General features: G+C 46.1%; 4 protein-coding genes and 1 long non-coding RNA gene across 14 annotated transcripts; 4 read left to right on the top strand and 1 right to left on the bottom strand.

Annotated features, from left to right (window-relative positions):
* The first annotated feature begins 24928 nt into the window (after positions 1-24928).
* Positions 24929-31135, top strand: ZBTB42 (zinc finger and BTB domain containing 42). 2 transcript variants are annotated; one of them, XM_056347476.1, is made up of 2 exons: positions 24929-25106; positions 26436-31135. In XM_056347476.1, exon 2 carries the CDS (start codon positions 26450-26452, stop codon positions 27878-27880), a length of 1431 nt encoding a protein of 476 aa, XP_056203451.1. In that variant the 5' UTR covers positions 24929-25106; positions 26436-26449; the 3' UTR covers positions 27881-31135. The 2 variants fall into 2 exon arrangements, with proteins under 2 accessions (XP_056203451.1, XP_056203452.1); XM_056347477.1 differs by lacking the exon at positions 24929-25106 and adding an exon at positions 25391-25739.
* A 37283-nt stretch (positions 31136-68418) lies between these two features.
* CEP170B (centrosomal protein 170B) lies at positions 68419-128920 on the top strand. 8 transcript variants are annotated; one of them, XM_056346408.1, is made up of 19 exons: positions 68419-68557; positions 70023-70158; positions 82528-82617; positions 85708-85786; positions 88697-88755; positions 90100-90238; positions 98330-98431; positions 99583-100059; positions 103180-103943; positions 105993-106181; positions 106376-106484; positions 107954-109726; positions 113068-113212; positions 115370-115529; positions 120550-120693; positions 122311-122399; positions 122930-123023; positions 123957-124008; positions 124707-128920. In XM_056346408.1, the coding sequence occupies exons 2-19, from the start codon at positions 70054-70056 to the stop codon at positions 124940-124942; spliced, it is 4806 nt and encodes a 1601-aa protein (XP_056202383.1). In that variant the 5' UTR covers positions 68419-68557; positions 70023-70053; the 3' UTR covers positions 124943-128920. The 8 variants fall into 8 exon arrangements, with proteins under 8 accessions (XP_056202383.1, XP_056202379.1, XP_056202376.1 ...); XM_056346404.1 differs by lacking the exons at positions 68419-68557; positions 70023-70158; positions 82528-82617; positions 85708-85786 and adding exons at positions 102277-102339; positions 119950-119988 and having other exon boundaries at positions 88694-88755; XM_056346401.1 differs by lacking the exons at positions 68419-68557; positions 70023-70158; positions 82528-82617; positions 85708-85786 and adding exons at positions 102277-102339; positions 119950-119988 and having other exon boundaries at positions 88694-88755; positions 112963-113212.
* Positions 128921-134556: 5636 nt separating this feature from the next.
* On the top strand, positions 134557-149159 carry PLD4 (phospholipase D family member 4). 2 transcript variants are annotated; one of them, XM_056345767.1, is made up of 11 exons: positions 134559-134708; positions 137669-137758; positions 139438-139646; positions 140323-140506; positions 141846-141966; positions 142333-142460; positions 142631-142831; positions 143226-143365; positions 145930-146095; positions 147140-147236; positions 148520-149159. In XM_056345767.1, exons 1-11 carry the CDS (start codon positions 134706-134708, stop codon positions 148726-148728), a joined length of 1548 nt encoding a protein of 515 aa, XP_056201742.1. In that variant the 5' UTR covers positions 134559-134705; the 3' UTR covers positions 148729-149159. The 2 variants fall into 2 exon arrangements, with proteins under 2 accessions (XP_056201743.1, XP_056201742.1); XM_056345768.1 differs by lacking the exon at positions 137669-137758 and having other exon boundaries at positions 134557-134708.
* A 4404-nt stretch (positions 149160-153563) lies between these two features.
* Positions 153564-183105, bottom strand: AHNAK2 (AHNAK nucleoprotein 2). Its single transcript, XM_056345769.1, has 10 exons — positions 183006-183105; positions 182141-182230; positions 181332-181388; positions 180590-180731; positions 179581-179762; positions 177345-178784; positions 174437-176414; positions 171678-173374; positions 166892-170630; positions 153564-165829 (listed from the first exon to the last, which is right to left on the bottom strand). Exons 1-10 carry the CDS (start codon positions 183093-183095, stop codon positions 154515-154517), a joined length of 20730 nt encoding a protein of 6909 aa, XP_056201744.1. The 5' UTR covers positions 183096-183105; the 3' UTR covers positions 153564-154514.
* On the top strand, positions 180738-188205 carry LOC130152352 (uncharacterized). The gene is made up of 2 exons (XR_008822960.1): positions 180738-182461; positions 183035-188205. It is a non-coding gene; the product is annotated as an uncharacterized LOC130152352 (long non-coding RNA).
* The last annotated feature ends 94427 nt before the right edge of the window (positions 188206-282632 follow it).

The raw sequence follows: 282632 nt of genomic DNA, 5'->3' as shown, positions 1-282632 counted from the left end.
GTCTCCCACTGAAAAAAGTTTATGATTTTCCCTTGTTCCTTTACCCTCTTCAAAAATAAAACAAGGATCAACAAAGTTGCTACACTGCATACCTCACACAGGCACCCCTGTGATCCCATTACCTATAATCTGTTCCCTATAAATCCTGCAGGTTTATAATCCCGCCTACTGCATCTCATCCCTATTTAGAAAATCAGATCTACCCCAGGGTATCCTTCTGGATGTGTAGAGTTCCACTGAAATCAGCGGGGATCTGTTTAAGGACATGCCTGCAGAGAGTATCTGTTATTCTATATTTACACAGCACCCAGCATAATAGGACATGAAGCCTGATTACAGCCTCCAAACACTACTGCCATGGAAATCAGTCTTGTTATTGACTGATGACTCAGCATGTCCGAATTTAGATGGAAGAGGGCTACTTTCAATTCCCAATTCTTTTATAGCCTCTTTGCATAACCTAACCAAGTCACTGCATCCGTACCTCAGACACTCCTGTATTTAATGCAGAGAAAGTCAATCACTGATTAATTCCCTTCCCCCAGTCCCTTCTTTGGTTTTTGATTATAGAATCCTTGGGGATAGACGTTACCTCTTGCAAGGTGCCAGGACGCTGCATAGCACCAGGGAGCTCTGGCAATCTTCTAAATGGTAAAATAACAATCGTCTTCAGAAGCAGCTGTGATTACCCTAATATTTGTCCTCACAGAGTCATTTTTAAATTGAAAGCACACCTGGGACAATTCACTTCCAGAAGAGGCTCAACCTGATCCTGGGATGATGACAACCCCAGAGTAACCTGAGCTACAGCATTGCCTTTAACAAAGTAAGAAAAGGTAAAATGAGGAGAGTCATAGGGTTTTTTTACAAAACGTAAAGCAAGATGGATGAGTTCAAACCTTAAATAAAACACCAGCAGCGACACAGCTTTCCCTCTTCACGAGAACAGATGTGGAAAGCTATTATTATAATTTGCAAATAATGTTACCCCCCTTATGTGTGTCACTGGGGCTTTTTTATGACAGGGCTTCGGCTAGACAGTTTCTTACATAATGCTGTTATTCTGGTTTTGTTTCAGACATAGTTCTTAGGTGATGGGTTTCCATGTAGAGGTTCTATTAACAAATAGGCATCAGTTACACAGCTAGTTGTCGCTCAAAAAATTCGTATTTTGAAATTGTGAAGATATTTCCTAGGTTAGAATATCTGCTGAAAGTTAAGCCCAGGAGCAAGCACGGATCCCTGCAGGTATGCCATGCAACTTGCACAGACGACCGTTATTAATACAAATCACTTCAATTAAAATTGACATGTGAGCCAATTAATAGTATGTACGTTAATTGATAAACAAGACCTTGCTCATTGTACCCAGGCATTTGTTAAATACCTGCCTGACATTGCAGCTGACCGGTGAGGACGCACTCCTGCCCTAGGAACGTGGTGGGTTTTGTGTGTGTTCCAGTTTACTGCTGATCTGCTGTACCTTGAGAACAGCAGTATTTTTGAGTCATGGGATATAAAGTTTTGTGTTTGCCCGCATCACAGCTGGGATACAATATGCATGAGTTCATGCATAATAAGGTAAATATTATCTGCCATGTGATGCTACTGTAAATTCTCATGTTATTTGCTGACCGTATGTTTTTTCCTTCTCTCCCCTATTTCCCCCCAGCATCTGACAGCACTGGCAGCCTCCACAGCACTCTGTAACAGCAAGCACACTGCGACACTGTTGCAGGGGTTCCGTACAGCAGAACCTTCCCAGTGCCATTGATCAAGCCACAAGCACTAGTTAAGTAATGCAAGGTTGCTCTAATTCCCTGACTCATCTCCTGTTCTCCCTGGAAATCCTAAACGTGGTGCTGGAGACCAAACTGCAGTCCCCTGACTGCAGCAGGATGAAGTAACTTTGATTGCTGAGTCACCACGTTGACCCACACAGCTTGAATTTCTGTTCGTCGTTAGCAATAGTCGAAAACGCTCATTGTATTCTTATCACAGTCCAGGTACTAACTGCACATTCCCTGGGAATGCATTCAGCCCAGCTTTCAACGGGGCTTAGATTCCCCAAATCACTATTTGCATAATGTTTACAAAAAAACACATTTCATTTTAAGTAGCCTTGGATTATTATATTCTCAGGGTCCTTTTTTTTAATGCGTATGTCATCTTAGAGCTAATCAGCATTCCACTCTGGCATTCACAACTGCTGAGAAAGTCAGATCTTAAAATGCCCTAAGTCCCCAACAATTTCTGCCCATCAATAGTTCATACAAGCTCTCTGGGCGTAGTGAGTAGTGTGGAGGAAAACCCGGGATCAAATTATTCTCAGGTATGAATTAAACCTATTGCTTTGTAGCCACTGACGTGTCTCCTTGCTCTTGGTGATGAAATTCTCATTATGTACTGCATGCTTTTACAAACGCTGCTATCCTTCCGAGCATGATATATGTTTCTCGGATAGAAATTTGTGTTTCGCTACAGTGGCATCACTATGCAACATTTCCGATGATGTTAGCTATGAGTCCTGCTGTTTTAGATGCAAACCTCTTGTTCTGGTCCGTGATGTGAGATGGAATATATTTGACGTGTGCCTGGCTGCAGAGACAAATGGAAAAGTAGAAACACTCGCGTGCTACACTTTGTTTCTAGAATTGATCTTGATCAGTCAGCATATGTGTTTTGTCATATGTCATGTCAACGTGATTGCCATAATGCTCTTTCATTAGGAAAAATGATTCCTCTCGGACACAGGGCAAACAGGAGTTGAGTGGGGATGCCTCTGCCACCCCTTCAAACTGGCTGATAGAGAAAAGTCTGCTTGCAATTCACAGCAAAATATGAAAAGAGACCAATGTAAATAAAGATGAAGAGGAGACTCGCATCAGAGAAGACACAAATGAAAAGGCATGCGACCAGTTTAAAATACGAATGAGCTTCTGTTAGAAGAGCTCTCTTTAGTGACCTTTCCTGCCATGTGACCAAATTCTTCAACCAGCCACTGCAACCCAGTACTGAAATTGTCTTTATTTTCATTTCAGATCTGGCTGTGTTAGCCTATACTTGCTGTGTTCATTTATTGCTCAAATAATCTCACTTCTGCTGAAGTCAAGGGGTGTTTTTGTTGTAACCCCTCTCCCAAGGGCCTGGGGCCAGGCAGCTCTGTGCTGTTATCAGGTCCGTCTGGGAATGGAGCAAGTAATTCTAAAGCCAGCAAGTGGCTGTGGAAGAAAGCTGGGCTCCGTGCAAGGTCCTGGGCTGAAGGGCAAACCTTTCTGACAGCAGCCAGCGCCGGGGCGGTAGGGGGACGCTGCCTTTGGCATTTCTATTGAACCAAGCCAAATGTCCCAACACGGGCGTGGAGAGGTAGCAAGGTGGGTACCTGCAGCTCTGCAGCCTCTTCAATTTATCAAAATCCCCACTGCATCACACACCTGCAGGCAGCATTCGCTCGCTTGCACCCAGTGCCAAATGCAGCAATATGGTAACTCCTTCTCTGCTCCCCCCACTTAGACTTCCAAGGATCACAGAAGAATTTCTGACGTGCTCCAACATTGAACAAAGCAATCTCTGATCTTAAGGAGAAAAAAAAAAAAAAAAAAAAAAAAGGGACCAGTTTCATACAGGCAACTGGCAAAGATTCAAATTGCATTTTATTTTAGCCAAAGCAGTTCACCAATCCTGAGGAGGGATGTGAATTTTCAGCTCCAGTCAGATGCCTAATTATTCATTTCTCTTTATCTTGCTTTTAAAATCTTGCCAAGGCTGCACCCATCCCTATATCTCTAGGCATTTGAATACCACTCGAGAAGCACCTGAACTCTGACAGTAAGCCTGGTTTCAAGTCACCATGGAACCTCTCAGAACCCCCTGCAGATGACGGAGTGCTGACAAAGCGCACCTCGCACCGGAACGATGCTGCCTCTTACCTGTAGAGGTACCACTCCATCCACCACACCTGAAAGGATCTCTGGGACTGCCAGCCTAGTCTCACCAGACAGGAGCATGCCCTTTGCTAGGGGATGTTGAAGCAGCGCTACCGTGTGTGACAAATAATACCATCTTTTTTGCTCCAGGCAGGGCCCAAGATTGAACCCTCAATCTGTTACTCACGCCACAGTAGGGGCTTCCTCAAACTGCTGAGTCTAAAATGAAATTGAATGAGAAAGAGGGTAAAACACACAGGTGGCGCAGCATAAAATTAGACTTTTCAGAAATTCCGGTTTTGTTTTCCTCCCACATTTGTGCCCCACTCAACTTCCTCATCTTCCATTCCCTCCCCACCCATGTTTTCTGCAAAGATGCCTTTCAGAGATGTGCCATACACTTGTTTTCTTCAGAGCTCGACTTCAGTCTCACCTAAAGTCAGTCCTGAAGAAGGGCATGAGAGGATCACATCTGAGCCCCAGAGGAAGGACACTTTGGCTTCTGGCAGGGCATCAATTATAAAGCCAGGACAGATAGTATTTTATGTGCCACTTGCAGTTAGAGGAGTGACCCGAGTGATGGGTAACCCTTGTGCAGGCTTTCCACAGGGGCTGGTTTCACCCAGGTAAGGGTTAGCCCCACTAGGAGAGGCTGATGGCATCTTGTATGTCCCGGGAGAAGTGCTGTACAAGCCACAGGGTTAGTGTCTCAGCAGATCATGCAAGAGGACACTATGGTTTCCTATACCACCTCCTGCTTCTAGATCTGCTTATACTGTGTCACTTACAGAAGTGATTATTGTTCATTACCTTTGGCTTCAAAAATGGCCACCTGCCACTTTGGAGTGCGGGACATGTTGAGAATGAAATTTATTTCAGCTCTCTCTTTTATTGGTGGCTTTGCGCATGGTCTTCTGGTTTCAGGGAAGAAAGTTTAAGCAAAACTGAGACTGGCTGATGCAGAACCCAATTGTCTTTTTCAACCTTACAGACCCTTCTAAAACGCAGCATTTTGTGTGAGCCCTGGAGAGCGTGTGACACCAAAGCCCCTCTCTGAAGAATCTGGCTGCATTTCTCTTATGCTTTAGACAGAGCAGGCATCAGTGACTGATACATAATTTAGTCAACACCTTCAGGGTACATTAAATTAGCAAATTCTCTAATTTGCTAAGAATTCACATAGATGAATTGATGATTAAATAGCTGGTTGAACTGAAGAACCCAAATGGAGCAGTTTGTTGCTAATGTAAATGCCATCTATGTCTAGACCACTCTCCTTGTTACATTCTAATTGACCTAATTATTTCCAAAACCACTCTTTTTGTTATTTCTTTTGCATTTAGGTTCTGTGTGGGGGCTGGATGTGGGAGGAGGGCTGTTCTGGTGTATTCCAACAGCAGAGAGTATTTTAAGCATTGACTTTGGATAGCAGCAGCAGCGAGTGGTTAAGAAGCTGGAGAGCTTCATGTAGACGTGGGGAGAAGATTGTGGGCTACCTGTTTGAACTTTGCTGCCGTACAACCACATCCACTTTTATGATGTCTTAAGAACGAACACATCTCCAAAGAGGTCTTCTCATTTTAAGTGAAGTTGCAAAGTTAGTGCTCAGACATTCGACCAAGTTACTGCCGTTTGACAAGCTAGTGCTTGTCAGCCCAACCGAGCTGGGCAACTGTTACAACTGCGTGCATGCTTCGTCTCTTGTAAAGGCAGTGGAATGGTACTTCTTGTGGTGGGGAAAGCAAAACTGAAATAGCACAGAGTTGCTGTAGGGAGCTATTGTTATTGCTTGCAGGAGCAAGTACCTGCAGAGTTACCACATCTCAGCTGACATGAGGTAGCTTGTTTGCTAGCAGTAACTGGGTTGTGCGTCTGAGCCCTGCAGAGACCTGGGTTTCCCTCACATAATAGTGTTACCTTTAATTTGTAGTAGTGAGGACATCAGCTGTTGGATGAAGGAAAGCTGAATGTTCAAACACATTTCTAGTCCTCTAGAACCTCTGCCTTTAATGTCAGAAAACCATCCAGGCTGCCTGAAGATATTCTCCCTGGAGTCCCCACCACTGGCAATGGTAAGCCATTGCAGCGGTTCATCATCTGCTCTAAAAACATGCCCTGCACATTCAGGCTGGGCTGGAAACATTTCGCCTTCCAGATTCTGTTCCTGTTTTACATTTGGCTGTTGAACTATCACCAGAAGTTACATACAACCATCGATGGAGCCAGAATGGCTGTCACTATCTTTACCTCTTCTAGACTGCACGGGCAGATGTCAACATGTGTGACCAAAGCAGTCTCTTGTTTCCCTCATTTAGAGAGAGAAAGTGAGGTGGGGGAAAGGAAAACAACTTGCCCAGGATCATACACCAAATCAGCGATGGTGCAGATAGGGGAACCTGGGTGGCCTGGTTCAGGAAAAGTCTCATCAAGCAGGAACATTTTAACGAAACTTCACGCTATCTTTAGCCTGCCCTTCACTTCACTTAGCTGAATTACCCCTGTCTCGGATCTGGTGGCTGAGAGAAGAGAATGAGGCTGAAGATGCATAAAACCGCATTTTGCTATCCCTGGTGGCTGCTTTGATTTTTCTCAGCTTTCTGTAGCTGGAGATGTGTCAGTCAGATGCTGTGCCAGATGTTTCCCACAAACTGTCACATAAATGAAATAGCTGAAGCGAGGTAGGAACGTACCTGATTGCCGACTGGCTGCCAGCGCCTGATGACTGCCATTGGCAAACCACGGCTCTGCTCTTCTTCCAGTCAACCTCAGAAGACCTGCCCAGCCAAGAGCCCCAGAGCAGATGGTGATAGCCACAACAGCTGGGAGTGGCCACCAGCTTAAGTGGCCACCCTAGACCAGGCTGCCCCTTTCCCTCACTCCCAAATGTTCAGGACTTGTTGGCAGGGGCTGGTTGGTGTAGGACCCCTTTAGTGGTGCTGAAGCCATGGGAAGCGGGGCAATTGCACAACCGTGGAAATTGCCCAGAGCTTGTTGGTGTGAACGGTCCTCTTCCAAAAAACCTTCTGACAATTTCCCGAGTAAAGTTTCTTTCCCAAATCCGGACTACCAGGTGGATGTTTCCTTCAGATAGGACTACACCTGGATCTGGGGCTTTATGAGAGGTTTTCAGCTTACAGAGCGCTGGATGTCTTGTGTCACGTCAGGCCACCAGAAATTTCTCTTGTGTACTCATTTCTCAAATTAAGTGCTTAAAAAGATGGTGCAGGCAGCCAAGTCTCATACAGATCCGCCCATGTACTGCCAAATCTTTACGCACCACCACTGACCGAGGCAACTGGCAGCCAAAAGCGCCTCGCTAAATCCAGCAGCCTCCTCGGAGGTGATGCACGATGTGCCAAAGCAGAGCACCCCACCTCCACCGCGTCCCACCAGCCAGCAGCCCCCCAGCCTGCCCCCCACTTTCCCAATGCCACGATGCTACACCAATAGCAAGGAAATGGGTCTTTTCCTTCCCTTGAGACAGTGTCTCCCTTCCCACTCTTGGATCCCCCAATTCCTGTGGATTTCATGCAAGAAATAACTCTTTTTTAGGGAATTCAGAGATACAAATTGGTGTAACAGCAGCTCTGTCCTTCCAGTGCTTTGTGCTTTATTATTCAGCACACCTTTGGATGTATCTTAGTAGGAAATCGACGGACACCTGAAACAATGTCCTACATAAACCCTTTAACTGCACCAGCGATCGCTCCGCTGCCCATCACAGACTCCACTCCCTCGTCTGGTACCTCAGGGAGCTCTTTGGGCTTTTGCAGGTTTTCTGTGTTAGTCCCCTGCTCATTTGGTGTGATCAAATTGCAGATAAGTTCATGAGGCATTTGCAGATAACTTTTTCTTTTTTTTCCTTTTCTTACTTACAGCCTGATTTTTCAGTTATGATTTTCACAAAACGTGGGAACTAAAATTCTTTTTATGCGTGCACAGTATTTTTCTCTGAACAATATTTCTGCACGCAATTAAAAAACCCTGATTCTGTACATTTTATAAATAAAGCCTCTAGACTTATATTTAGATTACAATGATCTCTTGGGCATGAACTGTCTTTCCAGTCTCTATTTATGAAGCACACGACACAATAGCAACAATAAAAACAATGTCATCTAGTTGCATTCAGACAGTAAAGATCCATTATCAGCTATATCTGGATATCCTCCTTTCATCAGCGGCGTGTGAAAAAAAAAAAACCACCACGAAAATTTCTTACTGGAAAAAAAAAAATAATTTCCAACAAAGAGAAATATTCTTGGGAAATTTCAGTTTTATTCATTTTGTCATCTTCGTTGGGCACCTTAAATCCCTTGCAAAAAGTTCTGGTCAAACAAAATTTAGGGGTTGGGCATGCTGAGGTAAAATACCTATAATTTTTGGTTTCAGCCCAAAACTACCAACAACAGAGGATGTTTTTTAATTAAAAATCAAAAATTCCTCTTGCTCTTCTTTTGTGTTTTTCAGCAAAACCTGAAAAACAGCAAAAACATTTTCTTGCCAACTCTAGCACAAATAACCTCTCTTCTGGTTTTGACAACTTCCTTGGGATTATGTTGCTCTATTTCAAGTTCTTCCTTGTTTTCTTTCCTCTACCTTAATGCCAGCATTGGCACCAAAGCTTCCCTTAATGATGACATATGTTCCTCGCTCATTCAGAATATGATCTAGCTCTTTATATAGAGCATCTGTTTATTTATCTGTGGGACATGTGGCTAGAACATAAACTTGAATGAGCTGTGGGAAAGGCCAATTTTAAATACGAAAATAGACTAACATTGGTGCACTTACAGACACTCGCAGCTCCCTTATTTGATTACTAGTCACAGAAAATGCTTAGGCATTCTCATGACAATTAGTATAAACATTATTCTTTCCATTGGAAAAAAATATTATCATAGCTGGACAAATAAACTGACCCACAACTTGAAAATGAATGTCATTTCAAAATTGCCTTTGAAGGCATAATTCAGTATCGGTGCTTAATATTCTCAGCTGTCATCAACCATGCAGTAATTAGTTTCAGTTCTAATGAATATTTATTTATATGAACAAGGTATAAGCATTGCAAATATCATACATATTTGACCACAGTTTATGATGATGATATTGTATGATTGCATGTATGTATTCGTTATTATTGCATGAATATTTCATAGATCAGTGTAAAATGTAATTACACCATAGTATGTTTGATTAATGCCAGTGTCAACAGTTTGATCGAGATCAGCATAAGACCAAGTCATTTTCTCGATAGGGATCCACGTTTCTTATCTCTGGTATCAGGATCAAGATTTTGGGGATCATAAATCAGAGCAAGGTGCTCAGGGTACTTGACGTTTGCCACAGCTTGAATAGCTTGATAGAAAACTTTTCCTCAACTCAGAGGCAAACATGGGAGAGGGGGGAAAATCATGTTTAGTTTTCCTGGATGTTTAATCCTGGAAGAATCAAAGACACAGAGCATTTAGTGACTGAGCATGATGCAAAGATCTGCAGTCAGCTTAAAGACATTTATCCATCGTTCTTGCTAGTTTCAGGAAGAGTCCTAAATCCAAGAAATCTTTGTATCCTGCTGTCAGCAAGAATGAGATATTGTTTCATTGCATGCTACGACCTGAACTCTCTGTTACATCAGTTGTTTAAAAATTTCCCATTTGCCTGAAATGTTGGAAGTTCTCCGTAATCATAATATCCCGTAAAAAATGAAAGATCAGAGAGAAAATAAAACACTGCTTTCTATTTTTGTCAGTGTTTACTTTGTTTTGTTGTTCACAGGTCAGACACGAAGCCATTTCAGTTTCCTCCAGCAACACAGTTTCTTTTGCAGTTTCAGTGTCTTTCCCACAAAGCAAGATGGCAGAGAAATTGTTTTAAAAATAGGAAAATGTGATTGTGAGATGACAAACTTGTGTTTTGCACAGAGCAGAGGTGAAGATGGTCAGAGAGAGCTACTGCACAGAAATCCCTTTAATCTACGTTTTGAATTGGCAAAGTCTTAGTAAAGATGAAACTCTTCACTTTTGTACTCACACCAGCCTTGGTATCAGAACCTGGGTACATATGTGCATGGGAGATATTTCTTAATATTATTCAGCTACATAATTTCTCTTTTATTTTCTTGTGATTCCCCATTTTCAGCACCTTTCACGTGCTAGTACTGCTGCCCTAAATTGTTCATAATTTCTAAAATACTTCTGCTGAGATCCTAAATCACAAAGATTTCACTTGATTCATCGGTCAGTGCCGCAATGCCAAGGCAGCGCTGTGGGACTTGGCTCAGGTCCATTGCTGCCTTGGTGCCTTTTGCTGTTGCCTAAGGTTTGGGGTTTTTTTTTGTAATTGGTGATGGGCTGGAGGGGAGTGTGAGGTGGGAATGAAACCTTTCCATGGACGGGTTCACATACAACTTGTTTTTTTTAGCCTCTTAATTGTGAAGTGTGTGCTGACATTTTCTACTAGTTGCTCTTGACAATCCCTGAATGACGTATACGGTTTTGCTTAGAACTTGGCATTTACTTGCCTTCCCTGTGTGTAGGGTAGAACCTCATGCTCTGTAAGGGGTGTATTCCCACCAGTGAAACCTGCTGGTGCTGCCCCAGGTCCTGTCCCTTTGAGCGTTATGGACCCAGACCACACATGGATTTCATGAGTGGTTGGGGGCAGAGGTGTGGGAAGGGCTTGTGAGGTTCAGGGTGCTGAGGAACCCTGTGGAGGCAGTAATCTGCTGGTCAGAAATCTCTTGTGAGGCTGTGAGTGGTGTGCTCCCTTGGAAGAGCTTATGGGGTTTTGTTGCTTTTAGGAAATTCCTTGGTTTGGAAAAGTTCTGGAAGAGGAGACAGGATTTGTCTTTGCCTAAAGTCCTTCTAAGTCATGTTGGTTCACGAGGCTGAGATGGTTCCCAGGTGTTTGGACCAGAACAAGCAGCCGAGGTGACGGTCTGCACACCGTTTGTCACAACATAAGGCGCATAGTGCCTGGCCCAGGCTTTGTCACACGTTGAGTTATGGAGTGCCCAGACCCCAGTGCCTCTGACACTTCTCTCCAAAAGGCCACCAGCTACCAAAGCCTCGGAAGATGCTTGGCAGTGGGGTGACAAGAGCCACAAGCTTTCTAGGCACTGCTGGCTTTTGGTTTGTGTAGCACTCGCTTTCATCTCACATGGGCTGTTGTTCATGGCGAAACAGGTTGATTTCAGCACTTTGCTACCTCGCTTCTACCAGCCGTTCCCACAACTGGCTGCAGAGCCAGCACTGTTGCAACTTCGGCTGCTAAGCCTTTGGCTCTTCTTGGTTTTAATCTTCCTGTCCTTTCCCCCGTTTCAAATCACAAAGGCCCATCCTCATGCAGAACAGTTCTTGGCTCATGTTGCTACTGCTTGTTCTGCAGCTCAGTCTTTCCCTGGTGCTTTGCATCCAAGGCATAATACAAAGCCATGCAATGCAATGTGCTCCTTCCTTATTATTATAGATTGATGTTGAAAGGAGGGCTGGATGTAAGATTTTAATCAAGAAACTGCAGCAAGTTTATGAGCAATATATATCTCTCTTAACTTGGCCAGCAATGAAAATATGGTTGGCAGGGCGAAAAAAGAAAACTCCTTCTCTCTCACCAATGTACTTTCCAACATGAAAAAAAGGATTTTGAATAAAGTGGCAATATGGAGGCATTTGAAACAGCGAAATGTGATTCTTAATTGCTCATGATTGTCTCTCCAACAACTGGTAGGTTAACCACGGCAGGCTGACAGCCTGTACTAACTGACAATCAATATTGTTGAAGCGCAGAACCTTTGCCTGCGAGACACAAAAACATTTCATTTTCAAACACTACAGGACATCTGCTTCTGGAGAGAAAAAGTTGCTGCTTCTCGGCAATATGCACCGACTTGTAACTCATTTTTTCTCCTTGCTCGGAGGAAACAAAAGTCTTCTTTATACCATATCCTTTCCACTAATCTGGCAGCTATCCAGTGTGGGTTTAAACAGATGTTCTGGAAAAAAATATGGCATATACAAATGAGATGGAATCCAGCAACTCAGTCATGGATTATTACAGATATAAAATACGAAGGGCTACATGCTTCCCAGATACACATTCTATATAATATTTGGCACTAGATGTAAGAACAGTACACAAACAAATCATTAATACCCTCATTATAATAATTATTATATATTTAGCACAAAGACCCCAGGCTGGCTTAAACCCTTCGCGTTAAATACTGTACAGATGCACGTTCAGGCTGAGGAGTTTATTCAAACGGCTGCATGCACCGAAGACTTAGATGTGTAAGTAACTTTACTTGTGCATGTTTACAGGATTAAGCCCCACATGTGATTATATTATTGGCAACAACAGGCATTTCTTACTTTCCATGCTGCAGCCTTTGAATAAATCACACAATAATGAATGATTTGATGTTAAAAGGAAAGAATTTGAGCCTTGCTGCACGTAAGCCTGCTAAGCGTTAGGGCTGCCACCGAGTTAGGAGCTCAATGGTAGAAATCATATGGACACAGACTTCATAAATATCTATTACACACAAGGCAATGAAACTGATAAAATTAGCTTTTTAAATGCTGAAATGCATCATACGCTCTCTGCTGTGAAGGGCAACCACCTAAGCCCAGAGCTCTGGTAACGCTCCCAGGACGACCTGTAAAAGCAGCCAGGAAGGAGAGCCGGCACCACGCGATGGGCCAGCTGCGGGCTGGGAACAGGGGGTGCTGGCAGCTTTGGGAAAAGAACGAACAAAGACATTGCTTGCAGCTTTTACTGATATCATAGAGAGAATGTGGTCTGATGGACAGAATAATATCTAAGAGTAAGTCTACTTGCATGGTCTGTGGAGACCCTGGTCTTCCCACGCTTCTGGATGAATCCTTGTCTCCCATATTCAGCCTGAGCTCCTGGCTGGGAGTGTGCCTACCATAACCTGCTTTTCTCCAAAGCTTTTATTTTTAACTTTTCCCATTTCCCCCCCTCCTTCACCTTATTCCATCTGAATTTGAAATTAATTTGCTTCAGGCAGCTCTGGTGTCCTTTCAACTAAAAGTGGGCTCCCAAAAAACAACCCCCTTTTTGAATAGTCCTGAGAATGTATAACAATGAAGCCCAGTACTTATGGAAATAAGCTAAAAAAATCACTTTTTGAGCAGTCACAAAGGACATTTGATTACTTGATAAATAATTCTGTTTCTTATTGTTGTTATTGCTGAACAAAATAAAATGAAAGATGTTGGGGAGATGCCAGGGTGAGGATTGGGAGGGATTCATTTGTCCCCATTTTCTAGATTGCTTTTCTTTTCAGTGTCTAACTTCTTATCATTTCACCAACTTCAGAAAAGTTACAGGGAAATGAAAGTACAGCAAACTCTGGCTTTTCTACCCCTGCACTTTTTGAAATGAGAGCTCACTTAAAGGGTTGCAATGGAGGAATAACAAGAAAATGTAAATGGGGAAGACAAAGAACTGGGCAGGTTTCTTTTTTCCCCTGGAGCCAAGGTGAATCATTAAACATCAGAAATTTGTGAAATCCAAGGATATCAGAAAATCGCCACCTAAGAAATAGCCCAAACATAACTGGAAAAGGCGCTGCATTTGAAATGCCGTGAACAAAAAACAACCTGCACTTTTCTTTCCAGGAGTGTGACAGGTCCGTTCTTTCCTTTCCCCGCGGCTGCCTGTTGCTGCTACATGTATTTTTTGCCTGAGTGCTGCAAAGGCCTGGGCTCACCCCAAGAGCAGCACTGCTTGGTGCCGGTGCTCTGTGCCAGGGGCAGATGTTTTGGCGCTGGGAAAGCAGGGGTGCTGGCAGTGGGAAAGCAGGGGTGCTGGCACTGGGAAAGCGGAGGTGCTGGCACTGGGAAAGCGGAGGTGCTGGCGCTGGGAAAACAGAGGTGCTGGCACTGGGAAAGCGGAGGTGCTGGCACTGGGAAAGCGGAGGTGCTGGCGCTGGGAAAGCAGGGGTGCTGGGGCTGGGAAAGCAGGGGTGCTGGCACTGGGAAAGCAGGGGTGCTGGCGCTGGGAAAGCATTGGTGCTGGTGCTGCCCGTGCCAGCCCGCATTGCTGCATGCACCCACCTCGATACACGCAACCACACAGACCCACCCAGCATCCACGTGTACTTTATGCCTGGTACAGAGATGCCAGTGAACAGCCACGCAGAGGTGGTTTCATTACATACTCTTCAGCAATTTTAACAATTTTAATGACAGAGAAGGAGCTGAATTGAACATGCGGGCTGACTGCTGCAAACTACCTGGTTCTGGTTACAAGCTCAAGAAACCGAGTAAAACAAAGTGCAAAGCTTAGTGTATCCTCTCTAAGCCAGTGAGCATGTCAGGCTTAGTGGGTTATTTGATGATATTTGACTCTCCTTCTATATGAATAACATCTGCAAATAAGCTGAGTCTCTTTGGAATTGTTTTTGGTTTAAAAGAATTTGTTATTTAGAGCGTTTCAATCAGTCACTTGCTGTTTTGGCTGGTCACAGTATCAGGTTTGAGCCCTCCCATCCCCTGCCTCAAGAAACATCATTCTCGTAATAATTAGGTGTTTGTTACAGAAGCCTCCAAAGATAACAGGAGAGAGCCCTGATACTATAAGCCTACTGCTGGGGGTTAGAAATGAGGATGATGCTAAAGCAGGAAAAGAATACAAAATTAAATGAAGAAAGAGATCCAATTTCCGAAACTCCGCTGGCTACATTTAGATTTCTCAGTGGCAGCCAGCTCAGTGTTAGGCTAGCTCACGCATGTGTCCTGCCCTGCGTCGGTGCACCTACCCCGCTGCTGTGGCAAGGCCAGTGACACCAGCTGCTTTAAGCATCCCAGCCATCCCAAAGGCTCTTCCTGAACAACGATGCCTGGTCTTTCCAGGAAAAAGCTCAGGAAGAACTGTTTGCCCTTTTCGCACCAGTCAAGTCACAGGAAGGAATTAGAAGGCTACCACATCTACCTCCATCATCTCCACCATACGCCTAGAGGGCTTCTGCAGTTGCCAGCAGTAGCAGAGTGAAAGCAAGCTTTCCTCCCTATCTCAGGCTAAGAATACGGAGAAGGCCATACCGCGGCAGACCAAAGGTGCATGCAGCCTAGCACCTCCTCTCTGACAAAGAACAGCGGTGATATGGAGGGACAAATGTAAGAACAGGGTGAGAGATCAGTGATGCTTCCCCAGAATATTCTTCACAGCGTCAACACCGTGTGGCTTTCTAAGCCCAAACTGGTGCACTGCATTTAACACCTTTTGGTGAATTTATTGACCATGACATTTTCTCACAGTCCTCCAAACGCCTGCAGTCTTGGCACCCTGAAGGTGCTGTACCAAGGAGATCCACACTTTAACTACAGTCCTGTAAAGAGTCACCCCCTTTAATTCATCCTGAACCTCCCATCTTGCCAGGTTTATCTACTGCCCCTGCTTCTGATCATAGAAGAAAGAGGGACAGGCTGATCTCCCTGTACTGATCTGATCCTGCAGGCTCCTGCTTTCCTCCCTTAGTCACCTCACACCAAGGCTGCAAGAGCTGTCCCTCTGCAACCGCTCTGAGGCAACGCGGGCACAGTGGTTTGACATCCAACCAGCCCGGACAGCAAATTTTGGATCGTGTTACGTCCAGTGTCTTGGACACAAGCTCTGTCAAAGACAGTCTCCTGTCTGGTAGGACCTTAAGCCTCACCCAGGCAGTGTGGTTTAATTCCTCAGCACCAGCAAGGAGTGCAGGTACCTAAGTGCAAGTCACTGCATGAGTGCCAGCAGCATGGCAGCAGATGGATCAGCCTGTACCGCAGCCTCTGCATGTGTTTAGACAGACAGCAATGTTTTGCAATCAGAATTTCTCCACAATTTGCCCAACCTTACCTACTCTTTCCTTCCAGACCTTAAGGTAAGCAACCTTAAATGCAGCTCCAGAAGTGGGCAGAGGCTAAAGAATAAAGTCCCAGAAAAGACATCTGGGCAGAGAAAGGTGGGAGGGAGGCACATGCCCGCACGCACCGTCACCAGGCTGCCTGGAAGATAACTAATATCATTTGTGTGGGATTTTCCTCCCCCTCCTGCAGATCAAAAGGACAGCAGCAATGCAATCTGCTGTTTGTGTAGGAAATGTGTCAGAAGAGGGAAGGAGGGGATACACATGGGAACATCTGCTCTAAGAAGCCACTTGAAAATTAACCATTTAGGTCCTGATCCGAGGAGCACCTGCTTAGTGCTAAGCCTCAATGACACTGGGGCTGTGCACGTTCACGGCACCTTCTGCAAAGTTCTGGAGGAGGATGAGGGTGACGAGCAATTCTTCGTTCACCTTCCTCCAACTGGGCTTATGTGGGCAGAGTGGAGCCCTTCCTGGTGCTGCTGTGCAGGCATGCACAAGGGTCACTGACAGCTGTGCTGAAGATGTGGGAAGAGTCGTGCATGGCCAGTCACTCATCTCCACCCAGGCGCACCTGGACAAGTGCAAGATTTGCAACTTGGTGCCCTGAGTCAATGGTGCCAAGAGCAGGGCATGGGGGAGATGGGACTTATTATCTCATTTGTCTATCAGGCTTTTGGCACCTAAAACCCCGCTGCTCCTGCTCCCGCTTGTTGCTCTCTCCCTCTTTCTGCATCAGCTGGACCTGGTAGCCCACAGCTGAGGAGCCTATTACAGAAAGTAAAGGTGGGGGGCAGCACAACCGGGGTTTTCTCTTCTGTCTGTGACTATTACAGGTGTCCTAGTCACTCACAGCCACCCACCCCCTGTGACCTTTGCACAAAAACCTGTCACCGGAATAAAGTATTGCTGACCCAGCTTTGTAACATTGCCACAATTATTATTTTTAAAATTTTTATTTTTATTTAATATTAATTAAAAATTAAATTACAAATATAAATTGTAACATTACCACAGATGAAGGTAAGTACAGTGGAGAAAAAGAAAAAAAAAAGAAAAAAAAAAGAAAGAAGCTTGCCTTTTTTCTTCCTTCTGCGTATAAAATTGAAAATCTCACATTGTCCCAGTGCAATGCAGTTGAGCACAAAAGGGAAAAAACAGCCCCATGTTGTTCTAGGCCAGGTGCCAAAACTACTTGGGCTAGTTTGTGCTGGCAGCAGCGTTCTCCAGCAGAGGGTCCGCACTTGGCCACGGCAGAGTCGTAACCACCTCCCAGGTCACTGAGTCACCTTCCTGTTAGCCCCCTGCCACCCTGAACCTCCCACGCACTTAGGCAAAGGGTTGGTTTGGTTTTTTGGGTTTTTTTATTTGGTACGTCTTGTAAAATGTGTCCCATGATTGTCGTTTACTGCCTGGGGTGGCATACAAAAGACTGTCTCTGTGAAAGCATCAACCTTAACCTGGGTTTGGATGCAGTCCAACAAATCCTTTACCCACAGAAATACTTTTACACAAGTATTTAAGTCAACAGGATTCTTTGCATGAGTAAGGGATTGTGGGATTTAGCCTTTACCCATCTTATTTTTCCAGTAAATAAAATGTACTTTTTTCAGCATCTCTAGAGAACTTCACCATCTTTATCCTTTTGCTGCTCTTCAGGATTTGCCTATTTCCCCAGAGTTCACTTCAAACACCATCTAATTTGCAATTTCTTTCTTTCCAATCTCTCTTCCATATAAATCCCTCTACATTTGCCCACGTTACCTGCAGACATGAGTTAAATCGGCAATCTGATCTCCCAGTTAGGAGAGAGAAATTGTTTGGATTTCAGTTTCTGCATCAGAGCCAGTCCTCTCAGTATTGATTCTGCATCAAATACAGCACTGGAAGAGCTGGGAGAGTTCAGGTGTAATGCCCAATAACCAAAGAAAAAACCCAAAATTCCAGGGCTTTTTTTCATTGTAACTGGTCTTAAAAGGACCTCTACTTTCCTTCCTCTGCCTTCTTACAAGTCTGGTCTAAGTGCGTATAGTCGCAGATCCTCTCCCATATCCATCCCTAAGACGCAGCAGGGAGCCTGAGAGTATCCCAGTTACAAAGTGTAGTTTGAACATTGCTCCGGACTTGAGCTGGAGGCTATCTCTGCTTCACTCAGCTGAAAATAAGTACTTAGCCTTTTGGACTATGGAATTAAAGGCAGACATGAGCAGTTGCACATCACTTTGTATATGCTGCTGGCTACGCAAACAAAGATCCTACAGTCACCCCAGCCAAATGGATCACCTAGGCACATCCTCAAGTCTGGGTCTTGAAGGTCAGCCATGCTAAGAGAGATATAAAATCCACAGGGTTTTGGCCCACTACTACTTCTTCTGCAACTGTCCTAGTCCGTTTAGTGTTAGTTTAGTCTGTTTTCTGTTTTCTGCAAAGGGACATTTCATCATCGTGCCAACTGCTGCAAAACCCCTTTGTATTACTGAAACGGAAAATACTGTCACCAGCACCATTGCCATGACAGTGGTCCATTCATCCCACCCTGCTTCAAGCGGGTGACATCCTACCAGTGACACCCACAATCCCTAGCAGGTTATTACCATTCCAGGTTGTTTCCTCTCACTTATTAACTGTTACAGGCTGATCTCCAGTTAAGTGCGGTTCTGAGTGTCTTTTGGCAGCCTTTTTTCCAAACGCTCTTTAATAAGCATCACCGGGCTCGCCAGACAAGACCAACACTTCGCAAAAGCATCAGCAGTATGTCTTAAGGAGCTGGTATTTTTTCCCCAAGGTTCTGCATGTTTTCTGACATCTCTTCCATCCTGTTGTGTTTCCATGAGCAAACTACTAAACACCTTCTCCTCCACGGGTGCAGGTGGAGCTCAGGCTCTTCGCTGCGTGGCAGGAGGAACTCACTAGTATAGTAGCCTGGTTCTCAAACTGCAGCCTGAACCTCTGATGCTGTGAAGTCCGTCGCTTCGTTGTGGTGAAGCCGTGACGCAGGAGCAAAGCATTCAGTGCACAATTATGGGCTCTGAAATCAAAACCCTTCCACGGGCAGAGGGGTCTACCTGCCACTACACTCAAACCTACTCTGGTTTCAGGGAGCCCCCTCCCCCTTGCTACACCTTCTTCACCTGGGTGCTAAGCACTTGTCTCCCCGTAGACCCAGCCGGGTCACCAGCTTTGTCTCCAACTCTGCAGACGTATTCTGAAGCTTAATGATATTCACATATTTCATTGATTCATTAAAACAGAACTTACACTGAGAGTCTAATTAAGACCAAAGTTCCACATTCATTTCCAGAGCAGTAAAAGGCAAGTTATGTAAACTCACAGCAAGTACTTCTTCTTTTACCAGAAGAGCAAGATAAAAGCATAAAACACATCCATAGGCAAAACAGTAAAAGAGGGGAGCGAAGGTTTTGGCAGACAGTACATAAGAGAAGGAAGTCTAGAAAGATATTTTTATTTGCATTTCTTACATGACACTCTCTGGACTTCCCCTCGACCTGGAATACATCAGAGGGAAGTGGAGCGACCAGTGTGATGGCTACTACACAGCCCTGAGACAACACCCGCTCTTTTTAACTAGAAAAATGGTCTGTCTTGCTCTCCTCATCCCCAGCCTCCCATTTCTCTCTCCATCCCTGGGGGCTGGACCACTCTCAGAGGTGCAGGCTTGGCATCCAGGCTCCCAAAGGAGTCAGGCAGAGGCTGGGAGCACACAGAGCCCAGCTTCTTTCTGCACAGAGCTCCCAGACTCCCTCCTAAATCCTTCCGATCCAGTGCTGCTTCTCCCAAAATCCTCAGCCCAGCTCCTCTGACTAGGCTGGGAATGACACCAAAGAAATGTTGAGGCACAGCAAAGAGCAAGACAGATGCTCATGCTGAAGGGGGCCTAATATGACAGCAGAAAAAGGATATAGGGGTGAGGGAGGAAGAAAGTGTCCAGGGAGGGTAGGGAATGGGGTTGGAAGGTGATGTCAGTATAACTACTCCAAATTACAGAGGGTCTTGGAGGTGGGACAAGGAGCTTAGTTTTGATTCAGTACCTGATGAAAGAGTAAAGCAATAGCAGAGGTGATTGCTGCAGCTATCCGGATGGGTTTGAGAGGGTGTAAGTGGGCATCACCGAGGCCAACAACAAAGAGATTGTAGCAATAACGATGTGAACTGTAGCACATGAAGGTTTTATTTAGTGTGGGGAATGAAGAAAAGTGAGATGTTTGGGATTTTATTATTTTAACTGGCATCTGGGATGCTTATGCTTGTTTGTATTTGCTCAGGCTGGGTTAATTTGGAAACCCCATTGGAAAAGCAAAAACCATGAGAAGACCAAGATTATATGCCACACGTGGGAAAAGATAGTCTTTTATGCCCGAAGTTTGCAAATTTATCTAATGAGGATCACAACACTTATTCTAAGAATATGTTCAGGCAGCCCCACAAGTCCCAAGAGAGGAATGTACCCTGCTTAAGGGACCTTTTACAGACAGCAGGGCAGGTATGGCAACCCTCTGCCTCACAAAGCTCAGGCTAATAGTTGGAGGTAAAATTGATTTATCCTGGGACAAAACATTTTCTGAGGAACTGCTGCTAAACTGGCACCAGAACATCGCTAGTACAAAGCCCTTTATTCTAGGTTATATTTTTGCTTAGTGAGTATTTCTATTGTGAGATTTCCCAGTCCTAATCTAACAAAACACTTCTGCAATATTTAGCTCTCTTTCCTTCTGGGAGTTACTAAAATAAAGTGCGTTGTTAACATGGTGTATTATTTGCTTACAAATAGAGCAACGCCAATTAAGAACTTCTCCTTTAATAAGAAATTAGTAACTCTACGCTGGACCCTATACCAGTGCTGCTCAGCTTATCTGAGAATGCATCAGCTTCTGATTTAAAGACTTTTGTCTGGGCCTGATAAATCTTACGCCTGGTCCCAAAGCAGACACCAATTTTGTCTCTCACTGTCCACTGGTATTTATGGCCTTGCACCACCATTCTCTATATATCCTGCTACAAACTTCTACACACCTGTTAATTTATAGCCTGGGCTCTCAGATTTCCTTCCTGGGGATGGATAAATAAATAAAACAAATATCAAAAAGGAAATAACATGCTTAATTGTAATAGATTTTTAAAGCAAATGCACATTATATTCTGAAAGTCCCAATGAAACCCCAAGCAACATTAAAATATGGCTGCCAGGCATTAAAATATGGCTGCCAGGGTGATGAGCAAGGGTGAAAGAGGAAAAAAAAAAACCTCTCAAAGAGGAGGATGTGCCTTATCAATGCCATGCAAATTTCCTTCACTGCTGCAAACCAAGAAGCGTGCTCCCTTTGCAGAAAAAAACCCAATGGATTTTTTAAAAGGCTGAAAAAGCACCTTCATTTACCACTTCTAGAAATCCAGAACACAGCGGACTGTAAGAAAACCAGAGAGAAGCTGAGGGTTAGGCAGGCTGGGTGAAACTATGGAGGATGAATGACCGAGGAAGCAGTCTCCCGGCTCTGAGAAAGGAGCTAAGTACAGGTGTGGTGTTAAATGCCTGGCTGCTTTGGCCGGGGGTGTTGCAAGCTCTTGCTGCGGAGTCGAATGTGACCTGCGCCGGTAGCACCTCTGCAGAGTCCTTTGCGCTGTGAACGTGTGTCGCTAGATCGGTGTATCCTTATTGACAGCCGTGTTGTAGCAAATACAACTTAACACGTAATTATATATGCAGCTTAGTGCTGTGAGCCTATGCATTCGGTCGGATGATCTGACAATCGGCCCTAGCTGCTACAATATATACTCACAAATACTCCAGCGCACACAGGGTCTCGTTATCAGGGAGGAATCTGCAGGACAGCCATAAACCAAATACGACTCACATAAGCACACTGCTGAGGAGACTGTCTGCAATATATGCTCTGATTAATGTCTGGAATGGCAATAGTGCAAGTTAATGCTTCCTTGAGTCTTAGATGACGTGCTCGAAAAGATCTTTGGGAAGGTCATGCCCACTTTTATGACTTGACTGCAAACCGAGCAACCCCCCGAATGCTGACCTTGGATTTGACGGCAGGGTAAGTGCTGGAGCAGATTGCTAATTGGGGAAGATTTGTGGACGCCAATGGCAGCTCCTTCTCTTACCACCATGGGGCTCAGCATCCTTTGGTGTTACATTCCTCCCTTTTTCAGAGGAGGGAATGAAGCATTCGGTCCTTCTAATGCCCGCTGCTGTCTGCACGGGATAAATCAACCTTTGGAAAAGTTTGGAAGAACTCCTGCAAAAAAACCTCACTATGACAAACACACTTAAAATATCTTCAATCCTGCAAGTATCAAACAATCTCAGGCCCTGACTCCCTCTGAAATGCAACTGGACTACCACAAAGAAGTTGCCCTGGGAAAAAAAAAAAAAAAAAAAAAGAAGGAGGAGGGAAAAAAAAAAAGAACATAAAAGCACTGAAATCATGTAGAAACAAACACAAAGAGGCTCCTGCCCAATGCGGTGAGAGAGAAAATGATTAAATCACATGAAAAACCTGTTACTACCACTTCTGCATTTGGCCAACAAAGAGGGCTAGAGAGGCCCCGCTCAGTAAATATATACTCTTGTTGGATCAAAGGGGTAGGGATGGAATCAAGTCCTCAGGCTTCATGGACCTGATCCAGTTGGTTTTTCTACTAATTTCTGTGGGCTTTGGCTGGTGTCCAGGCAGCATAAACAACCAGAGCAGGGCTAGCCTTGCTTGGCAAGCGAAAGCCCTGCCAGCACCACTGATTTTTACTCTTTCTGCCCTAAACCTGGGCTTTCAGCTCAACTCGAGAAGGCTCCATAAGCAGCACAAGGCTCACTGGTGCCCAGGAGGGTTTCAGCCGGACCCAGGAATGCTCGTGGCTGCACAAAGATGCTTAACATGGTGGCCCCTGACATCTTCCGTCAGTCCCCATTTGACATCTTCCATCAGTCCCCATTCACGTTCAGCTGTCCCCATGACGGTCGTGATCCCCCCCGAGCATGGATATGGTCGGAGAGCTCCGTATCAGCCAAGCAGCTGCTGCCTGGCTCTGTTCCCTCGAGGAAGGATGGACCATGGAACCTCTTCTGGGCTTTGCGGCAGGGGAGTCTTCAGCCTGCAAAGGGCTCGGGGGCCAGCAAGGTGGAAGCTAATGGTTTCTTGACCATGCCATGCTTTCACGAGGGCCCTCAGAAACGCAGGAGCTCTTGGAATAAAGTTTCTGGGGCAGTTCTTCCTGTTGCCTTGCCTCCAGAAATGACTTGGGGCTTGTTTACATTAGAGAGTTGTACTACCAGTATTTTATACAGCCATAGTTAAATCAGCACAACACCTGTATTGTATCTATTGCTGCCTTGGTGTGAAGATGAGTATAGTATTTCTGAGTCCCGAAAAAGCAAGCCAACAACACGAAAAATGGATACCTAGAGAAAAGAGGGATGCTGTTGAGTTTTCTGACATTTCAAACTCAGTAATGACCACAGACTTACTGTGAAATTGTAATTGGTTTACTAAAAATAAGACACTGCTAGATTGCAGAAAATTATTCCTAGCTTACAGCACCCAAACAGGAATTAAAACCTTGGTTCTTTTTTTTTTTTAATCTTATTTTTTCTCCCCTGGTTATTAAAGGGAAGAGGGAAGAATGAACAATGAATTAAACAAAATAAGGGTTTTCTGCCAAGCAGCATAGTTCATATGAATACAAGAGACTGTCTAACGTTTCCAGTGTACAGAGACAGCCAAACTCCACAAGTCGACAAATCGACAGAGTAACTTAATGGAAACTGCACTTGCACTTTGGGGAAGAAATTGTTCCACTTTTGGCAGAGCCTGTATTACCAGGCTGCGACTGTGGGATGATGCCATCTTTCAAAGGACAGAGAGCTCCCGTTCCCTGATCGCATCTGCCATCATGGGCAAACGGATCAGGCTCTGGGCTTCTGTGAGAGTGACAGATTTAACCTCAGGACCTTTAATTCTTTCGCTGGAGCTGGGCACCTCCACATTCTGGGCCGGAGTTTCCCAGTTTGAACAGTATGGACAATGGCATTACCAATGTGCTTTGTGGCAATGCGGTCGTTGATGTTCAGAAACACCCAACACCCCAGCATTTGCTGCCAACGGAGTTAAACCAGTTGAGGTCTTCGAGAGAAGCAGTGTCAGCAGTGCAGACCCTGCCCTCTGAGACAGAAAGCCTGAAGATAAAATATCAAGGAAAGGGATTAAACGAGTAACAAACACACCAAGCAATAAACCTGAGGTTTTAAGGTGCTAACGCTACCACTGCGCATCACAGAAGACAGACATTGAAAAAAAAAAAGAAAAAGTTGCGACCCTGCGGGTGGCAGCACCCAGGCAAGGCGGCCCCGAGGAAGGAAGGGAAAGGGGCTTCCCCGCCGTACTGGCTGTAAGCTGCAGCGGGGCCGGGGGCTCGGGCCGGCCCGGGGAGGGTGCCCGCGGGGACCCCCCAGCGCGCCCGGAGCCGCCCCCCGCCCCCGCAGCGCCCGGGACGCCCCGCGGCGGCGCCGCTACCGGCGCACGGAGGTGGCCGGCGCGTTGCGGTGGTACCGGGCCCGACCCCGACTCCCGACGCTGCGGTGGGAACCACGGCCGGGCCCGGCCCCGCGCTGCCCCGCAGGCGCTCGCTTTTGATGGGATTACAGCTAATTAAAATTTAAAATTCTAATCAACTATCGAAAAGGTCATCTTGAAAAATCCGTAGGCATCTGGTATTTATTAGCTGACGCGCAACCGAAGATCAATCCGGGGGAGCGCCTCGCCCCTCGCCCCAGCCGCACCCCGGGGCAGGCGCCGCGGAACTCCCACCGCCCTCCCCCCCGGGCTCTCCGCGGGCGCGCAGGCGGCGCCGCTCCCCGCCGGGCAGCGCAGCGCAGCGCACGTCGGGCTGCAGCGGGCGGGCGCGCCCTCTGCGCGGCGGCGCAGCGGAGTTGGGAGCGGGACGGCCGCGCTGCCAATGCAGCGGCCGGGGCGGGGGGGGGAGGAGGGAGGCGGGGGGAGGGCTCAGCCGGCAGCGCACACCGGCCGCTGGCGGCGGGGCTGGCCGGGGCGGTGGGGGCTATTGTGTGCACCAGTGGGGACACGCACACGCGCACACACACACACACACACACACACACACGCACACACACACCCGCGGCTCGGAGGGAAAGTATCGCGAGAGCGGCCGGCGAGCAACCTGCTCCACAACACCGCCGCGCGCCGGCCCCGCCGCACCCGCGCAGCGCCGCGCACCGCCGCGCACATGCGGACGCTGAGCCCTGCCGCCGCACGCCGGTAAGTGGGCGGTGAGCCGGCGGGGGGCGGCCGCCCGCCCTCCCCGCAAGGGGAAAGTCCTCCCTGCAAAGTTGGGGAGCGCGGCTGCCGTGGCGGGGGGGGGCTCCGAAAAGCGGCTCCGCGCTGCGACCCCCCCCCCTCCCCCCCTTTTCCCCCAGCGCTGCGCGGAGCCGGGCGCCGGCGAAGGTCACCGCGGCGGGCTGCGGGGAGCAACTTTGCGGCGGGAGGTGGCGTCCGGGGGTGGGGGGGGAGCGCGTTGGGGGGGGGGGGGGCGGGCTCGGGGCAAGTTTGTGGGATTTAATCGCGGGCTATAAATGGGGCTGCTGGAACTTTAAAAGGCAGCAAGCTGTGGTTGGCTGGTAGCGAGATTTGGAGTAACATATGGCATTAAAAGGCGCACAGCTGGAGGTAGCATTTCCATCGCAGTGAAGTCAGAGCAGCTGACTCTCCAGCTTGCGGTGTAATTAGCAAACCGAGCACTCCTCCTTCCCTCCCTCCCTCCCGCCTGCCTCCCTCCCTTCCCTCCCTCTCCCCCCTCCCGCCGCGCCTCGCTCGCACTCGCGCACGCACCCGCGCCCGTGCTGCCCGCCCGGCTCCGCGCCCGCGGCCGGCCCCGCCGCGCCCCGCGGGAAGGTAAGCGCCCGCCGCCGGGGGGCTGCAGCCTCGGCCCGGCCCTCTCGCCGTCCTTACGCCCATTTTCCTCCTTGCCTTTTAATAACTTCGAGGGAAACTTTTCCCCCTCCCTTCCCCCCCCCCCCCCCCGCCCCTGCCCGCATCCCCCCGCCCGCCCTCCCGCAGCGCCGCTGCCCCGCGCCGCCGCCGCGGTCCGGTTGTGGTTCGGTGCGTAACGACTGAGGATAAAGTTTAAATGTGCGTGTGCGCGCGTAACGTGGGTAATACGCTTTATTAAAAGATGCCCCGAGTTAGTGTTGCCGGGAAGACAGACAGCCTGGGAGTTTATGCTTTTTTTTTTTATTGCTTTTTTTTTTTTTCGTGTGTGTGTGTGCTTTCCTCTTAATTTTATTAAAGTGCTTAGTGGGAGAAACAAAGGTTGGAGGGGCTGCTGCTTTACTAGCTTTTGTTTACTTACAATCAAGTTTTTCCTGTTCAGAGCAGGTGCGAAAGGATGAGAAGCATGTTGTGTTCTGGTTTTTTTTCCTCTCTCTCTCCCCCCCCCCCCCCCCCCCAAACTATCACAGACAATTAACAGTAAACGTTATCTCCAAGGCTGTTTCTTTGGCTTGTGTTACCGAAAAGCCGATCTGTTTGTTACAGCTGCTAGGAGGCTTTAGTTTACAGTAGCATTCAAGTTTTTCCTGTTTTGAACAGGTTATGAAGGAAGAATGGAGTTTCCAGACCATAGCCGCCAGTTGCTGCAGTGTCTGAGTCAGCAGCGTCACCAGGGCTTCCTGTGTGACTGTACTGTTTTAGTTGGAGAAGCTCAATTCAGAGCTCACAGAGCCGTTCTTGCCTCTTGCAGTATGTACTTCCATCTTTTCTACAGGGACCAGTTAGACAAAAGGGATATTGTGCATCTGAACAGTGACATTGTCACGGCCCCTGCCTTCAGCCTGCTGCTCGAATTCATGTACGAGGGAAAGCTGGAATTCAACAGTCTCCCGGTCGAAGATGTGCTGGCTGCAGCTAGCTACCTTCACATGTATGACATTGTGAAAGTCTGCAAGGGCAAGTTGAAAGATAAAGAATTATGTTTGGAAGAGAAGATTAATGATGAGGCGGCTGGTTTGGAGAAAGCGGAGCATTTTCTAGATGCCGGAGTGCCCCTGGTCCACGAGTTTGACCCAGGAAACAAACAAAAATTCAGCGTTGCAGAATACGAGAGAGCAGCAGGCAAAGAAAAGGTCAGCAGTCACCCCGCCTGGTCCTCTGATCATATAAGTGTCAGCTCTGTGCCGACAGAGGCAGAACCTTGCGCTGCAGCAGCTGGAAAAACAAAGGCTAATGTCAATAGTTCCACAGGACCTTTGTCCCAAAGGTCTGTTAACCATCCCCTGGCTTCGAGTGATGTGGACTGCGCGCTGGATTTGTCTTTCAAGCCCGTGCCGGGGAGAGATTCCTTACACCCCTCCTATGTCTTTGGACAGCTGGCTTCCGACAGCCAGCAGCAGGGTACCGAGCCACTTGTTAAAGATGAACAAGACTTGCTGTCAGATCAGGAGGACGGCGAAGCCAGGAGTCCGGAGAGTCAGCATTTTGGGAATTCAGCCAAAAGCCTAGTGACAGGGTTAGGACACATGTTCGCGGGGAATGGCAGCTCTCATGCCCGAGAGGAGGATATAGATCAAGAGCGAGACGAGAGCGAGGACGACATGGATTCGTCGGACATCTCCTCCTCAGGCGTCCTCGTGCCTCCTGGGCATATCTGCATTTGCCCCCTCTGTAGCAAGGTGTTCCCGAGCCCGCACATCCTTCAGCTGCACCTGAGCTCTCACTTCCGTGACAAGGATGGCTCCCGGACCCGCCTGTCCCCTGATGGGTCCGTCCCCACTTGCACCCTCTGCGGAAAGACTTTTTCTTGCATGTACACGTTAAAGAGGCATGAGAGGACTCACTCCGGGGAGAAGCCCTACACCTGTGGCCAGTGCGGCAAGAGCTTCCAGTATTCCCACAACCTCAGCCGCCACGCCGTCGTGCACACCAGGGAGAAACCCCACGGGTGCAAGTGGTGCGAGAGACGGTTCACGCAGTCTGGGGATTTGTACAGACATATCCGCAAATTTCATTGTGGCCTTGTAAAGTCCTTGGTTGTTTGAGAGGCGTGATTTTTTTTTTTTTTTTTTTTTTTTGAATCCTCCCCCCCTTCTGGAAAAAAAACCCCAGGAAAAAAGAGGCAGCATCTGAATTACTGTTTCCCGCACCCCCCTTATTTTATTTTGGTGATACTTCAGGTGTATGATCTTTAAAAGATGCAGAGGTGTACACTCCAGAGGCCTTTTAATGCAATCCTTCCACTTCTCCATCTCCCCCCTTCCCCTGCCACCCTCCCTTTCCAGTACTGTCCTTTAGGTCTTCTCTTGCGCACCCGTGTTACATTATTAATGTGAAATGATCTAAGTAATTCTGCAATGATTTAGCATCTGTTTTCATGCTGGAAGTACTTGCTTCGTGGTCAGGCTTTTTTGGTTGGTCGGTTGGGGTTGGTTTTTTTTTTTTTGTTTAGTTTGAAAAAAAGATTATCAGCAAATTCCGGAGAAAAATTTGGATTCCATTAAGCTCTCCTAATGCTCTCTGCGTGTTGCATAGAAACATCTGAAGAGATGAACTATGATTTAAATACATTTAAGGGTAGAGAAACTTGTCCGCATATCGCAGAGTAAGCGGATGTACTCTTGTTTTATAGAGCTAGATGAGACCTTAAATCGGCCCAAATTATATGGGGGTTTGAGAATTCCTGGCTACATCTTTGGTGCTGGTCACATTTGATTCTCTTTATTATATTGGAATAGTTCTGTAGTCGCTCCTAAAATCAGAATGAGAAGTTTTTTGCCTTGGGACTGGACTGAAATTTCCCCCTCCCACCCGTCCCCCTCCCCAGGCTGACCTCCTTGAAAAGCTGCTTTTGAGCGTAAAACGTGGATGGAAAAACTTTTCGATCTGCAGCGTATCCATTCCCGAACTGTTGAAGGATGCACGCTAGGACATATGAATAAAAAAATCATAGGATGTGCGAATATTTGCATTCCTGTATTGACCCCCGGGGGCTGATGGCGTGCCCCCCGCTGGGACAGCACCCCCAAAGCGGCTAAATAACCCTTCCAGGTGTCAGGTCCTGGGGTTTCTTAGTTCAAGGCAGCTCGTACCGTGGGTGTTAGGAGATGCCCTGCTATCTTGTCCGAAAAGTTTGCTGCTATGCTAAAATCAGCAGTGTGGGATTTTTTTTATGAAGTCACTGATTCCCTCAGAGCCAAATTCTGTGCAATCCCTGGTGTTTTGAAGGGGCAGTTTGAAGATTCCGCCCCCCCCATGTCCCACCTTTTTGGGGAGGTTTGTGGGGTATTTTTAGGCTTTTTGGTTTTTTTTCATTTGTTTGTAAACTGAGGCTGCCTGTAATTATAACCAGTTTTACTCCAAATAACTCAATTACTTGCCTAATAGAGCATCCTTTGGTCTGTGCATGTCAGTAAATATCAGATTATTCCCTTCCAGTCAAATTACCCATTCAAGGTACATGTATACGGGACTGAAATATAATAATACCTGAGGGTTTTGAATGTTGTTCTGCTGCATTAGCGTTGCTTCACCAGCTTTCCTGACACTCCTGGAGTTGTTTTGTGAAACTTGAGCATTTATGTAAAATTCATTTGAAGCACTGAGTTAGATTGTTTCGGAAAGTTGTGCTTAAAATGCTGTATTTCATCTTAAGAAGAAAAAATTTCCCAATGCCTTCCCCCTCTGGTCCCAAACCTGAGCACTACCTACGTAAATAATACGGGATTTTTTTTTTTTGTTGTTGCTTTTTAAATAAGTACTTCCTTTTTTAAAGAAAATCAGGATATACTTGTTACAGCCTCCTTTTATTATTCATCTCTTAAACTATGAATGTACATGTAATGTGAAATTTTGCTTCTATTTATAGTTTTGGGTTTTGTTTTCAGTCGAATTTCTTGACTGTAAAATATTTTTGCTGAACCTGTTACATATGAAAGTTGTGGGAGAGTACTGTATTTTGAACATAAGTGGCTTTGGTACTGTGGTCTTATCCTACTTAATCATTTTTTGTTTGGTTTTTTTTTTTTGCTGTGATTGGAAATAGCACTGAACAAAATCTACTAAAATTAAGTTATTTTTCTTTCTACTAAAATTAAGTTATTTTTTTTCTCCTGAAGATACTTGATATAGTATTTATTAGATTTTTTTTTTTGAAGTGGAATTATTACTGTTAATCTATTTCAAAACTAGTTAATTTACACTTCACTTTAAATTTCATAACAATGGGTTTTGCATGTTGAACAACATGTAAAGAGTTTAATGTAGAGTCAGCATTACTTAAGCTGGTAATCTTAATTTTGCATTCTTGTGACACTTTTTTTTGCATTTCAGTCTTCAGTTGTTTTTTGTTGGTTGTTTTTTTTTTAAGATCGTAAAATAGTATGTGCCATAAGAACATCATGAGCGTATGGAGCAGGGAAAACTTGAAACAAATTTGTGTCTGATCTTAGTGTAGAAATAAATCATGAAACTGATGCTATGAGCATGCTCTGTACTGCAGTGAATATGGGGCAAAGGTTTTTTTTTTTATAAAAAAAAAAAAAGAGAAAAAAGACTTTCTCATTCTTGACTACATCACGAACACACTGTTCTCATAGTCTGGTATTTGTGTTCCCACTCCTCATAGCTTGAATTTCTAAAGTAAAAAAAAAAAATGTTTGCACTTATTTTTGTTCTTAAGGTGACTTTTTTTGGCTATCTGTCCGTGTGTGTCTCTTATTTTTAAGTTGCAATAGCTTGGAGCATGTTTTCAAAATGGTTCACAACTCTACAGAGAAGTACTAAAACCATGGCACACTTAACGCTCGGCTCTTCATAAACTGTTTCACCGTGGGGTGGTGGCTGTCTCTGTAGGGAACAGATCTGCTCCACATTTTAAACACTGGATTTGTCTTCTACAAACAAATACTGTGAAGTTAATGTAAAAAAAAAATCATTGATATTTTTAATTGTTTTTAATCTTGGTGCAGTTCAGATTAAATATGTATATTTAAAGACACTAATTTTTGTGGGAGAGTTTTATAGTATACAGTATGTAGAAAAGCTATTGGAATGGAATATATTTTATAAAAACGTTCTATCACTGTTTTATAGTGAACTATTTTTTCTTCAGTGTTAGTGTAATACTGTTAGTCTAGATACGACAATCGCAGGAAGAGTGATTCAAGCTACTGTTAGCGCTTAGTTTTGCGTGGAGTTCTGTTTGCAACTGTATTGGTATGTGCTGTACAATGTGACAATCGTGACTAGGATTGTTGTCTTTATAAATTTACACAAAATAAAATGTGCTAGAGTTGTAAGCTTGAGCCTCCTCCTCCCCCCTTTAGCGGAAGGGGTGTGGTGTTTGGGTTTTTCATCGTTATTTATTAAGAATATTTCATTGTTATGGTTGTGCTGCTTTTGTCGAAATTACTATTGTGTGTTATAATAATTTTTGTTTTCCAGGGCCACGTGGAATTTTAGGCGTGTGAGGAGCTGCCGTATCTCAGCCGGACCCTGACGGAGCGTTTCCTTAGTCACTGGGCAGGGCTAACACCAGCACCACTTGAGCATTGGGGAGCTTTGGGGGCTCAGCTCTCCCTTGGATGCCCTGAGCAAGCCTTGGACCAGCGCTGTGTGGCCACGGGCTGGTGCTGGGCACCGGGTGGCCAGCAGGCAAGCACGGAGGCTATGCAGTGTGTGAGGATGGCTTGGCCAAGGCATCCCAGCGTCTTGGGGCTGACCCAAGGCACCTTGGCTTCCTGTGTGAAGGGGTCCTCTGATGTGCCAAATCTCCCGGGCTTGGGGGGGCTGAGGGCTGACCCAGCTCCTGCTGGGCAGCCTGAAAACTTTGGCTGCCTCCAGCAGATCTGGGATGGGGAGGAAGAGGGTAGGAGCTGTTGGTGCTAGCTGCTGCTGGGGGGAGGAAAGTTAGCTGGTGGGTAGGTTTGTGCCTGTACTACATGCGCCACATCTTGTTTTTCTTAAATATTTGGAGGTGAAGGATCCTGGCAGAATCAGACTGCGTCGATGGGGCTGGTTGAAGGATGGGCAAAGTATAGTTAATGCTGGAGTGGAGGCGCAGTTGCCTCCTGCTGTCATGTAGCTGCTTCTTTGCAATCGTCTCAAAATAAGTATTTCTTGCGTTGGAGCATGTGTCCCGCCTTGCGGTGCTTGTGCCTCCATCCCTGTCTGCAGGGAGGGCAGAGAGCTGCTAGAGATGCACAGTGGTCTTACTCCAATGTGGTGAAGTGTTAGAAACTATAAATGTTATATTTTTATTTTTTGATTTCTACCATTGAGGGGTGGGTGTCCCTGCAGCTGCTTATTTGTGGTATGCTCTGTTTTGAGTTTTCTGCTGTTGGGAATGTCTGGAAGGACATTCAAAGGTGTTTTACAGTGCCCGTCCCCAAAAAATCAATGTGTCCAAATCTGGGTGCTGTCCTAGGGAAGGGGGAGGCAAAAGGCTTTTCTTTGAGGAAAGGAGTGCTCAGCAAGAAGCAAGCTTGCAGCTAAACCTGGGAGGTGGATGGCTTGCAAACAGGCTATAAATAACCATGAGTAGATTGAGGAGAGCAGCCCACATCTACTCTGGCATGGGCATGCTGTGCCCATTTTCTTTGTTGATAGCAATTGCTAATGTGAATTCTGGCACTCCAAATCCTGATGCCTGTTGTTCTGATAACATAATTAAATCTTAGGAATGTGAAATATAAAAAGCTTTGAGAAGAAACCAGGCCACTAAGCGGATACTGGAAAGGGGTGTGTGTGGGGGGGTGACTGTACGTACCAAATAAGCAATGGGATCCCTCTAGGCAGGGTTCCCTGCCTGCCAGCTCATGGTTGTGCTGGGAGTGATCCTGCCCTTCCCTACGGGAAAGGGGGTGTCCCCCAGGAGCATCGGCTATCCCAACTTCAGGCTGCAAGAGCTGTCATCTTCCAGGATTACAGCACCGTGTAACGGGCTCCTCAAGGCTGGCAAGGGTCAGTCCTACCGACGCCAGCAGCTTGGGTTCCTGCTGCCCTGGCGCAGCCTGGTTCTCCTTGGAGTGAGTGTTGTGAGACATTTTTATTTATTTTTAGCTTTTGTTTTGAAGTGCAAAGTGCCTTCTGGAGGTCGTCTGGCCTTGGTATGCACAGGGGTGGCTGTGGATGTCTGGGTGCATCTGGACATGCGTCACCGAATGCCACTGCGCAGCTGGAGATACAGAGGAATGGCTTTTTCCTAGCTTGGGTGGTGGGATGCGGGTTTGGATGGAGTGCCTCCCAGCCACTGAGGAGAATTCATGCTGACCAGTGGGGATGTCACCAGGTGAGGTCCCTGGTGCTGTTGGATCCTGCATTGTGGGAAGCACTGTGCAGATGGACCATATTGATTGCCCAAGTTAGATTCTTGTGGGTGAAATGAGCTTGCAAGTCTGTTAATGGATGATGCCCATAAGAAGGAGTTAAGTAGAGGGATCTTTGTATTGCCCAGTCTGCTGGTAGTACTGTCACCATGCAGCTTCTACTGGTGCTCAGGATCAGATTGTGCCACCCTGAGCTTTGCTGGCCCATGAGGACTTTACTGCACCATTCTGCTGAGCAAGGTGCACAGCAGAATGTGAAACAGCAGCTGCTATCTGAGGCAATCAATGGCAGGTGTGACCCAGCAAAAACAGCCGATGTAGGACAAAGCTGGGCTCAAGTGAAACAGAGTTGAGCCTACTGTGCAATTGGTGTGTGAAAATGCCTTGTCCTGGGGGGAGGAAGAATCGTGAGTGGGGTTGCGACCAAGCTGCCTAGAGAACGTTTTGTGTCAAATGACTTTGATGTTTTGTGCCAGGGCGGGCCTGGCTGGAAGTGCTGCAGGTTGAGCAGCTTCCATAACAACTGGACCAATGGATCCTGGTTTCTTACTTTTCATATGTGGGGATAAGCGGCTGCAGATGGATGCTGAGCATTTTCCAAGCGTGCACCTTCTGTGTGTGTGCCGTAGCCCTCTGCTCTCTTCCTAACAAGCTCTTTTCATCCCAATTAAAAAAAAAATATAAAAAAAATAATTGCTAATGCTGTTTAACAGGAGGAAAGTGCGCAAACATGTTAGTTACTGTTACCTGTTTCCTGTTTGTTGTTCCCTCTCATACAGCTGCATGCTTTGTACACAGCTGGCTCCTCTGCCCTTTCAAAAAATGATCTGTTGCAGAAAAGTAAAGTACTTGCCAATGTAGCTTGAAAAAAACCTCCAGACAAACCAAAACCGAACATAAAAAAACCTCAACCCCCTGTTAATATTCTTAGGCCTTGTATGTGCGTCAGCTGTGCAGGTGCCCTACCCAGCGAGAGGCATGTGGTGCGGGCAGGGATGAAGGTGGGTGCTGCCACCAGGCAAAGCAGCCTGTGCCAGGCAGCCCTGCCAGCGTTTTTCCTGTGGCAGAAGGTGGGCTCTGGCATCCCGAGAGGTCTTCCAGGCTCTTCCCAAAGGGTTTGAAGCAATGTATAATGTAGACCTCAGGACAGAATTGCTAGGAAAGGGGTGTTATCAGTCTTAATAACATAGGAATTTGGGGAAACAAGAGTGCAAACAATGACCTTATCCACAGGTTACTTATCCCTAGGGATAACTCAGCCCACACACTAGGTACTCTCTGTTCCCCAACCTTCCTTATCTCTCTTTTTTTCTTTCTTTTTTTTTTTTTTTAATTCTTTTCTGTGCTATCCAGGTGGTGTTACAAACCATCTGCTGCAGTGATTCAGCAGAATCCATTTAGCGCTTTCCCAGAGAGGCCAGCATCTGCCAGGCAAAGGGGAGCTGTGGGGAAGCCCAGCACATCTGCTGCCCTGTCTGCAAGGGAGGTCTGGGGTCAGCCCCCAACCTCCTCCCGGCCACCCCGCGGGGTGCAGGTCGTGGGGGGGGAGCACTGTGATCTTCACCTTCATCATCGTGGCTTGGCTGGCTTGATCCGGGTGGTTAATTATCAAATGGCTGTTTTGGCTTGGGCCGTGGAAGGGAAGAACCTCCCTTGCACTTTGTGATGTTCTGTGGTGTCTGGCTGGCGCTTGGCAGGCGCTGGGCTTCCTGGCTGGCACAGGACAGGAATGAGACAGTGCCACCTTCATTCCCAAGGTCATACCGAGAGAGCTTGGGCTTGAAAGCAAAGTATATAAATACACAGTCTCCGAGATGAGGGGACGTGAAGGACGGAGTTCCTCTGTGGGGCAATACGGCAGCTCCAGCCCTGCAGGACTTTGCAGAACATGTGCTGTGTGGGGCTGGGCTGGGTGCAAGAGGGGGGCAGAAAAGGTGACGCTAATTCTGCCTTGGGTATCACAAATCCCACCTCTTTGCCTTGGAGGGGGTCCTTGAGCGTGAGAATCACTTGAATTTTGCTCCAGGATGGGTGGGGAGGATGATCTTTCAGATAATATGAAGAATTTCATTAGCAGTGCTGACTTCCCAGCCTACTGGTAAGATGGAGCTAATGTTTGGCAGCAACTGCCGGCACCTACTGAGTCAGTATAAAAAGCAACTACCTGGCAAGGTGTTTTGAAAACCTGTACACATTTGAGCCTCTGGCAGGAAACATAATAGATCTTGTTCAAAAATCCATTGCATCTGTGCAGTGGGTTACGGAAATGAGCACTGAATGAGGACCAGGAACGGGTCGTGACATTTCTCATGCACCAGAAGCTATCTTTGTGTTATGGAGGACCAGTGGCATTTGAAAGAGCAGAAGCTTCTATCTCCCTTACTTTGTAAATGAAAAAATTTGGTAGACTAGGAGTAGTTGCAGTGACTAGGATTTCAGCCCTTCTGATGTCTAATCAGCTGTCAGAAGCTGGTTTCCTTTTAATCACATCCTTAGAGATGTTCTTACACATCTAACAGTTTTGTTCCTGAAAGTGTTTTGTAAGCAAACCCCTCCACCCTGTTGCTGTCAAAGAACGTACACAAAATCCTTGGAAGAGGAGGGGAAGACACCTTCCCTGGGCACCTGGTCTGTCCTTCTGCTCCCGGGCAGGGCCAGCTCCCTGTTCATTTTACCTGACAAATATGTGCCTAACCCACCCGTGGGAACCTCCTCAGTCAATCTGTCACGGTGCCCACCTGTCCCTTAGCCTGGAAGGCTTTCCCCCCCCCCCTAATGCCTGGCCCAAGTCATATGCTTTTGTCTTCTCAGGTGGATAAGGAAGGAGGCTCTACCGGTGGCGTGATGGCTGAGCCGGAAAAATGGGTTTGTGTGGGGAACTGGCCCTGCTTACAGACTGGACCTGGATGCAGTACTGGGCAAAGCAGGCAGCTGTGGAACAAGCTTCCTCTGAAGCCTCCTGGGTGTTTTTATTTATGGCCGGCAAGGTAGAGGAAGCCCTAGGGCGTAAGTACTGTCTGTAGGTGGGTGGCATGAGAAGCGGGCCATTGGGTCAATGCATGCAGAAGCGCCTTCTGTAAAAGGTGTGAGGTTCAGACCTCAGCACTGTGCTTGTTCTTCAGGAAACGGAGGGAGCGACCTGTGCTTGGCCAACCATTGGCTGCGCTTTTCTGGGGCTTGTCTTAGGCTTTTGCTTAAGGTAGAATTCTGATCTCTTTTTAATGAACATCACTGAATTTTTTAGAGGAAAAAAAAAACCCAGACATGATTGCCTTCTCTTTCTTGGAGCCTTCAAGCTAAATCTCTGGTTCTGACTTCAGAAATAACCTCATTGCCCTCTTAATAATGAAAGTAATTGCTCTTGCATTAATTTGAAAGAAGGATGTTCCGATACGTCTTGCTAGGAAAACGGGGGCAGGGGCTAGGCTACACCAGGGGCTATTAACATTGTGAGACATGTTAGACTGGAGCTGAACCAGCGTAGGACAGCATAGCCTGTGGCGGTGGTGGTGAGTGAATGAGGCAGTGAGTGTGACTGTCCTTCCTGTGTTCTGCCCTGTAAGGTCTGAGCGCTTCAGCAGACATATGTTGAGGGTATGGTGGAGAAACTCATTGCTGGAGGGGAGAGGGTCAGGCGCCGCAGGGGGACCATCGGGAAACACCTGGTCTGCGAGACCTGGTGCTGCAGGTACCCGTATCTCTGCTCTGCTCCGGGCTGATGGAAGGGTGAAGTGGGATTAATACCTGCTCACCATCATCTCCTGGTCTGGACAGCGCTTTGTCTCCTGGTGCTTCTCCTACACCCGGCAAACAAACGTTCAGCTCCATGCCTCAGAGGGAGTGTGGGAAGTTTGCTTAAGCTCAGGTTTACCCAGGGGGGTGAGTTTTGCTCCAGCTGGGGAGCAGGTCTGAGGGAGCTCTGCCCGGCTGCCACCCAGCCCTAGTTTTAATGCCATAAAACTGAAGTACTGAATTCTGTTCAGCTCCATGTACCCAGAGGCGGTGCAGTCTCAAGCACCCAATGGTGTCTTGTCTGGACCTTCTCAAAGCTGGGGAAGGAAAGGAGCTGGAGTCAGTGATGCTGTTCAGTGCAATAAGCCTGGGGTGGCAGCGCTTGCCTGGGAGGAATGCAGGCAGAGCTTCAGGCCTTTCACAGCCTTTTGGGACTTAAACTTGCTGTTCTCAACCTTACTGCGTGCCTCGTTGCCTAGGGTGCCGCCAGCAGTGTCTGCAGGTTGTTGGTTCTCCATCCCCTCCTGCAAGGGCATGACTTATCCAAAGAGATGGCAAAGATGAGAGCCAGGCTCTGCACCTGGTGGATAAGGACAGTTTTGGGGAGTAGGGATCTGGGGTTGGAGACTTGAACACAAAAGGGGTGATTGTTTCTTGGAGCAAAGCGTGGGGCTTTGGGCCGTGGTCTCACCCTAAAACGATGGTAATGGTGCTGCTGCCCCTTGTTGCTGGGGCTAGCGGGGCCGAGGTGCTGTGGCTCCTGGTAGCACAAAGTTCCAGTGGGGCAGGGAAACTGCAGTACCTCCCAAGTGCTGCATTTAACTCCTCGCCATCAGCAGAATCAGAAACTCTTGTTACCTCTAAAATTAGGCTAAGAAGTCACCGGAGACTTTCAACAACAGAAGCCACCTGTTTTATTGGGCTTGGGGTTTTTTGAGCCTTGGTGCTTGAAAAACTAGAATTTAAAAGATCAGACAACACTTTGTTCAACAGTATTTGCAAACATCAAAAGATGCCAAAACTTACTGAACACTACTCTGAAGTATGGTACGAGCACAGTGACTTTCTTGCAGCATTTTACTGTGCCTCCAGTAGCATGCTGGCAAGTTCTTGCAATGCTTTATTATTCACCTTCAAATCAGAAGTTCTGGCTTTTTGTTTCATTTATTTCAAACCCAACAGGAAATGTCAACTGCTTTCAGAATAAGGAAACATAGGAGATTTATTCTGGAAAATGATTTTTCTAAAATAGGCCTTTTTGTGTGTGTGTTTCTCTGTTTACTGGGTCTTCAGGGTACGTGATGTGGCTGTGTGCAGCTGATGGAGCACGGGGGGAGTGTGGGGAGGTATCAGGAATGTAACTACAAAACCCAAATTTGTCCCCCAGGATGATCTCATGCACAGTCATGATATCTGGATCTCTTAATTCTCCTCTCAAGTTGACATATCTAAAAGCCTCATTGCTAAAATGTCAGTGCCGGGAGTTTCCCCGGGAGAGCCTGTCTCCACATCATGACCTGGCACAAACTCCTGCAGCTTTTACAACTCTGTGGTGTTAAAGAGTTCTGTGGAAGAAAAATAGATGTAGCGAGAGCTCTCACTGCATCGCTGGCTTTTGGCACTGCAGCCAAAGCTGGCTTATTCAGTAGATTTTAAAATATGGCTTTAAATTATGATATCTTTTTTATTATTTTTTTTAATCTACTCGGGAAAGCATTAAATTTGCAGCCTTTTCAGTAAAAGTTTTCAGATCTGCCATCCCCATAGATTTGCATGCGTGGAGGTACTGAACTGCAGGAAACACAATGAACTTTTTCTAGCCAGTCGCTGGCTGTGCCTTGCGAAGCTCTGCCCTGGTGGGGCAAAATCCAGTGTGGTGCTGCAGACCTGCCCACGTAAAGGCTGCCCAGCGGGCTCTGGTGTTGCACAACTTCCAAGCGGGCACAACAGCAGCAGCTACCTGCAAGCCTCTCCCTCTTCCTTGTGTACTTTGAAACCCCGAGGGAGGGAGAGTGGAGAATGAGTAAGTCATCAGGAACAGATGTTGCACAGTAGCAGCGAAACAAATATTTTCTGTTTATGCTACTTCCATTCAAGGGTAATGTTAACACCGATGTGTCTGTGTTAACGTGCCCTTTTCTCAACATACTCCCGCTGCAGGGCCACCAGAGCTGGTTACTAATAAAGTCTGCTTGGAGCTTGGGATGAGCGCTGAGCTCCTGAATATGTGCCGTTTGGTTCCCGATTCTGCAAAGCTTGATGGTTATTCCCTTGCTCATGTGTCATTTCTTCCCCTGGCTGCCCTGTTTGCTACCCCCTGCTGTGAGCAGTGGTTTGCTTTGCATGGGGAGCAAGGACACTACCCAGAAGGACTCAGAATTTTTTTGGCAGCTTTTATGGCTCCCCCACCACCACCACCAAAGGAGTTTCTGGGTAAGAAGCAGATACCCTGGGGTGTGTGTGTGGTTTTTTCCTCCAAAAAGACCTGCCTGTGCCTCTTTCTGGGCTTTTTCTTGTAGACATGATAGGCTTGGGGTGCACAGCTGCCCCTCCATCCCCTTGTCCTCGGCTCAGCCAGCTGAGAAGCTCCCGGTTCCCCGGCCCTGGAGGATATTATCCCCGTGGCAGCATCTGGCTCTTGGCAGGCTCTGTGGGCAGCCGCGCTGGCAGGGCTTGGAGTTCCCTTTTAGCTTTGTCGTGTGGTAATCTGTCAGTTGGCTCTTTGGGCTGCCTTGTTCTCCTGCATGCCTTTTCTTCTCGACAAACCTCTTAATTCGGACTTGGTCAATGAGAGCTTTGAGAATGCTCCTTGGAATTGCTCTCCGTGAGGCATTTTTTTTTTGCTTTTCTCCAAAGAGGGACTTTCAGCAAATCTTTATTTTATTATAACAGTAGCAAATGGGGAAAAAAAAGCTGATCAAGTTCCTAGTAGCTCGGTGGAGTCTGTTAGTGTCAGCAGACAGGATAATTTACTCAGCTGATTGTTCTGGCTCTGATTATTTACAGTAACCCTAAAAGCGTTGCCTCCCTCCCCAGGAAGGAAGCACTGGTGGTTTTAAACAGCAAGAAAAGACTTTAAACAAACCAAGAGTAAAATACGAAATGCCAGCTCTGCTGCTTCTCTTGAAAGCAAGTGTGTTTGGGGACAGATCCTCAGCTGAAGCAAATCCTGCCTGTCCCCGGGATTGTGTCACCACGCACCGTTTCAAAACCGTCCCCCAAGGATATTACTATTCTTTTATCTGTGTATGAATAAGCCACTTACAGTGCATAGTTGCTATATTACAATTTCCTAAGAGGTGCTGGCATCTGGAGAGATTACATTCCACTGGCCCCTGGGATGGAAAGACTGAGTTCAAGAACAAAGAATGAAATCCTCACTTCTGCACTCAGAAATCCGATATTCACCAAAGGGTAGGGGTGAGCTGGTAAGTGGACCTCGACATTGCTGGTGCTTGGTGCAACCTTCCCCTTTTCTGCCAAAAACTGGGCTGCACTGAACGATCCATAAAATTAAACTTAACGCTGCTCAGGCTGAACTTGGACGGGTGGGGGAAATAAATCTCACTGGTGAACTCTGTGACACCGAAATGTGTAGGATTAACAGCTCTGCGATCCGGCATCTATTTGCAGGACTGGCACGGTTCATGCTGTGGTCTTGGCAGCCCCGGCACAGCCCCGGCACCTTGCTCTGCAGAGACACCTTTCTGGGTGGGAGGAGGATGCTGAGCGCCTGGCTGCCTGCCAGCGAGCCTTGAACCACCGTGCAAATTGCAGCGTGGCTGCAAAAAATTGAGATCGCCCACTCCTAGCAGTTTGTGCCATCGGCTGTCTGGCAGGATTGATGGTTGTCACTACCGAACGCTGTTGAGCTGGAGCCAAAATCAAATGAGTGGATGTCCTCGTGAGCCTGCTTGGGGAGGGGGGGGAGAGAACCACAACCAACCCTTAAAAAAATCTAAGAACTTTCTTTTCAGTTTAGAAACGAAACTAAAGCGGCTTGTTCCACTTTATAATTGCTTAGCTGGGAAGAAAGGCTGGGAAACGTTCCTGCTGCGTGCAGAATTGGAAGGTCACAGGTTTTTGGCTGTCTCTGCTTGGTACTGTTTTGGGGTGGAGGAGACCCCTCTTACAGCAGGAAGGAGGGAGCATCTTTTCTTGTGCTAAATGTCCCTGGGACCCAGAGGGTTGTTTAACCATGGCCAGCCCTGATCTTAATGCTGGTTGTGGCAACAGGGGACAGGTTGATGTCCTTTAACTTTTTTTTCCTCTTCCCACATGGATTAACTAGGCCTGGGCGTGCTCTAGATCATGATCGTAGCGGTGGTTGATGCATGATGGCGGTGAAGCAACTGGTTATAACCTCCTTGGTAAAGCATAGAATTGTAGAATATTTTGTGTCGGAAGGGACATTTAAAGGTCATCCAGGCCAACCCCCCTGCAAAATCAGGGACATTTTCAACTAGATCAGGTTGCTCAGAGCCTCATCCAACCTGACCTTGAATGTTTCCAGGAAAAAAAGTCGGGTATAAGTTTCCTGGATCTAAGTGACGGTTGTAACCAAAGGGGTTTTACAAAATCCTGGTAGGAACGTAGACTTAGAACCTGGTTTGGCTGTAATGGCTGCATGGAGATAGATCTACACTGGCAGAGCAGAGATCGAGCCCTAGCCTAGCCCTAGCACGGGGTCTGCTCACCTTTCAGTCTCCAAGTCATTCACAAAACAGACAAGAAGTACCTGGATCAACACATCCTGAAGGGCGAGAACAACCTGGAGAATGGTATGTGTTAATCTCTGCTCCTTCATCTCTTTAAAGAGGGACAAAAGGAAGGAAAGCAAGCCAGAAAGGAAAGAGAAGTGCTTCCTTTTCTCCTCTATGTTGAGAAAAAAAAGCTTATTCTTCTGCCTCCTTCCTCTTTCCTTCCCTTGTGTCCTCAGTGTGGTAAGACACAGAGAATAAAAAGTGTTTTCCTTGACCGTGTGTGTCAAGTCCCTCTCCTGGGATGGGGTGCTGTGGTGCTGCTGCTCCCTGGGCTGCAGAGGGCTGGGTCTGGTCCTGGTTCTCCCTTTATTCCCCCTGGTACTGGTAATATTTTTTGAGGGGCAGATCTGAACCAGCCGAACTAAATCCATAGGCCATGCTAGAAAAACGGTACAACATGTTCTTGAGTTATGTCAACAGATGCAATGCCAAAGGATGTCTTTGAGCCTTCCTGAGCTGAGGAAAAGCCTCCTGCCTGGTGCTGTGTCCTCTTCAGGATGCATGCTTATGTTTTCTTCTAGTGTGACTTGAGGGGACTGATCCTGGCAGTGAAGGTGGGTACTGCTGTGTGGACATCCTAGTGTCTGTGGTGGGGAGCCGTGAGGGAACAGGGGCATGCTTCTTTCTGTGTCATTAGCAGCACTTACATTGTTCATTCCTGGGCAGTACCAAGTTGTAAATCTAAAATGGGATTTACTGGCTTGGCAGGTAGCAAGGCTGTAGCTACACATGCTGCAGAAATCCGCGTGTTTGTGATCTCACTAAGATGCCAGGCACCAGCTGCGTAGCCCCTCCTGGTACAGAACAAGTGGAGAAAACCCCCAGAAGGACACAATGGCAGCAGCAAGGCAGGGACTGTGTCCCCTGCCCTGCAGCCCAACGCTTCTTCATGGTCCCATCTTCTGAGAGACAAATCCCTCCCTGGTGCCCCAGGCAGGGAGGTGAAGCTCCCCTCTTCCTCAGGAGCTCCTTCCCTGCTTGGCCGGCAAACTCTGCTCTTCAGATGGGCTGTAAATATTTACAGGAGGAAGCATAGGAGCAGCGTGCCGGACAACGCCGCCGTAACTTACAAACCTAGATTAGTCACGTGAGTCAAATTCTCAGTTTGGAGGTTACCTAAACGGCATGTTTGAAACAAACACTTCCTACCTCCCTGAGCAGGCATTTCCTCTCTGTGTTGGCTTCAGGAAGGATGCTCGCCCCATGCTGCCTCCTTCCTGACTGCAGTCCCAGGTCCAGCCCGGCTTTGCAACCCCACGGTCACCTTCAGCCAGAGGGATCCTTCCATCGCTTCTCTGCTTTAGAGTAAACCAGGTCCAAGTGTTGCGCCTACCCCCAGGCAGGCGGGTGGAGTATTAACTGGCCACTTGTTTGTATCCCGTCAAAGGTGATGCTTGGTTCGGTTCCTTATCCCTCCCTTTTCCCCGCTAGGTTGGATGGTATCTTTATATTAAGTGGTGCAAGAGAAGAATGAAGATTTAAACTCATTTAACCTTGAACATAGCCATTAGTTAAGCAATTAAAATTAAAGGGTGAGTTAATGGGCAGTGTCAAACATTCGGAGAAACATCTGTTGTAATAGAAGTCTGCTTTTTAGCTGATGAATAATTGATCTGCCGTTTGTCAGCACCTAAGCCCAGCTGAGGCAGTAGCGCCAGCACTGCTGGAGCATCTCAGTGCCTCCTCCCCAGCTGTGGGCTCCAGGAGAGCAGGGGGACCCGACCACCACCACTTGATATATTAGGAAAACAACCCGTGTTGCACCCCCTTGTCTGAGGTTGTCCCTGTTGGGTCTTTTGCTTTCCTGGGATCAGACGTGTTATTTCAGGTCTAGAGGAATCGATGGTCTGTTTTTAAGTCTTCATTAATGCATGTGTGGATGGATGCAGCATCTGGCTGGACACGGATAGCCAGGGATGTGGATGGCTTAAACCGCTTTGCATTGTATCACCAAGTTAAATTAACTTGCTTTTTGGCAAGCAGCAGATGTGAATGAACAACTTTACTAATGCATTGAGAGCAATACGGTAAATATTGATGGGGGTTTGGGGGGTAAATAGCAGAAAGCGCTTGTCTCTTGGCTGTGGTAGAGCCAATAATGCTGAAATCACTTCTGTGACATTGTCACCTGCCACAGAAAGCCCCCTCTCCCTAGAATAACAAACAGCAAAAGGTATTTAGGTGAAATCTTGGGTCCTGTGAAACGAAGGAGAACTCTGCTGTTCCCAGCAGCAGGGTGGGACATTGCCCTGCAGACCCACCTGGGAAGCGCTTCCACGCTGTGCAGAAAGTGGTGACGGAGCAAGGTGAGACATGTGGGTGCACTGCCTGCATGAGCTGAGTTTCAGCCAAACCAGGCTCCACGTGGGGTTGGGGTGCCTGAATGGGGAGGGGGTGTGACAGAGCAGGGTCTGGTCCCTGTGCTGAGCTCCTCAGGCTGTGGCTGGGAGAAGTGCCAGAGTGACCCAGACACCAAACGGAGGGCATGGAACATTTGTAGCGTGGGATGGGGGAGAAGGAAGCCTGGGTCACAGACTATTCTTGACACGCTGTTCTCCGTATTACTTCTTAATCCCTTACAAAAATCAAACTAGGCCTGTTGTGGGATTCCTTGAACCTCCTGCGTGTGCAAAACTGTACAAGGAGCTGAACTAAGCCAAGCCCAGCTTCTCACTCCAGCTTGGAGGGGGCAGCTGGTTAGCAGCAAGCCCAGCTGAGCCCCTCGCCCCCGTTCCGGGTGCCCTCGGCACGGGCTCCTCTGCAGAAGGCAGTTGGGAAAAAGTGGTTGGGAAGGCAACAGGAAAAGGAGGAGGAAAATTAACTTGAGGGTATCTTGGAGGTGAATGTTGACAGAACGTGAGTTCTCCCCCAGCATCAAGATGAGCCTGGTCAAGTTTTTACCCTTTGAGGTACAAGTCAATAATACCTTTGGCTGCCTGCTAGAAGAGTAACAAAATCACCTCCGCACTCCTAAAGAAACCAGTTGTACTAATATTTGGTTTTCATATACTCATCCTTTTTTTTTTTTTTTTTCCTCAAGACTATCTGTAGAACTTGAATTTATGCAACGGTTCAGGTTTTGTTTCAAACCATGTTAATCTGTACTTGCATCATAAGCATAAAGAAAGGGAAACAAACTGGGATGGGGAAATTATCTGCGAGTCTTCAGCTTGTTTTAGCTGACAACAAGCAGAACCTGTAGCTCAGTTTCTTCCCTCATCTCCCCCTCTGCATGCAGAGGCTGCCTTAGCATCTGCTTGCACTTCTGCTGCTGCTTCAACTTCTTTCTCTGCTTCTTTAGAGCAGAGCAGCTCTTTTCTTAATATAAAATTGTCCCTGGATTATTTCAAGTGTTTGATGCTTTGCTCCACTTCTACCTTTCATTAACCCATCAATATTGTCTCTAATGACATGTGAATGCAAACAGACTTTGCTTTGAAGCCTGTGTATGGCAGGCAACAGATTTGGCTTGCTCAGGAGCTCTTTGAGGTGAGTTGTCTTTAAACAAAATTTTAACTGAGGTTATGAATGTGCATAACTGCCCATCCGAATGTGTGTGGGACGTGTACAGAAAAGACATTCATGTTGAACTTAATGTGGAAATTTTTTTAAAGATAACTATGAGGATGGGGAGGAATTAGAAATATTTTTTTTTATCCTAGAGGAATTTTGTTTGAGGAAGTGAGACAAATTAAATAAGATTGTATTCCAAACTGTAATTCAGCCAGTCCAGCTCCACCCACCCCCAACGAAAAGAGCAATTTTCAAACTTCAGTAGCAAAAACACCCCTTGGAAACAACCAAAAATCTCAGAACTCTGGCTTTTGAAAATTACCTACTTGCATGTTTGACTATATTGTAGAGCCAAAAGTGCATTTTTTCACTTTAGCCAAAAAATGCATATTCATAGCTCCAACTCAACCACAATTTCGGCATTGTCCCTGTGGTGATATGAGGGACATTGTTTCCATTATAATAACCGGGTTACATTTTCTTGACCATAAACCTACAAAAATCATAACTGTACTTTCTTTCACTCAAAGATTTTGTGTGAAGGATCTGGGAAGAAGTCTCTGCTAAGTACTTTAGCCGAGGTTCACGTATATTGGCATAAATGGAAGCAGATCTGAGCCTCGGGAAGGCTGCTGCCCTTCAGGTAACTTTCCCAAATGCCACTTTTTCATGTGAGGTAGCTGGATATTTTCTGAGCTGACTTATTTTCAGTCCTTCTGTTTACATTGACAGATAATAAAAGGGGATTTACCCCAGAGCTTTCTGGCCTCTGATGAGCTTTTGTCCCCTACATGCCAAGTCTTCTCAGGGAAGGGAGCAAAACGATGCCAGTTTATCGGAGGATGCAGGTTACAGGAGCAGCTGTTTTAGAAAAGTGGAGTTTATGCATGTGAATATGGGATAGCTGGGAGCTGTCGACTAATCTGCTGTAAGCTTACCCTGTACATTGTTACAGCAAAGGATTTGGGTGGTAATGCTTAATTTATAATGGCATTTTTATTAGGATTATCAGCTAGTTATTTCATCCCCATCAGTGGTGGCTGGGCAGTGAGGAAGGTGAGCAGAGCTACATGCACAAGGGCATCCATCCTCTGCCTTGCCTGGTCCTAACAAACGCCGCGGCACTCTCCTGTGCGGACAGACCCAGTGTCTGCTCCAGCTCTGCAGAGCCCGGACACAGGGGTCCCCCCCCGAAGGAAGGAAAGGCTCCGGGAGCTCTGTGGGGCGGGCTGTGCTGCTCCCTGACCTGCCTGCTGCCCTTTCTGCCCACCACTGGGTCCGTGCCCGGGGCAGGGCTTGGCGTGGGCACGGCCGGGGGTACACAGCTTGCTGCCCCTGGCATGCGTTGGGAAGAAGCAGGCAGAGCCAGGAATGATGGCTTCGCTGGCCCGCATCAGCCACACGGATGAGCTGGGGAAAACACGCTGATTCGGCTTATTGGTGTGTTGGTGAGTTTGCCTTTTTTAAAGTTATCCTCTTTCCAAATGGGAGAAAAAATGTGTTTGGAGGCCTGACACAGGTAGGCTTGGCATAGCTGGTGCTCTCCTGGCTCTTGGAAAGGCTGAATTCAGGTGCATGACCTCTTCTACAAGGCTGCTTTTGGATTTCTTAAGGAAAAGATGAGACCGCTTCTGCCACAGCTGGGGGTTGAGCATCTATAAGGAGGAGGCAGCAGGAAAGAGGGCCTGAGCCTGGACTCCCCCTTGCTACAGTGCAGCCACATCCAGGGCCCTCCACCCGCTGCCCGCAGGGTGATGCAGGCTTTGAAGCTTCTCTTGTGTTGCCACCCCAGCTTCACTCCCTGGGAGACGGGCCTGAAGCCATTCGGATCAGGTTGGGCTGGTGGGTTTGAACCGTCTCTGTCCAGAGCTGCTGCGGTTCCTTAGCAAGAGCAAGTAAGGGCACTGCCTGCTTTTCCTTTCGTCCCTTGGTCTGGCTTTTTCCAAGGTGCCCTCAGAGCCACCAGCCCCTGCAGATGCTTGGGAGGACAAAGTGAAGTTGGGGAGGAAGGAGGAAACCTCTTCATGTTGCAGAGACATCCTGAAGATGCTACTGGGGAAAGTCAGAGTAACTACTGCATTATTTCAAAATAAAAGAGGAGTGATTTGGCATTTGCTTCTGAAAAGTTGTTTGCAATGTTAATGACTACCTAGGCAAAATAAAGGAGAAAGGTACAACTTCCCAAGCCTTGGGTCTTATCCCCCTGCCACCGACTGACAGCTCTGCTTTGCCTGTCATCTGCAAATGAGCCGAATTCCTCACTGTAACAACGGTTGAAAGAATTTGTTTTTATAGCCTAGAAATAGGGGTTTGGCCTTGGCCCTTCTTGGTAATCTGTTTGGAATTCGGTGATGGTGGTGATCAATAGTTGTTTAGAGCTGCTGGCAGCCCGCTGGTCTTCACACAACGGCTCGGTGGTCTTGGGCTCTTTCCAGCTCTGTGCATTAAACATTGCTTTCCCATGATGCAAGGAAAAGGGTGCAGTCAATGCTAAAAGGCAGAAAATTTGAACCTGATGAAAGGAAATGCTTTTCTACACAATTAGCCTTTGGGATTTGTTACCACATGGAGCTGCTTAGGCCAAACATTTTGCACATCTTTGGAAGAGGAAAGGGTATCTGGAGATTTATATGGAAAACAGATTTTCCGAGGAAAAAGGTTCAGATTCAGATGAGGGGTCTGAAATCCAGAGCAGGAGTTTCAGCTTCAGTTGAGTGATTAAGATGTTCTCTGGACTGCAGCAAGGTCTTGAATTGCAACCTGCAGTTCCAGGTGAGTGCATGACTACTGGTTACACTATTCTTCTGCTTTTAACTGGTTTTCCTACCATAGGTTCACTCAGCACCACAAACTTCCCCACCAGAGCAGTTTTGGCAGTGGTACAGTTCACATGACCTTCCTCCTGGGTGCCATCCCAGCACTGGGATGGACTAGGCTTGATGGTTTTGTGTGTGGGTGGCAAAGGCGTTGGTCACTTCCCCCGTCACTCCAGCTGATGGGTGACAATGTGCCGTGGGAGAGGCTGGAATCTACCTTCTCTTCAGGCAGGAGCGAAGTACAGAAAGTTTTGTGTATGAAATAAGCTCTGCTGGGTGGACTGTCAGGGCTGAAGGCCAGAGCAAGCCTTGCTGCTGAGAAAGGTTTCTCCTGGCTGCAGCCTCACAGGCGCTGGGATACTGGAAAGCCACCCGAGTCGGAGTTTTAGCGTAGTTATGATGGCAACGGCATCCTCTAGTCACCTCGTGTTGAAATTTATTTCAACAATTATTACAGTGGGTTTTCCTTTCTCTTTTGTTTTGAGAATGCCAGGACAGTTTTTAAAAATCAAAAAGTCCCCCGCTGGGTTTTCCAATTCCCCCTGAAACTGCAAGCCCTTCATTTAAGATCCTTTTTTTATTATTAGTTTGAATCTCACTTGACAGTCTCAATTTGCATCCAGGTGTTTCGTTACATTGGATTTGTTCCAGTGCACTGCAACGGGTTTCGTCCTGCAAAATGTGGCAGTGAGCTGAAAAGGGGCTTTTACAGAAAAGTCGTTCAAACCAGCAAAACAAACCCAGAGCAGAGCAAGACACTAATGCCATTATAAACAAGCACTTGGTACAAACACAAATCTCTGCAGAAGATCCCTCTTTAACGGTGGGAGGGAAGGCACCGCTGCGTGTCTGGATTATATCTGTAGATGTAAACTTGGATCAATGGGAGCACTCGGATGCTCAAGTATGTACTTAAACTTTCTGCTGCCCTCCATCCTCCAGGCTGTTGTGTGAGGGCGTCTGCCACCCAGAAATGCCCTCGTGGTACCCCAAGAGCGTCCAGGAGGATGGGGACTCCGGTTTACGCCCCGAAGCCTGCGCACCGAGAGCCCTGGAAGCCAAAACTCGGGGGTTTCGCTGAGTCCTGGGGGCTCCTGCCCCGTGGGAGATGGGGGCTGGGGGTGGGTGGGTGCTTCTCCACAGTGCTGAAGAAATTCGCAGCGGCTCCAAATGTTTTCCTTTCCTTTCTTTTTGTCTATGATAATGAGTACAGCATGTGAGCATTTAGAAAGGGCCTTTATCTGATATTTGCCCCATATTCTCTCAAAATTTTGTCCCCCCCCCCCAATGTATAGTGAATAGGTGATTTAAAAAAAAAAAAAAAAAAGAAACTATTGGGCTTGTCTAAGTCCCTGCCTGCCCGCATGTATATTTTAAATGCATGTTGAGTAGTAACAGCATCGCAAAAGCAGGGGGGAGTATTTTTTGTCTCTACTTTCTCATTTGCATTACACTTCTGTCCCTGCGTGAACATTTTCTTCGTATCTTTTCTAAGCCTTGAAACAATGTCTAAGCCTTGGCTAAGCCTTGAAACACTTTCTGAGCCTCGGAAACGTCTGGGAGGGCAGAAGCAGTTTGTCTCTCACTGGTGACCCAAGAGCATCCTCTAGTGTGTATGTAAGGTAATACTGACACGTCTCCTGCCTGGTTGATTTACGAAAAATTATATTGTCAAGAGCAAAAGAGCAAAAAAACCCTGCCTGAAGTTCGCGGTAGAAGGCAGCACGAGGTGCTGGCTGAGGGAGGAAGCGAAGAGAGGCAGTAAGTGCCGGCTGCCGCTCAGGGCTGGCTGCGGGAGGCGTTCCAGCACCGACCCCCCCGGGGCTGAGCCTTCCTGGGGGCAGCTGGGTACCTCTCCTCTGTAACCCCTCGAAACGGGGAGCCAGCCAGTTCCTCATGTTCAATGTACTGACGTGACCAGGTATGTTAAAAATGGAAGGCTTGCTGCACACAAGCACTTTGAAAGGTATTAAAATGTGTATTATGTGCTTCAGATGACAGTAACGTCTGTAAGGGGAGTGTTTCGATGAGAAATGTATTTTGCTAATTAGAAAAGGTAAGTGAAACCACCTTTGAGGTTGTGGGATTTTTTTTCTTTTGCTGTGAAAACCTACATGTTTTCGGTAACAGTAAGCAATTTTCCCACACCGGAACATTTTGATTTTCTCTGCACTGTGAAACATGGTGCATAATGAAGAGTGCAGCTAAAGATTTTAAAATAGCCATTACATGGCTATTATGTGCATTTATGCTATTATGGTATTATATGACACAAATCTAGTGCCTTATTTTTTCTTCTGTAAAATGGAAAAAAGGCTAATTCTCTTGCCTCAGAAGGGAGCAAACCTATTATCCTGAGTACTCAGCTAAAAGATGATGGGGAGCTGTATAAATATTACAGGTGGGTGGACACATGGGCAATGACAACATATTACCTTCCAGCGTCTGGACAGGAGAAATGATCCCATACTTTACCACCTCACTGTGCCCCACTATTTGGGCTTTCTTCAGGTAGCAAACTACCCCTTTCCCACAAAGTCACAACCCCGACACGGTTTCCTCTTACTACCTCCTATTGCAGAAAGTCTGCAGCAAGCCTGACTTTGTGCATGCACATGTGCATGTTCACTGAATGGTTTGGGTTGGAAGGGACCCTAAAGATCACCTAGTTCCACCCCCCTGCCATGGGCAGGGACACCTTCCACTGGACCAGGTTGCTCCAAGCCCCATCCAACCTGGCCTTGGACAATTCCAGGGATGGGGCATCCACAGCTTCTCTGGGCAGCCTGTGCCAGTGTCTCACCACCCTCACAGTAAAGAATTTCTTCCTAATACCTACTCCAAATCTACCTCCTTCTGGTTTAAAACCATTACCCCTTGTCCTGTCACTACACTCCCTTGTTTAAAGAGTCCCTGTCCATCTTTCCTGTGGGCCCCCTTTCAGTACTGAACCACCTTGCTATCAGAGTGGTTGGGGGTTTGGTTGCTACTGTTGTCTGCTAAAAGCCTGGGGCAAAACACTCTGAAAACTTCTTCAGGAAAGGAAGGCAGCATATATGCTCCAGTTTGGAAAAGCGCAGCTATTAGGACAAGTAACACACTCCATTTACTTAGAGCAAAATCTAAATGAGTAGAGAGGAAGGGTGAGATCAGGACAGCCACAGGTTAGATTAATCTCACCTGAGCGGGATAAAAGGTTTTGAAAGAAACTTTGAAGGGATATGCACTTACCAACATGGAAGCAAATAGAAAAAGAGATAACATCCAACAGAGCCTGCCCAAAGTCGACCATGCCAGCCTAACCTGTTAGCTTGCTTTGATAAAAGAACTGATCTTCCAGATAATATCTAATGCATCCACACATTACCTACCTTCTCTCTCACAGCAGCTGATAAAGTGCCATTTAGGAAATTATGCATGAAGTTGGGAATTACTAGGAGTGTTTTGGTGGGGTAAGGAACTGGCCAGGGCATTGTGAGTGGTAGGAAAGGCTTTTGGGGAAGCTGCTGGAGCAGTTCCTCATGAAGGAGACTGGGAAGCCATTGACAGTACAGGAAAGCTGGTGTGTCCCAGTGGGGTGCAGATGGAAAGAGTAGGAGAAGGGGATGCAATTCAGTTGCTGTGAGCATCAGCTTATGGAGTAGCAACAGAATTTCTGCCATGAAAGATGTGCTCAAGACTCGGGAACGACTGGGAAAGAGAACACCTCAGTGCCCTCTCTGAGAGCAAGAAGGCTAAGATCCACCACCATGCCATGACCCTGACAGTGGTATGTTTGTTCCTAGGATGTAAGGGGCGGGGATGTATTTCCAGTAGATACAAGGTGAGATAAAGGCCATGGTACAGAGGCTGGTGAGACTTCACCTACGATACTTTGCTTAGTCTGGTCCTCTGTGTGAAAGGAAGGCAAATGTAGGAGGATGCAATGAGAAAGGAGCACTTGAAGGTGGTGTGGCCACTGAAGGGAGCAGTGCTGCCACTGAAGACCTGCCCCAGGCTAAAACAATGTGTTTTGTTCTTTTTTTCTTTCATTTTGTTCATGCGTCCAATGTGAATTTTGTACTAGCACAAGCAAGAACTACCCGAGGTGGGAAGCAGCAGCCCTGGTGAGGAAGAGGAAGGACAACTGTTTCCAGGATGGTATCACACTGCACAGCATGGAACATGCTCTTCTACCATCACCTCTCATGCAAAAAGTATTGGAGATGGTCAGTGGGGCCCAGTCAAGCAAACTAGAGCTGAAGGGGCCATGGCCATATCTCTGGCCACACTTGTTGCAGTGCGGCGTGATGCAGGGACCATGTACTGGGGAGAATGAAGGGACTGGCTTCTGGCTTCAATGCCAGGTCATCCCGTGAGTAGTTTTGGCTGGGAATGAACCAGCTTCTAACTCTTGGGGATGGAAGAATGTCCTTGTGGGAATAAGTATCATGAAGAGAAGCTCAGAGTGATTTTCAAGGTAGACCCTGATCTGTTTATAGGTGGGATGTTGTATGGCATTGCCTGAGGCTAACAGAGCATCAGGCTCACCCTGGGAGGCAGCTAAGCATTGAAATACACTTCAAGAAGTCTATGCTAGAAAGAAGAAACGGGGAAGGGAAAAGGACGTGAAATTTGACAGCATTTGTATTTCAGGGGAGGAACTTGAAATACTGAGCAGTAAGAAAGCCACATAAGGCAATATTGTGTGAGTGGTCTGAAGGGAACTGATGATCTGGTATCCCGCATCGAGTGTGGATGTCGAAGGAGGGCTCATTTTAAGGCATTCCCTGATGCTGTTCCACTCTGTATTGCATCCTGGATGCAATCACTCAGGTGCAGAGACAATTCCCGTTTCTGTTTCTACCTCTTTCACTATAGTGGCATCAACATGAGAGACAATTCTTCACCTATTTTCCTCCTTCACACAGGCACAGTTTCTAGTATAAAAGGGATTGTGATAATTCCTTTGTGTTTTCAGAAAGGAAGATGGATAGACTGGTATAAGCCTGTGTTACGCCGGTGGGCTGCATTACAGTAAGTTTATTTAGCTTTCAAAAATACATCTCAAAGATTCTTTAATGTTGGGATTTTCTTTCAATTAAGCACACGCTAATCTATACAAATATTTATATGTTTGTATTTAAAGCCAATCATTGTGGTATTCATGTGCTACCTTGTACGGAATCAGTGTTGAAACAGCTGAAGGAATCGCAGCAAATGCAGGAATTTAGAAAGTCCGTTACACATGAGGGAATCTTAACTTCCCTTATTTCATTTAGACCGTCTCCAAATTATTTTATAAATACCTCTTGATGTGATCAAACATGTGAAGGAACAAGTTCACCACTTATTACAAATCTTGGAGGGAGAGGACTGAAACCACAAAATGTTGAGCTCAGTTCACATAATACCTTTTATAGGTGAGGCTGGCAGTGCTATTTTTAACTTCTTCTCATAAACCTGTTTTCACTTAGTTATATGCAATTTAAGGCTTAGTCGTTTGGGTTAAATCCCTCCATCCTCTCTTTGCCTCAGGCCCAGAATGGAAGTCAAGTTTCTATTTAGCTATTTCGAAGAAACACCAGAAAGGAAAAGAAATGCTGGCAACCCTTTCTCTTTAGAAACTCCAGCAATGAGCTGGTTTTCAACAAGATGGCGAGACGCGGCAGGATCTTCACGCCTGCCTGTCTGCCCCACCTGACCCATCTTCCTCACTCGGACACACTGACATCTAACCAGATGGAGATGGCCAAGTGGCCACCTGTGCCCCTTCAGCTGCTGTTTTCCATTGCCTAAGCCTTCAGAGCAGACTCAATGATCTTAAGAGTCATTTCCAGCCTAAATGATCCTGTGACCTATGATTACAAAGGAGCAAAACAGCACCTGGATGAACCCAGAGCATGTGGCTACGGCCCAGTCCTTACACCTCAGGTTTCCTACCCCCATATACTTTTACACTCTTTCAAGCCATGACAAAACAAGAATTCCAGAAATCCATCTTCGCTGGCATCAGGGAACTTCAGTAAATTCAATCTAAAGCACGTGCTTGGCATGTCAAAGTTTAAAATAAATGTTTCTTGTGGTAAAACTACAAGTAACTGAGTAAAGTCAAATCCATTGGGAAGCACTGGACATATCTACTGGGCAAATAGGTAGCTCTGGGAGAACACACATAGCTTTTTGTAGGCAAATATTGCAGCTGGACTACACGATCATTGTAGATCTCCTCTATCTGGATCTATTCTAGTCTACTCAAATACCTTAAAGAAAACTGCTGGGCATACACCATGATTTTGAGCATACTTCTTTCGCTGACTTGTGATTTAATCAGATTACAGAGCTAAACACAAGATGAACAGGTTCAAGCAACACAGATCTTGAAAATCAAAGCAGAAATGTTCATGACACCAAAGCCACTGTGGTTTTTTTTTCCTATTCAGGATGCTAACTGAATCACAGGTTGCTGAGTTCTGTGGACTGATGCCCTCCCCCCTGCAGCTGGGGTGGATCTGGGCATTGGGAGTGTGTGTGTGAGTATTTGTCCATGGACTTGCAGAGCTGATTGCTCACCTCCTGTCCTGCATCCTCCAGGTAACCCATTGCAATCCCACCTTGAGAGCACACACGCAGCATTCTGTTTATACCAGCAGTGGTTTCAGTAGGACAGTATGGATAGCAGAAGCATTGCAACAAGTGTTTATCATGACTAGACACAGGTGGGGCCAAACAACATGTCATCTGGTCACTGGAAAGCCTCAATAAATACTCGATCTGGATTGTAGAGCTGCATAGCAGTGGCGAGGGGAGGTATTGCTGGAGTTATTCATCCAGCTTTATACAAAATCTCATAACCCCACACCACAGCCCATCATGCCTTTGGGCATGAGTTGTTGGCTTTGCTGCCGACTGAAATGGCCATCAGATTGGGTGCTGCTGAACACAGTGTTTTCTTCTACTCTTTGACTGGTAATGCCACCTGCAGCACTGACTGCCGGTTTTCCCCTGGGATATTAAGTGATGCTGCCTCTGCTGCTTTCTTGGTATTTTTCTTCCTTCTGTCTTTCTAAGCAGGCTTTTACCCACCCACTCAGCCTATGCTATTTGCCCCATGCCTGCTACAGGGCGTGGGGGGCTCTGGAGTCACCCCGGTGTTGCTCTTTGACTGTTGCAGCACTCTCAAAACTAGCCAGCTGCAACAAGGCTTTTACCATCCCATACCAGGTTAACTTCAATAAGTAGTTCCCATGCCTTGCCCTGGCATGGCCACCAACCCCGCCACAAGGTTTCAAAAGCTCATCTACTGTCCGTACTGTTTCTTCAGCCTCTTCAGACCAGTCCCTCTGCTTCTTGCCTCTGCTGCTTCTTCCTTCTCCAGGCTCCTCTTTTCCAGCCAGCCTCCCCTCATCCAGGTCCCCTTCTTCTCTCTGCTTCTCCCAGGGCCTTGCCTTGTCTCTCCTACATCTGGGGCACTCTCTCTCCTCCCTCTGCTTCTTCCAGGTCCCTCTTCACCCAGTGCTCCTCTCCCATACCCCTTAGAGCTATTTAACTACTTAACAGAACCAGCCACAGCTGCACCTTATCCACATCAGCCAGCCCACTGCCCCTGAAGCCAGCACACAGCTGTATATTATCAACATTAATTAACCTGCCTTCATTCCTCTCTAATTCCTCTACGCTTGGCTTCTGTCATTTTTGTGGCAATCCACACTACCTTCCCAACACCCAGCCCTGTGCCCCCAACCCAGCTTTCTAGCTGTGCTGTCTCCCTTCAGCTCTTAGATACCCAGAAGCTGATTCTCTCCAGAAAAGCAGCTAAACTTGACTTAAAAAGTCGATGGCTGAGATTGGTGCACACGACTGCTGAGCTTCTTTTAAGCTTCTCCTTTTCCCTAGAAGGTTTAGCAGTTGCAAGATCCTTTTGTATTCACCTCACGGACTTGCTGAGCACAGCGATTGCTGTGGGAAGCCTTCCAGAGCCACATTGCCTTGTGCATGACTCAACTCAGGTGAATCACTGGCACTCAGTGCCAAGAAATCACAGTAATTGCATAAAGGCCTGAAGGAAAACTCAGTGCAAGCTGATCTATAACAACCTTCAGATGCAATAAACCCAAATGCAGGTGTCCTAAATCCCCTCTGCCCCCACCCGTACTGGGGAGCCCACAGTAGCCTGGTAAAGGAAAGCAAAACATGACCTCACATGCCTTATATCTCTTTGGTGCAATATTAGATCGCGAATGATAAAAATTATCCTGAGTTCAAGGAGAGGCTGGGCAGGTTTGCAAAAGGCTGTTTAGCAGAGGGGAACCACACAGACCTCAGGAAGCCCCTGAGCTGTGAACAGCTGGCAGCCAGGCAGCACCCAGGGCAAGTGGGTATTTTTGCTTTTTTTCCCAGGAATTCACTTTGGCTGTGGCCAGAGAGGCACCGCTGCCTAGGTGGCCCCTTGCTTGATGGGGTACAGCCATTCCCAGGAAACCCATTGCTTCCCAGAGCACAGGTGAGCTCTTGGGTCTATTGCTCATCACGCACTGGCTCTGCCTGCGGTGGGAGCAGGTCCCTGGGGCCGGGGGAACCTTTGCAGTCTGCACCTTCCTGCCTCACGTCAAGAGCAAAGCAAAAGCTGGTGTGCTGCCCAAAATGCAGCTGGCAGTGCTACTTTTAGGTCAAGAGCTTGAAGTTTCTCTTCAAATAGCAAAGGCTGCCATTTAAGCCTTTCCCTGAGCATGGGGTGATGCGTGTCCCTGACAGACAAGGACACAGTGTGTAAGAACCTGCCTCACTGAAGTCAGCAGGAGTTTACCCCTTCACTTGAATGGGGGGGGTTTCTGGCCACCCCCTGCTTTTCCATTGCAAAGGAGCAGAGAGATGCAGTCCCACGCAGCAGTCTACAGTCAGCAAATCCTCCCATCGGGAGCTGTGAATTTATGAATTTTCATGGTATCTATTAGTAGTAAGCAGAAGTTGCCTTGAGACAGACCTTTTGTTTATTAACCGTCTGAACACACACCTTTGTTTCTAACTGGTGAATGAATTCAGTGTTCAAAGTCTTTCCCACATGCCCCTGCTTTTTTCTTTTTCTCTTCCAGGTTAATGGCTTTGTAATCCTTCATGGATAATAAAATAATTACCAAGAGGCAAGAGCAGTAATTACACAGAGAAGAATAAATGCATGTGGTTGGACCCTCTGCAAATGTAAATAGATTTAAAGGGATCTATTCCTACTAGACGAGGGTGTTCAAAGCCTCTCCTGCCCTTCTTCCTCCTCAAGAAGAGTAAATTGGAATGTAAATTCTCAGGGATGTGAAAACTTGCTGTGTAAGGATGTTAACATCTCCATGTTTACTTCTCAGCTTTTTATTTTTACACTGTCTAGCAAAAGCAGTCGGAGCACAGACGAAGCACTCAGCTGTGCTAAATACTCCCAGCAGGACTGCTTTGGTAGCCAAAACCCAGAACTTCAAATGCTGAGCCTCTTGTACTCCGGTGGGTCCATGAAGCTGGACCGCAGCACACAAGGTTGGGAGGTTTCCCGGAGCAATGCTCGAGAGGACATGGCCCGTCTCCAGCCAGTGCGCAATCTCCTGATCCAGAAGGGTCAGAGGGCTCTGCCGAAGTGGAGCAGTTCAGATCAACTTGCTTCTGTGTCCATCCAGTGCTGCCTCCTTCTGCCATGGCTGGGGGAGAGGCCCCAGCGCTGAGCTCCTGCCCCACACATGCTCTAGACCTCCTACACCCAGAGGCACCAGCTGCAGCCCAGTTATACCACAGTAGTTTTTCGTAGCCAGTTGCAAAGGAGGCAGTGGTACAAAACCAGCTTCAGCGGGCACTCCTATAAACCGTCACATCCCCATTTTTTTTTAATTTGAGTCAGTTGTACACAAACTACACAAACCACTCACCATAGAAAAAGCAGCAGGGTGATGTTGGCTGCGGTATCGGGAGCTGGTTGCACTCTGGTTTCTCTCCGAGTCTTTATCGAAGTCTGTATTTTACTTAAGACTTGCCAGTTTGTCAGTTCTTAATTCACTTACCTGGTACTTGCAATTTAGTAGTTATTGTGATAACATATGTGAGTATTGCAAATGATAAAGCAATCTACAAAAGGAAAATATCTTACATCTATTTAGTAGCTGTTATCAACCCAACCAATAATTTAAGGAAAAGAGAAAACAAAAAGTTTCTTTCACAAGACTTTTGCCCTGTATATCGTGTTGACCCCTATTATTTCCACTGACATTCTTTATTTGCTGACTTCTAAACTAGTATTTCATTACTTAGCCCAGAATTGCTAAGCTGACTGGCTCAGAATTACTTACATTGCCCTAGTGTTTTTTTTTTTAATTATTTACTCAAAATGCAGCATTTTTCCAGTCCTCTAAAACATTTGCAGTCCTCCAGGATTAAGTCGGTCAGAGATCCCTTGAACCGATTCATTTCAGTTGTGCAGGTGACAGTTGTTTGGACCTGTTAAGGTAATAATGTTTATCTCTAATAATTCTGTTTAATTGCCTCCTTGGTTATTAATGGGATGGAAAGTGCATTGGCCTCATGACATCAGTGTATGATTCTTCTTGTTTCCAAATTCAGAACAAAAATACTTATTGAACACAGTCCTTTTCACATCATCATCAGCAATTTTACCGTTTTAAGAAGATGAAGTAAGCATCTTCTTAAATGTTAACTAAAGCCAAATGTCAGCTTAGTTGCCCTGTCCTATTTAATGTACTTGTGACTGATACAGGGCTTGATTGTTCAAGACTGCAGCAATATGAAAACCCCACTGAAATCCTAAAGGGTCTTCGGGGGTGAGCTCAACCTCCCAGATGTTGGTATCTTTGCTACTGACTGCCAAAATTACTTCAGAGATTGAAATGGGCAATGACTGACACAGCATACGGTCTTATCGATTTCGTTAAAGCTAGAAATGGCTGCAATTCAAGTTTTAAATTAGTCTGAAAGGCAGCACGGTACTTTTCTTAAAGCCAATGGCATTCTTAAATTTTTTTTGCAACAGCAGGCATCTTTCATACAATGTTTTTAAAGGCTGGATCCTATGCACCATCCGCTCTAAGTGCTTCTAATGTAAAAAATTAACCAGCTGTAGCTCAGAGATGGAAGAAAATAGCTTAACTCTGATAGCACAGTGCAGAAATGGCACAGAGCTACAGAAATACACCATGGAAGTGCCCGATGGCCAACGACATCGTCGCTGCCGCTGGTAACATCAACTGACTATGACCTGATCTTGTGATTAGGGCTCTGAAGGTACCCACATCCCTTTGGTTGTCCCAGGGGTTATGTTACATCAGGCAGATTTCTCTCTCCCTGGGTACTCTGGGGCTCAAGCTTGGTGCTGCCGTGAGCGGGGCAGCAGAGGGGGGGCTGCATCCCTGCTGTTCAGAGGGCTCCTGCAGTGGGAGCACCCCAGCCCCACCGGCGTGGTGCTTCTCCTCCTGCTCACTGTGCATGGGGCTCTGTGGCATGCTAGGAATGACACTGTCGCTCTCATCCTCCAACTGCATCCCCTTTTATTTTATGGAAAAATGAAAAGCCTATTTTAAAAGATAGCTATTTTGGGTGTGTGTATGGGGGTGGTGGTGTTATTATTTCTTTTTTATTGCTTTAAAGCAAGAAAAGTTATCCCTTTGAAAGCTGTTGTGCCCATTTCTGTTTGCAAAGGCAGATCTGTACGGACAAGGAAGCCTGAGCCATACTTCTGCATGACTTTTTATCCTGCAGGGTGGAACAAAGAAACGTGGCAAATAATTGGCCAATGCACTAGTCAGAGCTCAAAATGCTTTCAAGTATTAACTGGAAATTTCAAAAGTCCTTTTGTGCCACCAGGACAATATTGTGTTGCTGGTTTCCCTCCCTTCAAATACTTGCAAAAGACATTTGCATAAAGTTTGCTGAATTCACTGTGAAAGGGCATAGTGAGCTCTCCACAGAGCATCGTTAACCTCAGCTCCTCTCCTTGTCCAGGCGTGTCCTGAGCAATCAGCTTATAGCTGAGCCACAGATCATAGGACCAGTCAAACTACACACTGGAGAATTTCCTATTCATCCTCCCCTTGTGTTAATAAAGTGGCTTGCAATAAATGTGATCATTTCAGTAAAAGATGTTGCTCAATTTCTTTTTTTCTGCTCAGCTATTACCAGTCCATCAAAGAAAGAAATTATAGAATGCGTCATCAACGTTAACTATATCACCATCTCTCTCCCCTCCTCATTTTTATTGTCTTCATAGTTAAATTCCTATAACACATTACCTCCAGTTTACCTAGGGTCTCAAAGGGATTTGATTTTCAGCCATGCATGGCATACATTAGCTTCTGTTGAATGACTATTTGTATTGGAGGAGTGCTGAGAAGCTCAATGCATAGTACAAGAAATGTATTGAAGACAGCCCCGACTGAAAATGCTTGCAGTCTGTTTGGTTACTAAAGATAACAGGAGGGGAAATAGCTGCAAGGTGGGACAATTCTCATGTCCCATCTGCTGTTGCTACCTCTCAATCTTGTATAATACCTAGGTGTAAAGTCCTCAGCCTTTTTCTTGCCTCTCCTTGCATTTTCTTTCATGCTTGTTTTTTCCTGACGATCTGGTCTCAACTCCACTGCTTGGAGAATCTCTTCCCGGCATCTGTCTGCTGTGTTGGATCCTCTTGTCTCCACTATGTGTTGGAGCTGATGCATATGCAGATGCAGGTACTGAGAAATGTCTAACGTAGAGTGGGGAAAGTACCCCTTGAGAATGAATGAGAAATTCAGGTAAAATACAGTGCTAATGAATATCTCTGTATTTAAAGTTAACTCATGATAAGTGGGCAGAAAACTCCAGGATATTTCTTCAGGACCCTAAGAGAAGAAATTTGACCTGCAGCAGCTGGTGGCAAAGGCAAAATGAGGCTAGACGTGACCGAGATGGTGATGTGCCATGGAGAAGGCTCTGCCCTGTGAGGTGACATAGAACCTATTCTCCATGTCCCAGTGCAAAAAAGGGTGGCTGCAGCCCCTCAGTGAGATGTAGTAGTGCAATCTATTCTCATCTTCAAGTTGTCAGCTGTTGGGCAGGTGTGACCAGCGTTGCAGTCACTGTTTTTTCCTGGAGGCACTGCTCACTGGTGTTAATCTGCCTCCTTTTCTCTCTGAAACAGGTGCCATGGAGGAGTACAAGTCCTTGAAAAAGAGGAAATCTGCACAAATTTGCTGTGCCCCAGGGAAGGGAGAGGCACCAGCCGAAGCTGATGGCTGGACCCCCCTCTGAGAGCTCTTGTGCTCTCTGATACTAGATCTGGCCAGCAAGCTACGACATGGTCCTTCTGTCTGCAGTGGCCAGATGAGATCAGTTCAGAGTTGTTTCTGCTAAAGCTTTTCCTGTAGAAAATGCAATTCACCCCCAAACAGTGAAGTGAATTATTAAAAAAGGCAGTGGGATGCTGCTGTTAGATCCCAGCAGGCATCCATTCTGTAGGTATAGGTATTGAAAGGGCCCAGAATTTTATTCTTTTCAAAAATACTGCAAGGTAGTAAAACTCTGTGGAGGTGAGTGGTATTCTGAGTCTGTTCGGGACGATTTAGACAAAGCAGCCTGTGTAAGAAGTATGCAGTTGCTTTGTGCCTGGCAGATAACCAACACTGTGGTACCTCTGATTTTTCTTCAGGTATCACTTTACCTTCCTCTTCTGTCACTTCACCTTCACTTCTGTCACAGATAATTGATTATCTCACCTACCTACAATTCATTTTTGGGAGTTAATTTCACCCGCATGGAAATACCCTGGAACTTCAGACCTGCCAGGAGTGTTGAAATGATACTATGATCTGTGCCCAGCTTACCTGAGAGCTTGTTTCAGCATGGATCGCTCTGTTTATCTGAAAGGGATGGAGCTTCTACTTGTAAAATCTGTGGTGAAAAGGACAACACTAAGCATGTATGTGCAGTTAGATAACATGCATATTTTGCAGAGTTTTAAGATGATTTAATGAGCGTGGAACACACGGGAGTTCATGCACCCGATGACTAAAGATTATCCCAAAGTATCCTGAAGCTTTTAAGAACCAGCATGTAATGAATCCACTACCACTACTTCTCAAAAACACTGCTCTGCTGGTCTCCTTCTGGTGGCTTTTATTCTCCTATGGTGCTGTTAATCCAACTGTTTTCCCCAAAGAAATAAACATTGCTCTGATGAGTTCTTATAAAATGCCTGGCAAACATAAATCTCCAGCTGATGGCTGGTACGTTGTAAATTACTAAAGCTGCCCCTACAGTTGACGCCATCAAAGCAGGCTGGCTTGTCCTGACACTACTGACCTTCTCATCCATATTCATAACTCTTTTCTCTGCCATTCTCAAGTGAGGGAAGAACATCGCTGAAGATCGACACAGTGGAATATGATTTTAACTTCACAGGGCAGAAACACGGTGAATCTCCAAGTGATTTAATGAATTATTCCCTGCAGGCCAGCAAATTATGAACCTTCTCTTCCTGTAAGGTCTTTGCTGCTACATTGGATATTACTGTAGACATATCCTTCAATTTAAAGGGAACTATGATTTTTTTTTTTAAATGTACCTGTTGAATATTGCATCAAAGCTTTTAATCTTGCAGGCAAAAATTATAATGCAATAGAATACAAGAAACCAAGAAGATAGCTTCAAGCAGAACTAACATTTTCATTAAACCGGAATGGTATGATCTAGTACCAGTCAGCAGTGCAAACACTTGGCTACAGAGACAGTAGTAATGATTCCTCTTGAGATGCAACTGTCTACTGTAACCTAAAATCTCCCTTCTTTATTTGCCTTATTTATAAAGCCAGCAAAGAAAGTTCAGCAGCCTTGTATTCCCAGTAAAATACATTAATTTGATCAAAGCATACAAGAATGGCTTCTTTTTCATAAGTTCTCTTTCGCCCATTGCTGAGTCTCTAAGTCTTGTCTTAATAAGTCTCTCAAGCGAGGAACAACTTTGTGCAGTTCATAAATCAATGAGCTCCTGTTGAATGGCAATCTTGGTTTTCTTCAGTGTAAACTGATGTTTCCATTCAAACTGGGATTTTCATCCTCTTCATGAATACCAATCAAATGGCCTCAGTGAACGAAATATCAAGAGGGTTTTACTAGAAAGGTGTGAAACTGATCCAATGGGAGAAGTTCTATAAAGCATCTTCTGAACAAGCAGACCCTTGGGACAGGGCAGCAGGGGATCAGCTGCATGGAACGGGGCCTGCGGCAAATGTACTCCCAAAATAAACCTTGGGCTGGCTCTGAAAATGCACAAGCACATGAGAGGAGTACTAGGGGAAAGAAAGGAGAAGAAAAAGAGGTGGTTACTGGAGCAATACTGCTTAAGGAAATCTTGCATCCCTGGTATTCAACCAAATATTCTTGCCTTAGCGTTATAAAAACAACAGAGGAACAAGAGAAGGAATTTACTCATGCTTCAGAGGGCAAAGTACAGCCCTCTGGCCATGCATTGCATTGGGTTCTCCAGGCCATGTGAAATCATTTTCCTGTTTAAGTAGGCTTGCAACCTTTCTCATAAGAAATACGCACATTCATGAAAATTAATTGAACGAATAAGAGGAAAAAAACTGAAATAGAGATGATCTCAAGCTGCCCGTTGTTCCCGTTTTCCCACACAGGAGTCCTCAAAACCCTGCTGCTTCTCTTATGAAACCAATCAACTTTCCCTGAGAAGCTATTTCTTTAAATGTAATATTGAAATGGCTCCGATTTGCCATAAGGTGATTCCTATTTAAGATGCTACACCATACAGCCATGTATCATTTGACCTAATCTCATCAGACAGCACGACATCGTCATTGCTGAGCTTTTGCTAATTAAAAATGCCAAAAATGAGATCAGTTAAGCTTATGTTTTTAATTCTTTCAGCAAAGTTTTATACCACACAAATCCTAGATGAGACATTCTGACAATGTTCATACTACACCAGTGCCACTCTTTTATTTATTGCATTGATATTTCTTCACCCCACCCCACCCCACCCCAGCTTATGAGGGTCATAAATTAAAAATAGCTGTATGATTTGGGGTACATAATAAAAAGAAAATATTTTTTGTGTCATGGCAGGGGAATAAACGAGGGTGACTGGAGAAGGCCATACTGCACATTCTGAAAATAAGTGTTATCACATACAGGATTTTATTTTAGTAAATTCCACAGTAGTAAAATTAAATTTCATGTTGGTACATAGAACTATGTTGTGGGTAAAAAAATACAGGAAAAATCCTCCAGCTTGTATAAAACAAGAATGCCAAACTGAAGCCATTTTCAGTAATGCTACGATGCTCCAGCTAAGAATCTGTCCCTATAGCTGGTTGATAAATGGGTTAAAAATACTAGTATTGTAAAAAGCCATCTTGTAGAACCATCCAAAAGACAGAGGCCTGTCCCAGTCAGACTGGATCTCTGCAAACATTTATGCCAGTGAATAACCATGCACATGAATGGTCTTATTGTTTTCCAGTTGACTAGGCAGGGTAGGGGCCTGTTCCCGGCTGTACAGGAGATGGGAATGTTGGCAACCAGCACAACTGACATATTGGGCAGAGCGAAAGATTGATGCTTAGACAGAGAGGAGGGGCAGATTGCTTTTGCTGGTCCAAACTCAGTTCAGCAACGTTGTTACACCAGCCTAACTAAAATTAAGATAAACAGCCATACTCTTGACAAGTACCTAGCCATTTAAAAAATCAATCAATCAATAAACAAAAAAACTCAAGGGAAGGATTTTCAAAACGGTACCTAGAAAGCACATATCCAGAAGGAGGATTATTTGCATTTTACAATGATCCAGCTTATGCTGATACCCAGAACCGATGATGAAAAGGTTTGGTCTCGGGCTCTATAGGAAAGGGCTCAATCTTGCACTTTCTGTTGGCAGGCATCAGCACCATTAGCTGTATGAAGAACGCAGGTTCAGACCTGCAGCATCTGCTTTCAAAAGTCCACAGATTTTCCCGCTCACATTAAAAATCAAGGCAAAAATCCTGATCTGAAGTGAGAATGCTGCAGGCACGCACCGGGAGTGCACAGCTCCCTGCGGCAGGGCCCAAAGAACTGGCCTGGCTGCAATTTTGGCTTTCTGGGAAAGAAAGTCATTGCTGGGGAGCAGAATCTGTCCAAGTGAAGAAGGGGGTTAAGAAACCCTGTGTGACCTACGTGGGAACCTCACCCGATGCATCTCAAAGTAAGATAGCAAAGAGCAAATGAAATAATCTTGGGGAGCAATGCCTGACAACCACTTCTGCAGTCTCTTTGATGCAAGGCATGCAGGAATTAATGAGCTGCACACATGCCTGTGAATGTATGTGCATGCAGCTGTGCACACCTGATTTCAGCCAGCCTGTGATGGGTTAACTGGGCAGAGTTCGCCTAGTAGTCCTGCACACCTTTACTTAAAAGCTACCCATCATGTCAATATCTAAGCAATAATCAAAATTATTTCTTCCCCTTAGCTCATGCGCAGGGAAAACGGCCCTTTTGGGGGAAAGCCACATGGGATATCTGGATCCGGCTGTGATCAGCCTGGAACAGAAGCCTCTCTGCAGCAAGATGCAGCAAGACAGTTCGTATTTGGGAACTCTGTCAAAAATCTCCCTTACATCAGAGCCTAGCAGAAAGACCTTGATTTAGTTCAGCTCCTCTGGGGATGGTGGGGTATTAGTTTTGAAGCAGGGATCTAAGCTGGCTCTGCTCCAAGTCGTGATAGCTGTGGATTTTCAGGTATTTCAACAAATAGGTATTTCAGTAGCACAGATGACCTGATTCAACAGCTCTGGATACAGAAATCTGGTTATCCTACAGCCCTGCAACCCGCTGTTATTCTTCTGCCCGGACGTTTTATCTCACCTTCAGCCTCCTTGTTTACTAGGAATATGAGTGCTTTGGGAAAAGGAACTGGTCCTTACCCTGCATCTGCACCACGTACAGAACAGTGAACCTCCTGCTCCTGGGTCATGCAGGTTAACACAGCCATGGGCACATCCCTCGTAGTTGAAGGTGGTGGTGCTGTAGATGAATGTAGAGATTTGCATGACAAGCACCTTCTGTTGCAAACTTAGGTCAGCCGCATTGTGCTGCTGTTGCTGCACCCAACTTCTTGAGGTCTTTCCCAGGCCTTCCCTCTTCCCAGCAGGAAGAGATGGTTTTAAGACACTTCTATAGTATTATACTTCCAAAGGCAGTTGTGTGTTTGGTCAGCCTGTGTGTTTAAGTAGCCCAAGGGTGGCAGTGGCTGCCAACAGGGCTTGTTCCAGTAGGGGAAAAAAAGTAAAAATGAAAATACAACAGTGCAACAGTTTGTTTTCCCTGCAGACACACTCTCTGCCTGGGATTTAGAGATGGCAGTGTAGCTAGCACCAGGCTATTCTGCAGAACCTGGTGCTCACGCACTATTTTGGGAGCAGTGAGGAGAGAAGGAAGGACTCCACTTACTAGTGTTTTTATTCCTTGTAGATCAGTGGAATAAAATAAAGAGGCTGTAATGCAGCATTCAGCCAGGCCCGGTGTATTGGCCTAAACTGCATCTTCAATCAGGTCAGAAGACACACGGTGGGAACAGGGACTATTTTTCTTCACTATAAACAGGGAAATACTGACAGACTGCTCAGATAAATACATATGTATAAATGAATGGTAAACGAGTCTTAAAGAGACACTAAAGCAAACACTAACCTTTTTATAGTAACTTATAACAAAGATTTGCCTAGATGGCAGGCTTGTATAAAGAAGTAAATTATCCTGCTTCCTTACAGCAGTATAGAGATGCTAAACAGATTGGCTCATAGAGCAGCCTCTCCAGTAAACAGAAGTAGTTCAGGAAGAAGTGAATAATACTCACAAACACTTAGGCTATAGGTCAGCTAAATCAATAAAAAACCAACACTGAACAACAGGACAAACTGGCAAACGCGTTTAAAGTCCATTTTTATTTGTAAAGAATTTTATTGCTTTATGGCAGCGCTCAATGAAAAAGCCTTTAAAGTGCCCCGGAAGTGGCGGTTGCTCACTCCATCTCCTGCCCGTCGTCCGAGGGACACGGCATGCTGCAAGGGTGTGGTGCTGCCACCAAGGAGATACCAAGAGTGCTCCAATAAAACATAGATGCTGCAGCCTCAGCCAGCTTTGAAGCCTTTGAAGATAATCACACCTTGAAATCACCCTGGGGCATGATGTATTTGCCAGGGAAGAAGGCAGTAATACTATTGATTAAATAATAACAAAGTCCTACTGCTCTTCAGAAAGAGGAGTAGTGTTTTCCTTCCCTCCTCATGGTCCTACTGCAACCCTCTTTGACCTTCTCGGCTCCTCAGCCTTGCAGTAAGGTTGTAGGGCTAGGAGAGGGTGCATGGAGTAGTGTTGCAATCAGACTGCCCCCAGAAAGTGGCATACCGGACCTGGGGTTTCCATGCCATCAGACTTTATTAAGGTTACATCCTGAGCCAAAATTCCAAATGACAGCATAGAAGACACAAGGGAAGCTCCTGCAGCTGACTGAGAAACGATACGCAACACCAAATGTACACTGTACAAATGCAAAGACACCTTTTCAGCTGCAATATGAGCCTGGGGAAATGTTACTACAAACTTGCTGTCTTCCTGTAGCCTTCCTCCAGTGGCCTGTGCCAGCTGGGACCAGAGAGACGGCGTGAAACTGCTGCTGTTCGCAGCTCCACTGACTTCTGCAGGAGCTGGGGGCTTGAAAAAGCTTTTGGATTGTCCAATAGTTGGATCTGTTACCACCAGAGATACTCAAGTCTTCCTCCCGATGGGAAAAAGAAGTCGTCATTGCTCTCTGCGCTTCCTGCTCTTTGGGAATTTTCTAGTTACCTACAACTGACAAGTACTGATAAAATGGAGCATCCTTTCACAGCACCTGCCTGGGGCTCTTGCTCCATGGTTGGATCCTCGAGATGGATTTGGTGCTGCCAACCATCAGGTGCCACTCTGCAAGAGGGCCTGAGGGATGGGCGCCAACCTGCCCTCCAAAGCCCAGGGGCGAGTGAGAGCGAAGCGGCTGGTGCTGGGGGTCACTGGGGCGAAGCGGCTGGTGTTGGGGGTCACTGGGGCGGGAGGCCAGCCTGCTGCCAGGGCTCGCTCCAGCGGCTACCGGAGGCGCCAGCTCCTGCCCTGCCACCTTGCCCTCGCCTGCGGGGCCTGCCAGGGTCGGGGGCAGCCGCACCCCGGGCGGAGGTGCCGTGAGGCTGCCTGAGGGACCTGCGCCGGGCGCGGCTGTCACTGCGCCGGGCAGCCGCGGCCCAGAGACCCCGGCAGCCTCTGCCGCACCTGCCCGCCAGGGGCCGGCCCCGGGGGGAGCCGGGCGGGCGGAGGCCGTGGCCGGGCGGAGGCCGGGCGGCCCGATGGGCCCGGGCAGCGCCGCGGCGGGGGAGGCGGCCGGGCCGCGGCCGGGCCCGGGGCTGGAGCCGCCTCCTGACGTCGGGAACCTGCCGCGCGGGGGCGGGGCGGGGCGGGCGCCGGGAGCGGCCCGCGGGGCAGGCAGAGCCGGCTGGCGGGGCGCGGCGCCCGGCCTGCCACCGCGCCGAGGGCCGCAGCAGGTAGGGCGGCGGGCGGCTCTCCGCCGCACCGGGCGGGGGGGGCGGGCGGGCGCCGGCGGACAAAGGGCCGGGCCCGCCCCGCGCGGGAGGGACGCGGCACCGCACCTGGCCCGCCGCGGCCCTCGGCTGCTGCCCACCCGCCTTGGCGGCGAGCGCGGCCCGGCCGGCGGCCCTGGGGAGGAGGCCGGCAGCCCCGCAGCCCGGCTCGGGGCGGGGCTGAGGCGGCCGCGGGGCTCGGCCGGCGGCTCCCGGTTCCCCTCCCCGGGCGCTTTGTCGGCGTTTCCCCGGCAGGGCCGGGCGCGGCGTGGCGGGGCCGCTGGTGTGACGCCCCAGCGGGACGGAGTCCCGCACCGCCGGCTCCCACGGCGGGTTTGCGTGTCCGCAGCGACAGAGAGGGCGGCGGGGTGTGCGGGGTGTACGGTCCGCACCCCTGCCCCCCGCCGGGGGAGGCCGTGCATCCTTCCGGCGGGTGTCACCTGCGCTCCCCGCGGCCGCTGGGGCGGGCAGGCCGGCGGGCAGGCCGGGGAACGCCGCGCAGGGCAGATGAGATGGAGCTCTCCCTCCCTCGGTGCATTCCGGAATGCAGCTTCGATCCGGGGAGGTGGGTGAGGGGAAGGGGAGCGCCTGCTGCGTGCCGCTTGGTTTTCCTTCGGCCGGGAACAGGCGACATGACGGGAGGGGAGGCCGCGGGCCGGGCTGCAGCCCCCCAGCACCCGCAGGGATCCCCCATCAGCGCTGCCCCCGCAGGTTACAGCCGCCTGCTGGGGGGAGGAGAGGGGCCGCACACCGACCCCTCGCTGGGAGCTGTGGCCGGTGTGTCCCGGCCTGGAGCAGCAGCCTGCCTTGGGTCCAGACCAGTTCGTAGGGTGAGGGAGGCAGGAAGGATCTGTGGGCTCCCGACTTCGTATCAGCGTGGAAGTGGGATGAGCAATAGGGAGGCTGTTCTCCTCCCAGCGTGGTGTAACCGCTCCTGGGAGTGTGCTGGGAAAGGTTGGAGGAGCCGGGTTGTGTCACCTCACCGATGTGCTGGTCCTCATCTTTGATGATGGGGGAAGCTCAAGCTGTGATTCGTGCACAGAGCTAGCAACAAGGAAATGTTCTGGAAAAGAGGTTGTCTTGGTTTTTTTCGTTGGTGTCCGTCCCCCCCCCCCCCCCCCCTTCATAACTTCTTTGATTGGATTCAGCTGCATGCTATGGGTTTTTTTTAACAATGCATTTTTCAGGCCCTTGCTCTTTGCTGTGGGAATATTTATTTTCAGGGCTGCAGAGCTCCTACACGTGGCACATGGACAGCAGATCCTGGCACACTTCACAACTGCTTGTTGCCATGAGAAATTTAAGACATGAACACGAAGTGCAAGAGGCAGCGCTGGGTCCCATGGCACAGGGAAATCTGGGAACTGCAGCTATGCACTGGTGTACTTCTACACTTCATTAATAGCTCACGTGGTTTTTTTGTGTTTAGGATGTGTAAAGATTAAGTGCCAAGCGCCAGAATGAGCGTGACTTCGTGGTTCTTGGTGAGCAGCACTGGCATTCGCCATCGGCTCCCTCGGGAGATGATATTTGTTGGCAGAGATGACTGTGAACTGATGCTCCAGGTAACATGGCTTTTTTGTTATTTTTTCTGAAGATGCAGATGTGAATGTAACGCTGGGAATCTCAAGATGTTGCGTACTTTCTTCAAATGACATCTTTTAAAAGGAACTTCCTTTTTTATGTTGTCTGTGGTTTCCAAGAAGACATAATATGTTTGTGAAAGTGCAAGTGAGGTTTCTTTCAAGTTGCCATGTCATCAGATAGATAGGAGCTCTAGTGGTAGGAGACTAATAAAATAGATTAACCAAATAGAGTAACTATAATGATGCTACTAGTAGTAAGCAAAGACAGACCATTTTGCCCTGATCTGTGATTATGCTGTGGTTTTTGTAGCTTTTAATACATCCACTGTTGACTAGTACATGCAAACTGAATGGGGGCAGGGTTTTTTTATTAAATTGTCGGTGCTTGTGCCTCTCACTTAAGTTTTTTTTTTTTAAATTATGGTAGGAAATACTGATGTTTAGCAGAGAAACTAGGTGTTTTGGTGGGGTGAGTAAGGTGGTGACCTCTTCCCAAAGTAACTGTGTCACTTGGGCAAATCTGCAGTTAGTTCTTCCCTTACCAGCATGTGTCTCTGCTGGACCTAGTCCAACGTGTGTGAAGTGTTGACTGTGGTCTGATGTTTGACAGCATTATGTAGTGGATGTCACTCCAAACAAAGGGAGCTGGAATCTTGTAGAGCTTTTGACAGCAGCAGTTTAGCTCAGGAATTTGTAGAAGCTCAGAGTTAAATTAGTGTTTCTGCTAGACCCACCCATGGCATGAGTACTTCAATGCAAAAAAAACATTTGATTGCACCTGCCTGTCCCCCATTTGTCCCTTTACAAAGGTGGCAAATGTTGGTGGCAAAATTAGGAAGCTGCCTGTACAATGGGGACTCCCTCCTCATAACTTCCACTGCTAGCCTGGTCACAGGTATGTCCTAAGTGCTTTGCTGATGATCTACCAAGCAGCATGTGTTTGTAGTCACTGCAGGGATTTTCTATGATACGTTAGCAGGAGGTCTGTTTAGGGTTTAGAAGTTCTTGTACGAGGTGTACTTGGAAGGTAAGATATTGTCATTACAACTAATGAAATGTTAGTGACCACAAAAGGAGAGCCTGCAGTTGGCAGTGAATGGCATGGCTGTGCTGCAGTGGCAGAGTCTGAAGCATACTCCTGTTTAACAGCAGATCGTTTGGGTTTTTCCGTGAATCACACTAACTTTTATTTCATGTTTCTACGTGTCTGGCTCGTGAGGCCTGTTGTCGCGATGGAGGGAAGACACAGTCACTCAATATGAGTGATCAGCAGACTTCGTTTATTGTCCCTTACAGTCACCTTTTATGCCTTGTCATAATTAGCTCATACATATTACAAAAGTTAAGCTCATTATTGGTTAGTTGCCTAAATACCAAGCCCGCCCCTAGTTTCTTTTCTGTAGTTATCTGTTCCCACCTGTAACATTCTTTTCCCACCGCGATCTTCCTGTTATTGTGTAACAAGGACAGCCAAAGACAGTGTATTTTTGCTTTACTTCAGATAAGCTGAGAGCGATGTGCATTTTTGTCCAGCCAGCTGGACTATGTCTGTGTGACCCTTTTCAGCTAGCCAGTTATCCACAGCCTGTAAAGGTGAGACATTAAAAATGTTCTGATATTTTTTGTAAGTCTGCATTTGACTGCTCAGAAACCTGACGGCTGTGTTCTTTCATGGCTTGGAGGGAGGAAACATACACAGTGGCCTTGGTTTCCAAAACCAGCCTATGTTTTAGGGTGCCCTTCTTAATACCTTTTGAAGGTACTTGAGAATTTTTCTTACTGTCAGGGTTCAGCACTCTCAGTCGCATATCTCATGTTGTGCACACTAAAATAAAAGTACCCAAATATCAGTTATGCTTAATATGCATTGCTTGTTTCTTTGGTTATTTATGGGGTTAACTGGACAGTATAGGTTGTAAGCCAGTCCATACCACACGGAGTATTTCATACTTCTTTGTAAGTCTGAGCTGGCTCGTCAATGTTGTGTGTGGACTAGCAACCTTGTGATGCTCTACATTTGCCGTGCCCTTTTTTACACTGAATTGAGATTCCTGGAGGAGCCAGCAGTATCTGTGGGAGTGAAGCGGTTTTATTTGGGGGCTTATAGGTGGTGGTGACATTAAAGGAGGTTTTCATTATTTCAGCAGAGTGAAGGTGCTGGATTGTCCCAGCTGTGTATGTTCATGGGGTGAGTTACGTGTGATCCTTTATAAACATATTAGTTTACTATCTCTAGTAAGAAAGCTTTTTGTAGGATCACATGTAACTCGCATGTAAGGTTTTATTTTGAACAGCACAGCACATTGTTTTCCTAGCTATTTGCTTATAAAGATGTTTTCCAGAGCTACCTTGGGCTCCAAATGAGATGACTGTAGTAAGACTCGGTGCAAAAGAGGAACAGTGAGCAGAGACTTGATACCCAAGCAAAACTGTGTGTGAGCAGATGGAGGATGAGATCTAAAAATAGATTTTTCTCCTACTGTGACAGGCCATGTCACAAAATCATTGTGCAGACTGGCACAGTCATTTGTCTTGGGGAAAGCTTAAGAAGCAGGGCAGTTATCAGAGCAGATGGACAGAGCTCTTGTGACAGTGTTTGCACCTGTAGTATTTCTGTGGTACTGACACTGAAACTGTACATTCACCACACAATTATTTTGCTTATGTATTTCAAAATATTGGCATTTAATCCCTTAAAGTGCACAACTGGGATCACACTGGCAGTGTCTGGGGCATGGACCAGATGACCTGGTTGGTGGTTTTTTGTCTCTAAAACTGTTACTGCTTAGTGATTTCATCATGATCAGCTTTGTGGTTCCCTGTTGAGACTGTGTGCATTAGACGGCGTGCAAACATATGACACAGAGATAACCCTTGTCCTGGAGGTCTTGCATTCTCATTTTACTGTTTTAGGAGTGTCTTGTTCTTTCATCTTAGAACTGTTGTCTCAGGGTATCAGGTCCCTAAACAGCAAAAAATGATGGCTTTGTCACCAGACGATCCAGCTTTAGTTTTGCCTGTGTTTACTTATTTTGTACAGGTTAACTTAGATTTGCTTTCTGGTTAACGAAGAGGTGAAGGAAACCAGAGTCTTTAAGCTTCAAATTAAGTAGGTTTTATAGTGGGGAAACATAATCTACCTTGAAATCTTCTATACCTACTAAGAGGATTAGAAATACTTTAAATGTTTTTGCAGCACTGTAAAGCTTCTAGTACAAATAAATGCAAGATTTACATTGGGTTTGAATATCAATGCATGGGTGAAAATGCCATGTAGTGTAGCTTATGTAGTGTAGCTTGGAATGCACAGTGTTGTTACGCAGAGTTATGGACTCAGTTCTGCCCTTTTTCTGAGGAATAGTGCTTGATTTCTTCAGCAGTCTCACTGGCTCCCTTCAGGTAACAGTCAACAAACAACAGGAGCGTGGAAATCTAGACCTTCATTAACTTGTGCTAGCGTGTTTTTTCTCTGTGGAGCTTGGTGGTGGTAGGAAGTAATTCTCTGAAAAGGTCTTACTTTTCTCTAAACCAAAAATACGAGGGGTTTTGGACAGCCTTGAACAAAGAAATCCCCCCCCCCCCCCCCCTTGGGAAATACAGTTGCCATTTTTATCAGCTTTGATCATTTGCTTAATGTGATGGATGTTTACTCGGAGGACAAACATTTTGCAAACTTAAAGTTTTTACTTAACCATTAAAACCTTCTCCAATGCCCCTAAACAAAGCATCTTTTGCATTTTTGCTAAATGTAAATATTTAACAGAAGGGAAAGCAGATCATGATTTCCCAGGTTTTGTTTGGGAGAGAAATGTTTACTGGAAGATCTGGGAAAGCAAAGTGTTTAACCAGTGCTCCCTTGAGTATTTTCCTCTCTTTAGAACAGCGGTTTGGGCATGCTGTTGTCCTGTGCTGAGTGAGTTTGCACATGTGAGTGTGGGTTACAGCAGCAGTAGGTACAGATGGCGTGATTCTTTTGTGGTTTATGCCTTTGTCCTGTGTGCCTTTTAAGACAGCTTGACACTGCGTATCAGGAGACACTGTTTTCAATTGCTTGTAACTCCACTAAACATTGTAACTCTTTAGGGTGAGAGTTTATTTTCTAGGCATCTGTTTTGGGGAGTGTGGTCCGGATGTGATCAGCTCCCTTCTTCAATCTTTGCTGTGAGCAACTGTGAGAAAATGCCATTTTTGTCATGTAAACTATTTGAAAGTATGTTTAACATGTTCTTTGAAGTTCTGGTGCTGTCGAGCTGAGGGGTGATGCTCTTGATGGTTTTCAAGAGTGAATGCCTAGGTCAGGTGTGATTTCCCCTCCCCTCCCCCCCCCCCCCCCCCGGTCAATAATCTAAATGTGTTTGACCAAATTCCAAGTCTTTGAAAAAAAGTTGGGAGTTTGCATGTGGTCTGCAGGGACTTGTTTGATACTATTGTCTTAAGTCATATTTCATATGGGAGAGAAGTCGGTGAGGGGATCGACTGGAGGACGGAACTGTCGTAGGTCAGGCAAAGAGGAACTAGGTGAAGGGATGCACAGGGCTGGGGTTTAGATGTAAGAGCAATGGCACTAGATTAGATCAAGGTGCATCTAGCTCTGTATCCCTGACTCAGACAGTGGTCAAAGCAGCTGTCAAGGAAAGTGCGAGGGCAAGCCAAGAGTATAATGATACTTCCAGAGTACTAGCTTAACCTCTTGACCTGTGTTTCAGGAAGCTAGAGGCCAGATCTTTGCATCTGTTTGTTGGATTTCTACCCTGTAAAGTCTCGCCAGGAGATAAAGATTTGGCTGAACAGTGAGGCACAGCAAGTTGTGTCATTTGTGAAGAGTGAGAGGAGGAGCAGTAGAACTTGAAGAAGTGGAGGGTGGTGCATATAGGGCAGAAGCTATTCAGTGTGGGGAAAGAGGGCGTTACAGGACGTGAGCATCTCCCTTAGGCCTGAGATGGTTAAAGACTTGCTTTTATTCTGATATCAGCAGAAGCTGTGAAAGCTACTAGCCAAGCATCTGTCCCTGGTCCATATGGGACATTGTATGCTGCTTATGGTATCAGTTAGTTCAAGTGGTAGAGGCTTGTGAGCTGAACATACAAGTTCATTCTGCTGGTGAATCAGATAAATGAATAGACATTTTCAATTTTTTTTTTTTTTTTTAGCCTGCTTTGGTAAAAAGCTTGGGAATTACAAGCATTCTAGGCACTGAAGGAACATTCTTATGGCTGCTAAGTCAACTGTTTATAACTGCAGAGCAGTTACGACGTACCAGTGTGAAGATTGCCTGTGTAATCCCGCTCTTGCCTGTGTGTATATAGGCATGAAGATGCAATCTGTTATTGTGTCATTACTGGATATTTTTTCCCCGCAGGATCTGTTTAGTGTTTGGTACGCAGGGTGCACGGCACACTGCAAATAATACAGTGCAGTGGTGAACTCGTGTGTATGTGACATCTGATCACATTCAGGTTTCATTGACCTGATGTATCCTACCTTCCCTAGGCCGCACTTAAGAATATGATGTCTCCTCTATGTAGTTAGTAAGTGTATACATAAATAAGTGCAGATAGGTGTGGTGTAGTTTGTCTACACCATTATGCTGGGAGGAAGCAGATGGTGTGAACTTGGTAGATTATCTTTTTCCTGGTACTACTTGGTGAACTGGCTGGGGTGCAGAAGTCGTATCTCTCCACCACTCAGGTATGTGCTGCGTTGGGAGCTCCCAGCAGAAGCCATGGGGAATCTTTGCTGCCTTTTGTGCCCTGATCTCCTTCCCCATGGAAGTGCAGGGCTGAAGTTGGAAGCTGTAGTTGGTGACAGGGCAGTACCCTGCTTGTGCTGTTTTGCTGCACTTATCCAGGGGGTGTAAACCAGCACCTAAGTTAGTCCCTGGGCGTTGGGAACTGCTGAGAGTCATTCATTAGGTGTCACAAGGGAAGTAGGTGTCTCACAGGCAGAAGGGAAAGGATCTAGCCTTGGGAATGTTCTGCATTTTGACAGGTAGTGTTTCTAGGTGCTTGGGCAGCAGCTGTGGGAGGAAGGATGCACATCCCGTATTTCCAGGCCTAGAGTTGTTTTTTTGGCTCTCACCTCTCCCATTGTTTTCCGTTAATGTGCAGTTGATGGGAGTATTATGATGACTGATGAAATGTGGGTTGAGGAGGCTGGAGGCATGGCAGGACTGGCGAACCTGGGAGGGGGAGGGTTCATTGCTGGAGGCAGGGTAGGGAGAGAGGTGATGGTGGCACTGCAGGCAGGTGGTTATTAAGAGTGAGAGGGCTGCAAGTGGCTAGCAAGGTGCTGGGAGCCTGGCCTGTGGAGGGAGGGTTTGTCCCTCTTAGGAGTGGGCAGAGAAAAAAGGGCCCCTTCAACATCTGAAATCCTGATCCAGGCACTAACATGCAGCTCGGCTGCACTATAGAAATTCAGGCTTCTGTCCCACTGAAGATGATGCTTTTCCACACCTCCTGTGCAGCCACATAAAACAAAGGGAAAGCCTGCAGTCAGGATCCGACCCTGGGTCAATTGAACTGGTGCTCTACTTTTGGGAAAGGGGAACCAGCAAGCAAAAACACATTTTACCCCAAAATGACAGCTTAAGATTTTGTGGGAACTATGCCAGCCTCCAAATCCCTTTGCCAAGCTGTGGAGATTACAGTTTCGTTTTCCTGGGGGATTTCTCTTTTGTTCAGTGCCTTATTTTTTGCATGAATACTTGGGCCTTGGTCCTGCCACAGATCTGCTAAGCCCATGATCTTGATGCCAGCAAAGCTGAAAGCAGGAGCCTGTGCAGCTTGGGAGCTGTAAAGTGAGTCCAGCCCTGGGATGAGGTGGCTGCACTTGCTGGAGAGACATTTGTCTGCTTCGGCAGAGTCATTTAGAAATGGGCAGTACACACTCCTGGGAGCGATCAGGCTGCCTCTTGTGGGGGTGTCATGCTTGCAACTAGCCTGCGGCAGGACGGTGCATGCACCAAGATTCCGGAAAAATACTGAAGTGGCCAGTATACATAACTCTGAAATGCATCGTGGTGAAAAAGGGAAACTCAGTGTTCTTATTTGCCATTAAATGTTGTGTGGGTTTTCACTTTTGAGGAGCAAAAATTGTGTTTCAGGCCAGAATGCAAGGAATTTGGGTTTTTTTGTTGTGTGTGGGTGTTTTGTGGTTTTGGTTTGGGGTTTTTTTTGTTGGTTTTATTTAAATTGGGCTTTCTCTGTCTCCCTTCTAAACTGGGACGCTAAGAGAGGTTTGTATTTCCTTACTGGGACACTTGTGCAGAGCACAGTACTGGCAGAAATGTAACCTGTTCACTATGGAAAGTATTTGAGCAAATGTTTATTGTGCGTTGCCACCAGAATGCTGCAGTTATCTTGTGCCAGACGTGCACAACAGACTGCAGTGAGGAATAGGGAAACTGCTCTCATTTGTTTATTTTATCTCCAATACCATGATGCCTTGTGGTACTGGCAAGGCTGAGGTCCAAATCTCAACCCCGAGCAGTAGATTTTTGCCCATGGTAATTCTCCTGGGGAAGAAGCAGCAGCATCTGTATCTATGTAGACAGCTGAGCTGTGTCTGCTTCCCGGCCCTGTGGGGAAACCCAGGCTGTCTGGCTGTATTTCTTTTGCTGCCTTCCTAAGCAGGTCTTGTTTCCTTGTAGGTTTTGCTTGGCATCGCTGCAGCTTGTGCTTTCATCCTGAGTGCCTTGTTATCAAGTATCAGACCCTGCACCAAACACAAAGCTGTAGGGTATCTGCAGCACATGTAGCCAGCGTGATACGTGCCTCGGTGGAGAGTCCTGTGTGCTTCTGAAGCTGCTTTTGCTGCTTCCGTGCTAAGCAGGGGCTTTTGCTGATTTGGTGTGCAGTTTCAAGAATCACAAGCGAGCTGCATGACTGATTGGAGACTGATCCAAGATGTTGGTGCTAGTATGGGACTGGCAGACCCAGAGATGCCATTCCTATCTGTGATTTGGTCTATCTACTTAATATGATCTTGGAAGAAGGAAGAGCTGTAAAATACCTCTGTCTTCAGATACGTGCTGCATGTGCATTTTGTCTGCTAGGTATTTAAAATATGATACATTGTAGGCAGTATGACGGAGAAGTAGGACAGCCTTATATTAGGAAGTGATTTGAATGTCTGGAAATGCAAGCCCTGGATGAGCTTAATGTAGTGACAAATCAGTGTCCATGTTTTCCCTTTGGAGAAGTGTAAATGCTGTTAACTACAAAAGCATGCATTGTTTTTTCTCAAGAGTTGTTTTCTTTTGGCAACAGGTCCAATGTTGGGACATGGTGAGAGTGCTGTGTTCTTCCTTCATTCCCAGCCTCTTGGGAGTCTGGCCTTATTTCTTACCTGCAGATCACTAGTGCTTAGGAGGATATTTCCCTTCCTTGCCTTCTTTTCCCCTTCTCAGTCTCATCTGAGGTGTCCCAGCTCTGGTTTTGTTGTTTGGATCCAAGCAGAATCTCAGTGATCCTTGGCGTAACTCAGGAGTGCTGATCACCCCGTCACAAGTGCTTTTCTGGTGAAAATGATTGACTGCTAGGGTGTACTGGTTACTGTCTGCTTTTGATGTCTGGATATAGGCACTTCAGGTTTTTTAACACTTTATTGGAAATTCATGGTTTTTTCAGCTTGTACCCCTGTGTCCCCTCCTGATAGATGGATCAGTCTTGCCTTTTGGTGTGATGGTTGTGATTGTAAGCAAGGCTCAGTACTTGGTGCAAGTGTGCATTTAAGCTAGGGAGCCCTCTTATATTTGTGATTCAGTCGACTTAATTGCCGCTTTTCAATTTATAGATGCCCAAGGTCTTCACAGCAGAGTTGCAGACAGTTGGGAGCTCTGCACCCATGGGCTGCTCTTAATATGTGTCGACTCAGGCTTAAATAATTTTCTGTGACTCGGTGGGTCATGCATTAGAAACCACTGGGCTGAAGTGACTTCTGCAGGACTGTTCCTGGGCTCTTGGCTGCTACCAGTCTGCAAACTGGTTAGTCAATTCTTGGGAAGTGGGATGCTCCTCTCTGAGAACAAAAGCACAGTCAGCTGCTGGGTTGCTGCTGTCACAGCACACAAGAGTGGTTTATGTTATATGTGACCGATGTTGAAATAAACCACACCTCTGTTCTCAAGTAAGAGTGACCTTTGGCAAGTCTACATCAAAATAAATAAGGTGTGATTTTAGTTATTTTAAGTTGAGTTTCCTTGGAGACAGGCCCTTAGGAACTCATGCTGCCAGTTTCTGTGATGTTTGCTGGTTTAATATAAACAAAACTAAGAAAATTCCTCTCTTCTGTAAAATTTTATGCTTTTGTGGAGAAGTACAATCTGTACGATCTGTGTAACAGTTTACTGTATTCCTGGGGTGCTCTTTAAATTGATTCTGAGAAGTTGTATCAAGACCGTGGGTGAGATTTTGCATATTGTTTTGACTCCTTTTGCTAAGAGCTGTCTCGAACACAGCTGAATCTTCGTTGGAAGATGGGAAGTTTTGGCATAAATTAGTTGCTTTGGTGACCTCTTCCTGCTTTTACGTATCACGCTGCTGGAATGTGTCTCTGCTCCCCTGTGATGACCCTTGTGTGGTTTGGAACCCCTGAGTGGCTGTAGTCAGCTGTTGTAGAATACAGCAGCCCAAAGGCTGTGCTGACTTACATCAGGGTCAGATGCAGGGCAAATTGAATTTCTGGGAGACAGCTGGTTCCCAGAAATAAACCCTTTTTAAAATGACCTGTGATACATTTAAAATCAGATACCAGAGAAAATGTACCCTAATTTTTTGTCTGGATGAACCTTTTGGGGTGGAAGCCTTTCTGCCTTTGGAACTGGGCTAGAGGGATTGTTCTGCCTTTAAAACTTGTTAATCTTTAAATGAGTGTCTATGACATGCTTTAAAAAGCTGAAGCAAACACTGCTGCAGCAGTTAATCAATATTCCCTCACATCCCATTGGGAACAGTGATGCCCACACATTTGGGTAGGAGAGGTATGAATGAAGATCTTGCATCTGTGCCATGCAGGCAGGACCCCTGTGTGCGGTTGCCTTTGAGTCCAGCAGGCTGGAATGTAGTTATCTGAGTGCCCATGGATGGGGAAAGGGGATTTCTACCCATGCTGTGAGCAGGGACTTTCTCCCACCTCTGCTTTGTTGGCAAGGTGCAGCGAGCCCTCCAGGAACCCCAGCCCAGGTCAGTGCCCAGTTGTGGGAATGGACCTGAGCGGGGAGGGTGGTGGAAAGACACCCTTTTGCATCTTCCCAAAGGGTGTGAGTGACCATGTGGTAGGTCAGGTACAACCCCAGCTTGTGTGGCATCAGCTGCTGCAATACCATGAGGCAGCGGCTGGAGACATTCCCATGCTCAGGGCCCTGTGCTGAGGTGTAGGTCCTGGGCAGCATCCCTCAACTGTCCTTACCTGGACCATCCTCACCTTGCAGTGCGCATACCTGCCACAGCCACTCGGGCAGTTGCACATTGGACTGAGGGGCTGTATCTAACGTGCATAGTAAGAGGGAGACGCGGCAGCTTTGCACTGCAAATGCTTAAGACCTGCCCCTAGCTTGAGGTTGGCGTCAGACACTACGCGTGGGCATTTGTATGAGGATGAGAGGTTTGTGTGTGCCCCTTCGGGGAGGGAATTGCTGTGCGACACTGCCCACGTTCCGGGCTCAGCACAGCAGGAGATACAAGTGGGGTGTCCCCAGCTGCATTGTCTCTACCTGTTGTTAGGTTTTTTTTTGGGAGCATTTGCTGTCCAAGCAGCACCAGTTGGGCAGCAAAACAAAGCGCTGCTTCTTTTTCCATCTGGGACTCATGTGAGCTGACAACTTGTAAATTCAGCAGCGTATGGATAACTATATTAGTGAGACAGCTAGAGGCTTGGAGTCACCTGCCCCTCTCCTGACTGCCTCTGCCTGCAGTGGCATGTCGTGAATGGCGTGAGGGACATCGCAAGGTGGAAGGGCAGTCTTCTGGCCAAGTATGTGCTTGCTCCGTATTGGTACTTCAGGGTTATCCTGGAGGACGGGTCTCCTCGGCTGACATATGCTCTGCAGGGGGAGGAGGTACCATTTATCAGCTGTTAGGATATTACCAATGTGCTTGACATTGGCAGGGGTAGGAGAAATTCCTGCAAATGGTAGCAGTTTTTTCTGGAAAAGCTTCTGTATTTTCACCAAGGAATTCCCCTGAAACAATCTTTGCCTCTGCATGCTTGCAAGGAAGTAGACAGTGGCTTGCTGAGAGTGGTGCTGTGGAAACCAGTGTGTTTATAGTTTGGAAAAGGGAAGGGATTTTCACCGAGAACTTGTTGGTTGATGCCCAGGAAAAGGAGGATTAGCTGATTTAGAGCCTGGCTTGCCCCCTTACTCGGGTAGCACATCCTACCCTCCCCTGACCTGAGATACCAGGGAGGTCACAGTGTCATGTGCCTGTGCTGATGCACACTGTTCCAGTGGCTGGTTGAGGTCAACTATAGCAAGAATTAAAGTTATGAGAGGCAGTAGGTTTAAATACAGACAGTCTGGTGTCTTTATAGCTGTAACATGCCATATTTGAAAATTATTCAGATTTTTTTCTAACACTACTACCTCAGAAGTCTGGCACTATTCCTGCTAAAGTGTCGTCTTCTGTTTTGAAGATGAAGTGTATTTGGTACTTGTGCATTGTGGCAAAGCCAGTGGAACCAAATCGCTGTCCAGTTCAGTGTTCTCCAACCTAGCTTTAAATTTGAATTTTCCTGGAGTTGCTTTCTTTCTCATCCCAAGTTTACTAACCTCCCTCCAACTTGGAAAACATCCTAGAATTTAAATCAACTCCAGGACCTAATGCTGGGAACAGTCTATATTGTTGTGAATACATTTGGTTTGTAACTTAAAAAAAGTTTTCTTCCTATTTTTCAAAGTGAAAAAAAATCATCCCAAATAGGAATGTCCCCAGTGATGAGGCCACTGGCTTCTGCTGGTGAAAAGTGGAGCTCTTCTAGTTAGCACTGGCTGAGATCCTGCCCCCAGGCTTTCAGTTTGACTGGTTTTGTTTTCGGTGTGTATTGATATAACTTATTGAAATTATCGTGTAGACTTGACAGCCTGCAGTGATTTTGCCCTCCCCCCCCCCCCCCCCCCCCCCCCCCCCGCGCCCTCAGAGTATTGTCTTTAGTGAGCTGTTTAAACAACCATGGAAGCATTTGCTGTTTAGCCTTTGGTTATTTATAGCAGTAAATAATATTTAATCCTTCTTGCTTTCCCCCTCTCTCTCCTTACCCTATATCAAGTTAGTTTAATGTCTAAATGTTGCTTTGATTAACAGTGTCTCTTATGCCTGACCGGTCTCACGTTCACTGTGCTTTCATTGCCAGTCCCGCAGTGTCGATAAGCAGCATGCTGTAATCAACTATGACAAGGAGAAAGATGAGCACTGGGTGAAGGATCTTGGGAGCTTAAATGGCGTAAGTAGCAAACCTCCGCAAACCTCCTGGCTGATGCAGGTGATCACACGGCGTGCTGAGTCTGCAAGCACTTGTGCACTTACTTAATTCTACTGTTAGACCTTTTTGGGTCACTGCAACTGTTGGCATCAGTTAAGCTAAACATACGTAATTATTTGCAAGACCTGAGATGGAGGTCATGTAGCATCTCATCTTTGAAGAGGAAAGCTTTGGTAAATATTGTATTTCTTTTTCCTTTTCTTCTGATGTCCTTGCAGAATGCTTCAGGGCTCACAAAATCATAGAGCCTCTTGCAAAAGAGAAGGAAATAAGTTGAGTCTCATTCTGAGGGATGTTAATGTTAAACTGGTGAAGATTCTGGAGCAGCTGTTCAGCATGAGCAGGGTGACCTTTTGGCAATTCAGTTGTCAGTGCATGCAGTGATTTGTGGGATGATGAGACATTTACTTTCTTTGGGGAGAAACTATTTAAAATCACCTTTTTTTAATAGTAAAAATTGCTTTTTTGCCTGCCTTGGGCCTGGTTTGTGTGAAGACTGAGGTATAATGTGAACCCAGAACAGGGAGCTGAGCCTGTTACAATCTTAACCCTTGCCATGGTTCTAATTCATGCAGTGGTAGTAGGCAGCTCGGTGAGGGCTCTGTCTGCCCACCTCAATTCAGTGATTTTTAAATACACCATTGTAGTTAAAACTATCCTAATGCCATAGCATGCCTCTTTTTTGGCTGTTTCTTCATACCAGTGGAGCTATTCCTCTGCTGGAGCAGGTCTAAGCTAGATTCGCATAATTGTCTTCGCAGTAGGGGTTTTACTGCAGTCATTGTTTTGGGCTTGGAAACAGAAGCCTTCCACCTTCACAACCGCAAAAGCACAAGATGAACCCAGAAACTTGTACAAAAGCAGCAGCTAAAGCAGACCTCAATTGTTCTGCCTTTTCTGGTGTCTGAAAAGAGCAAGAATAAGTGTTAATCCTTCTCAGCCTAACAGCTGAAGACACAGAGCCCTGCTGAAATGGGAGTATTTCTGGTAAGTGGCCTGGGCTCTAGATGGATCCCTGGTTCAAAACCTGCGGTATTTGACTCGTGGTGGTAAAATAACAGCTGAAAATTCTGGTTGCAAGAGAGGGAAGGCTTGTACTACTAATTCTTTTCTACTTTGACATGCTAAAGAATATGATTTTACAACGTTTTAATAATAGGCATGCTCAGAGAGTCAGTGGAGTAAAAGGAGTTGTAGCAGTGCCTGTCTTCTGCAGCTGGTCAAACACACTTCTGTTGGAGGCTGTTGTGGCCAAACTGAATTTATTTTGCATGAAAGGAACATGGGTCCTTACCTGAAAATTTTCATGAAAACTTGTTTTCCCCCCATAACTAAGGAAGTAACTTCGGAGGGCCTTGATTTTTAATTCCATTTTCAGGATTTGCTTTTTTAGTTTGTATTTACTTCATGGCTTGTCAACAGTGCATTATATGGCTTTGCTGGATAATCTGGTTCATATTAATTGTCAAAATGTTTTGTATTGTTTTTATTATAATGTTCAGCTGATTCTGCAGTCTATTAAGGGTCTTTGGTTTTGAAGGTAGTGTTTCTGTCCGCAATAAGCGGTTTCCTTGGGTTATTTCATTTGAAGTAACCATAGATGCGTAAGTAACATCATCAAAAAGGGTTTTCTTGCAGGCTTTTGTTTTGCAGAAGAGTCAGCAAATAATTATTCCTGTTTCGGATCTCACTGTTGTCGAATTTTTAAATATTAAAAAATTTCATGCTAATAGGAATTTCATGCCTTTTTAACCAGCTTCACTGCTTTTATTCTGAAATTACAGGCCTGTTCCCCAGCTCTTCTGTAAATTGCCAGGAAACTGGGGGCTGTTGTCTGCTGAGGTTCTAGCTTCCTGCTCCAGCATTTATTTTTTCCCCTGTGGTTAATAATTGTTTTTATCATGCTTGTTTGCCTTGTCTGAGGTGAGAAGCCAGAAAAAGACTGTGCTTCATTGGTGGAAGCATGTAAATTCATTTCCTAGCATAATTTTGAATCATCAGAGCATAGGTGCATTTGTATTGAGGCTACAAAGACTCAGCAGCGGGTTCCTGGTCTGTGAGGCTGGGTGAATCCCACCTTGGGAGGCAGGGTGACTCCTGGTGTCCGTGACTGCCCCAGAAGCAGCTGAGTGCCTAATCCCCATCAGCATGCTGGTGCTTCTTCAACTGGCTTCCTGATTTATTTTTATTTGGCCCAGGTTTTTACAAACGTACATGGTTTATTTGTGAAGGATGTCCGTGAGTGCTTGATTCATTCCTCCATTGTTCTGCAAGAATTGTTCCTTAGGAGGTCCCCTCGGACAGTCGGCATGTGAGACATCCGAGATACTTGTTCACAGCTATGAAGTAGATTTTTTTTTTTTTTTTTTGCACCTTTGTAAGGGTAACTTAGTTTCTTTGGGCCCCAGTTAACTGCCTGGAGCACAGGAAAAATGAGTATGTGAATCCTTTGTGCAAGAGGCTTGTTGTACTGATAATATGGTGCCTTGGACAATGTATCATCAGACATCACAGGGATGCTACTGCAAATGCTTGTTTTCCTATGCATTTTCATTTCCCCCTTCCTCTGTGATAGGCTTTGCTTGTTAAGTTAGCAGGCCTTGGGGCTGACACTAGTCTTGTTTGACATCCAGCGGAAAGCTGATTCCCAGCTCACTAATTAGAGTATGAGTTGCACCGTTTGCTGCTCTTGCTGGTTGTGAAGGGTGGAAGAGAGCCGAGAGCACCTGAAGTTCCTAACTTCAGGCACCTCATTTATGTATTCCAAGTTGGGGACTAAAATTTCATTTGCAGTTGATGGAAAGGTAAATCTTCCTAGAGGTCCCTTCAGCATCTTGCTTTGAAGCATAATTGGGGTGCTCTTAACTTGCCCATGGGAGCTACTTGCCAGTGTTGATTTTTTCTAGGCAACTTAGCTCCTCGCCTGGCTGACTTTGTGCTAGTGCACCCTCAGTTCCTTGGGCCTGGTTGCCCTTCAGGAGCCCAGTCCATCTGAGATGCATCACCTTGATACTGTCAGTCAAAAAACATTCCTGTGTTTCTTTCCTGCAGACGTTTGTCAATGATGTGAGGATTCCTGACCAGAAGTACATCACCCTAAAACTGAATGATGTCATTCGCTTCGGCTACGATATCCTTCTCGTTTGAAGAGGGAGTGAGATGTGGTCTTTGATTGGGTTTTGTGTTGGTTGCTGCATGGAGAATTAACAGCGCTAGTTGTGACTAATGAGTAAGGGTGTTTGTTTTGCCTCCTGGAGCCTTTGGATGGCTCTTTACCAGGTGGAGAAACAAAAGCTTAAGAGCATATTAGGCATGATGCCTGCTACCTTCATTGGACTTTGAATCGGGCCCTGCACTGGCAGTACTAACTGTGGAGGTAGTGACTGTGAAGGTGCCTCTTCAGTCCCTTTCTAGGGAAGGGTTGAGGTTTTTTCTTTTTATTTGTATGGTAACTAGCTGGTACGAGTTGGGGAGCAAACATATTTCATATGCTTTTGTATGAACTAACATATTCCTATTTTTTTTTCATCCAGCTTGGGTGTTTTTGTTAATCATTTCACCCAAATGCTTGTTTTTCAGACAATTTGCAGGTCTTCAGCCTTAGACATTTAGCTCTGGGGCTTGTGGTCAGACCTTTGACTCTGTATGGAATGAAATTTGCCCGTGCAAATTGCTTCTGTCAGAAAATGTGAGAGTCAATCTGTAAATTTCACCTCTATTGAGGGAGGCTAGACTGCAGTTACTGCTTTGTTTACAGAGTCACAAATGCTGCTAGTGTCTGCTAAAACACCTTTGCCTCCATCCCTTTCCTTTATATCCTGATGTGGCTGTATGACTGGCTACAAGCATAGATGTTGGAATGACTTTCAGAGCCTGCAGAGCAACAGTGGTAAGTAGGGGTTCCTATCGCTGCCTTTTCACGTGATCTAATCCTTTTTTTTTTCCACTTTTTTTCAGTTGCTTCTATCTGCCAAACTTTACCCACTCAGGCTTAATTTAGAAGTAGCAAGTATCTTCTCCAGGTTTCTTCTTTCTTTTGTGGGGAAGTTTCAGTTAAAACAGTCCAGACATCTCTGAGACTAGAGGCAAAGACTATGTTCTAGCAGTGTTGGGGAGGAAGTGATTGGCTGGAAAACTCTTGTGCATCCTTGACCCCAAAGTCACGTTCTTGTGCCTTTTGTTGTTCCCATGATAATCAGTTTTGCTTGCCGTGCTGTAGCTTTTGAAATACTCAAAACCTTGCTGGAGCCCAGAGGGCTGAAGCAGTGAGGAGAGGTTGAGCATTCCTGGTCTTTTAGGGGTCTGGCTGCCTCCGCTCTAAGTAGCGACAGTGCAGGAACATTCACTGTTGCAACAGGGATGCTTAAACTGATGTGTGTGCAATCCTGGATCTGCTGGAAAAGGTGGCTTTCTAGGCCTTGTGTTACATCATACTTCTGGTCTTGGTCTTGTGCTGTCTTTTTCCATTTTAAAAATAACAAATCCTTGCTTCACAGTGGTATTTCTTTTTTTCTTAAAGGGAGGTAGTTGCTGAATCTTAAAAAAAAAAAAAGGGCAAAAAAAAAAAGCAGATTATCTGCCTTCAGATCGGTATTTGAATGGGGTGGGGTGCAGCTTAGTGTTCAGGCATACACGGTGGGGAGAGATACTGAGTGCTGCCCAATAAAAGAGCACAGTGTTCTGGGATCAGGTCATTAAAGGTGACATCTCAGTGTGCATGTGATGAAGCCTGTTACAGTCCCATCTGCAGCCCCAGTTCTAGCTTTTCTTGACTTTGCGGTTTTGCAAATGTATTTTTGATGTAGCTGGTCATGTGTCTTCTGGTCTCTAGATGCGTGGGGAAGCTTGTAGATTTGCTGTGAACCCCAGTCTAGCGAAGGCATAAACCAGTGCCTAGAGCATGGGTAGGTTTTAATGGCTGCAATACAGGTTTAAACTTTTTGTATAGAAAGCAATTCTAAGCACTAAGCAGCCGAGTTGGAAGTGCTTAGTCCTGCAGCCCTTACATGGATATTTATGTGCAATGAATGATTGCATTTATGAATTAATGGAATTTATTGCCCTCAGCAGGAAAACTTCAAAGAATGTAGGTTTTAGTCATCTTTTTACTTCTGCATAGTTGCCATGGCAGTTAAAATCTCTTCCACCCCTTTGCTGCTTCAGTGCCAGTCCTTTTAGCAGCGCTTTGTGTACCACGTTAAGCTCAGTGTGGATGACAGCATCTCCTGAGGTCTCAGTCTGCTCTGCGCTGTTGCATGAGAGCGTTTGTCTCTTTTCCATTTACAGTTTCACTTACAGACTGTGCGGAGTTTCCCTGCTATGCCAGTATCACTTGGTTTATTTTTAGTCTAACATTTTCCATCTTTCCTTTTTCCTCCCCTTTGCTCTGATTGGTTTGTTGATGATGACATTGCCAGATGCTTTTTTTTTTCCCCCCCGCAGTGTTGCTGAGGATTATTGCTGAGGCTCAACCATGTTGAACTCCTCCCTTCCTAATAGGTCACAGCAGCTCATGACCTGATTTACTTTTCATCTCAGAAGCTGCACTGGCTGAAAGGCCTTGGCAGGGCAAGAGAGCACCATAGTCCCAGGCATCACCATCCCCAGCAGGGAGCTGAACTCTGCTGTTCACTTGTCCAGAGCATGCAAGAATGCCCTATCTTGGCCAGGATACCATGGGAAGAGAGTGGTTTGCCTGGAGCTGCCAACCAGGTGGAGAGGAACGGGGTGTGCATTGAGTCAGGGGTCTGGTTGCTCCCCTGGGTCCTGCACGGAGCTGCTGGTGCTCCTCCAGGCTTCTTCTGCCCTGCTCCCCTTGTCTGCCACCCTTCAGTTGGCGTGGGTCTGGGCAGCAGAAGCGATTGCATGCTGTCTTGCAAAACATGCATGACAAAGGCCATGGTGGGATACAGCGCAGGCAACTTTTAGTATGTATTTTAAGGTTCTCTGGTTTTGTGATCTTGGTTTTTTTCCATGATTAAATGCTAGATTTTTCTGTCCATCTCCAATTCCTTTGCCATTTCCTTAATGAGTTCTGTACATTCAAACATGTATGTCCTGGAACAAATTCAACACAAAGTCCCAGAAGAAGCATTAAAGGTAAGGGTGTCTGGATGCAGGTGCATTTTTTAAAAAAATTTTTTTAAGTGCTCTAGTAATGGTCAAGCAAACAGAAATATTAAAATACTCTTGACAGCAATGAAATGTTCTATAGTGTGAGTCTGTCTTTGGATTGGGACTTAATAAAACCTTACTTTGAGGGATACATTTCCCAGTTATCTCCGCTCTGATCTCTGTCATCCCTGTGCTAATATGTAATGAAGTTATTTATGATTTTATGACTACCAACAAAAAAATTTACTAAAGCTGTAACATATTAAAGAACAGCCAGCACATTAACTTGTGGGTGAAGCACAGCAGAACTTGTTCCCTCTGAGAAGTGGAGTCCAGATGCTTTTTTCTGAGCATGGTGACTTAGGCCAGCTCCATCACACTTCCTCCAGCAGGCTTAAGTTTTCTTAATTTATTCCTGTATATCATCTCATTTTTGCCTTCAAGCTTCCGGTGTTTTTACTTACTGAATTGTCCTCTGAGTGAGGCCTTCTTTAAACAAAGGGTTCAGTAACAAGTATGAGCATCTGCTTAGCTAAGGCAGAAAAGCAACTCCCTCTAGGAAGAAAGCTGTCACGTTCAGCTGAGGGACTTGGGCTATCAGTGCCAAGCATCACCTGCCTCCTGGCTAGCAGATACTGTCGGTTTAGCCCTGGTTCCACGTTTAAGACTTGGAGGGAATTGGAAATGTAACAGCTAGAATTGGGCACATGATTCATTGAATTTACTTAGGGGTAATCTGGATGGGTATGCCCTTTTATTATTTTACTTGTAATAAACCCACTTTTAAATAGCTCATTTACTATGTTAATGTGTGAAGCCTGTTTTAAGGCAGAATCACTTTCCTAGCTGGAGAGAGCGTTTGGAGAGAAATAATTAAGATATATTTTAATTGTCTCTGCTGAAAAACTGAGATAATGCAAATGAGCGCCCTGAAAGAATTTATAATGTTGCTTTAAGAACAAAGGGGATTTTAGGATTTGAATCCTGAATGGAAAACGGCCTACGTTCTGTTTCTTCTTGGTTTGTTCTTTAAAGGGTTTCCTAATTAGCTGTTTTGCAGAACTAACTCACAGTGACCTTCTAGTGAACTAGAATTGTCACTTAGTCTTCCAAATGGGGTACTTGCAAACCTCTCAGCTGGCCTTTCTGCTGTTCTGTAGCCTCTACTCAGGTCTCTCTTTTTTTTTTTTTTTTTTTTTTTTGCTAGAAGTTAGCTGCACTATTTGTCTGTGTGTGATCATCTGTTTGTGGGGGAAAGGTGGTTTATCTTTTACATGGGCTAGTATACAGATCACAGGGGCACGCTGCAACTGTTGCTTGTTTCTGCAGCATGAGAAGTACACCAGCCAACTTCAGATGAATTACAAAGGCACAGCAATGAAGAGGGCGGAGCAGCCCATGGAGCACGGTGTCTATACTGAGTCCCCACAAGCAAAGCTGGAGAAAGGAGAGAGGAAAGCAATTACAGGTACTTGCTCTGGAACCAGTTAATCAAGATTCAGAACAAACTGCGGCTCAGCCCTGCACGGGGTCATGGTTCTGACGGTACAGTGTTGTGGGTTGCATCTAGGAGCAGTTCCAGAAGGGTCCTCTTTCTAATCCTCTGAGTATTCCAGAGTCTCAGTTTTTGGAGATTCAGCCTCCAAAAAAAAGGATCAGCTGGTGTGATGGCTCAAGCATGCTGTGTTGCAGTGTGTGTGCTGGAGAACCTGTGGGCTGAGCAGGTTTGGTGAGTTCTTTGGCACCTGTCTGGTCTATTTTTAATTTCCTAATCATGAGCTGGTGTTTGAACAGAGACGGTGACTCAGAGTAGAAAGCGTGTGGCTGCTGTGGTATGGTGCTGACAGGCAGGGGAAGAAGCAACAAGCCTTTTTTAAAAAAAAAGCTCTGTATGGTCTTGAATGACTGTATTTCCTAACGTGCCAAGATGTGGAATTGAAACTGACTGCCAAAGTGGGAGACATTTGCTCCAGGTTCACTGTTCCCCAGCTGCAAACCTTTTCCATTTGAAAAACTCCTGCTGTTCTCCATTTCTTTACCCACTGCTGCCTTCCTTTAATGACCCTTTGTCAAACCTGCTTCCCCCCCCCGCCCCCCCCCCCCCCCCCCCGTTCCCTGCGTGGTGGACCAAGACCTCCCAATCTTGTCTCACCTAGCTTCCTATCTCCTGTACGTACACTGCCCTGGCAGGTTCTCCCCAGTTCTGCTCAGTTATCAGCCGGTGGCCTTCTAGAGCTTGATGATGCATGGGAGGAACAAATGCAGTTTTAAAGCATCCCAGTGATGGATGTCTGCCAGAGGTGGTCTTGTGGCACCGGAATGGCAGAGCGATTGGAAAGCTTTCGGGTTAGCAGAGAGACTGCACACGGGGTCTCTTGGAGGAAAAAGCAGGAAGGTGAGTGGAAGGAAGGAGATTAGCAAGTAAAAGAGTGAGGCAGCATCTTGTGTCAGGTGACCTAGAGATAGATGCAGCAGCTTTCTGGAAAAGGGTACAACTTCGGGTAAAAGCTGTTAAGGCTTTGTGTGGAGTGAGTTGGCTGACCTTAATCTCCCATGTATTGTCTCTATTAAAATCCCTCTAAGCTGACATAGTGTACTAAAACAGTGCAATTTTTCTCCCTGGTTTTGTTGTTGCCTCCAGCTCTATGTGAAAGTACATGCACATGCACTCCTGTGCCCAGCTACCGTTTTCCGCACCCTTTTTTGTGTTGCTTTAGCTGTGTCTGTGTGTCACCTTCCCCCATGGATGTGGCATTTGTGACACTGCCTCGCAAGCGCTCAGTTAAAGGGATGAAGCTGGTGATGATTAACTATGATACCGTGGAGGACGGGAAGAGGGGAACCTCACAGAGAGGAGCGCTCTCCAGTTGCCTTTCAAGGGTCATAGGATTTTTGAAAAGCGTTGGCAGTAACTGGGCCACTTTGCCAGTAAATGGAGCCAGTTTGCATTTGCTGCTGCCTGGTTGCATGAACATTCTCATTTTTATTCTTGCCACCTTCCAAAATACACTCTGGATGATTTTAACCTACAGAGAATAAGTGGTTGATATTTGGAACACCTTCAAAGTCAGGATGTTGACTCTTCAGCAAGGTGACCCATTTCTCTAGCGGGTGGTTTGCAGAGCTGCGTTATGTTTCTGTCACTGGTGGGCACTAGGTCTAAGGCAAAAAGGACTGTGCGTACTTACTGGGGGCCAGTGCTGAAGTATGTCACATGCAGTGGGACTGACAAACACACAAAAATCTGTGAAGTGCTGCTAACCCCACAGAACGATGGAGGAATTCAGGGCTTTGTTAAAAGTATTTTGCTGGAGTGGACTGAAGCCTGTGGAAGCAAGAGAGGGAGCCTGAGCATTAAATCAGTGCCTCCCTCCAAAAAGCACCTGTCACATGAGCAGGATGATCAGTGAGTCCCTTTTTCGTCTGCGATGTGACTAATTCACCTTGTCTTCAGCTGCACACATGCACAGTTTCTCCTTGGTTGCTTGGAGGAGTGGCAGCAATTTAGCATGATTAGTGGAAAGAAGAATGTAGGTTTTCTTACAGGGAGTGGGCTTGCTTAGTGGCAGCAGTAAGAGGCTTTGGGGAAAGAGCTGTTTTGCTAAGCCTGTAGGTATTTAGGAATTTGCATTGACTAATTAAAGCAAGGTCTGGGGTGACAAAAGCCTTTAGAAGGATCGCTTCCCAGGGCCTGAGTGGAAGAGAGGCAGAGGGAATGCAAGCTTTCAGGGAAGAGGTTTAAGAAAACAATGTGAACAATTAGAGCTGCTTAGAAATGGGAGGGAGGTGAGGGGCTGAGGATAAAGAGACCCAGTGGAGTGAATGGGAAACAGCCATTTAGCCTTTATGCGGTTGAACTTGCCAGCTTTCGGGTGTATGTTTCTTCTAAGCAGAAAATCATCAGTCTCTGTGAAATACTTGAAGCAAGAAGCTTGGTAAGCCCTATGGGTTGGACATGGATATGAATAAGAAAAGTGCCCCCAGTTCAGCTAGTTAATGCTAAAAATAGCCATCAGCTCTTAGGTTGAAAGCCTTAAGTGATCAGGCCAGGTACAGCCTTGAACTGAGCAGATTTTAAGACTGTCACGATCCCCATCTGTTGCTACCTGAGTTGAGGTACTGGATGAGATAAGCTACTTTGTGGTCTTCTGTTCTCAACACAGTTAATCCTCAGGCTGATCTTAATTTACTTTTTTTTTTTTTGTGTGTGTGTAAAGCCCTCACAGGCTGATGGGACTAGCTAATGCTGAATGTGATGACTAATCTCTGAGTAACTGCTGCAGGCCCGAGTTTCCAGGGGTGGAGGTTGCTTGTAGTGTCCAGCTGAAATGGGCATCACCTGCAGGAGCAGGACTTGAGCTTCTCCTGGGATCTGTGAAATAGATTTGCTCACCAGGTTAGCGTCTGTGCCATTAGGGAGTCCTCTCGACATTGTGGCCAACTTGAAAGTCTTGTTGGTGTGTGGGGCTGAGGTCAGCAGGCAGCATGGACAGAGGCAGTGGGAGTTGTGCCCAGTTGTGAAGTGGTTTCCATGGTCCTTGGCTGCTTTCCCCATGAGATCATGGTAATAGCTATTTAGACACACAGCTCTACCCTAGCCTTTAATTTAGGGGAGTGGTGATGGTGTATTTGTTTTGCTTCCGAGCTAGGATGGTGGTACCTGCAGCATGTTAAAGATTTGACCGTGTAATTAATATAAATAGATTTGTGATTATCAGTCTGATTTGAAAGCCTCTGGGATCTGTGTATGTTCACAGCAGGTACAAAAGATCAGGGCTTAGGTTAGGTTTGCCAGGCACATATGAAATAAGTTCTGCAGCAAAGAGTCAGATAATTGCTTTATGGTTATTCCTAGTATGTCTGAATTCTCTGTTTTGGAGATGTAAAAAAGAAGAGATGTAAGGAATTAATTTTAAAATATTATAGCTAGATCATCTTTTTTTTTTTCCCCCAAGGCCTCTGCTGTAAGAAGCCTGCTCTGCATCTTCCGAAGACGGACATTATTGTTATTAATAATGAATCAAAAAGAGTTTGACTTAAAGCAAGCTGGATTTCTCATGCTTTTGTTATGACTTGCTGTGGACAGCTTCAAAGCTGTGTGTGCTTCTGTCAGCAAAGAAATTTGCCATTGCTGCCTGTCTCATGACAGTTGGAAGCTTTGTGAGGACCTGGGCGAAGTGCAGCCCTCAGTCCTGACCACAGGGGACTCCTTCAAGGGGAATTGGACCCCTCTGCAGTGGGAGCTGCGTGCTTGTCATGAAAGCTCTTCTGCCCACACGCTGATAGAAGGCAGCATTAACACAGGCTTCCTCCTTTCCCTTTTATCCCGTGGACTGTATTTTTGGTTCTGCCCGGGTGGTGTTCTGTCCAATTCACTTCTCCAGACATACATCCTTTGTATTGACACGTCTCATTTTCTCTTACTGTGGTGCCTCTCCTTCAGGTGATCAATAGTTCTGTATTAATTTAGCAGGCCATGTTCTTGTCAGACTTGTTAAACAAATGGACCTCCCTTGTTCTGTGCTAAAACAACCTTCATTTTTTCTTTTGAGTGACTGCCCCGAAGACTGAAATCCAGGAGCAGAACGTGTATATCAGTTGTCTTCCCTGTATTACACTGTCACCAGTAGCTCAGTATTTATCTAGCTGAATGCTTGTGCTGACCTCAATTCAGTTATCTAAAAGGATGGTTTTCGGGCTGTCTGCCTGAATTGTTGAGCCAAGAAATATGTCTAAATGAATTGGCACCATCTGGGTAGCCTGGCACAGAGTGCGGAGAGGTGGTAACGAGCTGCCATCAATTGGAGTAAGTCTCATGTCATTAAAATGACCGAGCAGTTAGTTTTCATTGGTGTTCCTCACTTCACTGCTGACTTGGGCAAGCCCCGAGTCCCTGCTCTTGCAAAAGCTTCCATCTTACACTAAAATATAACGGATAGGTGGTGGCTTCAGGATGCTATGTGTGTCTCGGGACACAGGCAGATGCAGTGCTCTGGATGCTGCAGGTCCAGCTTGAGGTCACTACCCAAAATGCATCCCAGCTGGTGAAGAGCAAAGCCCCTTGGCACAATTGCCTGTGTAGCTGCTCCCTGCCCTGCTTCTGTCACAGCCATCTGGTTTAGCTGCCTTCCTATCATGCTTCCCCCAGCCCCCCTCCTGCCCTCCCCTCTTTATACAATATTGTCGTGTTAGAGCTGGAGCAGGGAGAGGCGTCAGGTTGGTTGTGCTGGCAAATTGGAAGGGACAGAAGGGTCTAACATGACCAGGACAGCAAATTTGTGTAGCTCTTCTGAAATCAGGGAAATTTTACTCTGGCTCAGCATCAGGTCACTTTCAGCAGTAGCTGAGAATGAGGGTGTCTGTGTCACTTGATAATGTTATTGAAAATACAAATTAATATGAAGGCTCAGTGGAAACATTAATTGCTCTTAAAATATTGAAACTGTCCCCAGATAACAAGATACTGACTCCTTGGCTTTCCATCTGTGCTTTTTGCAGTCTTTAAAATGAAGTTCCAGTTTATTGTGGAGGCAGGGAGGGGGAAGGAATGAAGAAAAAAAACCCACAACCAAACCCCACAGAAGGGAGCAGGTGTGTTACACGCGGTGTAACAGAGGGTCCCAGGTGGAGTCCCAGGTGGAGCCACGTGAGCTCTGTGTGATGGGCAGGGGAGGACCTGCTGCCCTGCAGTGAGCGCAGCAGGGTGTCTCCCACCCTGGTGGCCCCAGGTCTCTGCGCTCTGGCCAACCTGATGTGCTCTCAGTAGGTGCTCCTTGACATGCCCTGGGGTTTTGGCTTTGTGCTAGCTTTTGTCAGAAGGGGAATTTGGGGAATTTCCAAGCACCTATTAGGGCTCTTTAGGGTGGAGGGAAAAATTTGAGAGGACAGAAGGAGCTGGCTCGTTATTCTTTATAAATCCTCTTGTTTTTTCTTTCTGCTTTCCTTGCAATCCCAAAGTTCCTCATCAATAGAAAAAGTCTGACCAAGGCTGACTTGCTCCCCTAGCTGCCTTTTCCCTGTAGCAGAAAAGCTCCTGAGGGCCAAAGGCAGTAGCTCCTGTGTTCGGTATGCAAGTGGGACACAGCTCTTAGGAATGCAGCAGCTTCTGGGAAGAAGTCTGTCATGCAGGATGGATGTGAGTTCTCTTAGCTCACCTCTGCCCCTTTGAAAACAAAATTTTCTTGGAACAGGTAACTAGAATTTTCTAGACTAGGGGGCCTTTGGGATCCTGTGAGGGGCTGGGATGTGCTGGAGAGACAATCTGCAATGAGGCAACTCCTTGCAAGGTGCAAGCGGTAACAGCACCCATGCTTGGGAAAGATGCTGCTTGTACAAGAGTCAGTGTGAGATGGTCTTCGCATTTCATCTGTAGGGTAGTGTGCTCAGGATTTGTTCCACCAGCAACTTGAAATAAACCACTGATGAGCTTTCATAATTGATCACATTAATCTGAGACAAGTATCCAAGATGTCCTGTTTCTTAAGGGTTGAGCCCTTCGCGGTGCCCCATTGATCTTTAGGCACGAGTTACCCCAGACATAGCTGGCTGTTGTTAATGGATTTGTCCATTGCCCCAAAGTGTTTTTCTCCTTCTCATGGCCCTGACTGCCTCTTGGCCATCAATATTGATCACTAAGATAAATACTGCAATTCAGAGGGTGATAATCCATTGTAGTGTGTACCCAAAAGAAGTGCCTGATGTTGGTAGAGCAGATCCTGCATGATTGGGGTGGGGGGTCTAGTGGGCCAGTCATAGCATGAAGAGAGGGTGGTAGGTTTCTGCTAGGTTGTGTGACGGGAGGTCTCAGCCTAGCGGAGACCAGACCCTATGTTTGGGTGCCTCAGTTCATTGACAAGCTTGTGAATAGGATTCTCTCTCTCTCCCCACCCCCACCCCGCCCCTCTCCCTGGAGTGGTTTACCCATCCTCAATTATGAAACATATTGCTTGGCAATTCCAATTTATTCACAGTAAGAAGTGCTTCCTCCTTTGAACTTTCAAAGGCCGCCTACATAATGTGAACACGGTTTATCTTCCGTGCACTCTAGGCAGAAAGGAGAGTAACGCTTTCAGCCTCTTTTGATCCTCGGTGTGAAGGGAGGCAGCGTGGTTAATTTTGAAAGAGGAAGAAGGTCTCTTGGGAAGGGCCTGTGGGCTGCATCTGTAGAGCAAAATTTTTGTCTATGGACTGCCAGTGTATGAGCGTGTATCTCTGGAACTATTGTAGAAAAAAGTAGCGGCCATTGGGTCTGTGTAGCTTCAGAAACAGCAGCCTAAAATCAGTTGTCTTTTTTCCCTTGACTTCCTCTCTTGGCTTCCTGTATGTTAATGACTAATTTCTGTCATCTCCCTGGTAAAAGCAGGGAACGCAAAACTGCAGGGCTGTTGGAGGCTTGCTTTACACAGAGCAGCGTGTGGTTTTAAAACCACAGTCCGAGCAGTAGCTGGCGGTAGAAGCCCAGCTATGGCTCTGTAGCTGGAGCCAGGGTTAAGACGGGCTGGTAACACGTGTGCTCATGGCTGTCACAGGTAGAGGCAGAAACACCTAACAGCTGGAGCTTGACCTCAGCCCCTGGCCTATCCATGCGTTTCTATCACCTCTAGATGAAAGGACAAAAGTTACTTTATTTCCTTCTTTGAAACTATTGTAAAAACATAATAATAACAACTATACCACAGGTAAATTGAGGTGTATTCTTTTTACTTATTGCATAAACAGCAACAGCCCAAGGCACTGCCAAAACACAATCTTGCTTTGTGGGAGATAAATGAGAAGCAGTAGATCAGCTCCTTTGGGTACCAGTTGTTGTGGTGAAGCCCTGATCTTCCAGAGAGTGCTCGCTGATAACGATGGAAGCCTGGCTCTTCTACGGGAAGCTTCTCCACGAGAAAAGCCTCTCCTGCAGTGACTCAGGAATCCACTTAGTTTATTTTAAGCTTTAGAGCAAGAGTTTACTTCTTTATGTATGTGTAAGGAGGTGGTTTTACCATTTTTCCTAAGTTTGTAACACTTCAAGAATTTACTGTTGTGGGATGTGCGTCACCTAGAGTGGGAGTGGTGAATGCTGGAAAAAATCCCTGGCCTCACAGCATCCGAGGACATGGTGGAGCAAGCAAGGGCAAAGCTAAAGTCTTCCCAATTAAGAACAGGAAAAAAGTCTGAATTTAACCTGAATTGTGGGTGAGTTGCAGACAATTTTGTAGGTAGTGTCTTGTAGTCTGTCCTGCCAAAAATCTTCCATTTTCTGTGAATAATGAGGCTAGAAAGGGAGAAAAGTCAGTATTTGGGAAATGCAACCAAGACAGACGGGGAAGGGAGGTGGAGTCAACATCTCACAGCAGAATGTAAAAAAGAAAAACGGGGGGGGGGGTAGTGGGAAGAAAAGCCTGAGCATACTTATTATTATGTATAACTTCTTGTTGTTCTAACTGCAATGTAACAGGTACCTGATCTCATCTGACCCTGCTGGTTTTTTTTCCTTTTTGGCATGTGATTGACTTCAGTGAATCTGGTAAACTGGTATTTTCTGTATCAAGGTATTTGCTTATCCTCTTCCTAGAAACCAGTACTTACCGCACCCCTCTTTATGGGCAGCCCTCCTGGTGGGGGGAAGATGATGCAAATAACAAGGAGGACAGAAGGCAAGAGGAACATTACTCAGGTAATGGGGGTGATTTGGGGTGGGAGAAGATGGGGGGACAAAATTTCTGTACAGTTTTGAGCTTTACTGTCTGAACCTATCCTGCTTCAAGGCTTCAATTACCACTTTTTTTGTGCTCGCATGTGCACATTCTTACGTGTGGATTGCTGCTGATGAAACCAGAATAAGGGAAAAATAAAATGTTTCCACTGAAATGTTTGAACATTAGAAACAGCAGTTGTGGAATAATTCAGTACGGTGGAATAATTCAGTACGGATGAGAAAGGCCTTGCTAAGCTGGTTTGAGACACAGTTATGCAGCAGTGCTGTATCTGTGACTGTATGCAGCCCACCTGAATAAACCACCCACTGTGTCTCCCAGGAGTTTGCTAAGAGGCACTTTAAGAGCTGATGCATTGACTGAATTTGATTAATATGGGAGCAATCTGTTCCTCACCTCATCATCCTTAGAAGCCATTTAGTCTTACTGCTCCTGTTGTGAATCTGTATATGTGAAAGGTGTCACTTGTTCAGTAAACCTGGTGTTTCTATCAAGCATATCCTTTACTGCACAAACAAGTGTTTTATTTCGAGGCACATGCAGCGTATCTGTTCTCTAGCAGTGAGGGGTTGTGATTAGCAGCCCTCCCAAGAGGCTGAAATAAGTAAGTTACTCTCTAGCCAAGAAGTTTGGGTGCTACTGAAAATATATGATTTTATCCTTGGTGATGTTATGGAATTAGGTGTTGATCCATCAAAAGCATGCCTGTGATTAGCTTTGCACACTCAGTCTTTTCCTTTGAACTGTGGAAATTTGAGTCAGTGTGTAGGTAAGTGAATTCAGCAAAGTGAAACAGGATCTTCCTTCCACATCAGCCCAGGCGTACAGAAACCTTGAAATGCCACCAGCCACGTGGGTTCTGTCAAAACAGAACTGTGCGTGTGTGAGTGTGTGCTCAGCTCTCCCTTTGGGCAGCAGTTGAAGAAAGGACAAAGTGAAGATAACAAATGTTGGTCAGGCTGCAGCAGTGCAGTAAGCACTGATTTCAGTGATGAGGCCGGAGTGTAAAGCTATCTAAACCAGAACTTGTATTTTTTCTTTAATCCATTTCAGTTAATATTTGTGAATTTAAGGTTTTCTTGTCTTTTTTTTTTTTCCTCCTCTTTTGTAGAAAGACCAAAAGAAATAACCCAACATGAAGAAGAACTGAATGGTAATATTTCTGCTTATAGAGATGCCCAAGAACAGTCTGTGTTTGCCTTCCGGAGAGAGCCAAGTTACTTTGAGATTCCAACTAAAGAATTTCAGCAGCCATCAAAATCTCCAGAAACACAGGTCCATGAGATCCCAACAAAGGATGTTGATGCTGTAGTAGCCCCCGTTGTGCAGAGTCATGCCTCTTTCACCATTGAATTTGATGATGGTACCCCTGGTAAAATAAAGATAAAAGACCATGTAACTAAATTTTCGCTCAGACAGAGAAGACTGTACGGTAAAGAACCAGCTCATACAGAAGTGATGTCAGCGGAGAGCAAAGTAGCTGACTGGCTTGTCCAGAATGACCCAAGCTTGATGAGACGGCAGTCTCCGGGAGATGATGTGTACAGTACAAAGAGTGACCTGCCAGTTCATGTGAGGACACTTAAAGGTGAGTGAATACTTCGTCAAGTGAATGTAGTTCTCTGTTGGCCGTGCAAATGCAGCATAATAAAGGGGGGAAAACCTTACTCCTGTCAAGGAGAACTGAATTTAATTATCTCAGCCAAAATTTGCAAGGTTAAGAATATTTCTTTAATGACTGTTAATGGTTTTGAATCTGGCTAGCAGGCTCTTCACCTGGCCCTCAAGTCATGTGTGATGCTGGCCTGAGGGCACTCTAATCTGGTTCCTCTACATCTATAATGCCAACTCAGCAGTAACAGTGATTGAAAAAAGGATTTTGATTTGTAAATGTCTAAAATAATTTGCATGTGGTCAGGCAGGCTGGTAAATACAGGTATTTCAGTGGATTTTCTTCTCTTGGCTTCTCCTAGCTGAAGGAATGACTTCTTTTTCACTGTAGTCCAGAAGAGGTTAAACCTGTGATCATCCTGATGGCTGTAGTGACCAGAGCCACTTGGTTGGATGACAGAAGGTCCTGACATAAAGACTGGTGACAGATTTGAGATATAAACGGTCACCAATGGAGGAAATTGTTGTGCTTGTAGAAGGAAGGTTTCTTTTAAACGAAGGCTTTTCTGAAATCCTGCTGTGTTCAAAACCTTCAGGTTTTGTGGACCTGTGTCCTGTTAAGTGTGTCACTGTGAGGAGTTCTTTGGAGATTTTCAAAGGTCTGAAGTATAGTTTGAAGCCCAGGTCTTAGTGCAGATGGTTGTCATGTGATTTTGAATGTATTTTTGCAACATTTGAGCTTGCTTGGATCTCTCTCTTGGGCCATGCACTGAACAGCTAGGAGGAGACCACTGGTTCCTGCCTTCTCACTCCCTTGCAGGCTTATGGAAAAGCTATTGTTTTGAACTGCAGCTTTAACTGGTGAAGTAATATTGAAGGTTACCAGACCTACTTATGCTTGAGGTCCTTCTTAAATGACAGCAATACCTTGCTTTCTCTTAAAGGAGTACTTGCTTGGTCCTTGCTGGAAAAAGCTCATAATATGAGGAGCTTTACCTGTTACACCTCCAACTTGCTGTTTTGTTTACAGTTTTTTGAAAAGCCGCTGTGGTCAGAAAGGTCTCACATATCCAGCCCTGGGGTTTGTTATGGCCTGGCAATGGAACTGCTTTTTTGTCATTGCTTGTTTCTAGTTCTTCCCAATAAGGAACAGAGTTGAGGTGCTCTGCTTGATTATTAGGGTCTTACTTTCAGTCTGCTGTGTCTGGGGGGGGTTGGGTTGGGGTTTTTTGTTACTGTGATAGTGGATTTTGTTGAGTTACTGGAGAACATTTTCAGGGATACATATGTGTTTCAGTAATTTTGCTCTTTCCTCTTGGAGAAAACTATGGAGAGTTAGGCAGCTGCTGTTCATCCTAGGATCTTCCCAAGTGATGCACAGGAATAGTAGGCTGACTGCACTTGGCTTTTTAGAGTCCATAACACATGAAAAGAAGCTGAGGTAATTTAATGCATAACTTGCATATCAAGAAATCAACTCTTTGGACATTTGATTAAAACATACAGTGTTGGTGGCCTGAGGAGTTTATCCACCTCTGCTTTGGCAGAGGACAGGGTGTTACTTATCTGCGATAGCTGTGTGACGTGTTCTTCTGGCAGGGCTAATTTTGAAGATGTCTTGGAGGCTACCGCTGGCTGCCTACCAGCTTCGAGTCTTCAGGGTTGGAGACGCCCACCATGGGGGTTCATTAGTAATATTTGTTCACTTTCAGGAAAAATGTGGTGAATGTAAAGCCTGATACCAAGACTAGAGAGTTTAGGTCTTAGCAGCTTGAGGGGATGTGCATGGTGTTCTGCTGGGGCATCCATGGGCGCGATGAGTGTTTTTCCTTGTGTCCTCACCGTTTTGCATTCAGCAGAGTTCTTAGCCAAGACCCTTTAATTTAAGAACTTTCCCTTCCAAGGATGAAGCTTATCAGCCCTCAGGGCACAATGCAAAGTTTGCTAGCTTCCTTCATGAGTGTTAGGAAACTCTTCAGAGGACTGACTCCTGGGTTGAATGGATCTTGTATTAAATTCTAATCTTTCATAGCTAACTTGCAGTAATAAATGGTCTTCACCCATGTGTCTGGAGAACTTGCAAAGTAGGTTTGAGCAGTTTTCCTTTCAAACACGTGGTATTTTAGCCAGTATATCTTGCTGCATATTACAGTCTAGAGCGCAGAGACCTCTTTCCCCCTTCTCCCGATGACAGGTTCCTGGTCGTTGACTGAATCGTGTTGTGTGCCTTCACACCCGTTTCCTTCTTCAAAAAAAGGTTTGTTTTTTGTTTTATTTTTAACTTACTTTCTCAGAGTCCTGAACTGAGGTGCTGAATGGCAGGCATCACTGATATACAGAGCAGGTTGTAAAGATGGTTGTTGCTAACATAAGCAAAAAATAATTATAAACTTACTTTAAGCTTAGTGAACTCTTAAGTAATGATTTGACTTTGCTTGGCTGGTGATAGGATGGTGTAACTCGTGGGGGTGTCGTGGTGTGATTCTTAAAACTTCAGGAAAAGTAAAGAATCCTGCAAATTCAGTGTTAGCTTCTGGTTTATTTCCCTCTCTTAGAGGGGGGTAACGTGGATGTTCAGAGGTGCATACACTTGTAACGCACTGATCTGGTCTTTCATTATGGGGATTTGATGGGAGGCAGCATGCAGGGCTTATTTACTGATCCTGCAGAGAGATTTCTGCTCTGTAACAGAGGGACCCTAATGAGGTGATCTCGAACTACAGTAATTGAGCAGAATGGCAAAATGTCATCGTTTTTATTTAAATGGAAAAAAAGCAAACCCCAAAACTAATAGTACTTACCTAAAACAATCAGCGCTACAAAATCAGAAATCTTTGGGGTTGAAATGATTTACTGAATTGTTTTTGCATGACTTGATAGCCAACCGCTTGTGAAAAGTGGGGTCAGGAGACAGCTGCCTTCTCTTTTATTTCCTCTGATGGGCTGCAATCCCTGTACCACAGCAGGTGTCTTTGAGGTTGTTTAATCCTATCGGATTTTCTTGTTTTAACTGAAATGATAAAGTTTGACTGGGAGGTAATGACAAGGCCACAGCAACTGAGTATAGGAGAGTCAAATCTACATACCTTGTCTCCAGGCAATAGGCACGAGGACGGGACTCAGAGCGACTCCGAAGACCCCGTGGCACCCAAGGCGGAGAAGGAGACAACAACGGGCAGCGAACGTGCGACGGAGCAAACCAGGCTGCAGCGCCAGATGAGGCGTGATCCCCACGAGATGCTGCACAACAAGCAGGCCTTTGTCATCGAGTTCTTTGAGGACACCCCACGGAAGAAGCGGTCACAGTCCTTCACGCACAGTGCTCACTCCTCCCAGAGCGACACCGATCCAGGGCTGAGGACCAAGGCTGAAAAGCGCAAGAACGCAGTGCCGGCGGAGAAGCTGGGAAATGCGGTGCCGCCGCCCCACCTTGGGGCCCAAGCAGGCAAACCTAGTAACAGCTCCTCTGGGACGCAGAGAACTAGCTCCTTCAAGAGGGAGAAGACGGAGGATCGGATCAACACTGTGTCCTCCTGTGCTTCCAGAGCATCAGCCAAAACTTACGGGAGCATTGGGAGGAAGTCTAAAATGGCTCAGGATTTTATGGCCGAGTATTTGCGTGAGACTGCTCAGTCTGGGAAGCCAAGCACTGAGAAATCAGCACCTCTGCCTGTGCCGGTAGCTCCACGTGTGGTTATATCTTCAGAACCAGAGCCTGCCTCTGCTCCACCTCCGGAGGTAAAGTCTGCCCAGGGCAGGAGGAATGATGAGGAAGACAGTGTAAGCGAGACAGGCACATACACCATTGAGACGGAGTCGCAGGATAAAGAGGTGGAGGAAGCGCGAAAAATGATAGATCAGGTAAATGCTGCTTTTCTGTGCTTGGCCAGTGAGCTGAGGGCTGAAGGCTTGGGCTTCTGCACTTTGGGCTGAAGGGTCTAACTTCATTAGTTGTTGCCATGAAGGACTGCTCCTTTTTGAACTGGTTGCAGCAGGGGTTTATGTTTAGGAGTGGGAGATCATGCTGGGTGACCCGGGTTAAGGACAGGCCCCAACAAACTGTAAGATTGGTCTTTAAAAAACCCCAGCAAACCAACAAAATTGCAAACAAACAAAAAATCGCAGAGTGCAAGGCAAAGTTAGCCCACAGCAAAGAGCTGCCTTGCTTCCAAAATGGGATTTGGATGCAAAAGTGCAAGAGCGGGCTTGCAACCTGTTTAGAGGAAAGACAACGACAGAATAAAGATGAGGCGTATCATGCCGAGAGCCGTGGCTGGGAGCCGCTCTAGTCTCTAGGACTGCTCCAAGCCTCTGCCTTAACGTTGCATCCCCTCCTGCCCACCGTTATGAAAACAGGAGCTGCAGCCCATCGCTAATGCAGTGCTGGGCCAAAGGAAATGCAGACCAAGGGCTGGTGCTCTTGATCCTTCCCGAGTGGTAGGTAGGAAGCATTTAGCTGTGCCTGGTTGGAAAGGGAGTGCTTGCTGGCAGGGCAAGTGGCAGCTAGTTGAGATAGTGAAGGGTGTGGTCTAGGGCAGAGGCAATCCTAGCTGGACCTATACTTGTTTGGATTTTGCAAAGTGACTGATAGCCTGAAAACAAAACCCCAGAGATGAGGGAGAGGCTAAAAAAAAATCCACCCAACTAAGCAACCACAGGGCAAACCAAAGGTTGGCTGATTTTCAGGTTTAACTTTCATCTGCGGTCTATTATAAAAACAAAACTGGCAAGCTGCTATGAAGATTTAGTGAATTGTAGGCAGGAGAACGGTGAGGTTCAAAGGAAGCCTTAATTGAACCTGGCCGTAGAGCTTTGTATACAGCGTTCTGTGAGCCTGGATCTAGCTTCCCTCTCTTGTTTATTACATTTTTTCCTTACATCTTTGTTTGAAACGCGATCGGAAGCTTTCAGGGCAGGATGTTTAAGCCACAGCAAGGCCCTAGTCCTGACGTTAGATGGTTAATTGTTCCGGTGGGGAAATAGGAATAAAAATGCCACAGAGACGCAATTATTTCTGGGGAGTAGTCTTGGCAGCTGTGTGACTCCGGCAGGCAAGCTGGCCAAGTTCTGCTCCTGGTTCTGCCGTAGGCTTGGTGCAGTGCAGATCCTGACACTCAGGAAATAAGTAATAACTGGACCTCGGTGTTTCTGTCCAGGAAGAAAGATGATCTGAATTCTGGACTTGCTGAGGTTTTGAGGTGACTTTACTTTTTATTCCACCGTTGCACATGCACTTTTTTAAATAAAAGTGAGAGTGGAGAACTTTATGGCTATCTCTTCCGAGCCTAGGCACCCTCCACAGTAGCATCTTTCTCTGAACTACTTGTAGTCAGGGAAGAGAAACAACCTCTTCTGAGGCATGGATCTTGGTCACCCTCCTAGGAAAGCCTGTTTATCTTCAGAGGGAATCTGGCCAACCAACTCAAACACTCGCCCATCTCGGAGGTGCATCCGTTCCCAGGTTCTCACGTGGCAGTGCAAGGCTGCTTTACTCAGCCCACTCTCTGCTACAGTCTACGAAAGTCCCTGGAGATGGAGCTTACCGGTTTTGTTTCTAATTCTCCATGAATGAGCTGGTAAATAGCTTTCGTGACACTCATCCTGAATTTCTCAGGGCTGAAAAGGGACTCCTTTTCAATGAAAGTTACTACTGTTAAAGGCAGCATACTGAAATAATGAAGAAGGGAGGAAAGGTGGTTATGAGTGGGATTCTATGAATAAGTGTATTTAAAGCTGCTATTGTGGAGTACAGCAGAAAATTATTTACATAGTAAGGAAGCATTGACAAGTGTTTCTGGCCTTTTGGGATCATAATTTGTGTGTGACTAGTGCTTTGTGGATTTGGATTTTTGGGTTAATATTTTCCTATTTTCTTGGGGTTTAATCTTTCCCATGCAAATACTTTTTCAGGTTTTTGGTGTTCTTGAGTCACCCGAATTTTCCAGAATCTCTTCAGCCTTTAGACCAATAATTAAAGGTGAAAAAGATGACTCTGGTTCTCATCAGCATCTAATCAGTGAAAATGGCACTAGTCAGAAGTCACCTTTGCTCCAGGCACTTGCCTCAAAAGCTGTGAGTGGGTCTCAGGCAGATGCACAGGTATGGCCAGTCCAGGTGGATTTGCTGGGATTGTAGAGGTGTAGATGGGTTTTCTGTCTGGATGGAAATGTGATGTGTAGATTGATTTCCATTTTGAGGAGACTGAGTGATGTATGTGTGAAAGGAGAGATTTTGTGGCTAGGAATTGGTTTACAAACCCTCTTTCTGACACCACCTTCCCCACCTTGTTGTAGATGTCTGCAGCATCTCAAGGGAGTCAGAAGTGGGTGTCCAGGTGGGCGAGCCTTGCGGACAGTTACTCTGACTCTGGATCTGTCTCTGTGCAGGGTGATGGAGGTGCAGGTAAGTCTCATCCTGACATTACTGTTTGAAGGTGTCTGAATCTAAGCCAGGATGATATGAAAGGCAGAAATTAAAGGTTTCTCTGCATCTGGCTGTGGCTTATTTTCTGTTTTAGCTAATGCATTTGAGGATGGGAAAGACAGAGTGAATTGTTCCCAGTGGAGTGGAGATGGAGGGAGCCTCTGGTTTGCATTTCAGAGTCATCCAAAAAGTTCTAAAATGTTAAGTTTGACATGGCTGAAGGGCACCTGGGAAGGAGGAAGATTGTAAGAGCCTTGGGTATTCAGTAGCCCTGAGCAGTGATTCTTTCGACTGCCTTATGATGCCAGATGAAAGCCCTTTGCAACTTGCCTTGGACTTCATGGCTGACTCGTGCTTTTTTTTGCGTGCTTCTCCCGTGTCTGGCTGTGCTGAGAATTTTAGGCTGTTCTGGGGTTTGCTGTCAGATGGTGGGTTTGAAGTGTGGAGGTCAGCACAGAGAACTGGGTATGGAGGGGAGAAGGGAAGTGGGAGAACATCAGGCTCTCCTTGTAACTGGGAAGACAGCTTACAGACCCCATGGTCCTGTTGGTATGTGAGAAAGGGAGAAGAGCACTTTGTTGGCTTTTGTAAACATTTTCAACCTTCTTGTTTTCAACCTTTTTGGTTGGAAATATTTGTCATTACCTTCTTGCCATCAACAGCTGTGGATAGCTTCAGTAAAGATTAGAAGAAACCTTTAAGGTTTCCGAGTTTTACTGTCAGTTTTCACACTGTGTGAGAACCTGACTCCTGGAGTGTTTGAAGTATTACTGTCATCAAATAACCAGTTATCTTGGTATTTAAAAGCAGTATCAGATATGAAGTCCTGGCCAGCAGCATGGGAGAAATAAGAGTGCACTTTCTATGAAGTGTGTCCATACTGATAAGTCCACCCACGCTGAGGTGGTGAGCTCTAATTCAGAGCCTCTTAATTGTTATAGGGTCTTTCTCCTGAGACTTTGCTGTGGGATATGATTGCATGAGAACTTGACCTGTGAAAAAGACCATCTGTTTAGTCAAATGGGTTATGTTGTGTAGAATTGCACTTTAAAACACTGAGTTGCTGCAGTGGTTTATTGACTTTTCGTCTCATTCCTGTGCCCTGATTTATTGTAGATAGATGCCAGCAATGCTTTTTGCCCCTACGGTATGTGCTTGTACTGAGAGGAATATTATGGGAGAATGGAAGTCCCTACCTTGAGAGAGGGAAGGTGTTGAGCACTGATTCAGCAAAGGAATTAAGTGTAGTGCCTGTTTTGATAAACCTGAGGGAGTGAGCACGAGCCAGGCCCTGTTGATGTTCATATTACATAAAAGCTTAGTTCTAAGCACGTTCCTTGTGAGTACTCTTGTGGACTTGCACTTTGCAGGATCAAGCTTTTCCTAAATAAATAAACAAGTGGTATAGTTGTACAACAGTTGATTCTTGTCCACTTCACTCCCTGCAGAAAGCAGTGTAGCCCCAAAATCTGGGGAACCAGAAAACGCTGCACCCTCGAGAACAAGGCGCCTTCTTCCCCAGCTCCCACCAAGTGACAAATCGGACAGCCCCACACCCACGGTCCTGGTTTGCCAAGAGTCCTATTCTGAGGTTACCAAGAGAACCATCGTGAAGGACCACTGTGTGGAAGCCTATGGTGATCCCAGCAGCCGCCTCTTCATCCAGGAAGACTTGGATCCAGATAGCCTCAGCGATGCCAGCAGATCTGATGACGGCTTCAGCATGGAAAAAGGCAAGAAATTTAAAGAGAACAATAAAATGCTAGAGCAGATGGGGGAAGACACAAGATCAGAGAGCCGGCAGCCAGGAGCCTCCCGAGTCTCAAACACGAGAGCTGTGAGCGAGCCAGTTTCTACTTCATTCTACATTGGTGATGATGGCAACGATGCGGGGATTCCCTCCAAGCTCTCTCTGAGCATGTCCCATGCTCGAGCAGACAAAGATGGCAAGGATCAGGAGTTTTCCTTCAAGTCTGCTGGCACACCAATTCCTGGAAAGCCACCGGTCAAAGATGTTAGCGCTTACATAAATGCAGCTGGAAAAGTCGTTATTTCCCTTCATCAGAGTCTTCCTCAAGATCAGGAAAACATGGCAGGAAAGGAAGCATCATCTTTTGTTAGACAGGAAAGTTTTACCAAAGATAAATCAAGCAGTGGTGTTCCTCAAAATAAACTCCCACATATTTCAAGTCACCCTCTGCTTAAAGATTTAGAGGCTGTTCGATCAACTCGTATGGACTTTGGTCAGGAGACTCATCTTCTCCTTAAAGACACTGAAACTGCCTTGGCAGCGCTGGAAGCCAAATTACTTGGTCAAAGCCAACAGCTGGAGCCCTCAGAAACTGCTGGTCAGTTGGAGGACTCCTTGTCAGGGGACTCAGATGTGGACACTGCCAGCACGGTCAGCTTGGTGAGTGGCAAAAACGTCCCAACAAATGCCCCAAAACGCAAAGCGGTCGTGAGCTTGCAGAAGGAGAAATCTTCCTCCACGCCTTCCATCCAGGACCAGTGCGGGCAGCCCAGCGCTCGGGACAGGCTGACAGAGAAGCGGAAAACGCAAGCACCAGAAGCGTCAAACCGTGTGGAGACCACCAAACGCTTCCAGATGAAGCGGAGTGCTGGGACTCGAGGGTCGCTTGACTTCACGGACGACGAGAAGAGCTCGAGCTTGCCCTACTTGCCAGTCCCCGACGCAGTCGTGTCTGACCACGAGCACCCGGTAACCCGGCCAGTTCCCAGAAGGAAACCTTTTACTCAATCCACCAAGGAGGACCACAGCAAAACAACCTCAAATGTGCAGAAAATCCAGCAAGTTCTCACCCGTTCCAACAGTTTATCCACTCCACGGCCCACAAGGGCCTCAAAGCTACGTCGTGCCCGTCTGGGAGATGCTTCGGACAACGAGTGCATCGATACGGAGAAAACGGCCTCCAACTCTGAAGCCACTGCTCCGGGCACCAAGCAGTCCACGGAGACGAAGAAGCTCTCTCGGCTGGACATCCTCGCCATGCCGAGGAAACGGGCAGGTTCGTTTACGGTGCCCAGTGACTCTGAGACGGCGCAGTCGAGGACGGGGTTTTCAGGCCGGAGTGTGGAGTCCTATCGGAAAACAGGTGTTTCAGAGGTTAGAGCCGCGGCCAGGAAAATAGCAGCCGCTGCCTCTGCAAAGCAGCCTTTCAGCAGGACCCGTTCAAGCAGTGTCAAGTATTCCTCCTCATCCAGTAAGTGCTTGGGCTTTATGTTTCTCTCTTATTCCCATCTTTCTGATCTATAGGCTGTGCATGGTTGCCAAGGATTGCTATCTCAGTAATACAAGTGCTGCATCGGTGAGTACAAAGTCTGCGTTAATGAGCAGTATGGAGGTTGAGATTTCCTGGGGGTTTAGAGACAGCAGAGCATCTCTCATACCCAGTGAGATAGTGGTGTGGTGTTGGCAGTAAGGACGTTGCAAATAGTGGTTTTTCTTTCCCTTTTCCTGCCCCCCTCCCACCCCCGTTACTTTGTTCTTTGAACAACCCATTGCCGTTTGACAGAAGCATCTTAGCCATTTTTCTGTTAAAAATGTAGAATTTAGTGCCTTTCCAGTGCCACAAGGAACTCTGTTCTGTTTTACTTCGACTTCTAAGATTCAAAGTTTGCTCCCAGAGAGCTTATAATGATGTTGGTGACAGCTGATGTCCAAGGTGGCAGGTTTTAAGGCATCTGAAACAGGAAAACAAGAAATGGATGTCCCTATGTTGTGAAGGCTGTCCGTTTGTTCTTCCTGTAAATGCAGACGTGGAGCTGGACACCACGTGTTGATTGCTCCAAGAGATTGCCGCTACTGTGTATTTTCATTCACTTTTGCCATAGGTAAGGCAGGTGCGCAGTTGTGTTTCCTACGAGAGGGAGGACTGGGGACTCTCCTGCCCTACAGCTGTGCACTCAGCAGACCCTTGCAATATCAACATTTGTTGTATTGAAATCAACCTTTGATTAAGAGGTGGGGACAATGCAGTTGACAGCTCTAAGGTCTTAACTGGTAATCACAGATTGTCCAAGTCCCAGTCTATGCCCGTAGTCCTTGACCTGCCATGGAAGTGGCAAAGCGGATCTGTCTGCTTAGGTTTTTAGGAATGACGGGGGGCCAAAGGGACAGGCAGAACCCTTTGGCTGGGTTCCTCAGGTCCGTTGAGAGGGATGCTATTTTCAGCAGATCTGTGTTCTTGGAAGGGGTCTTAGGGTTCTGGATGTGTCCTTTTCATATATTTTCAAACAGTTGAAATAATTATCCTTATTGCAGTGTTCATTTTTATTGCATGCTAAAAATGTTATTTTCTGCTACTTTTGATTTGAATTGTTTTAGTGCATCCAGCTTCCCTTTCATTTTAATGATTTTTTTCTTACACATTTAAATATGCATGTAAATCAGAATGTGAGTAAGCTAAGAGTATATACAGTCTCTTCTCTTGCCTTTTTTGAGATAATGCTATTATTGACTTCTTGTTAAACAATAAGCAAATTAAAGCAAAATAACGTGGTCAGACTTTTCCGAACAGGAGGCACTCTTTGTGCTCCCTCTGCCTTTGGACCACAGACTTCAAATCATTTGGAGAAAAAATGATAAGTGTTGGCCAGTTCTTGCTTTAAATGAATTGGTTTTTGATTTCTAGAGCTCTGTAGCAGCATGCTAATACCTTTCCTAGTCTGTAGTTGCAGCAGATTATGCTAATCCTTTCTTTGAGATAGTTGCTTTTATAATACTAACCTTCTAATGCCTTGATAGGATTGTGGACCTTGCACAAGCTCTAAGTATACCAGTGTACTTCATGCTTCATCGTGCTGTACCAAGTGTGTGATGCATGTTCCTCTACTAACGCTATTAAAAATATAGTGAATCATCACCTAGCACCCTGTTCCTGGAACAAAAGTGAAATGCTGATAAACTGACTTGCTGCATTTTGCCATCAAGACATTTTGTAGCATGATACAACAACCTTTGAGAGCACTGAGTGTCAAGACTTGGGAGTAAGGAGGCAGATGTGGCTGATTCATTCAAGGATTTCTTAAAGTGTTTAGCTAACCACAACAGTTTCCAGCTCTCCTGGTGGGAGAAAGTTAATCTTGCTAACAGAGGAACAGAGTGAACTCTCTGTCCATGAGACAATAAAATGCCAGTAGATTGTCACACCATCTGAAGTAACTGTATGTGAAATAATCCAAGTTAATCCAAGTTACCAATTCTGAAAGCTAAGAGCCTCTTTCCCCTGCTCCTTTGTGTACATGATTTGTTTATCCAGTGTAACTTGAATGGTACTGAGGGAGTTGATTCTGATTTCTCTTTGCATACAAGGATGAAAAATGAGGCTCTTCTTTTTAAAATTGCTGTTCAGTAACAGGGTGACCTCTTGATTCTAAACCTGTGTTTAAAAAAAAATAATCTCTGTTGATGGAATATAAGCAAATTTATTTTTTTCTCTGTGTGTGTATATTTTAAGCCAAGATACTTACTTAGCTGTAGCTGAGATAGCAATGTCTAGGAATACTTTTTCCACTATACAGTAGTTATCTATAGTTTCTGCATCTTACATGCCAAATTTGTTATTTTTGTTTGTATGATCTATGATGCTTAATTTGCTTGCAGTGTTTCAGTGTTACAGTAATCTTGGTAACACATTGAAGGATTTAGGTGTTGTAATTTTAAGTAACTTGGCTGGTTCTGTGTTTGGTGGGTCTTCATTCTCCAGGGAAGGCCAGAAGGGAATGATGCGGTATCCATAGAGAGTGTAGTGAGGCAGCGAACACCGGGAGCCCAGTTTTCAAATAAGGACATCTTGATGCATCCCGTGCAAGGAGGACCTGGGTGTCTACAGATCTGCAGAACCAGTTGGGATAAGTGGGCAGCTTCCACTTGGCTCCAGGGGTTGGAGCTGGTCCTGACTGTGTGAACACTCTTTCTTGTAGTGTCAACAATGGTGATTTGCGAGGCAGGAGGTGAACGTGGGGGTGTGGACTCTTGCAAATAACACCAAGCTCCATAGTCTGTTCTTCACTCGCAAACCCCCTCCTTTTGCTTGTACTCGCAGCTAATTGCAAAGGTGTCTGCAGGCTTGAAAATTGGGCTCTTTTTAGAAAAGGACTTCTGTGGGGCTATGAGGAGTCTGAAACGTGTGCTGCTTACACACAGAGTTTCTGTGCATGGAAAGCCAAGTCTCTGGTAGTAATTTACTACACTGGAGTTGTTAGCATAGTCATTTTGCTTTTCCATTGGAATTTTCTACTCCAAATTTGCATAGTGAATGGGAGCCACAGAAGTGCTCAACTTTGAAATAAGCTCTCAGAATGTGCTGTTTAATTTAAAATCTGCACAGAAACTCTCCTTTCCTTGTGCTCTTGGGCTAGTTTTGTGTTAACCTTTTTGCGCTTTTGTAGTTATTTACTACTTTCCCTGGTCTGAAACCAATTCATTTTTTATAAGCATCGAGGCGGAGACCACAGGGTTCAGATTACACTTCTACTTCGGAGGAGGAATATGGCTCAAATCACAGCTCCCCTAAACACAAACGCTCCCATACTTCAACAGCCACACAAACACCGAGGATGCGTGGCTCTGGGCTCAGCAAGCAGAAGCACAATGGCAGAGAAACAGATGAGGATGAAGATTTCGATGACCACCCTGACCCCTACAACTTCATGGCGCAAACAGCAGAGATAGCAGAAATAGCCAGGTGAGGTGGGGCTTTACGTGTTGACTCACGTGTTGGAAATGGATTGAGTTTTCCCTGGTGTTCAAACCCAACCCAGGTGTGGAGGCAGAAGGAGAGGCACTCTTCCTGTTGTTTGTGTGTCCCCCATCTCCTTCATATCTGATTATTGATTAGGTAAGACTTGGAAGGTTTTCATGAAGTTTTACCGCCTTGAATGTACCTTCTCTCTGGAAAATGCCAAGGTGCAGGGTATTGTATCATGGCCTAGTTTCTTGTGCAAGCTGTGGATGGGTCTCCTCTTTTAGCTCAAAGTCTGTCAAAAGTTGGAACTGTTAGACCTGCTTACCTGCTCTCTGCTGGAAGCCAGCAGGTGAGCGGCTGGTGTGAACTGCCCTCATTCTCCGCAGAGGAACTCAGATGGATTAGTAAAGACTGAGTGTGTAAACTGTCAAAGCTGCTTTGCCTGGAGCCAGCAAGGGAGCAGTAGGCAGTTGCTGCAGGACAGAACCCTCTTTGCTTGGTACAATTGAATCCAGATCCGTCTAGGCCCTGTATATAAATGAGTCGTTGCTTAGCTTGATGGCCCTGGATACTGTGTCTACTGGTGGTCTGATGGTTGCCCGGAGGACCTTGGTGGTAAAGCAAATAGATTCTTTTTTTAAACAGTGGCATTTGAGGTTTGACATCTCTAATATGCAACTGTGTTATGCCAACTTTCCAGAAATACTGGTCTCCCATTGTACTGGCCATACTTGAAATACTTTTGACTGAGGAAACTGTCTTCTGCCTGCTTTTGGTCAGCATTTCCATATGGCTTGCCACACTCATCTCGAAAGGGCTTTTCTTGCCTGAACCATTGCTATCAGGCTGCTGGAAACGTGTCAGCCTTCAAACTGGGCTGCATTACCGGTGCCGCACCAAGCGTGCATGTGGGAGACGCTGGCTTCCCTCCTCGCAGCATTCCTTGCATGGGAGAGCGCTTCTCGCAGCAGCTGTAAATAAAAGGTTGCATCAGACTTGTCTGGCGCTGCATGTTGCAGGGCTCGGTCACGGAGTCTGCTTCGTAATTGCAGTTCTGATTTCCGTTGCTGCTCCCAAATTAACTGGGAGGGGTTTACAGGAGTCAGACAGAGTTAAAAGGGAAAATGCCACTTGTTTACAGTAAGTGAATCACATAATGGATTGCCTTCCGTGACAGCGCTATACAGACCAGCAGGGAGAGGGAGCATCTTAGGCAGGCAGATCAAACTGCTTTGTATTAGTTCAATTATGCATTTTCTTCCCAAGGAAATATTTTGATGAACTGACAGTTTTATCATGTTGGTTGTTTTTTTCATTTGAAGAAGAAAGTGTCTTTCAGAGGAAGCAGGTTAGCTGTAAGATTGTTTCTTTTCTGAGACGCTTTTCTTTAAAATTACCACATCTGCTTTTGGTCTGAACGAGCTTTTTTTTAAGCTCTGCTAGCAACAATGCAGAGACAGAAACTGTTTTTGGGATCTAGAGCAAGTAGAGCAGTGTGCTGCAGTTGCTAAGTGTTAACTGGACAACTGTCAAGGGAGTTGAGGTTTTGAGACTTGGTTTCTGAAAACCAGATCCCTTAAGGTATGCCATGCTTACCCTGGTAACCCCTCAGCCCTTCTGGAGAACATGGAGGCAGATTTTGCTTTACAGCCTATACAACACAAGGAAGAAGGAAAGAAAATTTGAGGGTTTATTATTTAAGTAACAAAACAAAAAGGTGGTTTTTTTATGATATGGGCTTCTTAAGGGAAAACAAAGAAGTCCCAAGAAGAAAAACAGTTCTACCAAAAAAATCAAAAAAAACCCAAACCCAAAAAACCCCCTGAAGGAAGTAGAGTGGATGGGTGGGACAGCAATAACACTAAAGCTTCTGTGTGGATTGTCTCCAATACTTTCTGGTAGCATGTAGTCACTAGAATTTGCTTTTTATCAAATCTCTACTTCAAAGCACGGTTCAGGAGGGGAGGGGACTTATTTTGTGTGCAGCCAGAATGTTTCTCGGCACCCTGCCAAGGCACCCCAAAATAACCTGCTTTCCCTAGCCTCTGCAAAGGTTACAGTTCCCACAAATGTTTTATGGCTTCTCTTTTTATATTTTATGAATGTGAGGCTTGTATCATGTGTCCTAATGGCTCTGCTGCATGCCCCGTGCTTTAGACTCAGCCAAACCTTGGTGAAGGATGTGGCCATACTTGCCCGAGAGATTCATGATGTTGCCGGAGATGGGGACTCACAGAGTTCATCAGGGACGGGACCAAGCACCTCCCTCAGCTCTGTGCCCAACACTCCTGCTTCCACCATATCGGCCAGAGAAGAGGTAAGATCCCGAGTGACAGAAATCTCTGCCTTTGAATGCTCGTAAGTATGTGGGGCACAATTGTGGGGGGAGACCAGGGCAGCATCCCCAGTTGCTGCAGCACTGAAAAATCCTCATTCCCCATCCTCTTAAAAAGCACCACCAGCAAGACTGACTGCAGACTGTTTAGGGTGCTCTTTATTTTGCCCTCCTCTGTGCTAAAGCCGGCCTTGCCAAGAGGGAGCCCTATTTCCTAAAGATCTCATGGCCTCTGATTGGACTTTGGTCCCTGAAGTTTGCATCTGAGGAACAGGATGGTGTGTGCCGTTGTTCCAAGGAGCCAGAGCCTCTCGCCTTGTTCAGACAAGGCACTGACCATGTGCTCTGGCTACATGCTCTGTACCAGCTGTGTATTTTGTATCTCTGCTTTGGGCTTTCTGCCGGGGCTGTTGAAATGCTGGGCAGGTCTTACCTGAATCCCTTCCCTCCATCTTTGTGTCGTTGGGCGAGGCCAGGGACTCGCTCTCCAGCCAGAGTGTTGAGCAAGGAGAGCAGTTAGCTGGGGAAGTGTCTTCCAGCTCTTCAGTGGAGCTGTGGCATCCTCCTGGGCTGTGTAGCACAGTTTGTATGCACTGGAGTGGGGAGAAGAGAAGTAATTTCTTAATTCGGCTCACCAGTGCTGTGGCACAGGGACTCAGCTCAGACTTGGCTGCAAGGTCACCAGGAGGCTTCAGCTGCTAAATGCTGCTGTTTAAATCTAAATTCTCTCCTGTCTACCACCATCGTGGGCTTAAAAAAATACACAGCTTGCTCTTGTCTGCTGTTCAGATGGGCCTTTTGGCCCCCTGTTGTCTCACTGTTGTAAGCATTGCAGGCCTGTCCTAAGCAGGCTTCAGAGCTGAGGACCAAACCCGTCACCCTCTAAGGGAGTACTTGGAGGCCCTGTGACCCTGCTGTGATCATCACTGTGACCCTGCTGTGATCATCACTGTGACCCTGCTGTGATCATCACTGTGACCCTGCTGTGATCATCACTGTGACCCTGCTGTGATCATCACTGAAGGTGCAAAACAAAATTTTAGGGAGATTACCAGAAGATCAGGGAGTGTGGCTGTGTTAAGCCAAGGTCAGCTGCAGCCTGCTCAGCAAGGTTTTTTTTTCCTGGGGCCCTTTGGAAGCCTCAGTGCACAAATGTTTCACAATAACATCAGGCTCTGAGATAAAGTTGTTCTGTTGCTTTGTTTCCTTGTGAGCGCCACACCCCCAAAACTGCCTTTTGTATTATTCTTTTCCGAGCAGTTCAGGTGACGTATCTACCTTACTTCTGACTTGCAAATGGAAGTTTGCTGTGGGTTGGTAATGCCCGTACTCCTGTTCCTGCCAGAAAAGCAGCATACCTACCTTTTTGTGGAGTGCCACTGAAGGGTACCACCGTAAGTCAGGTCATACAGAGGACTATGTCCTCTGCTGGTAGAGGAAGAGGCACCTGTGAAACGTGGCGTTTCTGCTCTGTGCAGAATGATGGGCTCCAAAGTGTGTGGTTGTGATGCTGAATGGCAGGATCACAAAGCCAGGATTGCTTGGACCCAAATTGAGGGCTTCTCTGCTACATGGCTTTGCGGCGCTGCTGGGTGGGACATGCCAGTCAGCCCCTTCAGGAGTATAAAAATAGTCAGGAGAGCAAATGTAGGGCTGTGCTGTAGGTAATGCTCCTGGCAGTACCCGCTGCTAGAGCAGTTTTTGAGATCTTGCAGTGGCGTGAAGGAAGAAGCAGTGGCAGGAGCCATGAAGACAGATAACCCTTGGTGTGTCCAGCCAGTGGTGGCTGAAACAGCCGTAAAGGCTTTTAACTAGACTCGCTCCAAATAAGGTTGTGTGATTTCAGCAGGGCCAGGTGCTGGGGGGTGTTTGAGTTACCCCCAAAATGCCACCATTCATCAGTGAAGCTGCCTTATGTTAGTGATAACCAGCAACAGGTTAAATAAGCAGGATTTCTGCTGGCTATGCTGAGATGTGGAGTTGAATCCCAGATAGCTTGGGATCCTGAACGGTGCATCCTAGGGGTCCAGTTATGAATGGGAGCAATTAAAAGAAATACGGGTTTAATAAATGTGCATCTCATCTTTGGAACTGGACTAGAATCGGCAGACATGCTTCCCTCAGTCTAAATACTGCTGAATTTGTGCCAACACAATTATTTTTGGTTTAATGCAGGGAAGTTGCTAGGAAATATCTGAAGATCAGTGTGTGCGATGCTAAGCGCTGTGAATTTTGTGTTTATTAAACAACTTTATATAAAATATTCTAAGAAATGACAGTGATGAGAAATAGCTGCTATAGTTGTAATAGCAGTGTATTGAAACACCTGATAAAAGGAAGTATATGAATAAGAACTGTTTGCTGTGTTTGACTGTTTCTTATACTGCTCTGGCTCCTGCAGTGTTGTATACCATTCTGCTAGTTCTTGACTTTCTACTGCTATTTATGCCTATTCTAATAAAGTGGGGAAGAATAAATGCTGATGCAAGAATCATTTTTAGGGTTTAATTCGTACCAGAAACTTCACTTTGGACCAGTGTGTGGGACAGCATTTCTCAGCCTCAAATGAATTGCTTTTTATATTCCTTTAAATATGAAATGTCCTCGTTTCAGCTGGGATAGAGTTAATTTTCTTTTTAGCAGCTGGTATAGTGCTGTGTTTTAGATTTAGGATGAGAGTACTGTTGATAACACATTGATGTATCAGTTGTTGCTGAGAAGTATTTACACTAAGTCAAGGACTTGTCAGCTTCTCATCCCACCCCAGCATCGAGCAGGCTGGGGGGCACAAGAAGCTGGGAGGAGACGGAGCTGGGACAGGTGACCCAAACTGGCCAGAGGAGCATGCTGTACCGTATGGCATCGTGCTCAGCGTATAAACTCGGGGGAAAGCTGGCCGGGCATCAGTCGGTGGGTGGTGAGCCATTGCATTGTGCATCACTGGTTTTGTATATTCTAATTCTATTATTACTATTATTATTCCTTCCTTTTCTACATTATTAAACTGTCTTTATCTCAACCAATACATTTTACTTTTTTCCCTAATTGTCTCTTCTGTCCCACTGAGTAGAGTGGAGTGAGTGAGCAGCTGTGTGGTGTTTAACTGCTGCATTGCACCATGACACAAAGCCTGGTTAAAGGTTAAAGTCATCAGTGTTCTCTTAAAAGTTAAGATGGAGCCTTAGGTGTAAACCTTATTCTTCATGTTCTGTCCTTTCAGGACTAGTGTTGGCTTGGATGTTTGCCAGGGAGGTTTTCAGTTTCCCCAATGCATGTTTGGGGTAGTTTTGTTTGGTTTTGTATCTTCAACTGTATAGTTTATAATAACCTAAATTCTTGGCATACTGAGTTAAGTACTGCTACAAATTAAGCAAAACCTCTTCAACCAACCAAACCAAACCAGAGTTCAGCAAGGGTGAAATCTTCATGAATCCTGTTTACCGAAGCTCCAGGTTGTTTGGGATGCCTTGGGTTGTTGGTGCGTAGGTTTTACAGGATCCAGCTTTCTACAGAGCTGGGCAGTCAAGAATTGCAGCTGCTGCAGGTGTAGTCAGGTGGGTCATTCCAAATCACTGGCCACTTTGCAAATTTTGGCTCTGTGTGAAATTCTTTTAGTTGGTCCTTTTTTAAAGTTGATGACGTATAGCAAAAACTTCAGAGCCCAATTTAGTTTCTGAAGTTATTGTTTAACTTAATACTGGTATTGGTATGACTAGAGGAAATGTTTGTGGGCGTGACAGAACAGAAAGCGTGAGAAGAGTCCAGGTCACACATGAAAATCTCCTGGTTGTGGTGGAGCTGGTGCTGTCCTCGCTGTGTTTTCAACTGGTTGTGCTGAGAACTGCTGGACTGTAGGAATATCTCATTCCTTCCTGATGCTGTTTCACTGCCGTAAGCAGCCTAACTTACTGGTTCTGCACTTCATGAAAGGATGCTTACAGAAGAGAAGCTTTATTAGCTAAGCGTTTTTGGCTTTTGTGCCCCTGTACCATAATATTTCATACCTTCTGCGTGTGTATAACCCAAGTGCTATTGCACAGAGCGTGGGGAGCCTGAACCTTGGATGGCACATGGTTTCCTCGCAAGAGCTGTGTGCTTTGCCAACCAAAGAGCCTCCTGGCCGTATGTTTAGCCCGTTCTTTGTGCTTGGAGGGCTGCTGGATTTCACTTGGCACAGTCCGTTTCCAAGTAACTGGGGAGCTGCCTGAGACCGCCTCTGCAGAACTGGTTGGTGACCAGGACGCGGGCTTCAGTGCATGCCAGGGGTGGGCATTGAGTGCTGGTCCTCGGGAATCTGCTTTTGGGAATGTCAACCCCAAATAACCCCAAACCATGTGTTCTCTGATACTTGCTGCCACAGTCACTCACTAGCATTGATCTCTTTGTTTCTGTTTTAACACAGATTGCTCGTAGATCTTTTCGGCTGGCATATCCATCTCAGGTGCACTTTCCATCCCATTATTTTTGTATCTCTGTCTTGTCGCTGTTACTTTCCTGCCCTTCTTTTAGAGGTTTTGTCTGTCAGTCAACCAAACAGGAATAGCTGTTTTATCTTTTCTGTTCTTCCTGTTAATTAATTTGCATTATCAGTGGTTTTGTATTGCTTTTTCATCTCTTCCATGTGTTACTAATTGGTTTCTGATTAATTTTAGTGTGGCTTTAATGTTGCGTTGATAAATTAAAACATGAGATATGGGAATACAGGACCTTTTTGAGTTTTAGCTAAATTCAAAAAAGGCAAAGATGTACTTTTCAAGTACACGTGCAAGATTCAAAATTATAAAATAACCCCACTGAGTTCAGTAGGATGACTCCAGTGGGTAGACATGCTTGCAGGATTGGGGTCTAGTAATTTGCTTAGGAACCCATACCTGTCTGAACAAGACTTAAATGAATCAGTGTTCCTCTGGGGCTTGCCTGAAAATCTGCAATACCTGCAGTGAGTGCCTGTGTGCCTCCTTCCCTACTAATTTTTAATGACTCATTACTCATTATTTCCAAGTTGGTGCAGCACATTCCAGAAGCAAGTCTGAACTACCAGAAAGTGCCTCCAGGATCAGTGGAACTGAAGGATTTTGACCAAAATATGAACGATAATAGAGAAGAGGATGCTTCAAGAAAAACGAGGACAAGAAACCGTGAGGAGGCAGGCCACCTTTTTCTTTACTTTATATATGACATTGCTTTAAGCTGCAGTATGTATACCTGTTCTTTCTAAGCTGCCAAAAGAGGCAACTCAAAAAAAAAAAAACCCCACAAAAAACAAAAAACCCCAAAAAACGCAAACCAAAAACAAAAACAAAACCAAAAATACCTGTCAAGAGCCCTGAATTGTAGGTATAGAAACAGTGTTTAAAAAAGAAAAAAAAAAAAAAAAAAAAAAGATTCACCCTTCTTGACGATGCTGACTGGAAGTTTCCTTTTCTGTGTAAAACTCCACTAAAACCTGAGGCTTGGTCACTTGTTTTTCGGGAGGAGGCATTCAGTGTCGGATTCGGGAGGAGGCATTCAGTGCCGGAGCCTACTTAGGCTGTTTCACTTCTATTTTAGAGAAAAACACCAAAACCTTAGCTTTGAAATCTGCAGCACTGATAGTTTAATGGCACCTTACTTTTCTGCAACTGGCATCCTGGTTAGAGCTGCCCATGGAGCAGCAGTGGCAGAATCTGGACCTTAGGAGGAGTTTCTGCAGCTGGGCTGGAGTGCTGTAGCACACCTGGCTTGCTGTGCCATGCCGTGCAGAGAGCAAGCCACTTGTTCTGATTTGCTTCCTCCAACATACGCAATTTGATGCGATTCTTCTGGGCTGAGAGAGCAAGGTGACCTGGAAATCACTGTGATGATGCTAAGGGGTGAGGAAGACTGGCCTGAAACTTGAGGCTGGGGATGGTGCTGGGCTGAGGGGTAGTGGGGTGATGCGGCAGGAGAGTGAAGTGCAGGCTGCTGCTGCAACGCTCGGCTGTTGCTTCTGCTTGCTTTCTGCCTGCTGGCTCTGGTTGGGAAGGAAAAGCTGAGGCAGAGCAGGCAGGAGGGGAGAGCTGGACCAGCACAGTCACTGCGCTGCTCTGGAGGAGGAGTGTGACTGAGCCGGGCTAACGAAGGGGGAAATTGGGCTGAGCCCCTGGTACTGGTACTGCCCCTGCCCTGCCCCTGACTTCGAGCAATCCCTCACTTCCATGTGGAGAGGTGCCAAGGCTGAATAAAAGGTGCAGGTTCAAAGTGCCACCAGCTGATGTGGGCTTTCCTGGCAGAAGCCCGGGGGCTCTGCTGAGCCACAGGACTTGAATATTTGGGGGTTGGTGAGTTGTTGTTGTGTATTTTAATAAAGCAGAATGTAACATGGTGGGATACTTGGCTGCGAAGGTGGCTTGAACCCATATAAATAACAGTAGATTGTTTCAGTGCGACTGCTTGTGGGACTTTTTTGCATTGTAATTTGGCTTTTGAGGGCTTTTGGTGGGGGGAGGTGCCTGTGAGGCTTGGAAACTCTTAAGCTTTTTCTTTCAGAAATGCTTAAGTAGTTACCTTACTGCAGACAACTCTGTCTCTCTGTCTCTAGAAAAAAAATCTGAACAAGTTAGTATTAATCTTTTTTGCCAAAGTGCTGCAACAAAGCCACACGTCATCTTAATCTCCTTTGAGCTTCAAGTATCGTCCACATAAATGAAGACGTTTGAGTGGAGATTGTTTGTTGTAAAAAAAATTCCATTTTTGTAATACGCCGCTTTTGCTGAAAGTTCTCTGATTTGCCCCTATGTTTTAGGTCATCTTTGACAATCTGATGTTGAACCCAGTGTCCCAGTTATCACATACGATCCGTGAAAATACAGAAAATCTAGCTGAAAAAATGAAGTAAGTAACTTTTTATCCCTGGCCTGAAATGTTGACTTGCTGCTGAGTTTGTTGATTTACAGTTGTGGAAGATAGTACATTGTCTCCTTGGAAAGCAGGGAATCTCGATGTAGGAAACTGTGTGTGAATGAGGGGAAATATGATTATTTGCCGTGTCTTTTCCTCATATGTTTGGCCTTTGGAGTTTTAATGATGGATTTGTAATGCTTCTTGATGCCTTAACTTTTAAATGTTGCCTGTGCAAAGCTACAGCAGAAAATCGGTGGATTCTCTCCTCTTTCCTTTTCTGTCCCGAGTCTCTCAGAAAGCCTGCAGGTCACCAAGTTTGTGAAATCTCTCCATACCTTGTTGTTGCTCTAGAAGGCACCAGTTAGGGAAGGACTTTAGATTGTTCCTAAATCAACTAAAAGGTGCTTTGTCCAGTTGCTAATCCACTAATCTTTGTTGCCACGTCTTGTGATAATGAAGTCTTTTAAACAAGCAGCTTTTGAATGGCAACTTTAAGACCTGCTCTGCTTCTTGTGCTGCAGGATTCTGTTTCAAAACTCAGAAAGCACCTGGGAGGAGATGGAGGCCAAAATTAATTCAGAAAATGAAGTGCCAATTCTGAAGACATCAAACAAGGTAAGACCATGCAAACAAGTGAAATACTGAAGGCTTTTGTCCATGAAAGCTTTGTAAGAGACCAAAACAACAACCTCTGGCCCTTCTCAAATCTGTTTCTGAAATTACTAGTCCATTTGCATGTGTTGAACTGCTGTGTGTTGTTGCTGTTTGAAATGTGACAAAGTGAATTCCTTCAGCTGTTGTGTTTCACGAGCTCTTATCCTCTCCCTTCTGTGGTTCATCTTCAAAGACCCAGCCCCTTAACAGATGTTCAAATTCAGGGTCATTAAGCCTCATTTAAACATCTACCAAAGCATCACCTACCATGTGGTTGCCACAGCTTCAGTTGTAGACAGGTGGTTATCATGAACGTTTGTTTTCTTCACCTGTAACAGTTTAATAATATGGCAATAAAAAAGCTTCAGCCCTAGGGTGTTGTCTGTGCTCTTGTGACCTCCTGTTGTCATTGATGGGGACTGCCAGTAAGGATTTAAGGACACTCATGGACCCAACAAACACGGCTGATGCTAGTGTACGTGTAACACTCTGCGGGACCTGTGTGGCTGGGTGCTACCACAGTATAGATGTGGCCAGTTGCTTTGTCTGGTCTAGGAGTTGAGTTCACAAGTAATCTTCCAATATTTAGTGTTAAAGAGGATGTGGGGGAGCCTTTTTACAGTTAATCTGGCTAGCATCTCAAACCTAAAAAATCTCTGTGACTGTGAATTGGGTGGTGTGGTAGCGCATGGTGAAATGATGCAGAGCAGAGGTCCCTGTGTACTGACCAAGTGCACCTCGATACAGATACTAGCTTTGTCTTTTCTGTTAAACAAGCAAGGTTGGAATGGACTTTGAATCTTATTGATCAGATGAGGCAGAAGGATTAAGACTAGATTCCTTCGACAGTTGAGTACTTTGCTTAATTTCCCATTCTGATGCTTTTCTTTCTAGGAAATCAGTTCTATCCTGAAGGAGCTGAGAAGAGTTCAAAAACAACTTGAAGGTTGGTCATTTAAAGTGTTCTTTTTGTCTCTCAAATGCCAGTAAGTTGCACAAAATAATATGACTTGATTTGCCAGTGAAAGCTGGGAAAGGATGCAGAAATTTAGTTTGTTAGCACAGTGCTCTCTGTTGAGTGTGCATATGGAATGAACAGTAGATTTATCTTGTGCTGCCAATTTTTAAGAAAATTGTTGACTTTTGAAATGTGGAAGCTGTTGCTGTGGAAATGCTTTGTTTGTGGTAATTAGCATATTCCCATAACGTGAACTGACAAAGGTCTGTTCTGCTGAAATAATATTTAGCAGCTCTTTCAGCCAATAAGCTGTACTGTGCTTTTTGGACTTGAGTTTTGCACATGGATCTGTGCAGTAGAAAAGGCAAGACAAGCTCTTGCATTGTCTAGAATATTAATCAAGGCATACATGCGTCATTTTGGGTCCTGCTAAAAGCTTGCCCTTTGGCTGCTTTAGTTTGTTTTCTCCAATTTAACCAGAAAGTTGAGTGTCCTGTAGCTTCAGTTTGGGACAAGTTTTGGTTGTTAAAGCTGCTTAGGCTTGAAGGTACTAATGAAGAAAATACTATGACTAAAATGAATGCAAGTGCTGCCTGCAGTTCTGCTGCCTTCATTTTATTTAGAAACTCTGCTGAGTGCTGCTAATATGTCTGTGTATGTCTCTTTTTCTTCTTCCCCCTCCCCAGTCATAAATGCTATCATTGACCCTACTGGAAACTTGGATGTAGTTGCCAGTAACAAAGCATCTTCTGCTGCTAAGCAATCTACAGCCACTAAAGTCAGGACTGCTAACGCTTCTGTGTCCACACTGGAGACTTTGTCCCCAGCACAGATGAGAAACTACACACAGAAATCGAACTGTGGGTCTTCTAGCTTACAAGATTCGAATTTCATTCCTGATGGAGAGAAATATGTGATCTGATACAATATTTTGTATTGCTATCATATTGTAATCTACTGTCGCATTAGTATTGTGTATGAGTGGTTTGTGGACAGTTTGTGTGGAGCAGTTGTTTAGATTGCTAACACGTTGCACAAAAAAAAATAATCTATGCTGTGAGGGTGAATGGAAAGTCTGTGTATGCCTTTTAAACAAGACTAGCACTGTGGAGCAGCACATATTCAGCATAGAGGCAAACTGATTTTAGAAAATTACTCAGTCTTGCAGTGTGCCATGAGAAAACAGGCTTTGCATATGCTCCATTCAATACTGCCGAAGCTAAAGTGTTCTTGCATTGGCCTGTTTATAATTATTCAGTTGTAATGAGGCGTAATTTAAAAAAAAAACAACACCACTTTTTTGGTACTATGTTTGGTTTGGTTTTATTTGTTTGATTGGTTTTTTTTAAGTGTATAAGTGAAGCATTACAACTCTGTTGGAATCGATGTGCAAATCCGACAGAATGATCGTGCAATATTGTGGGTTTCTAGGAGAAACTCTTACTACAGTTGTGTGAGAAGTCCTTTTTGGCAATCATAAAAAGGCAACCACACTGAAGTTGTGAATCCTTCTTTTTCAGTCCAAAAACCAGAATGTGACAGAATAAACCCTTTGTTTTCCTCTTGGGAAAGTGTAAAATTTAATAGTGGTATGAATGTAAAGACTACTAATACAGTTACTATTTTTGATGATGTTTCAGGCCCAAAGTTTGGGCAGGTACAAAAATTCAGATTTTACAGTTTAGCTTGCCAAATTTTCATGATTTTGGTACAAAAGCTGTCTTGAAGCTGCCTTTTTTTGGTTGTGGGTTTGTTGGTTTTTTTGTGGTTTTTTTTTTAAATATACAGACTTTTTACAATGAGCTAGCTACAAATGCTCTTGGCTGGGCCAAAGACTAAGATGTTTGCAATTAGCTAATTGCTAAGAAAAACATCTGTTCCAATGGCTCATGTAATAAACACAATTGCACAGTTGCTGTGAACTAGCGTTCACTTGACAGCACTGAAAATACAATGGCTTAAATGTAGCTCCACCTTTATGGCTAGTTCTGCTACAAATTTTTTTTCAATGCAAAAGTGCTTGAAGACCACCGTTCTGTGGTATTTCTCAGAAACTATTCAACAGTGTCAAGCGCTTGGTACATTTGGGATTTTTGTCTGGATTTTATTTTTGGTCTGTTATAATCCTAGAAACACTAAGGATTGGGTGCAGTTGCACTGAGCAATTTCTCATTTAAAGTTGTTTTTTGTGTTCTGTCTTTCTGTTAAACTGCAAAACACTAAGCAATTTTTGTTACTTTAAGGACAAAAGTTTTGCTTTTGAGGGGACCTCTTCCAGACGTGTTTGCTCCCAGTTTTCTCTGTCTTGTATCAATTCCTTTTTCATTCTTCCTGGTCAATAAACAGTAATCAGGTAAAGAAATTCTTTTGTAGCCATGGAGGATATGCTTACTGGGAAAGGTGAGCAGATGAGTTCCACTTTGCCCTCATACAGTGTATAGTTTAACCAGTGAAAATGGTTTCCCAAGCTTGACTGCTTCTTGTGTGCTGGCTTTATATTTTGGGGTGGGTAGTGGATTCCTTAGTTAGCTTCAGTAGTTACCTGAGCTTTTCTGCTAGAATATTGTAACAGTGAGAACCTGTTAAAATAATTTAAATAAATAGGGATGCTCACAGAGTGTTTAATCTTACTAGTGAAGACCATGATCGCTTTCCTGGTGAAGCCAGAGGGAGCTTTCTAGTAATTTCAGCAGAAACAGGATTGTTCCCAAAATGGGAGTATGCCATCAGGCCATTAGTTTCTTTTGAGCGTGCAAGATTGCTGGCTAGTAAACAATAGGTGCAATTATCTTTCCAAGATTTCCAGTAGGTTTTAAGACTCATCTGCTTATGTGGAGATGCTGTTCCTTGAAGAAATCTGCTGGATTTCACGTAGATGAGTGCAGAATAAAAAAAGAACTTGCCCTTGGTGTTCTTCTGCCTGTAACATATGCACTATCTGAATGTGTTCGTTCAGTCATTTATTCTGATCTGTCTTTTCTTGAAATACCTGACTCTGTCCTTGATGAATATCGTAAGTGTTGGCATTGTTCCTGATATGAGACACAACTTTTCAAGCCCTTGGTTAGGGTTTGAACCGAACAGGTGCTACCCTAACTCACTAGGAGTTGCAGGACCTTCACAGATAAGGTGTTGGTGTTGGTTTCCGTTTTGCTGTAGACACAAGTGAATTACTCAGACATCTTTTTTATTATTATTTGTTAACAATGTTTCCACATCTTCATGGCTATGCTCTTGTGGATTATTTTTTTTTCTCTACATGTCCTTGATGGAAGTTCTTTTTACTTTCACTTAAAAATTGCTTGATTCTTCTTTCATTGATGAACACATCAGGGGTGGATTTTCTTCCTTGGTTGCTCTGTTCTGAACTTGAGGCAGCGCCCACAGACACCTTACATCAATTAAATCAACCCACAAAATATGGTACCTCTTCAAGTGACTAAAGATGCAACAGTAGGTGTCTGTTAGAATTCGGATATGTGTGTGTGAAGGCGGGGAGGATGCCCAGCTTGATTTGTTTGTGAATCAGCCAAACTGTAAAATGTTTCTGTGTCCTGACACAAAGTTCATCCTTGGATCTTTGCAGTTAAAACTGTTTGCTAATCAACGATGACATGCAACATATTTTTTCTTGCATTCACTGCTTCTGAAGTACACCCCGTTCGCACTTGCCTGCTCCAGATAAGCCAAAGAGCTAGCCACTTGACTATTACTCCTTCACTGATTGTTCATTCTTACAAGCAGTACTGTATGCAACCATGCAAACACCTCTGCGCGGCTCCAGTGTGACTCTAACGGGTGTGTAGTGGTGTATCGGGGTGGCCCAGGGTCAGTCCACAAGATACCTGTTGGCTTCCATCAGCTATGGATGGGCCTTGCATTGAGCTTGACAGGGGTGACACTGACCATACCATGTTGCTTTCCTGTGTTTTGTATCTGACTAAAGAAATGTAACAAAGGGTGGGATTTTCAAAGTCTTAGGGAAGCAGGTGCTCAGGTCATTTTGGGTTTCCATATGCTTTGGGTGCCTGATGCCATAAGTACCTTTCAAAATCCCAGCCCTCAGCTCTTCCACTATACTTGAAAACAGTGTTCTCAGTTCGATGCTTTCAGATGTTAAAAACTTACTCTGTTCTGATTGTGTGAATGTAAATTCCTGGGAGGATGTGTACAAGCTTTGTGAGCGAGGACCTAACTGTATCTATGGTGATGTCATGTCATGGTCATGCTCCAAGAGGAAAGAACGTCTGCATCATCTTTGAGTATTTTAGTAAAGGTACAACTAATGGAATGTTTACATACAGCCTACTGAAAAAAAAAAAAAAAAAAGAGGAGACGGAAAAAAAAGAAGATAAAGTGTAAAGTATTTAAGTGCAAGATTCTACTAGTTTTTTCTCGTCTTGCAGATCACAGTAGCTATTTTTGAAGTTCTGTAAATGTGTATAACTTTTGCAAAGACCAGACAGAACTACCTGTTCACTTTCGATGTGCCCTGTGCTGAATTGTGCCTATTTCACTCTCTGCTGTTGTTATGCTGCTGATTCTGCTGTTCTGAACTGTTCACTGGATCATTCCATTTGCATGCAACACAAATGCAAGCTGAGCTGTCTGAGAGTAAAGCTGAAACACGTTTGTATAACTTGAATCGATTAATGACTATCTCTGTTCCACACCCTCCTGAAATACTGTGTATAAAGTTGATTTGTTTCTCCTGCCCTGATTTTTTTTCTGCTTTTGTTTTTTTTTTTGAATGGTAATTTATTTTTGTTTGGATTATAGGCAGTATCTGTACATTTTGTTTCAAGGTGATATTGTGGATGTCTTTAAAAAAACAAATTGTTATTTTATATAATTTTATCATAAAGTTGCTCTAATAAATCATTCTTTTATCATGTGAAAATGGGTCTGGATTTCATGTGTTAATCTCGGGGGGAGTATGTATTGGATGGACTAAATTTTTCAACTGCCTGTTTACATTGGTGTTAAGTACAGTGTAATGGAAGAGTTGTCAGCAACAGAAGACACACAGTGCAGCTGGATCCATCCTGCTGACACCTACGCCTGGGGCAGATCCCTCTCCAATAGCACAGGGGTCCCTTTCCCTGCACCTGTACTTACAGGCTTGATGTCCCTGTCACTTGAGTGTGGTCTTACTGCTGAGTATGGTATGGTGATACTTGATTTAGTTTTTGGTACTGTTTTATTTCATTGCCATCATTAACAATGGAAGTTTAATCCAGCTTGGATATGATCATTTCCCAGCAGGTATGTGATTACAGAAAGACATCATTAGACTCACTCTTTTGCTCTCACATTATATATATATATGTGTATATATATTAGATATCTATATTAACATTTACATGTCTGTGAAATTATCTTGATTTTTCCCTTCATTCCATCACTGTCCTTCTTCCCTCCTGCAGTTCTTTCTGACCTTTGCATCCTTCCTGGCACTTTTGAAATAACGTTAATTCCTCCTTCCCCTCTGCGCAGCCTTCAGGTGCCTCCAGCCTCCCCCAGCCGGTTCAGTGCCACGTGGGATTCTGCCTCCGTACCCACTGCATTAGCACAGTTTCCATAGGAAGTAGAACGTGCATAGCTGACAAAAACATTGCATTGATTGCCAGCAGTAACTCAAACGTCAAGGAGGGGGAGGGAGATATTAGTACCTAACCAGGATCAGTGGGAGACTTCCCGTCCTCTGGTGACATTTGCATTACATCTTTGAACATGAGACCTTTTATGCTTAAAGTTTTAGGGAGGGATTTTGTGTTGAAAATAATTTAAACTTTAAAAATTCTTCTGCCTTTCTTAAGGAGGCTTCCTTATGCTTAGTTTGCGTGTGCGATGTCTGCAGAGAAGGGTTTCTGTGTACAGGGCTGGGTTACACTCTGAATTGCCTCTCCGCAGGCTTCCCCAGCAGTACTGAGTGGTATTTGAGTTGGGATGCTATGCCAAGTGCCCTTTTGAAATCAGTAGTACACCCACTTCATTAATTTTTAACAGTCTGACTGAATAAACAGAAGAGGTAGTGGAACTGTGGCCAAAACTATTTGCAGTGGAATGAAAGCTGCTATCTGGCAGAATGTAAAACTAAAGGATAGATGGCAAAAGTAGTGATCTCCTGTGTGTGTCTTCCTGCTGAGTGTTCAGCTGCAATCCTGCCTGCTCTTTAGCGTCCTCATCTGCCTTGGAAAATAGTCTGGCTCTCCACATGGGTGTAGAAGGGAACACCAGAAAGCGTTGCCTTCAGCAGGGTTTGCAGGATCTTTCCTTAGAGCAAAACTTTTAAGTCATTGGAGAGACACGTTGTCATCTTTTGATGTCGTGTGAAGATCTATCAATAGACACCATCTACTGGGTCCTGCCCACATGATGGTGTAAGAGGACCATGCCTTTTTCAACAGGGGCATTTGTGGACAGCTCAAGAGCAAAGCCCTGCTGGTCTCAGCTTTTCCTGGTAAGATGGGATTGGAGTGGGACACCAGTGGGTGGTTAGGCTGTGGGGTGGGCTCCTTTCCTTAGAAGAGGCAGAACCATTTGGACGCAGCCCTGTAGAGCCTTAGGGCACCTGTGTGCAGGAGCACACCTGATGCAGTTATCAAGAAGAAGTGGCTTATTTTAACAGATTGGCTGCTTAAGTTTCTGAATGATGTGGGTTGAACAAGGGAAGCTAAGAAAAAACAATGCAAGAAAACAGTGCTCACTAGGACTCTACCCTGTTAAAGTTTTGGGTTTTTTTCCTTCTCTGAACAGAAATTACTGCAAATACTGTACTTGCCAAAACAATTGGTGCCAGACAAGGCTTATTCAACAGCAACACTTCTGCCTTTGTCAACATCCACCTTGGAGGAACCATAGGAAATAATAATAAAAAAAAAAAAAAGCCACAAACCCAAAACGTGGCAATCCCCCTGACACCCGGGGGCACTTCATAGACAAGGAAAGATCCAGAGGCACAGGTGAAATTTGGTTTCAGTAAGAGGCTTGAGCAGAGCACTAACCATAGATAGCAGGTCACTGCTTTGGGTGGTACGTGTCTCCCAGGGAATGGATTTTCCTCCTAGCTACTGACAGCTGGGCAGGCTGGAAGAGGATGGGCTATACCACAGCCCATAACACACCTTCACCGCAGGCAAAGCAACCTCTGTGTAAGCAAGAAAAATGTTCTTTATCCTCAGGAGGATATGAGGACAGCAGTTGCATTGGGCCAGCGGTGTCTTGGGTTGCCAGGTACTTTGCAAATCGAACAGGAGGAGTGTAACTTTTGTAGTACAGCGCTGGAGGTGGTCAAGGCAGACGGCACCTGCTGAAGATTTCCCTAACACCTGTTGTCGCCCTTCCTAGGTGCGACTGGAGGGTGAGTGCCACACAGGAGTGACGAGACTGGGACAACAAAGGACTCTGCAATTACTTGGGCTATGCAAATCGCTGGGTTTGGGGGGTTTTTTTGGTTGTTCCCCCCCCCAGTTAAAATATTTTTGCATACAAAATGCATCTGAGAATCATATAATTTTAGGTTGAACAAAGTTATTCCGAATAAGTGTCAGATGTTTCAAGTCCATGGTTAGGTATTTTAGTGAATTTATTGGTTGGTGGTTTTGTTTTGGGGAGTTTGTTAATGGAATTTGAGTAAACCTTTAAAAGTATTTCCAAACAAAATAATCACAATTTTATTTAGACTTTCAAATTTTCTCTAGGCTTAACAGCTGAATCACTTCCCAATTCTTGACCTGAAATGACTTTTTCTCTTCCCGCCTCCCAGCTCATTTGAGTATACAATCTTTTGGCACAAAGTATAAATAGAGCATTTTTCTTTGCAAGTGTGAGGACCCTGGCTGTTCCTGCCTCCCATCCTTCTGTCGACTGTTGGTGTTTGGAGCCCAGCCGCCTAGTCCTTGTGAAATGGGAAACGTAGTTTTGTAGTAATCTCTGCAGCAGTGGCAATGTTTATGTCTATTATTAGCTCTCAGAGATGAGAACGTGTTAAACTGGCAGTTTCTTAGCGAACCTCCCGCACAGGCGTTAGAAGATCTTTCACTGTATCTTCCAGTGCGCCCTTCTAACAAACTGGAGGCCAAGCCTGCTTTTTGGAGGGTGTACGTTAACCATGGTGTGACATTCAACTGTACAGTGAGAGATGTATTTACCCAGTGTGGGGGATTGTGGCAAGTCAACCAGAGCAACCGGTAGAAGGTACCTTGTCTGAGAGACGGGGAAGGAGGAGGAATAAAAAAAGATTGCTTGTTTGCCTTGAAACTTGCCAGTCTCTTTCCTCCCTCTGATTGCATCCGTTGGTCAAATAAATCATGTTTTCCCCACAAACCCACTTCCATCCATAAAATGTCAGAGCTACAACGCTGCTAGTAAGATCAGAAATGCATAATTGATGTTAGGCTGATACGTGAGGTCAGGTAAGCAGAAGGAAAGTAGGCTTTTGCAAGCTGGAGAGGAGGAGGACGATGGGATTAATCAGTGCTGTAAGTGGTTAGAGAGCTGCCAAGGAGGAGGAGAAATACGGGTACTTTTTCTGGAAGCTGCTCTTCCCCCTGATATAACCCAGCCTCTCCCAGTTTAAACTAAACCGGTTATATTGGGGCAATAAATGATTAAGTCCTGAATGCCATATGAATGTGCTGCTGCTTGTGTGGTGTGATCCTGAACCCACTGAGGTCAGTGGGAGCTTTTGTGAGTTACGTTGGTGTAGGTCACGCCAGGATTTCAGTCTGCACGTAAACTGAGCTCGGTGGCTTGTGTCTAAGCTTGCTGATGTGTACAGCACGCACGCCAGCGTGAACTGATGAGGCGCTTGGCTGAAATACTCAACCTAGATGTTGAGCCTCTGAAGTCAGCAGAGGGACAGGGACACGTCCCAGGGCTGTCTGGACCTTCAGCATATTGCTTCACTGGAGCTGCCTCTTTTCCCTGACTGCAGGTGAAGCTTCAGTCAAGCAGGATCCTGTCTTCAGCTTTCTGGTAACCTGGTCTGAAGGGGTGGTGGTAGCCTCTGTGTTGTTTCTCAGTCCTGTATTTAGTAGAGATTTGGGGTGGCCCCAGTAGCAGGTCATCTGTGCGCAGCAGTAAATTCAGGAGAGCACTAGCTGGTCAGACAAGTGTCCCATCTGCTCCACCATCTTTCACTCCTGGCTCTCTGTGAGTTACTGCTTGTCTCTTGGTCCCAGGGGAAGGAGAGGATTTATGACATCTACAGCCTCCTTGAGGAAGGCCTCTTTCTGCCATAACTGATGTATCTTCTGGCTCCTCTGAGCTTTCCCATCATCATCATCAGCTTAATACAAGTTATGATAAAGCCTTGTTAGCCTCATTTGTCTCCCCTTTGTTGTGTGTCGTGTCCCCCCCCCCCCCCGGCCCCATAGCAGCCTTCCTTAGGCACTGGACTGCATCCTTCCGTTCAATAGGATCGAGGGACTGCCTGGAGAATAACAGCAGCGTCAGCTGAGGGTGCAGCCTTTGGGTTTTTACAGAAGACATCATTTCTTAGAAGTTGCCTCAAACTTGGAACTGAAAAACCAGCAAGAAGAAAACCCTCTAGAGTTCATTTTGTAAGCCTAGAAGGCAGGCACTCTTCATTGCAGCAATGGGCACGTGGAGATTAGCATCCCAAATGCACGCCTATTTGACCAGAGTTCCTCATTTTATTGTAACAGTATACATATTCGTCGCATTTCCCCAAAATCTGTACGTATTATAACTACTTTCCCAAAATGAGTTACATATGCATAAGGCCCTGGGGGGGTCTTTTGAGACCCATGGTCGTCGACAAGTTGGTGAACTTCAGCTGAACTTTCTTGGGGAACATGTACGTGACTTGCTCACAACTTCACCTGTCCTCTGTGCTATGTGTTGGCTGCAGTGCCCCATTACCCCACTTTTCTTGTCTATTGTTACATCCCTGGTGTCCCAGAAAGCTTGCTACATCTTGGTGAGCTTATTCAATAGGTCGGTTTAATCATTACTTTCGTTTCAGCCTGTTAGTGATTCTTTATAGCTTAATTATATCAAACTCAACATTGCATGTAACCTTCTCCCTCGACAATGTCACTGCAAATTCTAAATACCGTGTGTTTAAGGTGAAAGCTGTATTATTTCAAAGGAGCTAGTTTGTTCCCTTAGGTTTGTCCAAGGATGATTGAGCAGGAGAGTTCTTGGGAGAGGGACTGGGTGGAGAGGAGGTTTTGGAGGGTTTGTCTGTTTAGAATGAAGCTGCTGGTGGGTTAAGAATGAAGCAGTGAGAATACTGCCATGTCTGCGATGCAAACTGCACTGAAACTGAGCAGTCCTTTCAACTGGTGTCTTCTGTGTTGTTGGCTAGTCTAGTGCTGATCTAGACTCTGATCTTACGCCCCTGAGGGCAGGGGGAACTTAGCTGTTCAACAGCTCGAACCAGGTCAGGCACTGTAGAAAGTTATGCCAAACAGGTGAAGATCAGGACCCGGAGTCTAAGAACCGGGCTGTAACAACCAGATGATCACTTGGGACTCTGTCAGTGCATGTTGTGAAACTGCGTTTAAGAGGAAGTAATCTTCAGCAGCAGGAGGAAAAAGACAGAAGAACCTGAAACAAAGCCCCTGGTGAAAAGTATGTGCGCTGCCCCTTTTAAGTAGAGTTGGGAGTAACATCAGACTACAGCAGGACATCCACACAGGAGAAGGTCTTCCAGGATGGTAAGTACATCTGCTGTCACCTTGAGAGTGCTGCGGGGTGGTCGAGGAGAGCGTGCTTTGTTCATCTGAGGAGCTTCAAACAGCTTCCTGGTAGGGTTTTGTATGGTGAAAAATCTCATCCGTGTGTTCAAAATCCAAAATCTGAAACAGTTTGGTGCTGATGGAGAGAAGCAGTACCAAGAGTTATTTTGGGGGCAGGGAGAAAGCAGCCTTAACGTTATAAACAAGAGTCTCCTGCATGTGCTCAGCAGATTGTAGTATTAGCTTGTGTTCCAGCCTGTGAAGCAATGCTAAGTAGCGCTGGTATTTATTGCTCTTGGTTGGACTTTATTCATGGAAATTGGCAGCTGGAAAAGCCCTGAAAGCTTCGAGGGAGCCATAGTTAATTACTGACTGGCTACAATATTGTTTTTCAGAATTCTGGTTGCGTCTCTGATGTTTTCTTTCTAGAAAATTAAACTGCATATTTTAGTGCAGTTCTCATGGCTTCTGTATAGCAGTTGGGAATCCAACCCATCACCAGCCAAAGATATCAAGAACTTTGTTTGAACTACGTGGTAGATGACTCCATTATGGCATGTAGGAGACCTGTTAGCTCTTGTATTTTAAAAGAAATGCTGCTTTTTGAAGCCATTTTGTGACTGTTGCTGCGAAGGAGAACTGAAACTAATTGTTTGGTAAGCTCCATCCTTCTGAAGTCATCACATGGCTGTAGGTGCACCTACAGCTGCAGTTCCTTACCGAGACACAGCCTGTGTCACCGAACGTGTCGTGGGGAGCACTTTGGCTTTGGGGGGCAGAGGGAGAAGATGACACCTCTCAAGCTCGGGTTCTGTGCTGAGAACCCCCCGGGGCAGCCGGGGGGCTGTTTGTTACTGGGGTAGCCCAGCTGGCTGGGGCAGCTGCCACCAAAGCAGTGAGCTGTGGTGGGACCTGCAGCCTCATGGGTTCTCCTGGCCCAGGCTGGAGGGCTGCTGCTGGTGTTTTTCAGCTGCCTTTCTCCTGCTTTAAAATCTCTTTGGCTCAGTTTCCTCCCAAAATTCTTAGCATCTTTTCTCTTGCTCTCTCTTCCTTCCCACTAAGATTTCTGGGTCGGTGTTTGACCACTTCTCTCAAGGTTGGGGCAATGACGTGTGTTGCGCTCACACAGCTTTCTCTGCATGGTTGTTATACCCCCTGCCCCTGCTTGGGCTGCAAGCTCTTTGGGGTAAGACATCTTTGTACTGTGCTTAAAACATGAACAGGGATTTCAGGGCCATGCTGACCTGATGTTCGCTGGGGAACGGCCAGCCGGCCTTCACTGCTAGCAGCACCTCAGTTTCTCCAGGGCTGGGAGAATGGGTGTTCACCTGCCAGCACTTATGTGTGTACCTAGTGTAAAAGCTTGCCTGTGCATCTGGGGGCACCAAAAGGAAGTGAGTGCCGGTAAAGTGGGAGTAAAACTGCCTTGGAAAGTTTGAACGTCACGGCACTGTGGCAGTGATTACAGCTGGTACTACCAACAAGCAGACCTGGAAATGGACACTTAGCTCTCACTTCTGCAGCTCTAGTATGCTCTCAGGCGTGACTGTTCATACCCTTTCTTCCCTCTTCACCTTTCTCATTCTCCCTTGTCTGGTCTTTTACCTTAGGTCCTCTCTTTTCACATCCCTCTCCACATTCCCCAAGTCACTGTTTCAGACCCACCTCCCTTGTCTTCCAAGACATCCTCCATCTCCTTGGTTCAGCCCCGCTAGTTCTTGTGAGCTGGGTCCCACGAGAAGCCTTTGGAGTATGTCCATGCTGTGTCTAACTCCCTCCTGTTCCACGTGGTCACGGCATCCGTACAGAAAGGTGGGGTGGGCAGGGGTTGCCCACAGCATGGACATATCTGGCCTTGATGTGGGAGGGCAGACACCACCCAGTTCAGGTGACACTAGCTGTGAACGTATGGCAAGATGGATGGGACAAGGCTGGCAGGATCCTTCCTATCTGAAACTTAAATTTGAGTGTGGCCACCCACAGAGCAACTGCATATCTGAAACCAGTACAGCACGTTGGTCCACCAGGGTACAGTGCCCAGTGGCTCAGGGATAGAAAGCAGTGGTCTGGGGACTGGACAGGTGGTGATATCATCTGGTAGCACTTGCTGAAATCTGCAGCACCCCAGGATGTACTGCTTGCTTCTGAGCATGAAAAACAACAGCTGCCTCTTATGGGGTGAATTCACCTCTGGCGATGCAGGGGTGGTTGGACATGTGAGAAGGTTTTGATTTGACCTTTTGGGAAGGCAAGAGAGGCAAGCGGCCAGCTACCCCTGCCCTACCATCTGCTCTCAGTTTTGGTATATTTGGGTATTTGCTCTTGTGGTGGCCTCTGCTGGTGATAACACAAGATTGGAGCAATACTGTCAGAGGGAGAAAAGAAGTTAAGTTATTTTCTAGGGTCATGGTTGCAACAGGGGAGGAGCAGAGTTTATATTTCAGCCTGGTCTCTGTCACCTTAACAGAGTCCATTCTGGAAGAGACACCGCCAGCACTGAAGGCAACTCACAGGCATAGGAAGAGAGCAGAGCAGGAGCCTGACAGAACCACATGCAGGGTGACATCGATGCTGTACGCTATCACCCGTGACTTCTCTGCTTAATTATTGCTTGTTGGCAATGTGTTAGCTTGCAACAGGGCAAAAGTGGGTGTTGAAGGATAACTTGAAGAGGCAGCAATGCAGTTGTTTATGCATTAATTACTGCAGTGCAAACAGCAGCAGGGACAAACTGCAGGGACCTGTCTCCCTCTCACTTCATAACGTTAACGTCACTCAAGACCCATAATACAGTGATGACGTTGCACAGGTGTGTGCTTAAATCTCCAAGCACTAGACAGAGCAATCGCAGTAACCTGCATTTTTAGTCTGTAACCAGCTTTATACAAATGTTGCCATAAAGCTTTATTTTTCCCCCTGCATACATTTCTGTTTTTCAGATCGTGAAAAAAACATTAAAAACATCCCTGATGTTTAATGAGTCCTCCAACATGAAATTAAGCGTGAACAATCAAAAAGACGTCAAAACGGTAATTATTGAGATACACTACATTTGCTTACAATAGCTGAGATCACACTGACATATCTGAGAAGAAATAACAGATTAAGAAGAATGATTTTATTGCTCATTTTAGAAATCCATGGAGGTTTCAATCCTATTTGTAAACCAAGTGAGTGGCAAAACCCTCACTGATTTATCCGGCGGGCTGATCAAACCTTGCTGAGAGTGACGTGGAGCCTAATCCTGCAGCCCTAACTCAGGACAGCAAACCTTGCTCATACAAATAGCCTGACTTCCACCATCAGCCCAGAGTTAGTTTATTTATTCACCGTGCCTAGAGTACCTGGACATCGCAGTGTACAGCATGGTGACAGTCAACACGTAACTTCAAAATATATCTCTTACCCAAGAAATGTCTTCTAAAACCCGTGCGATGTTTAAGTCTTGCCAATGTGTTCACAGGATGAAATGCAGAACTCTTGAAAATTGCTGGGATTTTTTTTTTATTGCCCTCCACAAGAGGGACAACAAACCAGAGGGAAAAAATTTAAGTCGATAATCAATTTAAAAACATTTTTAATTTAAATCACTGCCTGAAATTGATGGCAGCACTGTAGATCTCAAGAAAAGCAGAGAAAATGAAAAATAAGAAACTTTATCCACATAGAAACTGAAATAGATACTTTCAGAAGCAACTGGTTTCTTCGACTAGCACAAATTTTCATATGTACCCTTCCAGGAACTCACATTCATAGCTACAGCCTCACGACCACTCCTAGACATGGTTCTCCTGCCTGGAGGTTCAGGAGCTCCTCTCTGAAGTGCACATTGCCTATCACAGGGTGGCGGATGGTCCCAGCTCCCAGGAACTGCCATGGGGAGCCAGACATGATAGTTGTTGGGACAAGTGGGTCTGCACTGGTGGCTGGTTTTTCCTCCTCGGTATAGGGCAACACAGAGAGCCTGGTGGGACACATTTCAGCATGCGGCTGGCTGGACTGACATGCAGATCTGCATGTACCAGGTGGCCAGGCTACTTTTTTTTTTTTTTTTCCATCTATGTTCAGGGGGAAAAAGGAAGCACAGAAAAAGAGAAATGAGGCTAACTCACTACACTAGAACAAGGAAATACTTGCCACATGGATAAACGAGATTTGTGTAGTTTCACTTAAGTGAGGTTTAAGTTAGAAAATAAAACCAGACTGTGTTCAGAAACCACAAAATGTCTTTCTTCTTCTGATGTTTTCAGGCCTGTTTTTTCTCCCCTGACTTCATGAGCTTCCTCTTTATGGTAGTGTTCATCTTGATCCCACATCTAATCTTGTGTTATGAATTTTCCTGTTTTGATTTTGGTGGAATTTTTTTTTTTAATGGGTTTTTGAACACCCGTTTGTCTTGTGCTAAAATAAAGCTAATCAACATCAAACTAATCATTAAAGTTTGGGAAAAAACCAGGTTTTTGATATGTTGTCACAGGAAAAATTAAACCAAAACTAAAAAGATGGTCCTCACATAAACCAACCCCCATGTGTCTTGTGGTCCTCGCTTTCAGTAGTTTATCTAAAAATACTGTCTTCCAGTAGCTGAAAGCAGAACTACTACGCAGAGATCGTGATTTACTCACCTGCAACAGGTAGTCATCCATCAGCTGGTGTATCAGTGACTTGGTGACTCCTTAAATCTTCACCTGTTTGGATTCTCTTCTAGTTTCAAATCTTAGGGGGAATTTTGATGCTTGGTCTTGTTGCCCTGATGGCTGTTTACTTCATGAGAGCGGACAGCACAGTTAATCCTAACAGAGAAGAAGCAATTGTCAGCATTTACAAAGGGCTGGAGGAAGAAGAAGGACTCTACGGAGATCTCATAGGAGCCACAATAGTTGAGAAGGACACCAGTAGATCCAATGACTCCTGCAGGTAAGCCAGGCCTGATGGCACATGAAGAAGTAATCACCAGGTGGAGAAATGTTTACAGTGCTGACAATATCAGCATGGGTTTTTTTCTCTTCCCATTGTATAATAAGTGGTAAAGTATCACTAATTTGGGAAGAGTGGGGGTGTTGTTTAGGCATTGGGTCATCAGTAGTTGCCCATTATGGGGGGCAGCAGGGGCAGTATCACTGCCCCACTACTGGTCCTGTTGGCCTATGTGCAGCACTGCTCTGTTGCTACTCCACCACCTCCAGCCACCCTCCCTTTGTGGCAGCGGTGGGAGGCAGCAGAGTGACTAGAGGGCAAAGCAGCCTTTGCTGAGCTCTCCTGCTTTCAGAGGCTGGAGTGGGCAGTGAAGGTTTCTTCTGGTGGGGGGTGGAAAGTGTACCAAAGCAACATCTAGCCCTAGGGGGTTACTTTTCTCCTCATCTTTAATACGGTAACATAAAAAGCTTAGAACCCATCCTGCTGGGTTTGGGAGGACAACGTCCAATACATGCTTGGCTACAAAACTTGAGAGTACTCCCAGCTTGTTTGTCCAGCTCAGCTTGTTTGGTTGTGAGGTTGATGTCCAAAATGGCCAACTGTACAGCCTGACAGGTGCTTGGTTTCCTGTTTGGGTCACAGTTGCTTGCTTCACCATATACAATTGCCGTTGCAGCTTTGAACTTGTGGAAAACATTCCTTATGACTTACCTTTTGAGATAAATAGCACTGCAGCCAAACCCTTGTACCAAGCCTGGATGAGACTCCTCGATATAGCCCAGGAAAAAATTCATGTGGCTTCTTACTATTGGTCTCTTACGGGGAAGGATATCAATGTCAATGATTCATCTTCCAAGCAGGTAGGAGAAAATCAATGACAAGCACAACTATGGTTGTACGTCTCATGTACGCTTGGCAGATGACAGATCGACTGCGTGGTCTGTCTCCCAGAGACATTGCTTTGACTCTTCCTGCAAACTCAGAAAGGTTTTCCATGCTGGTCTGAAGCAGCCCGCCAGCTTTCCTCCTCCAGTTAAGTTAGATCCCATGTGGACAACATCCATGTCTCTGAATATTTCCATGCTGTGTTTTAAGAGCAACCAGGGGCCAACCTCAAAACAACCCTTGCTTACCCTGCAGGTGGTCAGCCTGTGGGAGGGGCAGCCAGAGGCATGGCTGAAAGGCCTACAGGATCCCACGTACACAAGTGAACGTGCCAGTTCCCACTGGCTAGCTGGAAGAATCAGGAAGCAAATTCTGTTGGACTTTTGGATGCTTCAGAGGCTGCTTTTCCACCGCGTACAGACACAAGTGTCTGCATTTGCCCATTTTGCAGGTGTCCCAGAACAATGCCATTGGATGGCAGCTTAAGACATTCATTCTCCTTTGCTGGGCTGTCCTCCTGGGTACCCTGTGCAGCTAGGCTTCCTATGGGGCCTCTCTGGCTCCATCAGCAAAAGTGAGTGACAGAAGCCACGGCACAGGCTCACCTTGTGACCTTCCATCATGTTTAATTGTCCCTTGGCTCTCTTCTGGCCTGTGGCAGCTAGCAACCTCCCAGGCAATCCTGAGCAGGGTCTGGGGGACTCTTCTGAAAAGCAGATGGGACAAGCCCACCTTATTTCAGGCAGGTACGGTGTTAGTCAAGTGTTGGGAGAATTGTGCTGTTTGCTCGTTGACCAGATGCTGGCTTGTTTATTATTGTGGGCTGAGCCTCTGGCACACCTTCCTCATTGTCCTCCTGGGCTCTCTGGGACTGCTGTCCTTGTCTTCCTCCCCAGGTGGCTCTGGTGTTGTAAGATGACTCATCTTCTCTACAGGAGAAAAAGTAGAAGTGACAGTTGTAAAGGGACAGCTCAGTGTAGGACAGTGTCTTTTATCTTCAGGGAGGAATGACACAATGCATCTGTTGAGCGTTCAGCAGCTGACCTTTGCTGGGGCATTCACCTTTGAAGTCTGGGATGGCTGTGGTCATCTTTTTAAACTTTATATCTAATAGTATTAAATGACAGAAAATAAACTTTGATTCGTATATTACATCAGGATCTTCATGAAACACTCCTGAAATAGGTGACATTCCTGACCTTCCTTATGTTGGGGTTCTTCAAAGGAGGCATTCATTAGTAAGGCTGTACTTGCACGTATCTTATAAATGTTCTATAACAAAATATAAAAAGTAACAAACAATGTACCATGCAGGGTGAAGATATTCTGAAGAGGTTTGAGACGTTACTTGCAGAGAACGTTTCTGTGTATGTTGCAGCAAGTATGCCAACTTTGGCTACAAATTCAACTGACCTTGAGCTTTTAGAGGAAAAAGGTAATTATCTCCCTTATTGATGCGCTCCAAATTTCAGTACTGCGAAAAAGGCATCTGAGAGAAACTGGGCTCCAAGGCCTGTTCTGGCACGGTGCTTACATGGGTTCACAGGACAAGCACTATGAGTTCACTGGTTTGATTTCTGTGTGTGTTGTCATGCCCTTAAGGATTTTTCTGGAAGTTGACATTTTGTATATTTTTGCAAGTGACTGTAGTCCCAGGAACGAGTACTTGTGAATTTTGGTAGTTATTACTGGCTGCAAGCATTAGACATCCAGACAGGTTCTGGCAGTCAAGGGAGCAGTGTAGTTTGCCATCTCCATGCTGTATCTAAACTCTTTCTTTCCCCTCCTCATCTTCCTTCAGGGGCTCATGTAAAAAAGATTGATTTTGGATATTTGACAGGAGGAGTGTTGCATAGCAAGTTCTGGATAGTAGACATGAAACACATATATATTGGTAGTGCAAATATGGACTGGCGATCTTTATCTCAGGTAAGCTCTGCTGCTGCATACTCAGAAATCTGGGGGGAAACACATGTTCTAACAGCAGAGAAAAATCATAATGATGTAGAATATTGACTGAGTGGGAGAAACGGCAAAGAAACTCCTGGAGATGGAGGTGGCTCTTGCTGGGGCTGTGACACAGCTTGCTCTCTTTGCAGGTGAAAGAGTTTGGTGCTGTGATATACAACTGCAGCTGCTTAGCCAAAGACCTCTGGAAAACGTTTAGTACTTACTGGGATCTTGGACGTGCCAATGCCACCATCCCATTCCCTTGGCCTCTTAATTATTCTACCCACATTAACAAGCATCAGCCTCTGGAAGTAGAATTTAATGGAATCTTGACCAAAGCCTATTTTTCTGTAAGTATGTTTTAAAATGACAAGATAGACTGTAAACTATGTTTAAACCTTGGCCAGAAAAGTTTCTTCAGCAGTCCTCGTTACTTGTGTTCCAGCTGGAAATTAATTCATTCAACAGGTTTCTCTGGAACTACTCAAGGAGTAAGGGTTGACCCAGCTTTGGCTGTCAGGTAGTATGGCAAGACCAGGGTGCAGGTCTCCTTTAATCACCTGTGGGCTCAACATATCAGTGAGTATCTCACCCATGAGGACATGGAAGGCATGAGGAACAACAGTGGTCCGCCTCGAGTGCTTTGTGCTATTGTAATGAAAACTGGACAGATCTGAATATAAATTGGTCAGTCTGACAGAAAAAAGGATGAAATCACTGACCTGCATGTTTTCTCCTTTACAGGCTTCTCCTCCAGCATTTTGTCCAGAGGGTCGCACCCATGACCTCTTTGCTATAATCAGTATTATCAATGAGGCACAGAAATTTGTCTATATTTCTGTTATGGACTATTTCCCTACCAGCCGTTTCATTCATCCAGAGAGGTACAATTCTAATCCTGAGCAAACCAGTTGACTGCACTCTTTAAAGGAAAGATACACTATTCACCCCTTTCTGCAATGAAAATATTCAGAGTGGAGAGAACTGAGGCTTTGCTCTACATTCGTGATCTCCTGGTGAACTGTGCAAACACTGATGCTACAGAAGGGATGGCATCTAGTATTGCACATGTGCTTCACTAGCATTTTAAAGCAGCCTCCTGTGCTCTTCATGCAGCAAGAAAACTGTGAAGTGCCAGACTAGGGACAGTCAGGTACAGCTCCCTTCAAAATATGACAGAACAGCTTTAGGACTAGAGAGAGGAATGGGAACAGCAGAAATATATTTGACATCAGACTTTTCAGAGAAAATGTTGTTTGCTCCCCCCCCTCTTCTGCTCCTGTTTCTCTCTGTTCTTCATTTCTGAAGACTCTTCACAACTGGCTTTGCTGCCTGTTTGATGTTCTTCACCTATAGTTTAGAGGGTGATTCTTAACTGTCCTTGCTGACATCTGCAATGATAGATGAAAGCCTCTAGAAGGAATTTTTAGGCTTCCATTTTCCCTTTTTTATAATTCCATCGGAGGACAGCCAAGTCCCTGAAGCGTGCTGGACGCATGCAGCGGCAGCAGCTCTCAGGGAGGTGGTGGTAGTAGTGATCTGGAGCGATCAAATTGTGTGTGGTGGATCACTGCCATGGTCCCAGTGGGCTGCCCAAGGTCACAGCAGAATTATGCAGACTCTGCACATCAGCTCAGATCTGAGTAACACAGAAAGTGAGTCAGTCATGGGGCAACCACTAAGACTCCAAATCCTCTTAGATATGCTTGAATTAGGATGTTTACATGCAACCAAGTGCTCTGAGTATTATTTGCTTGTAACGTTTCTGAGTTTTCCAGTCATCTAAATAATCTGACTGAGAAAGAAGTTCAAGCAAAATAATTACATACAACATGGCTTGTAAAGAATAGGGTGAGCTCTGGGTTGCCATTTAGCCAGAATTATGCCGTGCATCATGTCCTGCGGCATGACTGCGTGAAGCCTCTGTTGTTCAGCTGGGTATGGGTGTGTTAGCAGGAAGGATGTAGGATAATAGATAGACAGAGATAATTCCACTGGCCTTGAAACAAAATCTCAAAGAAAAGCTTCCACTAGGAGGATATTTTTTCATAAATCAAATCGCTTAGAGGATTTTTGGTTTCTGTGTTGTATGGTCGAATCTCTGGGTTGCTCATCTCCTCATTTTAACTAATAGGTTCACAGAAACTCCCTTTTCCCCCTTAGGAATGAGTGTGTAAATACTCCTCATTCTTCATCTGAAGCCTTAATCCACGATTTGTGACATCTAGGGTCTGATCAGATGCAGACAAGAGTTTGAAAGGCCTAGGGAAAGCGGTGCAGGGCCTCGGGCTATCTCCACAGCAACCAGCTGCAGCCCCATGAATTGAGGCTGATTAGTTCAGGTTAGGTTCCTCCAGCAGCTGAGGCAGAGGGAACAAAGCTGCTGACTTAATGCCTGAGTGTTAATCAACTAGAAACTGATATATTTTAAAAATGGAAACTGTTCAAAAATAGCATTTCTAAGTAGCTTTTTTTTTTTTGGGGGGGGGGGAGTTTTTCAGGATCTACAAGTCAGCCTGAGCCTGAAAGCATGTGGCCAGTCCATTGATTGGGATAGGGCAATGTGCAGGGGAGGATTAGAGAATTCAGGCTTTTGTACATAAGACAGAAAGGAATAACTTAGGCAAATTAATCCATCATTGCGCATGGGACTGTGAGTGAGTGCTGGACCTCTGTCTGTATCCGTCCTCCAATCTGTACTAAAGATGCTTGTCATCCTCCATGCAGCGCTTGTTAGGAGCTACAGAATTAAAATGCTACAGGGGTGTTTGGAGTTACTAGTCCTGGGATGTACATCGTCCAGCTCTTTGTGCTGTGTAGTTGGGTGAAGGATGTTAAAAATTTTCCCCTAGGCTACTTCCAACATAAGTGTTCACAAGAGCACGGATGTGTTTGTTACCTCGGGGGCACGGGGCTTACTAAAGAGGGGCACGGAGGGATGGGGAGGGAATAGAGCCTGTCCACACCAGCTGACGGCACAGGACCACTGCAGACTAGCATTTCTAGTGCACTAGAAACAACCTTCAGGATCCTGAAATGGCCATGTTCTGCAAAATGGCTTTTAGCCTTTCCTCTGGGCTCCGTGCTGTATGATCTGGCTTTACATTGGAGTTGCTATCATTATTTTTAGTTTCCTATGGAAATGAGCATGATGGCACCATGCTGTATGTGTATCTGTGTACATTCACTTTACTAAACTTTAAACTTTTTGAACAATTTCAACCCTACTTGGCAGAGACTGCAGGTCTCAAAACACTGTGAAAAGAACTGGCTGGTTAGAAGACAGAAATTTTATTTATAACTCCAGTGAAGGCACAAGTGCTCCTCTTGCCAGACATCAGAGATCCCATCTGTGCACAGCATCCCCTGTATTCTCAGTTTATTGTCACAACTTTCTACGGACCCGTTTCAAAAATATCCCTTTTTCCACCCACCTACTTTTCTCTAGATACTGGCCAGCCATTGACAACGCCCTGAGACGTGCAGCTTTCAACTACAGAGTACAAATCCGGCTTCTGGCCAGCTGCTGGACCCACTCTGACCCAGCCATGTTTTACTATCTGAGGTCCCTGCGTGCTCTCAACAACCCACATGCCCACATCAGTGTTGAGGTGGTGCGTATAAGAAATCTGGTTTTGGAAAGACAGCTTGAGGGCATGGGCCCTACACGGATCTTTGAGTCTGAGTCGCCAGTTGCATGTGCAAGTAGCAGGTTTTGGAGAAGCAGATTGTCCAATGTTGCAGTGACTGTTTCAGGTCCTTAAGAAAATAAGGCCCAAGAGGTGATCATTGAGGAACCAGCTATTGCAAGCTACGAGTAATATCAAGGGATGTGCCTATCCGCAGCGCTTATGACATTATCTGAGTAGTTGCATTTGCTGAGCACCATGACAATAACGGTTTATATGACAACGTAGTGCTCTTCTCACAGACCTTTTTCTGTATAGAGTATCTTAAATGGGTCTGATTACTCAGTTTTTTAGAATTGAGAGCTCTGCTGACTGTCTATACAAATGGACCCATTTTTGAACACTAAATATTGCATACAGGCTATAGGCACTAGGCTGGAATGTGCCAAGGGGATGGTGTGGAAGCTGCCAACGCAATGCAGTTATCACAACAGAGGAGAGTCACAGAAGTAAGGAGGAATGGTTTTGAGGGGGGTGGGGTGGGAGGGAGGAAGAGAGAGAGAGGGGAACAGAAATTTAGATTTTAGAAGTTAACACAAAAAGTTAGGCATTGTTGTTGCCTGTAGTACTCCTTGTGTCTGTGATCAGCCCATTCTAGCACAAAATAAGAGCAGCAATCAGTGGTAAATGCAGATCTATTAAACAGCTGCCTAAAACTGCATTTAATTGTCTGCCCTGTAATGATAATAGCTGTGCCACTAATGGAACATTGTGAAGCAAACACTATCCTTATCTGATCTCAATTGCTTATCCAATTTTATGTATAGTGGAAGTAGTATTTGTTAGTTTTCTTGGATAAGAGTAACATCTCTTTTATGGTATATTTAATAACAGTGTGTGGAATATTCTCTTCTGTTCTTTCTGTACTATTCCATTCTTTGAAAATATAGAAAATCTGTGTTGTCCAATTATGCAATCTGCTTCTCACTCTGGTGTTTCTATTTATATACTTAATTTCTCTCCCTCCAGAAACTCTTCATTGTTCCGGTTCTGAATCACACAAATATTCCTCATGGGAGAGTGAATCACAACAAATATATGGTCACTGATAAAGTAGCCTATATTGGTATGTATTTAATTATTCCAAATACTTACAGCATCTTCAGATCTATAGGACTGAGACTGAGATAGAATGGGCTGCAGTATCAAAAAACCCTCATTTTGCTATGTGAAGCAGTCTGCCCTGGGTAAAGAAGTAGAGATGTGAAGGAGAGACAATAATGTAGGTCAAGTTCAGTAAGAGATGATTTCATATGATTGTGAACCATTAAGAACAGAGCATGACAAGTCTGAGTGCATAGGCTGTGACAAGCACAGTAGGGATTTCGCAGACTGTGTGCTCAGAATGATGCACTGATAGCTGATAGTCTAGTATAAAACATTATCGTGCTTTAATAAAAAGAAATTGCTGGGAGGAATTAATTCCACGCACTGTTTGTTGAACAGAACTCTAGGAAAGGAAATGGGAATACGGTAATGTCAATTGCTGCTCCATTCCTGAAAGTCAGGATGGTGTTTGTTTTTTGCTCTTTTGTTAGAATCCCTCAAAACAGGAATGTGAAAGGGCTCTGTCACCTCAGCCAGCTCATCCTCTGAGCAATGCAAACCAGCAAATAGCCCAGTCTTCCAACGGGCTGAGGACTTGCAGCTCCAACTGCCTTTAATAGAATTTGTTTGATACGGAGTTGTCTTTTGAAGGCAGATATGCAGATAGTTTGTTTTCATGCCTAAGCACCTTCTGGAATTGACAGTAGATTTTTCTGGCTAAGGTGAACACCAGGACAAGTGCTAAGTGATAATGTGTATTTTTTCACAGTGTTTGATTTTCTGAATTGTGGTAACTTTGGAGAGAGCCCTAGGCAATGTCTACAGCTGGATTTCCAGCTTTGCCTGGTTTAGAAGTGGGCATTGCATGCTGAGCTCAGAACGGCTCCTGAGGATTTATTGATCAAGGATCCAGTTTCTCCTCTTGTTTTCCTTTAACAACCAAAGAGAATTAATTTTTTTTCTTTAAACACAGAAACCCATATAAAATGCTGGCTTTTACTGCTCTTAATACCTAAATGTTGCATTCTGTTCCCATATCTATGAGTAGATTTGTGTATCTCTGTCACAGGCTGTAAGGAATCAGAATGTTATGAAGCTTCAGGGTTGCAGTTAATACTGACTTTCTGAAACTTGAGGTCTGGAGTAAGGAGGTGACCTGATTTTTGCTGCTGCATTGGTCCAAATGAGATCTGTAGTTGTACAACAAACAAGCAATGCCAGGCGATGTGCACTTAAGTATGGAGATCAAACAGAACACTGGGGAATTAATGGTTTCTAATTAGCTATTTTTCCATTGCATAGGGACTTCCAATTGGTCAGAAGACTACTTCATTAATACAGCTGGCGTGGGACTAATTGTCAAACAGAACTTGACCAACCTGCAAAGAAAGCAACTGCCCATCCAGGAACAATTAAAAAACCTTTTTGAGCGAGACTGGAATTCCAAATATGCAGTGAATCTAGAGAATATTCAGGGGCAGAAAGACTGTAACTGGAGAGGCAGACTCTGAATGCATTGAAATACACATTTAAAATAGAAACAAAGAATATGTTTGAATCTTGTTCCCTGTGCAAAACAAGGAGCTTTCTTCTTTATGCTTTTGTCAGAGAAATTGCTTCTTTGCGGTGTCCACATTGTTTGATGACGTGAGAACTTCTCACAGTTGACTCTGCCTGCAAAACCAATAGGCAGGGTGTGAGATTCCTTTTTTTGTGTGATTACCTCATCCTAGAATTAATGAAATGCATAGTGTTATATGACAAGCTGATATTAAAGCAAACATGGAAGGTACAACCAGATCTCAATGTATCAGTGATGCAGATCATTATTGCCATGGTATTTTATCTTAGGAAGCTATATATTTCAATGTTAATATTCCATTAACAGAGTTTACTTTACATGTGTTTAAGCATACTTTTAATAAACTTCTAGCTACTTTAAGATTTGAGCCATGTAAGTAATCTCCTACAATAGCAAGGGCAGATTTTAAAAAGCATTTAAGAATTAGAGGTACAGGGGAATACCTGTATTTAAATGCTGAGTCTAGTTGTCAGGGTTAAATGCCTGGGATTTAAATCTTGGGGCCAGCTTTCAGCTCAGCTGCCCTGGACCCTGAGTGTCTGGGGGTGTTTGGATGTCTGTGTGTTGGCCTCATGGAGCAAATAGGATGGGAGGAATAGGATGAAGTTGCTTCAGGAGTGCTGGTGTGGCAAAGGCATCTTACCTGCACTGTGGGCAGTGCTTGGATGAGCGTCCTTGCTCTTTTAGAGCTGTTCTGGTGCTGGGCTTGACCAGTGTTGTGTCTCTGGGCTGCCTGTTCTTCGGCAGTCACCGCAGACCATAAACCTGAGCCTTGTGTCCGTATTCACCACTGCATGGCAGCTCTACCCTGGGTGACTCAGAAGTGACAGGCATGGAAAACAGGGCATGTGCTCCAGCCGTGGAGCAATGTGACGCTGGGCTGGGGTTCTGTGAACCTTGCCGAGGTTGTGCACCTTTGCCTGACACGGGAAGTGGAGTTGCAAAGTGAGCATTTTGCTTTGGGACTGATGTACAGCGGAGGTGAGGGAGCCCAAGGTGAAAGCCAAGAGCATGGCTCCAAGAATGGCTGGGTGAACCCCCTGCCCTGGCACTCCATCTCTGAGCTGTCAACCTCTCCAGCTCTGGATGGTGTGTGGCAGCTCGTGGCTTCACTCATGTGCTGGCAGAGCCTTGGCTCTGAGGCCATCTCTCTCGCCACAGCCAGCACTGGGTAGCAGGGGTACAGGCTTCCCCATCGTGGCGCAACCTCCCCACCCTCCAGAGGAAATGTTTTGGTGCTTTTGAATCCCTGCTTTGTGCTAAGAATGGCGAAGGGACCTGCTGTGATCATCTATATGTGGACTGATTTACATCTTTATGAATATACACAAATTTCCATATAAATGATCCCACCAATTTTCCATTTTTTGGTTTCCAGGCTGCTCCTTAGCTATCTCTTCCAGACATTCCCAAGATTCCTTGCAATGTTTTATCCGTCATTACAAATCAATCCTTGTTGTTATTAAGGCAGATTTTCAAGACATGTAGTTATATTTACGAATAACACTGAGATTTTGTGAGTATTCACATATGTGCAAACATATTGAGGAAGACGCAGGTGTTTTCAGCACTCTCTTCCCCTATTTCCTTTCTAGAAGCTGCTTAATATTCTGAGATATCCATTCACTAGTTAAAATTTCTGGTGAAGTAGAACTTCCCCAGCTGCTTTCCACTAGCTCCACGCTCTGTATTACTACTTGCACGCAAGAACGACAGCAGACAGGTTTTGCCCAGCGCAATGAGCACACGTGAACGGTGGGGTCAGTTTGAAAATCTTTTGAGAAGTTGAATCTTCAACCAACAAAACTATTTTCTGCAGAGGGGTGCGCTCCCCTAGATGGCACTCGAAGCTATGCTTTCACTGTTCTGAGGCGGATAGATACTAAAGCAATAAGAAAACTACTTTCTCCTCTGCTGGTGAGCACAAATCTGACAGTGCTGGAGAAGCTGTTCAGTGGGACAGAGTTTCTGGGCAAGCTGGGACACTTTTCTGCTGGGAAAAATTGATGCTTATGAGAGTGCTTTTATTTTCTTTGCTGGCATCATGTGTGTTGGTTTTCTTCCACTTATGAAGGAGGGGTTTGACTCAGACAGAGAACTGGATCTAAGAGGAACTTGAGATTATTTCCCTTGTTTCTTGTAAGACTTTTTAGGCCCCTTCATAGCTTGATTCTAATTTACTCTTTCTCTATTACAAAGGTAGAAATGGTTTAAATCGTAACCAGGCTTTGAATTTCTTAGTACTTTTCCATTTATGAAACAGGGTTAATAATAGCCCTTATCCATCCACATGTTGCTTTTCTCTTTCATTTAGATTATGATTTCTTCAAGTTAAGGACTGTACCAAGTGTAAGGTGGGGCCTCCAGTTAGCATTCATTAGCATCTCTTAATTATCTTTGGATGGATTTTCTAGCATGGTTGCAGGCAGTTCAGATTTTCCTCAGTATTAGTTTATACATGTCTAGAAAAAGTTGTTGGATTGGATCTTCAGCGTGGATGCTCTCTTCTGACCTGCTTTACCAGAGTGGCTTTTGTGCAGAGCTGCTGCGCTGTTCTCCCAGCAGCCTCACCCCTGAGGACACCTGCTTTGGTGCAGTGCCCTGCAGCTCCAGCACTGCTGCCAGCAATGCAGGTGACAGAAGACAGCACTTAGCTGGCTCCATAGGTTTATGAGCTCTGACAGGACTACAAAGTCACCTGGCTTGATGTTTTAGTATTCTTCCAAAAGTTTTAGTATTACCTGTTTTCAATGTTTTCCTCCCTTACCCAGGATTTTCCTTTCCCAGTTGTTCCAAATAAATCATACTTCTGTTGCTTTCACTCAGGTACCGAGAAAACTTTTCATCTACTGTGTATGCTATATCAATGTACACTTAATTTTTTTGAGAGTCATTAATATCTCCACAATCCATGGAAGACAGATCTTCCGTCATGGACATTGACTCACAAACCTCTGCTCTCTGCAGCTTCCTGAGGAGGTGGATAGGGAGGTGTTGACCTCTTCTCCCTTGGTATCCAGTGATGGAATGAGTGGCGATGGTTCAAAGTTGCACCAGAGGAGGTTGAGACTGGACATTAGGAAGCATTTCTTTACCAAGAGGGTCAAACACTGGAACAGGCTTCAAAAGTGGTTGATGCCCCAAGCCTGTCAGTGTTAAGAGGCATTTGGACAATGCCCTTAATAACATCCTTTCACTTTTGGTCAGCCCTGAAGTGGTCAGGCAGTTGATTTGATGATGTTGTAGGTCCCTTCTAAGTGAAGTATTCCTCTCCGCCCCTACCGGCCCCTCCCCCCCCCATTCCCCACCCCCACCCCCCCTTCTTCATATTTATTATCTCATTCAGGATTAAATGTGGCTGTCTTGCCTTTGGGATAAGTGAGAGGTCCTGCTTCACATATAACAACAAAATAGCCAACCAATAGAGAGGTATTAATGAATTAACAATGCAAGAAATTACAGGGGTGGGAGTGTCTTTTTTTAATGCATTTATACTTCCTTTTGCATGTCAAATCACAGGTGTAGGTTTGTTTGTCTGGAGACTACGAAGATGTTTAGCTGAGCAGCCCACTTTTTCATGTTAAAATGTTAAGATGTTAAAAAATAAGGAGCAGTAATCAAGGAAACCTACCACAGTTAAAAGAACAGCCTGAGCATCTCAAACTAGGTGTGCAGGTAGGGTCAGAATCAGCCTGCTGATAAAATGTCTGTGTTCTGCAGGTCTGTGTCTGTACGCCTTGCATCCTTTTGAGCTCTGCTCTTAGCTACTCCTAAGGTCAGACCCTTGGGTCATACCTTGTTAACCCGGTTGCTTTTTTGCTGATCTTCACCTTTCCCAAAGCTGACAGTAGTCTATTTGGATGAAGGTTTTATTGCTGCTTCTTTTCTCCTCTTCCCTTAACAACGTCATTCATCTTTTAGAAACATCATAGTGATTATTGCTCTGCGGTCATTGCTGTCTCAGAGTTCAATTTTAGTTGACTTGATTCTCTCACCTTTGCAACAGATTCTTACATCTAGTGCTGTCTAGGTGGATTCCTATTTGTGGGCCTAAGTAAATGAATGTTACCCAAGAAACATTTTATGTGAAGGCTGTTTTGCAGGCAGATGCAAGCTGCTGTTAGAAGGGGATGTCCTTTACTATATACGTTACCTTTTTCTGGACTCAGTTTTTCTGTCTTGATCACTATGTTTTCCTCAGTCCTGATATACGCTGTTGCATCTGATGTAGTAATTTTGGGTCTATTGAACAGTGATTTTTATACTTAGGGAATTGTTGCATGATCCAAATAAATGATACATGCCTAACACTTACATGAACATTCTCTTCAGAGATAGAGTTCTCTTTGGAATAACTGTCAGCAATTCTTTTTAGAATATTTAAGCCTACCACAAAGATACAGAAATGAAGAACATCTCAAGCTACAGATGGTTAGACAACCAAGTACACTTCCTTTACGATCCAGTTTCTAAATGTTTTGTTGTGTCTGCTTTGCCTGTACTAAGTAGAATATAGAGAAAGAAAATAAAGAATGAGAAAACTACCATAAGGAGGTGTGCCTGTACATGTAAATCGATAGAACTTGGGATTGTAATGAGTGAAAAGTCTGAATTACCTGAATTACCCTATTGAGAAACTGTGATGTCATTAAGCAGCCATTTCAACCGGCAGTGGGGTATACTCAAACCTTTTTCAAATTTAAGCTGGGATTTTTCAGAATCAGAAAATGCTAACACTACTATCAGTAACTCACACTACTCAAGTTATTATTCATATGGTGAGTTTATTGTGAATTAAGATACAGACGGTGTTTTAATGATATATGTGAAGGCTGTCACATATGCACTCTGGTTTTCATTGTGCACTGGAGAGAAGCATTAATATAAACAAAGAAGCAAATAATTATATACATCTCCTTTCCCAGAAAATCTTTGAAGCAATTCCGCCACTGTGGCAGATCATTCTGTGCATTTAACTATTTGGTAAATATATACATTAAAATCTATTTATCCACATTTTAATAATTATTCTTTGTCAGCATGTTTCATTTGGGTATCTTAAAAATGTGAATTAGTTATATGGGTTTTGGTATTGAATTTATTCTGTTGATTTTTTTAAAATCCTTTTAAAGCTAAATATGACCCACCACAATAATAAAAAAATGAGAAGAGAGGAAGAGGTAAAGTGCTAGTCTTTCTACACTAGTATTTTGGTTTTATTTTGCATTTTAAAATGTTTGTGGAATATACATATTACTTTAGCTGAAATAAAGAAAAATACTTTAATAAGAAAGCAAAAGTAGGTCAGAAAGGTCCAAAATCTAAACAGGTAAGTATAGTTCTCATAGTACTAGTTTATACTCCATTCTGGAAATAATCTATAATTAAACATAATCAGTGTGTTTTGAGAAGCATATCTAACAAGTCTTTTTGCTGTTGTTGAGCCTTTCAATGGTTTGTTTTCATGGATGGGCTCCTCTGTGCCTGTAGTAATTGTTGTCTTTGGGGCAGATCTGAAGAAATCAGTGTTTTTATCAGTGCACGTTATAGCACATCCATGTACTTGAAAATTTAAATGTAGTAAATTCTGTTAAACTGTTTTCATGAATATTTTGGGGTTTGTTTAATTTTCAGTTACTGGAAAAATTAAGAAAACATTATTTTCTGTACATGTAGATTATTTCATTTTCATTGAGGGTTGAGAAAAGACAATCTTCATTTGGTTGTCTCCCTGGGAATATTAGATTGACTATCTTTTTCTTTCTCCAGTAAGATTAGTTCAGTTCTTGCTGAAGACGTCACAATAGTTTTAGAAACTGGAACATTTGATGAGGCCCCATCAATTTCAACTTTTCCACCCTCTGTTGTTTCTTTAGGTGATAAGCTTTCTTGTGCATCAAAAAATACATCAGGTTTATCTGATGGGCTGTCTTCATCTGAGATTCTTCCCTCTTTATGACCCATCTCTTCTTTGTCAACAGTCTTAGCCTTTTTGGAAGGAGATGTGAAACCAAGCTTGGGAAATCTAAACCATCCAGTTTTTTCAGCTTGCTTAGAAGAATCAATATCTGATGCATCAGCAGGTTTTACATCTTCTGGAAGTGATTTTTTTACTTCTGTTTTTGAATCTGTGCTTGCTTCATCACCAGAAGATGAAAAGCCAATACTTGGAAGCCAAAATTTGAATCTTCCAGGAGATCTTTTACTATCAGTTTTTTCTTTTTCATTGGTTATGTCTTTTTCTTCATCTTCTAGTGCTTCAGCTACACCCTCCTTTTTAGGGAGAGGACCCGCAGTTACTTCTTCTGGTGACTTATCAGGAAGACCCTCTTCAAATTTACTGGAAGGCTTTACTTCAACAGCAAATGTTTTTACCTTTGGCAATCTTACTTCTCCACTAGGTTCTTCAGTCTCACTGTGTGGTTTGTCAGATAATTTAAGCTCAACAGTGCCAGTCCTCTGTGGTGCTACTCCAAAGCTTTCATCAGCACATTTAGGTTTGCTCACTGATTCACTTTCTGTAAAAGATGGCTCCTGGACTAGCACTTCTAAGTTACTGTGTGATTCAGGCAACTTCACCTTGAGCAATGAGAATCCTAAAGTAGGAGTTTTGACTTCTGATGAGAGAATCTCTGATTCTTTCAGTATTTCAGTAGTGTAAATCTCACACCTTTCAATAGCAACATGTTCAGGTTCTACTTTCTCACTCACTTCTTGGCCCTCTACATATGACCAATGAATGTCTTGCCCCGCATCTGAAAGGACAGACTCTATGGTAGTAGTCATCTGTGCTGTTTTAATGTCAGGTTCAGTCAGTGTTAGAATTTTGCTTTTTGCTTTTTGAATACTACCCTCTAGAGCCACTGGTGTTTCTTCAGGGATAGCAGAGCTTGCTTGCAGTTGCACTACTTCAATGTCAGTACTAGATCCCTTTGGATCCATTACCACTTTTGACACTGAAATATCAGCTTCAGTTGGAAGAGCTTTGAAAGTGAATTTTGGTATTTTTAGTTTAGGAATTTTAAGATTGACTTCTGGGCCACCTTGTGATTTTTCCATTGTTTCCACTGTTCTGGTAGATTCTTCCATATGATCTAGGCCAATAGATCCTTCTGTTTTTTGAAACTGCATTTCTGCTGTGCCTGTTTCAGTTTTAGATGCTGAATCAGCTTCTGACTTTGGCAAATTGATACCGTCTTCAAACCCCTGGATTTCTGAACACAACAATCCAAACTTTGGAATCTCAAGCTTGTATGGTTTAATTTTACTTGTTTCTGCTCTGTCTTCTACTTGCACTTCCACCCCTGCAGACATGTCCTTTTCAACACTTTTCACTTGAAATTTCATTTCTGGATCTAGTCTAGTAATTTTCACATCCATCTTCACTCTTGGAACTTCTACTTTTAGATCTTCCAGCTTAGCTATAACATAAGCACCATCTTCTGATCCCTTTGTTGTAGACCATGCATACGTAGCCCTTTTTAATTTGCTCCCTTCACTGTCTTTTCCCATAATCTTAATCTCACCCTTTATCTTTTCTTTTTTAATTACTGCCTCTTGGTTCTGAATATCTAGCTCTTCCTTTGGAAGACTAACATCTATTTTCTCCTGTAGTGCATCCAGAGTAATTTCAGCTGATGGTGGTTTCAATCCTACTCCTGAAGTCTCCAACTTAGTGGAACTTTCTACCTTTGGGAATTCTATATCCTGTGATTTGACTTTATGCTCTTGAAGTGTCACAGTACCTGTAGGAAACCTAGTTGTTGAACTGTCGCCTTTGACAATTTCTGAAGCACTTAAGTATGATTTAGACAATTCTGTTGAAGACACTGTGAATTCTGAAGTATGCATTTTGTGTCCTTCAGCACCGTGCCTAACTATGTCTGCGTAAGTTTCAGTTTTTGGAATATTCACTCTACTGTCTGATCCTTCTGTGGATAATAAAATATCTCCTTCCATCTTTGTCAAGCTAACATCAGAACTCTTCACAGAATCTCCTAATTTTTGAATCCCTTCTTTTCCAATAGTAATTTCAGCAACTGGGTGTGGTAATGAGAAGGTATTTTCAGCAACACTTAATTCAGTTTGTACTTTGGCAGAGGAAATGCCTGCTTGAGCTTTTTCCATACTTCTTTCAGTGTCAGCATCACCTTTTTTTTCCTTTAAGGATGCCCTGCCAAATGCAGGTATTCTGAATTTTGGCATTTTAAACCATCCCTGATGTTCTTCAGTTGGAACTTCTTCAGCTTTTATTTCATGTTCTTTCAATTTGCTTTCTTTCTCTTCAAGGCTTTCAATAGCTCCCTCTGTCACTGTTTTATACACTGACTGGGGGCTTATGTCTACCTTTGGAGTTTCAATATCAGCTGTCAGAACTTGGGGTGTTTTTATCTTACAAACACCTACTCCAGGATCTGACATATCAGGTGTAAGTTCTGATGCTGGAACTCCCACAGCAATGTCAGCAAATTCATTTGTCATTTTTAGCTGGGGTAGCTCAGCTTCTATTTTTGGAGAGGTAATCTCTGTCTCTGGGCCTTTCCCTTTTGTTAGGGAGATTCCAAATTTTGGCTTCTGGAATTCAGGCATTTTGATTTTCCCTTCAGGACCTTCCAATTTCATGTTTCTTCCATCCACAGCTGATGTTTTTTCTGTTACTGTTTCAGGGCTCCTCAGTTCAACTGAAGGTTCTCCTTTGGGGAACCTAATACTTGTTTTTTGTATGGTATCTTCATCGGCAGAACTTGATTTTAGGACAACCTGTTGAAAACTCCCCTCTGAGGGAGGCAGAGCAGCATCAGTCTTTGCTGAGCTGACTCCTGTTTCAGTTTGGGAGGCTCCAGTTTCTATTTTAGAAAACCCCAGAGTGGGGATCTTAACATCTGCCAGTTTTATGCTTATTTGTGCCCCTTCTTCTGTCCTTTCGGAATGACTTCTTTCTATATCAGGTATCTGTATTGAATCATCACCCTTTCCTTCTGTTTTAGGAATAGTAGCATCAGCTTCAACTTTTGCTGAATGGGTCTGAGATTTGGGAACCTTGATCTTGGAAAGTGAAATTTTAGGCATGACAAATTGAGGTTTTTTAATTGGGCTTTTTTGTTCAACTTTTCCTGCAGATATTTCCAGATCAAGGGCTGGCCCAGTACCTTGATCATCAGTTGCAGTTCCTCTCACTTCTGTGTCTGTTCTGCTTGACATTACAGCAAGTTTCTGATCTTCCAAACTTGCTACGGAATCCAGTTTAACACTTGCTTCCTTCTTTGGTGACCAACTGAAGGATGGAAGTTTGAATTTTGGCATTTTGAAATGTCCTTCTTTCTCTTCTCCATCTCCATCTTGCTTTATTTCCCCTTTGATTTTTAGTGCTGCATCTGAATCATGAATATTGCTGTCTGATTTTGGAATAGAAATGTCAGCTGATGGGAGGTGAACATCAGCCTCTGATGCCTTATTGTCAGCTTTGATCATTTTGACTTCAGAGCTGTAAGTTTCTTTTCCTGTACCACATTCCATATCCAAATTCGGGGCTTCAATAGCAATATCAGCTATTTCTACTGTTGCTTTTAACTGGGGAGACTTGACTTCTGATTTGGATTGGCTGACTTTTTCTGACACTTTCCCTTTAGAATGTGCAATTCCAAATTTTGGCATTTGGAATTTGGACATTTTTGTTTTAACTTCAGGACCTTCAATTTTTATTTCTACATCGCCCACAGCAATTTCACTTGACGTTCTTTCAACAGTTGTGTCAGGACTCTTCACCTCAAGGGAGCCTTCAGTTATCATCTTGATATCTGAGGTGGAGAGGCTAGCATTAGCAGCAGCTGATTTCAATGTCATTGATGGGAGACTGACATCCAGCGTTGGTGCATCTACAACAACTTCAGCATCAGAGACCTTAGTCGGTATTTCAGCATCAGCATCAGTCATATCAGATGTTATCCTTCCCTTAGAAATTTCAGATTCAGATTTGGAACCAATGTCACTTTCTGATGGTTTTCCCTTAGACCTAGTAATTCCAAATTTTGGTTTTCTGAATTTAGGAATTTTAACTGTAAAGACTGTGTCACCCACAGACGTTTCCGCAGCTGTTGTTTTCCCTCCAGGCTTCAGACTGCCTTGCTCCAAAGAACCATCTTCATTTAAAAACTGAAAATCTGTTCCTGGAAGATTTTCATCAGCAATAGATGATATTTTTGATTCAGATTCTGCTATATTAATTTGGTATTTAGTAAGAGTAATGTCCCGCTTTGGTAAAGAGGAATCCTGTTCACTTTTAGAAGAAACAATATCAACTTTAGAGAAACCAAGGCTAGGAATTCGGAATTTAGTATTTTTAGAGACACTATCCCCCTTACTATCAGGAAGAATTTTAGATCCAGCGCTGCCTGTAAGAACAGCAGGGGTTTCCTCTGTTACAGAATAACAAAGAGCTTCTGCTACAGAAAATTCACCTCCAGATTTACCCTGTCCGTGAGGTTTAAAACTTTTAGAAAGAGAAACCTTAGGCATTTTAAATAGGGAACTTTTAGATTTACCAATTTCATCCTCTTTTAAAGGTGAGGAATCAATTCCAACTTCAACAGCAGATGTTTGGATGTCGGCCCCGGGCAGGGTCACATCAACTTCGGCAGCTCCCGATGGCACTGTCACTTGGGGCTCCTTGAGGCTGACGTCCACATCAGCGGCCACAGTGCCCTTGGCCTCTCTGCTGCTGGACCAGCCAAAGGAAGGCATGCCGAACTTGGGCATCTTGAACTTGCCGTCCTTGGTCTTCGCGGCCTCCTTCTCCGAGGCTTTGGCTTCCCCTTCGAGGGTGAGGGCCGCCTCGGGTGCCTGCACGTCGACGCTGGCCTTTGGAAGGGTGACGTCGACGGACGGGAGGCTGATGTCCACCTTGGGAGCTTTGATGTCAGCTTTGGGCATTTTGAGGGAGGGCTTCTCCAGCTTCCAGCCAGCCCCTTCGGTTTTGGCGCCGGGGACGTCGGCTTTGAGGCCCAGCGTGGGGCCCTCCGCTGCAGCCGTCACGGTGGCAGAGGGAAGGTCGACCTGTGCGGTGGGCAGGCTGATCTCGCCTTCGGGCCCTTCCGCCTTGGGGAGCGACACTCCAAATTTGGGCTTGTCGAACTTGGGCATCTTAAACTTCCCTTTCAGGCCCGTGGCTTCCAGCTCGGCCCCGTCGAGGGAGCCTTCGGCTGTAGGCCCTTTGAGGTCTATCTCGGGCGCCTGGAGCTCGAGGGAGCCTTCGACGGAGGGCAGCTTGATGTCGGGGGCCGCGATGCTGATGTCGCCAGTGCTGGCCTTGAGGTCTGCCTCCGGGAGGCTGGCGTCGACTTTGTGCAGGCTGACCTCTGCATCCAGTTTGGGAGCCTTGACGGTCGGCTTGGAGAAGGCCACGCTGGGCACCTTGACTTTCGGCATGTGTATTTTCATGCCGCCGCCCTCAACTTTGCCGGCAGCCACCTCCAGGCCGCCTTCGACGTCGGGGCCCTGCAGGGCGACTTCGCCCCCCTGGACTTCGGCCTGGGCTTGGGGCAGCGCGACCTCGGCCTTTGGCAGGCTGACCTGCACGTGGGGACCTTTGACTTTGGGCAGCTTGACGTCGGGCAGCTTGACGCTGGGCATCTTGAATCGACCTTTCTCGCCGTCTCCTGCGGCGGCTGTCTCCAGGGCCACCTCCACGCCGGGCGCTTGGATGTCGGCCCCGGGCAGGGTCACATCGACTTCGGCAGCTCCCGATGGCACTGTCACTTGGGGCTCCTTGAGGCTGGCGTCCACATCAGCGGCCACAGTGCCCTTGGCCTCTCTGCTGCTGGACCAGCCAAAGGAAGGCATGCCGAACTTGGGCATCTTGAACTTGCCGTCCTTGGTCTTCGCGGCCTCCTTCTCCGGGGCTTTGGCTTCCCCTTCGAGGGTGAGGGCCGCCTCGGGTGCCTGCACGTCGACGCTGGCCTTTGGAAGGGTGACGTCGACGGACGGGAGGCTGATGTCCACCTTGGGAGCTTTGATGTCAGCTTTGGGCATTTTGAGGGAGGGCTTCTCCAGCTTCCAGCCAGCCCCTTCGGTTTTGGCGCCGGGGACGTCGGCTTTGAGGCCCAGCGTGGGGCCCTCCGCTGCAGCCGTCACGGTGGCAGAGGGAAGGTCGACCTGTGCGGTGGGCAGGCTGATCTCGCCTTCGGGCCCTTCCGCCTTGGGGAGCGACACTCCAAATTTGGGCTTGTCGAACTTGGGCATCTTAAACTTCCCTTTCAGGCCCGTGGCTTCCAGCTCGGCCCCGTCGAGGGAGCCTTCGGCTGTAGGCCCTTTGAGGTCTATCTCGGGCGCCTGGAGCTCGAGGGAGCCTTCGACGGAGGGCAGCTTGATGTCGGGGGCCGCGATGCTGATGTCGCCAGTGCCGGCCTTGAGGTCTGCCTCCGGGAGGCTGGCGTCGACTTTGTGCAGGCTGACCTCTGCATCCAGTTTGGGAGCCTTGACGGTCGGCTTGGAGAAGGCCACGCTGGGCACCTTGACTTTCGGCATGTGTATTTTCATGCCGCCGCCCTCAACTTTGCCGGCAGCCACCTCCAGGCCGCCTTCGACGTCGGGGCCCTGCAGGGCGACTTCGCCCCCCTGGACTTCGGCCTGGGCTTCGGGCAGCACGACCTCGGCCTTTGGCAGGCTGACCTGCACGTGGGGACCTTTGACTTTGGGCAGCTTGACGTCGGGCAGCTTGACGCTGGGCATCTTGAATCGACCTTTCTCGCCGTCTCCTGCGGCGGCTGTCTCCAGGGCCACCTCCACGCCAGGCGCTTGGGTGTCGGCCCCGGGCAGGGTCACATCGACTTCGGCAGCTCCCGATGGCACTGTCACTTGGGGCTCCTTGAGGCTGACGTCCACATCAGCGGCCACAGTGCCCTTGGCCTCTCTGCTGCTGGACCAGCCAAAGGAAGGCATGCCGAACTTGGGCATCTTGAACTTGCCGTCCTTGGTCTTCGCGGCCTCCTTCTCCGAGGCTTTGGCTTCCCCTTCGAGGGTGAGGGCCGCCTCGGGTGCCTGCACATCGACGCTGGCCTTTGGAAGGGTGACGTCGACGGACGGGAGGCTGATGTCCACCTTGGGAGCTTTGATGTCAGCTTTGGGCATTTTGAGGGAGGGCTTCTCCAGCTTCCAGCCAGCCCCTTCGGTTTTGAGGCCCAGCGTGGGGCCCTCCGCTGCAGCCGTCACGGTGGCAGAGGGAAGGTCGACCTGTGCGGTGGGCAGGCTGATCTCGCCTTCGGGCCCTTCCGCCTTGGGGAGCGACACTCCAAATTTGGGCTTGTCGAACTTGGGCATCTTAAACTTCCCTTTCAGGCCCGTGGCTTCCAGCTCGGCCCCGTCGAGGGAGCCTTCGGCTGTAGGCCCTTTGAGGTCTATCTCGGGCGCCTGGAGCTCGAGGGAGCCTTCGACGGAGGGCAGCTTGATGTCGGGGGCCGCGATGCTGATGTCGCCAGTGCCGGCCTTGAGGTCTGCCTCCGGGAGGCTGGCGTCGACTTTGTGCAGGCTGACCTCTGCATCCAGTTTGGGAGCCTTGACGGTCGGCTTGGAGAAGGCCACGCTGGGCACCTTGACTTTCGGCATGTGTATTTTCATGCCGCCGCCCTCAACTTTGCCGGCAGCCACCTCCAGGCCGCCTTCGACGTCGGGGCCCTGCAGGGCGACTTCGCCCCCCTGGACTTCGGCCTGGGCTTGGGGCAGCGTGACCTCGGCCTTTGGCAGGCTGACCTGCACGTGGGGACCTTTGACTTTGGGCAGCTTGACGTCGGGCAGCTTGACGCTGGGCATCTTGAATCGACCTTTCTCGCCGTCTCCTGCGGCGGCTGTCTCCAGGGCCACCTCCACGCCAGGCGCTTGGGTGTCGGCCCCGGGCAGGGTCACATCGACTTCGGCAGCTCCCGATGGCACTGTCACTTGGGGCTCCTTGAGGCTGACGTCCACATCAGCGGCCACAGTGCCCTTGGCCTCTCTGCTGCTGGACCAGCCAAAGGAAGGCATGCCGAACTTGGGCATCTTGAACTTGCCGTCCTTGGTCTTCGCGGCCTCCTTCTCCGGGGCTTTGGCTTCCCCTTCGAGGGTGAGGGCCGCCTCGGGTGCCTGCACGTCGACGCTGGCCTTTGGAAGGGTGACGTCGACGGACGGGAGGCTGATGTCCACCTTGGGAGCTTTGATGTCAGCTTTGGGCATTTTGAGGGAGGGCTTCTCCAGCTTCCAGCCAGCCCCTTCGGTTTTGGCGCCGGGGACGTCGGCTTTGAGGCCCAGCGTGGGGCCCTCCGCTGCAGCCGTCACGGTGGCAGAGGGAAGGTCGACCTGTGCGGTGGGCAGGCTGATCTCGCCTTCGGGCCCTTCCGCCTTGGGGAGCGACACTCCAAATTTGGGCTTGTCGAACTTGGGCATCTTAAACTTCCCTTTCAGGCCCGTGGCTTCCAGCTCGGCCCCGTCGAGGGAGCCTTCGGCTGTAGGCCCTTTGAGGTCTATCTCGGGCGCCTGGAGCTCGAGGGAGCCTTCGACGGAGGGCAGCTTGATGTCGGGGGCCGCGATGCTGATGTCGCCAGTGCCGGCCTTGAGGTCTGCCTCCGGGAGGCTGGCGTCGACTTTGTGCAGGCTGACCTCTGCATCCAGTTTGGGAGCCTTGACGGTCGGCTTGGAGAAGGCCACGCTGGGCACCTTGACTTTCGGCATGTGTATTTTCATGCCGCCGCCCTCAACTTTGCCGGCAGCCACCTCCAGGCCGCCTTCGACGTCGGGGCCCTGCAGGGCGACTTCGCCCCCCTGGACTTCGGCCTGGGCTTCGGGCAGCACGACCTCGGCCTTTGGCAGGCTGACCTGCACGTGGGGACCTTTGACTTTGGGCAGCTTGACGTCGGGCAGCTTGACGCTGGGCATCTTGAATCGACCTTTCTCGCCGTCTCCTGCGGCGGCTGTCTCCAGGGCCACCTCCACGCCAGGCGCTTGGGTGTCGGCCCCGGGCAGGGTCACATCGACTTCGGCAGCTCCCGATGGCACTGTCACTTGGGGCTCCTTGAGGCTGACGTCCACATCAGCGGCCACAGTGCCCTTGGCCTCTCTGCTGCTGGACCAGCCAAAGGAAGGCATGCCGAACTTGGGCATCTTGAACTTGCCGTCCTTGGTCTTCGCGGCCTCCTTCTCCGAGGCTTTGGCTTCCCCTTCGAGGGTGAGGGCCGCCTCGGGTGCCTGCACATCGACGCTGGCCTTTGGAAGGGTGACGTCGACGGACGGGAGGCTGATGTCCACCTTGGGAGCTTTGATGTCAGCTTTGGGCATTTTGAGGGAGGGCTTCTCCAGCTTCCAGCCAGCCCCTTCGGTTTTGAGGCCCAGCGTGGGGCCCTCCGCTGCAGCCGTCACGGTGGCAGAGGGAAGGTCGACCTGTGCGGTGGGCAGGCTGATCTCGCCTTCGGGCCCTTCCGCCTTGGGGAGCGACACTCCAAATTTGGGCTTGTCGAACTTGGGCATCTTAAACTTCCCTTTCAGGCCCGTGGCTTCCAGCTCGGCCCCGTCGAGGGAGTCTTCGGCTGTAGGCCCTTTGAGGTCTATCTCGGGCGCCTGGAGCTCGAGGGAGCCTTCGACGGAGGGCAGCTTGATGTCGGGGGCCGCGATGCTGATGTCGCCAGTGCCGGCCTTGAGGTCTGCCTCCGGGAGGCTGGCGTCGACTTTGTGCAGGCTGACCTCTGCATCCAGTTTGGGAGCCTTGACGGTCGGCTTGGAGAAGGCCACGCTGGGCACCTTGACTTTCGGCATGTGTATTTTCATGCCGCCGCCCTCAACTTTGCCGGCAGCCACCTCCAGGCCGCCTTCGACGTCGGGGCCCTGCAGGGCGACTTCGCCCCCCTGGACTTCGGCCTGGGCTTGGGGCAGCGTGACCTCGGCCTTTGGCAGGCTGACCTGCACGTGGGGACCTTTGACTTTGGGCAGCTTGACGTCGGGCAGCTTGACGCTGGGCATCTTGAATCGACCTTTCTCGCCGTCTCCTGCGGCGGCTGTCTCCAGGGCCACCTCCACGCCAGGCGCTTGGGTGTCGGCCCCGGGCAGGGTCACATCGACTTCGGCAGCTCCCGATGGCACTGTCACTTGGGGCTCCTTGAGGCTGACGTCCACATCAGCGGCCACAGTGCCCTTGGCCTCTCTGCTGCTGGACCAGCCAAAGGAAGGCATGCCGAACTTGGGCATCTTGAACTTGCCGTCCTTGGTCTTCGCGGCCTCCTTCTCCAGGGCTTTGGCTTCCCCTTCGAGGGTGAGGGCCGCCTCGGGTGCCTGCACGTCGACGCTGGCCTTTGGAAGGGTGACGTCAACGGACGGGAGGCTGATGTCCACCTTGGGAGCTTTGATGTCAGCTTTGGGCATTTTGAGGGAGGGCTTCTCCAGCTTCCAGCCAGCCCCTTCGGTTTTGGCGCCGGGGACGTCGGCTTTGAGGCCCAGCGTGGGGCCCTCCGCTGCAGCCGTCACGGTGGCAGAGGGAAGGTCGACCTGTGCGGTGGGCAGGCTGATCTCGCCTTCGGGCCCTTCCGCCTTGGGGAGCGACACTCCAAATTTGGGCTTGTCGAACTTGGGCATCTTAAACTTCCCTTTCAGGCCCGTGGCTTCCAGCTCGGCCCCGTCGAGGGAGCCTTCGGCTGTAGGCCCTTTGAGGTCTATCTCGGGCGCCTGGAGCTCGAGGGAGCCTTCGACGGAGGGCAGCTTGATGTCGGGGGCCGCGATGCTGATGTCGCCAGTGCCAGCCTTGAGGTCTGCCTCCGGGAGGCTGGCGTCGACTTTGTGCAGGCTGACCTCTGCATCCAGTTTGGGAGCCTTGACGGTCGGCTTGGAGAAGGCCACGCTGGGCACCTTGACTTTCGGCATGTGTATTTTCATGCCGCCGCCCTCAACTTTGCCGGCAGCCACCTCCAGGCCGCCTTCGACGTCGGGGCCCTGCAGGGCGACTTCGCCCCCCTGGACTTCGGCCTGGGCTTGGGGCAGCGCGACCTCGGCCTTTGGCAGGCTGACCTGCACGTGGGGACCTTTGACTTTGGGCAGCTTGACGCTGGGCATCTTGAATCGACCTTTCTCGCCGTCTCCTGCGGCAGCTGTCTCCAGGGCCACCTCCACGCCGGGCGCTTGGATGTCGGCCCCGGGCAGGGTCACATCGACTTCGGCAGCTCCCGATGGCACTGTCACTTGGGGCTCCTTGAGGCTGGCGTCCACATCAGCGGCCACAGTGCCCTTGGCCTCTCTGCTGCTGGACCAGCCAAAGGAAGGCATGCCGAACTTGGGCATCTTGAACATGCCGTCCTTGGTCTTCGCGGCCTCCTTCTCCGGGGCTTTGGCTTCCCCTTCGAGGGTGAGGGCCGCCTCGGGTGCCTGCACGTCGACGCTGGCCTTTGGAAGGGTGACGTCGACGGACGGGAGGCTGATGTCCACCTTGGGAGCTTTGATGTCAGCTTTGGGCATTTTGAGGGAGGGCTTCTCCAGCTTCCAGCCAGCCCCTTCGGTTTTGAGGCCCAGCGTGGGGCCCTCCGCTGCAGCCGTCACGGTGGCAGAGGGAAGGTCGACCTGTGCGGTGGGCAGGCTGATCTCGCCTTCGGGCCCTTCCGCCTTGGGGAGCGACACTCCAAATTTGGGCTTGTCGAACTTGGGCATCTTAATCTTCCCTTTCAGGCCCGTGGCTTCCAGCTCGGCCCCGTCGAGGGAGCCTTCGGCTGTAGGCCCTTTGAGGTCTATCTCGGGCGCCTGGAGCTCGAGGGAGCCTTCGACGGAGGGCAGCTTGATGTCGGGGGCCGCGATGCTGATGTCGCCAGTGCCGGCCTTGAGGTCTGCCTCCGGGAGGCTGGCGTCGACTTTGTGCAGGCTGACCTCTGCATCCAGTTTGGGAGCCTTGACGGTCGGCTTGGAGAAGGCCACGCTGGGCACCTTGACTTTCGGCATGTGCATTTTCATGCCGCCGCCCTCAACTTTGCCGGCAGCCACCTCCAGGCCGCCTTCGACGTCGGGGCCCTGCAGGGCGACTTCGCCCCCCTGGACTTCGGCTTGGGCTTGGGGCAGCGCGACCTCGGCCTTTGGCAGGCTGACCTGCACGTGGGGACCTTTGACTTTGGGCAGCTTGACGTCGGGCAGCTTAACGCTGGGCATCTTGAATCGACCTTTCTCGCCGTCTCCTGCGGCGGCTGTCTCCAGGGCCACCTCCACGCCGGGCGCTTGGATGTCGGCCCCGGGCAGGGTCACATCGACTTCGGCAGCTCCCGATGGCACTGTCACTTGGGGCTCCTTGAGGCTGACGTCCACATCAGCGGCCACAGTGCCCTTGGCCTCTCTGCTGCTGGACCAGCCAAAGGAAGGCATGCCGAACTTGGGCATCTTGAACTTGCCGTCCTTGGTCTTCGCGGCCTCCTTCTCCGGGGCTTTGGCTTCCCCTTCGAGGGTGAGGGCCGCCTCGGGTGCCTGCACGTCGACGCTGGCCTTTGGAAGGGTGACGTCGACGGACGGGAGGCTGATGTCCACCTTGGGAGCTTTGATGTCAGCTTTGGGCATTTTGAGGGAGGGCTTCTCCAGCTTCCAGCCAGCCCCTTCGGTTTTGAGGCCCAGCGTGGGGCCCTCCGCTGCAGCCGTCACGGTGGCAGAGGGAAGGTCGACCTGTGCGGTGGGCAGGCTGATCTCGCCTTCGGGCCCTTCCGCCTTGGGGAGCGACACTCCAAATTTGGGCTTGTCGAACTTGGGCATCTTAATCTTCCCTTTCAGGCCCGTGGCTTCCAGCTCGGCCCCGTCGAGGGAGCCTTCGGCTGTAGGCCCTTTGAGGTCTATCTCGGGCGCCTGGAGCTCGAGGGAGCCTTCGACGGAGGGCAGCTTGATGTCGGGGGCCGCGATGCTGATGTCGCCAGTGCCGGCCTTGAGGTCTGCCTCCGGGAGGCTGGCGTCGACTTTGTGCAGGCTGACCTCTGCATCCAGTTTGGGAGCCTTGACGGTCGGCTTGGAGAAGGCCACGCTGGGCACCTTGACTTTCGGCATGTGCATTTTCATGCCGCCGCCCTCAACTTTGCCGGCAGCCACCTCCAGGCCGCCTTCGACGTCGGGGCCCTGCAGGGCGACTTCGCCCCCCTGGACTTCGGCTTGGGCTTGGGGCAGCGCGACCTCGGCCTTTGGCAGGCTGACCTGCACGTGGGGACCTTTGACTTTGGGCAGCTTGACGTCGGGCAGCTTGACGCTGGGCATCTTGAATCGACCTTTCTCGCCGTCTCCTGCGGCGGCTGTCTCCAGGGCCACCTCCACGCCGGGCGCTTGGATGTCGGCCCCGGGCAGGGTCACATCGACTTCGGCAGCTCCCGATGGCACTGTCACTTGGGGCTCCTTGAGGCTGACGTCCACATCAGCGGCCACAGTGCCCTTGGCCTCTCTGCTGCTGGACCAGCCAAAGGAAGGCATGCCGAACTTGGGCATCTTGAACTTGCCGTCCTTGGTCTTCGCGGCCTCCTTCTCCGGGGCTTTGGCTTCCCCTTCGAGGGTGAGGGCCGCCTCGGGTGCCTGCACGTCGACGCTGGCCTTTGGAAGGGTGACGTCGACGGACGGGAGGCTGATGTCCACCTTGGGAGCTTTGATGTCAGCTTTGGGCATTTTGAGGGAGGGCTTCTCCAGCTTCCAGCCAGCCCCTTCGGTTTTGAGGCCCAGCGTGGGGCCCTCCGCTGCAGCCGTCACGGTGGCAGAGGGAAGGTCGACCTGTGCGGTGGGCAGGCTGATCTCGCCTTCGGGCCCTTCCGCCTTGGGGAGCGACACTCCAAATTTGGGCTTGTCGAACTTGGGCATCTTAATCTTCCCTTTCAGGCCCGTGGCTTCCAGCTCGGCCCCGTCGAGGGAGCCTTCGGCTGTAGGCCCTTTGAGGTCTATCTCGGGCGCCTGGAGCTCGAGGGAGCCTTCGACGGAGGGCAGCTTGATGTCGGGGGCCGCGATGCTGATGTCGCCAGTGCCGGCCTTGAGGTCTGCCTCCGGGAGGCTGGCGTCGACTTTGTGCAGGCTGACCTCTGCATCCAGTTTGGGAGCCTTGACGGTCGGCTTGGAGAAGGCCACGCTGGGCACCTTGACTTTCGGCATGTGCATTTTCATGCCGCCGCCCTCAACTTTGCCGGCAGCCACCTCCAGGCCGCCTTCGACGTCGGGGCCCTGCAGGGCGACTTCGCCCCCCTGGACTTCGGCTTGGGCTTGGGGCAGCGCGACCTCGGCCTTTGGCAGGCTGACCTGCACGTGGGGACCTTTGACTTTGGGCAGCTTGACGTCGGGCAGCTTAACGCTGGGCATCTTGAATCGACCTTTCTCGCCGTCTCCTGCGGCGGCTGTCTCCAGGGCCACCTCCACGCCGGGCGCTTGGATGTCGGCCCCGGGCAGGGTCACATCGACTTCGGCGGCTCCCGATGGCACTGTCACTTGGGGCTCCTTGAGGCTGGCGTCCACATCAGCGGCCACAGTGCCCTTGGCCTCTCTGCTGCTGGACCAGCCAAAGGAAGGCATGCCGAACTTGGGCATCTTGAACTTGCCGTCCTTGGTCTTCGCGGCCTCCTTCTCCGGGGCTTTGGCTTCCCCTTCGAGGGTGAGGGCCGCCTCGGGTGCCTGCACGTCGACGCTGGCCTTTGGAAGGGTGACGTCGACGGACGGGAGGCTGATGTCCACCTTGGGAGCTTTGATGTCAGCTTTGGGCATTTTGAGGGAGGGCTTCTCCAGCTTCCAGCCAGCCCCTTCGGTTTTGAGGCCCAGCGTGGGGCCCTCCGCTGCAGCCGTCACGGTGGCAGAGGGAAGGTCGACCTGTGCGGTGGGCAGGCTGATCTCGCCTTCGGGCCCTTCCGCCTTGGGGAGCGACACTCCAAATTTGGGCTTGTCGAACTTGGGCATCTTAATCTTCCCTTTCAGGCCCGTGGCTTCCAGCTCGGCCCCGTCGAGGGAGCCTTCGGCTGTAGGCCCTTTGAGGTCTATCTCGGGCGCCTGGAGCTCGAGGGAGCCTTCGACGGAGGGCAGCTTGATGTCGGGGGCCGCGATGCTGATGTCGCCAGTGCCGGCCTTGAGGTCTGCCTCCGGGAGGCTGGCGTCGACTTTGTGCAGGCTGACCTCTGCATCCAGTTTGGGAGCCTTGACGGTCGGCTTGGAGAAGGCCACGCTGGGCACCTTGACTTTCGGCATGTGCATTTTCATGCCGCCGCCCTCAACTTTGCCGGCAGCCACCTCCAGGCCGCCTTCGACGTCGGGGCCCTGCAGGGCGACTTCGCCCCCCTGGACTTCGGCTTGGGCTTGGGGCAGCGCGACCTCGGCCTTTGGCAGGCTGACCTGCACGTGGGGACCTTTGACTTTGGGCAGCTTGACGTCGGGCAGCTTAACGCTGGGCATCTTGAATCGACCTTTCTCGCCGTCTCCTGCGGCGGCTGTCTCCAGGGCCACCTCCACGCCGGGCGCTTGGATGTCGGCCCCGGGCAGGGTCACATCGACTTCGGCAGCTCCCGATGGCACTGTCACTTGGGGCTCCTTGAGGCTGACGTCCACATCAGCGGCCACAGTGCCCTTGGCCTCTCTGCTGCTGGACCAGCCAAAGGAAGGCATGCCGAACTTGGGCATCTTGAACTTGCCGTCCTTGGTCTTCGCGGCCTCCTTCTCCGGGGCTTTGGCTTCCCCTTCGAGGGTGAGGGCCGCCTCGGGTGCCTGCACGTCGACGCTGGCCTTTGGAAGGGTGACGTCGACGGACGGGAGGCTGATGTCCACCTTGGGAGCTTTGATGTCAGCTTTGGGCATTTTGAGGGAGGGCTTCTCCAGCTTCCAGCCAGCCCCTTCGGTTTTGAGGCCCAGCGTGGGGCCCTCCGCTGCAGCCGTCACGGTGGCAGAGGGAAGGTCGACCTGTGCGGTGGGCAGGCTGATCTCGCCTTCGGGCCCTTCCGCCTTGGGGAGCGACACTCCAAATTTGGGCTTGTCGAACTTGGGCATCTTAAACTTCCCTTTCAGGCCCGTGGCTTCCAGCTCGGCCCCGTCGAGGGAGCCTTCGGCTGTAGGCCCTTTGAGGTCTATCTCGGGCGCCTGGAGCTCGAGGGAGCCTTCGACGGAGGGCAGCTTGATGTCGGGGGCCGCGATGCTGATGTCGCCAGTGCCGGCCTTGAGGTCTGCCTCTGGGAGGCTGGCGTCGACTTTGTGCAGGCTGACCTCTGCATCCAGTTTGGGAGCCTTGACGGTCGGCTTGGAGAAGGCCACGCTGGGCACCTTGACTTTCGGCATGTGTATTTTCATGCCGCCGCCCTCAACTTTGCCGGCAGCCACCTCCAGGCCGCCTTCGACGTCGGGGCCCTGCAGGGCGACTTCGCCCCCCTGGACTTCGGCCTGGGCTTGGGGCAGCGCGACCTCGGCCTTTGGCAGGCTGACCTGCACGTGGGGACCTTTGACTTTGGGCAGCTTGACGTCGGGCAGCTTGACGCTGGGCATCTTGAATCGACCTTTCTCGCCGTCTCCTACGGCGGCTGTCTCCAGGGCCACCTCCACGCCGGGCGCTTGGATGTCGGCCCCGGGCAGGGTCACATCGACTTCGGCAGCTCCCGATGGCACTGTCACTTGGGGCTCCTTGAGGCTGGCGTCCACATCAGCGGCCACAGTGCCCTTGGCCTCTCTGCTGCTGGACCAGCCAAAGGAAGGCATGCCGAACTTGGGCATCTTGAACTTGCCGTCCTTGGTCTTCGCGGCCTCCTTCTCCGAGGCTTTGGCTTCCCCTTCGAGGGTGAGGGCCGCCTCGGGTGCCTGCACGTCGACGCTGGCCTTTGGAAGGGTGACGTCGACGGACGGGAGGCTGATGTCCACCTTGGGAGCTTTGATGTCAGCTTTGGGCATTTTGAGGGAGGGCTTCTCCAGCTTCCAGCCAGCCCCTTCGGTTTTGAGGCCCAGCGTGGGGCCCTCCGCTGCAGCCGTCACGGTGGCAGAGGGAAGGTCGACCTGTGCGGTGGGCAGGCTGATCTCGCCTTCGGGCCCTTCCGCCTTGGGGAGCGACACTCCAAATTTGGGCTTGTCGAACTTGGGCATCTTAAACTTCCCTTTCAGACCCGTGGCTTCCAGCTCGGCCCCGTCGAGGGAGCCTTCAGCTGTAGGCCCTTTGAGGTCTATCTCGGGCGCCTGGAGCTCGAGGGAGCCTTCGACGGAGGGCAGCTTGATGTCGGGGGCCGCGATGCTGATGTCGCCAGTGCCGGCCTTGAGGTCTGCCTCCGGGAGGCTGGCGTCGACTTTGTGCAGGCTGACCTCTGCATCCAGTTTGGGAGCCTTGACGGTCGGCTTGGAGAAGGCCACGCTGGGCACCTTGACTTTCGGCATGTGCATTTTCATGCCGCCGCCCTCAACTTTGCCGGCAGCCACCTCCAGGCCGCCTTCGACGTCGGGGCCCTGCAGGGCGACTTCGCCCCCCTGGACTTCGGCTTGGGCTTGGGGCAGCGCGACCTCGGCCTTTGGCAGGCTGACCTGCACGTGGGGACCTTTGACTTTGGGCAGCTTGACGTCGGGCAGCTTGACGCTGGGCATCTTGAATCGACCTTTCTCGCCGTCTCCTGCGGCGGCTGTCTCCAGGGCCACCTCCACGCCGGGCGCTTGGATGTCGGCCCCGGGCAGGGTCACATCGACTTCGGCAGCTCCCGATGGCACTGTCACTTGGGGCTCCTTGAGGCTGACGTCCACATCAGCGGCCACAGTGCCCTTGGCCTCTCTGCTGCTGGACCAGCCAAAGGAAGGCATGCCGAACTTGGGCATCTTGAACTTGCCGTCCTTGGTCTTCGCGGCCTCCTTCTCCGGGGCTTTGGCTTCCCCTTCGAGGGTGAGGGCCGCCTCGGGTGCCTGCACGTCGACGCTGGCCTTTGGAAGGGTGACGTCGACGGACGGGAGGCTGATGTCCACCTTGGGAGCTTTGATGTCAGCTTTGGGCATTTTGAGGGAGGGCTTCTCCAGCTTCCAGCCAGCCCCTTCGGTTTTGGCGCCGGGGACGTCGGCTTTGAGGCCCAGCCTGGGGCCCTCCGCGGCAGCCGTCACGGTGGCAGAGGGAAGGTCGACCTGTGCGGTGGGCAGGCTGATCTCGCCTTCGGGCCCTTCCGCCTTGGGGAGCGACACTCCAAATTTGGGCTTGTCGAACTTGGGCATCTTAAACTTCCCTTTCAGGCCCGTGGCTTCCAGCTCGGCCCCGTCGAGGGAGCCTTCGGCTGTAGGCCCTTTGAGGTCTATCTCGGGCGCCTGGAGCTCGAGGGAGCCTTCGACGGAGGGCAGCTTGATGTCGGGGGCCGCGATGCTGATGTCGCCAGTGCCAGCCTTGAGGTCTGCCTCCGGGAGGCTGGCGTCGACTTTGTGCAGGCTGACCTCTGCATCCAGTTTGGGAGCCTTGACGGTCGGCTTGGAGAAGGCCACGCTGGGCACCTTGACTTTCGGCATGTGTATTTTCATGCCGCCGCCCTCAACTTTGCCGGCAGCCACCTCCAGGCCGCCTTCGACGTCGGGGCCCTGCAGGGCGACTTCGCCCCCCTGGACTTCGGCTTGGGCTTGGGGCAGCGCGACCTCGGCCTTTGGCAGGCTGACCTGCACGTGGGGACCTTTGACTTTGGGCAGCTTGACGTCGGGCATCTTGAATCGACCTTTCTCGCCGTCTCCTGCGGCGGCTGTCTCCAGGGCCACCTCCACGCCGGGCACTTGGATGTCGTCCCCGGGCAGGGTCACATCGACTTCGGCAGCTCCCGATGGCACTGTCACTTGGGGCTCCTTGAGGCTGGCGTCCACATCAGCGGCCACAGTGCCCTTGGCCTCTCTGCTGCTGGACCAGCCAAAGGAAGGCATGCCGAACTTGGGCATCTTGAACTTGCCGTCCTTGGTCTTCGCGGCCTCCTTCTCCGGGGCTTTGGCTTCCCCTTCGAGGGTGAGGGCCGCCTCGGGTGCCTGCACGTCGACGCTGGCCTTTGGAAGGGTGACGTCGACGGACGGGAGGCTGATGTCCACCTTGGGAGCTTTGATGTCAGCTTTGGGCATTTTGAGGGAGGGCTTCTCCAGCTTCCAGCCAGCCCCTTCGGTTTTGAGGCCCAGCGTGGGGCCCTCCGCTGCAGCCGTCACGGTGGCAGAGGGAAGGTCGACCTGTGCGGTGGGCAGGCTGATCTCGCCTTCGGGCCCTTCCGCCTTGGGGAGCGACACTCCAAATTTGGGCTTGTCGAACTTTGGCATCTTAATCTTCCCTTTCAGGCCCGTGGCTTCCAGCTCGGCCCCGTCGAGGGAGCCTTCGGCTGTAGGCCCTTTGAGGTCTATCTCGGGCGCCTGGAGCTCGAGGGAGCCTTCGACGGAGGGCAGCTTGATGTCGGGGGCCGCGATGCTGATGTCGCCAGTGCCGGCCTTGAGGTCTGCCTCCGGGAGGCTGGCGTCGACTTTGTGCAGGCTGACCTCTGCATCCAGTTTGGGAGCCTTGACGGTCGGCTTGGAGAAGGCCACGCTGGGCACCTTGACTTTCGGCATGTGTATTTTCATGCCGCCGCCCTCAACTTTGCCGGCAGCCACCTCCAGGCCGCCTTCGACGTCGGGGCCCTGCAGGGCGACTTCGCCCCCCTGGACTTCGGCCTGGGCTTCGGGCAGCACGACCTCGGCCTTTGGCAGGCTGACCTGCACGTGGGGACCTTTGACTTTGGGCAGCTTGACGTCGGGCAGCTTGACGCTGGGCATCTTGAATCGACCTTTCTCGCCGTCTCCTGCGGCGGCTGTCTCCAGGGCCACCTCCACGCCAGGCGCTTGGGTGTCGGCCCCGGGCAGGGTCACATCGACTTCGGCAGCTCCCGATGGCACTGTCACTTGGGGCTCCTTGAGGCTGACGTCCACATCAGCGGCCACAGTGCCCTTGGCCTCTCTGCTGCTGGACCAGCCAAAGGAAGGCATGCCGAACTTGGGCATCTTGAACTTGCCGTCCTTGGTCTTCGCGGCCTCCTTCTCCGAGGCTTTGGCTTCCCCTTCGAGGGTGAGGGCCGCCTCGGGTGCCTGCACGTCGACGCTGGCCTTTGGAAGGGTGACGTCGACGGACGGGAGGCTGATGTCCACCTTGGGAGCTTTGATGTCAGCTTTGGGCATTTTGAGGGAGGGCTTCTCCAGCTTCCAGCCAGCCCCTTCGGTTTTGGCGCCGGGGACGTCGGCTTTGAGGCCCAGCATGGGGCCCTCCGCTGCAGCCGTCACGGTGGCAGAGGGAAGGTCGACCTGTGCGGTGGGCAGGCTGATCTCGCCTTCGGGCCCTTCCGCCTTGGGGAGCGACACTCCAAATTTGGGCTTGTCGAACTTGGGCATCTTAAACTTCCCTTTCAGGCCCGTGGCTTCCAGCTCGGCCCCGTCGAGGGAGCCTTCGGCTGTAGGCCCTTTGAGGTCTATCTCGGGCGCCTGGAGCTCGAGGGAGCCTTCGACGGAGGGCAGCTTGATGTCGGGGGCCGCGATGCTGATGTCGCCAGTGCCGGCCTTGAGGTCTGCCTCCGGGAGGCTGGCGTCGACTTTGTGCAGGCTGACCTCTGCATCCAGTTTGGGAGCCTTGACGGTCGGCTTGGAGAAGGCCACGCTGGGCACCTTGACTTTCGGCATGTGTATTTTCATGCCGCCGCCCTCAACTTTGCCGGCAGCCACCTCCAGGCCGCCTTCGACGTCGGGGCCCTGCAGGGCGACTTCGCCCCCCTGGACTTCGGCCTGGGCTTGGGGCAGCGCGACCTCGGCCTTTGGCAGGCTGACCTGCACGTGGGGACCTTTGACTTTGGGCAGCTTGACGTCGGGCAGCTTGACGCTGGGCATCTTGAATCGACCTTTCTCGCCGTCTCCTGCGGCGGCTGTCTCCAGGGCCACCTCCACGCCGGGCGCTTGGATGTCGGCCCCGGGCAGGGTCACATCGACTTCGGCAGCTCCCGATGGCACTGTCACTTGGGGCTCCTTGAGGCTGGCGTCCACATCAGCGGCCACAGTGCCCTTGGCCTCTCTGCTGCTGGACCAGCCAAAGGAAGGCATGCCGAACTTGGGCATCTTGAACTTGCCGTCCTTGGTCTTCGCGGCCTCCTTCTCCGAGGCTTTGGCTTCCCCTTCGAGGGTGAGGGCCGCCTCGGGTGCCTGCACGTCGACGCTGGCCTTTGGAAGGGTGACGTCGACGGACGGGAGGCTGATGTCCACCTTGGGAGCTTTGATGTCAGCTTTGGGCATTTTGAGGGAGGGCTTCTCCAGCTTCCAGCCAGCCCCTTCGGTTTTGAGGCCCAGCGTGGGGCCCTCCGCTGCAGCCGTCACGGTGGCAGAGGGAAGGTCGACCTGTGCGGTGGGCAGGCTGATCTCGCCTTCGGGCCCTTCCGCCTTGGGGAGCGACACTCCAAATTTGGGCTTGTCGAACTTGGGCATCTTAAACTTCCCTTTCAGGCCCGTGGCTTCCAGCTCGGCCCCGTCGAGGGAGCCTTCGGCTGTAGGCCCTTTGAGGTCTATCTCGGGCGCCTGGAGCTCGAGGGAGCCTTCGACGGAGGGCAGCTTGATGTCGGGGGCCGCGATGCTGATGTCGCCAGTGCCGGCCTTGAGGTCTGCCTCCGGGAGGCTGGCGTCGACTTTGTGCAGGCTGACCTCTGCATCCAGTTTGGGAGCCTTGACGGTCGGCTTGGAGAAGGCCACGCTGGGCACCTTGACTTTCGGCATGTGCATTTTCATGCCGCCGCCCTCAACTTTGCCGGCAGCCACCTCCAGGCCGCCTTCGACGTCGGGGCCCTGCAGGGCGACTTCGCCCCCCTGGACTTCGGCCTGGGCTTCGGGCAGCACGACCTCGGCCTTTGGCAGGCTGACCTGCACGTGGGGACCTTTGACTTTGGGCAGCTTGACGTCGGGCAGCTTGACGCTGGGCATCTTGAATCGACCTTTCTCGCCGTCTCCTGCGGCGGCTGTCTCCAGGGCCACCTCCACGCCAGGCGCTTGGATGTCGGCCCCGGGCAGGGTCACATCGACTTCGGCAGCTCCCGATGGCACTGTCACTTGGGGCTCCTTGAGGCTGACGTCCACATCAGCGGCCACAGTGCCCTTGGCCTCTCTGCTGCTGGACCAGCCAAAGGAAGGCATGCCGAACTTGGGCATCTTGAACTTGCCGTCCTTGGTCTTCGCGGCCTCCTTCTCCGAGGCTTTGGCTTCCCCTTCGAGGGTGAGGGCCGCCTCGGGTGCCTGCACGTCGACGCTGGCCTTTGGAAGGGTGACGTTGACGGACGGGAGGCTGATGTCCACCTTGGGAGCTTTGATGTCAGCCTTGGTATATTGAGATATTTCTTTTTTTTTATGTGGTACTATACTGATATCTCCCTTTGTTATGTTTACATTACTTTTTCTAATTAGCATTTCTTCTCCTGTCTCTTCCAAAATATTCTCCGTTTTGCACGGTTTTATAGTTAGAGTTTTTTGGCTTGGCATCTGGCCTTGAGATATTTGTGCCATATCTTCTGCATTTATTTTTCCTTTCGAGATCCCTATTTCAATTTCCTCATTTGTAACCTTCATTTCTTCTGGTAATACACTCCTTTCTTGTTTTGCACTTGCTTCTAGTGCTGGAACTTCTCCTTCCCTATCACTTTCCTGATCTTCAGTTTGCCCTGTCTGATCCTTTGTTGTTGCCCAAGTAAATGTAGGTAATTTAAACTTTGGAAGTCTGAATTTGCTTTCTGTTCCCTCCATATCCTTTTCTCCTGTCTTTATGCCAATGTTCATCTTAAAGGTTTTATCACTTGTGGACATACTGTCTTCTTCTATCTGTGCCTTTTTTACAATATCTACAGATTCAGCTGTGCTTTCCTCTCTCAATATTTTCAGTTCAGCTTTAGGTGTTTTGTCCATTTTGAATTTTGGCATTTGTATTTTCCAAGTAGATACTTCTGATTCTTCATCAGGCATGTTAGGATTCAGGTCCAAATTCCTGCCATCCTCTGAACTCATATCAGCTGTTTTTTCTGGTACTGAATGTGGAACATGACTTTCCATTTTGGTGTGTTCAGTCTCTGGCTCTTTTCTTTTGGGCACTGAAATCCCGAATTTTGTTTTCTGAATTGTTAGTATTTGTGTATCTTCTTTGGTTTGTTTTTCCCCTGTTTCCAGTGTGTCAGATGTTGTATGTAACTCTGCTTTAGCAGTGCCAATTTCTAGACCTTTTACCTGTATATGTCCTTGAGCTGTGTGACCTGTCATATCTATGTTAATTCCACTTTCCCCTTCTGTTTTATCTGCTGTTCCTTTCTGTTTCTTTTTTCGGGATTTTGATGAGACTGGTGGCATTTGTTTAGTTGGGCTTTCTTTCAGGTCAGTTGTTTCCATACTGGGCTTCGATACCTTTGCTGTTATAGCTGGTATGTCAGATACAGTAATTTTTGATGTTGATTCCTTGTCTTTTTCTTTTTTAATTCTTATTTCAACTTCAGGGCATTTTTTGGTATGAGATGGAATGCCATTTTTTATATCTTTTAAGTCTTTTGTTAACGTTTCATGTACCTCCCCTGTTCTAATTTCATAAGCAGGAGATGTGGTATATTCAACAGTCAGGATTTCAGGATTTTCCAGGCTGATATCTTCTTTATGTATTTTCTCTTTTTCAGGTAACAGTGTAGTTTTTATTTCTTTTTTTTGCTTGTCTTGTGGTTCAGGTTTGGATCTGTGCATTTTGAATCCAATGCTAGGGAACTTCAGTTTCTTTTGGCTTCCTTTTTTTTCTTTGATATGAACTTCTTGTTGAAATTGAGACTCTGTGTCTGTGCTTGTAGGGGAAATATCCTGTATAGCAGGCTCATATGCATCTGATGTACTATGAGATCTTCTGTGGCCCAGTATCTTTTTATTTTTGATTGACTGGAATTTTGGCCATGATAATCTATCTTTTTTAGGTCTCTTGCTTCTTCCTACCCTTTGACTTACAATTAATGTTTCCCTGTCTTCTTCTGAAATGGTTTTTCCTGAGTAATGCAGTGTTTCTTCAGGAATGCTCTCACTGAGTTCTTTTTCCTGAAAGAACAAATAGTAGTCAGAAAATTAAAAATAAACTAAATAGAGGTGCAAAACAAAAAAAAATGCATACTATAAAATACGCAGAAAAAAGTGCTTTTATTCACAGTATCAACTTGTTATATAAAAAATTCCTCAAAATGGTGTATATAATTCAGGCAGAAATTACATAAAACAAATGGGTTGTATGACTGTAATATCTGAATTTCTGAAGGTCTGCATTCTTTGCAAAACATTGCAGTAAATAGAGGTTTCTATATGTATGTCTCTCCCTATATATGCCTGGATATATATAAAGGATATCTATATTAAGAAATATATATGTATTTGAAGAGAAAAATAATTCTGAATGTGATGGAGACCTATGAGCAGATCATGTCTGTGATGATATCAGTGATTAAACACATGTTTTTAAGAGAAACTTTCATTGATGAGCTTTTGAGAAAAATATTTACAGATACTTTACATTTTGGAAAATATTGAATATAAGTACTGAAAAGGCTCATCTGAGCCTGTTCTATCAGTGAATACTTACAAAACAAAACAAAGCAGACTCACTAGAGAATATTTTTCTACCCTAACACGAGACTGTAGCTTTATTCAAAATTTATGGTCTTGCCAAGGTTGTTTAAAAATCTGCAAATATAACGTGGATTTTTTTCCCCTGTCACGGATATTCATGCTAGTAAGTTGAAACATATGAGCCTTAAGAAGACTCAAATGCATATTTTCTGGTGTATCTCCACACAACACAATACAATGTTATCCAGATTTTGTAAACTAATCAAATATCTACCTGACTTACTCTTTCCTTCTTGTACTGGACTGTAGAGTGAATATGTTCTAGCTCTTCTTTCCCAGCAATTTTTCTTTTGAGGCTGAATTGGACTCTGTATGGCTCAGAATATTGGAGAATCTTGAGTGCGTCTTCATATTTGATATTATCAAAAAATATTGTAGCACTTAGAAGCTGATCACCTGGAAGTAGAATCAGAAATAATTTTAATTGGTTTGTGTTTTCTTGCAGTTTTTCAAACTCTGCTGAAATAATGCCCACAAAAACCCCCAATCACCTTATCACATCCTATTTATTTAAAATATGAAATTATGTTCACATAATAGAATCACAGAGTAGTTAAGGCTGGAAAGGACCTTTGGAGATTATCTAGTCCAACCACCCTGCTCAGAGAAGGGTCAGCTACATTCAGTTGTCGAGGTCTGTGTGCAGTCAGGTTTTGAAGATTTTCAAGGATCATGACTCCGTAACTTCTCTGGAAAATTTATCAACTATTATTTTTCATTCCATTATATATTGGTTATTTATTATATTCTAGTGTCTGACCACCCTTACAGTAACAAAGATTTTTCTTACATCTTTCAGTATTTAGGCTTTGGGGTTTTGTTCTTGTTTAAATCATTTTTTATTGTAGTTTTGTGGCATACTATTTTGCAAAAGAAACAAAGGCAGGTTCTTAATAAATGTTATGAGTCAGGGATTTTTTAATTTTAATTGTGTATATACTACTTTCTACATATCTTTTTCACTGTTCCAATGAAAATTAGATATTTTTTTTTAATGGTATACAAAAAAAATCACATTTCATTATTGTTCAAGAAACTGATCTTTAAAATTATTAATATGCAAAGGTTAAGGTCACATATAACATTGGTTGGTTTAGGATCTGTTATTTCTATTACCTAAAGAGATGACAGATCAATTAGGTATCTATATGCATACACAGCTACATACCTGTTATTTCAAGCTATAAAAAAACCCCAAAACAAAACAGAAAATCAGACTGTACCTTCTCTCAGACTAAATATTTTTGAAGCAGGAGATTCCTTAAGTACTTTTTTAATAAATATTCCTTCATTTCCTCCACCCATCACACTAAAACCACTAGCACCAGCTTCCACTTCTGTTTTCAGGGTCACTTCCATTGTCTCCTAGATACAGAAAAAGGTATGAAATTATAATTTTTATTTGTGTCAAAGTGTTCTACATTATTATACAATAAAAGTTGACTCTCCTCAGGTATATTTTCAGTAGCTCAAGAAAGATTATCTGAAACAGAAAATGTACTTGTTCAGCATGGGTTTGATTCTGTTCTAAATTAGAATTCAGCACATGTATTATGGTTATGCTGAATCAAGGTTTTGGGGAAAATAGGTTATAATTTTAGAATGTGAAATATATGGAAACTTTTAGGGCTGAAAGATTGTATTTTCTGTTAAGATGTTAAGTACATGAGTTAGAGTCAATGGTCCGGAAAAGTCAGATTAATAGCTAATGCTGTACTGTACTCAAATCAGGGAAGGCTAAAGAATGCTGAAAAAATTATGCAAAGACCCCACACAGGGCAAGTAAGTGTTCATGCCTGTGACACAGATAGGCTATTTATGAAGTTTCTGGTCAAAACAAGTCTAAAGTGACTCTTTGCCCATTTGTCCTTCCCTCCATCTGCAAATCCATGTCTGTGTGTTGTAATAGACCTTACTATTTTGCAAGCCACATGCTTAGAAACTACAGAGTGCTTTTATACCAACCTGTGGATGACTCTGTTTTGCTTTGTCTGTAGAATATTTTTTGTTTTCTTCTTGAAGCTGAAAAATAATTTGCAATTATTTAGTGTTCGGAAATCATGCTGTTGCAAAGTATAACAAAAGTCCTACATCAGTTAAAATCCCTGGTTTAGACTAAGAACTGCAGTTGGCTTTAATGGCAACAGAGCCAAATTAGGATCTAAAAGTGCAATGTACAATGTGAATGATTTAACTATATTTTTCTCTGTAGTAAATTAGATGCCAAGGCCTCCCTGTATTGTACCAAAATTTGCATGAAATGAACCAGAGACCAACTGTATTACGACATTGGGAGCTTTTCTGTGTGTTACTCATGTAGCACATTTCTCTTGCTTTCATCTTTGTGAGCATATGTTTTATTTATTCGACTTCAGCATGAATTTCAAACTGCCTACTTACCTTAACATGACTGTACTAATTAAATCTTTAACACTGAATAGCCAAGAGGTAATTTCAAAATACATATTAGATTCAAGCCAGCATAAATATTCTAATAGGAAAAGCACTGTGATTTCTCGACACTTTCTGCCCCAGGTCCTTTAAGGAATGAAATAAAATGTATTTTTTGCCAAGAAACAAGAACATGGCCAACAACAAGTCCAGTACAATATAAAGCCATGAATGAACATGGCCCTGATTTTGGTGGGGACAGGAAGACAATATGGCTGCAACAACATCCTCTTACACAACATGAGCCTCAGCTAGCTGTAGGAGCTAAGGCATCTTGAATCAGCTTGCTAAAGCCATGCCTGCATGAAAACTCAGTGTCTTGCCTTTAAATATTCTTCTTCTATGGAATATTCATAAACTGGGGAGGATCCTTGTGGCCTTGGACGTATGTCTTCTACTGCCACTTCATTAACCTGTGGAAAAGAAATGAGTGGTGGGAAAGGAACGTGCACCACTAAACAGTGGATGAGGGTTTTTTTAGGAGAGTTTCTCTACTTAGGTATTAGTCTCCTTCTGTAAACAAATCTTTCATCAGTAATGGTGGATGTAGAATAACCAGCAACTCTTTCCTTAGGTCAAGAACAAATACTGCTCCCATTTAAGGATGTTACTCAAGAACAGATACCTGAGAGACAAAAGCAATGGTATGCTGATTTTTGGGTTTTTTATGTATTGTATGCATCTGTGGGCTGAACAGACTGAAAATACTGACAGATCAGTTGGTAATAATTAAAAAAGGCAATAAATATTCCCTCCTCTGCTTTATTTGCACATCTAATCTTTGCATCCTGCATCAAACTTTATTGTCCTCTATGGACAAGCAAACTATGAAAGAGTCCCAGCAGGAATTTCTGCTGACAAGGAATTAGCATGCTTCCTTCTGGAGCCAAATGATAGGGAACATAAACTTGCCAAAGCTGTGAGTTACTGTAGCCAACAGCCATGTAGCATTTTGCTAAGTCTTGGTATTAAACTTATGCTGGTGTATCATGGCAAAGAGCAGATCACTTTATATTGAAGCATCATTCTGGCTTTTGAGCTGGCAGGAGAATCTCGAGCAGAAATACATTTTTAATGGGGAGAAAATTCACCAGCAAGGCCCAGCTATAAATAAAATATTTCAGATCCCATTTTAACAAGTCAGCTGCCAAACCTCCATCCCAAAGAAACCCAATTAAAAAAACTCACAGAATCTTCGTCTTCTCTATCTGCTTCAGCATCAGCATCTCCTGGAGGCTCAGCCGGTCTCAGCTGTCGTCCAGAACCTGAAAGCAGCATTGAGGTTGTTGGTGTCTGCAGGAGCCACACAGAGCACAGGACAGTCAGCTTGCCAGCCGAAGCTCTCTGCCACAGCACACCTGAGGGACGTGCATGGGCCAGCTACAGAAAGGCCTGTTTTCCTTTAGATTCATAGAATCACAGAACGGTTTGGGTTGGAAGGGACCTTAAAAATCATCTAGTTCCACCCCCCTGCCATGGGCAGGGACACCTTCCACCAGACCAGGTTGCTCCCAGCCCCATCCAGCCTGGCCTTGAGCACTTCCAGGCATGGGGCATCCACAGCTTCTCTGGGTAGCCTGTGCCAGTGCCTCACCATCCTCCTTATCTCAGAACTCATCAGGCCAGTCTTTCCAAAGATACCAGAAATATTCATATTCAGAAATGTAAAGACAACTGTAAAGGATGAAAGTTCCCAGATTGGAGAAAACAAAACTAGAATTGGCCAGATTTTTTATGTGTATGTATATATATATTTTAATTACCAAGGAGGGATTGAGGTGTGTATTGGGCACAGTTGGCAGGGTTTTGGCCATGGTGTGCCTGTGGGGTGGTCTCTGTGGGAAGAGGTCATGGACCACCCTGCACTGGATACAGACTCTTGCAGCCAGCTCCGCCTACAATGCTGAACCGATCAGAGGGGTTTCTAGCACCTCTGTGAAAATGCATGTAAGAAAGAGTGGTAAATGCTGAGGAAAAGAGACACCACCACTAAAGGAGAAAGAGAAAGACAGAGAAGACCACACGAGAGCAGGAGGATAGAGGAGAGATGGCAGAGCAGGAAAGTTGCTGGAGCAAAATAGGATCTCAATCAGGGGCCAAAGGAAGAAAAGCTGCCTGAGCAAGGGCAGAAAGGAGAAGGCTCAACTCTGGTGGTCCAGCAGCTAGTGGAGGAACCCACATTGGGGCAACTGAGCACAAAGTAAAGAGTGGAAAAAGAAAAGCAGCCAGCATCTGCTGACCCCCATCTCCTGCCGCAGCCCTCACATCCCCAAGGGGATTGAGTGTAGCCCACAGTGAGGGGACTGGAGACCAGAAAGAGGGGAGGAGAGGTGTACAGAGGGGCGCTGAGGTGTTTTTCCCTAAGTGGTTTTACTTTTTTAAAAATATCTGCCTCAGTAACTAAAAGGTCTTTAACTGACAATACATTAAATTGATTTAAATACCCTATCCTGAAACTCTTCCTTGCTTCTGACAGAGGTCTTAAGACAGGAGCCCGAGAGTCTACATCATGAAGCTTTGATAGTCGTAAAGACTCTGTTTTCTTGGGGTTTAAAAGCATGAGGGCAGAGAGAGATGAGGTGAAGGAGATGGGTTGTTTGAAAGTTTGATACTGTTGAAATGCCCGAAATCAGGTACTGAAGAGTGGAAGTATGAATAGATTATCATTTTCAGAGATCCAAGATTAGCCACTAGAGGACAGTGTGGCTGAATGACACATTCCCTGATGCACAGGCTATTCTAATACACACACAAATTCTTGTCCTGACAACTGTGTCTCTTTCCTGTCTTCATGCTCCATATTTTTTTCAAGCCATCAGGCTGTCTAGCTCTCTCACACCCAGTTCTGCAACTGTCAGTAGTATACATAGGTTTGGCTCTCCTAAACAGATCCTCTGGCTTTAAGATATGCTTGAATGCTAAAGAATAGAACCACAAGCAGAACTGTACAACTCCTTCATTGCCTACTTTAAATGAAGAATCCTTGCCTGGAACACAACATTTCTGGATATGGATATTGCATGCTGTGTGTTCAGGCAAGCTGGCACAACTTAATGCATTAATGCAGTCATTAACTTGCACAAGTTGCCAAGCTCTTGTTAAAGTCGCTGTGATTTTGCTAGCCTTTCCTCGTAGTTTTCTAATATCTTACATTTATTTTTTCCTTGGCTTTTTTGAAAATGAAATTATTTAGTACAGGCAGGATTTTGAAAGGGTTATGCCATGTTATCAGTGATGGACCGCTTTCTCAATGTGAATGGAAATAGCATGCTTCCAGTGAGAATATCCCATCTCAGTCTGTGGGCCAAGTTTCCAAATTCGACAGAATAGAAGGCATCCTCATAGGTACATCATAGGTACACAGGCATAGGTACATCATCTTAATCAGTTCTCCTGTGGTATTTTAGCTTCAGAGAACTAGGATCGACTCAGAACACATTAGGGCTGCAGACCACACCTTCAGAGGACTAGTTCTGATGCCTACAATGGACAATTCTAGAAAGTGGTCTTAATGCACACCGCTTAATTCAGATTAAAGAACTGTGTAAAATGGCTTTTTTTTCAAAAGCTCTAGCATTTGCAATTTTCAGAAGCTCAAGAAAATAGGAAAATAAACATAACTTTGTTTAAAAATTTAGATGTGGATTTAAGAACCTGACTTTAGACATTTTGGCTTGAAAATTCTGGAATACCTTCATGAAGCTCTTCACCACATGTATTTTAATAAGCATCGTATGAGAAGAACTGCAGGACTGAAGCTTGATTGTTTAATTTGCTTATGGCTTCTAAAGATTCAGACGCCAACAGCAAATTTTATGGCTATTACTAAAATTCCAAGAAATGGCAAGGACTTAGCCTTGTGGCACTGCTGTATTTTTCACTTGCAAGAATCCCACCCACAAGTGCTGCAGTCCAACAGAATGACTGAACAAAATATTGCTTGGATTGCTAGAATGTTTGCTCTTCACTGCAGCACTTCAAGGGTAATTACAGCATTGATCCCTGGTGGCTGCCAATAGTTTTGCTAGTGGAAAAGAAAAAGAATTTGGGGGGAGAATTCTTGGGTCAAGTTCACTGCTGCTTCTCTTGCTTTATTCTGGTGTAACTTCAGTGACATCTTAGTTGTCTAAAACTGGAGCAATGCAAGTATGGGTACTCCTTTCTCAGGATCTGCGTGGTCCTGTGTAGTTTGTGCTGTTGATTTTTCACCATCTAGTGGGGCATACCCTTCGAGTCTAGGGTACTGCAGCTACCCTACAGGTTTGACAGAGGTGAAAATTTTAAAACCAGATGTTTTAAACAAAGGATTCTTAGAATGATTAGGTGACCAACACCTTCAAAATCTTCCCGTTGCTAAGACCAGGCTACTCATAAAATCCAAGAGAATTAGATCACTTCCTGCAGTGAGACCTGAACACTTATTTCCCATCAGGATGCCATTTTAAAGCAGCAGATGACACTGCTGATTCTTGTTCAGCACGGATGTAGAAAGGTAGATCTGCCCTGGAAGACATCTCATCTGGGCCTGGGGCCAGAAGAGAATTTTCTTATTTTTCATCAGCTGCTGATCAAGCAAAGCAGTGGTGTATGAGGCACAAGGGTGGCTTCACATGCTTGGCCAAGTATTGGCAGGCGATTGCTCTCCCTGTCCTTGCTGGAGGGGCTGCAGATCAAGGTTTGCCAAAATGTTGCCAGAAAAATCCCTTGCTGTTAAGAAGAAAACCTGTCAGCATAAACGGCCTCTTTCACCCACCTCATGATGGGTAGGAAGGGACACAGTCCTGTGACAGCCTTAGTAAACTGTTACCTCTCCTAAATGGTGATATGTTTGTAGGAAATCTTTCCTACAAAAGGGAGGAACAGATTACTGTTGCCAGAGCTAATAGAGCTGTGGCTGAGATGGCATGAAGGGACATCAGCTACACAAATGACCTTCCCTCCCGAAACTTCACACTGAGGCCTTTCCGTCCGCCCTTGTTTCCCCCAAGTCTGCTTACTGTGCCCCTCTACCATAGCTAATTCATGGCATAAAAGACTTCTTGTGCCCCTGATTCCCACTGTAGGCTAAGATTTGCTTCAGATTTTTTCCCAGTTCAGAATACTTCATAAAACCAATCTATAAAAGAGAGGAATTACAGCACGTTGATGAATTCCTTTTTCAGCAATGGCTTCTTTCTGTGTATAAAAGACTGTGCCAATGAACTATGATTTATATGCATGTCATTCTCATGCCCCAAATAGTAGCAATGCCAACATTTTATAGGTTTTAACTTTTTTTATAAACCCTGGACAATCAATGCTTTGTTCAAAATATTTTCACAAACAAGATGGAATTTACATCAGTGACTACTTCTAATAGCCACTGAACTGACTTCAGAACAAGGGAATTTTTCGAACGTAGGCAGTAGGAGTTACATAGGCCAGAATATTTTCACATCATATGACTGAAAAGTGTATTTGCTTTTTTAAATGCAATTTAAAAAAACATTATTTTATCTCTAATCTAGAAACCCAGCTGGACTGTTTTAGGTAACACCACAAAAATGTAAAACCAGGTTATTTTTTTGGGATCCACATTCAGTGGGTACCAGTCTCCAAAACCATATTTGAGACATTATAATCAATTTCAAGTATGACAATGTCATTGGATTCAAATCAGTTGTGCTTTAATGTATTGTATAAAATGAAGAGAAACCTAGCTTTAATTGGGACACTGGTGTATAAAATCACCATAATCCATATACTTTAAAATCAAATAAAACAGCAAATAAGAATACTGGAGATGTTATTAAAGAATAAAACCAACAAACAATAACATTCTTTGCTGATCATTTTAGCTTCCTTGCTTCCAAATTATATCCCTTTCTCTGCAATTCTTGGATTTGAGTGTTCTGCTTTTTAAGATTTTATACTAATGTTTGCATACCAATGTAGTGACTTTAAGGATATAACTTTTCCTTGCATCAACTTCTCAGGCATTATCTTTCCTGCTAGAAGTGGCTTGTTTTGTTTTTTGTTTGGGTTGGGGTTTTTTTCTATTTTATTTAATTTTAATCTGGTTTTTGCCAGAGAGAATTAGAATGCTCTTGTTGTATTGTTTCCCCTGGGATTTCAATTTAGATCAGTTAAAACTGACAAGAGTTGCAATGCACGTATTTCTTACAAAGATGCAGGTTAAATATTGCTCATTCTCAAGCAATATCTTCACCAGGAGAAGAGGTTCCTTCTTGCCATGTACTGACTGGTATGAGTTATCTAACTTAATTTCAACAAATAATTTCTCTTAAAAGGCAGAAACCTGGTCTGTGGTAAACCTTTGTTCACAGGTGAAAACTTGTATGATTTTCTCACTCTATTATTATTATTCATTAATATATGAAAGTCACAACCTGTGCCTTTACTAGGAATTTGTCATTTACTAGTTGCCATTTCTTAGCTGTGATCAGAAATCTGATTGTGTAGAAATGATGTGTGCGGAAAAGCTGTGATCAGAAATTTGCTGTGATTGTGCAGTGTTGTGGAAATCGATAGCTTTGAGTCCACAGCCAGCTAGGAGACTCATCCCTTGACATGTGAGGAAGGCTGAGACGTCTTTAGATCGGGACTTTTCTGACAGTGCAAAGCTCACTCCGGGCACATAACCCAATTTGTATTATTGAGAAGGAGAAGGAGGAGCAAGACAAACAACAACAATAATAACAATTTAATATTATTGTCATTGTTAGCACTGTGTTTGACCCAGCAAAGAATTCATACATGTAGGTCAGCAGTTTCCACAGTGCTCCCTCATCTGCTTTTCTTCTTGTTGTAAATAAGGTTGTGCACTGCTGCTGTCATGGACACCTTCAGCTACCTCCTGTATCAGACCTCTCCTCCTGTGACCATCAGTTCTTGTACCTGCCAAATTGCCTGCCCCTGTGCCCTCAGGCACCCTGTCCTGGGTCTGTCACTTCTCACACATGCACGGCTAGATACTGCTAATGCATCACTTCAGAATTCCTCCTTATTTTTAAAATTAAATCCCTTTCTCAAAGTGGGTAGTGTGCCTGGGGTTTTTTTCGCACAGCTTGTTCTCCTTCTCTGGCAGGTATCGCAATTACTGGGATTCCTTTTCTTCCCTCAGAGCTCTCACAGCCGCCTGAGCAGTGCTGCTGCAAAGCCCCACCGCTGTTTCTGATTCACTTCTTATATTTGAAATAAGGAATATCTAGAATAGTTAGAATATTTAAAATCGTGGGTTCCAGTTCAGGAAAGCACTTGGTAACAGGAACGCTATGCACATGCCTGGCATTCATCTCAGCCTCTCAAGAGCACTCTTTCAGATAGGTAAGTTCACCTGACCGTAGTTTATTAAGAGAAATTTTTCACTTCAGGGTTGTGGGCAAAAGGGCAACAATTTGAACACTCTACTTTTTCTTTGGCAACCTCAGTGCTCCAGTTTCCAGGTTATCTTCTTTTTTATACCCATCCCAATCCACTGCCTCTACTATTTTGGTAAGTTATTAGATTAACGCACCTTGCAGTGTATTCTTTGTGTTTTCCAGGATATCCCAGAAGGCTAGTGACTGATGGATAAATGTAGCTCAATGAGCTAATTAAAAAGCCACTTCAGCTAGACAGTGTCATCAAGCATATAAGCTATTCCATTCATGGTTTCGTTTCCTTAAAGCTCCCATAACTGAAAAATGGCTTAAACCAGATTTTCTTTAAAAGCCCTCCCAGAAAGTGTTACAATGACAGCAAAAGAACCACCTTTTCCATCTCAGCTACCATTTTCTGGATATAAACATGAGATTTTGGCACTTTAAAATAACTGTTTTCAGCACTTTCCAAAATCAACTGTGCTAAAGATCTCTGAACCCACAAGCAAATCTTTGTGTTCTGCTAACTGCATCAATCGGCTTGGCAAACCAGGATTTGCCAATCCTTGCGCTAAAAATGTTGTGCAAATGACATGTGCAAGCCCAAAAATAGTTCCTCAGTATCAGCAGTGGCCTGAAATGTTTCACTATGTTTCCCCCCGAGTTTTTTTTTTCAGCTCCAGTCACAAATGGAAGTAGTAACCTAGCACTACCTTAAAGAGGACTGAAAGCCTAGTGATGCTGTCATGCTTCAAGCTCTGCTGTCAAAACGAAGCAAACCATGGCAGGCAGATTCCTTGTCTCTAGGCTACGTGGCAAAGAGCATCTTCTCTAACACGGCACCTCGGGTCCTGCTGTGAATTAGCTTAAGAGTAAATGTCAGTGTTAAGTGTAAAGACCATGACCAAGGACAATCAGGAACACAGGAGTGTAGCGGGGCTGCTCAGTGCGGGGGGCTTGGCTGCGGTAGTTCAGAGCAATCACCCCCACCACCCAAATCCTCCTATGCAATTTGGTGGAGGAGTCATGTTCTTCCAAGCAAGCAATGCTGGAGGAAAATGATCCTGCAAGCATCAGCTGGCAAAGATAAGAATCTGAACATGTCAAAGGAACTCTTTTATGCACGCATGGTATTCCTTGAGGGAGCTGCCACAGGCTTTAAAGCATAGCTCATGGCACGGGCTCTTGCACAGTCTGTGTGGCCTTGACCATGAGCTCCAGGGGGCCCATGGCATTCCCAGTAAGCAGCTCCAGCTATGCTGGGGAAAAAAACAGCAAAAAAACCAAGACGTTCATCTTCCACAGAGATTTCCTAGCACATTCCAGAGACCTAGATTCATTCCATTGTCCTGCAAGATCCCAGGACTGAGTTACAACTGCTGGGCAGGGCTCTGGGGCATGGCAGGACCGCAATGGGAATGCCGTGGCTGTCACTTTATCCAGGCAGGATACATGGCAATGGGGAGATATGGATGCAATGTCACAGAGAAGGCTGCCTCTCCCAGCCCTCCATCGAAGGAATGTAATGTCACTTCACTTGAACCACTGCCAGCAAGGCAGCAGGGGCACCCGGGTAGCTCCACCTTGACAAACCAGCTTGTCAACTCAGAAATGAACGATTGCCACAGTGGAAAGAGCAGCTGCTCTGCCTCAGAAAAAGTGACAAAGTGAGGAATAGCATCTCCCCTTTAGTGTTTCCCCTCTGCCTGGTGCTGGGGAATAGGACCTCTGCACCAAGCCTTGAAATCATGATGTCCCTAACTGTTTCTGTGGGACGAAGACAAAGGGCTAATCTGTGGAATCGAGATAAGATTTTGCTGCCAAAGGGGTTTAACAGGCCTTATTATCTGCAGGATGCTATCAGGACCAGTTAGTCCTGTGTTGAAGCTATACTCCTGCCTTTGTTTTGTATTTGGTTTGGTAATGCCCCCCGGCTGCATTCTGTCGCTGCATACCTGTACGGTGATGGATGTAGCTCAGACTTCGGAGCCAAAAGCAGGGGCTTGTACCACAGCAAAGCCAAAGGAGCAGCTACTCCCAAATAACCAGCGTGTGAGTAGTTTCCTTCCATTCAAGGCATGAACAAGATGTTTTGATTCAGTGCCTTGGTATGTTAAGCTGCCCTTGTCGGCAGTTAGAGTACTTCATTAAAAGCTTTCAAATCATCTCATCTCAAAACCTTCCAAAACCAGAAAATATATGTGACAATCCTCAATCTCCTTGCCTGGCTGGAGACCTGTTCGTGAAGTTAGCTCCTACTTTTATCAAAAGGAACAGCACTCTGCTCTGCAAAGTACATCCAAGTAGAGAAAAGTCTAGGGAACTAAGGTTTCTTACAGACCATACTGAGCTCTGCAGGATTTTATAGAGCATTTTCTACAGGTTGGCTAATACCAGGGACGAAGTGGAAGAGCACTGGCAATGAGGAACAGATACAAACACTACCATAAAAAGAGAAACTAGCAACCCCCAGACAAAAAGGAGAGGGAATGGCTTTCCCATGAGTGGGTCTTTATTGATAAGCTCTGCTCACAGATTTAAAACTATTAAAAACATGCCTGCTCACACTTCACATTAGGAGCAAAACCTTTAGTGAGACTGATCAGAAAGGAGCTCTTTATTCTTACAGTAGTCCATCTTTCCTCTGGTGGTAGAGATAACCTTAACGGAATTCATAGGACATTCCAGAGCACGAAAACAAATCACTCTGGTGGGTCTCTGCACAGACTTTCTCAGCTTGAGTCCTATTGAAACATAAAAAGCACAGGAGACTTTTTTTTTTTTTTTCTTTTTTTTTTACAACTGTCAAATTGAAATTTCCCAGATCCTAGGTTAATGAGTTTCATCCAGCTATCACCATTTTTTTGGTTACTTGGCTATATCTGAAATACAATTTGGCCAGATCCAGATAACTCTTCTGGTACAAAAATAAAATATTTACTAAAGTATTTTATTAGTCCAATATTTCACCTGTTGCTAAAAAAGAATAATGTTTCATAGAAGTAACATAGTGTTTGAAAATAAGCTCTCAACCAAAGTTTGTGGTGAGAACATGACTAGGATGATGTCCAAAAGAGACAGGAAAAGCAGGAAGCCATGGCTGATACCCGGATTTCTCCTCCTGGTCCATCCCTCCCCTCGCTAGCTAAAATGCAGCTGCAAGTGGCAGAGCGAAAAAGGCAGCTGGAGAAATGCTCATGGCACCCACCAGACGAGCAGAGGTTTGCTGCTGTTTCCCCTACCCAATGGTTCTGTCTCAGAAGTACAAGTTCTGCATTATCTCTGTAGTTTTAGTCTGACTAAAATTAGTCTAATTGCCTAGAGGCTAGGTGCAGTGTCCTGCCTTTCGTCTGTGGGTTTGCTTGTTTCAGGCAGGAATTTTCCTCTCTCTCAGGTTTTACGTGACAGAATGAGTTTCAAACGTGTGTTTTACTTCCTGCATGAATTCCCGTGGCGTTCTGGTGTATAATTATTGTGATGATGGTGTGACATTAGGACCCTCTCTGATAATTATCAATTATGAATTTTCCTAGACTGCAGGGTATCTATTCTCACAAAGTCAGTAGAAAAGAATCACCTTTTAGCAATTATTACTTATGTCCTAACCCCGGGACTGAACCAGAATTGGACAGTGCAAAAGTCAGCTGGAGATTCACAGCCAAATAAAGCAATAAAGACTTGTCTAACCCACTGTGATCCTCAACAGTTTTATCTCCTGGGACTCTCAACAATTTTATCTCTTGGGATATACTGCATTTACTTGTGATTGAGTCTCTACCAGTGCTGTAAACAGTTGCACGAATACCCAGCTAAAATCACCCAGGGTGTCACTGTTCATCTGGATGGTCCGGATTTCAAGAAGGGCTGCAGGGACATGTTGCAAGTGAAGTACTCTCACTTGTTCACCACCATACCAGCTTCAGAAATCCTAGTAGGAACTACTCTGCGTTATTTCAGTATCTGTATATTGATTAGACATGTTGCAGCTTTTTTCCCTTGGAAAGAAACCCCTTCACTGATACAACAAACTAGCCTTGGAAAGCGAAAACCAAGCTGCCTTCCTCTTAGAGCAAGGGGCAGTTGATTCCTACTGTCCTCCCTGTCAGATAGCTGTGAACTCAGCTCTTATCACGACCTGCCTAGAAGCAGAGGCAGGTGGGTGCCTATTGCAGATAAGACCCATAAAGCTTACACAAATTAACTTTCCCACATTCCTCCTCCTTGCTGATTCACATCCCCAAGAATCCAAGCTTCTCCCAGAGCAGACTGCCTGTTCCACTGCCAAAGCGCAGCCCTGCTCAGATTTAGAAATTAATCAAATGAATACATGTATTAAAAATGATCATCCTGCCCATGTAGGCTTGACTGGCAGCCCTGGACACTCAGTTTCTCTGGGCACAGGGTCAGTATTGCTCCAGAAGCAGTGGCCACAGCCCCCAGCTCTCTCTTAAGGTAGCCCAGTACTGCCCCAGAGAGGTAGCAAGGGACCTTGACTACCCTTTGTCCTTTCTCTGATGCATTAAAGGAGGATGCTAATTCTTGGTGGTTTTCATAAAGAGCACATTTGCCTGCTAAGGATAGGTCTTAAGATGAGAATAAGAATAAAGGATCTATTAACACCACACAAAAAGCCCAACACAACTGATACAGGCTTTATATAAAGGGCACTTACTGCTCCAAATTAGAAACAGATTTTTCAGCTCAAACTGCTCTTCAGAACCACTGCTTATAAAATTTCCTCACCAGAATCAATGCACAGTAAAAAAAATTCTATTTATATATAAACATATATATACATACATGGAAAGAGAGAGTTCACATTAAAGATCCTTATGGTCTAGGAAGACTTACTTCACTGATAAAATTCAGTGCAAAATTAAGTGTCTAGATGCAGGAATATTAATGGAGTGATGCTACTTTGGCTGTCGCTCTGGTATGCTGGGCATAGCCCCTCTCAAAACAGGAATGCAACAAAAACCTTGTAGTTTTTCCACAACCTTTTATGGGGGGGTTTATATAAATATCTGCCCTTGGTAACAGGTTTTCAGTTTGAGGGAAAATTCCCCAGGCAACTTGTTTGGATGTAAATCATCACAGAAGCAAATATCATTTAAGCTTTTAAATTCCTTAATGTATATGTAATACAAGAGATATGGGATAAAGGTGACAGAAAATTATTATGGGAAAATGTTTTACATCAAAGATAAAGTTAGCAGTTCCCTTGCTTTGTTAAGATAAAAATCTCTTCTGTCAACAAACAGTGATGGTAGCAAAACAGTATTTGGCACAGCTCACTTACTCTTGGTTTTGTGTGGTGTAGGAGAGTGCCTTTAAAATTAGAGAGAATTTCTGGATGCAGACTGTGGGTTTACAAAAAACACAAAATCTCATTTACAGATAAATTGATCCATTGAGTCAGATAAATAAATTAATTAGTATAGTTCTGTTCACATCAGTGTAATTCAAATCTGAATAAATTAACTTAAAACTTGTCTTTCAGTCCAAAATAGGTCAGATTTCAAAAGAATTCAACAGGTAACCTACAAAGTTCTTTTAAAAGATGTTGTCTCCTTATTTCAATTCATTTGGTTTAACCTCTTTTTTGAAGTTTTTTCCCTAGCAGATGTATACCTTGCCCCAGCATTTTCCAAACTTGCCATTTGAGAAGTGTCATCTTTTACAAATTAAATCTGTGAATTTAATCTTTATTGTTTGATATTAGAAATAATTAGATATAAGACTGAAAAGCATTGAAATTTTAAGTGTACGTTAAGTTATAGAAGGGAAAACTGAAGATGACAAACTTTCATCGTGTTATGTTTTTGAAAAAAAAAATAAAAATCACTTAAATCTTTGCATGTGGTTTTTAAATGATTCAGTGCTCATTTTCCCTCTCTGTGCTTTCTAGCCAGTACTGAGGCACCCAAAAATAACAAACCAGCATGCTTGCCTAATAGAGGAAAACACAGTTTGGTTAAGGAAATGGATTTCAGTTTTTCACGGAGGCTAGTATAAATGATGGGGAGAAGCCATTTTTTTAAAGAGTCATTATTGTAGTTCTGGATTTCTTTTTTGTTAAAAACTCAAATAGCAAGAAATTACCTACACTGCAGTTCATCCATGTCGTAACTGGTGAATGAATTGAGATGGGTGGAGTTGTTTGAATGCACTAAGAGGACTATTTCTTGGATTTGGTTATCAACCCTAAGGCTGATGCACATTTCCAAATATTCGCAGCCTCTCTGCAATAAGATAATAACAATATCTTATGGAAATAATTAACTTTATCATAATGGTCTATTCACACACAGGTTAAATATTTTTTAACCCCGCTAAATTGGGATGCATTCTTTCTGAAGGCACATGGTAGCATTTTTCTCAATGAACAGTTCTGCTAGATTCAGGCTAATGTATAAGGGAGAGAAAATTACATTTTTCCCTTTAGCTAGATCTTATCTACTGAATCTACTGAAATCAACAGCCTTGTACCAATACAAAACTAGTATAAGGAAAGGGAAGACCCCAGGGCTTCAGTTACAGCCTGAGAGATCTACTGCAAGTAGGTGGATCTGATTCTTCTCTCGGGTGGCTCATTCAGAGTGATTTAAATCTGTGCAACAGGAGGGTGATCCAGTGACTTGCCCCTGCTTTGAAGAAGGGCAATGACCACCTTGATATGTGGAGCTATGGAGAGTTTGAGTGCAAGAGGATAGAATGGGAGACACCTGGAGATGCTCCTTGTCCATCTGTAGGTTCGCCTGCACATCCTTGCAAAGAGTATTTTAAAACTAATGGCGTTTTACTACTTATGCTCTCTTAGATGCTGCCTCATCCAATGGCCCCAGTGAGGACTCTGCTTTCTGTCTGTGAGCTGTGGTTTATCACGTGCAGCAGAGAGACTGTTGCTTTCTCCTAAGGAAGGTGTGTTTGTGTTCCTTGCCCCACCACCATACATAGCTCACAGTCAATAAAACCAGAAAAGGAGAATGACTGCTACTGTAAAATTATCCTGTCTACTGTTTACAAGATGGAATAATTGTCATTTTACCATCAACAAACAAAAAGCTCCATCATCTTACTGCAACAGGTTTAAATAGTGGAGTCCCAAAGTCCACCATGAACTGAGATGTCAAAAACATTTCAGCAATGACTGAAATATTTGCTTTATATACTGCTGTTTGGGTCAGTTTTGACAGCATTCTGCAACTACACCAAGGGCAGAATTTGTTTTTTCTTCATTGCAAGTACTTTGAATGCTACTTAATCACACTTTGCATTTATTGGGAAGTTCTGTCCCCATTTGACCAAAAGGGAGTAAAGGAAAGAGAAAAACACTGAGATGATCTTTGCAAAGAAGACAGACAGCCAGAGCTCTCTTGTTTTCAGAGAAATAAAGTGTGTGACATCTTTCAGTGCAGGGCTTGATGTAACTGGGTGCAGATGGGAAAAGGGTAAAGACAACCCACATGTAGCCCAGAGTGAGTCCTACTTCAGGAGCTGCTAACTGAAAAACAGGTCCTTTTACACTTCTACACCAGGTAAACCTACCATAGTAAGATTATTTTAAAAAGCTTTGAAAAGACGCCAGGGTCTCAGGTGTGTAGGACCAGAACCAATAACACTAAGCAAAGCACAGTGAATAGGGCCAGGGCTGAAATGTAGGATCTCCTGGGCCATGTTCTTGTGCTTTTGTGTGTGGTTGGGAATAAGAGCTCTTTGGTTTTGGAACACAGCTTGACAAATCCTTGGTGCTAGGTCTTGTTCTTGATCCCTGGACTTTGAGAGGCAATTCTCAGAGGGCCTCTGCACACATGTGCAAACTATATGTTGCTGTGGGATTATCCTCTGCAGCTGGAACAACTGACCCAGTCAAAAACTTCTGGACTGGTAGATACAAAGAAGGTTTTGAGGGTTTTGCTGCTTTTATCGCTTGGACACATGTGGATACTACTTATGTTACTCTGCACACCTCTGCAGCAGGGAAGGTCACGAACACTTCGCAGCTAGATGTCTCAAGAGAGGGGTCTGAAAATGTATCTGAACAATTTCTAGGGAAGTTTAAGCTCTCCTTGCTGAACAGTGCCAGCTCAGGGGATACTGGAAAACACATTTTTCATGCATGTGCTTTTTATTAAATGCAGCTGTCAAAAAAGAGGAGGGCTCGTGTTCCTGAAAAGGTGCAGTGAAGAGAAGACAAATGGTTGGAATAAAGCATTAACAGGAATGTGCCTATCCTGCCTAGGCAAAAATCACCGCTTCGATGGAGCCTTCAAGGCAACCTCTAAACCAGCTGGTTCAGGGACTAGAGGCTGTTTAGCTGTGGGATTTCAGTGACCACTGTACAAACCCAGCCAGCCCCCCCAGGACATCAGTACTTGCTGCACAAACCACCCCTACCTGTCCCCAGGCCGGCTGGATAGGCAATGGCTCTGCACGAACTGCACCTTCCCAGTACGGCGTAGGCACAACCCGAGAGGGACTATCTTGAACCAAGCCTCGCTCTCCCTGCCATGCTGCAGATGTTTTCCAAGCGTGTTGGCAGCCAACTTAAACCATCTACTGCAATCTGATAATGCTTACCTCTAATCATTTTGCTGAGCAAAATTATGGAGGTGAAAACAGCAAAGGCAAAGTGAGCGTTTATTTCCTTGATGACAGTTTTGCTCTTATTCAGTAGATACAGATTCAGATTTTGTCCCCTGACCTAAGCATGTATCCTGAAGGAGCTCAGCTGGATTTATACCAGTGCAATAGCAGAATTTGGCTTGTGATCTTCAGATGACAACAGCAGTTAACATACTTGCTTATTTCTTCGCACTATACTCTCTGGGTTTTCTATGAAGTTCCTGTTCAACATGCATAGTAGTCTAACTACGATGCAGTTGTGTGGCAACGATGTACTGCATAAACTAAGCTAACTCTGGGTAATATCACAAAAAAATATGTGTTTATAGCTTCATGCCAGTTTCTGACTAATGCTTTTGTTTGTTGCTATAGCAAACCACACATGAATCTGATAGCCAAAAGCATGTTTATGACTAACCTTAGCTCTCCAGGGATTGAAAATATGGAATAAAAAACCCCCACAAAAAACAACAAAGCACCACGATACACAATGTGAGGAGAATATGATAGGAAACACCTTTTTTGGCACAAGTTACTATGAACATTAAAAGAGAAGAACATCATGAGTGGAAAAACATTAGGAAATGGGAGCGGTGGGAATAGCCAGTTTTAACCCACAATGATTCGACTACGGCTTTCGCGTCACATCGCAAAGTTGTGTGTGCAGGACTAAGGTACGTCGCAGGAAGCCCTGGCTGTGTGTTAAGGGATGGATTTAAGCCTCTGAAGTCTAGAGAAGCTTTGGATCATACTTTCAAACATCCAGATCACTTCATGTGAGACCATTTTTACACTCTGTCCTGACTAATATCTAAGTATTCACTTAATTAATTCCTGTTACAATTTATACTTTGGTAGTTCCCAAAAGCCTGTCCCAAGACTGACACCTCATTACGCTGTACAGACACAGAATGGAGAGCAATGCCGGCCCTGGAGAGCCAAAGGGAGAGGAGGACGGACAGAGGGAGGGTGGGAGGCAGACGGAGAGGTGATGTGGCTGCATTGTCTACCAAATCAGAGGTTGAACCCAGGGGTCTCGCACTCCAGTTGACTGATTCAGGTTGCCAAATGGGTTATGGCGGGAAGAAGAATACACTATGTGCCCTGCAGAGGAAGGAAAATCAACACAGCTACAGTGATTTCTAAACTAGGATAGCTTACAACAAAGCTATAGTATGTCAGGCAAAATCTATACTAGTGTTGTCCTGTTATTCTTAATTACCCCTTTCCTTCAGGGATTAAACAAAATAAAGGGGAGCATTACTGTATAGCCTATAGATAACAGACCAGTTTCTCTCTGTGCTTCCTGTTGATATCAATTACTCTGGCTCTAGACTGGATATTGCGCCTTTATTCACAGATTTGTACTGTGCATAAAGGCACACGATTATCACAATTCATGGTGAGTTCTTACATCATCTATCCCAACACTCAGCAGAGAGTTGAGATCACCTACAGCTTTGTGGAGGAGTAGGTCTGCCAGGCTCTAATGTTCTAGGTATTTCCAAGCTGGTGTTTGTGAAAGACATCTTGACCTGTCAGTAGGATAAACATGGCAGTGCCATAAATGGAAGCTTACAAAAATCTGTAGGACTCTGGTGATACCTGCTGGTCATTTAGTGCCACAGGATCAAACCTTGAAGTATTGAGATTTCGTGCTGTGCTTACTCAAACAAGACATCCGTTGGCCTTAATAGAACTGATATACGGCATGCTACATCGCATTCATCTTGTAATTCAGACTGTGATGTGGGCTCAGATCAGCTTCGATTCCATCTTGTAAAACTCAGCATAGCATACAGCACCGCACACAGTAATCAGGTCAGCATCCTTGTAAGAGTAAAAACTTTTAGGAAAAAAATGCAAGCATTTTGTGGAATAGCCATGAATTTAACTGATGTGTACAGCAAGTAGCATTGAGAACATCTGTATGAAGTGGAAAACAAAGGAAAATAAGATATAGGCAGATGTTTTCCAGCTATAGCCTAAATATCAGTTCTGGACTACAGAGCAATTGCTGATGACATGCAGAAGGCCATATATGAGTCTCTCTTTGCTTTCATACACTTTTTTGATTCTTCACATTTGGCAGAAAGTGCATCTTACAGAAAAAGAAAGAAAGAAAGAAAAAAAAAAAAGAGATGCCAGGCTTCTTATCTCCACACTGAGAATCTGAAAACAGCTTTGGGTACTGGAAGCACCATACAGAGACCATTTCAAAATAGCTACTTCAATCCCTGTGATTTACCCCAAAAGTAACACTTCCCTGGGAGTCGTGTAGTAAATAAAGAGATCCTAAGTATAGGTGAAAGAGGTTGCCAACCCAACTCCTGCTCTGAATGACTTTCTGATCTGTAGTAGCAAAAGGCACTGAGCACTAGTACTTATGGATACATATTAATGCAGGTGCAGTGCTACTTAATGAGCATCTTTCTCTTTGGGGTCCCAAAGGGCATAGCTACCCCTTGCACCCTCTGGGGTATCGATCACCCAGACAGCCCTACCTGGCACATATGAATATGCCAGCTTGGCAACTGCAGCATTTGGTGATGGTCACCAATAAAATCCCTGCACCTGCCCAGAGCATCATGAGAAAGCAGGTGAGCTTTCCCTGCCTCACAGAAAGTAAGGTAGCAAAGCAAGAAAAATATTACTTGCTCAAAGTCACAAAACGAGTTGGCAGCAGAGCCAGCAATAAATACAACCCAGATGTCCTGGATTCCACCTCCTCCCTGCACCATGCTGCCTCTCTTAGCTCAACGCTGGAAGGAAATGTTTTACATTTACTCATCCGTCCTTTTCCTTTGTCAATAGAAATTAAAGCAGGCATCTGACTGCCTAAGCCTTGAATACTTCGATGGTTTCCAAGGCTTGCAGTGCAGTCAGCCAATATTTCTATTACATTCAGCCCTAACGGACAACTAAAAGTAATTCCTTTGCCAGCTAACTTATCAGTGCAAAACTTGTACTACTTCTATAAAGATATGCATTATATATATATATATAATTTCATGACTTTGCAAAGAACCACTGATTACAAAAATACTATTTTTGCAACTGTGCTGGTTTTGGCTGGGGTGGAGTTAATTTTCTTCATAGTAGCTAGTATGGGGCTATGTTTTGGAATTGTGCTGGAAACAGTGTTGATAATTTAGGGATGTTTTAGTTATTGCTGAGCAGTGTTTACACAGAGTCAAGCCTTTCCTGCTCCTCACCCCACCCCACCAGTGAGCAGGCTGGGGGTGCACTAGAAGCTGGGAGGGGGCACAGCTGGGACAGCTGACCCCAACTGACCAAAGGGATGTTCCACACCATATGACATCATGCTCAGCATATAGAGCTGGGGGAAGAAGGGAGGAGGGGATATTCAGAGTCAGAGCATTTGTCTTCCCAAGTAACCATACGCATGATGGAGCCTGGCTTTCCTGGGGATGGCTGAACACCTGCCTGCCCATGGGAAGTGGTGAATGAATTCCTTGTTTTGCTTTTCTTTGCTTGTGTGTGTGTATTTTGATTTACCTATTAAGCTGCTTTTATCTCCACCCACAAGTTTTACTTTTTTTTCCCCCTGCCTAATTCTCTCCCCCATCCCATTGGGAGGAAGGGAGTGAGCAACTGTGTGGTGATTAGTTGCTGCCTGGGGTTAAACCTCAACAGCAACTCAAACAAGCAGTGAATAGACTGACCTACTACTATTGAAAAAAAAATAAATAGAATACTGCATCATGATTTTTGTAAGTATAGATTTAAAACAAGCCTTTATACCTTTTTACTTTGTTGAAAGGTAGGAAGGTCTGTCAGGATGGTTCTTTCATTGAATGCACTTAGGTCTGATTAAAGATTGATAGCTAATTAATGTTAATTTTCCATTATTTTGTGAACAGAATATCCAAATACTTAAGTGATCTGTGGTGTCTGTGTGGAAGGCCACATCCATGTGTTTTCTAAAAGCAATGTAAATCTAATTTCCATGGGAATACATCGTGTCCAGTCAGCAAAATATCCTTACTGCTGTCAGCCCAAGGTGAGTCCATGTCTCAAGTGGTTGAACACACTTTTACTTGCTTTTTTTTTTTCACCCTCAAGGTGAAAGCCACTCCATTTTTCCTGCCTGTCACCATAAAAATCTAGCTGGGAGTTGTAGGTGTCATGCTGCTGTTGCTGGAACTCCACTGCCATTGTGTTGCTCTGGCTACCGAAGGGTCCTTTCAGGGGAGCTGGACACAAGTCAAAAAGAAATGCAGCATTGCACATTGTATTCTTCTTCCCCCCCAAACACCTAAGGGACATGACAGTGGGAACAGAATCTTTAGCAGCTGCAGGTTACCTAAAATACTTAATACCTTTTTGCAGAACTCCCTCATTTTTCTGGACTAGAAAACAAATGTACACAAGATTTTGCATTCAGGTCTCCAAGCAAAGATCTCTGCCCCTCCACAGGACAGCAGCAGGAGATCCCACACCCGGCAAGATCACAGTGCTCATGCTCAGATGTACTATGAGTCTCCACCATGAGCACTCTGCACAAACCCACACGCTGGATAACCGCATCCACTTCTTTGCTCCAGCCAGCAGGGATTTATTATGACTGAGAATTTCTGAGATCTTCTAGACAATGAAACAAACCAAAATGCAACCCAAAAAAGCCTGCCTTCTTTCTCTGTAAAACTGTTTCCACTATTGCCTCATCACTGCCACCACTGTTTTGCTCAACTTGCTTGGCACAAAGCTTGTCAGTTTTCCAAGGCACATCCAGGTAGGTGGCTACATATCAGCGTGGTGGGGACCTTACCCTGCCATCAGGCTGCAGCAGCAATAAACAACAAGAATCAGCCTTGAGGAACATGGCTGGATTGTGCCATTTTTGTGGAACAATAGTAAGCCTGCCAGATTTGTGTCTGCTCTCATGGCAGTCATTGCCTTCTGCAAAGTCTCTGCAAAGCAGGAAAATCTTGCTCCTCCTCAAAGCTATTGCAGCCAGGTCAAGGACATTGCTCCTGGCTGCAATTTGTCAGTGCCGACTTAGAGAGTCCCAGCTCCGTTCCCCTGAGCACACAGGCTCTCACTAACCTTGCATGTAGTTTCAACTGTGTCTGAGAGCCAAAACCTTATCACAGTCCATCATTGTCTCCTCACAAGAGCAGAGCTAGTGGAGGAATTAGCATGGTCTGTTTGTGCTGGTGTGACAGCCAGCTCCTGTTTTGGATTAGAGGATGATGGTTTTCCCTCCCTCTCCACCCCTTATCGGGCATTTAAAAGAGAAGGATTTGTGGGAAAAAGAAAACGCTCATGGCTTTTTATGTCTCTTTTGCCCTCCCTCTGCTCTGGTGCAAATGAAAGCGCCAGGCCCAGGCTCATGGGCCAGGGCTTGACTTTTGTCAGCCCAGACCATGAAATGGCAGCGTGACAGGGCAGAGGTGCTCATGCAGCACCTGCGTGTAGCTGCAGTTCCCCACACAGAGCACTGCTGGCAGAAGACCAGTTTTGCATGTCACAACTTGGTAGAGCATTGCAAAAGTGCTGCTTCTCTATCACAGGCAGGTGAAGATCTCTGATGCCAATCCTCAATTTTCAAAGCAGGGCAGAGACTGAAGGTGAACCAGCAACGAGCCCCAAACACAAAGGAGTGCAAATAAATTAATAAACACAGTTGAGAATGGCAGGGACAGCAGTCAGCAAAACCACCCCAACTACCCTGGCCGCTGTGTGCCTCACTGCTTACGTGTCACTACAGCTCGGTGGCACCTGGGTGTGACACACCTACAAGGTGTTTTCCCTGGGCTGGAAAGGCTGTGGTAGCCCACAGGGGTAGGGAGGAGGGTTTGCTCCTTAGAGTTGTCTCACCTACACTGGTTTTCACTGTTTTGTGGCTGGATGTGTGTGCGTGTGGCCCTGCCCATTGCTCTCACAGTGCCCTTGAGAAATAAACCAAAATCATTGGGTTTCTTTCCCTGCCATTTGCTTCTGTCCCTGCTCTGGGGTTGTCTTTGACTCTGTCCCTGCACCACGAGGATTTGCAGGCACCTTTAGGCAGCTCCCAAACCTGTCTTTGTCCCAGTGTATCTTCTCTCAGCACTGCCTCTGATCCCAGACTGATCCCAGAGACACCAGCCTGCAAAGGGCTTCAAAGTGGGCCTGTCAAAGCTTACCTCAGGGGTGCTGTATGAATTTAAACTTTTCTTCAGAAAAAAAAAAAACCAACCTCCAGAAACTGAATATAGGAAATCAGACTTTTTCCACAGGTTTTCCTACCTAAGCCTTGCCATCAGCTGTGGTCCACATCCAGCAATTTAATCTGACCAAGCCGCTTCATCTGCTTTCGGAGCACCTTGCGTCCCTCCGTTGATGACTGCCCTGATGTCCCCTGCCAGCATTGCGGTGCAGGGCTGAGCACCATCTGCCTGCATGCAAACACCCCCCTGCTGAACCACCAACCCATCTCCGCTGCCACCTGTCTGCCACAGCCGCCCGTGCTGCTGCACTTGCAGTTGTTTTCTGGGCAAGCCATGGTCCTGTGCTGAAAGAGCGGGGGGGGGGCTTCGTGTTTTTAAATAGAGAGAGAGAGAGACGTTCTGCCTTTGAATGGCAACATGCTCCAGAGCCTGTAGGTCGACTGGGATGTCATCTTGCCAGACACTGACTGGATGTACCATAGAAGCTGCTGACACATGTAGCTATGTGTGCTGGCCCCAAAATGACAACATACTGCTGCCCTCCAAACCACATTTGTGCTACCTGATTCCTCCTACCTACAGCTCCTGAGATCCTGCCGCTCTAGGACGTTGTATTTTCTAATACTCTCTGAACAGCCTGGCCTCTGAATGCCATACCCCATGTGTCCGTACCAGCCCACGCTCCCAGTCCTGCTGTACTCAGCAGCAGCAAAAGGGGAATGATGGTCCAGGTCTTCAGCAGGAGCCCCAAGGGGTGTGAGCAGTTCTGCAGGACCAGGACTGGTTATCCATGGTAGCAAAGCAGGAAAAGGGATACAGGGAGAGAAGGAGGGGGAAGCACAGGGCAGAGCTCCTGAAACATGGGCTGTGGACAGTTTGCTTGGGCTCCTTGGAGACTCCTGATGGCTGTTCCGATCCCCTCGCCAACGAGACCCAGGGATGACTTGCTGCCACATGCACTAAGCACCCTGTTTTCTTTCTAAGAAACAAGCTGGTATATTTAGGAAAGATTACATTAATTCGTGAGTTTATCTGCAAGCACTAGGCTTATTCTCTAGGCTTTAAGATTTATTTAGAATAAATAAGGTTTATACATTTGGTTGGTGAAGCATGCAATGTATACATTATAATTATGTAATTAATGCTCTAGTCTCTGTGATGAGCTTTCCTGGCATAACCCTGTCCAGTTATCCAAAAGCTTCTTTTTAATCTCTGAGGAAGGATAATTTTAAAAAGAAAAATATGATTTCTCCGGCGCCAAACTATTTCATTCACAGATTCCTGTTAGACTGACTGAAGCAGTTGTTAAATCCACTGTGGACATACAATCCAAACATAGATGTAAGATCACCGTGCCATTACTAAATGTATGCCTTACATAACAGTTTTGTGGGGGTCCTGCCTCTATCCAGCTCTGTAAATCACTGAAAGGTCCTCTTATAAATAACTGTGTGTTAAATAACTTTCAAAAGTCTGCTTTACACCACTTACACAGTCAATAATTTTCTAGTCAACAAATGCTCCAAGAGAACGATAGCAAAGCCTAAGAACGTATTACCCTTCACAACCACTCTAGCGCTGTCTGTTCATAGGAAGCCTGATTAATAAATTAGCATCACAACTGCACGCATCGTTGCCTCTGTAGCCATCCATCACCGTGAGTACAAATGCTGCATGTAGTCATTCTCATGTGAAAATGCCCAGTTTGCCTCCAAAATGGGCTCTAACTGGTTACTTTAATTAGGCACAGAGTTGTCTGAGCTATTCATTGCGCAAATAATTTTTTTCTCATAATCACACCCATTATGTGAAAAAGTCAACCTTAAGGAGTGTGAGGACACAGTTCATATGAAAACCAATGCAACTTTTCAGTAAAGCATAAATCAGATGAGCTCTGCCCTATATGAAAATATTTGGGGAATGTTTAATGACATTTTTGTGTTCTTGTAAATTATTTGCTTTTGACTGATTTTAGAAGCAGGAATAGGAAAAGTTCAGCTCACATGAGAAAACAGCAGCCATCAAACCCACTAGCTTTCCCGTGATAGTTTCACAGATCTTCAGCTCATATACCTTCCAATAAACCCACACACATTTCAAACAAAATACTCACCACCCAACCTTTTGAATGTTTATCTGATCTGATGGAGAGCTGCTAACCTGTCTGATGTTCACCAAAAGCTGATTTCTATTTTTAAAAATAACGATGCCTAATGCCACTTAGATATTTTTATGCAGAAATAATGCAAACGTCAGTTAAAGCGGTTCTTGCTGTATAGAAAAGTTATTATCCCATTCGCTACCAAAGTCTAACTTTTGTTCCTGCATGCATGTCCTTTGAGTTTCCTCTTCATGCTAAAATTTCCATTTTGGAATTCACTCCTCCAAATAATTCTTCAAAGACTGGTTCTGGTTCTTTGGATTTCAATGAGAATGACATGAGGCAAGGGGAAGTGACTGCATATACTTATTTTGAGGGCCAAGTAGAGCATTGTGCGTGGCTGACAGTCAAACGGCTGGGTGCTGGGGCAAATCACACAGCACGTAAATGAAGAGGTGGCCAGTGGAAAGCTGAATGACACGAGCTTTTTAGGGATGGTACAAGAGTATGGGATACTAGGGAAAACAGGGATGGCTGGACTAATAAAATGTGTAAACTTTCAGGAGTCACTGCAAGGTGGAACATTTTATATCTATAGTATTTTATTAGACTATTCAGCTAGGACTTGTAGAAATGGGAAAAAATAAGTGCAGCTTGAAATCTTTGCTTTTCAGTGCTGGTTGACTGAGGCCACAAACATACCAATCTTTAAGGGGGGAGAGCAGAGAGGTCAGTTTGCAGGTAGAAAGGTATTTAAATTCAGATGGCTGCATGGATAACAGCTGCTCCCCTGACTCTGCGAATGTCAGGCACAGCCCACCGCTATCAAAGTCAAGTGGTGTTTGTTCTCTTAACTACAGAGAAGAAATAACATTTGCCCAACAGTGAAGAACAGTTACTACGTCTCTGGAGTCTCGAGCATTTATCAGCAGGCTTGAAAATCATATAAACCTTATCTCCTTGTTTGTGTTTTTGAGAAACAGATAACTTTGCCCTCTGAAGACACTGCTATCTTTATTGGGCAGATGAAGTGGGCTTGCCTGCTCTTCTTCAGGCACTCGCATTCCTGCTCTGTGGAATTTTGCTGGGATGTGGGATGTGGGCTGTTCCTGTGGCCTGAGACTCGCTCCCTGCAGAGCTGCTTCCCCTATGATAGGTCTGATGGGTCCCCTGTCAGTTACCTTGGCTTATTTATTGCTTACATGCTATAACTTTAAGATATTTTGGCTTGTTCCAGCTACTCTGGACTACACGTTTGGTCAGATTTGGATGGTGAACACATGGGTTCCCCTTCTCTGATAGAAAATTGTAGACCCATGCTCTGCAATGAGTCAGCAGTTACTTCCACGTATTTGGCTACCTATAGCCTCCTTTCAGGAAGTAAACATGTTTATAGGAAATATTTAGCATCTGAAAGGTCCTCCTCTAGCCTGAACTTTTGTTTTCCTATATAAAATACTGAATTCCAGCCCTGACTTTAAAATCCAGAATGAGATGAGCAAATGTGTGGGTTTAGCAAGTTTCCCTAGGTGTAGCCGTAATCCTCCTGCACTGGGACTAGGCACAGCTGCAGGTCATCCAAAGAATCTTTCTTGCTACCAGTGTGTTGTCTTGATCTCTGTCACATGTGTGGAGATGGCAACCTAGTCTTGGTAGGGTTTACCCTTAGCTCCATCAGGAGCTGAATCCTCTACATTGCTCAGCGTTGCTCCACCACTTGGCTTCGGAGGGAAAAGCCTGCTAGACAGGTTGGAAGTTACAGCTAAGGGAAGCAGGAAAGGCAGTAGCTGTTAGATGATGTTGTTAGGAAAACAGGTTTTCAGCGCACTAGGGCTCAGGGGCAATGGCAAACTGCCTGAAAGCAAAAGCTCGGCCTTGCCTGGGCTGCCTGTGCTGGCACAGAGGGTCAGGTACCCCCTCGCTCAGAGCAGGGCTAATGCTGAGGTCTTTTGCAGCCTTGCTGGTTTGGACTGAACCTGCAATGTGGATCCCAGAAACACAGTGAGATGTTATTCCAGAGGTGGAAACCTTGATTTTGCCAGTGCATGTTTTCCTGCTTCCTGATCTGAGTGACATTATGGAATGTAAAAATAAATGGATGTAAAAAATAGATTGAATCTATTTATTCAAATATTTACTCAGAATGTAAGCCAGTAACTTTCATGCCTTTCAGATACACTGCCTTATATTCGGATTATTTAGGTCTCTGGATGTGAAGAATCCTGGAAAAAATCTTACATAAATCCCACAGCGTTTTACATTTGCATAGGATGAACTGACTTCTTTGCCCTAGAAGAAAACCCGAGGAAAACCAATGCAAAGCTTTATGCATCTTTAGAGGTTCAGCCAAGGGAATATACATTCCTGTGGCTTCATACAAGACGTATCACTTCGGTAAGACCTTGATGCTGTACACCCTCCTGCCTCCACCCACAGTGACAAGATTCAGTGAAGTGCCAGTGAAGTTCCTAGGGTGGCCTCCTGGAGAAGGGTGCCTCTGGGCACGGGGCACCAAACCCACTGAAGCCAACAGGAGGTTAATTCAGCTCATGGCTGTTCCCCTGAGCGTGTATTGCAAATTGTTGGATTTTGTTTCTGTGAGGAGCTTCAAGTACAGCCAAAAGTGAATAGAGGCACGTTGACCTCATAGTTGTGAATCACTGTCCAAGACAATTAAAAGCAGAAAATATGTGCCATCTCCAAACCCCTGGTGAATCAGTGTGAGATGTTAACGCTGCCCCGTCCGACTGAAAAGATGTTAACACCCGCTTTAGATGAGGTTGGAAGGCAGCCATCCTCAATGGACTGCTTACGAGCACTGACTAGAGTCAAACTGACTTCAGTTAGAGATTTACACAAGCCTCGTAATCTAATAGTAGAGTTTACTTTACAAGAGTGCCACACCAAAGATAGTAAAACGCGATTTTAGCTAACAAATCTACGTGCTTCCACAGAAAAGCTACAGCCATCATGGAACATGTCAGCACTGCCGAGTGCCTTGCACAGATTTATAGTTTTCATTTTATTGCTGAAGAGTTATTGTTAACTCCATTGTTATAGAGTTACTGCAATTAGAAGTTCCAGTCACAGTTATAATTTTTAAACGTACCTAATAAAACCCAATGAATTCTCAGACGTTCTATGTCTTCCTGTGCTGTTAAACATCTGAAACTTTTTAACGCTGGATTTTCTGACCTATGTTAGGATAGATTTTGGAAGTAAATTGGCTGTCGTGAACTGCTTTTCACCTAATTTGCTTGGATCTGCAAAGTCCCTTACAGTTATTCTTTATTATCGTAAGAGATATAGCAAGACAATACTTAGGAGTTTTAGCTCATGCATGCAACAGGTGATCATAAACTAAGTAATGTGTTCAGAAACACATTAAGGTACATGGATAAAGCAAAGAACCTAGACAGGGGACAGAATAATTTTACCCAGCATGTTTCCTAGCACTTTGCAAACTAGCCTCAGCAGCCCCGCAGTGAACATCACAGGATCCCACTTCTACTGACAAGGTTATGGATCTGGTTTTTTTAAATGCTTCAAGGTTAATCTTAGTCTCAAATACCACTAACATAGACAGATCATAGTGCCAAGGCAGTGTATTATTTTTTATACATGTATATATATTGCAGATGGTATCTGTTGAGACATAATATCCACACAGAATTCCTCTTGTAGAAGGAGAGACACTATAAAAATCCAAACATATCTATGGGGAAAACAAGTAACAGAAACCTCACATTCATCAGAAACCCGCTTCAGTGCAAGTAAATTGCCATTTGCACCTTGCAATTCATTGCCACAACTGGGACCAGCTCTTTGTACTCCAAAAGAGAGTTTTACTATCTTTGAAACCATATGATGGGTTAAGTATACAGACAGAGGAAGTAAGAAAAACAACGCGCATGATCTGGAATAGAGATTACTGAATGAAGGGGTGTGTATAAGTCTGAGAATCAACATCCCTCTGAAAGCTTTGGGAGGTTTAGTGCACCAGCTTGAAACCCAGCATCAGAAACGTGGATCAGAAACTTTTCAGCAGGCTGAATGCATTCATTCATCTCTGATCTCACTTCTTCCTACACAGAAGAGACAAAGCTTTATGCCAGGTGGGATGCACCTTGGCTGAAGCTCTGGCCATACTTTTCCCCAGTGGTATCACTTAACGCACAGCATCTTCAGGTTTTGCTTATCAAGTACAGCAGCTGGGAACTTTATGTCTTCATAATCAGAATGTCCAGTTTCTGTATCAAAGGACACAAAATACACATGCCCCTATCTCTTTGCAATTTAAAAAGCCCATCATCTACTGCAAACTAGTACAATCTGCATTAGAGGTTAAAAAGAAAGAAAAAGAGAGAGGAGGGTTTGTTTTTTTAAAAAAGAACTTACCAAAAATAACTGAAGTTCTCTAAAGTTGCCCTGAAGTTGAAATAGCCCAGAACACGAGTGCAGAGTCTGCCTTAAACTCTCTCTCTCTCTCTCTCACTCCCCCTCTCTCTTCAGCAGTTGGAAGGAGGGCTGTGCAGAAATTCAGCAAACAATTTTCCTTCTATGTCGACCGGGGCGTTCCTCTACGGGCAGAAGGGGGATGGCTAAGCCTGGGTGAGGCTTGTTGCTATCCCCAAGCCAAAGAGTGCTGTCGCAGATTACACAGCCTCTGAAATCCAATCCCTTTCTCTACTAAGGCAACAGCTGTACAGCTTCAGCCGAGGCGGGAGCAGCCGATAGACCCTGGGCTTGTTGCTGGTCAGGCTTTCCATGCTGGGGGACGCAGAGATACGGGGGTACCCAGGTCTCCGTAAGCTCAGTGTCTTCTCCCGGCTTGCTGCCTACAGCTACAGGCAGGAGCATACACAGGGTGGAGATACAGGGCAATTTCCTCGGGAATGAAAGTATATGGGATGTGGGCGCCTGCACAAAACAAACATCTCTTTTCCTGAAATTCATGCCCAGCCTTGCCTCAGGACATACGTGGGTAATTAACATTATACGTATCTGTAAATTCTCATGCAAGCATGTGTGCACACAGGACACTGCCACAACAGTGTGGTTCAAATGGGTTTCAAGGCTGTTCTAGTGTCCTCAAGTTCAAATTCCCTTGTCATTTTAGTCAGCTGTTTAATTTTTTCCAAAAAAACGCTGAATGCTGAGCTGACAGACCTTACACCAAGTGAAGCATTATCGTGGCTCGCAGCATGGGAGTGCCAGTGTGCTTAGTGCTGCCTTGCAGTGTGTCCTGATACCAACACATGAAGAAAGCTGCTCGGCGCCAGCAGAAATAGATTTAATAAAATTCTCAACCCCTCCTCTCACCTGTTTCTATTTCTCCACCCCCTGCAAAAGAAAGAAATTTGTCATACAGCTGATTCCTCCCTCTCTGAGGAATTCCACTGATCTGATTCCTCCTCCCTGAAGCTTTAAAAAAAATCACAGCAACAGATTTCAGCCCAGGCTTCCTTGTTTCACTGAAGTATTTGGCTGCTCGTTTGCATGCTGTCAAATAGGCTCGAGGTGAGAAAGAGTGCAAAATGCAAACAACATAGCAGCCCTGGGAGCGTCCTGCAATCGCTCCAACTGCTTTGCCAACACACCAGAGCAGGATGTGTACAGGTAAAAAACACCCCAGCCAAACGAAAAACCCTGCATTTACAGAGCACCTCAATTCACATCAGGGCAGATGATGTACTGGGGTTTCTTATGCTGTTGGCTCTTTCAGTACCTGAAATTCTGTAGATGGCTGATTTCTGGACTCAAATTTAGAATGGGTGCAGATGGGTTCTACAGGGGGCATGTGAAAATCTGACAGTGAAAAGCGTATAGCTCTGCTTCCATCCTACATGGATACTTAACACAGGCATTTTGTGAAAACTAGGTCTTAGCAGAACTATGGTATTTATATTAAAGCCAATTCTGTCATAATTGTTGTGTAATTAATGTATACTGTTTTATCTAGTTATACATTATATAAGATCACATATATAGGTTTATATAGAAATGCCATATGTAATTTTAGCTAATATACACAGTTTGTCTGCATATGAACTGAAGAGTGCCTCTAAAAATGTGTCTTTTTATTACATGATTATATGGTGTATATCTATAAAACACAATATATAATAATGTGTGATTATAGCCTATATATATAACCATATATAATCAATATAAATATTATGTGAAGCACTACTCAGTTCATACACAACCTCTGTCTTCTTGTGAGTGTGGCATCCATATCAAGAAAGAGCAAACACATTGGCTGTAGCCAATGCAGGGAGGTATGGCAGCAAAGGAGGGAGACGAGGCGATGGGTTCACATCAGCACAGGGGATGCAAGACTCTTCAAGGTGGCGTGTTTCAAACAAGACCTAGCACAGCTGCCTTAAGGACGGAGGCAACCAGAAGCAATAAAGGCCTCCTGAAGTGTGGTCAGCAGCAACAAAGTAAACTGTGATGGCTGGGAAAGGGAGCAAGACCTCTCTAATAGCTATTTTTTGGTTTGCTGTGCTGCCATCCCTAGTGCTGTGCTCAGTCCTTGAACCTATACCGAGGTCCAGCCTTTCTGAATCATCTTTCAACATCATCCTAACAAGCGACATGTATTTTTAGAAACACGCAAAACAAGAAGCCCAACCTGACACCATGGTTTGATGCAGAGACAGCTCATTTGGATGCAGATCTGGCTCCTACCTCCAGAGCCAGCAGCAGCCCTTCACTTCAGCAGGGCACAGACCACGGCGTAACAGCAGCAGTGTGCTCAAGCTCCATTCAACGCTTTATTTCAACTGTCTTTGCTGAATATATCGATGGGCGTTGTTTTGATCTTTTAAGAACGTTTAAAGCCCACATGAGACAAAACCCTGGCTAAGTTGAGAGAAGCCAATTGTTTTTCCGTAAACCTGGAAGAAATTACTCTATCCTTTTTCAAGGTATTGGGAAATCTACATTCATTGTCACTGACTTTTTTCCAGTTTCATCTCAGAACTGAACGTGTAAGCCCTAACGTCTGAGCAGTGCCCTGCTGCTGTAACACCCAGTGAATGCAACTCCTATGTTGGGCATTTATCCCCCACATAACTTCAAGCCTAAAATATTTCCTCTTGTCAACTGATATGGTGAAGTTCTGCAACTATCCAATTATTTGACTGACATGAATGCATAATTCTTACTTGGTTTATTTTGAAATATTTATTGAATCAACTGTTCGTCTACTCAGCTATTAAAAAAACACTACCAAGCTGATAATTTCCAGTTCTCAGAATGAGACAGCTTATTCAATAGGCGTACTCCAAATAGCTCTTGTGTTTACTCTTCTTGATAGACATCTAAATATTAAAAGAGAAACTCTTTGAATTACACTGAGGCAATACTGAAAGCTCCTCTCTGCCCTATTGCTTTGACAGGGAGTACCATTGTCACTCACATTTCTCCGTCTCGCCTCTAACCCCATTTCCCAACTCCCTGTATTACAACTTTGTTTTCTTTACTCAGTTCACAGGTGAGGCTGAGACTGCACAATCAAATGACACCAGCTTTCTTTTATTAGTGCTATTCACTCCCTGACCTGTGAATGGAGGGATGCAGGGGCTGCACATAAGGGTGTGCTGCTTTACTAGTAATTGAGAAATGAGATGAAATGCAATGGGAATTTTATTGTGTTTACTTTGGTCCAGAGAGAGAGAGAATGTTCACTGAGATTATAGTAGAGCGTGCTCTGAAACAGAATTTCCTGTAGTTTCTTGTGGAGGATGCAAGGGTGATCATTTCTATTCTCTTTCCTTTTTAGCATTTGTGAATCTTTAGACATTTGGGGGAAAAATATGAGGCCACAGATTTCCACATGCAGACAAGACTGGGTAGCAGAGAAGACCAGCAACAGAAAGTGAACTTGTCAACACAATTCAGAAATGAGTTAAAAAAATCAAAGACCTCCAGCTTAAAGAGAAATGGGCTGCCAAGACGAGGGACCACAGAAGAAAGAAAAAGGAAGGATAAGCCAAGATTGGTGTGAATAGAAGATGCAGAGGACTAGATGGAACTGAGTGTCAGACTAGCAATGAGAGGAATGAGTATCTGGCTGTGGTGGGATCTGGCCACCAACTCTCAGATCAAGCCCGGAGGAAGATAAATAGAACGTTAATCACCAATGTACAGACATCTCCTATGCTATGTATCCCATGACTCCACATTGTGTTGAGACATAGAAATGTATATATTTACATATTTTACAGTCACTTAGTTTGAACCCAAAAGGTATGTCAGCCAGCCACACAAACTTCCTCCGAATTTCTTCTCTTTTGCAATACATAAACCACTAATTTGATTGATTTGCTTCAAAATTTTTTTGCATAAAACTCTTCCAGCTACAGGTAGGCATACAACCTCATAAACAGAGAGAGAGCCAGATATGGAAATGAGGTTTCATCACTGCCCTCTTTTCAGAAGCTTCAGTGTTGGACTCAAAGACCTCATTCTAAAGTTAGTCAATTCATATGAATTCCAACCCCCTCCCCCGCCCAAAAAAAAATAAAAAAATTGAATAGGTATCATTCACGTATCTTGTAACCTAACTGGAATCTGTCCTCCAAATAGATTAGTCTTGTGTTCTTTACAAGATTTTCATCTGAGACTTTACTCAAAAGAGGCTCCAGTGCCTACCTGCTTTTGGTAGGTTCTACCAACACTACCTGCATGCTGCACTGACAGCAAGCTGCAGCTGCTAGCATTTCATGTAGTAATAGGCTCCTCCTTACCAAAGATAAACAAATGTCAACTCCACAGTATCCAGGGATGGAGTAGTAAAAGCCAAACTCAAGGGAAAATAGCCCAAACAAAACCAGGGAAGAGATCTGTATTTTGAGAAAGTCAAATTTTCTCTTCCGGGATTCCTAAATACATATCTTTTTCACTTTAGTGGTTAATATTCTCGCTGATAAAAAAAAAAAAAAAAGGAGCTAAAAATGCTGATCTACAACCAGCATAAATAAAAATCCCCATCAATAACAGAGAAAGCATTATTTAGAAATGAAACGACGAGACATTTCCAAGACCAATCCTTTCACTGACAGGAGTAAGAAGGAAAAGGAAACTAATTCACTATGGACAGTTCTTTTTTTACTTTGTCCCGGGGCATATGCTCCACCTCCCTTTGTACCCCAAAATGTGTTTCCACTAGCCCTGACAGTGCTGGCATTGACCTTCTGCAGCCAAAATAGCCCGGACAGCATGAACCAGAAAAAAGAAGCCAGCCAGACCGAGGGGCAATACAGGGATGGCCACGGACCTGGGGGAAAACTGCTATAATTAGCAAGGGCCGTACAGGAATTGCAGAAAACTAGGTCCTGGTGGAGTTGCTGCCTTCCTGCCCCATCAGGTCTGTCTGCATGAGCTCATTCAGAGCAGAGCCATCGCCTGCAGAACACCTCGCACGCTCTGGCTGACAGGTCACCTAACCAGCACCACCCCCTCCTCTGCTGCTGGAGATCTGTCTCTAGACTGCGCGCTGTGGAGGGCTTGAGTCAAAAGTCACAATTTCCTCCATGTTCCCCCCCTCGGCATTTCAATCCCTTCTCTTTGCTGGTTTTAAGTCCCTGCTCAACTGGAGTTCAGAGCTGGCTAACTCTGATCCTTTATTATTTTACTATTTCAAAACCTGATATTGGACAGAAAGCAGAACCAGGCTCCTCCCTGAAATGTGAATATTAGCGACAAACAGCCAACATGGTGAGAACAAAAGCATCTTTTCAAGCTGAAAAGATAGGTGCTAATTACTAATGAATAACCTGATTGTACTAGGTGGATAGTGCTCAAGTATCTGAAAAATTCATTACTTGCACTGAATTATTTCTCTTCCTTCACTGTCATTATGTTGCCTTAAGCCCTTTTCTTGCCACAGTTTTAGTGCTTCTAGTTATCACCAAGTTGGTCATTTTTATTCAGTTTGGAAATACAGGGGGGAAAAAAACAACTAAAGCTTGCCAAACTACAAATACAAGATTCACAAACTCTGCAGTTTTGAGCAACTGTCGACAGAGTTGTGTATTTCTGAACAGAACAGTACTTTCAAGAATCTTTGTGGGACATTTGTTGTGTTTCACTGAGACACTTTTTTCTATCAAACTGAAAGTTAAAGGGTGTTGCCACTGATGTTTCTAGATCTCATATGAAAAGCAGACACTGATAGCAAGCAACTACAAACATTTCATGTAGTACCTCAGATGCCGTTGGAAAAAGCGTTTTCAGTTGTTAAAACAGATTTTGGTTCCTTCACTATGCTATCTTGTTGGCTCTTTTCCTTTTTACCAGTCACTATATAGAAAGATATAAATTCTTGGTTTTTTGTGGGGGCTTGTATGGTCAAGGCTTATAACAAAGTCCATTTCCAGCTGTGGAAATGATTCTCAGTGAACCCTCCTTTGTTTATTTTTCCCAAAGCCTTAAGAACCATCCTTAAACAAAAATCTCAAAATAAAGAAGTACTGGCAGATGATCTCACTATGTGCCCTGGGGTTTCCATGGCATTTAGTGACCCGCCAGCGATTAGTACATTTGTTGAAGTGGAGCAGATGACGGAGTAACTGGTAACTGCACTGAAATAATCCCTCTCCTCTGGCTCTGGGGTCCCAGCGAAAGCTGCCCTTGGTGGAAGGGGTGTAGACACTCACCTGGGGACCTGGCTGTACACACACAGCCTCGCTCAGCAAAGGGCTGCCTAATGGCAGTGGCTCTGGGCACGGGGGGACGTGTCTTACAGTTACTTCTTTTTGAGATTGTTTTAACCAAGGGCCTTGCACGCATCTTGAATACCACCTGCCACCGGATTACTTGCGGCTAATATCGTGTCACGCTCCGCGGGCAGGAGCTGGCAAGTGATGCTGTCAAGCACAAGCAAGAAGCCCAGGTGAACAGGAAAAACAGGAGGAGCTCCCTCAGACTGAGAACAAGGGAGCACCAGCTCCTGCCTTGCTAATAAAACAAACCATCTACCTCTAGATCACGGAGGATCATCCCATTTTGCTCCTCCTTTGCAGGGGCAGGCAGGGAGTCCAGGGATTAAATGAGGGTGTTTCACACACACGGGGTTTGCTGTGCGGCCGTGGCTGGCACACACCACTGTGGAAAAACCATGTCAGAGCCCATGACTTGGTGTGCATCTTTAGGGCGTGTGGGCTGGGACAGAGAGAGGACTCAGCAGATGACAATGGGGCTCACTGTTTGCTGTCAGAGGTCGACAACACAGCAGGGTTTATTTCTTAACGAAGTGAGTCACTTGATCAGTATCAAGTATCTGTTAAGTCGAGCGATGGGGTGGATCCAAATGTTAGAGGACCTTGTTTTGAATATACCGTTCACCACTCTGGACTGGCTTGTGCTGTGTAAACAACATTTGTGAGAGATGGAAATACATTTGGTTAATTCCACCTGGGGCTGTGAGGTCTCCTGCTTTCTTACAGAGCTCAGACTGATTTTCCAACAAGAAATTCACCTCAGAACCCTGCATCCCCATTACACATCAGCCTTCCCTTGGAAAGGGAAAAGCCAGAAGTACAGCATAAATAAAATCAGATGATCTACGCGGTTATTGACTTCTGCCCTTCAGCTTACTCAGCTGAACTGGCTTACTGGTGCCCCAGAAAGGAAACCTATGAGAAACAGCAGCTCAGAGGGAGTAAAAAACACTGCTCCTTCTGCCATGCATTTGTGGTGCAATGCTGGCTCCATCCTGTGCAGTTCCCAGCACCGTTAAATCTTTGGGCTTTAAGGGTCTTGGCATGTGCACCTTAGCACCTTGGTGCTCTGTAGGTTCAGGCCTTTTCATCCCCAGTTTGCTGTTGCTGAAATCAGCAGGAGTTTTGCCTTCAACTTTACTGGGAGCAAAGCTGAGCTCTGTAATGCTTCATTCCTAGTTTGGTCCCTCCAAATAGGAGGGGGAACAACAAGAATCAGCCTCAGTCAGGGGCAAGAAAACTTCTTGTTGCCTTTCAGCAAGGTGATGCCAGTGAAGAGTAAAATATTACAGACAGTTATGGTTAGCACTGAAGCTGCCCGACTCCTCGATACACACCCAGAAGCTGAATCTAAACTGTGTTTGATGCTGCTGGGAGAGAAAAAAAAAAAAAAAAAGAGATTGATCAGTATGAATAGGATTTTTTCAGGTTCTGAAGTGGTCAGTAGCAAGGTAGCATTTGTGCGTTAAGTGAAAGAGCAAGCCCTGGTGCTAGTGATACACTAAAAAAAAAAAAATCCCCACTACTGCACTTGTGTCTTTGAGTTTAGCTGCCAACCACTTGGTCAAACAAACAAAAAGGAAGTGTAATAATTAATTCCTCCTTATTTGATACTAATGCTCATGGTAAACAAAGTTGCTGTTTGGTCTTGCACAGGACACCATGCTATATTGGTTCTGCTTGCATTTGGCCTATAGATAAGAACAAATGAAATGAGAGTGAATGACTCACATTTTTTTAAGAGGAGATATGATATATATTGTGGAGATTTGACAGCAGAAGTGCTCTCAGTTTCTGATGGAAACTCTGTGAACGCAGGCTGAGAAGGAAGACTGCAGAGCCTGAAACGGTTGGGGGGTCAGAGACAGGGAAGGGCACTTCCCTGGGAGCACAGCAAACTGAACACTCAGCAATGAGTCCTATTCTTCCATAATCTGTTATCTTACATAGTGCTTGTGTTTTCAGTCTTTCTTTGCTTGTAAAGAGAAATATTTTAGTTTTCCTTTTCCTAAAAAAGGGGGGTTTGGAAGTATTTGAGGAGTAGGAAGAAAACTGAGTTTTAAAGATTTTTCCACAATGTTCACTAAAGTTTTGGAAAGCCAAATTAAGAAGTACTGATAGTTTAGCTTTATCTTTTTTAGATAGGAATTTATCTAAAATAATGTTATTAATTAAAAAAATACCAAGTACCACCTAGACTGACCAGCGAAAAAAATACAAGAGCCAAAAAGAAGGGAGAGGGTTTGTAGCTTTGCTGTTTCCTACTTCATGCTTGGTCAGCTTAATTATATGTTAGCTTTGTTTAAACACATTTCTTTTTAGAAAATGGCAAAAACTGTCTGTAAGAGTTTCTTGTTTAAAATGAGTATTTCTATGGATAAATGGGTAAGACAAGTTATTGGGAATTTTAAAATGTATTTTTAGCTACTGCTATGTTCTTGCTCAGGGGACTAAAACGGATGCCTGTACTGCTCCTTATGGTGATTCATCCTGCTGACACGGTCCGAGCTCCCTCCAAGCCCCACTGGCAGTTGCAGGATCCTGCATGGACCAGGCTGCTACCCCAGCAGAGCTACAAGCTGCATCCCAGACTATGCTTCTGAGTAGTGTCAGTGACTCAGGCAACAAACACATGTGACAGCTCACAAGCAGCTCTGGGAAGGCCACCCATTTCACACTGAACTGACACATGATTCATCACCACCTTCTGCTGACTGTATCCTGTGTACAGAGTGATTCGGTTAAGCAGCACTGACCCTACAGATCTCCAAACTCAAAAGCCTGGCTTTAGGAAACTGGTCCTTCTCTGAATGTTCAACAAATACATGGCAGAGGAAAAGGTGTGATAAGGGAATGGAAGAGCAGAACTGCAATTAGCATTTGCCACACACTTAACTCTGATCTGTTGGTCCTTCATGAAGGTCTTTGGATGCGTGAAGAGAAGCATGTTATCCTTAAAGCAGTATCCACGGAAGGTAAGGATGCTGAGGTGCCAGCCCCCAGCACAGGGCCATGGGCAAACAGCATGGGCTCAGTGCTTAGGGCTGCACTGCCTCTGCATGACAACCCACAGGAGTCGTCACAGCTCCATGCAGCAGGAGCAGGCTCAGCCCCCAACGCAACAGAATAAAGGTTGATTACCAGCCTTATTTATCTGGATTTGAAGTAAGTTTACCCAGGCATTTATTTACAGCAAGAGAAAGGCTCAGCATGTCTTAAGCTAAACTACTGCCTGAAGCCTGTTTCCATCTGTAATTGTTCGCACAGCTGATTATTGTCCCTGGGTTAAAGGAATCGCCCGTTATTCTGGGCTCTACTTTATGACTCAGCTCCTGAGAGCTATTTCTAGTGGCAGCGGGGAGAAGCTGCCAGGCTGGCATCCCCTTCTGTTTTCTCTGTGGAAATAGGATGTGGCTTTGCACGACAGGCATTCGTGCTCTGCGGACTGTCTGAAGGGATTACGCGGACTGAAGGCATAACCGTATGCTCTGATATTGTTGATGCATTATAAATGGTCCATTATTCATCTGCATGAGGGAAGCCAGAGGAATGGAAAATTAAAATGTGAAACTAGTAAGCACAAAAAACGAGCAAGTGAATCATGCTGGGTGGAAAATGGGCTTCACCGGGTGTAGGTCTGTAGTTCTGTAGAATTTAAGTATAACTACAGGGGTTAATAATTTAGCTCATTAACAACAATATTTGTCTTTCAGTCCTGAAAAATGCATGGGTAAAAACGGCACGTGCACCCTGGGTGAGAATTTGTTCACCAGATCTGTTTCCCTAGGTGCCCCTCAGCTCTTGCTGATGGTGGGGGGAGGTACAATTGTGTCCTACACCCCTGCGAACACGGGGATAAGATGGCAGAGCAGATTTTGCTCAGCATGTAAAAACAGCAACATAACAACAATTAACCAGATTTGATCTGTCTTGTGTTCCCTCCTCGTCTCATCTTCAGTTACGTTGGGTTCAGAGGGTTTCTCATGCACTCTTTTCTCAGTCCTTTTCATTGGAGTTCTAGGACTACTTCTAGGACAGTTCTTTCCCTGCTTTAGACTATTCCTATAGTCTATTTTGCCAAGGAAGCACAGCTGAAATCCTGTAGATTTTCTTTCCCAAGTATCCTCTCACTCCCTGCTGAAAAGGTTCTCATCCCTCTGCTGAACAGCAAAATTTCATCAGGGAAAAGCAAACGAAAAGTGGTTTATATTCAGATAGAGAAGTCTCAGCACAAAAAGAAATGTTTGTTGGTTTTTTTTTTTCTCTGGGGGAAATAATGAATTTCCCCTCCTGAGTTTTGAACTTTATTCCTTCCTCAAAGATCCTTCAGTGAGAAATGAAGGACCCGTTGACCATCTCCAGTTCCAAACCGATCATGCACCACAGAAAACCAGAAGCCCTTGGAGGCGGTGGGAAGTCCCCAGGCAACAACCTGAAACTTTAAACTGGCAAAGGAATGAAGGAGTAAAACATCCCAAATGCCCAATTATCGATTTTATTATCATATCATGTGTGGTCTCTGTGAAAATCTAGCCATATCTCACAAACTTTGAGACCATCAAAAAGATGTTGTATGTGCACACCCCATGATGAAATTATGTTAGAAACCTCCTGATGAGTTTTTAATGTGAGTTATGCTATCCAGGAAGAGATGACAGACGGCAGTCAATTCACTTTTAAACAGCAGTGTGGTCCTAGTGCAAAATGAGCAAATCCAGACAACCATGGATATCACAGACAAGTTTGAACAATATTTTATTTACAGCCTCACAAATGCCTATAACTCAACCAAACTACAAAGCTAACTCCCTGTACTGATTTGGATGAAGGAGGGAGAGTGCAAATGCCAGCAACAGCTTTGAAGATTTATTTGCACTCTGTAGCACCCACCTAACTTTCCAGTGAACTTGGAGAGAGGATGACCAAGTGTTGTGAGACAGAGGAGCAAGGGCAGGATGAATTGGTCCTGGTAACTGCACAGAAAAGCAGCCTTAGTGAGACCTTAAAAGACAGCTTGGAAAAGAGATTAGTTTCAAGTACAGCATTAATCTTTCCTTTTCTTAATTTACACTTTTTTAATCTGGGGGAGCTTTTGACTTTTAAGACGGGAACAAGTTACAACAGAGCAGCAATGCAGAACAGCCCTTGGGGCGCCTATGAACAAGAACAGGTTTAGGAATCAACAGCTCAAGGCCCACAATCATCATCCAGTAATCTGCAAAAATAGAAAAAGTCATCCTGCCAGATGTCACCTAGAGCCTTACCAGCAAGGCCACCCATTAATTTTAAGAAACAGTCACTTTACGAAGACCAGACTGACCAGGCAGAAGGAGAAAACAGTACCAGAGGCAGGATGGTGAGGTCATTAGGTATGTGCTCCTGATAAAGCCAATAAGAGACAGAGAGGAGCATGAAGCAGCCCTTCCTTCCCAACCACTGCAAGATTTTCTTAGCTACCTAACTTAGCTCAGTGGTCCTGGCTGTTCCCCCTTAAAACTTCTCTGTATCTGGACAGAACATGTACTTATCAGGAACACCCATCTCTTGGGGCAAGAGGGGTTGGCAGCACATCAGCTCCTGCAGACTGCAGAGCTGAAAAGAGGAGACAGCTGACAAAAACTATGTCAGGCATTACTGCAATACCTGCTGGAGGGATTAGGCTCAGACACAAGTGGGACCTGGTCAAGGCTTGGCCAAGGAGAGCACATCTTCACCTGGACTGAACAAGAAGCATGGTGAAAACCTCCTGAGCTGTTGTAGACAGAAGCCAACAGTGCAGAAGCAGCTGGAATTTATCATGTGGAGCAAGGAGGAAGGGAGTCTTGGAAAAGCGGGTCTGGTGAGAGCAGTCTGCTCGGGTGTGTAGGTAGGATTTGCCTCTCATGCATTTTCTTGCACATCACAACTGCATTTCACAAATACTCTAGCACAGAGGATCATAGGTAAGACCCTAGAGGAAGGCTTTGAGCGTGTAGTAGTAGATGTAGAAATTGGATAGTAAGATTTCTCAAGCCAAGGTGTCTCCATGATAGCCAAACAACACAATTCTCATTCTAGACCCCAAACACTCACAGCAACAGTTAAGACAAATCAATATACAGAGGACCCACAGCTGGAGTTTTCAAAACTATTGCTATTTCTCTGGAAATCTCTGGATGCAGAGCAAATAATTTTCAGTCATGAAAGATTTACACCTTCAAGTGGCTTTTTGCCAACAGGAAGAAAGGTGGTGCACATAAAAAAAAATATTGTTTTTAATTTTGACTGCACCTGTTGACCCTGACCTGGTGGCAGAACCTGGAACACATTCCATGTTTCATAACACATAAATACTGCACCACTCCACGCAGGACGGACTCAGGATTTCCCATAGCGTGATACACTGAAAGTTCACCCTTTCTCCTATACCTACTGGCATCTAACAAGGCAACTAAAAGCTGATTTCAAAGTCACTGCTCCTTCCTGGGGATCCCACATCTTTGTATCCTTTTCTCTTTAATTTCAGACAGCACCATTCTCTATTTAATCTGAAAATAGGGATATCCCCCAGATTTAGGCCCATGCATGAACCTACACATCTCATCAGTAATCACAAGCAACAACATCACAATGTAATTTTATCACAAGGACAAGAATAGTTGGTAGGAATAAGGTCGTAGTTACAGGTTTTTGCACCAAGTCACACCTTCCCTCTAACCTCTAGGCTGAGAAATCTGTGCACGCTCTAAGTCTGGAGAGGTGTCAGACAGTGTTTACTGAGAGCCAGCGTGGGTAGATGCCTGGTTTAAGACTTTTCCATGATCCTTTGAAGCATCCATACAAGACAGAGCAGGAAGAATTACTAGAAAATTGACACCCTGAAGCAAAGACAGACTTTTATTCTGAAAAAACTACTTAAAGCCAGTCTGCTGCTGTGTAATGTATATGCCAGAGGGACAAAATATGGTGTAAAATAAGATCTCAGCAAGCTGAAATTCAACTTACATATTTGGCCTGTTTAATCCAAGGATGAAAATAATTACACAAAGTCACTCTAAGCAATCCCAGAAAGATTTGAACATGTGAAATACAGTCATTGCAAGAAGCGGAAGGAAGGGAGAGCTACACCAGTTTCAGTTCCCCTTGGCTTTCTTAGACTCGTGTGTGAATTTGGCCCAGAAAACTGTCTGGCATTGGGAATGGTGATCATTCATCCCTTCTATTTGCACAAGAATGTGGGAAGGGCTTAGGAAAAGCTCCTCTTCTCCCATTTGGGGGCCTGGGTGGGTGCCAGTTAAGTTCAATGATTCATAACCATTTCAAGAAGCTCCTTGCCACTCTCTGTTTTTGGAGACATTTGTAAAGATAGCAAACATACATGCCGCAGCAGCACATAGGTTGCTCTGTCAGGACAGGGGGTATCCTACTCTCCTCCATCATGACAGCAATACCAGGAAAAGGGAAATAAAACCAGTTTATCACCTTAGCATGCATCCAGCAAGATTTTCAAACTCTAGTAGCTGGGAAAAAAAGAGAGAAAAGAAATCTAATACACAGGTAGAAGCTCTTGATGTGGTATGTGCTCAGAGAGGCAAGAAACTGCATCTTCTTGAGGGCACCAGGCACCTTTCCTCCTGCATGTCTGCAGCAGCGACTGCAAGGCAGCATGAGGCAAGGCAACGAGAGATGTGCTGCAAGAAACAAGCTCCTACCTGGAAGCCATGGGCAGGTCTCGGTCTGTCTCCTGGCTGCCAACTGTCCCCACCACGCTGAATGAGGTGCGTTGGGTCATTCATGGGCCCAGGTCCCAGGGTGGGGCAGATGGGGCGGCTTCAGCTCCAAACCCCGCCTCACATCATGCAAGACCTTCACAGCTCAGTCATCCCAAAGGCAACTCCCTTTGCCCATCTTTCTGTGAGCCTTCGTGATCTTCTCTGCATGTCGAGCAGCAAATTGCAGCCAGTTTGCCTTGCCTTTGAACGCTCTCCAAGACTTTGTTTTCTCTTCTGTTTCAAACATTCTTTGTGTCTTTCTGGCTCAGTTAATTAGCTACAATACACAGCTTCTCCAGTTTCTAAGTACTGCCCAAATAATAGTTGATCAGATGTAGAGAGATGTAAAACCTAGGCTGTAGCTGGGCTGGAAGGTGAAGGTGCTACTCTGCCTACAGCAGATTCATCCAGCTGATGCACATCACATCAGAGAAGACATGGTGGCTTGGGGTTAATGGCCATAGCAGGGTTCATGCCTTGGTTTCTACAGTGCCCTGCAGCCAAAGCTACCACAGCTTTGCTTCTAGCCCTGGCACAGATCACTGAATTAATAAGAATGAGGTAATTAACAACACCTGCAGTTGCAGGAGGGGTGGCTGGGACATAGAGAGGGGATGATGCTGTGAACTCATTGGCTGCCAGGGAACATCTCTAAGGGGTCTACGGCAGCCAGAAAGGGTGGGAAGCCTGGGATGGAGGCACCTGGGGATTGGGAGGGTCTGCTCGGGAGGGGAGGTAAGGAGAAAGACAGAAAGGCTAGGCTGGACGTAGCCAAGAAGATCAGGAAGAAAAGCGACCTCAGGTATTTGCAGCAGTTCTATCAGATGGACCCTTAAACTTTATTTTAGAGGTTTGTCTGAGCTGAACTCTTCTTACAACTTCATGGTGTTGCTTATCTTTACCTAGCATGAGGCAGTCTGTCCAGGGGTTAAAATGCAGTTTTTAGCCATGTGGCAGGCTGCTGTAATCCATCTTTATTACATAACCCAGCAAATATTTTGCTAAAGTTCAGTTAAATTGCAGGATTGATGGTGGTGAGAGGCATATTATCCTTTATGAATTTTTTCTCTTTAGAAATCAGGATAGCACATGCAAATGGCAGCTTTTCCTCTGATTGCCTAATCCAGTGGCCCAGCAAAGACACTGTGCTCCCTCTCATAGAAATCTAATATATGTTCTCATATAAGTTCTGCTTCTCAAGGAAAAGGTTAACATTTCTGCTTTCCCTTCTTGCTCCTGCTGTGGCACAGGACAGAGATCACAGTGTAAGAGACAAGCATGGCACAAGTTGAGCAAAGAACTGGAAACAGGGTAGGGAGGAGGTAAGTTATCCTTAGACTGAATCAGGTGGAGCCCAACTATTCTTGTGCTGTTTTGCTAAAGTCACTCTAGATTAAGAGAAGACATAAAGGGGAAGGGAGGGAGACAAGAAAAGTTATTTAGTTTCTCCCTGGGACTGTTTATAGGTTGCTTGACATAGTTTCATGATCTTTCATGGCAAAGCTTTCCTAGACTGTTTTCTTCCTCCTCCTTCTAATGCTACTGCTGCCTTTCCAGTGATGTGGAATCTGTGTGGCTCTCCAAGTCTCATACTTTTTCCTGCTCCTCCTTATCTATGTAGAGACTGGAGACCAGCCCTGACTTTCTCTTCTCATCAGGCTGTTGGCCCTTCTCCGTAGTGCAGTGAACAGCTGTTGAAGGCTCAGAACCCCTGACTGTTGGCCCAGATCACTAATTGCTCTATACTTCACAACAGCCTGAGATCCAGCTCCTTCACACTGTGCTGCTAAGACTCACCTTTTTCATCTTTATCCGTACTTTCTGGTTTAATCCTTTTTGTTTTCCTAATCATTACTTTAACTCCCGTTTACTACAGTTTTTTGTGGTCCAACTACCTCTTCCAGTTACACTAGTGTGAATCCAGAGTAAATCTGCTGGTGTAATTTGGATTGTAAGATATGAGATGATTGTACGTTCCATCAGCTAGAGCCAAAACCAATGTCACCATCATCAGCATCTTTCTTGTTGCTGTTCCCAGTATCAAAGAGAGACTGTAGTCTGGGAACAGTGATACTAATCATCAGACTTGCAGTTAAGTTGCATAATTTGCCTCCTTCAACCTTCTCCAGATGTTTTTCAGCCATTAATTAAATATAGGAGCCCAATAAAGACAAGGGTAATCATTTTCAGGGTGAGGCACTAGGCAGGCAGCAATGTTCTCAAAGGCACATATCAAGGGTCCAACCCGTCTTTGTGGTGAAATCCCCCATTGATTTTATTAGCTCACACACAGCAACATGAGTCAACAGAAGAGTCCCCATCCCTTGTCCCTGTCCTATCAGAGCACTGATCCCGCTGGGAAAACGTATGCCACAGAAGTGCTGAGCCTTTTCCATGCCACAGTTGTATCAAATTTGGGGCTGGTGGAAGAACGCTTTCTTGTTGTTTCATTAAGTAGTGTCAGAGGGGACTTGAATAGGAATGTCTGGGACAAACCACCCCATATAGCTTTGGCTTCACCGGGGGCTATCGCATTTCTTCTCCCAGCCGATGGCAGAGGGCTTCCCGGTCCCTTGGGAGTCTGGGGTGGATTTATCCCTTTTGTACTACTGCTGAGTCCTGAAGGGATTTTCTGATGTTAATCATCAGTCCAAGCTGAGCACTGCTTTGGTACTGCCAGACCTCAAAAACAAAACCGTGGGGAACCTGATCTGTTCTGTATTCATCCACATTCACAGCACCTCTCCTAAACAATGTGTGATGCCACAGTAGCTTAAAGCATTCTGCTTCATGCTGTGTGTCATGAACTTTAAAAAAAAAAATATGGAGAAATAAGTCTGGAAAACTTCCCAGATTACGCAGTGCATCTGCCTTCTGTGCCCTTAAAAAATGGGGGACGGTGATAGGGTTGTTTCCTCTTCTTTTCTTGGCGCATAGCTGTGTGTCATGCTCTCACACTGGGCTGATCTGCTGGTCCATCCCAGCTGTGCATTTCATGAGAAAAAGTTTGTGTTGACATGAGATAGAAAGCCCTGTGGCAGTGAAGGACAGATGAAGCAGTTTTGTTTCTTGTCTCTTATGTAGTGCATGAAAGCAGCATTAAATGCAGGTAAAAGGGCGCTTGTTATAACTTGCAATTAATTTACCAGCATAAATTTACTAATTTTTCTCCCACAGTGATTTTAATAACTGGACTGAGTTTTTTCATCCTCTTTTGACAGAGGAGCTCGCACTGATAGAAATCTAATGGTGCAATTGTACTCTAAAGAAAACCCTGCAAGCCCAGCCAGGACTAGTCACTCTAACCTCAGACGTGGCTGCTATCCTCCTGGCAAGGCTCTGTGTACGCACGTGGGCTAGCAGGGTCACTAGAGGAACAAAGTAATGGAGAAACAGGAATGAAAGGTTACACTTGTGCAACCCTTATGGCTCCAAAGATACTTTGACACAAAACGAAGATGTTACACCAGTAAGTTTTTGTACATAGATACTACTATGTAGTAGTAGTATCTACTTGGAGGAAGCACACAGGGTTAAGACTTGAAAAATCAGGATCTTGTAGGCGTTTTGACACTCATCTGTCTCATGACTGAATAGAATTCTGTAATTGCCTATGTTAACATACAGGCAGGGATGTATCCTTGAGAGCTGGCTGTTCCTTTGGTGTTTGATAGATTGGTAACCTTCATTCCTAGGACGAAGTTCTAGCACAGGCTGGCGGGTGGAGGAAGCTCCCTTGTGCAGAAGACCAGCTCCACGTGCCTGTTCTTTCACAGCAACACCAGCCTTAGGGGCTCCTCACTATCCCCTCTCCTGCGCCTCCTCACTGCCATGTCATCCCCAAAGGTGCGCTCTAAGTCAGACCAGGGTGGCAATAACACTCCTGTGACTCCACTGCCAAACAAAACCCATGGGGATATCCCGCTGCTAAATAATGCATCCCCGAGCACCCCACCGGCGCAGGTTACCCATGGCAGCCGTGCTGGGAGATGCTATGGGATAGACATGCTGGGCATGGGATTGTGCTGGGGACAAGGGTGCACAGCGCTGTGCTCCCAGGGGATGCAGGGCCCGGCTGCACAGGACACCAGCACTGGGTGACCATGTGTGCTGCAAGCTCAGACCTAGGCTTATTTTGCAGCCACTCCTCTGTAAGCACAAGCCCAGCCTGGCTGTTTGTTTGACTGTTTGTCTTGGCAGCGGGTCCCTGCATCGAACCAAGGGTGTCATTTATCTCCGGCAGCAGCAGCCTGCACCAGAGCGAGTAGCAATAGCAGCAGCCCCGGAGGCCCTCGCTGGCGGGGGCTCTCCCTGGCCTTTGCTTTGCATTCCTCCACCTCTTGCACAGCGATGAGGGCCCTGAAAAAGAGCCTGTTGCAGCCAGAGTGCCTTGGACAGGAGCAGATGGCGCAAAACCCACTGTGCAAAAGCATCACAAGTCCAAACTGCTCAGGGAGAAGCGCTCTACCAAAGCTGGCTTGAGATCTCTATTAATTCTTCCTTCTCCTTCAAGTTTTGAACTGCAGCAGTAAAGACAAATCCGCATTTTTCAGCTGGTTTTGATTTGCTCCTAGGGTATGTCCGTTCCTCCTGTGAATCAGAAACTGTGGCAAACACATTGTGCTGTGCCTCCAACGGGTACATACCATCCTCATTTCTCGCAGTGAGATGGAGAACAGCAGTACGCTTTATTGCACAGTGGACGGACAAAGAAAGCCTTGTTGGCCATGGGACTGTCACGCCAATGTTTCTTTTCCACTTGGTGCTCATATGTCACCAAAAGGCGCATGCATACCCGTTGGAAATATAAGTGCGAAACTAATAACCAAAAAAAAAACTCTGGAGGGAAGGAGATGACTCTGGAGGGAGGGAGGGAGGGAGGGAGAACAGGGAGAAGCCGGAGGGATGCAATTTACTGAACCTGATTCATGGTGCTGGGAGGGAATTCTCTGCCAGAGCCAGATGAATCAGATTCCCTTTCAGTCTGTGTTGGCACCACAGTTATTTTGGTGTCACCATGGTAGAACAAGTATGTATTTGGGAAGTGTTACTGGAACGACAGTGAGCATCTGCTTACACAGCTTGTGTCATTTTAACATTATGCTCACTGAAAGAAATAAAAGGAGGGAAAATAAAATACGCTGGTGTGTCAGGTCAGAGCCTTTCCTGAGAGTCCATGAGTGTGTTCCTCACCTGAGCTGGGAGTCTGGCTCCTACAGGATTTGTTTATCTCTGTCTTGTAATGGGGCTGGAATAGACACTGTTGCAGCTTGTAGACAAACATCTTGAAAAAATATTTCTAGGAAAAAGTGCAGCTCAGCTGGCATTTTGGTTTAGATCCTCAAAATTCTTGGGCCATATTCAGCAGCTTATAAGGCAGAATGGATACCCAGCCCTCGCTGTGCCTTTGGCATGGCAGATAAGAACAGAGGAGAAGGGGTGCCACTGTGCTTTTGGTGGGGTTTGGGTGTTGCAGCTTGCAACGGAGCCCTGCCCAGGGACTTCCACAGCTCTGGCTGATCTCAGGAACCCACTTGTCTGCTCTTCTCACAGTGCAAAGATGAACCTGGCAGCTGAGAAGCAGCAACACTGCAGTTGAAGTGCCCATTTGGCAAAGTCCTAAAACAGGTTTTGTTTTGACCTTGTGCTCCAATCCTGTGGCAATCAGGAGGCCACACAAGCTTGCTCAAGTGTCTTCCTGAATGGGGTCTTTTAAAGACTGCCATTAATTTCTGGGGGTTTAGCTCACACCCCAAACAAGGTAAAAAATAGGTTTAGAAAATATTTGTGGTAGAAAGACCTTTACATTTTGGGATTTGGCTAATTGCCACAGTTTGCCAGTGCAAACTTATTTGTTGTTCAGACTCAAAAATTATCTATTGAAATCATTGTCTCTGTGTTCAACAACTGCAAAATGCTCCTGGCATCCTCCATATGTCAGATCTGAGTGCATGCTTGTGCTTGCCTGGCTAATAAAGAAAACTGGCCAATTTTTGTTTATCTGTTTCTCACCTGTGTCATCATGACAGTCAGCTAAACCAAGGGCAGATGAATATAGCCAGGAGAGACAGCAGCTTACGAAACAAGCCTATTTTTAACAAGCCTTCCTTCCATGCTGTGGAGGAAACAAGGGATTTAATATGAGCTTCTTGATGTGGGATTCATGGTGTGGTTTTCCCCACCCTTGTTCAGACGAGCCTGCCTCATCACCGTGCTGACATTCCTTCTTTCTTTCTCCTGCGCTTGGCAGGCTTCCTCAAATGCATATCACATGCTCCGGGCAGCCAGCCAGCCTACCTGCCTGAGAAAAACAGACCAGCTTTTCCCTGCCACTCCCTGACCCGAGGATGATAACCCGTTGTCAAGAAACATCAGCAATAACTGTTTGGCAAACAGATGTCTGTCAAGTTTCACATGAGATCGGCTGGCCCTGCTGCATCCTTCCCCAGCACCGAGCATGTTGCCGGTGCCATGGTCCCGCTCCTGCCCTGCACCTCCCCAGGCCAGGCACTGGGACCCCGGCTGCCATGGCACCACCCAGTGCAGAAGATGCTCCCCTGGTGCATGACCCACCGCAGCATCCCGTCACACCACCAGCAAACTGGTACCAGAGAGATGACAACCCATGTCCGTGACATAGGAGAATTTTGTTTCCTTAAAACAAAAAAAAAGAAAAACAAAAAAACAACCCAACCCTTTTTGCTTCTCCATGGGGGAAGCCTGAAGGGCAGTGAAGTGGAGTGGTCTGCTAGTGTTATGTTTTTATTTGTTTCTATTAGGTAGAACCCAGAAGTTCCAACAACATCTGTGATGTGGTAAATATTAAGAGCCAAAAAAGTAGTTCGTTTGCTGAATAAGTAAATCTGTGCAGGCAGAGAAACATTAAGAAAACGATACTATTGAAGAAATCACATTTGTGAAAGAAAATCTTTCCTTCAAAACATATGAGTATGTTTTGAATAAATCAGATTAAATTACTGCCTGGGTATAATCCTAAAACGTTTGCTATAAACTTACACCTATTCAATTACTTAATCTAAACACCAGGTAATGAGCAGAGGGTTGGACTGTATCTTTTTGTTGGGTGGAGAGAAACGACTTATTCCTTGAGTCGCCTTGATTTCAACAAGGCAACTTAAGCAATAAGATGCTACTTTGTGTGACTGGGAGTCTGAGAAGCAATTTCTGACCTTCCGTTGTTATGGAAAATATAATCCTAAACTATTTACAAAAGAAAAGCAGAAATAATCAGGCATATTTTTTTTGAAAAAAAAAAAAAAAAAAAGCAGCTCCTCTCCATTTTTACACTATCAAAATGTTTACAAACTGCGTTTTGTAGGTTGTAACTTCTTCTACCAGAATAAATACTGAGGAAATTTATTGTCGATTGTAGATAAACATAGATTTTGTATACTTTAAGGAGAAAAAAAATATTGCAGAAATTTCAGATCCTTGGCATTTTTCTAGACACAACCTTAAGACTACTAGTTGCTTATTTTAAAACAGGTTAATCTGTGCATAAACTAAAGAGCAGATTGGTAATTTGTTGATACATCTCTGCCAGCTAAGAACTCGGTTTCATTACTCTTTTGACTCATTCCTTCAGTCATCACTGTTTTACTTCAGCAATATTTTATATGAAAATGTGTATATTTTCCCCTTTAAAAAAAGGTTACATTGCTAACTTCCTTCTGCTCTGCAGTAGGGAAACACAGGGAAAAAAGCCCTTCTTCCAGAGTGCTGTATTGTTCAGCCAACAGATCAAATACAGAGCACAGGACACGCTGAATTTGCAAACATACACTACACAGCACAGCTTGTAGCTATTGTAAATGCCAGGTAGATTATATCATGCACTGTATCCTGCTAGTCACTTCCTAATCGCTATGAGAAATCAAGGGCAAGCATGTGAATTAAGGCATGCAACCCGAAACAGTTAATTTAGACACAACTCAATTTGTTTACAAAGTCAAAGGCTTCCTCAAGCTTAGCTTCAACATAATGCAGGCACTGAGGAAAGTTTAGAGGAGGTAACGACAGGCTTTTTCTTAACTCTATTTTCCCCTATCTGATTCATGCAGCATCAGAGACAGCCACACCCTGGAAGCTGCAGGGTTTGCCTGGGAGGTTGATTTGCAGCTAGCAGAGCACAGAAAAGCAGAAGCAGAATACAGAAAAGTATAGAAAATGTAAGCCCACCACTGGCTGGAGATCCTGGCCAGTTAGGAAGAACTAGATGAAAGCAGTCACACATCTTGGTAGATTATGGTGGTACAGCAATAACAAGAAAGGAAAACTTTGTCTTTTCAGAGGATCCCAGTGCAGAATCAGTCCCAATCCAGAGGAGGAGACGGAGACTTTGTGATTCTGTGCTGCAGGAAAAGTGCAGCTAGACTGAAATTAAATGCTGACACACTCCTTAGCTTCCCGGTGAATATACGTCCTTGGATGCCAACCAGATTATTCCGGGCTGCCCTGCATTGCATTATGCCTGACTGATAACTGCGTGCAGAGCTGGAGCTTCAGGTCATTGCAGAGAGAGAAGAGGAGCGATGTGAATGTTCCTAGCAGAACCCAGAGACACTTAGGGAGATGGATGAAGGATGCCCAGGCTGCCTGGCTGCCCGATTGGCTGCGGCGCTCCCCGAGCTCCAGTGGAGAGGGCAAGCTGACAGGGAGCCAGCAGCCTCCCATGATGGAGAGAGCCAGGAGAGCCCCGGGGGAGTGGGACGGAGATATGGCAAGGCAGGTTTCTGCATGTCGCCCTGGGGGAACGCAGGGAGGCGTGCAAGCAGGGGGAGCAGACCCCAGGATTTTCCCTTCCCTGTGACATGGGGCCTTATCCAAATCCCACTGAAGCCAGCAAAAGGGATCCCACTCATCTGTCAGTGCTTAAAATCACATACTTAAACCCTGGACGCCCAACAAAGGAGGGGGCTTGGGACACATCCTAGAAATGGACTTCAATTCATGGCCAGCTACTTCCCACCATCAAGGATGAAAAAGAGCCAGATATAAATTATGTCTAGATTTTCCACGTTGTACTTATGATAAAGCTCAGACACTTATGCAATGCACCAGACAAAGAAATCCCAAAGCCCCTCTATGCCTTTCATTAGTAATTTTTACAAAACATGGAAATCGTGCTGCCTGTTCTGTGTGCAACCAGCCTGGGGCCAAACCCCGCTGCTGTGCAAGAATGCATATTAGGTCTGATCCAGTGCTCACTGAGATCAATGGGATGAGTTTCCCCGATTCTGCTGGGAGCTGAGGAGAAAACGAGAGCCACCAACCAGGGTGAGCCAGGAGATGAGTGCTGCTAATGACAGGGAATTCACCAGTTTTCTGATTGCAAGTATTGCAGTGGTATCAGTAAGGAGCACAGGGTAGGAAGTGACTTCAAGGCTTCATGCTAGAGTTGGTTTCCTTGGCATTTATGGCAAGGAAGGCAACACATGTGGCTGTACTGCTTTTGGCATCGAGCTGAGATCATACTTAGCCCTAATTTCATCTTAATGAGCATAACCCCCATGACACTAGTTAGCTGGGCCCAGCCAGGACTGCTGGGGATCTGGTGCCTCAAAGAGCATAGGAGAGCCAGCTCCCACCAGAAACAGGGTCTGTGGACTTGTGAGGCTAGGGTCCCACTCCCATGGCTTCCGATGTCTATAGAATAAAAGCTTACACTGTGCCCCATCGTAGTCAAAAGACGACAGTCATCCAGCCATATGTGGCTGTTAAGAGACTGTGCTCTTGATTTCACTGTCTGCATGGACCGTGCAACCTACAGTCTTGACTCCACAGCTGTAGACCCTTGACCCCTTGAACTGCCCTGGGAGCCCAGATACCAAGCTGAGGTGTAAAGACCTATATTTCTGTTACCTACAGACAGGTGAGAGGAATGCCACCGCAGGTGTCTGTGGGACTGCAGACGCTGTGATGAGGTACTGCAGATACAAGAGATGATCAATGAGCTCACATTAACCAGCTGCCATAGCACTGGGCCAGTGCCTGGGACAGACATAGCCTTCACTGCAGGATGGCAGCATAAGCTGGCAACTGCTCTGCTTGTGTGAGTCCCTTACACCCACCTGGACCTCCACAGCACTTGAGAAGAAGACATTCACCGTCTCAGCATGATCTATTGAGGCACCACTTGGGCAGGAGCAGTAGTGGCAGTTGATAAACATTTTGCTAGAGTGTCATATTCCTAAGCTTTATATTCTGCTACCTGTGCCTGGTGGCATAAATCCTTGAAGAGCAGAGCCAGTCCAAGGCCCGCAGCGTGTCGCTGCTCAAACATGGAGTGGATGAATCAGAAGACAGAGAGGTGACTCAGGGATTTTCTGTGCGCATAGGATGTGGTTTCTCTGTATTTGCGGAACCAGCTGATCAGGAAAGCGATGTGGCATCTGACAAGTGATTTATTGTTAGTACAGCAGAGGAATAAAACCCCACGTGTTGTTTCTTATTGTTGAGAGCCCTTTAAAAATTATGCTTTTGAACATAGTAAAATATTTAGTGAAGATGACAACAGTTTGAGTAAAAATGCAGATGTAAGCACATGCAGACACACACGCAGGAGAACAGCTCAGCTGGAAGATTTCCCTTATTTACTCATTTCATCCATGTGTTTGCACCTAGAAAGCCAGAATACTTCTTGCGGCAGATCTTTCTTTTCTTAGCTTCATTTTTGCTTCTGATATCACTAGTGAATTCCTGTAAAAAGTGTGCAGGATAAGGAATGCACCAATATGTCACCATCTGGCCCAGGAAGCAGCAGGACAGGACCTGGAAGAGATCCATAGTTGGGGACTAGATTCAAATGTGGTTTTGGAGCTTGAAGCATGATGTGTGCAGAAATTAATCCAGCACTGTGCTGCCAAGCACCCCAGCTCTCTGCTTGGGCTGATGGCCAATGCCAAACACAAATATGCTCCGGAGGTACCTCATATCTGTTGCCCAAGAGATTGGATCTGCTCCTGCATGTGCCCACAGCTGTCCTGTGGGAGAAGCTCAGTCTACCTGGACTCTTGACCCTGCTGAGCCACTGGATCTCCAGAGATGTTTTCTTAGGTGCCCTTGGAGCATACTTTATCCACACTAGCAGGTCTGGGTTTCTCCACCTGCAGTGGTTTAGGATAGTACCTACTTCTCTCATAACACTCCAGTCCATGGAGCACTCTCCTGGCATGCTGATGGTCCGGGTTCAGTTCTCAGTCTGTTTTGCAAGGGTGAGGGTTTGGATTCACATCTTCCTTATCTCAGAAGAACCAGAGACATGAATAAAGAGAAGCACAGGGTCTGGAAAGCATTTTTGCTTAAGGCCATTATGAAAGCTCTGTGCCTCCTGCTTGCTGAACCAATCCATCCGACAGTCTTCCCAATTGCAGATGAAGGGCAAGTGACAGCCCCTTCATAAAGGAAATGATGAGAAATCAGCAGCTCCTTGCCCTTGGACCAGATGACACCACAGCAGCAGTTGCTGCTGAAACCTGGGGTTGTCTGAGGGACCAAGACTTGGAAATGGCACAGCATGCCCACAGCTGCAATTAGTTGACTCCAGCATGTTTCGTTTGCACATGCCAGCTACGCGGAGCCAGGCTGCTGGTTTGTTGTAGCTGCACAACCACAGAGAGAGATTGCTGGCCAAGCTCCGCAGGGCCAATGCTCAGCCTGGCCTCCCTAGGCTCTTCCCAGCCTTCCTGCTGCTCTCTGTAAGTGTTTTCAACCTGTGAATAGAGCTAATACTACAGTTTTCTGAGCATGCCCTTTCTCTGTAAAACCCAAATGCCGCATCCTCTGAAGATGTCCTCTCTCCATTGCTCTTTAGGTTTAGCCAGGTGCATATGTCCTCAGGGCTGGCAGCTGGGTCTGATGGCCTCAGGGCAAGTGTGTCACGGAAACATCAACAGATGACAAAAAAAGAGAAAAGCAACCGCAATGTGCTACGTTCCCTCAGGGGCCGTGAACAAGAATATGATAAAAAAGACAATACCAGACCTTTCTCGTGACATTTTGTACCGCAGAAGGGTTGTGGCGGGGGAAAAGCAGCCCCTGGTACAAGTGCCCCAGTGGGTTGTGGTTTGGGAAAACTGCTTGGCCAGGGGGCTTTTTCCCCCTGCTGTGCCACCACACTGCTCTGTGTCCCTTTGCTGCTTGTCATGACTTTAGTCTCCTAGAGCAGACTGAGGTGGCCATGGTATGGCAGAGCTGCAAGGCCTGACCAGGCTACCGGCTGAGCAATGTCCCAGAGCAAGGCAAAGTCATTACCTGTCAGAAGAAGGTTGGTGGGGTGGTGTTTCTGGACCCTTTGTTTCCCACTGAGTCTACAAAGACCCAAAAGTGAGGTATTGGGAGGGACTATGTTTGGATCACTAAGGAAGGGAATAACTGAAGTGTCTTTAGTTTTCTAAAAGGGACATGTACAGTGTAAGTTGATTTTCAAGGATCTTTTTACAGCAGCTGGAAACAGAAATGCACCTCTGAGGGGAGATTCCTCCCCCATCTCCATCACCAGCTGTTGAAGACACACACCCCTCCATCACTGCGCAGGGAGCCTGGGGGATGGTTTCAGTCCAGCTTCTCCATTTCCTTGTGTGTGCACGGGTACATAGCGCACATCACAGACACCTTCAGGCCCCTAGACATCTTCATGGACCTGGCAGTTCTGACACAGAACCCAGGATACACCTGTCTCTGGACTTCCAGAGAGGACAGCCAAGGAAAGGCAGGACACCCTGGTCGTCTCAGAGAGCGCCACTTGCCGATGTTTGGACAACTGAACCTCACCAAGCAGGTTTCAATTTTACGTTGTTAAAGCTGGGTCAACACATCTGTTCTGGATCTTGACAATTCAAATAATGGGTAGACCATAATTGTTCTGAGCCACATATTTATTTTTCTACCTTCATTCCTACCTCTTTTGTTTGATTTCCTCTTTCCCTTGCAGTTCAACAGTGTTTTCCAAACACTGAAGCACCTGCAAAAGGCTCCACAAGGGAGTTTTTGTTCCTGTTCTCCCTGTACGTGCTTACTGGATAGCAACGGTAATTGGGCTTCTTGTTAGAACTTTCCTTCTCTGGATGTGTAATCTAGTTTGTTTCATGGGTAAGTAGTCCAGTAGGATTTATGGCTCTGGCCCAGCACACCACATTGCTGGAGCAGGGCAGCCTGCGGAGGAGCATGATGGCAGGGCCAGAGCAGGGCACAAATGGGCCACTGCCTGGTGTTGGCTGTGGTACACCTGATCTCCTCCCCCAGCTGCTCTATTTGACCACCACCACCATAGTCTTGCAAAAAATATAAATCCTGCCAGAGAGCAGGGGCTAGAAATCTCTTCCTGGAGGTATCCTGAGCAATTTCTCCAGGCATCATCTGGGTCAGCCCTCACCATGTCTCCACACACCAGTGCATTAAGATGACTTTGCCATAGGTCAGCAACGGTATGTATGGGAGGAAGAACTCCAGCTGTCCTCTTGCTTTGCAGCTTTCATACCACTGAAAGGTTAATGGGGCCGAATGCCTCCCTGATCCTCAAATACATGGGCAAAACAAGGGGAACATCACAAGTGCCTTTGAAACTTAGAGCTGGAGGAAGGCTGATCAGCCACTGGCATCTGTTCTCAGCAGGGCTGGCTGCATGAGACTTGCAGTGTCTTCTGTAGCTCCCCAGCTGCTCTGCAACGGTACATTTCTGAAGTGCGAGAAGCTCCTTCGTTTCCATGGGCTGGGATGTCACTGTCACTCTGCATTTTAACTTCCCGTGTTGCACAGCTTTCTTCCAGCCTCAATTCCTACATTTGTCTCTGCATTTGCACTCTAGCAGCCAAATCAATATCCTTCCTCTTGTAAAGGCCCTGATCCCTCTCTCCTCCTTCCCTTCTTCCTCACTCTCATAGCTGGTGTCCCTCTATTCTTCACCATTGATCCTCAGTTGCTGATTACTGGTCAGATGGTGCTGCCTCTGCATGGGCAAATATGGAAAATGGGTTGCAGGAGGTTTTTCCACTGAGGTGTATTTGGGCCAGCGGGGAGCTGCTTTGCCCTCGGAAACGTGTTCACACTGCCATGTCCAAGAGAAGGTCCAGCTAGTCCCTCCTCAGTCTCCCCACCCCACTTCGATGGCCTCCTGAAGTGTGCCCATCCTTATTTGCTAGATGTCTTCTGCTTAGATTTGTGCTCTGGCCAGTTCAGCTATCTGAGATCCTGCAAGATCCTGCAGCTTCTCCTGAATTACCTGTTGTCTTATTAGTTGTATCTGACCCTGTGCTTTTTTTTATGTTTTACTTAACTTTCTGTATGATCAGGTGTTTTATTCTACGTGGCATGGAAAAGTTCCAGTGACTTTTCCCACCTGACTTCTGTGATTTGGTATCTGCTGAATTATACAATCTTCTCTGCTGGCGACATCTAGCTAGTCACTTCCCCAAGGTAAAAATCTGCTTAGGGAGCTGCTCTTTTCTCAGATGCACACACCTTTTCTGGCACAAATGCAATGTGAAAGTAAGGCAACAAAGTTCACTGGAGCCAAATGTGTGTCATTCATTTCTGTCATGTCTTGCTGCTTCAAGCACTACTGCAAGAACAGAACAGAGAACTTAGAAGCAAGTTTAGGAGTTGCCTGAAACTGTTCCTACAGGCAAGCAAAGGTAAAAATTGTGCATGGAAAAAATAGGTATGAAACATTAAAATATTGTGCCTGAAACAATAAAAGACCTTCTCAACTTCTCTCTTCCTGCACCATCTCTCCTTTTTAAATATGCCTGTGATTTTCTTAGCTGCTGGAGCTGTGCACATGCAGTATCCAAAGTGAACATGTGAGACACTGCATGGTTTCTGCTGCAGCTCTCTGATGCCGAAGAATCCCAGGTGTGCTGGCCTTTAGCCTGCACAGTCCAGATGCATGGAAAAAAATGGACCTTTTCTAAGAAAATTTGGGGCAGGTGTTTACTGCTGTTTTCTCTCTAGCCTGAGACCTTTTCCTTAGTTACTTGGGGTCACACCCTTTTGCTGGACTGAGTGAGACTCCAGAATATGGGTCCTGATTTTCAAGGATCTTGGGGTTTTTCTGTGTATGTATTTGGTGCATGCAGCTGAACATAGAATCGTAGAATCATTTAGATTGGAAAAGACCTCTAAGATCATCAAATCCAACCATTAACCCAAGACTGCCAAGTGTATCGATGTACTGGCATATCCATGGGGCAAGGGAAGAGGAAAATATGCAGTGTCCATTGAGTCTCCGTAGGGTCATGTTTTGATCTCCTGACTCAGCCATTCCTTAGGCCAAGCTCCACTGGGCAGCTGTCCAAAACCATCTGGATACTGGACTTCTCAATATAGTTCAGCATCTGACTCAGGTTGAAAGAGGACTCAGCAGGACCTGTAGATACTGACCCCTTCATGGTTATTATTTGTAAAGACATTGGCTTTTGCTGCTGATATAATTGGGTCCTCTGTGCCTCAACTTTTTTTTTTTTTTTTTTTTTTTGAGAATTTCTACAATTACTCTTCGTGCCTTTCACAAGAGATGCCCCTCTACTCTCTGTTTTGGCTTCCTCCTGATATGCCTTTAGGCAGAGATCAAGGGTTGGGCATAAGAGATTTCATTGCTTTAAACCATGGAAAATACTTGTTCCAGGTTTAGTCTCCTGCATTGTCATTAAACTATAGTAATGCAAAAGTGCAGTATAGATATTCCTAGTAAAATATATTCACTTTCAGGATTCTTTTTTGAGACAATCAGGTGTAACATCTCAATTTTTCACCCAGAAAGACTCTTTCAGTTAGTGTTCTATTAAAAATCTTTGCAAGTTTCATTAAAATGTATCTGGATGTTTCTGAGTGAAATAGATCAACCTCAACTATATCAAAGCTTTCATTTTTATAAGAAACTATCTGCATATTCTGACTTGTCCAGTTATGAGAAAAGTTCATTTTTCTCCTCTGTCTCAGCCATTTGGGTCCCAGAAAATCAATTACAGAAATTTATACCCTTTCACAAGGAGACATTTGTCATTTTTATTTTCCAGGCTATGAAGAGGTCCTGTGCGCTTGGAAAAATGCCCACTGGTTATCTAAACCCTGCTAGTTTTCTCCAGCTGTTTCCCAAATTCCTTTTCCCAGCTGAAGAGAAAATACAAGTGCAGAAAGACCTCTCCTTCCAGAGTGGTCAGCCCAGTGCTCCCATTAACCAACCAAAGAGTAATGATCTATTAGCCACCTGAGTGACATGCAGTACCCAGGTAAGTATAGAGGTGGGAAGGTGGATTAGGATAGAGGATAGGAATAGAGGATTCAGGTGTTACAGTGCTGAGTATTTCAGAGCTTTACCTCATGTGTTTCCCTATCCAGCTCTGATTTGAGTCCTGTGGTGCAGATCCTGGGAAAGCTGGACACATACGAGTGGTGGTCACCAAAGCCAACAAGAAGCAATCACCTAAGTTAGCTTGCAGAAGATGGCAAGGAGAGTAGCAGGGACCTGCAAAGAGCTATAAACACTTAGCTCTGAGCTGTATAGGTACTTGCTCACACTTTAGATTTCTAACCATGGACTCTTTTCTGGAAATCACGTCCAAGCTACCCTTTTGTCACGGAACATAGCTGGGGAGATGCCCATCTCCCTTTGCATGCAATAAGTCAGTGTTTGGAGGACTTTTCTGGTAGATGAGAAGCTGAAGGGCAATTCCCTCCATCTCCTGGAGAAGAGTGCCTGAAGGCGACCCCTCACTGTACAAGAATCTTTTGTGAGCATTGGCTACACCATGAAGAATGGCTGCAGTAGAAAAGAGGCACTGTGGCCTACATGAAAACATCCCTCTACCCAGCAGGGAAAGTGTTTGAACTGGGATTTTGCATGTCTGGGAGAACACGCTGGTGGATACCTCTTCTTCTTTCTGTGCTACCAGAGGCCCTGCTGCAGAGCTTGCTGGATTAGGGGATGCCTGACTTGTAAAGCTCATCCATGACTAATCTCTGCAAAGTAATCTCCCGCATGAAAAACGTCTTTTAACCACAGGGTTTCATGTGTTCCTCCAGTGCTGAAATCTGTCCAGTCCATCTTTGCTAGTAGGTCTTCTCTGTCTGCTGTAGACTTAGGGGACACTTGTGTAATGCTTGCCACTCCATTAGCCTTCGTTGTACCTGCTCTCTCTTTCTCTCAGCTTCATCCATGCCAAGATCATTCCCCTGATTTCCCAAGGCTGGCTCTATAAAGAAAAATCTACTTTTACAGAGAGGAGTTCATAACAAGTAGATCCTTCTGGCCATCTCCCTTCTCCACCAGTGGGATTCCCAAAAGGACCACTCAAGAGATGACAATGCATTAAGGTCCTTTGAGTGTTAGCTGACTGCCACGCTCTTGTGCTGGCTCCCTGCATGCTCAGTTTGTGCACCATGGTAATTCCTCAGTGGCCAGGCAGGGAAGGCTGACAAGTTTGTTTTGCTGTGCACGCACTTTATGCCCAGCCTGTGCCTATCAGGTGGCATGAAGCACCCAACAAGCTAGAATAAAAGTGCACTAATGAACAAAAAACTGATGAAAGTTAACATCTGAGTCAAGCAGAAGCCATCCTTAGTGACCTGAGGATTACAGAAATGTCTCCAACACCTCCAGCATTTGTTACAGCTTAAGCCAATGGCTTCCAGGGTGAGTGCTAAGGTAGGATAAAACTAATAGTTAAGGTACTGGGAAGGAAATGTGCTCAGGGCTCCCCTGCTGAGGAGACAAGAGCTCTCAGTATGGGGACCTCAACCGATACACATCTGGAGACAGTCCTTCCCACTGAACCCAGCATCACAGCAGTGGTGTCCCTCTGGGACTCCATGGGGGTGGCTCATGGTGCTGATACCAAATCCCCACCAGTGGCCAGACCAGGATGGGACGCCTTGCAGGGGTGGGAGGGGCAGAGGGGCAGGGGGCTGCTCTGCCCCATGGCCAGCTCTGGGATGCTACCACTGTGGCAGCCACCAGCTCATGCACACTGCTCCCCAGAGAGACCCGACATGTGGCATGTGGTTAGGAGCTGCTGGTGATTGCCATGTTTTGCCTTTGCCTCTGGAAGGGGGTCTCCCAGTGCTCTAAATGGCGCTGCTCCATAAACAAAAGCATTCGCTCTGTTCTTTTATCATTTCCTGAGTGGGCGCATTCGTCTCCGTCCTACTTGTGGCTGACAGCCAGTGCCTGAATCTATGCAGGAAATCTGCCTTGAACAACATGCGAGTGCTGCCAAGAAATGCACTGCGGTCCCCACAGGCACCAGCAGACAACGTTATAATTACTTATCCTCAGGAGATCAAGTTGCGCATGGTGTTCTTCTCCAAAAACCTGAGCGCTTTCATATTGCACAGTAGCTCTGCTGGGGGAGGGAGGGGGGGTCCGTGCTTGGGGCTGATATTAGACCTCAATACAGAGGTGCGCCACGGGGTCATGTCGGTGTTGCACCCCCTGTAGCATCTGACTGAGCTGTTTGCTGTTGAGCTCACCAGGCAGCATCGCAGCGGGGAGAGCCGTGACTCACGTGGGATGGGGTATTCAGAGCACGGCATGCTCTCAGCTTGCTGAAGGCCGGGGTCCGGTCTGTAGCAAATGCTGTGGCTGCTCTCTGCATGCAAGGGATTTCACTTTTCTGTTTGCTCGTGTTGTAGACCAACGTCAGGTGGGTGCTGGGGCTGCTGATGGCTCTGGGTGGGGCTGCCACATCTTGCGTGTTTGCAAAACCCTTCCCACCCCAGGGGCTCTCCCAGGATGAGGGAAGAGCGCTTTTCCTCCTGCTTAAAAGCACAGAGGCCAAATCCTGAAGCCCTGAAGGAGGTTTCATGCAGCCCTTACTCTGCTCTTTGCATGGCTCCCTGGCAGTGAGAGCTGGCCCCTCCAAGCCCAGGCATCCCCTTTCCCACCAGGATGGGGAGTAGTCATGGCCGTGAGATTTTTGCCCCTCTTTGCTCACAGAAGAGAGCAGGGAGAGCAAGCTCAGAGGTGGGAGAGGCACAGAAAAGGTGATCCTGCTGCCTGCTGGGGTTTCAACTCAGCCCCCAGTAAGGCAGGAGCCTTTCAGCAGGGCTGCTGCTATTTATTTAATCCATACGTGCCATACCTCTGCAAAGGGAAAGCATGAGAGTGACTCAGCTGGTGCCGCAGGGATTTACAGCTTCAGCCAGCAGCACAGGGAGGGACAGCCACGCCACCAGCACACACGGACACACCGTCAGCTGCAGCCACTGCTCATCGCCTGCTGTACCAGTTTGGGACCGGTTCCCACACTGCTGGTAACAGGAGCCACGGTTGTGCACAGCACTGTCTCTGGCCACGGGCCAGCTGAGGGCTCGCAGAGATGGCTTTTCTCCTCCTTGGTGGGCCTGACATGCTGGGCAGGCTGTGCTCTTTTCCAGAGAATAGGGACAAAAATCAACCACGTGATGCTCTTGTACCAATCTCCCTAGGAAAATACTTTGCTTGTGAACAGTAGAAGATCCCAAACACAAAAGTGGTCACATAACTGAAATATGTATATGGCTGGAGGATGCATAAGCAGTCACTGAGAGGGAAGGTAGCTCCTGTACCAGCGGAGGTAATGGCACTCACTAAAATGTAACCCCCTCCTGCTCTACAGAAAGTGAGGACATCTCAGCACAGTGTTGTGCCTTAAGAGATTCTGAGCATTCAAGCAGACACTGTAACTGTGTACTTGAACAAAGCCCTCTCCAGCAGTCGGCAAGTGTCTGCTGGCCACCTGGCCTCTGCCCTTCTCCCAGTTTCCACCTGCAGTAGCCCATTAAAAGCATTAGTTTCCGGTTTCCACCTTCAGTAGCCCATTAAAAGCATTAGTTCACACTGTCAGTGGCTGACATTGCCACAGGGGTATAACCATCCAGCACAGGGTATACCTGAAAACTTGTCGCTCTGTGGAACCAGCATCCTTTTCAGGACTGCACAGAGACACCTACACCCTGCTGGGATCCACCACCCAGGACCCTTTCCTAAAGGCCGGTGTAGACACAACATCTTTCACAGACCTCACCAGAGCTGCTGCTTTTCTTTCCAAGTGTATTCCCATTCCTTCTTTTCAGTGATGACACAGATGCTGGAGCTTTGGTCCAAGAAATGGGGGAGCCAGGTTTGGTGAGTGAAGGCATTCAAATCCATGCTTGCTAACCAGTTAGTCCAGTGGGGGCTGGTGGGACTTCCCATCACTCTTGCTGAAAACAGGTCTGCTGTCCCCCAGAGAACTTCAACTCTGACCAGATAGAGAGGGCTCCGCTGCAAACATGACTGTGACTTGGTGGTCAGAGTATGCAGATGGCTGCCAAACCTTGTTGTGCATTTTGCATTAAATACTTAGCAGATAGAATAAGGAAATGGTTTTCTGGAGGAAAGTGCCCCTTCTCCTAGGTGACTGGCTTGACTTAACCATCAAAGTCATCATTTTCCCGCTGCTGCAGATGCACTGAGGTTTCTTGGCCTTCTGCAATCCAAAGGAAAAACTGAAAATTAAGAGCGTCCTGTCAGAGGCAACCTGCAAAATGTTTCACAGGGGAATAGCAGAATAACATTATCCAAACACTGCTTTTTAGTGAGCTCATAGGATTTTTGTCCTGGTTTCAGCTTGCAGGCTTTTGAGTTATTTTATGATGCTAGACTATTCTAAGAAAAACGGAGCAAAATGCTCTTTCTTCTAAGCTGCCCCACCTCTATGAACAGCAAAGGTGATAATATGGCTGTTTTCCACTCTGCTTGTCTATGTGGTTTTGTTGTGAACTCTGAGCCACCAAAGGCACCAGGAGATCCCATAGCTCAGTGCGAGAAGGGGGTACATCCAACTGCAGCACAGGGCAGTATTTAACAGCAACTGTAATTATCCGAAGGGGTTGCTGAAAGAGGCTGCCATGGCTTCTCTACTGCATTAAGCCCTTCAATGTTGTTGTCTTTAGGAAGTCTAAATGTTGCCTAGCATTTATCACAGAGTCAGCACATGGGTATGAAGACAAGGAGACGGAGGGCACCAGGGTGGGGCTGATGCAGGGAGCAAGAAGGTGCAGAAGAGGAGGGATTACAGGGATGAAGCCATAGCTCGAGGAGAGAAATGTACAGCCAACAGGCGGGGTCAGGGACAGGCTGTTAAGAGCGAACACTGCACTGGAAAATAATATAATTTGTCTTTTTTGTTTTAAAGAAAAATACAGTGTCTTCTGTGTAAGTGCGTGCCGGGACGCCCTGTCTGACCCTGCTCTGAACCTGGGTGTGTGACCAGCCATTATCTGGGAACTTGTAGGAGTCTGTCGTAGATACTGTTTGCAGGAGATACTCTTACCAGTGGAAAAAGAGTTGTGCCAGCAGTAAAGGTGAGGGACAAAACCCCATTGATGGTGAGGTGTGGATGGGTTAAGGGCAGGACCGTGGCCCTTACCATGGTCCTGCACCTCAGGGCCACCCATGCAGCACGAATGCACCTTCCCAGTGCGCACCCCCGGTGCCGGCTGTTCCGTCTGTAATTCGGTTTGTATGGTTAACTTGACATGATGTAACCCCGTCCTTATGACTCAGCACGCCAAATATAAGCATCAAATGACTACAGAGTCATCTGATTTACAGGAGTCTCACTTATAACAGCTCATTACCGAGCCAGCAAAGTATCTGTGAGCCAGCCAGTGGAGGGCAGATTGGACAGCTTATGAAAGCAGACTTTGGGAAGACTTTCCTAGTCAGGCCTGTGAAACCATCTACTTGCAGCTGATAAGAAAAAACATCCTGCCTTACTTTTTTGGGTTTTTTTCCCTTGTCATTTCAGTTTGGCTCAGGGACCCAAGCTGCACCAACTGAAGCCACCTAAGTAATGGTCTAGTGAGGCTGTTTAAAACCAAGTCGAAAAGAAAACTGGCTGAGAGCTAGGCACTGTAAGTAAAATTTGTCACCAACACAGTGTGAGAGCAAAGAAAGCTCTAGGACTTATGGCCCTGCATGCAGCATCTCTGCTGGCGTGTCCTCTCATGAGTCAATCAGTGGCCAGAAGCTCCTATTGGGTGTGAAGTACATTGCTCACACCAGACTTTCTGGGATTGTTTTAGTATGTAAGGAAAGCCAGACTCCCTAATGCTTTTCCTAAATCGCCCTACTGTGCTTTACAGCTCAGTCTTTAAAATGCTAGACATGGTCAGTGTCTCAGGTGGGCCGTTCAGGGTAAGATGTTTTCTGAATTACTACATCTAGAACTACTATGATGGGAGTATCCCAGGTACAAAGGTTACGTTATGCAACAGTACCTGTTTGACATCACCTGTCTTTAAGCTAGGTTAATAAAGGAAATGGAGACTCTGAATGTGACTGACATTCAGCTCTTGCCTAATCTGATCCCTGCTGTCACATGCGTTTCTCTTCCTGAGTTCGTGCAGGACTGCACATGCGCTGAAAACAAGAACTTCGAGGGACGGAGCTCCAGTTGCTCCCAGAGAGCTTGTACTTATGGATATAGAAAACACATGCCCAAAGACCTTCTCCAAATGATACAAGGCAAACATCTCTATCTAGCAGGGTAGTTCTCTAACCTCCAGGCTATAGGATACTTGGGATAAAGGTTTTCCAGGAGCAGAGATGGGCACTCAGGTCCTCCCACAGCTAGATGGGTGTAACTCCAGCCCCTTGCAGCCACAGAGGAAACCACTGGTTATATTCCAGGTCTCTGGGCTAAACCTAACCCCACTTACTCTGCTTGAATCACAGCTGCACCCTACAATGGCCATACTCCCCACCTGCACATCTCTCGCTAGGCAACAGCACATCGCCATGATTTAGGAAATGCAAGTAATGGAGTCAGTTTTTAAGGAACATGCAGAATGTTTGGGTGTATGGTAACCCATGGGTATTTTTCATCCCCTATCACCCTTTTTTATGCAAAGCTGACATTGGAGACATGTGGCAGTAAGAACCTCTTGGGCTTTGTCCATGTATGACCGTTGTTTGTATTTTAAAAAAATGATTCTGGAAATGCTGGGCCCAGTTCACAGGACTTATTGCTTCAGGATCATATTTTCTGGAACTCTGTGAGACCCTCCAGGGTCAAAGCAGCCTAGCAAAGGTAAGGCACTGTTATCATTGCATCTTCAGTTGCCTTATTTTCCCCATAGGGAGAAGTAATTGTGAATGCAGTTTGTGTCTGGAGGCAGTATATTCTACAGAAATGCCGCTTATTACTATGTTGCTTTTCATCTGCAGAGGGGGAAAGCAGTGGGAAAATGCCTGGAGGAGCAGAAATGTGGTAATATGAATCTCATTTTACCATGCCTAGAATAACCTTGTGCAGACACAGACTTGATAAAAAAGAGTCAACACTGAATAAAAAGTCCCAATTAGAGCCCTATCAAAAGCAGTGCTTACACAGTGAGGTGTATTAGCTCTCACCACTTTTATAGGAGGCTGTGCTAGTGCGTGCTTGCTTGGTTTTTTTATAATCTGTCTGTACATACCCTGTCTTGAAGCTGTTGACTTCTTTCCAGCTACCTGTACACTGCTTCGAACAGTTGGATGGCCAAAAGCGCTGGGTGTGATGCTGAGTAACTGGGCAGAGGTGCTGCACAGTCATTGCTCCAAGACAGGGCACTGGAAATTCCCAGTCCCAAGATAAAGAGTTTTTACCCATGACCACTGGGCTTACCATCACTTTAAATGGAAAGATCCAGTTAGCCCCGAACCCAACAGAAACCGACAGTGCTCAGCAGCTCAGACCCTGCTTGTGTCAATCCGGCGACAGAAGTTTCATTGTCAGTGCTGGGTTTGGAAAGCAGCCTATGGCTGGAGTGAGGGCATGTGGCTGCTGTAGTGGGACCAGAGTTTTTTAGGGGGACGGGAAGACTCCAGTTTGCGAGAGTTGCCTGCACCTCATGGGCTGGGGAACAGCCCTGGTTTGCACCAACCAACACAACCCATGTACAGGGGCAGGATTTGAAGATCATCCCCAGATGAGCAAGGGGCTCATCCTGGGGATGCTCAGCCTAGGATCTAGCAGCACTCCATTTGTATCAACTCTGCTGGTGCTGTGTATCAGCTGTTTTTCTCACTTTTTACACCACTTAGGCATTTCCTCAGGTAGGGACATGATGTTGCAGGCTCACTTTCACCCTTTCTGCCCTGGAGTTTGTCCCTGCAGCGCTTGGCAGTGTGCTTCAGATTTATTTGCTTTGCTTTTTCCATCCTGTTATGTTTTAAGGGGGTAAAACACAGACACCTTTTGCAAAGCTGTGCTATATGCATGCATCCCCTTAGACAACACAAATCCGCTGCCTCCTTGAGACTGCCACTCACTGGGCACCTCCTGTGCACTGTGGGCTCTTGGGGCGGCAGGTATGCCTGTGGTACTCCTGGCAATGCTGGCCATCTGTGTTGTGAGCCCCTGCTCACTCCCTGCCTCAGCGGTGAGGCTAACTGATAAACCAGGGCAAAGCTGCTGGGGGCTGTGTTATGTGCATCCTGGCCACACACACAGAAACACGTGTGTGGGCACACACACACATTCCTACTAAGCAAGAAGCAGCAGTGAAGCTGCCAGCAAGCTGGAAGGGGCCAGGAGGGCTCTCAGAGAAGAACTGGGCTTTTAGGAACCCCTTTGTGTTTAGCCTCTTCCTCCAGGTAGCATGTTTCTAGCATCAGATTTTCCCCTCAGCAAAGCCATGTCAACTGCTCTGACTGAATTATTTCTGATTTCATCCAGCATAAGACAAATTCTTCTGCTAGGCCATTTATAACTGACCTGTCACAGGGTGCCATATATCCTGCTGCTGGAGTGAGCACCAATGATTTATTGGGTATGCCTCTGTTAAGAAATCACTCATTTTCATTCGGGGGGAAAAAGTTACACTTTTTTCCTCATTCTGTCAAATTTTATCACAGTATCATTGACAATAAGGGCTGAAAGGGACTTCTGAAAGTCATCCAACCCTGGAGCAGATCCGGGACAGACTAAGCATCTAAATCCATTTAGACTCTACCTGGCTCCTGTGTAAGAGCACAGCCATGCAGTCGCAACATCACAGTGTAACAACTGCACTGTAGTAAGTAATTTGCAGGATCTGTCTCGCAGAGTATTTCGGGAGCTCCAGGGCAGACCTCTATCCCTTTGTACCAGAAAAAGGTTCATTTTACTGTCTGTCTGACAGTAAACATGTCTCCCTCCTGATGGGAAGGTTTTCTCTGGAAATGAGTACAATGGCATAAGACAACACAACAGAAACACCCACATCTGCACATGCAGATTCCTGATGGTCACAGGGGTGCGGGAGCAGCAGGCGCAGCAGCGTTTGGCCAGTGGAGGTTGCTGGATGAGTGGGTGGGCAAGCGGGAGGTCTCACCAGAGGGATGGATGCTCTCATCCCTTCGTCTCAGTCAGCCCGGTGGGACCACTGTCTTTTCAGCTGCCGCATGGTTATACCACCAGCGAGAGGTACCAAGCAAGTCCACCAGGCATCCAGCAAACCTGCTGTGGGCTGCCGGGTGGTGGTTTCCCCCCACGGGAGCCTTTACAGAGAGTTTGGTGCCCATGGTACCACTGCTTCCAATGCCAAAACATAAATCTACTTCTTTCCACAATAGGATCAAGGTGTTTAAAGCGGGCCACTGATCAGGGGTGCATCTTCTTTACAGTCACCAGGTTTCCAAGCAGATGGGTTTTGCAATTTCTAAAACAGCTGGGTGGGAAGCTGCTTGTTGCCAGCATTACTGCTGTGTGGATTCCTTTTTCAGCGTTTATTTGTTTTGCCAGTGTCCTTAATGCATCCTTGCTATGGGTGTAGCATATTGCCAGCAAAACCCTCCAGAAACTGCAGCAAGGGCATCTGGTCCTATATTAATTTGCAAGACCAGCAAGTGTTTTTCAACTGTTACTTGAACTTAAAATCTAATCATGATTTACAGCCCCACAGACCTCCTTTGCTAGCCCTGGATCTTTCCTCCTTTCTTGGGAGGACCTGGGCTCTAAGTTGGCAAGCGCTGTGTGTTGGGAGTGGCTCTGCTGCAGCAGCAGTCAGTGGCTCAGAGAACACCAGGGCAGCACGTCTAGATGATGCATGTGTTGGTGATCCCAGGAATCTTTCTCTGGAGTCTGTCCAGGGACAAGTCCTTTCTGAGCAGAGATTCACTGTTTTCTGAAGTCATGTCTTGCAAAAGTGGAGTCATGGAGAAGGTTATGACATGTAGACATGGGGCAAAGTTAACAGGGGACAGTTATGTGAGTCTGTTCATTCTTCATTTAATCCGTGGAAACAAACAGTTCAGCCTCAAGCACAAGGTGTTGTTGCTTTCTCTCACTTCTGCAGTTTCAGGATCAAGAACATTTGTTTATCTGCAATTTAATATCGACACAGGGTGCTCAGATCACACCGCTCATTGTATTTGGTGCTGGTAATATGCTGCTGAGAGAGGAGGCTTTGCAGTTTGAAGCACATTTAGCAAAGTATATCAATGTGAGAGGGAGAAAAAATCCCTGAAGATGTCATTTGTGTAGCTACATACATAAAAATTTAAGCCACTTCAATAAAGTACATACAAATAGTTTGCAGTCTGTCTTGGACCCTAGCTGTTCTCCTCTGATTTCTAAATAGAATATGATTAATGTTAAAAATAATCCAATAGATGAATTCTGTCTTTTGGATTGTTTTTACCAGGTCAAAGGCCATTATTGCAGTAATTGAATAATCCCACAGACCTTTGCTCCAGACATTCACTATGGAAACTAAGCAATGAGGACTGGCTATTCTATTTTCCAATCATCCAGACAGCATTTTAATGGGAAAGAAAAGTGTAGTGCAGTTAAAAGCCCCTCTAAAAGCAGATTATGGGGAAAAAAATAGATGCTCAGATGAAACGTAGGCTGTTGATTCACTTCAAAATGCTGTAAATGTTAAAGATTTTGATAATCACTTTGGCAGGAATGCAAAGACATATAAATGCTTTCCCCCCTTTTGTTCTCTAGACTGAGACACAAGGGGGAGGGCTGTTTTCTTTCCACAAAACCAGTGAAAAGCACAGATTTTTGAAGTAGAAATTGGAGTATTGTCCCGAGAGTGTTTTGAGACTATCAAGTGAAAACTCCTTTGCTGTTAGAAGTTTTGCATGTCATATTTAGACAACAGTGAATGCAGCCATGTTTATTAATTATAGGATAGCATCATCGAATGGCTCTAGCTGAGATCATGACATAGTGTGCCAAGTATTATATACACATCACGCAGTGAGGTGTAAACACAGCCAGGGACACCTTAACTTTAAATAGACTTGAAACCAATCACTGTTTATTTCACCTGGTTTTACACCCTTGCAAATCCATTGACTCCAGCTGAGATGCACTTGACTTACCTCAGCTTTGAATGGGGACAAATCAAGGCAAAAATCTGTTATTTTTATTTTATCTGACAATGGTGCAAGGAAAAGGTAAGTTACTTTTCTGAAGTCACAGGAATAATCTAAGCAAAAGTTGGCATTGATTCCAGATACAGTGTCTTAGATGCATAAGCCTTTTTTCCTCCTGTAAGAAACCAGCTAAGCTCATTTAAAGATGAGTTAGCCAGAAACACTCCGGTATTATTTGGTGGTGAGTCTCCAACACTTTTCCTCCAACCCCTTGGAGTTTTTATGTGGAGTGTCCTGGTGGACATGGAGTGTCCTGGTGGATTTGCATCCCCCATGGTCCTTTCACAACAACCAAGAAAGATTCTGTAGATCTTTGTGGATGCAGGGGAGCAAACGGGAACATAGACATGAGGTGTGATCCAAATCTTTGCCCATGCAGGGCTGCCAATGCAGCACTCATCAGGCCAGCAACTCAGCCAGCCAGACTCAGATGATGTTGCTAAAATCATAATGGAATTTGGTTGCAGAATTTAACCTTTAAAAGTCCAGCAGCTGCTCCACAGGCCCTCTGAGAGGCTAAGCAGTCAGCATTTAAGATCCCAGATTTGAAGCATTGCAGATTCATTTTTTTATGCATCTTCAATAACCTAAAAAAAGCTTTGTCTGCTGAATAGGTACAGCTGCATTACCGGGAGAGAACCATTTAAGATCTGGCACAGTGAATAGCAAATGTTTAAAAGACAAGCTTATCAGTCTTTAATGAGGTTATATGGGGACTGAGTGGTCATCTCATTCTTGAGTAATCCTTAATGCAATGTGCACTGAATCTATAATTAAAGCAGCTTCCACCTCTATCTCACATGCGAAATCTTGATTTCATGTAGTTCTTACAAAACCTCTCTCCATTTTAAAGGTACACCTGATCTATTCAAGAGCCTTGAAAGCATTCATCTTGAATGAGCTGGTGGCACTGTGGAGGGCTCACTTGGAGTTGTACAGGAGGACAAGAAACTCAGAATCAAACTGATGTTTCCTACTGGCTGGATTTCAGCAAAGTAAACCAGGTTTCAAGAGAAGGGAGCACATTTATCAGCTGTTACCCACAACCTCTTGCTGCAGTACGGTGCCTCCCTGCTCACACTATTCCTTCTTTTCCTATGGAAAAGTCTTGTCTGCTCCTTCAAAAACTCCTAGCTCAACTCAGAGGCCCTTCGGATCTCCCAGGACTCCCCTTGCCTTCTGCCCCATTGAAACCTCTCCCACCTGAGCCATTATAAAGCTCTCCAACAGCACCTGTTGCTGAGGAAAGCAACTCAAGGCAAAAATAATTACCTGTATTTCTAGAAATTACAGCTTCGAAGCACTTACTCAGGCTTAGTGGCTGCCAAGATACCCACAGAGATAAGAGAAAGAAGGAGGCCTATAGGTCCTATAGGGTAAATTCTCACAGAGAAAAAAAAAAAAAAAAAAAAAAAGAAAAGGGTAAATTCTCACTGGCAGGAGCTGAGTTATGCCAGACCGAGCCCTCTGCCTGTCTTGGGCAGCTGTGCAATTATAGTAAAAGCACAATAAAGAACATTATCAGATAATTTCCTTGTGGCCCAGGCACTGACCAACAATTTGGCATTTTCACTGAGTTCTTAACTGTATCCCATGTTCCCCGTGTGACCTTCAACAAGTCCCTTAGACTAAACTTTCTCTCGAACACCCAGGTCCCTAGTCCCCACAGGTTAGGTTCATATGCACTGAGGACCTCTGCAGCAGGCAAGCTCTGCCTCAGAGCCCAGCCTGTACAGCCCTCCCTGTCTCCTGATGACTTTCTTGCTGATTTCAGTATGTTGGGACTGGATGGCAGAGCCTGTCTCCTCTGCAGCATCCACCAAAGGAGAGTTCCAGTTTGGGTTTGGGGCTCTAACACATCTTCAACCACAACACAGTAGCCATAAACTACAGATGGTGGGAAAGCTTTCATGTCTGAGCAAGAAGTGCATGGAGCACTTTATCTCCTTGCAGCAGATAACCTAAATGAAGCCTTAGTTTTCCTCTAGATACTGAGCCAGAAGTGTGCGCCAGGTGTAGTTTCCACAAAGCAGTAATTTATCTAATCACGTAGCCATAGAGCACAGCCATGTTGATAGATGTCTCGGCACAAAGAGATAAACGTGTCAAGAGTTTCTCCTGAAGTAGGAGCAACATTTGGGCTGCAATGGTAGGAACCATGTTGACATCACTGAGAATCCAGGAGAACTGGCGTGATTTCACAGCACCACTTGTACATGAAACGAGAGGCTTTTGAAAGCAGGAAAGCCAAGGACATCTTTCTAAACATGCCAAGTGTGTTGCAAATAGCTCCTGAGAGCTGCAGCCAAGTCCAGCTGAGCTCTCTCAGCTGCCTGCTGTTGGAGAAGGCTTCATGTTCACTGTGCCTGCTGCCCAGATTCTTTAGGTAACACCCAACAGAGGGCAAGGGCTCAGCCCTGGGGTCTGGGTGGTGCATGGTACAAACTACAGACTTCTCACATCAAGGTGAGACCAAAGAATGGTCATCCTCCTCCTGCCCATTGTGCCCAGTTTCTGCACGAATCCCAGGCTTGCAAGCTGGAGGAACATCTTGGTACGGTCTGGCTAGGGAGGGTAAACAAGGCCCACTGCTGGGGGGTGTTTAGATAGTGATCCTGGAAAGGGAGTCCCATGATCTGTTATGTACTGACCACGGTCCTCATCCTTGCCCTTCACAGGCTTGGTGGGAAGCTGGGTAACAGGGGGTCTGGAAGGAAGCCGCTCACTCGAGGAGGCTGCTTGGGCTGGCGTGTGGTGAATTTGCCAGAGCAATGCAACAGAAGGGGAATTGAACACTTTAAGCAAAATCTTGTACTTTGTTCCTTGTTCCTCTAACACAGAATGGCATCACAGCTAAATGCAAAGAGACCCCACAGCGGTATTTTTGCACCTCACTCTTACTGAAATTAATGGGAATTAGGCATTAGGCAGCTAAATGCATTTCTGGCTTAACCCTAACTCTGTACTGTGTCCAGTGCCTCATTAAGAAGAAAAACTCATTAAATGTCACAAAGTTTCTGAAACAATGGTGACTGATGTGTCGGTAAACTGGAAATGCAAGTCACTCCATCTTCGGTTAGAGAACTCTGTCCTGCATCTGACATTGGTTGCATTATATCAATATTTTCCTCTTTCTTTTTTGGAGATCATGCTCCCAGGGAGTTTGAGTCATATATAAATCAACGTGGCTTACATTTCAATTTTTTTTATTAAATTGAACAACTACTGGAAGTTAAGAGTTTTAGAGGAGAGCTTTCAAATTAATGCAAAGCTTGAATTATTGTTACATTGCAAACCAGTGGGAAGGAGTAAAGTTCCTTCTGACTGGCAGCCAACAGCCACTTAAATTAAGGAACAATCAAAACTTTTGCCAGTTTCAAAAAGGTCAACACATCTGTCTGAATTATGAATCAGGGATTCTGAGCTTAGACCAAAAATACAGACAAAACCAGATCTGGGATCTTCACTTTCGATGCAGAGGACTGAACTCTGTTATTCCTACTATGTGTTTTTCAAATCAAAGTTGAAAAAATCCTCTGCTTAAATAACTTAAATGCTCAGTAGAATACTGATACTAACAATCCTGGCATCCCTTGATATTTTTCTTAAATTTGGACTTCCCTTTGCTGGTTTGCTTACTCTAAAGCTCCAGCTTGAAATTAATGGCAGTTTTGGCCCATACTGAAAGAGCTTGTGATCTGGAACTGTTGTGTATGTTGTCTCAGGTCATTAAAAAATTAAATTTTAATAGCAAATGTTAATTATAATTTAATTAGGATTTATATACAAAATTGTATGTATACAGTTTGATTATAATTTAATTATAATAGCCATTACCAGCCGTGGAGGTAACATTTGCTATGAGTAGGCTTCAAAGCATTTCACAAAGGGAGTAAATATATAATTAGCACTGTTTTGAAAATGGGGAAACTGAGTCAGGAGCTGGCCTGGACAGAGGGCAGCCAAAGGTTGGCACCGGGTACTGCACCTCAGCCCTCTGAATGCAGCTCCACGCACAGGCCCCAGCGCTGGCTGGATGCTCTGGCATCTCTCTGACAGCATAAACTAAGCTGTGTATTTGGGAGCTGTATTTTATTCCAAACCCTTTTCTCCCTGCTTCTCCCCTGCAATGTCCTAGACATTACCCACCTCCAAAAAAAACCACATTAGGCAGTACATGCTAATTATTATTGTGCCAAAACTTTCTATCGTTAGTAATCAGTCAAACAAGATGTTGTCATGGAAGGCTTATACACCTGTAGTCACCTCTCTAGCTGTTAAAAAAACACTTTTGAGGTGACTAACCCTCTTTAGACCTCTTGAGGCTTCACTTGTCCAAACCAACATCCCACTTGCCAGCCTTTTGCTGTTGAGCCACCACCTCCCGTGATCTTTCCTCACCGTTTTGCTGCAGCTGCTGCTCAGCCATACAGACAGACACACCAAGAGCTCACAGGATTTTTGCCAAATCATCATATCAAACAGATAAGCAGATCTGGGTTGCTGCAAGAAATGTGTGGGTGAAGAATTAATCCTTGCTTAATTTGCTGCTAATAACCCCCTAGCTCTGACAGAACTCCGTACCAAGTGTTAGACTGTACACAGTTTCAGACCTTAAGAAGGCAGAAATATGTACCTAAATCACCATGTGATCCAAAAGGTATAAAAAAAGGTGTGTTTCTAAAGAAAAGAAGGCTATAAAAAGAAGGATTTATAAGAATAAATGACAATATAAAAAGAAACAGAAAAATAAGAGGTGAAGGGTTTGACTGTGGCAGTAACTGATGTTCCTGACTTGTGGGTTGCTGGTGATGATTTCTGTCATCAAAATACTCACAAAAGAGATTGAAACATGATTTTTCTTTCTTTACTTTTTAAAAAATGCACTTTTTTTTCTCTGCACTGGTGAAATGACAGTGCATGCTCTGGAAGAGAGAAGAGGACAGTTCAAATAGATTGAAAAGGAATTGGGAAAGTATGGTGTAAAGAGATGTCTGAATGAATCATGCATATACTGCTGAGCGAGGTGATGTCACACAGGGAATTTGGCATGTCTGTAAAATTTTCTGCCCAGATTGTGCCAGTAGAACTCACATGTGGCTTTTGAAACTGCAGTAACCATCGTGTGCCCATGCCAGGGGCTTTTGTCCATGCAATAGCCCCTTCTGCTGCAGGAACGATCCCCCTGGCCCCAGTCCAGAGGGGAGGGTGCATACAGACATAGCCAGCAAAGTACGAAGCAGGACCTGGGACTTCAAAGTAATTTTCATTATTCCAGGAAGGTGAGAATTGAGGGAAGAGGTGTTTTTTGACATTTTGTTTGAAGACCTATGGCACAGAGCATTGGACTGAAGTGTAGGATCCCTAGATTTGAATCCTGGCTTGCTGGGTGACTTTGGACAAGACCCTTAACAGCCTCAGCTTCCTCCTTATGCAGAGGAGACTGTCCAGGCATCCTTCATGGACCACTCCAAGATCCACTGAGGACAAAGACATGTATGTTCTTACTACCTTTCTTTAGCACTTCTGAGTATGTACAATGGGTGGGTCATGTCCAGCAGACAGCAAGCTTTGATCCAAGAGGAGTACTTTTACATTATAACTGTGGCAGCATGATGTGGATAGGATGGGATAGGATAGGATAGGGATAGCACAGCACAGAATAGCAATAGAACAGACTATTATTACAACTACTTTACAGCCAAAGACCAGTACCTGGAAGTGGGAGGATGAGTAAAGCACACTATGCAGTCAAGACCCTATGCAGTAAGCTCCCCGTTACACACTCACTGCCCCACTCCAACCAGGAACTGCTCTGCACCTCCCTCAGCTTTTCCTGTGCTCCTACCCTTGGGCACCCTGGTTCTCACCAAAGAGGTCCAGAGCTTCCTTCTCCCTGGAGCTCTGTCACTGCTTAATTGTGGGGAAATGTTCAAAGACATCTTATGCACTCACCTCATCCAAGGGTACAGGAAAGGAAACGGAGAGGGAAAGGTACAGGAGAAACACAGCACAAACCAGCAAGAGGAGCGAGGAATGGTATGCGGGTCTGTTGTGATGATGTTGCATGGAAGAGCTACCAGCACACCTCAGAGATGATGTTCCTGGCAGAGGGAAGGGTGTGGAAGATGGCACAAAACAAGGTGAGGGTGAAGGAGATAAGCAGTATGCTTGGGCACATACGAGGGATTGTGGGACTAAAGGGAGAACATCATCTAAAGACAAGAGAAGAATCCAGGGACAGGTACCAAAGAACCATGACAGGATAAGAACAAGAGTGTTCAGGGGTAAACAGAAGGGAAAATCTCCCTGTGATAGTATTAAACAATTAAATAAGTCTGAACATTGCATTGCATTATTGCTGGCTTGCGTTCACGGTAGCAATTACTGAACAAACTCCTCAACTTATTAAACACAGGCAGATACACAAGTAGCCCATAAAGACCATGTCAGCTTGCAGACCTGGGGCAACTCTCACTTGCAGTCATCCCTGGGTTAGTGGGCTCTGGGCAGCCTTTGGTCCAAGCACAATTTTATCGTCACCCCTGGGACCAGGTGAAGTGGTAGCAGTGCCGTCCCACTCATCACTGCTGTTAGATGCTGCTCTCACCCCAGGCTCACCAGACTGAGCCACAGCAAAAAGAAAGAGCAGTAACATGGGAAACAAAGATAACAAGTCTGGGAGGGGCATTAGGATCTGGTTTAGGTCTTCTTCAGGATTTTGCTAAAGCCTGTGACAGGAGTAGTGTTGCCAGCTTGCCCACACTGAGCAAATCCACAGCAAGACCAGAGAGGCCCAGGAGCTCTAAGACATAACCCAGGGGCCACACAACTCCCATGGAAGTTAAAGAACTAAACCTTCATCCAGGATAAACCAGAAAGCACTTTTAAAAGCAACGGAGAGACCCTGGCTGGACAGGAGGTGCACCCAAGGAGATGGGCTGCGCCTTAAGGAAAGGGCTAGTCCCATTAAACTGGATGAGGAAAGCTACAGATATCCCTGGGATGTGGGGGGAGGCTCAGAGGCCCATTGTGGGCCCCTGTTTGCATAGGTCTGGAAAAAAGAAAGAAAAATAAAAACAAAATTAACACAGTTTTTCCCTAAATTAGGTGCAACTTTCCGAGTCAGGACAGGAGGTCAGAAACTCTTTGCTGTTGCCCAGCCCCTTCTCAGCTCCCTGCCTGCCCTAAGACCATTCAGCAAATCTCCTGAGGAAGACCCCACAGGGGTAAATGACATAACTCCCCTGGCTTTGGGTGCTGACAGGGATATTTCTGATTTGAACCAGCTGAGGCTCCAGCTTCTCTGAGCCCACCATGGTTTGACCCGGGAGTAAAATGCCATCTCAAGCAGGAGTGTGCCTTGGTGAACGGGAAGGAGATGACCCACCTAACAGGTGAACACTGCCTTGAAAAATCTGACTTTCTGCAGTAGTTACGTCATTTGCATTTGTTATTCTTCCTCCATTCCTAAAATCTAGGTTCCAGGATCTCTCTGTGCTACTGCTAGCTAATGGGAAGCCTGTGTATCTCACTCAGATGTTATTAATTCCAAGCGAATACACTTGTTAGCCTTCTTTACTTATCCTCCTCATGTTCTCACATAAGAATGACTCAAAAAAAAAAAAAAAAGTATTTCCTGGAACAGTCCTTGACAGCCTGTTTACCATCTTAAATTGATCACCCATCACAGACTCTTTCTCTGCCATAACCACTCAATATTTCAAGGCCAGGCACTCACATTAAGCAGAGCAGATTTGCACAGTGTGTCTCCGAGACAGAGGAGCCCTTTGAAAGGTTAAACGCTGGGGTCTGCAGTACCCTCTGTCTTGGCTGGAGGCTGAAATGCAGGCAGGAGTGTAAGACAAGCACCCAAGCCCTCTGCAGCAGCCCTGGGCAGGCACCAGGACTGCCTGCTTGGCGAGGGCTTTGGGAACTGGGAGCTGGTGGAAATGGGAGCAGTCCTAGTCAGAAGATGATAAGAACAATTTGTTTCTCTTCCCACCCCCCAATGGAATTTTTTCAATCTGCAATAAAACCCGTGTTTCTCATTTCAGCTCAATGTGATTTAAAACACAAAAAAGGGAATGGTTTTCTTCAGTTTGTTCCTCCTTTTCTCCAAGTTCCATGATTGCCAGATGGAAGGATTCAGGGTGGAAAAACAGAGAAGGAGAACCAGCCACACAAACCCTAACTGAATGAAAAATGTGAATGATCTTGAAACATCAGGAAATGTTTCATTCTGCATCAAAACTAAATAAAGGTTTGCTTAAAAATTGAGAGTGCTGAACAAGTAAATAAATAGCCAGAGCTCTCATGCTATTTAAAAAGTCATCTCTTATTCCAAAAGCACTGTTCACTGACAATGTTTCAGGTTCTTACCAAAATTTGCCATCCAGATTCCTGTAACACGTAAGATCGTTGAGGGTGGGCTGAGTCAAAGTCAGGGAGAAGGGATATGGGATATCTGGAAACACAAGATGCTCCTTGCTTTGCACGGCTGGAGCATTACCCATGGCTCCAGCCCCAGTCTGGACAGTGACCCTTGGTGGCAGTGGCCGAGCGGCAGGATGCCCTGGCCGAGGGTACACACACCAGAAACAAAACATCTATGAACTGGACCTCAAGCCAGAGGCAAGGCTGTGTGGCTGGCGGGGATGCTACTGCCTTTGGCCACACAGGGCAGAGAGCACCCTGGGAATTGTGCTGGATCAGTCCAGAGCCAGTGTGTGATTGTTCACAGCACGATATTTCATTAGAGTGGTTTACTTGCATTAAAGCAGGTTGGTGAGCAGCAGGAGTTTCCAATCAGTCCATTTCTGGGTAGGCTTGTGAAGTCCTTTATTTGCATCGACATTAATTATCCATGGCCAGCTGTGCGGGGGTGTGATAAAAGCAAACCTTTGGAGGTGGGGATCTGCATCAAGCCACTTTTGAAGAGGATATTAAGGGCATTTGTGTGCAGTGAGATGCGAATGAGCCTGGTGGGCTGGTAGGATGATCCGGCACAGCGCACACTGGGCAGAGCAGAGCAGGGAGCCCCGAGCCACGCGCTGCGTTTGGCCGGGGCTGCACAGCCCACCCACGCTGAGAGGTGCTCCCCTCGGGTGCAGCAGTGCTACAGCCCGGTTATAGGGCTTCTGATCCTATAGCCTGCAAAGCCTGTGCTCATTCAGCGTGTCTGCACAGGGTCTGGCACACAGGTGGGTCTGCTCTTGGTCACCAGCAGCATGCAGGTCATGCAAAGCTGAGCTGGGCAGTGCCTGAGCTCCTTGTGTTTCAGCTCTTCAGTAATAAACTGGGAACTGTAGGGCATGTACTTTGCAGGGGAGTTTTGAGGTTAAATCCATCAAAACTCAGGCTACTGCTCAAAGGAGGCCATGTTAAGTCCCATCTATATTTTCTGAATGGTGTTTAATTTGATCCAGGTCTTGTCTAACCTTGACATAGTTTTCAGAGAAAAGTCACTGTAATATAAGACAGCTCCTAGCAAGAACAAGCTCCTACTGCTGATCCTGTGTACCCCAGTCCTGAAGACTGATGTGTTCCAGCTGTACAAAAAATATGAACATTTTGACTGTGGGGTTAGGAGATGCCACCTGAAATCCCTGTGGATTCATTGCAAAAGTGGAAGGGGATATCCTTTTATCCCTGAAGTTCCTTGCCATTTCCCTGCTTCCCTGGTTGTTATTCTGTCCCTCACCTGGTAGTCAAATGATCCCTTTGCCAGAGTTCCCAAGTGAGTCCATGAATGATTTAAATCCCCCTTACACTGTGAATCAAGCACACAACTGTCTGATCCAGCTCCTACCGAACTTAGCCTTGGTTTTGCCCATGGTTTGTCATGGATCAGAGTCAGGCCAGTGAGCATCAAACTAGTCACCCCAGCACTGCCCCTTAATCATCCACCAACAAAGCGGATTAATGCCTCTCTCCCTTTCTCCCTCCTCACCCACTCTGTGCCTCCCCACATTAATAGCTTCTGAGCAGCTGACTTTAGCATAATGCAGTGATCCAGGCATAAGCAGACACAGCGGGAGTTACGGGAAGACGTCGTCTCTCACAATTCATTATTTATAACAGAGCTTTATGATTAAACCCGAAGCCATTAGAATGGCGAAAGCTCAGGCTGGGGGAATGTCAGCTTACTCAGATGCACATGGGCAGGGCCATACCAGAAAAAAAACATGTTTCCCTGCACTGTTTATGGGACCTGTCGGGAAAGGCTAAGCAAGCAAACAAGATGACAGAGTAAGGTTGAAGGGATTGATTCTGATCTTGTGGGAAGGCACCACAACTTGTGTGGGTAGTGGTGGGGCTCCTTGCTGGGGCCAGCTTGTCTGCACAGACCTGGCTGGAGGTGTGGCAGATCCTACTTCTCCCTGGCCTAGCCTGGATGCAGGTGCTCTCTGGGGATGTGTACCAAGTCCTCTGGGCATACACGCCCTGGTGTCCCCCACAGACCTCAGCCCCAGCGGTGAGCTCTGCAACCCTCCATCCCCCTGACATTGCCAGTTACAGAGGTGTGCAAAATCCTAATGCTTGGTCCTTCTGCTGCTGATGCATCTAGAGAGCTCCTCACCACATGTGGTCTGAGGAAGCCCCCTGTGAAGCTCTCAGTCACACCTGGCAACTGCAGAAAATATTCAGGCAGCACTATTGGTAATACCCGGAGCAGCCAGGATGCATCTAAGTCCTGGCCAGTGCAGCCCCGTGGTGGTTTGGGTATAGCTGCCGCTGGGAGGGAGAACAAGGAGAACCATGCTCCCCTGGGAGATGCTACCCAAGCCTGACCACAAAGCCAAACATCCCTCCTGGACTGCTGCTGCTTGGTCACCACCCTCCATGCCACTGTCCACACTACAGATGGGTCTGTGTACTTGGGGGTGGGTGAGGGGTGGGGTGGGGAGTGTCTGTGTCCAAAACCCCTATTGGGCTACTCTTCAGCTGAGCAGCAGCCTGTGCTGACTGCTCAGGGACAGTTTGTCAAATGTTTCTCCCCCCATCCTGGAGAGCTTTTCTTCCCCTAGCACCATCATCACGATTGCGCAGGTCATTGACTTTTCACAAAGAAAATGCTCTTAGTATAGGCTGATGGAGGCTTTTCCATCCCATCTAGCACGGGGTGTCAACTCCCAGGTGGAACAGGGCTTTCAGCCAGCGTTTGCTTTATTTGGGTGAGAGCAGTGAGGGTCCCAGAGGAGACTTAAAAATAAGCCTCTCCAAGCCTTCCCCACGCATGACTGCCCTCAGCCCCAGCAGGCTGCAGGCATGGGGTGCTTCATCCCACCTCACAGGGCTGCCAGGGGGAGGTGAGACAGAGATGTCGGAACCTCCCGGAGGAGCTGGAAGGGGTGTGGGAGCGCAGGGGGAGGCGAGAGGAACTGCTGCTTTCCCCTCTGTCGTGGTTCAACCTGGCAGGCAGCAAGCACACAAGCTACTATGAAGAAAATTAACTCTACCTCAGCCGAACCCATTACACCCTCCCTCTCCTCTCTCTAGCACGTACTCTTGGCAAATGAGGAGAGACAGCCAAGGAGAGCAGAAAGCAGGAATAAAAGGAAAGGCTCTTTTTTCTTCCCTGAGAGTCCAAGGGCTCACAGCCATAGAGCAGTTATCTGCCATGCCCTCTGCTCTAGCAGGAGAGCTTATCTTCAGTGGCTGCAATGACTCCACACCTGACACAGCGGGAACAGTTTTTCAGTGTCCTTCAAAAATGCTTGCAATGATGCTCTCCAGAGCCATCCTTCTGATATCCCCTGCTTTGGACCCCTTCTTCACCCAGGAGCTGGCCCTGAACTGTTCCCTGCGCAGATGGGGGTCAAAGGCCAGAAACTTCCAAACCCAGGAGAAAAATTATTTTCTCCACCAAAGAAAGTAGAGGGGGGGGGAAAAGCAACACACAAACCCAACAAAACCCAGTAGTTTTGTGGTTTGGCAGCAGCTTGCCAAAGCAGGGAAATAAGGGATCTCTCTCTGGCAAGCACAGTGTTAACATGGCATCTTCCTCCACTGCTGAAGAGCAGGAGTTGTAAGTCCATCACAGATTTCTCACGGGCAGCTTCACAGCTCAAGCTGTGGAGCCACAATTTTTGTCTCTGCCACTTCTAGTTTGTTCCAGAGCAGAGACTATTTCAGTTATCCTGCTTTTGTTGGATATGCCTTACCTTGTGGGCCTTAACTCCGCTCCAGCTTCACCAGGAACAGGATCCTGGTCAGTATCCTCAGTTCTCAGCACTGGGCAGGGTCTGCTTGCTTTCTGGAAAATCAAAGTTCCCTGCCCCCATGCAGAGCCACAGGTGTAGAGAGGCTCAGAAAAACTGAGAAGGCTGGAGAGGAAGAAGTCCAGAAATCAATGCACTTCTGGGGACAGTCTCACCATCTTACAGAAGAAACCATCTGAACTCTGCTTCTAGGTCCCCTTTCTGCCCCAAGTCACTCTGCTTCCCTCTGAGTGAAGCCGGGCGAGATGTTTTCATGTGTTTTTTGCCGAGAATCTCTAGCTGTCCCATCACTACAGCATCTGAACTCACTTAGTCCCTTCCAGGAAGCCACAGGGGAAATCCCACCTTTGCCCAAGCACCCAGTCTGGCATGAATGGGGTCATTAGATGCCACTGGCTGCAGGAGCCAGGAACAGCTCTCCAGTGAAGATTACATCAGTGGCTTGCCAGCCCGGGTAAAAACCACCAGCAGGTTGTAGTGGTGGTTTGATGATGGTTCCTCAGAGACCAGGACAGAACTCTGGGACAGGGGCTGTGCCATAGATTGTCACCGTAGAGACCACGTTGTTTGGAGCAGGAGACCTGTCTGGGCACCACAGATCCCTTCCGACCTTGTGCCCAACCTTCCCCCATGGGGATTCCCCAGGCTGACAGAAGAGGAGCCCAGTGTCAGCATGGCTGGTGAAACACACCACATCGTACTGACACAACAACTCACGCAGTGGTGAACCCCTTCAGCTCAACTTTGCACTGGTGCAAATTAGGAGTAGCAACACTGTGGTCCAGTGAGATAAACCTATGATAAGTAACAGATTCTCTTGAATTTCCTTATCTCACTGCTGTGACCTTGCTGCTGAAATGTAACCTCAATCCATCACTTCTGGAGAATAAATTCCTTTACCAAACTTCAGGCCTGGAGTCTGTCAGTTCATGGCCATTGGGGTTAAGAGATTACTTTATGCTGTCTGACCTCTGACACTCTTTTAAGGGCTTGTCCACAGCTACCAGCATTTATAACTTTTTAATATTTTCATATTTTTGTACTTGTGCGTTCCTCTGCCTAGATATGATCCCAGGAAGTGAGAAAAAAATGCCAGCTGTGTTCAAGTGGCTGCCTCACAGGGTCACACACACGGTGGGCACAGTGGGCAGACAGTTTTTCTGCTCTTCTGTCAGATTCCTTTGGTATAACCTTTTCTTACACCAGTCTGATGGGGTCAGCCCCATGACTCATACTCATCTCAAATTGCATTGTCCAACTGTTTTGAAAGAGGAGCCTTACAGCTTGTTAGCTGGTCACAAGATGCCAACAAACATGACAAGAATTTGCTTGTTCTAATGAACAAAATCTTGCCCCATGTTGGATAATTAGCTAATTTTCTATAACTAAACAATTTCTGGTGTTGTTTGAGGTTCATTCTGTTCTTTTAGCAAACCCTTGAGCCAAAGGATGGTCCAGTTACAACCCAAAGGGATGAGTAGTTTCAATAGCATTTCCACACCTTAAACTTCCAAAATCTTACATTGATGTGACTCAAAGAAAAGCAGAACCATGTTGGTGATAACTGAGCATCAATCATCTCCTTTGGATTTTGTGAGCTGTGCTTTGGACTGATTTGTCCAAGGATTCATTACTGAACAAAACAAAGTCAAGGTGGGTTGTTTTAGCCAGGGGACACAGTTCTGTCCATGGTGTTCAGATGATTAGCCCTGTTGGGCTCGGTTTTGCTGTGGTTAAACTTACTGTAGCAAAACGGAGTGCAAGAGCTGGTGCATCTAGTACTAGATGAGGCATGTCTTCCTGCGTGTTTCACCATCCTGAGGTGACATGCTTGGGACTTTTTTTTTCATCTTTTCACAATAATTTTACTTTTGGGTCATAAAGTAATCGATCGCATCATAAGGGTCATTATTGGTTTCAAGCATCTGTACCTGCTCCTTGGAAAGCACAAAACTGGAAGAACAGCTTACAGGTCTCACTTGGGGTCCACTCAGAAAGCTCACAAAGCAGGCAAGGTCTTAGCCTTCTGGGCAGAAAAATGTGAGGTGCTGTGTTCAAACAAGGGCACTGTCAAGAGCCAAACAAATCCTCCGTTCAACTCGGTTCTGCCCATACCCAATGAGCGCTGAAAGCAAGCTTGTATCTCATGGTGTAACTGCCTGATCTGCCACTGTCCAGGTCCAAGCTCATTGGCATTTATAGGTGACACCAGACCTGTGGTACTGCAGAAAATAATGGATTGCATTTGAGGACACTCATCTTGTTGGATTCCTGCTACTGGGGGGACTGAAGAGCAGCAAATGGGAAGGATGTGAGGAATGATTAAAGGAGGGTAATAAAGAGGGGTTTACAGTTACAAATGGTGTGGAGAAGGTGGCTGAGGAACAACAGGCCACTATCTGTTATACATGAGAACTGAAGGGTGCCCAGCGAAAAAAGCAAGTACCAGATTTATTTCAAAATAAACAAGGGGAAGTACTTGTTCACACAATGCATAACTGAACGGTGACTCATTGCTGCAGGATGTAGCGGGGGCCAAAAGTCTACACAGGTTTAGACTCAGGGAAAAGAAGTCCATTGAGAGCTATTAAATAACATAGTTCAGATGCCACCTATAGCTCACAGTTCCTAAAGCCCTGGTTGCAAGGAGCTAGGCTGGGATGGCATAAACAGGGAATAAGTAGCTTGATGCTTGCCGTGCTTCCTACCTCTTCCATCAGGAATCTGCTGCATGTCACTGTCAGAGAGAAGACCACGCTAGATGGAGTTTCTGACTTAGCAGGCATTTATATTTTGCCACACACGCTTATTTGTGAAACAAACGGTGGTTGTATTGATGACATGCTTATGGGGAAGATTGCATTGAGGGGTTCTGCTGCATGTGTAGGATGTGTGCGCATGCCTCTTGGATGAAATAAATCGATGGCCAATTACACATCTGAGTGTGGGAATGCTATTACTCATTTTCTTTGCTTGCAGGCTGTGTGATAGGTGGTTGTGAGCAAAATCACAAGTACTGCCTTTTTTCACATACTCGTGGTTTTACTGGAAGGTGAAGGGTAGCGCTCAGCCAAGGACCAGCGTCCAGGTAGGTCCAGCTATTTTTGCTGTTTGGTGTTCTTCTAAGAGGTGAGTAAAGGAAAGAAGTGCTATTTTGGCACTGAAGTTATTCATAATAGGCTACCTAAATACAGGGTTGATATCTTGGTGGTGGAGAGCCATGGTCTGACAGACCCAGCAGTAGATGGTGTAAACAGCTCCCACGCCTGCACTGGTCCCTTGCAGGGCAACAAGCAGCCTGGATAAGACCTTCAAAGTTTCTGCTCTCCAGCTTGTTAGCAGTTCATATGGGTCCCTCACACCATGGCTAATCCTTGCTGTGACTTTTAGCAGTCTATGTCCCACCATTGATCTCAGAAACGTCTGAAGACTGGACAGAGTGCTCACTAACCCTTGTAACAGTTTTGAACAGTTTAGGTTTTCTCTCATCTCTCTCTGCTGGCTGGGCCTCTAAACCACAGAGGGGTTAAGGTGATTGAATCTCAAATTGGCAAGGAGGTCCTTGTTTGGGTCCGCTACCCAGCCTCTCAGGAAGATCACTGCAAATTTCATCTTTGCATCTATTCAATCTACCTAATCAAATCCATAACTCCTTGTAAAGCTTTTATGTCTGAAAATATCTCTGCCTGCATAGGAGGAATGGTGAGATTCACAACTGGGCTTGAGAAACAGCAAGAATTACAAAACACTGCTTTTATTTTCCTAAAGCAATTTCATCTAAATGTATCCAAGTCCCCAGTGCAAAGTATGAGTACATAACAGCAGGGAATGGTGGCCAGGTAAGTGCAGGGTAAATAATATTATCACCACAGAAGCAAGCAAGCCTCTAACATTGTACAGAACACAAACAATCCTGCAGAGCAGATGAGTCTTCAGCTGTGGAAAAATTTTTAATTCTGATTTTCAGATAGAGAATGAGGTTGAGACACCTGAATGGCAAGAAAGGTGTAAACAGGTAAAACCCAGGGGCCAAGCTTGACAAGAAAATACCACAGCAATGTGGCTCTTCTCCCACAGAATTAAGTCTTCACCGTTGTAGTGGTGATCTGTAGCAAAACATTTTCTCCCCTCTCTTTGCCTTGGCACATTGGATGAAGATTAGATGAACCATCCGGTTCTAAAAACACTGGAAATTCATGGGGTTTGCTGTGTTTCACTCTCTCCTGACCTTATGTGTAGAAAAAGGATATGCCCGTGTTTGATCTGGCTTGTTTCTCCTGTCAGTTCTCTGAAGATATTAGAGAAACTGGATCTGGTCATGTTCCCTCCTAAAACTCTGGAAAAGTTACTGGATCAGTCAGATGAAAGCAGCTGTACAAATCAGCTATCAGCTGCTAAAGGTTTGGCAGCCTGGACAGTGCTAGTCTCAATCAAGTTCACAGTTCGGTGTTTTGCTCATTCCGCTAGATTAATGAAAATAAACTAATTGCTCTGCTCATGAGGAAAACCACCAGAAGTCATTGTCTCACTGCCTGGGTTGCTTTTTGCCCAAGGAGACCTCAATAATGTTTTGTTTGCAAGTGTTGTGTTGTGGAATTATGGCTTATCTCCCCGTGCTACTTGAGAAGGTGATTTGTTACACACTATTTTGGTGAGATGAAACAAATTGCAGGAAATTGAGCTTGGATGGATGGGAACTCTGGCTGACACTGGGTGGCAATGAGTCCATACAAATCCCTCGGGTTTCAATTAATTTCTTAAAATAATTAAATTAAATTTTTGCAAAAATAAATAATTTGTTCCTTGTTTAATTTCCCTGCTTTAAACCATATGGAATTAACTGTCCTTGGACAAGCTAGGGGTGAGGTGCAGAAACTCCACCAGCTTTGTGTTTTCCTTGTCCTGCCAGAGCTGACTTCTGAAAGGGCCCGTGGCTCTTGCTGTCAGCGGTCCCCTTCTCCATGCATTATGAAGTGCTGCATTGAGCCCTCATCTTCAAGTCCCTAAGACAAGAAAATCATTAAAGAAAATTTAGTGTCAACACTAAATACAGGTACTATATTTTCTTATGCAATTCATATCTGAAAAAAAGAATCCTGCTCTGTTAGTCCTGAGCTGAAGACCATGGCAGAAGACCTGGTGCTGGCTGAATCCACCAGGAAGACCGAGCCTGTCCTGCCCATGTGCTGCTGCTCCCAGTGTTTCACACACAGCTCTTGGTGACATGGCACCACAGCAAGGACACTGTCACTGCAGCCAGCTCAGAGCTGAAGGCCATTGGAGGGGAGAGGATGTGGGAGAACTGATTTTGGGGGAAAGTAACATGCCTTTGAGCTTTATGATCTCTCCTACATAAGAAATCCTCCTGACATACCAGTTCTACAACCATCCTTTTTATGCTGTTGCTACCCGCAACTCCACAGAAAGCCCCTAACAAAACATACACGTTCCCAGCTCCCAGCAGTTTTGTTTGAAATGATATTGTTCAAAGTGAAATCCCTTATTCCACAAACAAAAAGAGGTTTGAGTTAAAGACGAATGACTTTAAGCCATTTGGGAAACACACACATGCCTTACCATCTTGTCAGTCTGTTGGCTGCCTCACTTGAAAAGACGGAAAACAGAGGCACAAACTGCTGCTGCCTCCCCCTTGCAGTTCACTGCACCCAGAGCCTGCTCATTTCAACGTGCTGAGCACGTAAAAACCACAGACAACTACCTCAGCGACTGCAATGTCATACGGTGGGATGTGAGAACTGTGCAAAGCCTCCAAAGATGCCCTGTCTGGCTGCCTTTCATTGCATCCAACTGTCCTGTGACAGCTCTGCACGGTGGGATGTGCACGATATGTCATCCCATGAAATCTTTAGATTTGATTCCTTAAGCTACAATAAGACCCTTTTAGACTAGATCTATGTGGCTGTCCTTTTGTAATGGAAAAAAATCCAACGCATTTCTTATATGACTTTTTTATCCAGGTTCAAATATAATTTGTTCTGCTCCGTAATGCAAAATTGCACCAATTTGAACTGGCCTGATTGCTTATCCAATTACATAATTGTTTCAAGACAGAAAACTAAATAAAAAGTTGCCAAAGATTTTTTTGTTATGTTTAAGTGGGTTTGAAGAACTAGAATCTGACTGAGCTTTAAAAAAAAAATAAAAAAAATAATCACCCTTATGCTTTGGAAGATGTTAACTTTGGCTCCTAAACCAGATTAGCCGTAATACTAAACACATGCTATCATAACACAGAAAAACAGAGACACATAGACTCTTTTTTTCAGTGCTTTTGGACATTTTCTCCATGTGTAACTTTATACATAAATAAGAATTCTTTCTCTCTCACCCCACCCATGCATTTTTAATATTGTCTCTGGAAAGGGTTTCCTTAAACACTTTGAGGAAGCTGCTACTTTTCCAAAGACTTTTTCCTGCCTCCCTCCTTAAATCAAGAACTTGGGTGGCCTCTTTTCTGATAAAAGGCGTCAGCCCTGTGAGCTTTGGGATTTCAGCTCTTTCCCTGAGCATCTGTCCTGGCTCCTGACACATGGTGAATGAAGCAGGTGCTCTAGAAAAGACTCCAGGAGAAAATGTTAAGCCAGCAATGTTCTTGTCGCAATAACTGCAATGAACAGAAATTTAGAACTACCTTGGCAGCAATCCTCCTGAGCACTTTTGATCCAGAGACTGCTGCATTTTAAAACTTGCTGGTTTGGGAATGTTTTGGAGCCCAGATAGCTCCAGCAATGCCCCAGTAACCTCAATGCAGTTGCTCCTCACTCTACTAGGGCACAGCTCGGACAGTGGGTCACTGTCCCTCTCAGTCGCACCGATCCAGCCTTGATTCAAAAAGGTCTGAGAGAAGAGAGGATTTAACAGATAGGATAGGTGGGGGTCTGGAGCACATGGTGTACAAGGAGGGACTGAGAACTGGGCTTGTCCAGCCTTAAAAAGAGAAGGCTGAGGGAAATTTTACTGCTCTCTTCAACTACTTTATGGGAGGGTATTGGAAGATACAGCCAGACCCTTCCTGGAGATGCACAGCAATAGGACAAAAAAACAATGGGCACAAGTAGAAGACTGAGAAACTCTCCTGCTAAAGAAAAGAAAATTCACTGTGAGGACAGGCAAGCACTGGACCAGCAGGCTGCCCAGACTATGGGCAATGTCTATCCCAGAAGACAGTAAAAACCTAGGTGAGGCCCAGAGCGATGCCTGTAGTTGGCCCTGCTTTGAGTGAGGAGTTGGATTAGGTGAAAGCCAGGACAAAAGGAGTAGGGCCTCAGTGTGTAATCCAGGATCATCAGTTTGCTGGGGAAATAGCAGAAAGGATTATATAAACCCTACCCACATGCAGTGATGAGGATCCTTCCTAGACCCCCATCCACTTGAGATCCATATTCTGCACCCCACCGAAAGAGGGACCTCAGCACTTTCTGTCATAGGAATAAAATCCACTCTTTTCCTTCAGAATGTGGGAGACAGTATCATTCCGAGGAAGGTGTTGTATGCATACTCTTCCATGAGGAGCATTCAGAGCATTTCAGACATGGGGCACCTGGTATCAGTCTCCAACTAGTAGCTGGGACAATCACACAGACTTTCAGCCTGACTTTCAACCTCTGTTCCTGGTACTATCCATGTACTTCATGTGAAAATAGGCTGCATGAGTAGATCCAGTAATAAAGTTTATACTACAGGATTCCTCACCCTCCAGAGATTACCTTCACAGTCATACAGGTGGTACCCAACACTGGCCACACTACTCAGCTCGAGCACTAGATTTTTTTGGCTGCATCCAGGCTAGAAGATGAAATGGTGCACAGGCTGTTCCCTGGTCGTGGCATGCCACAGTTGGTGTTGATACGTCTCACCTCTCTTATTGCCCTGGCTGTGGTGGCTACTAACCAAAAGGCCTGCAGGAGCAGCGTTGACCCCGCTAACTCTGAACACAGGGAGACAACCATGCCATGGCACCCACCAGCAGCTCAGCGATGAGGATGATCATGTGCAGTGCTCAGACCCAGGTCCTGCCGTATTTACTCACAGAAAATGAACATTTAACTTATACTACAGAGGCCCATACATCTATTTACAGAAGTGCTGGCCTTACTTCGCAGTGTAACAGCATCCCGTGGGAGATATTCTGTTGCTGCACTTCCTCCCAAATAAGGATTGACAGGGGTTTTTTATTATTATTTTTTTAGTATTTAGATCTGATGGTGAATAACAGGTATACCAATGCTGGCACAGCTATGAGCACAGCGTATCACCCACACAAATATAATTGGTATATCAGGTTATAAAGTCTTTGATGACAGACAGCATTGTTCTTGCAGATAAAAAGGTACCTTCTAGCCAAACCAGTCTGAGCCCTCACCAACTAAGTACTATCTTTCTGATGTCTCCGTCCTTGCCTCTGAAGTTAGGAGTTGCTAAGCAATGTATTCATACTTGTGCTTCCATCTAGTCCTTGCTCCTTGAAATCCTGATGAGGCACATCTCAGAGAGGAAAACCCAGGTGAGTCCAACAGATAATGTCATGGCTGGAAGTGAAAAGAATCAACATTATTCCAAAGTTTTGAATGGGAAATACAACTATTGGTTGTAATTATAAAGATAAGCAACTCTAAAAAAACATGTAACACCTCAAGCTAGTGCAAGTATTTCAATGTCAGCACTTAAACATATCATAGCATGATATATTCCATGCATATGGTGGCATATGTATTTACATAATACACACTAGGGATGCACCATACAAGTTACTTCCAAGGATTTCATCCATAAAATCAAGACCACTCATTTTCTCCTAACTTCACAAGCAAAGAGCAGCTCTCCTCGCATTCTCTCCGTTCAGCTCTAGCCTGTTTCACCTCTGAAATTCCTGGAAGCAAAACCCTTGGACCCTGATCCATTGTGATCGCTCAGTGGAGGGTCTGCATCTCCAGAGAGGTCACCTGAGCAGGAGTCTGACCAGGTGGAGCTCATGAGGCATCAGGGCCCTGGTCAATCTGGAGCACAGATGTCAGCACAGAAAGGACAAGTCTGAAAATCACTAGAATTGTTTCATAAATAACATGGAGGATGATTAACAACCCCATTATAAAGACACAACTATGGAAACAATTGCAAACTTTTGGCAGTTTCTTTGAAATAGCAGAGAGGATCTCACAGGATCTTTTGGCTGCACATAATGTTTGCCCATTGACTCCTGGGGAAGCCAAGGGTCTGTACAGAGCATCAGATCACTACTGACCCACAAAGATGGGTGGCTTGGGACTGACCTGTTATTTAGTCTTCATTCTCCAAACAGATTAAAACTTTTGGCATTCTATGTAGGGCATGAGCCTCAAAACTTCACCTTTAATGTCTGCTAACATGGTAAGGGGATCTGCACTGCGCGCATCTCACTAATGGCACAGCCCTTGGACTTGGGCTTTCCAAGCAAGTGAAAAACGTCATATTTCTCATAACCATTTTCAAGACTGGGGGAAGAAAGGAATGATACTCATTTTGGTATTTACACTTGGGGCTTTATCAGTTATGTTAAGATCTTTGAAGTCTGAATGGCTGCTCTCCGTCTTTTTTCTCATTGTATTTTTGTTTTTTACTTGCATGTGCTTTTTTAAGAAGGTAAATTAAAATGGAAAGCAACAAAGCAATGGAAATACTCTTATGGCAAATTGGATATGGATCATACTGTTCAAATCTATGATTATGCCACTAACTGATTTAATTCCCTGGAAGACAACAAACAAGAAGGACAAAAATAATCCCCAGTATCAGACCATCAAAATATTTCTTTCTGGGAAGCTGGACTATTCCATAGGGATGAACAAGTATTCCTTTCATGTCTGCTCATTTGCTCTTCCTTAAAAACACTTCTCCTGTGGCCCCTTCAGCCCCAGACTCCATGCCACATCGCCTTTTCATGCCTCTCAAGTTAAGTTTCATGACTCGTTTGATGGCCTCACTAACTGCTTTCCTGCTGTGTAATCCAAGCACATTTTTAAGTGCCTTGTCATTTCAGGTGCCTCTTGGATTTTTTAGGAGTTCAGATGAAGACCCATTAAAAAAATTCAGATCCTTCAATCTTTTCATGCTCAGAAGCCTTGGCCTTTCTGTGCAGCTTGCACTGCATTGTAGATCCCAAGTGATTTGCCATCTCATAAAACAAACAAAGAAAACAAAACAGGAAAAAAAAAGAAAACTAGAAAGGAAAATTGTTTATGTGTCTATGCAAGGAAATGACACACATCCACCTCCTTTCTCAGGCAAGCAAACAGTTTCAGGCTGGCTGGTGGAGTCACAGCTGCCTGAAGATGGCTGAGTAGTGAGCTCCAGACTTGTTCACCCAGGACACCAGAGAGATGCTGTCCTTTGTCATAACTAGCAAGCAGAGCCAAACCAACAGCCAGTGGCAATCTGACCAAACAAAGATACACATCTATCTGTCACTTCATTCTGCACAAGCCCACTTTTAAATAACCATACACAAAAGCCACTGCAGCTATAGCAACCCTTTTTTAAACAAACTGCTGCTCAACATAGTTTTTATAAATTTATGTAACCCCATCTTGGGCAAATGTAGGGGTATGTAGGTCTCTATAGTTAGTATTTAAACAGGCATACATACATGTCGATAGATACCTGTGTATGTATATATGTGTGTGTGTGTGTGTGTGTGTGTGTACACATATATATACATGTAACGCTGACTAATGGTGATGCCCTATAAGGCACAAAGTTCTGTGAAGATGCTCAGTGGTTCCAAGTATGGCTTATCACCCTGTGAGGGGAATCTCTACCTAGAGAAGGCCAGATCACCCCATGAGCCCGTTCAGCCACCAGCCTGGCAGCAGGCTAATCCCGCAGAAATGCATGGCATCGTTTTCTTCTGTGTTGGAAAGCTGATCTGCCGGTGGGAAAGCTCAGGGAGTACAAGAGCTAGCTGGAGGGAGCAGACTGACTGGAGGAAGGGACATCACTCTTTCAGCATCTTCTCAGGAGATCAGTTCAGTGGATCTGCAGCCCCAGCTGTTCTCCTGGAAGAGCCTTGTTCTCTCTCCCGCGACTGTGGAAAAAGCCTAGGGAAACGAGTCTTCCTTGTCTTAGCCTTACTAAATATCCCTCATGTTGCTTACACTAGGATTTACAACAGCTTAACTAAACAGATTGCAGGACTGATTAAAGAAGTCCATGGAATTCAAGATACATGAATTTCCACAGTTTAACCTCATCAGTTAGTTTTAATTTCTTGTCCTTTGTTGTCCCCTTTTGCAACATGTCTAAAGCAGCATCACGCAGCCCTGCAGATTAAGGGTTCTTTGAGCTGTTTCTGTTACTTGAAGACAACTTGTAAATGGGAGGGTTTCAGTGGAGAGCAGTAGAACAGCTCAGGAAGAATATTAACATACTTCAGAGTGGTATGATGTAGCTATGACAGCTAGAACAGCTTGGACATTTCACCCCATGCCTCTCCCAAGTCAGAAGATAAGAACATAAGCCCCCTGAGGCAAAACGTTGTCGTATTTATTACTTTACACTCTGTATCCATGAAAAATGCCTTTCAAAATTACTCCAATAATAGGAAAATAAACATTAAGTGTTCTTCAAACGTGTTTTCCTTAAGATTACTATTTTGCTATTTTATATACACACTGTGAATCATTTAGTCTGATTATTTAAACTGCTGCATATACACCTACTCTTTTAGCACTACGAATCCACCTCAGAAATGTAAAATTCCGGATTAATTCATTCAAAAGCTCAGCCTGCAAGCCTATAAAATGACCTGATTCATTTCTATAGTACAGAAAAAATGTTGTCACTATTTGGGGAAAACTGTTGGATCAACCAAAGCTTGGTGTGAATTTGTCATATCATAGAATTATTTTTTATATGATGTTAGGGTAAATTGCTGTTTAAGAAAAGGGAAGAATCTCTTAGGATGGACTTTGCAAATCTGTTTCCTGGGGTTAGTTATGACAAAATTGTGATGGAGTTGGTAGAAAACCTAAGCAAATGAAGGAAGAGTTGTTAGTGGGACACGTAGACAGGCTTATTTCTCTGCAGCAGCAGATGAGACCTCAGGGAAGAGCTCTGCAGCCACAAAACACTTGTGACTGGGATGAGCGGGTCAACCTTGGCCACTCAGAGTCATAGGAAAGGTGCGGACAAACACCAAAAACCATAAAGGTGCCACAACCTTGGTAACAGCCTCTTGCATGCTTCCCATCTGCTTCACCCAAGGAACAAACACACTTACTAACCCGAGGAACTACACAGAGGGTCAGCTCCCAGGGCTCAGCTGAAGGGAGGTAGCTCCTTCGGTCACGACAGTCCCCTTGCTCATGGAAGAGCTCTAAGAAAACCCCATGCTTTGCAGTATGACCCACTGATGGCTGAAACTGCTGTAAACTACAATAACAGTGGCCAGTTACGCTTTGTGTGGGTTTATTCATAGCAGTTCTAGAGTATACAACAGCTGGGAAGGTAACTGCCCGTTCATGAAGAAAATTTAGGAAAATTGTATCCCCAGGTGTCTCCTCATACAATATGTATGCTCCAGTCGGACACGCTGTTCTCAAGTTTCTTGCTAAGCCTTGTTTCTTAGTGTGTCAGGGACTTCAGGGCGTAGCCAGCAAACCGATCTCTAGAAAGCACTGTTGTAAAATCATAGGCTCTGCATCTTGTTGAAAAATTTCCTGAGGAAAGCATAGAGATGGAAAGGAGTCTGGTGCTAGAACCACTCTGCACTTCTGTGCACACATCATTTCTGATAGTTGTTATGGATTCAAAACTCTATCTATGCTATAGATCAGACATTTTAAATCAGTAATTTGGTCTGGTTCATTGAATGTTGAGATCCTTGCAGTAAATGAAGCCAAATTAGTGAAGACTACATATGTTTTGGAGATGTAGCAAAAGAAAAGAGTAAAAGTAACAGCAAAGCCATGGTAGAACAGACACCTGGCTTACATAGAGTGCTCTGGATTGCAGACTGCTGGCATGGCTGTCTGGGGAGTAAGGTGCAAGTTACCCATTTAGTCCCTTGGCTGAACCACCATCTCATGGGCAGTTAAGCTTGAGAAGGAGAGCAAGTGACAGGGTAAAATAATGCTTTCTTATCCTCATGCCCATGGGTGAGAAAAGAAAGAAGCTCTAGCAGCCCACCCGCAGTGTATACCACCATGTGAGGGACACAGGGCATAGCTGAAGCACGTGGTGCCCTCACCCAGAGCTACATGAAAACCAGGCAGCAGATTGCAGCTCTCTGCACAAGTGATGATCAACCAGCTGCCACATGCTGCTTCCAAGCAGATGAAGTGCAGATCCTCTCCAGACCTATCCTCGTGTTCTGCTGGGTTAGCAAAATCCTCAGCTTGAGGGGGCAAATCCAATGTGCATGCTCAAATTCAACTAACCAAGCTGCCCAGTGCCAGCCCGAGCCTTGTTCAGGTCATCGGTAGGAGGGAGGGATGGCTGCTGGAGTTCCCCCAGCTCTTTGGAAGCCTGTGACATAAAACTGGCAAGTTTTGGCATGTGGCTCACAGGACAAGAGGGTTAGCCTCTGTCACCTGTCCTGCCCACTGAAAACAGATCTGAGCTGGCGCTTTTCATCATGCCTGACCACTACCAAGAGTGGACAACATGAATGTCATCCTGAGACTTACAGGGTGGACAGCAGGAGTCCAACCAACCATTTGGGTGCAGAGGGTGGCGTCCAAAGCCTGGTCCTCACCCCTGCTGCAAGAGGAGAAGCAGTCAGCCTTGCCACCCGCTTCCACGGCCATGGCACAAAGTGTTCCCAGCAAAGCCCCAGTGCAGCCCAGGAGCTGCTGGAGCACAGCAATGACCGAGCCACAGCCACTGCTGGTCAGAGCTCCCACTGCAACAGCTCTCTGGCTAAGCTGGCGTTTCCCTTGCCAGCACTGTGTCTGAAGATCATTTTCAACCTTTGGAACCGCCTCAGCTGTGTTTTCCTATATTAAAGGCCGTGCTTTGCTGCTTTTCTCTTTCCACTTCACTAATGACCTTTCAAATACTCAGCAGTCCTGCAGTAAGATTTTCATGACATAATTTGCCCCATTGGGGGAGTATAGAAAACAGGGTACGGTAACACACATGCCCAGGAAAATTGCATTGCCATCCTCCATGAGGCTTCTGCCTGGAAAACAGCAGCTAGAACCTGCCTGTGCCTTGGAAGAAGCCCTTGCAGCAAATGTTGCTGTGATGTGCTGGTCCAGATGTGCTGACCACATGCATTTGCCATCTGATGTCACTGGCTCCCAAGCCTCCATTTGGGACCCTGCAGGAAGGTGCTTTGGTGTGCTGTTACAGCCCTTCATGAAGATGTTGTCAAGTGCATTCATAGCCCTTACTTACTTAGCAGAGCTTGCATTAACTGGGACTAAATTTAGCCCAGTTCTTCTATGTTGAAAGACGCTGTATAGAAGCATAAAATAAATGCATTAGAAATTAAACAAGGCAAAGATCTAAAATACTAAAGTTACCCCGCTATATTCAGTTCAGTCCTTCCTATATTTGGAATATTTTTGCCAAACAGCCTTTCCGTATAAATCGATTTAAATACAGAAACCTTGGTGTCATCATTTCAAAAGAGAGGACCCAATATTTTTTTCCAGTTATAACCAATGAACTGATCTCAGCTGCTCTAGGGAGAACAATATCCAGGTGTTAGCTATAAACTCAAAAATCTAAAGTTTTCAAGTTACCTTATTCTGCAAGGTTCTATTCCTAAACAGCTTATAAGTAGAGACCAACTGGTGAATAGACAGACAGTTTAGTATATGGTTAAATATTTTCCAAAATTTAGTAGCTCAGTAAATTTACTTTTAAAGAGTGTTTCAGTTAACCAAATGTCTTTCCTTGACACGTTCATATCCATATAACTCATGTTTTTCCCTGACACGTTCATACCCATATGAATCATGTCCGTATTTAAGCTAATAGTAAATTAGTGCCCTTTTATAAAATATTTCAAAAATTGAAAATTAATATAAAGTGTGACCAAACCTCTCAACAAGGGCCTTTTTAAAAAAATAAACTATTGGCATGTCTGTGCATCCAAAGTTTATATTTTGCTGTACTATTAATTTACATGAACTGTGTGCTTTCGTGTTGCCTGAATCGAACAGCTTTTTACTGCAACTGTTTCCTTTTATGTAAAATGTGTGTGGCATAATTCTCATCGCTAATTGCAACCTTATGATAGTATTCTGCAGAGTCCTGCTAACCTCATTTACAATAGCACAAGAAGCCTAGGCCAGCTGCTATTAGATGCGTGCTAAGCTCTTTCTGTTTTTTTTTGTTGGGGTTTTTTTGGGTTTGGTTTTTTTTTTACCATAAATAAAAATTAACATAATCTAAATCTTAAAATGCAAGTCGTTGGGCATTTGGGGAGAGTTTGGATCTAGACCCAAACTTTAAATTTCTAGGCTAGACCAGTTGCCACAGCAGAGATTCCCTGCTTTTACAACTGATTTGTTTTGCTCTCAGAAATGTGACCTCAGCAATGGAGCAATATAAACCACTGAATAAAACACATGCTGCCCTCTTCCAGCATCAGATGTGATAGCGTCGTTAGCACAGGAGGAATTGGTCATGTACACTTGCCTGCCCTCTTTTGATCTTTTCTGTAAATTGTCTGGCCTTATGTTTATGGTGTTGCACACCCGGCGCTGGAGAGCAGCCTCCTTCCCCATCCAGCTCCTGACTGCTCCAACCTGGTGGGTTCTCCTTTTCAAAACCAGCTACATTTGATCCATTTATTTATGGATCACAATGTGATCCATTTATTTATGGATTTAATGTGTATTTGGTTTAACCACTTGCAATACAGACACAAGGAGGTCAAAGCCTTACTTTTTACTTACTTCTTACTGACTACACGCCACAGAGAACATCTGCAAATATGGCTCAAGGAGATGGGCTTAAATGCAGTCCACATGCCATGTGCATGCTTCTACAATGTTTGTCAGTGTGGTAGGCACCGTATTTTTAGCTGTGATGGGAAGGGAGAGACAAGCTGTGAGCACGTGTAGGGTGTTCACAGGGAAGGTGGGAGAGGAGGGTCTGCTCCCACAGACGCTCCAGCTCCAGCCTGCCCTGCCGCTTGGGGCTCACCCACAGCCCAGTGCCACTGAGTCACGGCAGCTTCACCAGCTGCCACCTGGCCCCTGTGCTGCCACACCACCTTGGGCATGTCTTCTCAGTTCAGCCGGCTGTGAGACACACTTGCCCCATCTTAAAGCCAAGTGGGAGGTCCGAGATAGCACATTCCCACCTCCCAGGAGCAAGAGCAGGCAAAGCAAGGGCTTGAAAGTTCAGCGGGTACTTTACTTCAGCTTCAGAAATTGTCACCTACTTCATTTGACAGCTAAGCCCTTGCCTGTTGTCTGTACCACAGCCGTACTGCTTTACCGGCATGGTGGCACCATCTGGCAGGGAAAGCAGATGGCTGCCCTACACACATATGCAAAACTCACACAAACTCTGCCTTTCTGCCGTTGAATTACATGTTTTTATTTTCTTGCAAGGATGGCAAGAATTTTGCATTCTTACTGCAGTGCTGCACTTTAAGCAATAAGATGACATCTTAACTGATAATTAAGGGTTTGGCACATGGAGACACCCACAGGGGACTTGCGGTCTTCTTTAGAGGGCAGATAACTTACATGTCTTTAATTCTGTTACCCACCGTGCAAGGTCGAGGAGTGATGCTTCCCCCTGTGCTAAGTGCAGCGGTGACCACTACTCCACCTACCTTGGAGCCCTTGTGAAGCTCACTTGTAAGGAAGTGAGATCCGTGTAATGAAGGCACTGCAAAGATGCTAATTATTATGATTCAGCATTCTTTCAAATGCTGCTTTAAGTGGGCACTCAAGTTTTTAAAAATATTTTTATGCTAATGTTTTATTTGAATTTTTTTTCCTAGAGATTTGTTAAGTGTCAAGTGCTATGACTTAAAGTTGAAGCACAACACTTCTAATGGAGTGTCTGACCTTTCAACAACCTCACTGAACAGTACTGACGAAATTTCCAGGCAAGCTAATTAATACACTGGTATAGCACCAGCCGGGTGTACCTCCAGCAGCTTAACGCTCAGCCACGAGGATGAAATCCTCCTACCCTCCCCACTCCCACATCTCACTAACAATAATGGATTTGGGACCTAATCAGGCATTAAAAGAGAGGATTAGTGAGCTGCAAACTGCAGCAGTCGCGACTCAGTTTACAGTGCATGCAGGGGTCGGGCAAAAATTACAAGGCATGCTTTCAGTAAATTAATGTTTATGTATCTGGAACGTCCAGCTGGGCAGCAAAGACTGTTGGACTTAAACTCAATACGTGCACATGATGGTTTTGAATGATCAGCAAAAAAAGCCACACAGAACAGTCGCTTAGTGGGAAATGATATTAGAGCAAGGAGCAAGTGTAGGTAGGTGCCTGTGAAGCACCGACTACAATTCGGCTGTGGTACCACCCACTACTGCCACACATTTAAACAACCAGCTTTTTGAAGATGTGGGATATGTAGCATCCTTCTGCGAGCATTAGCAGGTCCAGAGGGTGTAGGCCCACTTTCACCTGTGTTCAGAAGGAGGTACTGTAAGGAGAAGATAATCTCCTAGTTTTTCTGCTTTGACTACAGTCAGGGCAAGGAGAGGAGGTAGAAGAAAACAGCAGTAAGAGAAGCAGGAGTTGGAAGTTTCAGAGCTCCAGAAATGTGTAAATTTTTGCCTTGAGGATCCTTTCCTTGGCTGGCTGGATCATCTGGAGAAGACAAGGCTCCAGGGAGACCTCACAGCAGCCTTCCAGTACCCAAAGGGTGCCTGCAAGAAAGCTGGAGACGGACTTTTTACAAGGGCCTGTAGCAATAGGACAGGGGGGAATGGCCTTAAACTGGAAGATGGTAGATTTAGGTTAGATACTAGGAAGAAATTCTTTACTGTGAAGGTGGTGAGGCACTGGCACAGGTTGCCCAGAGAAGCTGTGGATGCCCCATCCCTGGAAGTGTTCAAGGCCAGGTTGGATGGGGCTTGGAGCAACCCGGTCTGGTGGAAGGTGTCCCTGCCCACAGCAGGGGGGTTGGATAGATGATCTTTAAGGTCCCTTCCAACCCAAACCATTCTGTGATTCTACGATCATGAGAAGACCTTTAGAAGAAGGCCATTGGCTATGCCTACAGTAGCAAATAACACAGTGCAACAAGACTGTCTTTCTGAGGACCGGACTGGTACCTTAATCACTGGAAGGTGCTGAACTCCTCCTCTGGCTCCTGCCACAGGCCTGCCTGCAGGATCTGTGTGCAGCAACTTGGTGGCTCTGGAAGGAGACGCTGTTGCGGGGCCATGGCACTTCTCCGGAGCTTTTGTTTCTGAGTAGCCAGTCTGGCATCTGGAACAGATGTCAGCCCTGCTGTAT

The sequence above is a fragment of the Falco biarmicus genome, chromosome 7, assembly GCF_023638135.1.
Source record: "Falco biarmicus isolate bFalBia1 chromosome 7, bFalBia1.pri, whole genome shotgun sequence".
Classification (NCBI taxonomy): Eukaryota; Metazoa; Chordata; class Aves; order Falconiformes; family Falconidae; genus Falco; species Falco biarmicus.
The sequence above is the reverse complement of the archived record's forward strand: the minus strand, read 5'-3'. Positions and strand labels throughout refer to the sequence as shown.

Coding starts and splice junctions, on each gene's coding strand:
- PLD4 (XM_056345767.1), top strand. Junction 137,759..139,437: donor ATCAAAAAGACGTCAAAACG/GTAATTATTGAG, acceptor ATTCTCTTCTAG/TTTCAAATCTTAGGGGGAAT. Junction 146,096..147,139: donor CCCACATCAGTGTTGAGGTG/GTGCGTATAAGA, acceptor CTCTCCCTCCAG/AAACTCTTCATTGTTCCGGT.
- AHNAK2 (XM_056345769.1), bottom strand. CDS start 183,095: ATGCTGCTTTCAGGTTCTGGACGACAGCTGAGACCGGCTGAGCCTCCA. Junction 176,415..177,344: donor ATAGGGAAGGAGAAGTTCCA/GCACTAGAAGCA, acceptor GCCTTCTCCAAG/CCGACCGTCAAGGCTCCCAA. Junction 165,830..166,891: donor CAAGCTGCCCAAAGTCAAAG/GTCCCCACGTGC, acceptor CCAAAGTCAAAG/GTCCCCACGTGCAGGTCAGC.
- ZBTB42 (XM_056347476.1), top strand. CDS start 26,450: ATGGAGTTTCCAGACCATAGCCGCCAGTTGCTGCAGTGTCTGAGTCAG.
- CEP170B (XM_056346408.1), top strand. CDS start 70,054: ATGAGCGTGACTTCGTGGTTCTTGGTGAGCAGCACTGGCATTCGCCAT. Junction 98,432..99,582: donor GCAAGAGGAACATTACTCAG/GTAATGGGGGTG, acceptor CCTCTTTTGTAG/AAAGACCAAAAGAAATAACC. Junction 115,530..120,549: donor CCATATCGGCCAGAGAAGAG/GTAAGATCCCGA, acceptor ATTATTTCCAAG/TTGGTGCAGCACATTCCAGA.